This window comes from Amblyomma americanum, chromosome 9 (genome assembly GCF_052857255.1).
Source record: "Amblyomma americanum isolate KBUSLIRL-KWMA chromosome 9, ASM5285725v1, whole genome shotgun sequence".
Classification (NCBI taxonomy): domain Eukaryota; kingdom Metazoa; phylum Arthropoda; class Arachnida; order Ixodida; family Ixodidae; genus Amblyomma; species Amblyomma americanum.
In genome coordinates, this window is record NC_135505.1 from 15,161,583 (window position 1) to 15,449,940 (window position 288,358).

Here is a 288,358-nt window from a genome sequence, read left to right on the forward strand (position 1 = left end):
GAGTTGCTGCTGTTTACGTTCAGATGCGCAGTTATAGAGTGCTGCCGTGATCATTTTGCGAGCGCTGCCGCTCTAGGAAGCTTGATGCCTGCCCACCGCCTAATTTGCCAGCACATTGGGAGCCTAGTTTTCGCGGAGTTTTTCATTATTATAGACGCAGTGGTGTCCATACGAATCATCTGCTTCATCGTCTATAGAATACACGCATCCCCGAGCTGGTGTAGATAATATGAATCATCGGTGTTCACATTTACGAAAATTTTCTACTCTAACGACGTTCAGATGCTCAGGAAGAGAGATTCAAGTCAGTGGATCCAGTGAGGCTTCCTGTGCTAGTTCAGCGGAAGCCACGAAGCAGCATCGAATGCGGGGAGAAAAGAGGCGCGGGGCTCTCAAGGCTGCCACAGTGACTCTAGCAGCATCGTATTGGGAGTCACCTGCATAGCCTCTCAACTGAGACGCTAGCCGAGCAGTGGTGGTGAACTCCTCCAGATAGTTTTCACGTGACAAGGACTAGGCAATGGGGAGCACGGCAGCAAAGAGAAAAGAGTTGCGGTGCTTTCCCTCCATCCAATTATCCACATATTGTGCATCTCTCCTGGATTATAGGTTGTTGTTGTTTTTTTTCAGATGCTTTTTGCGCGCTATACTTTAGTACACGAACACAGAAGAAAGCAAGTACAATAACAGGACGGACCGCTCCGTCCTGTAACTGTCCTTCCTTTCTTTTGTGTTCCTCCCGAAAAGTATGGAGCGTAATGAGAATCACATCACGCACAACCAACTAGGCCCCGTCCTAGTTCTCTTTTATCGAGTGTTCAGTTAACAACACTCAGTAACCTTAATTCGTCTTTCAGCAAAGTATATTCTGGTGAAGGATCAACATCTCAGCTAGTTGGTAATGCATCACGAAAAAAGTTTAGCGCACTCACGACGAACGACAAGGTAGACAAGACAACACATATATTCTGGTGCCCCAGAAGGAAGGTTGCTTGGACTTCCTTTTACTTATATTTAAATATGATATACCTAGCCCCACTCCATCCCGGATTCAACTGTTCGCTATCGGTTATGCAAATTATCGTTGAATTTTCTCGGACGATGTCGGTAACGTTTTCAATCTGACCTTGATTCAGTAAAATCTCGATGCTTCACCTGTCTAATGTCACTACAGCATTCCAATACCCCGCCAGTGATGAACGCTTTCCCCGTTCCATGACATGTCCCCTTCTCGAAACAAACCCTGAGGCTCTCCCTTCCCTTAGTAAGGCATATTGCTGGGCTAGTCGGTTTAGCACTTTTTAAAGCTTGGAAAAAAAATCCACCTTGGCGCAAATAAATTCACACAGACAAAACAAGAGAGACAAGGAGACAACGGAGACAAGAAACCCATCTTCCAGCCCTCTCTGTGCCATGCATGTCAAAATGAAGTTTGTCGTTACTAACCGGGCACCCCGTTTTGAAACGCACTCTAAATAATTCCCCAGTTCATCTGCTACCCCCCAAAAGCACCTAGTACTCCGCCTTCATTCAGACCTAACACTGAATCAGCGAAATAACCCCATTCTTTCGTCCTCTAATCGTTCCTTGTGTGTTTAAAAAATCTCCTCAACCTTGCTCCCGCCAGCGGAAATATTCCTGAGCCTCCCTCATATGTCTGAGAACATCACTGACTCATTGCAGAACTGTGCCTTTCGATCCGTGTTTTCTCATTATTTACGTGACACCACCACGGCTTTAAGAACAAGTGCAGTACTTCAGTAGTTATCACAGGGTCCCATGGTTGCAGGCTTAATGCTTTTTCATAAATCTTACCATCATTTAGCGCTTTATGACTACAGTTTCGTTCACCAGGGGCCGTATTGCGGAACGGTCAAATCACAAAGTTGTCAAAAACTTGTCAAACATGGATTAGCTGCACACCTAATTATGCAGGCGCAAATTGACAGTCTTTTGTGATCACCTCGAGGCGGTCAATGTGGCCGTTGCGTTTGTGACAGAAAATGACCGCGGTGTACGTGGCGATAGGACTGAGGCGGCTGCGACGGCCCAAGCAACGGCGAAGCAGGGCGCATGAAGGCGCGACTGACTTGCCGAACGAGCTGTTTCGACGGCTTTTTCGACTGGAGAAGCAGACTGTCGAGTGGCTGTGCGGCGAAATCATCCCCGGTTCTGGTACAGCTGTTGTACACTTATATCTTAAGGGATATTGGTAACCTGCTATTCATGATCTGAGAGAACCTGTCATATGTGCTTCACCCCATTCTTACCATTCTAGTTATTTCCCTCTCATGATCCGGATCAGCTGTCACTACCTCCCCTAAGTATTCATTTACCACTTCCAGCACCTCGCTGCCAATTCTGAACTGCTGCTTCCTTGTTAGACACTTGAACATTACTTTGATTTTCTACATGTTAATTTTTAGACACCCACCAATCTGCTCTGTATGTCTAATTAATTGATCATGTTTTGCAATTCATCTCCTGAATGACTCAGCGAAGCATTATCATCAGCGAATCGCAGATTATTTACTTGTTTTCCATTAACCCTTATCCCCAACTATTCCCAATTCAGGCATCGGAATACCTCCCGTAAACAGGCGGTGAATAGCATTGGCGAGATCTGATCTCCTTGCCTGATGCCCTTCCTTATTGGAATTTTATTGGTGACTTTGTGGAGGACTATGGTAGCTGTGCAGCTGCTATATATATTTTCCAGCAGTTTGACATAAGGCTCTTCTACAACCTGGTTCCGCAGTGCCTGTATGGCTGCTGAGGTTTCCACTCAGTCAAATGCTTTCTCGTAATCAATGAAGACTATATATAGGGGTATAGTTATCTATTTACTTACCCGCAGCGCCCAGTGGCATTACAGTGGGGGAGGTGGGTAGCTTGTACAAAGCAAAAATGAGTTACAAGGGCTGTCACAATGACAGTGCAAACACTTCATTGTCAGTAATATTAACAAGAAATGAAGATAAAGTATTCCACTCTCGAACAGTGTGAGGAAAAAACCGACATCTTGAACATATCGGTTCTTCATCTAAATTGGCGCATTTTATAGTTATGATCAACCAGCTCGGATATATAGTGTGGACGAAAAATGTAGTTCTCTCTAAGAATAGTGTCACATATATTAGGGAGCCTAAATTAAATTTTGAAGGAAAATGATGTGAAGAAGACGACGTGAATTAATCGAAGAATGAAGAAGAGGAAGAAGAAGCATTCGGTGAGGTGGAGAGAGATGATTGGTGGAGAAGCATTCGGCGAGGTGGAGAGCGATGATTGGTGAAGAGAAGAAGACGACGACAAGGCTTACGTGGACTAACACCGAGGCTATAAAAGGGGGAGTGTGAGCGAGGGACTCGTGGGAGAACAGCAGAGAAGCGGAGGCTCCGGCGGGTCAGGGACACTTTGGCTGGAAGAGAGCGACGCCGGCTACTGCTCCGGTGAGCTCGCGTTCTACGACTCCGCATCGTGGACACCCTGCCGTGCCTGCGCCCATTCCGGGGAGTCAACAGAGGACGCTACCACCTGCTACGGCCAGTGGTGTCTCCAGCGCTGTTGCCACAAACGCCAACAATACCGGCAGCACCTCCACGGGCGCTTAGACCTGGAGCTTGTACGACGCAGCCAGCGACGCCAGCCCGAGCACGTCGAACACCGCCAGCGACGCCAGCCCAAGCACGGCGAACGCCGCCTCGACGCCGCCTACTGGGTCCATACAACGCCGCAGCCACACCGAACCAACCCTGAGCACGAACGCCGACCACGAATAGTAGAACGCTCAGTAGACGCTGGTAGTAGTGTACCCGGGTCGTGTGTATTTATAGCCTTTGTGTGTTGTGTTAGTTTTGTTAGTTTTGTGTTCTAGTGTGTGTGTGTCGCGTAGGGTGTATTAAATGTGCGTTTGTGTGGGTACACCCGTCGCCTAGTCCATTCTTTCGGTCCGAGTGTTCTCCGGAGAGATCCGTGACAAATAGCAATCCTATTGCAATATATACAAGATATTTGTCCTGTCCAAATTAGGGAAACAATCTTTACATTTCCGGCAGTGCACAACAGGACAAATATCTTGTTTATTCACCTAGATCGGACCTGCAGATAGTTAGTTGAGGCGTTTCTGATTAGGCAGGGGTCTTAAACATGTGTCGCTTCGCCTTCTATCAATCTCGTGGAAAAAGAGATTCACGCTCTCAGGGAACGCGTGGCGACAGGTTGATAGCAGGGCATGTAATGTGTTATAATTACTCGTGTACTTTGTTAAAATGAGGCGATTAACCTCCCGCTGCGTGCACGTACGATTTTACGGACTATCGTAATGTTATGATTTGGGTTTTTGTGTGTTTTTTTCGGTTCTTGCTTTTGGTGCCTATATAACTAATCCTTCTAAAATAAAAGCTCAGTTGTTAAGTAGCGCTCGTGTCGTCTCGTGTTTCTTCCTCTGCGTGCTGTGTTTCGCGCTGCTTAAAGATGAATCCATTCCAACTCGCCAGTTTTCTGTTCTCGTTAAACACACTGCCTTCTGCGAATTCAGCCCCGTGCGCCATACCATGAATGATGTCCATTGCGTGAGGCGCCAATTGGTTGTACAGCCACATTTTTGACACATGCACGCATTCTGGAGCTGGTGTTAGTGTCACAGCTGTCAGTTGCAAAGAACTCTGCGACGTCATAACACGACGTTACCTTTTTAAACGTGAAGAACGAAAATAGGTTTCCGCTTTAAACAATAAGTGCTTGCTTGCGGACGTCAAAGTGTGCCATGACGTCCCGTTTGACTAATGACAAGAACTTTTTTCCCTTCAAGCAACATTTAGTTTCTCACTTCGTAACCTAACGTGACCACCTTGACATACTGCGGCAATAATCGGATTCAATAGTTTGTAAGGATTTATTCCACTTGCCATTTCACTTGGTTGCGACGTCGATTGAAGGAAAGCGACAGCCGGTTAGAGATCAAACGGCTAATCACAGACGCAGCCTGTCTGGTCGCGACGCCGCCGGTGGCCTGATTCATGCCGGCGAATACAGTCTGGTCGAGTCGCACGGACTACGTACGCTACGCCAATTCGTACGCCTTGTTTCTTTCAGTTTCTTTGATAGAGACTCAGCTGGCGGTGACAAAGATCGCCATGCGCGTCAAACATGTAGTCGTACTCTGTCACTCGAGGGTGTCCGCCCGTGTCACATGGGCTGGAAACGTGCTCATGCTAGCAGGTGGCACCATCAGCATGTTTCAGTAGAATGTGGTTTTAGGACTGTTGGTACGTCATGTTGGAGAAGAAAGGAAACGCGTTTGAGACGGGACATAGGGCACCAACCATTTTTCTGCCTTAAGTTCTGTCTCAAGTCGCGGCTCGTTTTCTACCCCAAGATGAGCTTGTTTCCGTCACGACCAGCGAGATGTCTGCTCTAATGACCTACGGCAACGGGAGTAGCGACTAATGAAAATGAGCAAACGAAAGGAAATGGGTCGGTACAGAATAAGGCGCCAGGACACTCTTCTGCTTATCAAACGCGCGTAGCTGACGCTTTGCATTACGGCATTACTTGGGAAAAGTTAGCTGTTGATGTTCAGTGGTCATTTATTTATTTATCTATGCATTAACGCAGTTCTTCGTGTGGCCCAAGAATAAGGGGCATACAAATATTAATAAAGCATAATGCCAATAGCAGACGCTGAAATATAGACCCTAACAGGGCACAGAATACCAAACCAGTCCGCTAAATGCGAGAAAAAAAAGAATTGCTAAAGTAATAAAAAATACTCAAAACAAAGGGAAGGATGTAATAATATAAGTACTATTTACAGAGGTGACCAGATTTGAGCGTCGTGCTTTAGGGTGAAGATGTTGAGCTGTTTCCGCGCCCCCACTTCTTCGTTACTTCTTTTATTTCAAACCCAACCAGACGGAATTCCGTCGACGATGTTCTGGTTCCAGTCGTTCTCAGGTAGCGCGTGACAACATGTCCCAATTAAAGGACCGTCAATGCAGTTTGAGCGAAATAAACTGAAACAGAATTAAGTTTTCACATGATCAGCATATCTAAACTATTTAGCCAACTCAATGTTATGAGCAATGTGATTGATGTATAAGTTAAATAATAGCAGTCCTAAAAAACACTTATTTGTGGTAACCTGCTTTGAACGGGCAGCAAAAATGACTGATGACTCAGCGTTATTTACAGGGGTGCATTACACTCTGCCTTTAAGTACGATATGGTTAGACTGAAGGGTGTTACGTTTCGCCTACGACGCGCGGTATAGCCGGCGCGGATGTAACGGACGCCGGGGCTTCGTTCAAAGTGGCGGTCATTTTGGGCCCGTTCAGTGCTGCCGCAACGCCTCCCGCCAAGCGCGTCCAGGCAGGCTTCAATGCCACGTGTCTTCGTGTGTGCGTGTGTGTGTGTGTGCATGTTGGTGCCCACGCTTGTCAAAGCGCGGCAGCCGGGGAGAGGAGCTCCCCAACTGGGAGGCGAGGAGGTCTGACCGGCGCCGGCCCGGCGGACGCGTCGCGTCACGTTTCAACATGTCCGTGCGTCGCCGTTTCGTGCGCCTCATCCTGAGCCGTTCATTCTTGCCCTCGACTCCGAGGGTATAAAGGCAGCTGCCCCGGACGCCGAGGAGAGACTTCGATTTCTTCCGTCGAGTAACGTGGTCGCCCTGACCGGCTGCTCTTTTGTGATGCTAGAATAAACAAGTTGTTCTGTTGGCAGTCGACTCATCCTTTGCCAGGACCTTCGGATGTTTCCAGCTGTGCCCCAGGGCGCCAGGCCAACGCTACCCTTGGGGCTTGCGACCCATTTGCAACAACTGGTTGCCAGCGGTGGGTCGCGACAACGGAGGCCAGCAGCGAAGATATGCGGTCGACTGTATGCTGAGCAGCACAACGACCATCCGGGAGCAGTGCAACGAGCCGTGTGTGATGACTGGTTGCCTGCAGCGGAACGACTGCGCTGAATTCTTGGCTGCGAGGTTCGGTGAGTGCGGGATTTTCTTCTGAGTTTTGCCAGGCTTTTGTTAGTGTCAGAAACAGAGCTGGTAATTGTGGTTGTCGTTGCTGCCGGGTTAATTTGCGGCAAGACAATAGTAGGCAGTAGAGAAAGCAGCATTCGGAGCAGCCATGGATTTGAAGTCGTTGCGCAAACCGAAATTGCTGGAGCTTGCAAGAGAGTTGGGTCTGGATGTCTCGGACAAACTCAGAAAACCAGAACTGCTAAGGGCTATTCTTGAGTTGGAGGCTGAGGATGACGAGCTGTCGGAATGCCTTGAGACCATTGAGGAGAGGGTGCAAAAAGAGAAAGACGAGCGCGAACGTAAAGAACAAAAAGAGAAAGAGAAAGAAGAGCGCGACCGCCAAAACGCTTTGAAAATGAAGCGTCTCGAGGTAGAGATGGAACGCGCTCGTAATGGAAGTCAGGCACACGGTGCAGGAGAACGAGTATCGTTCAAAATGACTGACCTGATGCGGCCGTCTAAGCTTGGAGAGGACATTGGCTTGTTCCTGGTTAACTTTGAGCGAACGTGCGAGAAGCAGGGGTTCTCTCGGGAAACGTGGCAACAGCGCTTGCTTACTTTGTTACCCGGCTAGGTGGCCGACGTAGTCGCTCGCTTGAAGAGAGAGGAGGCAGAGGATTTCGACCAAGTGAAATCGAGTCTGCTAAAAAAGTACAGGCTGTCAGCGGAGGCGTTCCGTCGGAAGTTTCGGGAAAATGAAAAAGGCTGAAGTGAGTCATATACAGAGTTTGCCTACAGGCTTATGTCAAACATGCAGGAGTGGCTCAAAGAAGAGAAAGCGTTTGGTGACCACGAGAAAATTCTGCAGTGTTTCGGGCTGGAACAGTTTTATAGTCGGTTACCTGAGAACGTGCGGTACTGGGTCTTGGATAGGCCAGACGTTAGTACAGTGGCTAAAGCCGCCGAGCTAGCCGAGGAGTTTGTGACGCGTCGGGCTCGCGGAGCTAAGGACGGTCAAAAGGGTGAATTTGGCTCCAAGTCTGAGAGGCCGAAGTTCACACCCATGAGAGCAAGGGGGGACACACGTAGTGCGGATGCGAGTGAAAGCAGTCCGACCGAACGTAAGGAGACGGCGGCAGCCGAAGCCGAACGCAGAAAGCGGTTCGAGACGAGGCAAGCGCGCGTGTGTTATACGTGCCAGAAGCCGGGTCACCTTTCGGCGCAGTGTCCAGAAACAAAAACAAAAGTCGTATTTTTGTCATTATGCAGCACTGACGAGAACATGAAGCTTCTCGAGCCTTACATGCGAGACTTCCTCGTGAACGGGAAAGAGTGCCGAGTGCTTCGTGATTCCGCAGCTACAATGGATGTAGTTCACCCCTCTTACGTAGAACCCGATATGTTCACGGGCGAGTGCGCATGGATCAAACAAGCCGTGGAAGCTCATAGCGTGTGTCTGTCCGTAGCAAAAGTGCTTATTGATGGACCTTTCGGAGCAATTGAGACGGAGGCCACAGTGTCATCTATGCTGCCCCCCCCCCCCCCCCCCCCAGTACCCGTACCTATTTTCGAACAGGTCCGATCACCTCCTGCGCGAGAAGGGGCGTTTGTTTGGTGAGGCTAGCGTTCAGGCCTTAACCAGATCGAGAGTGCGGGAGCTCGCTGCAAAGGCGGTAGTTGCGGGGCCGTCGTTGTCGAACAATGAGAAAGGGTCGGAGGCGCAGCAAGCTGATATTCAGAGCACGTCCGAACTGAATAAAATTGAGCCTGTAGCGTTGAAGGCACCAGGTACTGGAGAGGATATGCCCGACACGGGAAAGTTAAATAAAACGGAGAGTTGAGCGAGTTGGTACATACTGCTGGGAATAACAGCGCGTAGACGAGGGACAAAGAAAGAAGAAGACGACAGGACCGGCGCTGACTAACAACTGAAAGTTTATTAGAAAAAACACGCAAAATATACTCATTTGACAACCACGGGCGCGTGCGCAACACCAAAAGCCACAGTGATAAATCAATCACTTAGCCGTGCCTTGAAAACACATAGAGCGATTAGTGAAGCCAAAGCGGCCGGGTTGTCAAGTGGAGCGGAATTAACACATGTAACAGGGCTCAATGTACAAGAAATAAACTTCAATAAAACGGAGAGTTGAGCGAGTTGGTACATACTGCTGGGAATAACAGCGCGTAGACGAGGGACAAAGAAAGATGACGACAGGACCGGCGCTGACTAACAACTGAAAGTTTATTAGAAAAAACACGCAAAATATACTCATTTGACAACCACGGGCGCGTGCGCAACACCAAAAGCCACAGTGATAAATCAATCACTTAGCCGTGCCTTTCTTCTTTCTTTCTTTGTCCCTCGTCTACGCGCTGTTATTCCCAGCAGTATGTACCAACTCGCTCAACTCTCCGTTTTATTGGAGTTTATTTCTTGTACATTGAGCCCGGTTACATGCGTTAATTCCGCTCCACTTGACAACCCGGCCGCTTTGGCTTCACTAATCGCTCTGTGTGCTTTCAAGGCACGGCTAAGTGATTGATTTATCACTGTGGCTTTTGGTGTTGCGCACGCGCCCGTGGTTGTCAAATGAGTATATTTTGCGTGTTTTTTCTAATAAACTTTCAGTTGTTAGTCAGCGCCGGTCCGGTCGTCTTCTTCTTTCTTTGTCCCTCGTCTACGCACTGTTATTCCCAGCAGCACGGGAAAGTTAGAAGAGCTATCTGCAGATTTGCTCATCGCGCCTACGTCAGATGGACTTAATAGGTTGCTAAAAGTCAGCCGGTCGGCTTTGATAGCCGAGCAAAAAAAGGATGGCAGCCTAGAAAACATGCGCTGCAATGTCAAGGAAGGTATCGCCAAGAAAAATGCTCGTTTTGTGGAAAGAGGTGGGGTCCTGTACCGGAAGTATCTAGACCGCAGGGGAGTGGAGTTCGATCAGCTGATCGTGCCTCAGTGCTACCATCAGGATCTGTTGCGCTTGTCGCATGGCGGTTCGTGGTCCGGGCACCTAGGAGTTAAAAAGACTAAGGACCGTCTCTTGCAAGAGTACTATTGGCCAGGGTGTTTTCGTGACGCAGAACACTTTGTGAGGACATGTGACACCTGTCAGCGGGTTGGCAAACCAGGGGACAAATCGAGGGCGCCGTTGAAGTTGGTACCTATCATTACGGAGCCTTTTAGACGGCTCGTTATGGATACAGTGGGACCTCTGCCGGTAACAGCCACGGGGTACAGATACATTTTGACTGTGATCTGCCCAGCGACAAAGTTCCCTGAAGCAGTGCCACTTAAAGAACTCAGCTCAGTTGAGATAGTGAATGCACTACTGTCCATATTTACGCGAGTTGGTTTTCCTGCGGAAATCCAGTCAGATGAGGGCACAGTGTTTACTAGCGCTTTGACGACAGCCTTTCTCGAAAGGTGTGGGGTAAAGCTGTTACACAGCTCAGTGTACCACCCACAGTCGAATTCCGTTGAGAAGCTCCACTCCGTCATGAAGCGCGTGTTGAGAGCATTGTGTTTTGAACAACAAAGTGATTGGGAGCTGTGTCTGCCTGGGGTGATGTTTGCATTAAGGACCGCGCCGCATGCGGCTGCGGGGTTTTCGCCAGCTGAGCTGGTGTAAGGTTGCTCGCTGCGGTCTCCGCTTCGCATGCTTCGAGACTCGTGGGAAGGCAGGGGCGACGACCCAGTCGTGGTCGAGTACGTGCTTAGGCTCCTCGAACGCTTAAGAAGGGTACAGGAGTTGTCAGGTGAAGCAATGGCAAAGGCCCAGCAGAGGGCCAAGGTTTATTATGATCGGACAGCCAGGGCCCGTCGTTTTGAGGTGGGCGATGAGGTAATGATATTGCACACATCGCTAAAAAACAAACTCGACGTGCAGTGGGAGGGCCCAGCACGGATTGTTCAAAAACTGTCGGACGTTAACTACGTGGTGAGTCTGCCAGGAAAACGGAAAGCACAGCAAGTTTACCACTGTAATCTGCTCAAACCCTATAGACAATGGAAAGCAGTGGTGTGTATGATGGTAAACGTTCCCGAAGAGCTTCCGGTCGAGCTTCCGGGACTAGGCTCAGTGACGAACAGGGAAGACACTGATCAGGTCATTAGTGACTTACTCAGTAAAGCACCGCTGTCGCCTGAGCAGAAAACCGAACTACACCAACTCTTACAAGAGTTTCAAGGTCAGTTCTCTGAGAGGCCTGGTAGCACTTCTGTCCTTACTCATGAAATAGAACTTACCTCCCCAGAGCCAGTACGATCCAAGGCGTACCGGGTGTCACCCCGCCAGCGCGATATTATGGAGGCTGATGTAAAGAAAATGCTACACCTCGGTGTTATTGAGGCGGGTGAGAGTGATTATACCTCCCCTTTGATTTTAGTTGAGGTACCGGGCAAGGAACCTCGTCCTTGCGTCGACTACCGCAGGCTTAATTCCATCACTAAGGATCAAATTCATCCGATCCCTAACATCGAGGAGCGCCTTGAGAAAGTTAGTAGCGCTCAGTTTATTTACACCCTAGATCTTGTCAGGGGTTATTGGCAGGTTCCACTTACAGAAGAGGCTAGTAGGTATGCGGCGTTCATTTCACCAATGGGAACATTCCGTCCTAAAGTTTTGAGTTTTGGTTTGAAGAACGCGCCATACTGCTTTTCAAGCCTCATGAACAAAGTGTTGCGGGGACAGGAAGAATTCGCTTTACCGTATTTAGACGACGTAGCGATATTCTCCGCATCCTGGTCTGAGCATATGGCACACTTGCGGGCAGTGCTAACCCGCCTGCGCGAAGCGGGCTTGACAGTCAAGGCTCCCAAGTGCCAATTTACACAGGCCGAGGTTGTCTACCTCGGTCACGTGATTGGACAGGGTCGTCGCCGCTCCTCTGAAATAAAGGTGGCCGCTGTGCGAGACTTCCCGCAACCGTGCACGAAGACCGATATTCGGTCGTTCTTAGGTGTCGCCGGCTACTATCAGAAGTTCATCCCCAGGTACTCCGATATCGCGGCTCCCCTGACGGATGCTCTAAGAAAAACAGAGCCCCAAACAGTCGTCTGGGGCGAGACAAAGGAAAGAGCTTTTAGCGCCCTAAAGAGCGCCCTAACAAGCCAGCCTGTGCTACGATCGCCAGACTACACAAAAGGGTTCGTTGTTCAGTGCGATGCTAGTGAGCGAGGCATGGGCGTTGTACTGTGCCAAAGGGAAAATGGAGAAGTGGAACACCCCGTCCTGAATGCTAGTCGTAAGCTGACCTGTCATGAGCAGGCGTACAGCGCCACCGAGAAATAGTGTGCGTGTCTCGTGTGGGCCGTTCAGAAATTGTCATGCTACCTAGCCGGCTCGAGGTTTATCATTGAGACGGATCACTGCCCTCTCCAATGGCTGCAGACCATCTCTCCCAAAAATGGCCGCCTCCTGCGCTGGAGCCTCGCTTTGCAACAATATTCCTTTGAGGTGCGTTACAAAAAGGGGAGTCTCAACGGTACCGCCGATGGCTTAAGTCGAGGCCCCTAACGTAGGAATCCGCCTCAAAGTTGTTTGTTACTGATGTTTTCTTCCTGAGGCAGGATTTTTAACATATTGCTTTTGTTTAGTGTTTCAAAGTGATGACGTGCTTTCTAGTGCAATTTTCCCATTTGTGGACGCGTTCTGAGTGCTGCTTGATTACTGTAAGGAACTAGGCAGTAGTATAAAAGGGGAAAGAGCCCGGCAGAGCTTAGTGAGGGTTGTCTCGTGCTTGCTGACTGAACGGTCGCGTTTCGGCGTAGTTCTACGCTTGCTGGGAACGAGAACAAAAATGGCAACTCTCCCGAAGTGACTTTGCAGTGTCCTGTGTAAACCTGAACCTGAGAACGAGGCCTTCTCTGTGCGCTGCGCTCAAGCAACGCCGAGGGACGACCGATTTCGATTACGAGCATCATCGAGCGACATCCCTCCGGACAGCGGATGCAGTCCTCTGACCATCGGGATCTCCTTCTCCCGGCGGGGCGGTCTGTTACGTTTGCCTACGACGCGCGGTATAGCCGGCGCGGATGTAACGGACGCCGAGGCTTCGTTCAAAGTGGCGGTCATTTTGGGGCCGTTCAGTGCTGCCGCAACGCCTCCCGCCAAGCGCGTCCAGGCAGGTTTCAATGCCACGTGTCTTCGTGTGTGCGTGTGTGTATGTGCATGTTGGTGCCCACGCTTGTCAAAGCGCGGCAGCCGGGGAGAGGAGCTCCCCAACTGGGAGCCGAGGAGGTCTGACCGGCGCCGGCCCGGCGGACGCGTCGCGTCACGTTTCAACATGTCCGTGCGTCGCCGTTTCGTGCGCCTCATCCCGAGCCGTTCCTTCTTGCCCTCGACTCCGAGGGTATAAAGGCAGCTGCCCTGGACGCCGTGGAGAGACTTCGATTTCTTCCGTCGAGTAACGTGGTCGCCCTGACCGGCTGCTCTTTTGCGATGCTAGAATAAACAAGTTGTTCTGTTGGCAGTCGACTCATCCTTTGCCAGGACCTTCGGATGTTTCCAGCTGTGCCCCAGGCCGCCAGGCCAACGCTACTCTTGGGGCTTGCGACCCATTTGCAACAGGGGCCGTCCCTGTAATAAATACCTTGACAACTCATTTGTGAGCGGTGACATTGATGAAATCAGTGAAAGATCTAAAGTAAAATGACCAGCGTTTCTATTTTAAACTGTAGTTTTCTTTAGAAGTAAAGCCTTTTCTGAACATTCTTCTCGTACCATCTTGTTTAAATTGTGAAAAATAATTTTTTTCAAATCATTTTCTTGAAACAGAGGAAATAGATATTGCGACATAATTTTTCATGACATTTATATCACCGCCTTTGGATACTATATTAGCTCCAGCACAATTTAAAACACTGGGAAATATGCCTGGCTAGAGAGCTAGCTTAAAAATATAGGATACAATAGATGCAGTGTATTCTGACATAAAATGCACTGCCCTTATTTCTGTGCTGATTATCACCAAAATCATCAGCCTAATTACGACCACTGCAGGGCAAAGGCCGCTTTCATCTCTTTTCAATTAACCTTGTGCCAGCTGGGGCCACCCTATCCCCGCAAACTTCTGAATCCCATGCGCCCACCTAACTTTCTTTCGCCCCCTGCTGTGCGTGCCTTTTCTCAGAATCCACTCCGTTACTCTTTCTGTTTAGCTAAATTCCGCTGGTCAAGCAGATTGTATTTGTCTAGCCTTTCGAAGTGCGTTCGATTCAGTTGCTCAGAGTCCTTTATCAGAATATTTCACTTTTAAATAGTGTGAGCGTGTGGCCGTGACTTCAGGTGTTAAGCAGAGATCGGTTTTAGGTCCTCTTCTTTTTCTCATATTTATAAGTGATCTCGTGGGCAACATTTTGAAGTAAAATCAAAATTTATACATACGAGTGCTGTATATAGCGCAACATTTCTTCGGAAGTAGATGCAGTTACTTTATAACATCATTTCAACTCTATGTTCTCATGGTGCGAAAAGTTGAATATGGCACTAATTATCTCGAGATGTATTCTCGTTTAGTTTACGAAAAAGAAAAAAAATTCTAAATAAGCTTTGTTTTTGGTAGCACAGACCTATCTGGTGTTTCATCTTACAAGTATTTGGGAGTCTTTATTTCGGCTGACTTGTCATGGAATACACATGCCAATTATATATCGGCTAAAGCGAGTCGCACTTTAAACTTCCTCCAACAAAGCTTTATGGATGTTCCACTTACACTGAGAGAGACCTTATTCATTTATAACGTAAGCCCTGTACTTGAATACGCTTGCGCCGCTTGGGACCCGCGTAAAACACAGAACATTCAGGAACTGAACCGCCTCCCAATACGGGCTGCTGGGTCTCTGGCAATTTTAATTTCCAAAAAAGCTCTCCTGGTTTGCGCGACAAGTTGTCTGGCCGTTACTTGATTTACAGCTAAACTTTTTGAGACTCTTTCTTTGGAATTCCTTTAGAACTGGAATGACGAAAGAGGAATACATACATGAGCCAAGTTACATTTCCGCCCGCACCTACTGCTCACTGAGTGTGCGCCTGTACAATTCCCGAATAAACACATTCAAATGTAGTTTTTTTCCACGAATAATACACGATTAGAACACTCAAGCTGCATAAATTGCTGCTGCCCCTTCCACATCTTTTAACACCGCTTTGCAAATCCTCCTGTTGATACGATCGTACGTAATATGTTAAAATGCGTGTCACCACAGCAGTGGCCTAGTGGCTTGAGCATCCGCCTCGCATGCGGGAGGTGCAGGGTTCGATACTGTTACGTTTCGCCTACGACGCGCGGTATAGCCGGCGCGGATGCAACGGACGCCGGGGCTTCGTTGAAAGTGGCGGTCATTTTGGCCCGTTCAGTGCTGCCGCAACGCCTCCCGCCAAGCGCGTCCAGGCAGGTTTTTATGCCACGTGTCTTCGTGTGTGCGTGTGTGTTTGTGCATGTTGGTGCCCACGCTTGTCAAAGCGCGGCAGCCGGGGAGAGGAGCTCCCCAACTGGGAGGTGAGGAGGTCTGCCCGGCGCCGGCCCGGCGGACGCGTCACGTCAAGTCTCAACGTGTCCGTGCGTCGCCGTCTCGTGCGCTTCATCCCGAGCCGTCCCTTCTTGTCCTCGACTCCGAGGGTATAAAGGCAGCTGCCCCGGACGCCAAAGAGAGGCTTCGATTTCTTCCGTCGAGTAACGTGGTCGCCCTGACCGGCTGCTCTTTTGCGATGCCAGAATAAACAAGTTGTTCTGTTGGCAGTCGACTCATCCTTTGCCAGGACCTTCGGATATTTCCAGCTGTGCCCCAGGCCGCCAGGCTAACGCTACCCTTGGGGCTTGCAACCCATTTGCAACAACTAGTTGCCAGCGGTGAGATCGCGACAACGGAGGCCAGCAGCGCAGATATGCGGTCAACTGTATGATGAGCAGCACAACGACCATCCGGGAGCAGTGCAACGAGCCCTGTGTGATGACTGGTTGCCTGCAGCGGAACGACTGCGCTGAATTCTTGGCTGCGAGGTTTGGTGAGTGCGGGACTTTCTTCTTCTGAGTATTGCCAGGCTTTTGTTAGTGTCAAAAACAGAGCTGGTAATTGTGGTTGTCGTTGCTGCCGGGTTAGTTTAAGGCAAGACAATAGTAGGAAGTAGAGAAAGCAGCATTCGCAGCAGCCATGGATTTGAAGTCGTTGCGCAAACCGGAATTGCTGGAGCTTGCAAGATAGTTGGGTCTGGATGTCTCAGACAAACTCAGAAAACCAGAACTGCTAAGGGCTATTCTTGAGTTTGAGGCTGAGGATGACGAGCTGTCGGAATGCCTTGAGACCATTGAGGAGAGGGAGCAAAAAGAGAAAGACGAGCGCGAACGTAAAGAGCAAAAAGAGAAAGACGAGCGCGAACGTAAAGAGCAAAAAGAGAAAGACGAGCGCGAACGTAAAGAGCAAAAAGGGAAAGACGAGCGCGAACGTAAAGAACAAAAAGAGAAAGATGAGCGCGACCGTCAACACGCTTTGGAAATGAAGCGTCTCGAGGTAGAGATGGAACGCGCTCGTAATGGAAGTCAGGCACACGGTGCAGGAGAACGGGTATCGTTCAAAATGACTGACCTGATGCGGCCGTTTAAGCTTGGAGAGGACATTGGTTTGTTCCTGGTTAACTTTGAGCGAACGTGCGAGAAGCAGGGGTTCTCTCGGGAAACGTGGCCACAGCGCTTGCTCACTTTGTTACCTGGCGAGGCGGCAGACGTAGTCGCTCGCTTGAAGAGAGAGGAGGCAGAGGATTTCGACCAAGTGAAATCGAGTCTGCTAAAAAAGTACAGGTTGTCAGCGGAGGCGTTCCGTCGGAAGTTTCGGGAAAATGAAAAAGGCAGAAGTGAGTCATATACAGAGTTTGCCTACAGGCTTATGTCAAACATGCAGGAGTGGCTCAAAGAAGAGAAAGTGTTTGGTGACCGCGAGAAAATTCTGCAGTGTTTATAGTCGGTTACCTGAGAACGTGCGGTACTGGGTCTTGGATAGGCCAGACGTTAGTACAGTGGCTAAAGCCGCCGAGCTAGCCGAGGAGTTTGTGACGCGTCTGGCTCGCGGAGCTAAGGACGGTCAAAAGGGTGAATTTGGCTCCAAGTCTGAGAGGCCGAAGTTCACATCCATGAGAGCAAGGGGGGACACACGTAGTGCGGATGCGAGTGAAAGCAGTCCGACCGAACGTAAGCAGACGGCGGCAGCCGAAGCCGAACGCAGAAAGCGGTTCGAGACGAGGCAAGCGCGCGTGTGTTATACGTGCCAGAAGCCGGGTCACTTTTCGGCGCAGTGTCCAGAAACAAAAACAAAAGTCGTGTTTTTGTCATTATGGAGCACTGACGAGAAAATGAAGCTTCCCGAGCCTTACATGCGAGACTTCCTCGTGAACGGGAAAGAGTGCCGAGTGCTTCGTGATTCCGCAGCTACAATGGATGTATTTCACCCCTCTTAGTAGAACCCGATATGTTCACGGGCGAGTGCGCATGGATCAAGCAAGCCGTGGAAGCTCATAGCGTGTGTCTGCCTGTAGCAAAAGTGCTTATTGAAGGACCTTTCGGAGCAATTGAGACGGAGGCCGCAGTGTCATCTATGCTGCCCCCCCAGTACCCGTACCTATTTTCGAACAGGTCCGATCACCTCCTGCGCGAGAAGGGGCTTTTGTTTGGTGAGGCTAGCGTTCAGGCCTTAACCAGATCGAGAGTTCGGGAGCTCGCTGCAAAGGCGGTAGTTGCGGGGCCGACGTTGTCGAACAATGAGAAAGGGTCGGAGGCGCAGCAAGCTGATATTCAGAGCACGTCCGAACTAAATAAAATTGAGCCTGTAGCGTTGAAGGCACCAGGTACTGGAGAGGAAATGCCCGACACGGGAAAGTTAGAAGAGCTATCTGCAGATTTGCTCATCGCGTCTACGTCAGATGGACTTAATAGGTTGCTAAAAGTCAGCCGGTCGGCTTTGATAGCCGAGCAAAAAAAGGATGGCAGCCTAGAAAACATGCGCTGCAATGTCAAGGCAGGTATCGCCAAGAAAAATGCTCCTTTTGTGGAAAGAGGTGGGGTCCTGTACCGGAAGTATCTAGACCGTAGGGGAGTGGAGTTCGATCAGCTGATCGTGCCTCAGTGCTACCGTCAGGATCTGTTGCGCTTGTCGCATGGCGGTTCGTGGTCCGGACACCTAGGAGTTAAAGACTAAGGACCGTCTCTTGCAAGAGTACTATTGGCAGGTTCCACTTACAGAAGAGGCTAGTAGGTATGCGGCGTTCATTTCACCAATGGGAACATTCCGTCCTAAAGTTTTGAGTTTTGGTTTGAAGAACGCGCCATACTGCTTTTCAAGCCTCATGGACAAAGTGTTGCGGGGACAGGAAGAATTCGCTTTACCGTATTTAGACGACGTAGCGATATTCTCCGCATCCTGGTCTGAGCATATGGCACACTTGCGGGCAGTGCTAACCCGTCTGCGCGAAGCGGGCTTGACAGTCAAGGCTCCCAAGTGCCAATTTGCACAGGCCGAGGTTGTCTACCTCGGTCACGTGATTGGACAGGGTCGTCGCCGCCCCTCTGAAATAAAGGTGGCCGCTGTGCGAGACTTCCCGCAACCGCGCACGAAGACCGATATTCGGTCGTTCTTAGGTGTCGCCGGCTACTATCAGAGGTTCATCTCCAGGTACTCCGATATCGCGGCTCCCCTGACGGATGCTCTAAGAAAAACAGAGCCCCAAGCAGTCGTCTGGGGCGAGACGAAGGAAAGAGCTTTTAACGCCCTAAAGAGCGCCCTAACAAGCCAGCCTGTGCTACGATCGCCAGACTACACAAAAGGGTTCGTTGTTCAGTGCGATGCTAGTGAGCGAGGCATGGGCGTTGTACTGTGCCAAAGGGAAAATGGAGAAGTGAAACACCCCGTCCTGTATGCTAGTCGTAAGCTGACCTGTCGTGAGCAGGCGTACAGCGCCACCGAGAAAGAGTGTGCGTGTCTCGTGTGGGCCGTTCAGAAATTGTCATGCTACCTAGCCGGCTCGAGGTTTATCATTGAGACGGATCACTGCCCTCTCCAATGGCTGCAGACCATCTCTCCCAAAAATGGCCGCCTCCTGCGCTGGAGCCTCGCTTTGCAACAATATTCCTTTGAGGTGCGTTACAAAAAGGGGAGTCTCAACGGTAACGCCGATGGCTTAAGTCGAGGCCCCTAACGTAGGAATCCGCCTCAAAGTTGTTTGTTACTGATGTTTTCTTCCTGAGGCAGGATTTTTAACATATTGCTTTTGTTTAGTGTTTCAAAGTGATGACGTGCTTTCTAGTGCAATTTTCCCATTTGTGGACGCGTTCTGAGTGCTGCTTGACTACTGTAAGGAACTAGGCAGTAGTATTAAAGGGGAGAGAGCCTGGCAGAGCTTAGTGAGGGTTGTCTCGTGCTTGCTGACGAGCGGTTGCGTTTCGGCGTAGTTCTAACGCTTGCTGGGAACGAGAACAAAAATGGCAACTCTCCCGAAGTGACTTTGCAGTGTCCTGTGTGAACCTGAACCTGAGAACGAGGCCTTCTCTGTGCGCTGCGCTCAAGCAACGCCGAGGGACGACCGATTTCGATTACGAGCATCGTCGAGCGACATCCCTCCGGACAGCGGATGCAGTCCCCTGACCATCGGGATCTCTTCCTCCCGGCGGGGCGGTCTGTTACGTTTCGCCTACGACGCGCGGTATAGCCGGCGCGGATGCAACGGACGCCGGGGCTTCGTTGAAAGTGGCGGTCATTTTGGCCGGTTCAGTGCTGCCGCAACGCCTCCCGCCAAGCGCGTCCAGGCAGGTTTTTATGCCACGTGTCTTCGCGTGTGCGTGTGTGTGTGTGCATGTTGGTGCCCACGGTTGTCAAAGCGCGGCAGCCGGGGAGAGGAGCTCCCCAACTGGGAGGCGAGAAGGTCTGCCCGGCGCCGGCCCGGCGGACGCGTCACGTCAAGTCTCAACGTGTCCGTGTGTTGCCGTCTCGTGCGCCTCATCCCGAGCCATTCCTTCTTGCCCTCGACTCCGAGGGTATAAAGGCAGCTGCCCCGGACGCCAAAGAGAGGCTTCAATTTCTTCCGTCGAGTAACGTGGTCGCCCTGACCGGCTGCGGTTTTGCGATGCCAGAATAAACAAGTTGTTCTGTTGGCAGTCGACTCATCCTTTGCCAGGACCTTCGGATGTTTCCAGCTGTGCCCCAGGCCGCCAGGCCAACGCTACCCTTGGGGCTTGCAACCCATTTGCAACAATACCCTGCGCCGCCTGGTACCGACCGGTGATACCATAGGCACAAGCTTGCCCTTGCCTGGTGCTCCGCTTATCCAGGGTGAAATGCTTGGGAAATGTGTCTTGGACCCTACCTTTATTAAAACGAAGTAAACCTTTTGCCATGGCGCTCTTTTTGGCCGCAGATGCCCTTGCGCCATACAAAAAAATTCGCTATCACTAAAATGATTGTTAATGTGGCTGCTACTGTCAGTGTAGCAATATTTCTTGTCCTAGTGCATGTCGTTCTACCGTCATTCCCAAAGTTGCCGTGGGTCTGGAACAGCGCTGTGTTTTGAGATGTTATTTTCCCCGCATCTGTCGTGCACGTGTTTTTGCATTTCTGCAATGTTCTTTTCGTTTTTTTCTTTTCCTCCGATAGTCCATGGGTTTTCGGAGTATATTTCATCCTTTGTCTTATTTATTGTATTATACATCTCTTGCTTTTATTATGTTTCTTCCTACAACAATGCCACTATGGAGGCGCTGTAAGTATTTTGTATAAATCAATCAATTTAAATGAATAAATAAATAAGGACCACCGCTTATCTTGTCTGCACAGGGCAGGTGCTACCCAATCCCATTTATTCCTCCTGATTCCGGCTAGGAGGTCATTAATCTTCGTTTGTTCCTCATCCACTCTGCCCTCATCCTGTCTCTCAATGCTACACCTATCATTTTCCTTTCCATAGGTCACTGCGTTGTCCCCAATTTAAGCTGTACCATTTTCGTCTAGTAATCATTCTCGCTTCCCTGTTGTGTCCCTGCGTCAAAAACGAGTGATCATGGTCTATGGCGCGCAAATAACAACGGTCATCTCTAATTGATTTGTTGCATCTGTGTATGCCATCACTATAACAGCAGGACGATTATTTCAGCACTGTTCTACGAATAATCTGTGCGGCCACTGAAGCCCTGTGGCAGGGAAGCCAACATTGCCTCCTTGGAAGACCCCAGCTTCAGTGTCTGATTGCGAATCCCGTCGCCCAGGCGATGTCCGTTCCCGTTTTCTTCACGCTGCTTACACAGCGGTGTCGGTGAGCCCACACACCGTGCGGCGTCCTCTATGTCCACTATCATTGCTCTTACACAGCTGCCGCATCTCTCTCCTGCCGCGCACCTGCCTATCCCGGAGTCGTGCTATGGTAAGGAATCGGCTCACGTTCCCGTGAGCGCAACATCCACGGGGCAAAAGCAATCGCTGCACACTCGGAATGCCGGGGATCCTACCGGAATGCTGTCTATTGTTTGTTTTCGGGAAAACAAGATCATGCAGTGTTCAGGAAAAAAAAAACCCGAGGAAATGAATCGCAATCGCAAGACAAGGAATAGATCCGCACTATGCTTGTGTGTACCCCTCCTCTTGTGAACGCGTTGCTTTTGCCGCTGTTTCCTTTTCATCTCGCCTATGCATCACCTGGCCCAATAAGTAAGGCGTCCTTATTTCAAGCAGTAGTGAAGTCAATACCGAATTATCGGCCAGATTTTTCGACAATGTTTTTTTTTGTTTAGTACGCTCGAACACCTTGCGCCCAATTGGGCGCAATTTCGCGAGTGGCTTTTATGCTGTAATTCCCCCCCCTCCCCCCCGACAGAGCAGGCATTCGGGGAGGCAAGGTGGTGTGGCCGGAGCAGTCCGTAGACCACTCCCGAGCAAGGCCAGTAGAAAGTCACTGCGCTTTACTCGTACGCACCCTAACGTCGGCTCCAATCTGTTAGGTAAGCAAGACGCGGTGGCTCTGTTGACGGCGGCTGGGACGACAGGGTAAAACTGGGGTGAAATATATGCTTATCACCCCTAGAAATAACATCGAACAAAAGTTTATAAAAACAATTTTGTGATTTCTCAGTGCACCTGTGATGCCGTCCCTTCACAAAGAACGACCAAATTACCCTTAAACAGATTCTGAAAGTATGAAGGGTCATTTATGAGCCGATGTATATTTAAAACACCCCGTTAACTGCGCATGAGGCTGATTCCCGGCTGAGCGTAAGGAACCGGAGTGTGGCCCATAACACTACATGTAAGGAAAACTTTCAGAAATATTTTGCTCGTTTCACCCATGGAGGAGGCTGCTTTTTAATAGTTGGCGAGTGCATTGAAGAAGAGTGTGAGGAAGTAAACTACATCATTTCGAAGTTATCTTCTTAATATATCACGATAAACGCGTATTGTGAAGGCGGACATAGCCCCAAAAGGCGCTCTATCCGGCCGGTGTTCCTCATGTATTCCGACATGCTGCCCCGTGCGCTACATTTGCTCACTAATGCAGTCTTTCCAAACAGACAGCTGCGACAGCTTTGCCTGAAGAAGCACTTCTCAAACGCCATAGAAAGAGCACGAAATAGAACCGCGCACTGTAGTAGATGGCGCCGCAGAAAAGAGCGCTGGCCGCCTCCGGCTCCGGGTTCCGCCAGCGCCATCTATTTCTGTAATCATGGTGTTAGTCGCCTGCTACACAGCGTGGCTCGTTTATCGTGCTGTTTGAGGACGGTCTTCAATGTAAACCTAGCTGCCGATGGAACGGCAGTGTTTACGACGGAATGTATCTTGCGTGGCAGAAATGTTAAACTACACGTAAAGCCTCCGCGATTTGGGGGAACACCCGGCAGATACAGCGGCTTTTGGGTCAATGTCCGCCTTCACAACGCATATTTATCGTGATGTTTATGAAGATAGCTTGGAAATGACGCAGCTTACTTCCTCATACTCTTCAAAGCACTTGCCAACAGTTAACGAACGGCCGGCCCCATGGGTGCTGTGTCAAACGAGAAAAATAATTCGGTGATTTTGTTCACACGCGTTTCTATGGAACGCGCTGCCGCCTCGTACCCCCAGCGGCGTGCGACTGCTACGCGCAAATAAAGTGGTGTTTTAAAAATACATGGGTTTCAAAATGACGCTTCATACTATCAGAATCTTTTCTAGGATGAACTAGGTAGTTCTTCACGAAGGGACGACATCATGGTTGTTCTTGAAAAAGACATGGCGCTACAAGTGCCCGCACAAAAAGAAACAAAAGACAGACAGGCGCCAATTTTTGACGAAAGACAGCCGCCTGTCTTTAGCCCGGCAACATACGTTATTAGCCCGCCCAATTAGCCCGGCAACATACGTTATTGAAGGAAATCATAGGTGCACTTTGAAATGAGGAATCTGCTCTGGAAACTTGTGTTTCCATGTATTCCTACGAACGCTAAGCGTGCTTTTCACCGCCAGTCAATTCCGGCTGCCGCGAACTTCATTTATTTCTAAACACGGTGTAAGTGTATAAAAGCTTTGTCGCCTTGAAAGGAGGTCCTGCTTGAAATTATCTCACCGCGTGTTCTCAGAGGCCGTATGCAAAAACTAATGCCCCTTTGCGTTGAGCGCGCGCGTTTCCGCCATTTTGGGGGATTCCGGATGCTGCAGTATATAGTGTTGGTCAAATGTTTAGGGGAATCCCCCAAGGTGGAGTAGATTTGTAATAAGGGAGTAATTACACATTGACATCCACCCGAGCGCAGCCATACGGCTACAGAGGAAAGCTATACAGCTTTATCAGAAACTTCGCAGGTAAAGAAAAATTTGCCCTAGTCCGCAGTTCGAACCCGGGACCACAGCTTCACCGGAGCAGTCGCTCTTCGAACTGAGCTAGCCGGTAAGGCTAGCTCAGGGCGAGAGTGAATTAGGAACAGTGTAGCTCGAATGTTGGATGCCACGTTGGCGTCCATCGTCGTCCAAGATGCCCAAATACTGCTCTGTACCTTGCTGTGCACAAAATAGGACCCAAGTATAACCTAGGAAACAAGATGAGGGTGCCAACTTTATACACGTTATTTTATTTGTTCCTGGGAATACGATGCGAGGCCGGCGGGAAGCCGCTTGCGGGCGGTGAATGCTTTTCGATCGAAAGCTGATAATTTCATCGCCGACGAATTCATAAAACAAATAACATGTGCAGCACTAAAAAGGCCCAAAGCTGAGGTGTTTGCTTGTCTTGTATTTGCCGGGGAGCACACCTGCCTGCTAGTAGTTACGGCGCGCTCCGTCGGTCAGCTAGTGGTTTCTCACGTGGGATTAGATTTGCCTCTGCCGTTCGGCTTCATGTGCCCGTTTTTTTTTTATCCTTGGCGTTCGTTTTGCTTTTATGCAAGTCGTATGAATTCTTTCGTTTGCGAAGTGGCACAGGCGGTCGGATCCGCAGCGGATCAACCTTCACCCCATTGTCAGTAAGTAGCGTACACCGTAGGCCGCGCACTAATCGGCCATTCAGCGCTCGTAGTCGGCTGTTCGATCTGCGCGTACTTTACGAAGATAATATTTCCCAAGAGATGGTGTTCATCCACTCTGCAGCATCGGCAGTCATGTTTGGGCCATCACTCTGCCGAGCACCATCTATCGTGCAGCTTAGAAATGCGAGCAACAGCACCGATGATAGGTCGTTTTTTTATTTTTAAACGCGCCGAAGTGTTGACTTGGGACATGCATGAGGTGCGCACCAGCGGATTAATTTTGACCACCTGAGGATCTTTAACGTGCGCCGACATTTGAACACTGGGGCGTTTTCGTTTTACGCCTCCATTACAAAAACAGTCCACGCGGCCGGGATTGCAGCCGAGCCCTTTGGCTCAGCAGCAGAACGCCTTAACCATCGAGCACCGCGGCGGGTTGATCAGGTCGCTAAAACAGGCGTGTTAGGTTTTATGTAAATGTGAAAACAGCTCACAACGTCCCTAATGCTCGACTAATTGTTGCGCTTTGTGCTATCTGTGTGCAATGAAACGGCACAACATAACCGAAGGTCATAGAAACTATGGTGACGCAGTACCATCCGACGGCCTCAAGCACTAGAGAAAAACCATCAATAGCAAGTTTCACCATAGAATATACTTATATTCGAGTTCACAATCGCGACACTGCGTCGTCCATGCAATTCGGGCGTGGACACCATGACTCAACCTCATCGATATGATCGTCGACACAAGAAAAGAAACGAACAGAGGACTACAACTGAAGAACAGTCCGAGTCTGACATTATAAAATGCAACGAAAAGATATGCTTGTCCAGTACACTTCCTGGTCTCACATACTACTCCGTTCTGAATTGCTAGCTACACTGCCGGTGCCTCTCTGACTGCGTCTTCGACCCATAATGGGTATCCATGAAGTCTCCCGGAAATATAGGCAAACCCGAAAGGTCTGTAGACCACTCGTCGCTCATTATCTTTCTCTTAAACCTAAAAAGATTGGCACATAGGCTTAACGCGAGACAAACGATGACAAGACAGGGACACAAGACGAGCGCTAAGACTACCTGCAAGTCATGAATTACCAGCTACCGTTGTCGACCACTGGAACATGTAGAGGGCGCAGCGGAAGTCCTGGTTTCGGAAGTTGAGGTCTGGAAATTATGGCGCCAAAATAGGCGTAAGCAGACGACGAGATGCGGCGAGTATAGCGGTGAGCAGGCACTTCTTTCGCGATGGAACCTACCAGTCGCTTTGTTCATATCACGCCTGAGGTGCACCGAATTTTGGTGAACCTCGTAGGCAATGAGGAGCACAGTTATGCTCTAGGTAATTTCATAAATGAATATATATCGCATGTCTGCAGAGTGCTTACGGTACGGTACGTTCTACGGTGCGACTGTTTTGCAACGCGCCCAGCTGGATTTTTTACTCAGTAATATGTTGTCAGCTGGCATGAAGTGTGTACCGACTGCTATACTCGCGCAACGATTGCAAACAGACCCTGCACGTCAGCTTCTATTTGGGGCAACGGCCGGAGCAGGGTAAGCGCTGCGGCTCTATCCTTTGGTTTGCTTACGTCGTTGTGGCACTAACAGATGCAGCCCCTTATCTGTGGCGCTGCTTATGCGGTGTGCGACGCTAAAACTATCAGCGGCCACAATCGAAATACTTGTTAAGACATCTTCATATTACTATAGACACCCCTTCATATTGCATCGTAGCGTTATATATTTGGACCGTCCGGAATACCCTCCCAACCTTTTTGTGTGAATATTTTTGCAGAGGCAGGAGCAGCGCATGGTAATGTGGAGGTGTCACTAGAAATTAGTAAGTGTGCTCTAACCTACTTTGGTTGAAGGGTGCTAACTGAGTCTCTCACTGCTTGACGCGATAGATTTTGTGGATTAGTGCCTTGTACCAGATTCCACTCTTCAGTTTATAAGTTTACAGTTGGTGAGATATTTGATTTAACTTTAAGTACAAACAGAACTTTTTTATTTTTCAGTGTTTGTGTCTTTCAATCTTCTAGTATTCTACTACGTTTGGCCGTCATAGACGTGCTACTATATATCTTGAAGCACCCAACCTCTTGCTAGTTCATATAAGATTTGCACTGTAATCAACAGCAAAGAAAACTTCTTGCGCCACTGCAGTTCCTGGTGCAGAAGGACGGCCTGGCCCCTCGCATGGCCACACTCAGGGGGCAGAGCCAAGTGGCATTCAAGGAACACGTGGTATGTGGACATTGTATTTCTTTACATTAATAATAATAATAATAATAATAATAATAATAATAATAATAATAATAATAATAATAATAATAATAATAATAATAATAATAATAATAATAATAATAATAATAATAATAATAATAAGAACATTAATAATGATAATAATATAATAATAATAGTTTATTTCCAGGCAATTTAACGTGATAGTAACGAGCCTGTTTAAGCATTGATGCTTGTGAGCGTGGCTGGGCATTAATTAGTGCCTCTTATTCCAGCTCATACGTGCGAATGGACTGTAGGAGAAACTAAAATACTTCTTGATTTATACGCCACATACTTTGCTTAAGTTGGGCCTCGGAAGAAATTCAGGAACAAAAAACAATGTTCGAAAAAATTTCCATGGAGCTAGAAAAAACTCTAGGAGTAGTGAGAACAGGAGAGCAGTGCTGCAACAGGTACAAGACCCTGTGCAAAAGAAAAAGAACTGCCGTAGACAGCAACACCAAATCAGGCAATTCACCGCAAGATGTGCCCTTTGACGATGAACTGGAGGAAATTAAGTGGCTCGACGACAGCCTTGAGCCCGAGGTTGTCAGAGATGCCCAAGGCATTCTTTCCCAGAAATTGCCCCCTGAGCCCTCAAAACCGACCTATGTGGACACTGAACAACAAGGAGCCACACAAGAAGATGAGGTTCCTGAGAAAAGACGACACAGACAGAGCACAGCTCGAATGATGGAAATGGATTTATTTTTTCAAAATATTCAAGAACTAGAGGAGCAGAAGGCCAAAAAAAAGAGCAGAGAGGGAAGCAGCAAGAGAAGCAGAAGCAGAGAAAAAAGAAAAGCTAAGGAAGAAAGAAGAGAACAAAAGCACAGAGAAAAAATGGAACTACTACGCAAGGCATTCGGTTTAGATTGAGAGTATATTTGCAAAAGCTTTGCCCGAAAATGTGGGAAAAGGGTTGTTTTTTTCTTGTTCACAGGATCATGGCTCGCATTACTTCCTCTCGCTTCAGTTCTCCTTGGCGGCGGAGTGTAGCTTCTGCGGCTGTAAATGGACTGCTGCTTTCACTGTCATCAGGAGGCATACTCTTCCACTCTGCATTCGATGACTCATCATCAGTAATCGGTGGCACAGTATTGTCTCCTGAGTCGATGCAGAGATTGTGCAAAACACAGCATGCCAGTATGAACTAGTTCATTTCGTCTCCAACAAAAAAGTCAACATGCAGCAACTGCCGGAACCGACCCTTCAAATCAGCGAAAGCATTCTCTATCCGAACCCGCCTAGCAGACGACTTCATGTTAAATGTGTTTTCTCTCTCAGTCAGGTTTCCATAATTTTTGAAAAATAGTCAATAGAAACTCTCTGATCGGGTAGGTAGAATCACCGAGAACATGAAATCCTCCATCCGCACAGACACGTGTAAGCTTTTTTGAGAATCTTGATTTCTCAAATATTCGTGCATCATAGATCTTGCTGGGGTTTCCTACGGGTTACTCCACAAATTTCTTGTTGTTGTCACAGCATGCCTGTGCCGTCAGTGAGATGCTCATATGTCTGTTGATATATGTTGACCGGATCTTGTTCGCCGGGCAGCGAATGCTAATATATGAGCCGTCAATGCAGCCAATGGTGCCAGGCACACCAGACACCTGCATTAAAAAGCAAAAACGTCCGGTCAAGCTCAGTTTACTTTTTAACCACCCATAGGCGTATTTTTCGCGTATGCCTCTCCTTACCAAAAATGTAAAAACAAGGAGACGCAACTCTGAAAGGTACATATGTTACTCAACTTAGTGAATTGTTTGATATGAGGCCATATTCTAAGGCTGCATTATTTCCAGACATAACCAACTGGATAAAAATGTGTTTTGACATGCAATGATACAAGTTCAATATACATGCCGTAACAGATTTGCTTCCCCAGGGCTTCCCACATTAAACTGTTATTATATACTGTGGCCACCAACCTGGCACTTTGAAAGCTAGTCTCTATTTTTAGCAACTTGCTGAAGTGTTAATTTGTGATTTAATGTTTTTGTACACAGTGGTATTTTTGTTTGCCTTTACAATATTTTTAATTTTCTTACTAGTGGCATGTATATGCAATGTTTTTGTAGCAAATAATATGCAAGCTGCATATTATTCACAGCATTTTCAAGCTAGGTGAACAACTGCAGATCAGGGTACGTTACCTGTCTGCTAATTGGATCTGCTTTGATCATGCTTCTGTCTGAGTACAACTTGATAGTGCTATTGAGTGCTTGTATATCTTGTATTCTTTTTTTTTGTTTTATGCTCAGTCATTCTTTACATACTTCTTTCATGTCGCTTCACTTTACTACTTGTGCCTGAATAGTCAATAGAATCTCGGATGCATTTGTTACTGGACAATGCATTTACCTGACCGCTAACTGCACTGTGATAACTACAAATGAACAGTGTGTAGTGATCAGTATTTTAAGCATATGCCATTCTATTGTACATGCATTAACCTAGAGATCTGTCTGCAGTTGGTTACAGTGAGCAGAAGTTCAACTTGTTTTGGTGCTACTGTTGGGTATTTTTGTTGTCTGGGTGTGGAGTCACTGGGGCGGTTGTGCGAAGAAGCTGTACTGTACACACTGTACCTGCAATAAAACATTCTAAAAGACATTCTGAGGAGTAGTCTTACTTGCTCAAAGTGTTTCGCCAGCTGTTCCAAATCGGCTGGAAATGAAATAACTGTCTTGGCCACTTCTCGCAGGTACTCAATCATGCACTCAATAATCCGGAACGCGGTCGCCTCGTCAAGCCCCAAACGCCCAGCAACGTCCCTTAGGCAGGTCTTATTTGCCGCATACCTGAAAAGCAGGGGAAAAAAACTGCGTTATGATAAGAATGCTAAATGGAAAAATTTCAGTCAATTGCCTGAATTTCAAAAATCGGCTTTATAGCTGTGAAGTTAACAATCTTTATTATGCATGCATGTGCAGTTAATTTCAGATATAACTATGGTTGAGAACACAAACGCGTGGGCGATTGAAATAGTCACAGGTGCAACATACCGTAACTAAAACACTGCCGCGCTTTGCTCACTTCAGACACTAAGGCTGCGGGCACAGAAGCTTTTTTTGCTGTTATTTGGCGCAACGTTTACATCGCGAATAAACATGGTTCACACTGCATTTAATTGCTAAAGCTGATTATACAGTTAACTTAGCTGATGCGCGCACTGGTTCACCACCAGTGCATCTGAATTATCAAGTTCGTCGCGCACTTACCAAAGGAAAGTCAGGACGTGTTCCTCAGCTGTTTTAGCCGGCGAACCACCGTTGTCGGAAAGAGGGTTTACGGGGGACGCCTCAAAACCATCGGTGAGTAACATCGCCACTGTCCTCGACACACGAATGTTCCTGCAGAACTGTGCAAAAACATATATATGAACTGCTGTACAAGGCCTCAGCGCATATTCGCCGCATATTTTCTTTCATGTACAGAGAAGCGTACGTACTTACCAAATCGTCAGAGTACAGGTGCACCACATTAGTGATGTAGTTTATCACTTTAGGGCGCTTCGCAGGGACTTCTGCGAAATGTTTCTCGAAAAATGCTTCGAAGAGGTACTTTTCGTTGTCACTGCTGCTGCCTGAGTGCGCGAACTCAAATTCCGACGAGCTCTCATCAGACAACGCGAGGGCTATTGCCATTCCATACGATTCCATAATGGAGAGTTGTAATCGCTATGATGCAGGACGCAGACGACATACGCGCGCGCGCGAAACAGCGCTCAATGTTTCCCGCTGACATTCCTGCACGCGCTAAAAATAACTGAAAATCATTTGTGTGTTTCGGAAGTGACGACATCGCCGACTACAAGTTCCGGTGAGATCAGCCGCCGGCCGGCGTATCAACCTAGTGCGCTCCGTGCGGAACGGAGTTGCTCCAAGCGACCAGCGGAATTCGCGCAGTCGGTCCAGGTCGACCAGTGGAACTCGTATTCGTCGTCGCGGAGCAAGAAAAGCTGCTACAGCACGACCAATGGAAATCGCCATTAGATTCCAGCCGCTCTTTAACGGAAGTGACCCGAGAAAAAAAAAAACTATGGGGGCGCTTAAGTCACCCTAAGTGTGCCATGCAGTTGCATTGAATTTCACATTTATCGCAGCTTTTGTTCAAAACCTGTGTGTGAGCGTCGGTTCCTTTGCAACTGTCGGTTCATCCACCGGCATATTGGGACTGCCAGCTGCAGTAGCTGGTACCCGCTATGCTTTGAAGGTGCCCACATTGACATATGCCGCATTTTTGTTGGTTTTTATTTTGATTATCTATTTATTCATTTATCACTTATTTATTTGTATGAATATACTGCAGCCCTATTCTAGGGGCTATAGCCGGATAGGGTGCATAAAATGTGGCACAATTTCACGCATAAAAGGGTACATGACAAGGATTACAAATATAAACGCTGCACACAACACCATACAACGCTACGACTCAACTGCCGACGCAAAGTCGTGCACTGACATCGCACAGCACACGGGCGCCTCAGCGTTTCGGCTCCATCGAAACGCAGCCGCCGCGGTCCGGTTAAGGCGCCCGTGTGCTGTGCGATGACAGTGCACGTTAAAGATCCCCAGGTGGTCGAAATTATTCCGGAGCCCTCCACTACTGCACCTCTTTCTTCCTTTATTCTTTCACTCCCTCCTTTATCCCTTCCTTTACGGCGCGGTTCAGGCGTCCGCCGATATGTGAGACAGATACTGCGTCTTTTCCTCCCCCCCCCCCCCCAAAAAAAAAACGACTTTTTTATAATGCACGAATGTTGTCATGCAAGGAGTTCCAACTCTCCATGGCACGCGGTAAAAAGCTGCACTTGAAAACTTTTGTAGGGGCAAAAAATGTTGGACATTAAGATCGTGATAGCTGCTGGTTGCAGATGGTTTTAAAAACGAGATATGCTTACCCTCTCAAAGGAAATTAGCAGAATACACTATTGAGTGAACTTTTAAGGGCTCAGTTTTCCGGCTGTGTTGCTGTCTAGAAGTTAGGTTGCTCAATACCCATTGGCCAGGTTCTGCTTTGGTCACAAGCACGCGTGACCTCTCTCCATTAGTCATTAGTTTAATTTCGAACTTTCACGAGGGGCAGGTTGTTCAGATTTCGGTAGCCAGATTGCCACTTGCCATGGAGCTCAAGTTATGATCACGTCAGAACTTCACTTGACCTCTTTCGACCCATCTCGGACAGCAGACATGGTTTACGCAAAAGCGTACTGGCGCTAAAAAATGGAGACACACAAGACACGACTGGCGCCAACTTCCAGCTGAGTTTAATCATGGAAAAAGCAGCTCGAAGGGGCAAAAGGTACAAGCAAAACAGATACACAGGGTTATTTAACAAAGGCACACGTGCCAAAAGGACCAAAGAAAAGACCAAAGGACATCAAGCAGAGGGGCCATATCTTCATAAGCAAGCCATCTGGGTCGCTGTCAGAAGAAGAGATGAGCTTTCTTAGTTGGGGTCATTGTTACCGTTGCAATCATTGGTTTAGCCCTTTTTGGCACGTGTGCCTTTCCTAAGTCACCCTTTCTATCTTTTTTGCTTGTATCTTTTTGCCGGCTCTTGTGGTTATGAAGTGGTTTCTTTCCATGAATAAACTTAGTTGGAAGTTGGCGCCAGTCCTGTGTTGTGTGTTTTTGTCTCCGTCTGTAAGTGTCAGTACGGTTTTGCGTAAACCGTGTCATGCTACAGCCAACTAGTTCAAATGAAATTCTTGCTTGTCGGACAGCAGCGGTGGTTTGGTGTGGAGACAACTCAAAGGCTATTGCACTAAACGCCACTGCACTAACGAGGCTGACTAGGCCCTTGCACTGCGCGTACGAGGCTGCCAGAGAGCGCCGAAAAAATGATGCCACTTCTCAAAGATGCTTAGGAAGAGTTAAAGAGGCTTGTATCGTTAGATTACACCGCTGTTTAATGACGAAGGCACTGCATTCACTGAAAACGAAGTTTTTCTATGTTATAATAGGCCTCCGCAGATTTCACAAATAAGGTGCACTAAGCCAAGCTGTTTTTGCGAAGACCCTAGACGTGAGACTACAGAGCTTTTTACTTCAAACAGGCACTTCTGTGTTTGTTTTGGTGTAGGTGTCACGAGTTTTGAACCAAGGGCCAGAAAATTTTCAATTTCCTCTGGAATGGACGCGCCTTTTCTTGCTGGGCAAGCATCACCATTGCAAAAAGAAAGTCATAAGATTAATTTTTGCCACAAGCAATAAACGCATGGAGTTATCGTGAGTGAGTTAACGTTAGGGGTTAAACTCCTAACAGACTCAATTTTTTTTGCGAAATTCGTACCAGAATAGTCTTTCGTAAATCTGTTTCAATCTGTCGGCCAACCAGAAAAAATGCTTTGGACGAGCCCTACTTGCCTTAAACCAGCCACAGAGTGGAAGAAGAGACACAAGCTAGACTCGTCATGAGCCAGGAATAGAAGTCGTTTTATGCGTGATGAACGTGGCTCGTCCAAGGCCGCTAGGGGGTTAAGTTTCGCAAATAACGGTCGTAAAACAAGTCTAAGGTGGCCATTTAGAGTGCGTCTGAAAATGTAAAACAATATTTCTGGGTGAAGGCTTCAAATGAAGGGAAGCGCGACTAATTCCAAACAACTACGATTTCATAAGTGTGCAATTCCTCCGTGAAACTTATAACACGCACAGCGACACTTAAAGGGCTAGAGGGCCATTTAGCAAATATTAAACGTTAAGGATGACACACGCGCTATCTACGTACTGGCGCTTGTGGAACACCTGTTCTTCCCTATGTTTTGACGCAGCCGACGATCTTCATCATCGTGTGTCAGGACAGCACCGGCTGGGAGAGGAGGGAAGTCTCCCTCATGGGGGAAGCGGAAACAGCGATGAGAGCACCACCTCGAAGGTTACGAGGACCTCCGCGGAGCCGGTGAGAGCCTCTTCGGGATCCGGCCAGCGTAAGGAGCGGTTGGAGAAGCACTCTCTCGCCGCCTTCCACTCCAGGCACACGGGGATCCGCCATGCCTTGCCGCTGGACTTCTGGTCCCAGGCAGCCAAGCGAGCGCAGCAAACGCGCGCTCTCGGCACCTGCCCCAGAAAATCCCCGGTGCTGGCTCGGCCCCAAGAATGTGTCGCTCACGGGAAGACCCGGCCGCCATTGTCGGCGCATACAAACGTTCGCCGCCGATACCTCCGAAGTTGCGCCCCTGACCCAGCCGATAAGTCGGAAGCCCCTGTAGACGTAGCGGGATCATGTTTACGAAAAATAATTTTGTAAACACAAGAAAACACCTGTACACGCAAAATCTACAAAATGAACTGTATTAAGTATTAACTTCCAGAGTGCTCCGCTGCGAGTGGAGGACAGCGACCTACTGGCTCTCGGTTCTCGTGCCCTCGTTGCGCGAACAGGAGATCAAGGATGGCGCCGGCATGGCTCTGTTCTGTGTTCCTATATAGGCCCCTGCTAGTGAAGTACCCCGTTAAAAGGCGGCAGCCTGAACGATACGGAGCATTTCTTGGTGCTGGACGGAGAATGCCGTGAGGCGGCGGCTACGGAGACGGCAGTTATGGCGTGGTCGGGAATGGGAATTTCACAGGGGAGCCGGTCTTCAACGATGGCAGATTTAGGCGGTCAATAGACACGGAATCATGGCTACCGGGCAAATCAAGGGTGCAGAACTTGTCACTGCGCTTGATGATGCGAAACGGGCATCGTGAGGGCGCTGCAAGGGCTTTCACGTTGTCGTCTCCAAATCGGCAGGGATGTATTGAGAGACACGGGGTTGTAGGCGACATTTCGGGGCACAAAGATTGTTCACCGTGGAGCGCAGTTGCACCACGTACTGGGAGGGATCAGGGCAGGGCGAGGCGGGTGAAACGTTGAGCAGTTCTCCGGGAAGGCGGAACTGTTAACCGTAGACTAGGTCGGCAGGTGTACACTTGATGTCCTGCTTCAAGGTAACTCTAAGGCTAAGCAAAACAAGAGGCAGAGAAACTGTCCAGCTAACCGTGTCGGGTTGCGCCTTCAAGGACGCTTTCAGGGTCCGGTGAGAACGTTCGACCATGCCATTTGCAATGGAGTGATAGGCTGTGGGGCGAATCCGTGAAATTCCTAGCAAGGTTATGGGGTTCTTGAAAAGGGAAGACTCGAATTGTCGATCGCAATCGGTGGATATTGTAGAAGGGACCGCAAAACATGACACCTAACTCGAAACAAAAACTTTAGCGATGGTTTCGCTCCTGATGTCGTGAATGGGAAACGCCTCTGGCCACCGAGCAAAACGGTCAATGCACATCAGCATGTAGGTGTTTCCGCCTGATGAAGGCCATGGTTCCAAAATTCAGTATAACCTTATCGAAACGCTCCGAAGGTGGTGCGAAGAAACCGTAAGACAAGGTTTGGCGATGAATATGGGACTGCTGGCAAGCCAAACAACTGCGGGACCACGCACGAATGTCCTTGTTGATGCGCGGCCAGACGAAACGCCGAGTGACAAGGTGCTGAGTGGCGCGGATTCCAGGGTGGGAGAGTCCCTGCAGAGAGTCGAAAAACCGCGCAACAAAAATGAACCGGGACTAAAGGTCGTGGGCTGCCAGTAAGAAGGTGGCGTAGCAAGGGAACTGTGCAGGATGGAAGCGCAACTTCACGAAGGCTGAGCCCTCCAGAGGACAGACGAAACTTGGCGATTTATGTGTTTTGTGCTTGCGCGTCAGCTAGGACACTGAAATCGACAGGCGTTGGTGATGCGGCACACGATACGGACAATGTTAGCCGAGAGAGCGCACCAGCTGCAGCGTTCGCAATTCCTTGCACATATCGGATATCCGTAGTGAATTCCGGGATGTACGCAAGGTGATGACTTTCACGGGATGAAAACTTGCGGCTGGCAGATTTGATGGCAGATGTCAACGACTTGTGGTTGGTGGATTGAAAAAATACCGAGCTTCAAGGAAATGCATCAATTGGCGAACAGCCATGTAAGCAGCTAATAGCTCGCGGCCGGAAGCGCTGTAGCGGTTTTCCGTGGGGGAGATTTTGCGCGAAAGGAAGGCTAGCGGCTGCCACGATTCGTCAATGCGCTGATGTAAGGCGACTTCAACTGCCACATCAGATGCGTTTGTCATAAGGCAGGGTGGCGCATCAGGTCCTGGATGAACAAGAAGGGTGACGTAAGCGAGCTGTGTATTAACAGCTTCGAAAGAGCTGGATTCCTCACCAGACCGTGTAATGGGAAAGGAATTTTTCTTGTTACCCTGTAGCAGGTCAGTCAGGGGTCGAATCCCTTGAGCACAGCGGGGAATGAAACGCCGATGAATATTGATCGGTCCCAGGAACTCTCGAAGCTTTCGTATGGAAGTAGGCTGTGGGAAATCAGGAATCACTTGCACTTTAGTAAGCAGTGGCCGGATGGCATGACGATCCACTTCGTGTCCAAGAAATCGAATATTAGGCAAGCCGAAAGTACAGTTGGCCTTGTTGACGATCAGGCTGCACTCAGCCAGTCGTTCGAAAACCTGTCGGAGATGTGAAATGTGCTCGTCGGCGTCGCGGCTAGAGATGAGAAGATCATCGATGTAGGCAAAGCAGAAAGGAATACCTCGGGTAAGTGTGTCAGCAAAACGCTGTGAAGTTTCATCAGCGTTACTGAGATCATAGGGCATCCGCAGGCATTCAAAAAGGCCAAACGGCGTTATGATAGCAGTCTTGGGAATGTCTGAAGGCTCAAGAGGTATCTGCTGATACGCTTTGACGAGGTTCATCTTCAAAAAAAAATGGTTGCTCCGTGCAGTGGTGCAGTAAAGTCTGCGATGTTAGGCAGGGGATAGAGATTGGGAACGGCGGCGTTGTTCAAAGCCCGGTAGTGACCGCAGGGTCACCAGTCACCTAGGCATTTCCTTGGCGCCATGCGGAGTGAAGATGCCCAAGGACTTTATGATGGTCGTACAAGCTAGAGCATTTGGTCAAACTAGGCTCCGGAAATCTTGAGTCGATCGGGCGCTAGGCATAGTGAACGAGCATGGACAGGGTGCCCTGTGGTGATTTCGTGATGGGTAACGTCGTGCGTTACGGGTAGCAAGAAGTTGAACGGGGGAAGCAAGCTTAGAAACTCGTTCAGTAATTACTAATAGACCGATGAAGGCGGGCTGTTAGTAACTGTGCGCAGGACGGCTGATGACGCTATACCTTGTAACACGAGGTCAGTCGTAGCTTCAACAAGACGCTTGGGAGAAATGCCCACGAGGAGGCCAAACCGACGAAGAAAATCTGCTCCAACAATCGGGTAAGCCCCGTCAGCTACGAGGAAATTCAATCGTAAAACACACCGGAGTCCAATGTTCAAAGTGAGAGCACGTTCACTGTAAGTTGCAATGGTGGTCTTGTTGGTGGCGTGCAGCGTAAATGCAGATTGGCGATTCTTCGGAAGTGTCGACGAGGGTGGGTCAACGCTAACTGCGGCTCCGGTGTCTACGAGGAAACGGAGCCCAGACGCCTTGTCGAAAACAAAGAATAAGCGGCTGCTTGATGGACCACCACCACTCGCCGCTTCTATACAGCGGTGAGCCTGGGCGTTTGCCGAGAAAGTGCAGGACGATGCGCAATTTCGGGCGGTTGCCCCAAGGTGCAGTGGTGCCAGCACTCGCCGGGATGCGACGATCGAGATGAAGAACGCTGGCAATATGCTATAGGTGATTGCCCCGGTTATCAGGTGCAGTAGTTTTATCAGAAAAGAACTGACTTTTTCTGATGAACGAGAACATTGTGAATTTTTATGCCACGGTTTGGTAGATAATAGCAGGAGCGTATTATAAATAATGTTTGTTGTAGTCAGTGGTTTGGTTGAACAACATTACGTTTTTCCTTGCCTGAAATTAGCAAGCAACTTTGGAGGAAGTGGGGTCAAAGCCGAAGCAACCTGTGAAGGTTGACTATTGACAGCCTACAATGAGAACACTAGTAAGTAGCTCCATTTGAGGAACCACAAGTGCAATAGCGTAGACTTGGTACTCAGAAGCTTCTGAATGACTTCTGAGTCGTCTATCAGAAAGAATCAGATGTGTGCACTACAAAAAGTACGGGAAAAAATCTCTGCAATGCCTAATGAAGCATGTAGCATGTGCAGCATTGTTTGATAACGACTACAGATTGCATTTTTCTCTTCGCAGTTTACAGACTACTACCCCATTTCGCCTGAGGACACCGAAGATGCTATACTCGAGGAAGCAGTTGCTGCTGCACCAAGCAGCAACTTCAATGCTGCCGCAGGTGGAAATAATAGTCCGCTGCAAAATCCACCACGCTCACAAAAAAGAGCGAGAAGAAGCAGTCACCAAATGGAAATAGAGAAGCTGGAAGCGATTCTACAGAGAGACGAAGATGAGCCTGCAGTTTCTGGACAACTCATAGCGAAAAGAATGTGAGCGTGTACAAAAATTATGTGGCCGCCGATTGAAATAGATATGCTCACTGAACTGGCAAAGTACACTGCAGAATAAAGGAAAACTATAGAACCAAATAGGCATTTTATGTTCTCTGATAACTGACAAAAGAAATACATGAAAACACCTTCTTATATATCCCAAACAAGGATCACTTTTTGCGGGTCAGGGAACTTCCTTTTAAGGGCAGTGTTTTGGGGCTTTTTTTTTTGTCCAGACAGCACGTGTCTGGAATCTTATGACTGATTCCGCGCAAATTGCATCTTTCAATGCTTTTGACCGCACTCTGAGCACATATATTTGTAACGTTTGGTCTTTTTTTAATGCCCCCCGCTGTAATACCTTAATGGCGATGCAGGTACTGAATGCAAAAGAAAAAAAAACAATTAGAGTTTGTTCAGTTCTTTTATCCCCTTGTGACGTAGGAGAACCCGACAGACCTCATTGCCTGGTGTGAACGATTATATTTTACCACTGTGCGCAGACTGCAGACTGTGCGCAGACTGCGCTGAATCTCTTCTGCCCGCGCAATGCGCGTAAGTTGCCGCGAGTCGTCTTTTAAACCGGCTGGACCATTGTAGCGCCAACCGTATGCCTGCAAACTTCTTAATATCATTCGCCGACGTAACTTTCTGTCATCCCTTGCTGCAAACATATAAAGTCAGTTTTGTATACAACAGAAGAGGAATTTACACTACTAAAAATAAATGAGGCAAGAGACAGTAGGCAACAAAAGATAAAGAAGGCTGAAACTTGAAAAAACTTCAAATAAGCACCGAAACAGTGAAGTTTAATAGGCTAGTGCCAAATTAATACGCTTCTCTAACAGCCACACCTAAATGGGTTAAGACGGGTTAACTTTTGGTGCATTTGCCGTGTGAGCGAAAGTACTAAAAGCACCTTGAACGAAGCATCAGATGCAATAAATTCATTAATCTTCAAAACATAACTTTTTTTCACCTTTCTCGAGCAATCTCAAGCGGAGTACAAAATAATGAGGGCCTAAATTACCTTGCTCTGCTCAATTTGTAATTGCTCAATCTGTGTAGCAGTCCATGTGCCTTCCTAGAAATGGCCGCATAGTCTCGTCTCAATTGAAACGCTTCATCACCTACTAACACACAAGAGGCCCTTAGGGCTGCTCGGTAGTTTTGCTATACCTGGAATGTCAAGGGATTCCCGCCCTAGGCGCTTTACAAATGTGCATGCTTTAAAAAAAAAAACCATCACTGTGGCGTCTTGGGGCACCTACGTCGACCATGACGAACTTGTAATTAGCATCAACTACTGCCATGAAGGATAAACATGTAATTGTTATTCACTCAACTAAAATGTAATTTCTGCTGATACAATAGCTCTACCGTTCTAAAATACGCAGAATAGGTAAAATGAGACTTCAGAATATCAGCAGCTCCGTGACTGCTCAATGACTGTTGTCGGTAGGAGAAACTTGGTCCATGCTAACGCAGATTGCGTACTTTCCCAAAAAGCGTGTAGGGCGTGAAGAACATGCGTCACTAGAATGATGTTGCTCCAATGCTTAGTGAAATGCCAAAAGGTGAAGGTGATTGGTACTAACGTAGTAATTACCTATTATCATAATTGAAGCAAAACTTCTTTTCAGTCAGCGGCAGAGTTTCTGAGAAATCTGCACAGTTTTCTATTGCAGTCGCATGGCTGCACCTAGATAGATGGTAGTGAGTGATTACTCCCTTCTCACTTGAAGATACAAGAAAACCTGGGTAATTCTTTCTTCTGTTTGTGCTAGAACAGACTCATTGTATTTGGCCTTATCATACACAGGAACCAACTACAAAAATGTGCACTAAAAAAATAGCAGCTCATACCTTGTATTTGAAGTAGTTGCTTCCTGAATTGGGTGGCGCCATGATCTGTACATGTTTGCCGTCCACGGCACCCAAGCCATTTGGAAAATTTCTCGGCTTGGAAAAAATGATGGAAATCTCTTGCCATTCATCATTTGCTGGTGCCTGGAAGGACAGTGGGCACCCTTACAAAATATGTACTGCACTTCCAAATTTCGCGTGGTGCTATGTAACTAGTAAATATCAACATTAACTGTAACATAGAAAACAACAAACCAGGAAAAATTCAAACATATTTATGGGCAAAAGGGAGCAAGATAACAGGATACAATATTTCGTGAAAGAAGGAAAGATATCATAATGGCACTTTGACGTTTCTGCTATAAACAGAGCAGCACTTCTTGGACGCACTTATAAATCTTTCTGGGCCTTGGCTTTCTCGCAATAAATTTTCAATGGCCGAGAAAATCACAATTTTTGAAATATTAAGACACCAGAAGTGCAAAGCGGTGTTTCTGCAGGTGTATACTCAGCGACATGTGTATGTCCTTCAAGTGATTCCACAGCACTCGACAGGTATTATGAGTCACTGTTCGGCATGTCTTTATACCAATCCTGAAACCTAAGGCTATATATTTGATTGGGGCTCCTAAAAGAAAGGTGCCTGCAGACCAACAGAAAAATATTGCTCGCAATAACTCCTGAATAATTCATAATATTGCAAAGTTTTTCACTGCACCTGAGAGTGATGGCTAGCCTCTCTTCAGAGTTCAAGGGCTTACGGCAAAGTAACACCTCTGTTAAGGGCTTCTTAACGATGCGATGCAACTTATCGAACTTCTGTGGCCTCAGTCTGTGAAATTTGAAGCTTAAAGGAGGGCTCTCTCACCTACAACTAAAAAAAAAGCTCCACATGATGCATGGTTTTAATTCTAAGCATATCTTGAGTGCTAATGCTGTGCTCATTGCACCTGAAAACAAGCACTGTTGAGGCAGCTTAACCTCATGAAGCTCCACAAATTACTTTCACTGTTATCTCGAGCTAATGAAAATTACTGCAATGAAGCATAGGAGACAGTGGGGCACATTGTGCCTTTGTTCCTATTTAGGACTTTAAGGAGACACTGTTTTTGCCTTTAAGGCTGCGGCGGCAAAAAATCATAGTCTATAAACAGCAATTCCTTCGGGCACTCATCTCAAATTGGATGCTCAGGGTGCTAGTTTTTTATTTTTCTCATGCTCCCAGCTGCTCCTCCAGGCGCAGTTATATTAGTAATAAACTTCGCTACTTGGAAGTGATAAGTAGCTGAGCCCCCCCCCCCAACCCCCCCGGCGTGCGGGCTGCGGGGAATTTCGTAGATCTGAACTTTCAGCAATAATTCAGCACAAAATTGAAAGGCACAAAAAAAGACAGATCACTTCCTTCGCTGCCCTATGTAACTGTTCTTTAGCAAACGCGAAAAGGAGACTCGGAGAATTAATGCATGAGTGTGAACTCGCCGAGTCACCGGTGAGCTCATACTCATCACTTGCGCACAAAATGTCAGTTCATTGCTACTACACAACAGTGGCGCGGAAATGGGGAGTCGTAGAAAAGACATAGATTGTGAACTACCACACAGGCAATCGAGAGCGAATTCCGTGTAAATTTCAACTCGCTGACTGTTCAATATGAACGCGCGTCAAACAACGTGCGCAGAGGCGTTCTCACCGCGGTGTGATACTCTCCTTCAGACTTTTTTTTTTTTTGCCACACCGGATGCACTCAGAACCTCCTTTTCTTTTTCTTTTTCTGTTGCTCTTTTTTCTCTAGACCAACAACTTCATCAGAATCTTCCGCACGCATCCCATGGCGAGGTATCCGCCCACAAAAAGCTTCCACAAACACGCCGTCGCCTCCTGCAGCTTCGGTAGCTTCGGCTGGCACTGATCACGATTACCACGGCACAGTGTCAGCTGCCGAAGCGATTGCTCCGCGTTAATATTTATTACTTATTATTTATTGATACCTCACATGCCCCGAAGAGCATTGAGTGAGGGGGGCATCAAGGAAAAGGAATATTCAGAAATAATAAACAACAATAACGGTACAAAGGACGCGGTACAAGGCAAAAAACACGAACACAGATTGTTTAAAACGAAGCAAAAATAACATCTGAACAAAACAATAGAAAATACGAAAGAACTGCGAAACGCGAATATGCGAACAGGTAGTAGTCAGGTGCAAACAAAAACAGTGGTAACTGAAACTGCAACTGAAACTGTAGAAAAGCATTTGAAACAATACTAAAGGGATAAATGCATACATAGGGTCGTTTTAAACTCTACAGGACCAGGACAGGAGGTATTGTTGTCAGGAAGAGCATTCCAGAGCCTGTTTGCTTTAGGTAAGGCCGACGAATTAAATGATTGAGTTTTGCCATATATACGATTGAAACTGAGAGGATTATACAAGCGCGCTGAGGAGCGGAAAAGTGATTCTAGGGGCAGAAACGGGGGCGGGTGTAAACATATGAAGTAAACAGAGATGTGAAAGTGAACGACGAATTTCGAGTATCTGCAAATTATTAGGGGTTTTAAGCTGGGCGACACTGGCGAGGGGACTATAATTACTAGCAATGTACCTGGCCGCTTTGTTTTGAATAGCCTCAAGCATTTTAATGAGATATTTTTGATGAGGCGACCATATAGATGAGAGGAATTCCAACTGGGGTCGCACAAAGGTTAGGTATGCGAGCTTACGAACGGAGCTAGGAGAGTTGCACTGGTTACGGCGAATGAAACCCAGTGTCTTCGACGCTTTGTTGCAGACAACTGAAATGTGACAAGACGATGAAAGATCTGGAGTGAACTGAATTCCGAGATATTTGTAAGGCATAACATGGGATACGAAGGTGTAGTTAATAGAGTAGTTGAAGTTAGACATATCATGTTTTCTGCTAAATGTCATAGATTTACATTTAGTAGGGTTTAGGGTCTTGTGTCACTTTTTACACCAATTAACAACAATGCTAAGATCATTTTGAAGGGTCAGGTGGTCAGTCTCTGAAGTGATATTGCGGCTTTTTTTTCCCTACTCCTCAGCCGTGTGATTTTCTTTACATGTCTGGAATAAAGTTGACTTGACATGACTTAAACAACACAGCCATCTGCGAAAAGTCGTAAACGGGATGAAATGTTATTAGGAAGGTCGTTTATGTAAATTAGGAAAAGCAAGGGTCCAAGTACGCTTCCCTGTGGTACACCAGAGGTTACATCACATAGTGATGAGGAAGACCCATTGACAACAATGAATTGTTGATGAAATGAGAGAAAGTTACGAAGCCAAGACAATGTAAGACAATCAAGAGAAAGGGCTGATAATTTAGCAAAGAGCCGGCCGTGTGCAACTCTGTCAAATGTTTTTGAGAAATCTAAAAAAATGCAATCTGTTTGCTGATTATCGTCCATGTTAAAATGCAAGCCAGCAGTAAATTCAAATAGCGGGATATCGCACGAGTAGCCTTTCCTAAAACTATGCTGATTAGAAAAGAAAAAGTGATTACGTTCTAGATGGTTGTAAATGTAGGAAGCAATAATATGTGCTAGTAATTTACAGCATATGCGTGTTAACGAGATAGGGCGATAGTTATCAGGTGAGCTTTTGATACCGGTTTTGAAGACAGGGATGACCTTGGCAATTTTCCTGTTAGTAGGCCGTTCTCCGGATGATAAAGATTGCTGAAATATATGACAAAATCAGGATGGAAATCGATATGGTGTTTTTAAGAATCTTGGAGTTTATGCCGTCCACTCAGGCAGATGAGGATAACTTAAGGTTTTTAATCAGTGATGCAATACCCTCGGCACGAATGCTGATAGGCTCCATGAATCGGTAGTCAGAGTCGGGAACAATAGGCATACTGGAGTGATCTTCCACAATAAATAATGAGGCAAAAAATCTATTAAACACATTCGGACATTCAGTGTCATCTAGCGGCAACCCATCACTATTGTGTAGTTGTATGAAGTCTGGTTTACATTCGGGAGAAATACTTTGCCAGAACTTCTTAGCATTAGTCTGCCAAAGTGAACGGAGATCATGAGTGAAATGTTTGTTTCTGGCAGCAGTAATAGCGGAACAGTATGCCTTCAGGCACTGTTTTTAGCTATCCAATGAGGACGGAGATAAAGCAGATTTAGCTTTTCGATACAAGCGCTTCTTTTTATTTCGTAATTGACGGAGGGCGTGTTGAACAATGGATTAGTTTTGTCATTAGTTATTGAAGTTAGCGGAATATGCTTGTCTATCAGCGCCGAGAGTTTGTCTTTGAAAAGCAACCAGTTGTCTTCGGTAGATCGCTGGCTACTTACGGGCAAACATACTTCATTAAAAAATTTGGTAAATTTGGTATTAATCTCACCATATCTTGCTTTACTATAATCTCTAATCCTTTTTGTTGTTTTACCTGAAAACAAACTAGGAACTACAATTTCAAACAGCAGCATTTTATGGTGGCTAAATCCATCAAGGTACATAACCGGCCCTATGGTGTCAGGAGCGGTGGCTGATGCTAAATCTAGTATGTTAGAACCACGGGTATTCTGTCTAATGACATGAAATAGGTTGAAATCTACAGTTAAGTTAATGAATTCTGTAGCAAGAGTATTAATTGAAGTCAAATTTACCCAATCTATTTGAGGAAAATTAAAATCACCGAGCAAGTAAATGTTACTGGGCGCACAGTGATAGCAGCGGCAGAAATGTTGTAATGAAGAAAAAACAGTAAGGGTCAGATGAAGATTAATCTTTAAAAATAACTACTCATCGCCGCTGTCATTGATAAATAAGTCATTCATCGCAAAATGAAAACAGTTTTGACTGCATTTTACCGAGAATATAGAGACGTAGATTCTAGCAACACTGAACTCCTGGCGGCAGCCGCCCGTTTTCCGCCGCTTGTTTTTGCAGCGTAGCGGCGGTGCATCGGCGTTCCGCTGCGCCGCACAAAATGCGCAGCGCACGTTCGCTCCATGTGAGTCGCCATTAGCGCAGCCTTCTATTTCGCGACGAATGCCTCGTTGATGTTCTGCAGCTAGCTAGCCCACTTGGTGTATTATTTGCAAGTGTAATAAATAGGACATGAGTGTTCACGCTTTGTCGTCCCTCCCTTTGTTCCCTGAGCACGAACCCCTCCGCGGTTAGCCGACGGAAACGCTGCATCCGCAGAACAGGAGTGCGGGGCTGAAGGCTGTCCCCAATATTTCCACACGCTTGCCGCTGCAACGGCAGAGGCGTGGCCTTCACATGCACTCCTATGCTTTTTAACGATTGCATAAAAGTGACCGGAATGTTTACAGACGCAGATGAAGCAGGCTGAAAATGAGATATCTAAGTATACGCACATTTGATATAACTGACGTTGTTCATTGCGTGCCTGTTGTAAAATAGCCTGGCCCGTGTTTCGAGTTTGTCATAATCGAAACCGTCATAATCGGCAACACCGGCTGCTCCTGATTGGTCGAAACGCCTGAAGAGGATGTGGCGGCTCGAATGCATCCAAAACAGCCGACGAAACCTGACGGTGACGGCACACACATAGCGTACGCTGAATAGCAGGTGCTCAAGGACCCCACTGAGGTAACAGTCAACATGGCGGTGAACTCCGAAAACAGTTGGTAGCAGCGCTCGTGTACGTCTTTTTGTGTCCTCTTCTTCGTCCCTCGTCCGTATTTTTGCGCTGCCTTCTAAAAAATCTGAAGCGGAGCTCCTCGCTTCGGAGTGTACTCGTCGGTATTACTGCGTTGTTTGGTATGTCGACTGGCGATAATTTTGTTGCGGGCCTTTAGCTTTCTCTTGTCGTGCCTGTAACACCTTGGAAGGACGATAAATTTGGCCTGTTTATTATGTCGTTGGACGATTCGGTAGTTTCGGGGCCTAACGCGCACCGGTTTGTTGCAGAAATTGTTCACTTCATTCAAATGAGATGGCGTCAATACCGCAGCTGTTATCGTCGCATCTGCGTATGCGTACGTTGAATGATGCAGGATAAGCATGATGTAATATAAAGCATAATGCCCCCCAAAAATGCTTGGTTTTACTGTGCGCAAATGTGCATTAGTTATTTTTGAACTCTCTAATAGTTGTTGAAGCGTCATGTATCATGACCGTGAGCGATGTGTCGTCTGCCATGCCAGAGGTGGTTTTTCGGCGTCCCTTGCAGTTCTCGATAGCCGCGGTGCTGTGGCTCTGTACTGAGTACACCAGTTAGCTGGAAAGTTAATTTTGAGGCGTCATTGGGCACACGTGCGCTTTACGCCATGGAGAACCTCTGAAAACTTCGTCTGCAAAATCTCTCAACGCATACATGAAGAGAAACGCAGTAAGGAATTTTTTTTACGTGATCCCCCTTATTTATGTACTGCAGGAAAATGAAACGCCTAACAGCAGCATCTCGCGGTTCTAGCACTACCTGCATAGAAGGAATGAAAAACGTAATTTACCGACTGCACAATGGTTCGATCACAGCAGCAGCATTCGTTCAGCGATGTTGCGGACGGCAAGTCGTCACGGCGTGTTGGGGGCTCAGCACGGCAGCCAGCGCGCATTGTGCAGCGAGTGTGTGCACGCTACAAACTTTCCTCTCTACTCGCTTTTCCCTTCAAGATGAATGTAAAACGCAGTGTTGTGCGAGCAAGGTAGCTGTCTTTCATTTACCATTGGCGATCTGCGGCTACATCTGTCACCGCAAAGCCATGCGTAGTTGCGTGCGTTTTTTTCCCCTTTTTTAAGCACACTTCTAGCCTTTTCAGTGCGGAAAAGATTATCTGAGATATTCTTTTATGCACCGATGTCCACTGGGCGAATGACGCAACCTTTTATTGCCTCTTTACTATGGCATCTGATGCACAACTAAAAATGTGGCAGGTGTTTTTTCTCCTGCCGCGTTCCGTTTCTCTCGAAAAGAGCAATAGTAGGGGTTGAAGTGACACGCTACCGCCGTTCACAGTCGCAATCGAACTGCAATCCTCCTCCAGCGTTCCGACCATCAGGTGAGGCCATAATTGGTGGCTTCGATTATGACGCAAACTCGGAATGCGGTCCCAGAAGCCAGAAGTCACGCTCACGCTCGTATACGATGGGCCCTTGCAACACCTTTATTGGGAGTTGTGATGACGCGCAGTGAACGAGGTCTCTTTTCCTGGTTTTGAAGGTGAACGGCATGCACTATCATGGCCAAATCTCGAGAAATGCACCATAACCCGACAGAAGGCGTAAAGATGAAAAAAAGCGAAAAGAAGCGCAGGAAAAAGGGACAGCAATGAATAGTGTCACGTGACTGTATTTCCATCTTTTCCGCTTGGGGCAAAAAGAAAAAAAATGTAATAAACAGCCATTCTGGACCACAGTATTGTATTTTTAACTGCAAAAACATTCTGCGGTCTTTCCCCGCTAACATGATCCCTACGGGGCAGCGAAAGACACGTTTATTGATGTCGCAGTTGATTTAAAAACTTGCCTCTAGTCGGTTCAGGCCCTTGAAAGAAAAACCGAGAACTCTAGGATTACCGTTCAGAAATAAATAACAGTGCAACCTGGCCTGGAAGGTCAGCGCACAAAGCATATCTTAAAGTCACCGCAGTCTGCTTGTGGAAAAGGCCGAAGACGGCAATACTATCTGTCTTTCGTTTTTGGACCCTTTATATCTTACTAAGAGGACCTTGGTGTGGGCTAGTTGGTTCATACTGCTACTTATAACTTACAAAAGCTTACTTTTTCAGTGAAGTAACCGTCTTTGTCGTTAGAGCGCGATACCTCATCGATGCAGGCGAACATCAATTTGTCATCAGTGTCTCTTTAATATTAACACAAGCAGCAGAAGCACATGTGTGAATGAGCTCACACTAACTTCTCACACGAGCTGCGAGCCCGCCCTCCTATCGGTGAGGCCCGCAGGTCGGCTAGAAAGACCGCCCGCTTTCAGCCTCATTTATCATTGCTGCCTGAGCAAACATGCCTGCTCATTACCGTCGACGCCGCAGGCGAATAAAGCGCCACCTCACGAGCGAAACGGACAACTTCCATCCGCTGCGCCAGTGATAAGCAATCAGTCAATCGGTCTCTTTTTCAAGCAGCCATACCCACATAGAAGACTACAGACTAAACAAACTGTTATACGTGGTGCAAAGACGCCCTGAGCACACGCAGGGTGGCTGCCTTAGTGACGAGAAGAGGAAGCTAGTGGAGCAGCCTTTGCGGTGGAACCGAAATCGGCACGCTTCGGAAGCCTTCGTGCCACACTGAGACCCTCTCGATTCCGTGAGGAAAACGGCCACGAAATGGCGAGTACATGCTCAGTGTTCAGTGAAAGCATCGCGCTCCGGCCGTAAAAGCGCTGCAGGTTCAATCAGTTGCATCAGCACCGCGAGGCCCCGCTGAGATTATCTGACCCGCATGAACTTTTCTCAAGTGATTTCAGCTAACGCTACGAGCCTCTAAGCCATTTACACTGCCGCGTTTCCCCCCAGTATTCAAGGTATTACAACTGAGCTCAATTAAGGATACGAAACAACACCAAAGAACGTCACGAACACACGGATTAGCGCCAACTAGCTTCGTTCCCGTTTCAACGTCGGTTCTCCAGATCTGACCAGGCAACGTTCTAAAGAAAAAAAAAACATGCAAGAAAGACCCCTCGCTCAAGGCGAGTCTTGGTGAGTTGAGTGTGAATATATTCGGATACAACTCAAGTCAGCAGTGAAGCTCCACCCTCATTAAGGGCCAGCGAACAGAACTTATCCGTGGCAAAAAGTAGGCTGTTGAAGATTTTCTTACCTATGCGAGAAGATAATCGCGAGAGACGGAACTGTAAGCTCAGGATTTTTTGATACCTTTGTCTTGTTTGATACTTTAAAACATTAAAAAGATTGTTGTTCAGTGTTGTCCTTGGTCAGCGGTGTAATACAAGACATTGCGGACCGTGACCCATTGTTACCGACAGCTGTATTGTTTTTTAAGTTGTATTCTACAGTATTTTTCTTATCCAGAGCCATGAAGGCCTTATATGCGAATTGTTTTCATTTGAGAAAGCGTATTTGTTTTCCGACACAGGCCTTTCCGCCCAGACATATAGCAACTAAGCTGAAGTTGGCGTCAAAAAAAGAAAAGGTCCGCTTTATGCTCCCCGCGTTCCACGGCCAATATTTTTCTAAGCACGCTATCACAGACACGCCGCCGCGCAATGTATAACTGGTGCGATTTCCGTGAGAACAGCATCTGCTTTCGCATCTCTTCCGATGACGAACTTTTCAGACGGACAGAAATGCCCATAACGTTAACAATGAACTCAAAGCACATTCAGGTTCCTGCCCAAGATTTATTATTAGGTTGCCATGAACGCTCTCAAGCTATAGACGACAAAATGTGATTTACTTCCTTAAAAAGTGGTAGGTAGGGTTTTAACATAGTTAATCATTTAGACGGGCGAAAGCATGTGTTTATTCCTCGCTTCTTCTTTCTGGCATCTGCATGTGCATGCAACCGCGTTTCTCGCTTTCCCGCGAAGCCCTCCTTCCAATGCCTACAGCTGGCACGGCGCTCCTCCGAACTTTCCTGACCTTCCTCCCATTGGCTGCAGCTTGCGCGATGATCCTGCGAACTTTCCCGAGCTTCCTACCATTCTCGCCTCTGCCGTGTTTGCACGCCTCGGTTCCGCGAGATTACAATCTTGAAAAAATTCGCACCTAAACTAAGTAGAGAAGTGTACGAGGCCTACTGTGTTAAGTAGGAATCCGGCTCATGTGTCAGCAAAACCTCGGTAAACTTGTCTGCTAAAGAGTTTTCATGTCTGGACAGCATGATGTCCCGTACACGCCTGCGCACCAGGGTTACGTGGTGATCGTTTGTCAGGTTAAAGTGTGATTGCGATGAGTGTATAAATGTGACGCGCCCTTGTAATAAACCAGATGACGGTCCGCGCTCTGTCCCGTTGGTTTCTACCTCGTCCCTTGTCTTTTTGCGCGGTTTCAAGATGCATTATTCCTCCCATTCGCTGCAGTTTGCGCGACGCCCCTCCGAACTTTTCCGAACTTCCCCCCGTTGGCTGCAGCTTGCGCGACGCACTTTCGAACTTTCCCGAGCTTCCTCCCATTGGCTGTAGCTTGCACTACGCTCCTCTGATCTGACTCGAGCTTATCCGAGTTACTCCGATAATAGAAAACAAATTTATTGCTCGGAGTTGGTACGTCTGGAATAATGATTTAGCATTAAAAAATGTTTATTGAATATTCCTTACCGTAGCCGTGCATAATGGCATAGCATCTGCCTGGTATGCGGGAGTTGCGGGATTCGAAACAATGAGTACAAGCTCTCCTCTGGCCTGATGCTCGGATCATCTGGGGTGAATTTAAAACTAAACATTTTGACAGATTTGCCTGTCTGGTTGGGCTTGAAGACTTATAATGAACTGCACATCTCCAACCAAAAATTTTTAACTTAACCCCACGTTTCGAAGCCGACTCGGTTCCTTCATCAGGGGTGACTGAGGGCAGTAGCTAGCGTCTTTAAAGTATGGAGGGGAGAGGGGGGTGAAAGGAATGACAGCTGTGAGGCGAAAAGCGCAGGGGAGGGGGTTGAGGTTGTTAGTCACGCTGGTGCACTGCAGGGAGGTGGTGAATGACGACTTTTTTTCGTTGAGTTGAAGAGCGAAGTCCCTGGGCATATATATACTCGGGGCAGGTTTCCTTTTGTGCGGTTGATATTGTTCGGAGTGGCTTGGATATGCCAGGATTCCAGAAGCAGCCTTTTGTGGTAATTTGTTTCGGTTCTGCGGATGCGGGTTTCTCCGAAGTAGATTCTATGGTCGGAGTCCTCGGAATGTTTGGCTACTGGACTGTGCTCTCTTGCGAATTTGCGGACGTCGTTTTTATGTTGCCGGATTCTTTCTTTGAAATTTTTCGTTTCGCTGATGTAGCTTGCGTCGCAGTCGGCGCATGGAATTTTGTAGACAATGCCTTGGGCTCTTTCTCTCGGCGGCCGGTCTTTGGGAACAGGTAGGCAAAGCGCAACAGTGTTTGTGGGCTTGTGCGCAACCTGGCGACACGATTTTTTCAGGATTCAAGCGATGGTTTCGCTGACACCTCCGACATAAGGTAAAGTAACGTATTTTGGATGTGGCGTTGGTCTTTGTGCGTTAATTTCTTGACAAATGTTGTGTTTCTGTCGTCGATGGTTTTTTGAATAAAGTCTTTTGGGTAGCCGTTCATGATGAGTTCTTTGAATACCGTTCGTTGTTCTTTTTTCTGTCAAGTTCTGTGCTGCAGTGTGTCTCAACTCTTCTGAAATGCGTCTTCACCACTGATGCTTTATGGACTGTCGGGTGGTTCGAAGAGAAGTGGAGATACCGGCCTGAGTGAGTTGGTTTGCGGTATACGGAGAATTGAAGGGTATTGTGGTTTCGGGACACGAGGACGTCCAAAAACGGCAGGGAGTTTTCTTGTTCCACCTCTAGCGTGAACTGAATGTCAGGTTCTACGGAGTTTAAATGACGAAGGAAAGTTTGTGTCTCAGATCTTTTGATGGCGGCGAAGCGGTCGTCGACATACCTGAGGAAAATATTAGGGTTCGGGTGGAATCAGTTGAGGGCTCGTTGTTCTATGTGTTCCATAGCTAAATTGCCCATGACGACAGAGATGGACGCTCCCATTGGTGTTCCTTTCACTTGTCGGTAAAACTCCTCGTTTGACGATAGATAGGTAGATAAAGAGGAGGAGGGAAAGACAGGGAAGTTAACCAGAAAGGAGTTCCGGTTGGCTACCCTGCACTGGGGAAGAGGGATTAGGGGGCTAAAAGGAGGAAGAGAGAAGGGGAAAAAGGCACAACACACACACACGCGCACAACGCTGTCACAATTTGTCACTCAATCCAGTCGCTCTCAAGTAGGCAATGAGTGCCTTGTATGCCTTGAGGGCAGTCGACTGCTGTGGCCACGGACCGAGGATCTTTTGCTCTGTTAATGGGCGAGGATCGAGGCGGTCTAGGGCACAACACAGTGTATGTCTTGCACTCGCAAATGCAGGGCACTCACAGAGAAGATGAGCGATTGTCTCCTCACAACCGCAGCTTTCCCAGGCAGGACTGTCGGCCATCCCCATCCGGAAAGCATAGTGGTTGATAAAAGCAACGCCGATCCATAAACGGCATAACAATGTTGCGTCTCGACGTGCTAAGTTACGTGGAAGACGAAGGCGCAGTCCAGGGTCCAGTGCCTTGAGGCAGAGGTTGCAAAACTCTCCCGTGTTCCAAGCTAAAAGTGTGAGCTCCAGCGCCAAAGGGCGAAGCCCACACGCTGCGCCAGGTCTTGATATTGGGATCCTCACTGGAAGTGCGTCGTTGTGAGCCGAACGTTCAGTCGCATCGGCCTGGTGATTACCGTTAATACCACAGTGTCCTGGCAGCCATTGAAAAATGATGTCATGGCCTTTTGAAACGGTGCCGTGGTACAGTAGACGGATCTCAGCAACAAGTTGTTCCTGCGACCTGCGGCGTAGCGCAGCTTGCAGGGCTTGAAGGGCTGCTTTAGAGTCGGTGAAAACCGTCCAGTCATGTGGAGGTTCCTGACTGATGAACTCTACCGCAGCCCGTAAGGCTGCGAGTTCCGCACCAGTTGAAGATGTTGGATAGGTCATCTTCACTTTCATGAAGATGGATCTGGCCGGTATCACCACCGACCCCGCAGAACTGGTCGAGTGAAGTGATCCATCTGTGTAAACATGTATGCGGTGACTGCGGTAAGAATGCAGGTGATTCAATGTCAGTTGTTTGAGAGCGGGTAGTGATACACCAGCTTTCTTCGTAATTCCAGGAATATAGAGGTGAACCCGAGGTTCATGAAGACTCCATAAGGGTGAGCACCGCCTTGACGCAGGGGTGAACTCCTATGGAAGATATGCGCGATGAGCTTCAATGACTTTGGCGAATGCAGTACGCGGCCTAATTATTGGGAGTTTTGCGAGGTGGTGACAGGGAACCCGTGTGAGGTGCCGAATATGTGTTCTCATGGTGTCAACAGCAATGTATGTAGTAACAGGATGTTCCCGGGCAACAAGAACAGTTGCTGCTGTTGATGCACATTTAGGCAGTCCAAGGCAGATACGGGGAGCTTGCGCTTGCACACTTTAAAGAGTCTTGATATTTGTCTTTCTAATGGAACTGAATATCGGAAGACTGTACCGCATGTAGCCCAGAAATAGGGAACGGTACAGTTGCAGCATAGAGCACACTGAGTGCCAACATACCTGACGCCGTAGGCGTAGAAGGCTTTGGCAGTGGTGGCCAAGTTCCATCTGAGGCAGCAGGTCCAGCCTCACCAAGCGCCGGGCTCCCTTGATTTGGTACGGTTTTTGGTGGAGGCGGACAAGCTGCAGTTGGGTTTGGGGCATTATTGTCAAATGTGACTGCTTTCTTTGACGACCTTCGGCGGCGCGAACGACGTCGTCGCACCTTTGCGGCGGCTTGTTTGTGCATAGAATGGTCTCGCACCATTTGCTTCAGTACCACCCGCTCGGTCTTTAGACGGGGGCAGTCTTTCGAGGAAGAGTCATGAGGGCCGTGGCAGTTGGCGCACTTCAAGGTAGTCGCGCGGGAAACATCACCGCTGTGTGACTCGGAGCATCGCGGGCACACGATGGAGTTGATGCAGACGCCGCTCACGTGGCCGATCCTCATGCACTTCCTGCATTGAAGTGGCTTAGGCACAAAAGGTCGAAATGGGTGACGAAAGTGCCCAACCTTCACGTACGATGGTATGCAGTCACCCTTGAAGGTCAGCTTGATGCATGGAGAGCTGCCTAACCGCTGAACTTGAACGATGGAAATGCCGTTGGTTCCCGGCTTGATCAACATGGGTAAATCTGCATCACAGATGGCGATGTCAACGTTGTAGATTACGCCAGCCGTAGTGCCGCTGTCCTGGAGAATAAGGGGGCGTACACTGATGTTGCCGAGTTTTGTGATTGCGGTTAAATTCTCTAGTGAACTTCGCTCCACCACATCAATGGCAATGATGTTTTTGAACGAGAAGTATGTGTTTGATAGGCACAACTCCAGGAGGCGGCGCACATCACTTACACTCAGACGGGTTCGTGCGCTGACTGTATCGTCGCGTTGTAGGGCTTCTCGGGTAGCGGGCACCGCAAGCTTCACGGGGATGTTTGTGAAAAGGGACACCACGTCGAAGGAGACGACATTCGTCGGCGCCAAGGGCGGCTTGGGACACCAGTTCGATGAAGTGACTGGAATGACGGATATGGGTCGCTGTTTTTCTGCGATTGGGGATATGAGTTTGTGAAGGTGTTCTGACAACGAGCGAAGAGGGGAACACCGGAGGTCGATAATCGGACGCAAAGGGATCCCCGGTTTGTGGACTTTGGGCAGGCCGTAGAAAGCTGGAGCCGATCCGTTGGTGCTCAATAACTGAAGGCAGATGTTTCGGAAGGTGGTTTTTTCCCTGAAGGGTTTTTTCGCTGCCTGAAAGTGTAAAGTTATTTGCTTCGATCGCAGAGTCGCGATATCGAACTCAAAACACTCGCGTTAAAAAAATGGCTCGAAGTTCCAATTTACTCAGGATTCGGAGCTTCCAGCGCACGCGTGTTACTGTTTCCGACGTTCTCGGCTTGCAAGAATCGCCGCGGTGCCGGAGTGGTGATAGAGTGAGTTGCCGAGCACAAGGTCTCAGGTTGAAATGTTCGCCTCGCCGGCCGCATTTCGCCGGAGGTGATATACACCGAGGGCATTATTGCTGCGCGATGTCAGCGCTGCTTAAATAACTCCAGTGCGCTCAAAACTTTCCGACACCTCGTTACGCCGCCTCTTCCTCTCTCTCTATCTGCACTTTTACCCCATCGTTTTGTTCTTCTCAAGCTACAGTTGTGGTGTTCTACTGCAACGGCGACAATTATTGCGCTTTTCATTTGCTCTCAAGCATTTGCATCTTTTGTTGTTATCAAAACCACAAATCACAACTTCAGAAAATGCTATATACTCTTTATGAACCCTTTAACTTTATTCACTCTTTAAATACAATAAAAAGTAAAATCAAGCCAGAACTAAACGCGTTGCCTTGGAAGGCCTCTTGCTTTACCCTGCCGTCACAGAAAACAAGATGTAAATAAAAATAAAGTTTACAACAGCAAAGCGCTTGCTGAATTCACAGCCATTCTTACACGTAAGAAGAGCAGCTAGTAAAAGTAACACAGATTCAAAAGTGCACATCATATAAAGAAAGCATGCCACTATTTACACAGAACAATATAAGCTGAAAGGGGGTTTGTACACAAATAAGTCAGGAGAAAGAGTTCACGCCGGGCGGCAGAAAACGACGAGCAGGACAGCGAGAAGCGCCGACGGCCAGTCCAGAAAAACCAAGCGATCTCGTGTAGCGCGGCGAAACTTCGTCTTTCACCGGCGCGTCGTCTTCATCGGCTCTTGGTCAATGATCTGCCTATGCGGCATCAGGCGCGGCCGTCATGGTTCGCTACAAAGCATAAGGAATTTGTAACAAAAAACTGTCGGCTAAATTTTAGAGTATACGCACAGAAAAAGCTTCTTCCTTTTGTCTCATCTCGTGGGCATGTACTGTGCATACAAGTTCATGTCTGAATAAAATGATTGATTGGTTGATTGATTGATTGATAAATTCTTGTGTCTTGTTAGCGCTTTTGAAATGTCCCCCCGCAGACGATACCGACTCACTGATTTGGAAATGGTGTTCTCATGCAGTTGGTTCTGAATATGCTACATAGCCCAAAGAACTTATTTCATTATTTTTGAGAATATGATGTGTCAGGAACACGAGAAACGCTTATAATTATTCAGGACTATTTCATTTTTTTTTCAATACTGTAAAGAAATTTCTCTGCAAAAAGGATGATGTGGTACAGCTTTAATGTTGTGGCTCCTAAAGCTTGATGAGAGTGTGATAATATTCAGAAAATAACATATAAACCATTTCACTTAGTGCAAGTCTATGCAAGCCGTAACTATTAAATTAAGCCAACTGTACCTCATGATTAACAGAAACAAAAGTTTTGTGAAGACCAAGGCAGAATCCGATTGCGAAGATTTTTTTTTCGATGTGAGTTATTATTTTAAGTTTTATATTCAGCAGTGCCTCCTAATTGCCTGATATTTGCGAACTTCAGTTTGTGCAAAAGATATATTATATTTATCAATAAAGCTTGTCTTGAAGAGTTTACACAAAGCCAGAAGCACATAGCTTTGCCAATAGCAACACATGTGCGGCCTCATAAACTCGCCTGGAAAAACTTGTCTTTGAAATACAGTTAAAGATGCGGGTTGAAGACTAGACGCTGTACTGTTGCTTGCGTGTTTTCTTCTTTCAAATGATGCGTTGGCCGCCGCGGTGGCTAAGAGATTATGGCGCTCGGCTGCTGGCCCGAAAGACGCGGTTTCGATCTCGGCCGCGGTGGTCGAATTTCGACGGATGCGAAATTCTAGAGGCCCGTGTGCTGTGCGATGTCAGTGCACGTTAAAGAACCCCAGGTGGTCGAGATTTCCGGAGCCCTTCTCTACGGCGTCCCTCAAAGCCCGAGCCGCTTTAGGACGTTAAACCCACATAAACCAAACCAAACCAAACCAAACCAAACATTGCGTTAAACAATGTTATGAATGAGTCACGGCGTGATATTTGGCTATGGAGACTAAATAATTTATAATTGAATTTCTTGTTATTGCTCTTTCGGATGATGTTAAATTTCACGAACAGAACAATGACTTTGACGTGCAGCTTACCTTTAGAACACATGAGGCACGAAGAAAAATGGCAATACAACAGTTTACATGTTTGTTGTCATTCCAGCTCTTGAAGTAGGTTTAAAACTATAGCCTGTATGTATTCAATGTTTTTCGTTTCTCACATGACCGAAAGGTAAACTACAGGTCACAGCCATCGTTCACATGGTGAACCAACGTGAGAATAAGTGAAATTATAAAATATTGAGCCGTCGTAGGCGAATATTACGCAGTGATATGTGTATCTTAATGCCTAAAGGATCATTTGAAAGAACAAAACACTCGGCTAAATTTAGGTGTCTCCAATCATTTAAAGCAGTGCATGGCACCTCAGCAGCGCTTTTTTAAGGAACGCCATTTATTATTATTGAAGCCAACACCAGTTTCGTTCTTCAAATTTTTAGTATGCTTTCTACTTCTGACCTGGTGGCAGGCGCCAAAAACTATGGATTCAAAATGCTAAGTATTTTCAGGTGTACCACAATGCCTGGTGAGTGAAAATTTGAAAGCAAATTGACATCAATGATGATTACTCGGTCCCAGCAAGTCTGGCACATAATAGGCTACTCGATTCTTCGAAAAGTCAACTTGGAACCTCCAGCAACAAGGTGCGCAACAGAAAAATTTTTATAAAGGAAATGTAACATATTTTTCATTACGTGACACTACCATTAAAACTGATTCACGCCGCGCATATGACAATTCGACCTCGCCACTGCCTAGGCTAGCACGTCTTACGCACGTGGGAGAAGTAGCATTAATGTCAATTTCATCAACCTCTTAACTTATTAATAGGCCAGTCTTCACCAGTGGTAGTGCCTGATTGTCATAGATATAAGTGATTATAAAAGTGCTATTATTAAACAGCTGCCACAGTTGTAGCTCTTCTGGACACCACGGCGCTTCCATGTGTTTTAGACCAATCTTCAAGAAAGACTTTCTGAAGTTGTTCTCCTAAGGTCACCATCTTTCTTCACTTCTTTAAACTCGTCCAATGTTACATTTTTCGCGACCACGTCTTCTCCCAATTTACTGTGCTATTCTTCAGTTACTTTCTTGGATGTCGCGCCCAATCACGACACAAAGGAACAAATCGCAACCGATGCCGGCAGCAGTGGATACTATATAAATACAAAATATCAGAAACTCAGCCAGTCTCATCTGCGAGAGAAGATAGACTAGGAGCGTGGTCCAGCTGCCCAACAAGTGGATATGCAGTGTAGCGTGCAGCGTTGTGCCCGGCTTACGAAGAAGACGCCATGCCCGCTGAAGACGCCAGGCGGCGCTGCGCCTTCTCAGCTAGATTTTAAGCGGGTAGAAGTAACCAAGCGAAGGTGATCTGATTGGTGGCTAAAATCAAGACAAGAGTAAAATTTCATAAGTCATGGCTAGGTGGCTTGAGCCACTGCCCGATTTAAAGGGTTCAGCCTTATCCATCCATCCATTGCCGACGGCTCCGCTCCCTCCTGGCTGCGCGAGTCATCTTAATAAATTTGTGCAGACTATACACCTCCGGTTTGAGTCTGGGATGCTTCCTAAAGAGCAATAACACAAATGCAAAACCAATAACACTCTTCTGCACACATACTGATTTTTTAATGATTAACTTGCTGAATAATTTTGCGAATGGTATTGTTTTGCGTGTAAACCTGACTCTATTTTCTTCGCGCATCCCTTAGTGACCCGCTCATGTCAAATATGATGTTGCTGTTCTACGCGACAGCGTATTCAGCTCGTTCTGTCGAAAAGCCGTCTGCGTAGTAGTAGTCGGCACCGCGCGTCGGAAATAATCGGAGGCTGCGTAAAAAAAAAACGTATTATGGTAATTTTTGGTTGCAGTGATTGATGATTCATTGTTGTGTAGTAGGAGATGACGAGTTAATGGAATCATTGTAGTTAATTCATGAATAGGTTATTTATTACATGAAAAAATAAAAATTAGTAAAATGGGGTAAAAAGATGTCAAAATTCCCAGAATGAAAAGCCAATCCTCAAGGATGCTAATTAAGAAAATTTAGAGTGTGTAATTATTCAATTGATTGATTGAAACAAATGAAAATGCGTTAAAAGGTTTAAAATTGCCAGAATGGAAAGCCGAACCCACTACGCTGTCGCGTCATACACTTACGGTGGAGCTTAGGTGTCCTCTCCAATTTCCCCCCCCCTTTCTCTGTCATGTTTATTTTGCACTCTTTTACCGGTGTTTCGCATTGCCATGAAGCTTTTTACTCTCTGTCCACTCTCAAGAGCCGCAGGCACGCGGCTTTATTAATTTGTGACGCGAGATGGGACTGGGTTTATTTCCAGTGATCGCAGCCACGTGCAGCTGCTTCCACGTGTTTCAAGATTATTGTACTTGTTTCAGTGCGTTATCTCTAAAGTTCAGCGTCAGCTTTCAATTGAGCGCGGCCGAGGCCAGGGGTGAATCCGTTCTTTTACGACCTCCGAACATGTGTGTTGCTATCACCGCCTAGAAGTTTTTCAATTCTTTGTGGGCCCATGTCAGCCCAACAATGAATTCATTTAGAACCATTTCAGTCCGCTTGTCTGTCGTTCGCGGAGCTATCACCGCCACGTGACAGGATGTACGTTTGTATTCTTTTTGTTTGTATATAGTACTCTACAGCACTGTTTGCTTCATCTTCTCTGTTTAGTTTTTCAAATTCTCTCATTGTGTTCCTGAACATGTACTTGGTTCTTCACTTTGCTAACATTTCGAAAACAGGACTGCAGCTTATTTCAATGAATGCATGTATCTGTAACACAAAGTATGCGCTTTCATAAATAACAATGGTCACTGCCTCAGTGCCAACGGCGCAGGTCAGATTCCAATCACAGTCCACTCCGACAGGCGGAGAATACGCGGCCTCCTGCGTGCAGAAATTAGCGGGGTGGGGGGGGGGGGGGGGGGCGCTTTCCTTCAGGAGATGTCAGGCGCCGCTGCGCACTGCAGGGTGCGCCCATCCGTAACTTGCTAGTTGAGATTGGCGCTACCTGCACTTCCAAGAGCGCTTTCCGCTTAAGTGTCATTGATTCCTAAGTCTAAGGAAATTAGCTGCACTTACTATTGTTACTGTTGTTACTCACTACAGCTCTACTCAATAACCTATGATACTTGCTGAATTTTCGATAGGAGCTGAGGCACTTGAAATTGGGAAGTGAACCCGCGTACTTAGGGCAGGTAGCAGCCGCAGATCTGGACTATGAGAGTGAAATAACTAGGATTAATATGATTGGGGTAGAGTGCATTTTGTAGCTACTCTCAGGTTACTAACAGCTACTTTCTAGAATCCCCCAAGAGGAGATTATGTAGCAGTCAGATATTGCCGACAGACACCTGTGGTCGGAAATTTAGAGGCTAAGGAAAAGGCTCGAAGTTCTGTTGGGAACATCTCGACGGACTGTCAATAGAGAAAGGAAACTGATAATTGTAACCTTAACGGACAAGAAGAGAGCAGTGCGGGCCACAGAACAAACGCGACTTAAAAAGATGCTAGCTGAAATCAAGAAGGAGAATTGAACATGGACAAGGCAGGTGTAGTGAACTGATGATTTATACAATGGTCTCCGAGGGTAACGGAATGAATTAAAAGAGAATGCAGATTTTGGTAGCACGGACTAGATCAGGAAGTTGCGGGGTTAATGTGACTTCACTGGCGCGCTGCACAAGACTGCCTGGCACTCCGGAAGGGCCCCCCCCCCCCCTCCCTTCCGGGGGGCTTTGCTTTCTAGTGGACGCATTTTCTTTCTGAATTCCTGTGTGCAATTCTGTTTTGTTTGTATGTGTCTGTATCTTTCTATCTGAACACAATGTTTCCCACCTGCTGTGATATTGTGTACAAGATCGCAGTAACCATAAATAAATGAATAAATATATAAATAAATAAATTTTGGCTGGTCATGACGATATTTGTGAACCTTGTTTCACCATAATTAATTTGTACTTCCTATACTTGACACCACTCAGTAAAGACATGAGAATGGTGGTTATTTTAAATCTAGGCGTCAATCTAGGAATCTGATTTATTCATTGAATATTCCAAACATTCTGAAGATCCAATAAGTGCAGGAAAAACAATAAATATTGCAAATATCAATAATGTTAATAATGTATGAAAGTATCGAAGCTTGGCGAGAGGCAATAAAGAATGTTTTCAAACGGTTACAGTGCGAGGAAGGATGAAAATTTGAATAAATCTATTCGTGCAAAATACGGCGTCAGCCAAATAGAATGATGATGGCGTGTATACTTAGACGTTGAAGGAGAAGGTAGGGAGATCGGTCAATTGCTGATCCCGATTCCAAAGTAAAGTAGAAGCTATACAGTAAATTTTTCCTTCGTTTTTCGAGACATATTCAATGACATCAGCCTGCATCATTTCTTAGGTTGAGTCATACGGTGAACTATTTGAGTAAATTAACCTCATATCTTTCCTCTGTTGTTTCTATGCAATATTTTTTTGTTTCTATGCAATATTGTTTCTATGCAATATTGTTGTTTCTATGCAATATACTGCCGCGAATCTTTGCAATGTTTCCTCCTTCTTCAAATCTGCCGCCACCCCACTTTATCGCTTTGTGTGCGACGCAAGACGCGACTAGATTTATCTCGATTGATCGCAGCCAGGCAGAGCTGATTCTACGTTGTTCCGTAATTTTCTAGTAACTTTCACGCTTTATCTCGAAAGTTCGCTATCAGCTTCAAAATTGAGCACGGCCGAGATCGGCGGACATTCTGTTCGACCACCGCCGAGTGATTCAGTCCATTGTAGGCGCAAGTAAGCCCAATAAACAGTTTCCTTTTAGAAGACCTTTTGTCCGTCTTCACCGCTCCTTCGACTGCCGTCACCACTAAGTGACATCTGGCGGAGGTGCGGGGTAGCCTTCCATGTTCCGGACGCCACCTTCAAGTCGGGAAGCAAGCCCCCTGGCGCTTAGCACCGGAGGACGAGCCGGCCGACGTCTCCAGGGGGAGCAGACTGAGATCGGGACCCTGCCAGACCGCACCAGATAGCGAAAGGACGCTGCTACGAGCACCACTACCTCGCCAAAGATGTCCATCCCGATCATACTGCAGTCGCCGCGGGTGCCGCCAACTTTCAATGGATCCCTAGGCGAAGACCTCAAGGACCAATATGAACGCGTGGCATCATTCAACAATTGAGATGATGTGGCGAAACTCCGGCACGTCTTTTTCTCACTGGAGGGCTCAGCACGCACTTGATATGAAAAAAACGAGTCTTCTCTAACGACGCGGGAGCTATTCAAGAAGGAACTCTTGAAGGTATTCACCAGTGTCATTAGGAAAAAGCCGCGCTAGTCCTCGAGTCCAGGATCCAGCTTCCGAATGAGCCCATCCGTGGTTACGTTGAAGACATGAAGCGCCTCTTTCGCCGCGCTGACCCCCGGATGACCGAGGGAAAGAAAATTAAGTTTTTAATGCGCGGCGTATAGGAACAACTCTTTGGTAGCCTCGTCCGCCAGCCGCCAAAAACAGTCGACGAATTCATGCAAGAAGCCTGCATGATCGAAGAGACCCTCGACGTCCGGGCGCGGCAGTACAACCGCCCTTCCTCTGTCTGTGCTATGTGTCCGGACACGACGACGACCACCAGCGACAACTTGCGGGAAGTGATCCGGAAATCGTCCGCGAGGAGCTCCGCCGATTACTGTCATCCTCCCCACAGCCGCAAGCAGCGACTCTCATGGACATGGTACAGGAAGAAGTGCAACAGGCACTTGGCTCCCCGGCGGCCATAGAACCCCAAGCCATGACCTACGCCGCTGCAGTACGCACTCCACAGCCTCAACGACAACCCCTACGTCCTCTCCGACATGAACAACTTGTTTGTGAACAACATAACAAAGAACAACATAACAAAGAAGGACGTCTACACCCTCCCCCGCATCGACGGCACACTGAACCGGCCCTGCAATGCCAAGTATTTCGCATCGATGGACCTCAAGTGCGGCTTCTAGGAAGTTGAGGTCGATGAAAGAGATCGCGAGAAGACGGCATTCATCACTCCGCATGGTACAGTACTGGCAGGCCTGAAGTTGAAAATTTGTCTGGTATATTTAGATGACGTCGTTGTCTTCGCCTCTAACTTCGAAGAGCACCTCAAAAGACTTCGAACAGTACTGGACGCCATCAAGTTGTCTGGCCTAACCTTGGAAGCAAAGAAGTTCCACTCTGCCTACGAAGAGCTGCTGTTTCTAGGCCACATTGTTAGCAAGGAAGGAGTACACCCAGACCCGTAGAAAACAGATACTATTCAACAGTTTCCACCACCGACCGATAAGAAAACAGTGTGCAGGTTCCTCGGACTGTGCGCATATTACCGACGATTTGTGAAAAAATTTTCGCGTGTCGCCGAGCCCCTGACAAAACTGACGCATGCAGATATGCCATTTAAATTGGAGGCCCCGCAAGCAGAAGCCTTCAAAGAACTTCAGCGTCGTTTACAGTCCCCACCGATCATCGCGCATTTTGATGAAACCGCTAATACTGACGTTCATACAGACGCAAGCAGCGTGGGCCTAAGCGCCGTCCTCATTCAAAGAAGCGACGGGCTGGAGAAAGTCATCGCATACGCGCTAGCCGTTCCCTTTCCAAGGCCGAGGCTAACTATTCGACGACTCAGAAGGAGTGCCTTGCCATCATCTGGGCTACGTCGAAATTCCGCAGTTACCTGCACGGACGACAGTTCAAGGTAGTCAGCGATCACAACGCGCTGCGTTGGCTTGCCAATTTGAAAGACCCCTCTGACCGCATCGCTCGATGGAGTCTGCGCCTGCAGCAGTTTGACGTCACCGTCGTTTACAAGTCTGGACGCAAACACTCTGACGCCGATTGCCTCTACGAGCCCCTGTAGTTTCGCCACTGCCGGACGACCATGAGGACGCCTTCCCGGGACCAATCAGCAACAGCTCTTTTGCCCAGCAGCGACGCTCGGACTCCGACCTAAAACGCCTAATCGAATACTTGGAAGGCAAAATTTCTTACCCCCACCACATTCAAGCGAGGACTTTCTTCCTTCTCTTTAAAGAAAAATGTCCTCATGAAGAACTTCGCAGCGAACAAAACAGCCTACCTCCTTGTTGTACCTGCTTGTCTCCGCGAAGAAGTTCTACAGGCTTCACACGACGAGCCGACAGCTGGACAACTCCGGTTCACTCGCACCCTCCGCCGCATTCAAGACCAGTATTACTGGCCCCGACTGTCTGTTGATGTCGCACATTATGTGAAAACCTGCCGAGATTGTCAGTGACGAAAAACCCCTCCCGCCCGACCAGCAGGATTTCTGAACCCCAATGAACTCCTCTCAAGGCCCTTTCAGCAGATCGGCATGGACTTGCTTGGCCCTTTCCCAAAGTCAACATCTGAAAATAAGTGCATCAAAGCGACTGACTACCTGACAAGCTACGCCGAGGCAAAAGCCCTACCGAACGAAGCAGCAGCAGAAGTCGCCAAATTTTTCGTGGAGTGCATTATTCTTCGACACAGCGCCCCCGATGTGCTCATCACGGACAGAGGAACAGCATTCACGGCGGAACTAACGCAAGCCATCCTGCCTTACAGCCATACCAGCCACCGGAGGACAACTGCATACCATCCGCAGACAAATAAGCTGACCGAGCGCCTGACCAAAAGCATCGCCGATATGCTCCTCATGTATGTCGATGCCAAAAACAAGACCTGGGACGCCATCGTGCCTTAGGTCGTCTTCGCCTAACACTGCAGTGCAGGAGACCACCCAGATGACGCCTTTTAGGCTCGTCCATGGCAGAGATAATAGAGAGAGACGGCCCAGTTGGTGACTGTTAGTAGAATGCATCTTGAAACCGCGCAAAAAAGAAAAGGGACGAAGAAGAAACTAGCAGGACAGAGCGCGGAACTTCAACTGGTTTATTACAACAGTGCGTCACATTTAGACAGTCATCGTAATCACATTGTAACGTGACAAACGAACATCACGTAACCATTGTGCGGAGGCGTGTACAGGACAACATGCGGTCTAGATATGAATACTCTTTATCAGACAGGTTAACCGATGTTTTTCTGACATACGAGCCGTATTCCTTCTTGATACATAAGTAGAGTGGGGCAACAAGAAAAGGAATGTAAACCAATAGGCCCCTGCCTGTGCCACTTAAGTATAACAGGCTTAACCCAATCGTAATATAAATGAAAAGGCCCGAAGGCAATGTTGTCCTTTTGCCACCCGTAGGTGGGAAAATAAAAAAATGGGGTAATGCTACTAAGCAACCCACAGCCGGGGGAGCGGGCCCGGGGAGACTCCCCTGATCTCCCCTGGGACGTAGCGGAGGGGGTGGGACGTAGGTTGTGGGAATGGGACTGAGGGAAGGGTTATGGGTAATGTGATGGGAATGGGGACAGCGAGACATTGACCCTCATTTTATCATTGCTCGACTCCTGTCTGGCCAGGACAGGGAGGGCGTCGATGTTGACCAATGGTGCGGCTCCACTCACGGGATGCCCGACCACCCAACGACGCAATAGCTCCGACTCGGAGACAGGAAATCCTAACCCGGGGCAGCTGCCTCGGGCTCCTCCACGACTTTTAGGGGTCCGGTTCGGACTTGCGAATCGCTGCCCAGCTACTAACCGTCAAGTGTTTTTCGCGGTTTTTCAGACTCCGGAAGTATGTGGGGTGGATCCAGCCAATGGAATTAGGCTCCCGGGGACCCACCTGTGCTTCCAACCAACCAACCTTGCACTTATTTCCTCCCCTGGCTTGCTCCACACCTACTGAGGAGGGAGTGTTCAGGGCCGGGCTGACCGGGCCACAAACCAAGAACCTGGCCGAGGGTGAGATAACCCGGGCCTACTCCACCGCTACTCCACAACATCGACGGTTTTTGCATCGGTCCTACTAAGGTCCCCCTTACCTCGGCGTCCCGCGCTCTAGCCTCACGGCCCCGCGGTCAGCCATTCCTGGCTGCTTCCCCGAGGACATCGCTCCCAAGGAGCCCTTCTGCTGGAAACCCCCGCGCGGACCTGGCCTCTCCGTGACCAGAAACCGACGCGCCAGCCGGTAGCCACGCACGCCCCCGCGTGCAGAGGCCTTTTGATTTTCGAGCACTTTTCGAGCCCAATTCCGTGAGTCCAACCTGATTATAAAACCAGGCCTGCCTCCGCACAGGCATCGGACCTCACGTGCGCGACTGGCCCACTCGGTCACTTGGGAGTCGCTGCCACTCCCATGGGGTTTTGCATCCCCAGAGCACGGGCCCCGGCAAGCCCATCCCCACCGCTGGCATTCCACGGGAACAAAGCCTAGTAGCCGAAACTACACCGGCCCGTATCCGGTGGCAGGGGGGGGGGGGGCACGAGCAGGCCGCACAGTCGGATTTCCCCCCTCCTTCTTGATACAGTAGGCCTCGTACACTTCTCTGCTTAGTTTAGACCCGACCTTGTTAAGGATGGTTGTATCGCGGAACAGAGGCGTGCAACCATGGCAGTGGCGGCAATGGTCGGCCACATGCCCAGCCCCCGCCAGTACGCTTACTCCTGCGTGGTGCTCCTGAAGTCTGACGTTTATACAACGTCCAAGGTCCAGGGAAAGCACAAGGAAGAATGCGGTATCAAGCACGCAGAAAGATTTGTCCCGCGCAAAAGGAGGGTCGTTTACCGTATACCCCTGTCCTGTGGCAAAAGTTACATCGGACAAACTGGACGTTGTATAAAAGTCAGACTTCAGCAGCACCACGCAGGAGTATGCGCATTGGCGGGGAGAGGGCGTGTTGCCGCCCATTGTCGCCACTGCCGTGGTTAATAATAATAATAATAATTGGTTTTTTGGGGGAAAGGAAATGGCGCAGTATCTGTCTCATATATCGTTGGACACCTGAACCGCGCCGTAAGGGAAGAGATAAAGGAGGGAGTGAAAGAAGAGAGGAAGAGAGAGGTGCCGTAGTGGAGGGCTCCGGAATAATTTCGACCACCTGGGGATCTTTAACGTGCACTGACATCGCACAGCACACGGGCGCCTTACCGTTTTTCCTCCATAAAAACGCAGCCGCCGCGGTCGGGTTCGAACCCGGGAACTTCAGTTCAGTAGTCGAGCGCCCTAACCACTGAGCCACCGCGGCGGGGCCTGCCGTGGTTGCAAGCCTCGGTTCCGCGATACCACCAACCTGAACAAGTTCGGGTCTAAACTAAGCAGAGAAGTGTACGAGGCCTACTGTATAAAGAAGGAATCCGGCTCGTGTGTCAGCAAAACCTCGGTTAACCTGCCTGATAAATTTATAGTTCTCATATCTAGATCTCATGTTGTCCCGTACACGCCTGCGCATAATGGTTACCTGATGATTTGGTTTATGGTTTATGGGCGTTTAACGTCCCAAAGCGACTCAGGCTATGAGAGACCCCGTAGTGAAGTGCTCCGGAAATTTCGGCCACCTGGGGTTCTTCAACGTGCACTGACATCGCACAGTACACGGGTCTCTAGAATTTCGCCTCCATCGAAATTCGACCACCGCGGCCGGAATCGAACCCGCGTCTTTCGGGCCAGCAGCCGAGCGCCATAACCACTTAGCCACCGCGGCGGCCAATGGTTCGTGATGTTGGTTTGTCATGTTGCAATGTGATTACGATGACTGTATAAATGTGACGCACTGTTGTAATAAACCTGTTGAAGTTCCGCGCTCCGTCCTGTTAGTTGCTTCTTCGTGCCTTGTCTTTTTTGCGCGGTTTCAAGACGAATTCTACTTGGCAGGGAGGCAACGGTCACTCTAGATGCCATGCTGGCCAACGTTACCGAAGAAGAGAACGTCGACGTCGCCGGCTACTTTCAACGCGCAGAAGCAGCTCGAAGGCTTGCCCGATTATGGACCTGTAACACTAGGCCTATAGTCGGCCGATTTGGTCTGCCGAAACCATGCCGTCGTGATGTCTGGCTCTATGTCACACTGCGCCGATTAAAACAGCCGGCCGACTGTCGGCGTCGGCGCCAGGTCTCCCACAAGACGGCAGTTGGCCGATGGTCCGCTAACTCACATGTCACACTAGCCAGACAGCATGCGAGACCTCCCGCCGATTTAGCCCTTTCTCGTTCTCACAGTTCTTTTGTCATTTCCTGCTATGCGAAATTCATGGGCCGGGGTGCTTAATTTTTAATTCTTTTAAATAAATCCCACCATAGTAAAACAAACTGCTTAAAATTGTGATTATGAACCTAGATCGAGTGCAGCCCAGTACTGAGCGGCACTTATTGCTGGGTCAGAATGGCATGGCTCCAGTCGCTCGCGGGTAAATAAGAAAGGATATATTATTTAAGGCTAAAATAAGAAAGAAAAATTCTCGACCACGCGGTTTCGAACTAGGAACCTCTGGCATGCGAAGGTACTGCTACACCCATGACACCATGGAAAACGAAGCAATTCGCCGCCTTCACAGGTGCTGATAAGAAGCACTCCGCAGTGTGGCACTCGCGACAGAAGTAAACCAGGAGACTCATGAAACTCGGCCGGCGCGCTACACCGGTCGCAGCTTGCGAATCGCAGCCCCACTGCAAGCAGGGACACATGGAGCAGCAAGCATCGCTGCGCCGCTCGAATCAAGCACTAGAGCTCAAAGCGTACGCTTTGCCACCCGCAGCGGTCTGATTACTGCTTGGCTTGGTGTTGAAGTTCGCACCAGAAAAGACAAAATAGCCATATTATCAGAAAGACCGCCTGCTATACACGAGCAGCGACAAAGCATGCTTGCGCTAGTAGCGAGCTTTCGGCAACGGCACAGCCTGCGGTCGCGCCAGGCGACGAACTGCGCTGCTGCCTGGCGCAGCGGACGCCGCTTCGCAAGTAGCGTGCGCTACAATATATTTTAATATCGCTTTGCTGTTAGCTGTATAACCTCACCAAAAACTAAAATTATGGTCAATTACCGCGACACCTTCGGCTGTTGAGCTAGCGGACCGCTGCGGGCGACAGGCTAGCCGGACCGCCACGGCGGGCCAGCGGCAGCCTGCGAGGCGATTCGGGCGAGAAATTTTGCTCGTATCAAAGTTGTTGCTTTTACCAGCAACTCGGTGTTGATCAGCGGTCCTCAGAAATGATATATTTATCACATTTCTCTATCTCAGAGTTTATTGCTTGCGTCAAAAACAATCTTAAGCTGATTTTTATTAAGGCGGCGGACGGGATCCAGGCTGGCCTGCCGGCGAGCAGGCTCGATTTACTTCACGTTCTCACCAAAAAAGACAAAACAGCCATGCTATCAGAAAGGCCGCCTGCTATATTCGAGCAACGACAGCATGCCTGTGCAACAGCCGCGCTTTCGGCAACGACGCCGCCTGCGGGAGCGCCAGAGCGACGAACTGCGCTGCTTCCCGGCTGCCCAGCTCTTACCTAAGCCTAGCTGGTTTCGTATCGATGCCGCAGCTCAGGGCGCTTTGGAACTAGCCAGCGCAGTAATAAAGGAACTTCTCCAGTCAAGCCTGTACTGCCAACCCGTCCCATAATAAAATAAAGTTATGCTTGGTTTCCGCGACGCCAGCAGCAGCAGCAGCAGCGGCGGCGGCGGCGGCAGCGGCAGCGGCAGCAGCAGCAGCAGCGGCAGCGGCAGCGGCGGCGGCGGCAGCAGCAGCAGCAGGGACGCGACTAACCTCTGCGGAATACACTAGGTGCACCAGCCCTCTAGTGTCCCTAGCGCGTTGAGCCTAGCGTTTTTAACTGCTCAACTTATTGAACCTAGAGCTTGACAGTCCCTAGGCCACATTGGTTGGCAATGGTTGCGTTATTTCAGTTTAGCAATGACTATGCGGGGCGTTCTTGTTGGCGGCAGCCAACTCAAGCGATTGTGCTGAAGTCGCCTACGTTTATGCCCGTCGGTTGAGACCTGTACGTTTAGCTTCGGGGGCAACTCAAGCGATTGTGCAGAATTCGCCTACGTTTATGCCCGTCGGTTGAGACCTGTACGTTTAGCTTCGGAGGCTACGACGCCGTGCACCTTGCAAGCGCTGTGCGGCGCCTTAATCTCAAGCCCGTAGATTTTGTTATCCTTTACGTAGGAGGGAATGACATTGCGAGGCCTAATGCCAGTCCGCAAGCGATATGCGTTAACGTCAAGGTAGTACGTAATTGCTGAGCACTTCCAATTGCTGTCGATTTCAGTACGGAATTCTCATACATCTTTTCGTATCACAGGCCCTTGTCCTGCTTCTGCTGAGCGACGTGGCACCTGTCGTGCTTGTGGCAAAGGTGTTGCCGCGGTGTTTTGCCTCGACGGACGCCGAGGCAAGTCTTCGCTTGCTTAACCGCAAGTTGACGGCTGCGCTGAAGCGGATGCCGTGTGTGGGCATCTTGAACCCAGACGTGAGTACCGATTCATGCTTGTCTTAACCGTGTGCGAGGCAAGTGCAGTCAGCAGGCAGTTTCCTCGCAGCAAGCCTGGCGGGCGCTGGAGCGGTTTGCCGAAGAACCATAAAAGTGAAATATTGGCTCAGCTGTTCTATAACTGGTACAGTGCAGTCGACAGGACGCACAGTGTGCCAGTGCGCTTTCGGTCTAGCACCAGCATAATATTGACAAACGAGTACAGGTTCAAAACTTTCACTTTCGTTGTGGTACTTGGTGGCGTTGTAGCGCTTTAAATAGGTGTGCTGACGACTGTACATTTTGCGACAAATATAGTGGTGTGGTACCTTGCAACAATATTTGTGCGTGGGGAAACAAACTGTTGTGTAGAAAAAGTTAACTCCTGCATGTGACCGTGAATTTGCGAACTGTTTTGATAGAAGTGAAGGCGAGCGGACAGTGACACAGTCCCCTTGCTATTCTCAGAGCCTGAACTTTCCTGCTTCAATCGACCTTTGTTTTTCAGAGAGCGTCCGCGAATTGAGGCGTGTACCCACAGATACTGCAATGCAGCTATCCTTCCAAGTTCAATTTCCAGGTGGCTGGCATAGTCTTGAAAGCATTCTAATTATTGCTTGCTGCACTGGAGGGGTTGCAGTATACCAGACACACTTGCCAAACTCTTAAGCATGAACTAATGTTCTTTGGTGGTGGGCCCCGCGACACAATCGCCTGTCACTCGTCACCTTGTTCATTCGCCTCACGGCATTGAAGAAGTGTAATTATACTAACTCCCCGTTTTTAAGACTCAGCAGCATACGTATGACTACAGTACTAAGGAAACATCTTCTGGTAATATATTGTATTTCTAAGGGATGCTGTGAGTGTTGCAAAAATTTGGCAAGAAGTGCGTTTAGTCTCCCACAACCATAATAGTTAATAATAAATAGCCTAAATGACCTTCCTTGCTCCATTATGCCCACGAAGTTTTCGCTTAACTATTTCACCGCGCTATAGCTCAGATGAAGCGAGCATTAGCAGCTTCTTTGCTGAAATCATGCTAAAAAAAACTTCAAGAAGGGAATTGCGCTAAAAAAGACATGGAAGAGAAAAGACAAGGACGGGCGCAAACTCGCGACTGATTTTATTCAGAAAGAACACAAATATATATATACCTAGATTCTTATCCAATAATTGCCTAAGCGCACATGCCAGGAACGTTTTCTCTTTCTTATACAAATTGATACTAGAATCGCTTACGCATTCATCACCTGACTAATCAATGAAAAAAGCCTCTGCGAGTTCACGTGCTACCTGGTTACGACTGCGCCTTAAGATTTTTGTTCTAGCCAGCAAAGGCTGGCATGCTTTATCAGGCGTAGCCAAAGGGCATGCGCCGCAATGTAAGGGCAAATTTGACCCTTTTCCGTTAACCATAGAAAGCTTGTGTTCCCTTACTCGTTCATTTATACAACGGCCCGTCTGGCCGATGTAAACTTTTCCACATGTCAGGGGAATTTCATACACAGCCCCGACAGAACACCTGACAAACTGGGTGGCGTGACGTTTCGTGCAGTCTCGCATGCATTCCTCGCCGGAGACAATCCGGGGGCACAAAGAGGCCAACTTGCGCGGGGCAGAAAATACCACCGGCACACCGTAGCGATTGGCTACATTCTTAAGGTGTGGGACACCCTATGAATATAGGGGACAACCGCCGGTCTGGTCTTCGGTTGACCGCCACCTTCTTGAGGTGTTCTAAGTTTCAAGCTTTGCAGAAGCTTCTCTGCCACAGCAACCACAACGGAAACGGGAAAACCAGCTTTCTGTAACCTGCCAATCTGATTGTTGAGGCTGTCCTTTACCAGGTGAACACATGATTTCTGCAGGGCTTCCTTCAGGCACAGCATAACAATGGCGCGTTTAACCGTCTTAGAATGAGCAGACTGAAATGGCAGCAGGTCTTTCCGGGCTCGTGGTGAGTATATCCAACACGTGTGATCTGGTGTTAAAGTGATGTTAATATCTAAAAACTGCAATCTATCTTGTTCAGGTTATTCGTGGGTGAAGGTTAGACCCCTCCCGTGTCGTTTAAAGACAGATAAGGTCTCTTGCACGGTAATCGTGTGCGTCAAACCGGGTTGCTTCTTAAAAATCACCAAATAATCGTCCACGTATCTAAAAACTCTCAGAACTATCTTGTCGTCCATGTCTTTTTTCTCGTCCATGTCTTTTTTAGCGCAATTCCCTTCTTAAGTATGTACGACCGACTCGCCCAACAACGTGCACTCCTGAAAAAAAACTTCCTTCGCAAATGCGGCGGCTGCGTTTTTATGGAGGAAAAACGCTAAGGCGCCCGTGTGCTGTGCGATGTCAGTGCACGTTAAAGATCCCCAGGTGGTCGAAATTATTCCGGAGCCCTCCACTACGGCACCTCTTCTTCCTTTCTTCTTTCACTCCCTCCTTTATCCCTCCCCTTACGGATGCGTTTCAGATGTCCAACGATATATGAGACAGATACTGCGCCATTTCCTTTCTCCCAAAAACCAATTATTATTATTATTAAATGCTGCTGTGATTGGCTAGTCTTGTGAGCTGATTTCGGGTGGGCGCCACTTTCATGTCAGTTTTCATACAGCATAAATCATGCCTACTAAAGCCTCAAACGGCATGAGTGGCAGTGCCTGGCAGACAGTCAGAAATGTAAAGCAAAGGAAAATAAAGACTTAATGAATTTTGAAAAAAAAAAGTCAGCAACACAGAGAGACGAATATACACACAACTGTTACGCCATCAAGAGGGATGACCGTAATTTGAAATTAAGAAAATGACATCAGATGAAATAAAGGGCTCAGTGGTTAGGGCGCTCGACTACTGATCCGGAGTTCCCGGGTTCGAACCCGACCGCGGCGGCTGCGTTTTTATGGAGGAAAAACGCTAAGGCGCCCGTGTGCTGTGCGATGTCAGTGCACGTTAAAGATCCCCAGGTGGTCGAAATTATTCCGGAGCCCTCCACTACGGCACCTCTCTCTTCCTTTCTTCTTTCACTCCCTCCTTTATACCTTCCCTTACTGCGGTTCAGGTGTCCAACGATATGAGACAGATACTGCCCCATTTCCTTTCCCCAAAAACCAATTATTATTATTATTATTATTATAAAGGGCAGGAAGCAACGCAGAGACAGGCTGCAAAATTTTTTTCAGGGTCTGTTTAGTATTCATGCGAAATACACTAGGTGGCAAACTATTGAATGAGGCAGGTACATAGTATTGTCGTGTGCACTTTCCATACCGGGTTGAGGAGCGAGTAACATGCCACTGTTAATAATGTACTGCACACACTCCAGTGTTTGGTCAGCTACCCTGGCCACCTCTTGGCAGCTCAGATTCTAGCTAAGTATCATAGCATGGCAAAACGCGAGCTGTTGTGTGTCTGCGTGTCCCGATTCAAAGCTAATTTCAGAATAATAATAATAATTGGTTTTGGGGGAAAGGAAATGGCGCAGTATCTGTCTCATATAAGGGAAGGGATAAAGGAGGGAGTGAAAGAGGAAAGGAAGAAAGAGGGGCCGTAGTGGAGGGCTCCGAAATAATTTCGACCACCTGGAGATCTTCCAGCGCCTTAGCGTTTTGCCTCCATAAAAACGCAGCAGCCGCGGTCTGGTTCGAACCCGGGAACTCCGGATCAGTAGCCGAGCGCCCTAACCACTGAGCCACCGCCGCGGGTGGCTCAGAAAAAAAAACGCTTTGCGTGTGCATTGGCCACGGTTTTGTAAGTTCTAACATCAGCGCACACTTGCAAGAAATGCGACATCTTTTTTTAAGGAGAAAGACCATGATCAAAGGAATGAACAGAAGTGAGTGAGTGACCTTCTAGACCACCAGAATCATACCTGTCATTCATACCAAGAGCAAAGTCTATGGCACTGAATGTGACAACTCGTGCAAACAGAGGAGAAAAGACATCAAACACCATGGTGTGTGCTGCTGGGAAATTATACGCGTTGTTAATGAAAGCAGCAAAGAGCGAGTTACAAAATATGCGGGGTTGCATGTGCTAGTGACGTAGTTTTTTTTTCCCTTCGCAAAGTCAAGGTGGCAATGACTGATGCACTGGCAGACAGAGCAGACTGATCATGATGAGAGTGAATGTTTATGGTGCAAGGGCATCTGCGGCCAAATCCAAAGAGCGCCATTGCACAACATATTTTCGTTTGCTCAAGGTGGAGTCAAAGACCCATTTCCCAAGCATTTCACCATGAATAAGCCGAGCACCAAGCAGGGGAAAGCTTGTACCCATTGTATCACCGGTGGGTACCCGGCAACACTGGGGATCGAACCCCGTACCTCCTGCATGCGAGGTGGATGCTCAGCCACTAGGCCGCCGCTGCGGTCCAGAGCAGACTATAGCTCGGACCGAAGGAAACAAAAATCTCTTAAGCAAGCAGCAAAGTGACATTCCAACCACATTGCTTATCATTTTGAAATTTGTTGCCTATACACTATTTACAGTGCCATGTCATGGAGGCTGCCATCTTTGATCACGTGGTCACGCTGCCATTGCATGCCTCCCGACCGCTGAGCTCCTGCCTCGTCCCAACGGCTGCTGCTTCTGGGGGTTTGGCTCAGATAGCCAGTGTTTTGGCTGATATGGTTGTAAAGGAGTGGGAAGGTGACACTAGCATAAGGCTAAAGGTTCAAAGAACATTTTAAAACCACAATTTGATCACTTCAGGCGTGAAAACGTGATCGGGCTGCATGTCGTGGAGATACACTCAGCTCTCAGCCTCTTCGAACCGACGAAGGCATCGCTTGAATGCTACACTGTTCAACACTGCAAGCTAGCAGGTCACTGCTCTTATGTTTTGAAGAGATATGCAAAAATCTCGGCATATTAGACTCGCTACCCGGCATTGCTCAAAGACGAGACGCACTTCCTGCATGGTACAATTTTCCAGCAATCTGCGATTTCACGCTAATTTCTGTAAGAAGCACACTCTACAACAGATTATAGAAGAATTTCTTGTACAGAAAGAAAAATACAGTGGTTCACGGACTTTTATACGGATGGCTGGAAAACTTGTTTATGTTGGAAGCGCAGTGGTGAAAGGAAATGGGGAAAGAAATAGTAAGACTTCCACATTATGCATTGATTTTCACTGCCGATTGTTAAGCCGTCTGTGTAGCTGTAGAAAAAATAAACAATAACCTCACAGACAGTATTATTTACACACACACTCTGAGTGTACTTTCGGCTCTTTAATTTAAAAATGTAATCTCTCCGCTCCTTAGCGACATCATACACAACATAAAATAGCCACAGCTCAAGGACAAAACAAAACTGTGCTGGGTGCCGAGCCATGTCGTTATTAAAGGCAACGAGAGAGCAGATGTCTGCGCTGCTCAAGCTCGTGGCAGGGAAATAAAAACGCACATATCCCCTTTAATGAAAAATGAAGCAAATAACAAACTTCACTTTGCTATGCCAGTTTTAGATGAATGGAAGTCTTGCACCTGCCTGAAAGGTTTTGAGGAAGTGGCTATCTGCCGTCTTCGTATAGGACATGCACATCTCACACATAACTTCCTACTGCCAAGCGAAGACAAACCTGTTTGCAGAAAATGCGGAGATGAGCTTACAGCAAACCACATTTTATTTTCATGCACAAAATTTTAATGACTGGGAAAAAATATTTTACCCCATTTTATAAAGAACACATTCCTTTTCCTCCAGCCGTGATTTTAGGTGCAGATACACTGGTCGATATGCCAATGTTTTTAGCTTTTTAAGGGAAGCAAACATGCTTCATAAACTCTAAATGTTGGCCCTATGCTTCGCTACATACACTGAAACCTCAGCCACTTTCGCAGTCCTGAGAAGATGGCGGAGGCCTTTATCTGAGTTGTGGGAACCTCCAGAGCCTTGCCCACGTTGTGGAGGTTACCCGATTTTTTCTGATTTAAAAGCCGGGTCCTGCCTTAAGGTCCCTTATTGCGTAGAAGGTGCAGTGTGTTGTAAACCTTTCTCTTGCAGCAAGTAGTGTGTTAGACAGGCTGGGCAGCGTCATAATGAAAGACTCGCGTGGCATGCTAGCAGGATGAAAACTGGCCATGTAGGACTTGGTTGCACATTGTAGCTCCAGTGGGTTCATGCCTTGGCTCAGACTCATTCTCAAAAACATAAGTAGGAAACTATAGAAGCTGAGAAGACTGCAGTAGGAGACGATAAATGTATCAATATATGTCAGTGTCTTGTCAGAAAGCACTCCTAGCACAGGAGGACATCCGGGTCTGTTCTTATCCTTGTGTGTGTGCCTGGTTACCTGCCATAGATTAATTACGGCATTGTAATTTGGTTTTCATTGAGCACTGCATTTGTGTGGATGCATTCTTTCTACATTCTTTATGCATTGTTTACTGGAAAGCTGTGCCAGAAAGCCGAAATACTTATTGTAGCTCTATGCTGTTAGGACTTCATGCTTGCTCAAGCTGCCTTATTTATCAAAACATCTCATTTCGTTTTCAGCATCGCTTCCTGGATGCAGTGAAGGCACACAAGAGGCACCTTTTCGCCGCTGATGGCCATCACCTGTCAGCTGGCGAAGGTATCGAGGAGCTGGCGGAGGTCTTCGTCAGGGGCCTCGCAAAATTCTATGGAGCGGGCATCCTGGCACCGTTCTCAGGTGCACCTGCCAGGTATATCGTCCACCAGTGCCATCAGTGCGGATCCAAGGGCCACCGGCATGGGGGATGCTATGAGTACTGCAGGCCATAGGACCTGCACTACAGCCTGCAGTACTTACAGCAATGGGCAGTGCAGGGATTGCAAGGTTTTGATGAGTAACTTGGTGGCAGTGAGACCTGTTCCTGATGTGTTTCTGAGCTGCATCTGCTCTGTGGAGTCTGCAGCATCAAGTGCGTGTTCACTGACATTGCCCAGCACCGAGGAATTTTTCCATTTAGACTTCATTGAATTTGCCATTGGTGTGGCTTAAATTAATTGAAAGCTTTCCTCGTTGGCATCACTTATATCCAATGTGTACCTTCGTGACAAACCCATCGTGGCAAGCATTATTCACATCCATTAAACTGTTGGCCTGCTTCATTATGCCAGGCATTGGTGAGCCAGAACTATATGAAAGGAAAAAATAGTTGTTAATGATATGAAGAATCTGTGAAACCTCTAAGCTGTGTCCCTGTGAATGACAAACTGGCTTTTAAATGTGTAGTGCGGCCACATCTTTATCTAAAATAGCAGTGCCTCACAACCGTGTAATGCTGTGTGTTAGCACAAGGTGAATCTTTTCATGCAGCCATAGCATGCGCAGAACTTTGCAATACGCTTTCACAAATGTCGTTGCCACTATACCAGGTTCCGTATGTATTACAAATGCTTTTCAACACAATGTGCAATGGTTTGGTTTGCTGTAGGTTTGTCCCAAAGCGACTAAGGCTATGAGGGCTGCCGTCGTGGAGGTCTCTGGAAATTTTTGCCGCCTGGGCTTCATTAACGTGCACTGACATCGCACAGCGCACGAACCTCTAGAATTTTGCCTCCATCGAAATTCGACCGTTACGACCGGGGTCGAACCCACGCCTTTTGAGTCGGCAGTCGAGCACCATAACTGCTAGGCAACCGCAGCGGACTACAGTGTGCAATGGTAGGAAAAGTTCACTTAGTAAAAAAATTGGCGCCAGATACGTGGATTCCTATGGCTGGTTCAAAGAGGGTTCAAAGCCATTGCTATATTAAATCCATCATTTCATCATAAATCGTTTCGTTCTAACAAGGCTTGACTGCATTTTTTGCTATCTGAAGGATGAAGCAGACATCCAGTTCCTCTCCAGTGGTTGAATGAGTGTCCGGACGAATTTTTGGATGCAGTGACGCTGTGACGCAGCTTCATAGCTTTGCCTGCCCCCTGTGTGACTGGAGCACTTGTGATTTCGCTCTTCTGCATCTTCTGATGTGATTGTAGGGGATGTGCTTCCACAAGCATGAACCACACACCATGCTGGTTAGCGGGGAAAAGGCCTAAAGCTTTATTGCACATGGCATATGTAGCCGAGAAAGCAGTGAGGCCACCTAGTGCAACACACACTACATCCCCCCTTGTCTAAAAAAGGAACTAAAATGCACTCTATGCTCAGCACTACACAAGCACAAGTTCAGTCTTATAGGCCTCCAAATCAGTTGTCCAAATCTTGACACTCAAAAGGGTGAACTTGAAGGTTGTGACAGGGGTGAAGCCATGAAGTTGGGCAAAGAACTACCTGCGTCCCTGCTGTATGTCTCACTCCTTGATGGCTTCCTCTCGGGTTCATTGCAGTAACACGTTTGGCAGCACCCTCGGACATTGAACAGTGGGATGAGGAATAACCTGTAGCATTGAAGAACGTTATTCAGGTCCTCCACTACATACGGCTGGGGGATGTTGAACTGGTCCCAGAACCATCGCAGGGTTATGTGCCATGCACCCGAACTTGCCCACTCGTCTGAAGTAGGCACTGTACCTGAGGTGAATTCCTTTTCCTATTAGCTTGAACGCTCAGATTAAAAGACTTAGACAAGGGCCAGCCTGGTTCAAGCTGCTTGATGTTTTAGGAACTCTGGTGCGCGTCTGCCTATGAGAAGTTGTGCTGTGCTTAGTTCACTGACGCCAGGAATTTTCTGGTAGACAAGCAGTGCGAGGAAAACATTGTCCGCCTTGTGCACCAGGTCCTTGACGGTCCACGCCATCCTGTCCACCTCAGCTTTTGACTGTGGGAATCTGGCTGCTGGTGATATGCCTAAAGCCTTAAAGGATGTGCAAGGGTAAAGACGACGTCGGATGAGGATTATGGACCCAGCAGCGACGGAAAGCCTGGAAAGGTGTCGGGAACTGCAGTCACCTCTGCACCTTGGTCGACTTTAATTTTGGGAGGAAGTCTGTTGACCTTCATGCGCACAAACTTCGTGTCAAGTCTTTTCCGCCTTGGTGGGACAGACATTGCGTGCAAGTGTCTTGGAGATAAGCGTTGCTTGGCGAGACGGACAGGTTTGCAGAGATGCTCTCATAAGGTCCTTTCTTTTTGCAAAACCAACATACAGCATTGTGCACAGGGCAGAAGGCATGCACATGAGTTTCGGGTCCACAAAAGTTGCAAAGCTTCTTCTATGTTTTTTGACGTGTCTCTGTTGGAATGGATTTGTGATGCACGTGCCTGCGTGCACAGTCAGAGACCCATCTTGTGCCCTTTCCTTTCTTTCCTTCTGTGCGTCCTTGTGCAAGCAAGCATGCAAAAATGCTTTGTCAAGAGTCAGATCTGGCATGCGACACAGCTGTTCTGAAAGCTTGGCGTCGAGCAGGCCAACAACAAAGCCGTCAATTTCCAGCCTGTCCTCGACAGTTAAAGACCCAAAGTTACAGCTTCCTTACCATCGAACGCAGGGCAAAGTAGAACGCGTCTATGCTCTCGGATCGTTGCCGTATGTGCTTATGAAAGCGAAAACTTCTGTAATAGGCTGTGAAGTGTTGCTTGACTTGTGTGTACTCACACATTCCACCTTTGAAACGCGTGCTCTGTACTTGGCATGTGAAGCGTAATTGGAACTTGCATGTCGGTAAAGTGACCAAAATGACCGTGCAAAAGGCCCAAAATTTCCTTCCTGCACGTGAGTGGGAAAACAACACAGGCTGCGTAGAGTAGCAGATCGTCCTCTACTGTGAGCTGTTGACGACGCTCGTAGAAGGATCTCACTTCAAGGGGTAAATCTCGTCGAGAAGGCCTTTCTTTTGTGCAGAGTTCTCGGAGATACAAGCACACACAATCTGATTTTTGGGATTCTTTCAGCCACTCAAGGCAGTGCTGCTTGATGGGAAGGGTTGTCCTCACCTTCCTTGCGACGACGCTGACGAAGGTTAGTTTTTGATGGCGGGCTTGCCAGGCCAGGGAGTGTGGACATCCTGCAGGCATTGCAATTAATCAGGTGTGGCCGCTGCGGCAGAATATGACGCTTTTTATTGTGACACAAACTCTGAATACAGACCCTGGTATTCTGTCTATGCAAGCCACCTTCGATTCCTCCTCAATGTCCCTTTAAGAATTAGTAAACTAAATGTATAGAATGACCTATCAAAAAGGCTTGTTTTTGTGTGATCGCATGCACTACAGCTAATAACAATAACTAATCTGTCATCATAACATCAGGTGTTTCTCAACGGCCTGTATTAGGACCTCTCTTCATAATCTATATTATCATCGTGATGTCATAACATCATCTATTAGTATGTCGCAATCATTGGCAAACAGCCTGAGACCTGTGCACCCCATCCGATACTATCTTTCTTAAGTGTGACATTAATAACATTTCTGCTTGGTGCAACACTTGGCTTATGAAGCTTATTGTATTCATATGTAAAGCACTTCGTGACATGAATGCCTCACGAAGCTAATATACATTTATCGTTTTTAAAGGGCTCTACAAGAGTGCTCTCAATAAAGGTGCAGTATGCCTTGGATGTTAAAGGTCGACACGACGAATATCCTGCAGTAAAGGTTTCGAAGTCCATGCTCCACTGCATGGGGCTGCACGCAAGAACAGTTCTTGCATTGACATTGCAGGCTGAAGTAGACTTTATGGTCACATCAGTTGTCGAGAAGGCATTCACCGACCACTTCGTACATCCACTCAAGCTATATGAATCTGCCTGTTTCCACTGCCGGATGGAGCAGCTGGGCGATACCGTTTGTTTTTTTTCTTTTTGCAGTGCTGTCCATACAGTGGTTAAGCACTAAGAGTACGCACCATCTGCTACTGAAGATAGGCTTGTTCCGAGATTGCTTCATCATCGGTTTGCTTGACTACAATCTTTCAGACCAGCTCTGTTGGAGCCCGAAGTTGTGCGAGGCATTTGTACAGGGCGCTGCTCTGTCCCATTATTTTTTAAACTGGCTTAGTGTGTGATTTGAGAGGGAAAACACAGAGGTCGTTTTTAATTGCAGATACCTGTAGAGCTACACAGCCTACATCCTCTTTAGAGGCCAGTCTTGCAAGTACAAGTGTCATGACGAAATAAGCAAAAAGGAGTCGCGAATCACTGAGGCTGACAACCATGCGTGAAGGTTACGTTTTTGATAAATATCGAAGTGTATAAGTTTTGTTCTGAAACCGCTAATGCACCTTTATCATGCGGGGAAGATGGTGAAAAAGACATCCTGAATGTTGTAAGCCAAAGAAAGCCTGTAATTGGTTGCACAACCGGTGGCCAGCTGAGCTTCTACCAATCAAACTGGACTCCAATTCAAGTACTCTCGGTAGTGACTCATCCTTGCCTTCAACTAAACACGTATAGGTGTCACAAAAGTGCACAGCAAACCTTCCACTTGCAAGCCTGAGTGTGAGGCAGAATGAAGGCATTTGTGAATATGCTGACCTGTGTTCCTACCATGCATATGTGCTCTCGCAGCTCAGCAGAAATGCGAAGCACCTTGCCGAACCAGGCCGGAAGGGGGTGGAGTTTGACGCGTTGTGAATGGGACACAGCCACAAATTCAGGTAAAAACAACACGTATATTTTTATGAAGACACACACGCAGGCAAATCAAAAACCATACTACATTAATCAAAGACTGCCATGCGATAGATACTGTAAACACATGTATATAGTGCTCTCTATCGTCCGTAATTGTAATCACTTGTATGTGTGTAATCTGCATACGTACAAGTGATTACAATTACGGGTGACAGCGAGCACTATATACGTTTACAGTCTGCCGCTGAACTAGATGCAAATTGAACACATACACTAGTGGTTAGGATTAAGGATGTCAGATAATAATTAGAATGAACCGAAACGTTCGCACTGAATACGAATTTAAAAACACACATACAATGATCGCGGCGCAGCGGCAGTCCATGCACACAACACAGCGGTTCTCAAAGGCAGTGGCCCTTTCGGAACAGAAAACAAGTTGTCAAGGGAGATGTGGTGTCGTCACCATCTTAATAGTCCCAGGAGTGCTTGGCAGTGGCACACTTTCGCACAACTTTGCCACTCCTTGGCCTTCCTGTTGCAGTGGAGTGCAGGTGAATATGGTTGGTGGTCGTGGTTGCGGTCAATCTTGCCAGCTAAAAAAGTTGACTCTCGTGGACGCTCTCTTTTGCCCCAGTCACCTCACCCGGAAACCTCACCCACTTTCACACACCAGTCTGCCAATGCTTCTTTATGCTGCAGCGGTGTGGAGGTCACTTTGGTTGGCGGCCGTGGTTGGTTGACTCTCTTCCCTCAAGCATTGTAATATGCTGGCTCATCATCTGACATGAAGAGCTCAGTGCAAAGTGCCTCACCAAGTCTGTCTTTGATTGCCTGAAAGAAAGCAACCATAGTTTCCTCCGTAGAACTTTTTGAGAGCAGGTAGGCACATGGAATCCCTGACCCTGAAACAAAAATACAAATGCACATATTTAATGAAGACATATTATACACTGAGCAAACTTGATTTGCTAACCCTTTAGCTGAAGTTCAAGATATAAGGCAGCCATCAGAACATGGGCTAGAAGTGATCGCTCAAGGCTCACTCAAAGTGCTTAAGGCCCACCTACCCCAGCACCTGCTTGACTTCATATGTGACATATTTTAACTGCTCTGATGTTACTAACTATAACCTACCTTGTCCTTTAAAAGCAGTGCAGTACAGTTGTATGAGTTATGGCTGCCATACGTTTCAAAAGTCTAGCAGCCTAATGCAAGCTATGAGAAATCAAAATCTGAAAACACAGGCATACAGCACGATATACTAAAGGCAACCACCATATAACTGTTAAGTACACCAGAAATCCTTGCATCAACTACAGGTACTATTGCACTGAATGCATAGTGCTTGAAAAAAAAATTCTGTTACACACTGACGTGCGGGCAAAATTTCTCTTAATCTATAGGTAGTGGATATGACACTTGGATATGCCGCTGGAAATGCTTATCTTTAAATAATGGTGTTTGGCTGAAAAGCATGTCCAGCCCTGCCGTGATGGTTCAATGCTTAGGGCACTGGGCAAGGCTGACTCGATGCCAGCCATAGTGGCCACATTTTAGTAGACGTGAAAGGCGAGATACCATGACAGCAGAAATTATCAGTATTCCACTGTGTCGTCCCTCATTGCTAGAGTTGCCTTGGGACAATAAGCCGCACTTAAAAAAAGGGGAACGCTTCACGTCTACCTTAAAGGGTCCCCGACAGTGTTTAACAAGGTGGCTATGAAATGCGTGCAATTATGTAGAGGATATACCACCTGGGTGCGCATGGTACACTCAAGTCCTCAAAAAGAAGCTGACTGTTTACAACACATCATTAAAAATCCCAGCTTTTGCACAGCACGGCAGTCAGGGAACGCTGTCACTAGTTCACCAGAGCCGCAGCGAAGAAGGCGAGGTGCTTGCCTGGCCCTGGCAGAATGCATTGTGTGCCCTTCCCACTCTCGTTTGCTTTCTAACCGCAGTGGGGCAGCAGGCGGGAAAGAGAAAAATTAAACAATGATTTACCAATGCGAAATCAAATGAAGAGCATTAGCTAAGTTGCTTTCACCTAAGCTTTCGACAAATTTCGATACCAATGTGTACACCAAGCAACGATGATTCGTTTGGTGCCGCTCGCATCCCTCTGCAACCACTGGCTCACCCACCACGGCCTTCTAAAGGCTGTCTCCATTACGGTTTCGAAGACCAAAGGATATGGGTACGAATCCCCCACACACACCGGGTTTAAACTCAACTAACAACTTTGTGTGCCGAATCATGCCATTCTGTTTACCACACTCCGAACCCTCTGTGCCAAACAGGCGGGCACGATTTTTCACCAATGGTGATCCCAAGTGGCACCAGTTATGGCGCCCGCTCAGACGGTACACATATAGCAGAACGCCAGTATAGGATGTAATCCAGCCGCTGTGCCGGCTCAGCAACTGCACGCGCGCGCGGTCACGTAGTGGGGTGTCACATTTTGCTGAATTGAGGTGTTACAGCTATGATCACGCGATTTAGCCCCGCATCTTGAAATCTGAGAGCAGACACGAAACAAGCAATTGGAAGTAGTAAGAGCTAACACTCTTAAAAAAATAACCAAGTGTGCAGAGTTACCTGGTAATGAATGCTTTGTGGGTGGAGTGCAGCACATGTCTATAATGTGATTATTTCTTAACTTCACTCTGCGTATGATTTGAGAGGGAAAAGGCAGAGGTCATTTTTAATTGCAGATATCTGTAGAGCTACAGAGCCTAGATGAAAAGTTTTCACGGAAGGATGATACGTGATTCAGTATACATCATTACCATCACCTATTTTTACCCCCTTTCAGTTACCGTTTAAGGGTATGATGCAACAGCATTAATGGCCACTGTCTGCACCTCACCTTGCGAAACCTTGTTCGCATACACGCATTTTGCTACTAATTTAATCACTAATCTCTTAATTTGTGCCTCTAGTATCTCACACACACTCGTAGTAAACACTCGTAACCTACCACATCATATGAAAAACCGCTCGAACAGATATAATAATAATAATAATAATAATAATTGATTTTTGGGGAAAGGAAATGGCGCACTATATGTCTGGTATATCGTTGGACATCTGAAACGCATCCGTAAGGGAAGGGATAAATGAGAGAGTGAAAGAAGAAAGAGGTGCACAGTTGAGATCTCCGGAATAATTTCGACCACCTGGGGATCTTTAACGTGCACAGACATCACACAGCACACGGGCGCCTTAGAGTTTTCCCTACATGAAAACGCAGCCGCCGCAGTCGGGTTCGAACCCGGGAACTCCGGATCAGGAGTTGAGCACCCTAACCACAGAGCCACCGTGGCGGGTACCGAACAGATATGAAACCCCGTTTTTCACCAGGGATGCCTGCACCTGAGACTCTGCTTGCACATTGATAACAACTTGTGGCATAGCGAGCATTGTGATCTTTTACTGCTTTCAAGCTACACCCCCTCCGAGGACTTGGAGCTACCCGAGGACTTGGACAAGCCACGCTCGTAGCAGGTCGACAGCCATTTATGCTTCATGACTATACTCTGTTTCATACATCAAGTGCAACGCAATCAAAGCTAGCGCTCTTGTTTGCGCTGCCTACACCCACGACCAAATAGTAGTAGACACTATAACATAGGAAATGCTTTGCCTGCAGGCTTACTACATCCAAGAAGAGCTTCAAATGGGCCTAGTTGGTTTGTAATCTTCGACATTGCTATTGCGCTACTCATGGTTTACACAAACAAGAACGACACATACAGACAGGGCGCAAACTATCAACTGATTTTATTGCGTGGGAAATTCGTTTTATATGAAATGTTAAGATGAGAAAAGAAGGGACACAAAAACAGGTAGCTTCATGGAGATGAGTTGTCTAATCTTCTGCTGGCAGGCATGTGTGGAGGATGCAGTCTTTTCACTTCTACCGAAGGGTCGCTTACGCAAGTGCCTTCCTTCTCAGACGTCATGCAAAATGCTTCATAAGGCTCCCTTTGCATTTTATCTTGGGATCGCAGGATGACAGCGGTGCTATCAAGCAATGGTTACAGTTTTTGCACTTGGAGCAATGCGCCGCCAGATTACCCGATGCCCTGTCTGTATGTGTCGTTCTTGTTTATGTAAACCATGAGTAGGGCAATAACAATATCGAAGATTACTACATCCCACATTCGTCATGAGCCCAATTAAATGCACTCTTACTGCTGATGACACACTGTCACTTTTTCATGCCTTAGACCACTCGGTCACAGAACAAGTGCGGAGTAACACACCTCCCTTTATTTTTACGCATGGACTACTTCTGTACCTTTCACAACGTTGCACCTGATGTATGAAACGGAACATAAATCCACCTCGTCGTATTCTTTGTGGCACTCCTTTCTGTGTCCGATTTGCACCTAGTACAGCTTGTCGAACACAAATTTCTTTTCAGGCGACATACGGTTCAGCCAAAGACCGTTTTGGCTGAACTTTCAAAAGGCAAAAAGATGTCCCAGAAACTTAACAAGAACCTAGGTGTTTGGGGTCCCGCACAATGCAGGACTGCTGGAATTCAAGCCGCACATGACCTACGTACGGAAAGGGTTCTGGTGCAATGTTTAACATTGTGTTCAGCTGGCTTGAAATTTTTCTTAACAAAGAACAATTCGCATCCTGCCTTGAGATCATGGTGCAAGAACTATTTAGACCTTGATACCACAGCCAAAAGCGTGACCAGAGCTTGTTTGCCAATCATGTATTTTAGTGCAGAATACCTGTGCCACAAGAAGCAGGCCCATCAAGCCACAGTGGCCATCACCACTCGGTGCAACAGCGTGTACATATGTGTGCAGCATGGACATCAGTCAGTACCTTGTCATTTTACATTGTGTTCTACTTGCTGGGACTACATGAATGGGCAGGAAAACAGCAAGAAGTGTTCTCGCAATTCGGTGTTTGCCGTCAAAATGCATTTATTGCAATTTTTTTGTTTTATCCTCATATGGCAGCTAAGAACATGATTAACTATGCTGCCAAAAAAAATTTTGGCAGCATAGTGTAGTGGCGCAGCGGATAAGCAGTTCACCACTGTCCTGCAATGGCAGCTGCTCCCAGCTGCAGGTCTTAAATGACCCAGGCCTCTTCTCAAATATCAATCGTTCATTTAGCTGCCACCTGCCAAGGTGGCCAGTTTGCATTGGGCAGGCAGGCTTTGAGGATGCTACAAAGTCACGTGACGTATAGACGGGCCACCTGCCTCCTAGCTTGCTCCCTGGGGACTACTTTCCAGAGTCATACTCGTGATTTTTCGCTTAAAATGCCAACAACACCGACACCGCACTTCTTTGACAATGGGACCTTCAACGCTACCACATTAAAAAGACGCACACACTTAAGACTGTTAGTGAACGGCGTGATGTAATCAGATGCCATGCAGCCGGCAGTTGTACATCTGCATGGCTATAGTGCCTAGAATATTGTCACGTAGTGGTGACGGCAGTCGAAGCAGCGATGAAGACAGACGAAAGGATCTTCTAAAAGAACTGTTTATTGGGCTGACTTGCACCCAAAATAGACTGAATCACTCGGCGGCGGCGAAGCGACAAGCGTGCTCGGCGGTCGTCGAACAGAATGCCTGCCGCTGTCGGCCGTGCTCAATTTAAAGCTGATAGCGAACATTCGAGATAAAGGGCGCAAAGTTACTAGAACATTCCGGAACAACGTAGAATCAGCTCTGCCTGGCTGCGATCAATCGAGATATATCTAGTCGCGTCTTGCGTCGCAAACAAAGCGATAAGGTGGCGTCGCGGCAGATTTGAAAAACGAACAAACACTGCAAATAGTGGCGGCATTACTCCCCTCTCAAAGAAGCATCGACCCGATGCATTAAAACAAATAATGCGACTAGTAAGGGAAAAAAACGTATCTTGCGAAAATAGAGCATGGCAATGCAGCGGCCTTTAGCGCGCATAATACGGCTTCAGACGGACTACATGGACAACTTCTGGTCGTACGCGGCGTCGCTGGGATGCAGTCATTGCGTCAGGGATGACTTCATAATCCAGTTCACCCAGCCGACGAAGAACCTTGTACGGGCCGAAATAGCGGCGCAAAAGCTTTTCACTCAATCCACGGCGGCGAATGGGCGTCCACACCCAGACTTGGTCTCCTGGCTTGTATTCCGCGTTGCGTCTTCGTAGGTTGTAGCGTCTGGCGTCGGACCGCTGCTGATCTTTGATCCGTAATCGGGCAAGCCTTCGAGCTTCTTCTGCGCGTTGAAGGTAGGCGGCAACGTCGACGTTCTCTTCTTCTGTAACGTTGGGCAGCATGGCGTCTAGCGTGGTCGTGGCATCCCTGCCATGGACGAGCCTAAAAGGCGTCATCTGGGTGGTCTCCTGCACTGCGGTGTTGTAGGCGAAGACGACGTAAGGCAGGATGACATCCCAGGTTTTATGTTCGGCATCGACATACATAGCGAGCATATCGGCGATGGTTTTGTTCAGGCGCTCGGTCAGTCCGTTGGTCTGCGGATGGTATGCAGTTGTCCTCCGGTGGCTGGTTTGGCTGTAGCGCAGGATGGCTTGCGTGAGTTCCGCCGTAAATGCTGTTCCTCTGTCCGTGATGAGCACATCGGGGGCGCCGTCTTTCTTTCTCACTAGAACAACCGGTGCCGCCCATGGGCTGTTTGAAGGTTGGATGACGTCGTCGCGAAGCATTTCTTCGACTTGGTCCCGGATGGCTTGTCGTTCTCGCGGAGACACACGGTAGGGGCTTTGACGGAGAGGTCGGACGTGTTGATCCGTTATAATGCGATGCTTGGCAATTGGCGTCTGTCGCACCTTCGGCGATGTCGAAAAGCACTCACTGTAGTTTTGAAGCAGATTGCGGATCTGGTCTTGTCTGTTCCGGTGCAGGGCTGGGTTGATGTCGAAAGTGGGCAAGTTCTCTTGGTCAGGCGGATCTTCTGCGGAGGGGTCGGAGAGGGCGAAGGAATCTCGTACGTCAGATATTTCGTCGTAGAAAGCAATCGTCGTTCCTCTGTTAATATGCCGGTATTCTTCGGTGAAGTTAGTCAGCAGTACTTCGGCCTGGCCATTGCGGAAATGTGCGATGCCTCTTGCGATGCTGATTCCTCGGTCTAGTAGCAACTGCATGTTCCCCTCGATGAGGGCTTCAGTGTTTATGGCTTTCGTGGCGCCTACGGTCACGATAACGCTTGAACGGGGTGGGACGCTCACTTCTTCCTCCAGGACACTTAAGGCAACGTGATTTTCCCGAGTTTTCATCGAAGCGATGGCTTCGTCCGTCGAAAGCGTGATCAGCTTGGATCGCAGGTCGATGATCGCCTGATGCTCATTAAGGAAATCCATACCCAAGATCACTTCGCGGGAGCATTGCGGTAGCACAACAAAGGTCGCAGGATAGGTATGTCCTTTGACAGTCACTCGCGCTGTGCATTGTCCTGATGGCGTAATGAGGTGGCCCCCAGCGGTGCGAATTTGTGGGCCGTCCCAAGCCGTTGTGACTTTTCTGAGCTGCGCAGCGAATGTTCCATTCATCACCGAGTAATCGGCTCCTGTGTCGACTAGAGCGGTAACTTTCAGGCCGTCGATAGTCACTTCTAGGTCGGAGGTCCTGGCTCTTGCATTGCATGTCGCTCTCGGCGTCGGGTCACGGCTTCGTCGCGTATGCGAGTCACGGGTTGGGCGTGTGGTCGAAGCTCCTCTGGGTGGCGGCGTCGATTTCAAGGTAGCTTGCGTCGTGGTCGAGGTTCTCATTGTGTGCGGCGTCGGTGCAGCGAGTGTCGGTTCTTCATGCGGCGTCGCGGGTGCAGCGTCTTCATGGGGCTTGGTCGGTGGAGGATCTTCGGCGTTTAGCTCGTGAGCAACCTCACCTCCAGAGGTTGCTGCCTTTAGTTTCCCCTACGGGGGCTGGGCGACCTTCCTCGTACCGCGGCTGCGTAGCTGCGGCGTGGCGACGCAAAGCGCGAGGTTGACGGCGATGGTGAGCGCGAAAAGCGGTTCGGCGTGTACTCTTCTCGACGCAGGTACTCGTCGATTTCGTGCGGACGTTGTCCGAAGCGTGGTCGTGGGGCGTTAACGGCAAATCCTCGAAGACCGATACGTCGGTACGGGCAGTGACGAAGAATATGGCCTGCCTCACCGCAATGGAAGCACAACGGCCGGTTGTCGGAAGTCCTCCAGGCGTCGCATTTCCTGGGGCTTGAGCGTCGGTCACAGGCTGGGCGGGCGGGGGCTGGGAGGCCTTGTGGAACAAGTGGCTCATCCAGGGGAGGACGTGGGGGTTGTCGTTGGGGCTGGGCAGTCCTTACTGCAGGGGCGTAGGTCATGGCCTGGGGTTCTGTGGCCGTCGGGGTGCCATGTGCCTGTTGCACTTCTTCCCGTACCACGTCCATGAGAGTCGCTGCTTGTGGCTGTAAGGAGGATGGCAGTAATCGGCGTAGCTCCTCTCGGAAGATTTCGCGGATAACTTCCCGCAAGCTGTCGCTGGTGGTGGCCGGCATGTCCGAAAACCGAAAAGATTGCACAGGCAGAGGAAGGACGATTGTACTGCCGAGCTCGGACGTCGAGGGTCTTCTCAATCGTGCAGGCTTCTTGCATGAATTCCTCGACTGTTTTTGGCGGCTGGCGGACGAGGCTTGCAAAGAGTTGTTCTTTTGCGCCGCGCATTAAAAACTGAACTTTCTTTTCCTCGGTCATCCCGGGATCGGCGCGGCGAAATAGGCGCTTCATCTCCTCGACGTAACTGCGGACGGGCTCATTCGGAAGCTGGATCCTGGACTCGAGGAGTCGTTCGGCTCTTTCTTTCCTCACGACACTGGTAAATACCTTCAATAGTTCTCTCTTGAATAGCTCCCATGTCGTAAGGGACGACTCGTAGTTTTCGTACCACGTGCGTGCGGAGCCATCCAATGAGAAAAAAACGTGTCCAATCTTTGCCGCATCATCCCACTTGTTGAATGACGCCACACGCTCAAATTGATCCAACCATTCTTCAGGGTCTTCGCCTAGGGATCCATTGAAAGTTGGCGGCACCCGCGGCTGCTGCAGTATGATCGGTGTCGACATCTTCGGCGAGATTGCGGTGCTCGTAGCCGCGTCTTTTCGCTGTCTTGTGCGGTCCGGCAGTTTCCCGAACTCAGGCTCCTCTCCCTGGAGACGTCGGCTGGCTCGCTGAGCTGCTGGCTCGTCCTCGGGTGCGAAGCGCTCAGGGCTGGCTTCACGACTTGAAGGGGGCGTCCGGAACATGGAAGGCTACCCCGCACCTCCACCAGATGTCACGTAGTGGTGACGGCAGTCGAAGCAGCGATGAAGACGGACGAAAGGATCTTCTAAAAGAACTGTTTATTGGGCTGACTTGCACCCAAAATAGACTGAATCACTCGGCGGCGGCGAAGCGACAAGCGTGCTCGGCGGTCGTCGAACAGAATGCCTGCCGCTGTCGGCCGTGCTCAATTTAAAGCTGATAGCGAACATTCGAGATAAAGGGCGCAAAGTTACTAGAACATTCCGGAACAACGTAGAATCAGCTCTGCCTGGCTGCGATCAATCGAGATATATCTAGTCGCGTCTTGCGTCGCAAACAAAGCGATAAGGTGGCGTCGCGGCAGATTTGAAAAACGAACAAACACTGCAAATAGTGGCGGCAATATACTTGCTAGTGTGCCAAGGGTGCGCGCTCGCGTGGTCGCTGCGGTAATGCCTTCCTGCAGCCACCGCGTGGTGGCGCTGCCAGTCGCTAAGGTGCCACCACGCCGCGTTCGCTGCCGAGGTAGCGTAGGTGCGGCAAGTCTGGCGTTGTTGCGCTGCGCTTTTCACTACGAAAGCCTATCTCTGAACGCTTTGAGAGCACTTTTGGCATAAAAACACTAATGGCTGCAGATAATCTTACCGGCCTGGCATTACCAGGAGAAAGTCCTGGACTGAAACAGCGCTCGCCGAAGCGTTTGACACGTACCACCAGGTCCAGTTTGCTTAATTTTTATTCGTTTATTCTTTGTTGTGAGCCGCGGAAGGACTTAAGCAGAAGTCATATTGACTGCTTAATGTTCAGCGAGGTACCCAACTTGAAATAAGCAACGAAAGGTGATGCTTTGGCCGCATTACGTTGTTGTGATTGAACGATCGAGTATGGTTCGGACTCATTATTGCTACATGGAAACTTCCGATCAATATTTTATTCGACTAGGGGCCAGTCAGAATCAGAATCATGTTTATTTACACAAGAAGGCAATACAGCCTGGATAAATGTATACAGAAGGAGGTCCCACAGTCAGCGACAGTACTGGGACCTCCTATATTGTTTATCAAAATGCTAAAATAAATGCAAACATAGCAGTAGTAATAAGAAGCTGATGAAACAATCTTGCCGTTACATATTTCCGCGGCAACAAACATATTATATACAGGGGTGAGTAGGCATATAGAACAACCAAGCAGAATAATGAAAATAGAAGTTATACAGTGTTTATAGTTATACAGTTATTCAGTACTACTTATAAATTACAATATTACTAAAAAAGCGAAAAACTGAACAGCAAATTGGCGATAGGAAAAATAGTGCACATATTAAAAGCATGTGGTGTACATCTGATGTAACACCTTATAATTCTAAAATCTGGTAGCTTGTCTAACAGCTATTGTGAACTATTAACGCTTTTAGTTAATAATAATAATTGTTTTTTTGGGGAAAGGAAATGGCGCAATATCTGTCTCATATATTCGTTGGACACCTGAACCGCACCATAAGGGAAGGAATAAAGGACGGAGTGAAAGATGAAAGGAAGAAGAGGTGCCGTAGTGGAGGGCTCCGGTAATAATTTTGACCTCCTGGGGATCTGTAACGTGCACTGACATCGCACAGCACACGAGCGCCTTAGCGTTTTTCCTCCATAAAAACGCAGCCGCCGCGGTCGGGCTCGAACCCGAGAACTCCGGATCAGTAGTCGAGCGCCCTAACCACTGAGCCACCGCGGCGGGGCTTTTAGTTCATTTTTAAATTTACATACAGATTTAGTGTTTTTTAATTCCACCGGTAGGTATTCCATAAGGAGAATGATGATAAATAAATTTTTGCGTCCCATAATTGGTGCGTACTTGAGGCAGAATTAGGTTCCTGTTAATCGCAAATCTCGTGGTGCTGGTGTTGGTGAGCTCTGGCCTTGGGATGGATTGAAATGAAATATGTTCATTAATTACTTTGTATATGAAGATACCAAGGTTAAGTTGGACAAGTTCAGGTACGGAGAGTATTCGCAGTGAATTGAGTAAAGATTGAGCATTAAAATCGAAGGGGCTGTGTGTTAGTATTCGGACTGCTTGATTTTGAACTACTTGTAACGATGTCAAATGAGTATTGTAGGTGTCACCCCGGCATGTTATACAATAAGAGAGATGGGAATGTATGAATGAGTTATACAAGGTTAAAAGTACAGACTGATTAAAGTAAGGGCGAGTTCTGATGAGAATTCTTAAGTCATATGCTATCTTCCATTTAATGCCAGAAATATGGGAACGAAATTTTAAATGGCGATCTAATTCTTCTGCTAAAAGCAATGATGATTCGCTGACTGGAATGACGTGCGGGCCTAGGCAAATGGGGGGAACACAAGTAGTTGCGATCCACGCATCGCGATCGCGGGCGAAGGATATCGTATACACCTTCATGCGGAGTCAGCGCTCGGCTAGCTCTGTCCAGGTGGAAAGACAGAGTCGTGGCCCCCATTAATTCTCAATGGCGAGCAGAACATCAAACCCGGAATGGCGTCGCATATAGGTAAAAGAAAAGCAGGGCACTCTCGCTCTTTCCCACCACAGGGTCCGTCTTCAAAATTCGCATGCGACGATCAACACAAGCAGTTGGAATAGGTCTCACTACTGATGTGTTTTATTTGCAAATCACAGCTTGCTTCATACAACTTATGCAGGTGTGTATGAGCTTGAGCTTCCCTTTGTAATGGAACAAAATAAAATGGTAATTGTACCTGATTCTTACTTACAAATCTGGAATACAGTAAAACAGATAAAAAAGAGAGCTTGTTGTAAGCACGCGCTTGCTTTGTTCTTTTCCGAGAAAATACACTGTAGCGACCACAAGGCTGCGTTCTGGCATCAAGCTTCCAAATGTTACCATTCTTTCTATATACAAAGCGGCAAAGTTGTTTTTTTTTTCCGCTCCATAACGTGCGTAGGCTAGAGCCAGCAGGTGCTTCAGATATTCTGGTCCAGGTTGCAGGAATACAAATTGAGTCCAACGGATGCTGATCTTCAATAGCAATACAACCCATCTGCTGCTGCGGGCATCACTGGGCTGCTCTGTTGCTGCCGGCCCGTCGGAAACATCGTCGAGCGTGCTTGGCGGTCCTCCACCGGCACTGCGCATTTGCCGTTTAGTGACAGGTTGGTCATACAGGTTCCTCACTTTTCTTTTCGATGTCTTCTTAGGCAGAAGGTATTTCGGATAGCTGTCGAATACTGCTGGCATGACATCGGGCGTGAGACGTAGTCTATCTGGCGAGCTCGTTGACGACACCGTTCTCCGTCTCTAGATGTAGCAGTCTCCAAAATGTTTCTCGCACAAAACACACGCTGGAGTCAAGTTGCGGTCCTGTCTTTTGATCAGCCGCTCCCACTCCGCAAGCCGTGTTGGGTCCGAGGACACACAGAACATGGAAGCCTTGCTCGGATTCGACCGGTAGCCACTCCGACGGAGCGGCACGAAACATGTTTTTTCCCGGCCATGATGCTTCGACTTTACCATCATTAGTCGCTGTGGTTTCCCTCACATGGAACAGCACGGAAAAAACAACATAAAAAAAGCGCAGATGCGACCAAAATGTTATAATCCACACCGCGCACGACCAACGCAACTGCAGCGATTGCGGCATGTCCGGTAGCGACGGCACCTTTACGACCAGCAGTGCCCCTCGCGGCCAAAGTTGGCAGGCATCGCGCGTGCTGCCACCCTCTCGCATTGGGAGAGCGCTCCGCTCGACACACTAGTAGGATATTCTAGGCACTATAGCATGGCTCTACATAGCCACCACCAAAACACTGCTGCACCCCTTGTGACCTGCACGCTAACCTCTTGAAGATAATCGCCGCAGTACCACAGCCTATGCTCGGCGCCATTATAAGGGTATGATGCGATAGCTAGTGGGTTAAAGCCGATATATGCAGAATTATTCTACTTTCCTGGGAGTCCTCATGCCACGGCTAGCACAGTGGTACAGCAGTTAAGTGGTGCCCTAGTGCCATGGGATGGCAGATGCTGCCACTGGTGGAATTTGTGCGATACAGGTGTTGTAGGCAGTAGTGTAGCCACTGCATAGGGCTAGAGCGAGAACGCGCTTGGCTGCGCGATCACGTGATGCACGCTGTGCGAGCCGCGCGAGCTCGTTCTGGGCAATGTTCGCCTGCCCAGTCAATAAACCGGTCGCTGGTCCGGCTTTCCTCAACTCAACAGCAGGTTGTCCCTCTCGAGCAACCTCCCGCAGCCAATCATTAATCTAACGGCTACATGCCAGGTTGCACGAGTTCGCCATCTTTTATGGTTACCATTGAACTTTAAAACACACACGTTTTCGCTCCATAGAGCAAGCAAGGCTTCTGCCTCAAAATAAGTTTCGTATTTGTATTAGTAACCTGCAGATACAATATATATATCATGCAGAAATTAGCCATACTCTAAATGAAGGCACAGCGCACGAAAGGAGGGACTGAGAAAGAGACAAACACAGCGCTGACTTACGACTGAAAGGCTTTATTGCTTGCACGCAATAAATAGGCGAAAAGGAGCACAATCAACAGAAGAACCGCATCAGTGATGATTGTCAAAGAACACCACAAAAAAAAAAACGCACACAACAAAAAAATCCAACCTACACAAGCGAACTTAACTGTTAAGATAGTCAATTTCTTTTTGTGTTAGCGCGACGGAAGGTTTGCTGACGCAGTTGTCAAGTCCCCGGTGAATTAAAAGAGCTTCCACGATGTCCCGCGTACGTTGGTCCTTATGTTTATACAGTATTTTTGTACGGCCGAAAAAAGGAGTGCATTTACAGGATAGCCAATGTATAACCAAATTGCTTTTGGGGGGTGGTTTTAGGGAGCGTTTATGCTCACTTAGGCAATCATTAAGGCAGCGCCCTGTTTGGCCAATATAAAATCGCCCACAGGATAGCTCCATCTTATAGACAACATTTTTACGGCACTGCACATTGGGTGATTCGTGATTTTTTCCGCATTCGGCAGGGGGAGGTCCTTCACGGTTTACGGTTTTACACAAGCGCTGCAGTTTGTTCGGGGCAGAAAAGATCACTCTGACACAGGCTTTTCCTGCAATTCTTTTCAGGTTATGTGATACCTTGTGCACATAAGGTATCACCGCATAGTTTCGGTTTTCTGCTGCAAGCGAACTCGTTGTTTTTGTTCTGAATTCGGCCCGACCGCGGCGGCTGCGTTTTTATGGAGGAAAAACGCTAAGGCGCCCGTGTGCTGTGCGATGTCAGTGCACGTTAAAGATCCCCAGGTGGTCGAAATTATTCCGGAGCCCTCCACTACGGCACCTCTTCTTCCTTTCTTCTTTCATTCCCTCCTTTATCCCTTCCCTTACGGCGCGGTTCAGGTGTCCAACGATATATGAGACAGATACTGCGCCATTTCCTTTCCCCCAAAATCCAATTATTATTATTATTAAGAATTTTCACCGCTACAGCACGCAGGATGTGGTCTGGAAAGCCGGCCTTTTTCAGCCTCATGATCTGGCTTCTTCTATCTTACTCATCCTCTCATTCAAAAATAGTAAAACGAGGCGTCGCGACAGCCGCCCTCAAAAATTCCATTTCCAGGTCATGTTCCCATCAAATGCAATCTAGCTTCAGAAGCCAGATCATGAGGCTGAAAAAGGCCGGCTTTCCAGACCACATCCTGCGTGCTGTAGCGGAGAAAATTCTTGCCGAATTCAGAACAAAAACAACGAGTTCGCTTGCAGCAGAAAACCGAAACTATGCGGTGATACTTTATGTGCACAAGGTATCACATAACCTGAAAAGAATTGCAGGAAAAGCCGGTGTCAGAGTGATCTTTTCTGCCCCGAACAAACTGCAGCGCTTGTGTAAAACCGTAAACCGTGAAGGACCTCCCCCTGAAGAATGCGGAAAAAATCACGAATCACCCTATGTGCAGTGCCGTAAAAATGTTGTCTATAAGATAGAGCTATCCTGTGGGCGATTTTATATTGGCCAAACAGGGCGCTGCCTTAATGATTGCCTAAGTGAGCATAAACGCTCCCTAAAACCACCCCCCAAAAGCAATTTGGTTATACATTGGCTATCCTGTAAATGCACTCCTTTTTTCGGCCGTACAAAAATACTGTATAAACATAAGGACCAACGTACGCGGGAAATCGTGGAAGCTCTTTTAATTCACCGGGGACTTGACAACTGCGTCAGCAAACCTTCCGTCGCGCTAACACAAAAAGAAATTGACTATCTTAACAGTTAAGTTCGCTTGTGTAGGTTGTGATTGTGTGCTTTTTTGTTGTGTGCGTTTTTTTTTTGTAGTGTTCTTTGACAATCATCACTGATGCGGTTCTTTGTTGATTGTGCTCCTTTTCGCCTATTTATTGCGTGCGAGCAATAAAGCCTTTCAGTCGCAAGTCAGCGCTGTGTTTGTCTCTTTCTCAGTCCCGCCTTTCGTGCGCTGTGCCTTCATTTAGTACCATGTACCAACTAGCCCAGACAAACACCTTATTGTAGCCATACTCTTTCATTAAGAGTAGAGTGAGCACTGATGACTTTTTAGTGGACAATGTTTTCGTCAGCTGTTCACAAAAAGAAAAGACCATCATTTCGCCAGTTGCGGGAAATATTTCCTAGCAAGAGGGAGATATGCGCAAGCTTGTAGCTTCATTGTGTCTGAGTTCTCACCCTCGAAAATAATGCATGTTTGCCAAAGCGGAAAGAAGAGGTGCACTGTTGCTCCAAGTTGTGCATTAAAAATTACAGAGGAGAGCAATACACAGCAGATAAGCACAAGCATTGAGGTGCATAATGTTTCCCCTTCATTTGCATTTGTCAGCTTATTTTTTTTCTAATACACCCTGAGCTTCTGCTGCTGTTCTGGTGGCAGACTCGATGGTTGTGCATGCGAACAGCGTCGTTTGAATAAACCAGGAAGTCCTGCATTTGTTGTGCTTGTTCCTTACTTTACCCAGCGATATAATTTGCAATGCACTGGTATGTACGGACGTGGGCCGACTTGTGAAGAACGCTATTCCGCGGCAGGAAAGGTGAAGCTTCAAATCTGCTATGTTGGTGACTCGACCGTCATACCTCTGTCGTTTATGTAGGTACGTGGAAGCGATTTAATCTGTTGCTGTGAAACCACTGCCTGCTTTAAAATTTCGCTCCCTTTTCCTCCGCAGAACATTACGCGAGCGCTCTAACACAAGCCTACTCGCGTTTGTACACAAGCTTGCCATTCTTTCGTGCATGCAGTAAACGCTATGCGAGTGCTCTAACGCAAGCCTACTCGCGTTTGTACACAAGCTTACAATTCTTTCGTGCATGCAGTAAACGCTACGCGAGCGCTCTAACGCAAGCCTACTCGCGTTTGTACACAAGCTCACACTTTTTTTCGTGCATGCACAGACACAAAAAAATGGCGCCATGAACACGTGCATCTTCCTCACCTGAATAGGAAGAGAACTGATGCGTACTGAGCCTCGACACGAACCCGTGAATCTGCTCGTGGTGCTGCAACAATTGTCCACGGCGGGCGAACACATTAGTACACTGATCACAACTGTAGGAGGCTTTCGCACTACCACTAAGAGAGATTGCAGCTTCGGGATGCTGCTTTCGCACATGCCTCCTTCGAGATTGCTCCAAAACAAACTCAGCTTGGCACACAGGACACTGATACTTATCTCGTACAGGTGATTCTGCGGGTGGTGCGCTTGGTCCCTCCATTCCTAGAAGGGCACCTCGGCGACAGACACAAACACAATTCACACTAGCAAACAAAGAACGCGCAACGGAGCAAACAAGGAGAAACTGCGCGCCCAGCGCAACACAGAATATGGCAACGGCCACAAAGAAAGCTCAACGGAGCTGCGGCTGGACAATGCGGTAAAAAAAACAGTGCAATTACTGCAAAGTTTACAGCAATTAGCGCAACAGCAAGATCGCAGATCCAGGCATCAGCGACGACGCTTGCACGATGCAACGGGGGACAAAACTGCGGAACAAAGGAGTCACGTGATCATGTATAATACAAAAACAAAATTCAAATCACATAAAAACAAAACTATAAAAAGTTTCTGTAAAATTTATAAGAATTGTTTTCAAATACGATACTAAAAATTATTTCAGCTGGACAAACAACACAAACAAATTTAGCCAGGGGAAGGGAATTACCCCTAGGGACGGGGAAATCTAAAGGCGGAGTAAGACCTAGGGAGGACTGGGACGGGTTGAACCACACAAACAAAAAAGAAGACTGCCGCCGCGGGGTTTACGCGCTTCGCAGCAGCAGCAGCAGCGGCGGCGGCGGCGGCAGCGGCAGCAGCAGCGGCGGCGGCGGTGGATGAAATTTGCTTCTATCGTAGTTATCACTTAAACCAGCACCTTGGCATTCACCAACGATCGCCAGTAATAATACCTTTTTGGACATTATTCTATCCCAGAGCTTGTTATGAACGTAAACAAACATTCTATAGCGGAATCGTGTTCGTGTCTCGTGAATGTTTTAGCTCGGCGACCGATCTCGCGACGACACGGTCGGCAGACTGGTTTTGTCGGTATCGCGGGCGTCAAAGCATGTCACACTACGAAGACATCTGGTCGTCGGACGCGCTGGTGTCGTTGTCGGCCTAGTGTGACAGCTTGGTCTTTCACAGACACGGTCTGCCGACACGGTCGGCCGATCATCGGTGTCGTTGTCGTGTCTGCATCGGCGTCGGCGTCGTGTAGGGCTAGTGCGACAGGCCCTTTACGGATCAAAGACCAGCAGCGGACCGACGCCAGACGCTACAACCTACGAAGACGCAACGCGGAATACAAGACAGGAGACCAAGTCTGGGTTTGGACACCCATTCGCCGCCGTGGTTCTTGCGCCGCTATGTCGGCCCTGACAAGGTTCTTCATCGTCTAGGTCATCTGCTTTATGAAGTCATCCCTCAGGCAATGACTGCATCCCAGCGACGCGGCGTACGACCAAAAGTTGTCTATGTCGTCCGTTTGAAGCCCTATTATGCGCGCTAAAGGACGCTGCATTTCCACACTCTGTGTTTATTTTCGATCGATGCGTTTTATTTCTTGCTTGTCGCATTATTTGTTTTAATGCATCGGGTCGATGCTCCTTTGAGAGGGGAGTAATGCCGGGAATCGTTTGTGTTTGTTCCTTCTTCAAATCTGCCGCCACGCCACTTTATTGCTTTGTTGGTGACGTAAGACGCGACAAGATTTATCTCGATTGATAGCAGCCATGCAGAGCTGATTCTACGTTGTTCCGTAATGTTCTAGTAGCTTTGCAGGCTTTATCTCAAAAGTTTGCTATCAGCTTTAAATTGAGCACGGCCGCAGCGGCGGGGATTCTGTTCGACGACCGCCGAGCACGCTTGTCGCTTGGCCTCCGCCGAGTGATTCAGTCCATTTTGGGTGCAAGTCAGCCCAATAAGCCGTTTTTTTAGAATAACTTTTATCACCCTTCATCGCTCCTTCGATTGCCGTCACCACTACGTGACAATATGGAGGAGTCCTAGGAAAAAACCTGCATGGGAGCAGCTTGAGGTGCCCTCGGCCTCCTTTCAAGTCGCAGACCAGGAGCGATGTCCGCGCTATTTCCACTGTGATGACGGAAATGTTTTCTTTGCTCTTTTTCCCATTTTTATTCAAGACAAATTTTAAAACATAGACGCAGGTCAGCAGAATAAATGCGCAACAGTAAATCTCTCTTTCTTCCACCGAAAACAAATTTTTGAGTAGCAGTGGTTTCCACATGGATACTTAGGGCAGCTAGTGACAGCTGATCCTAATCACGAAAGCGAAATAAATTTGAAAGGTTCTCTAAGATAAGGAATGGCAGTTTGCCAGTATCACTCAATAAGAAAATTTTGGCGGCAGCGGCGGTGCGGACCGAACGCAGGCCTGTGTCAACGCATCTTTGCAGGTTGGTTCTTGCTATTGTTCGTGGCTTATCATTTTTCCCCGATGCTCCTGCCAGCTTTTCCGAAGTGTGATAAAAATAGAGGGACCACGACCCATGAAACGTGCACTGCTTGCAAGGGGGTTGCGTGTGATGTACGTAACAAGATGGAGTGAGTGCTGTGTGTGTGAATACTTTATCATTTAGGAAAATGTTCTGCGATAGCTGCATCCCTGCATCGCTTGCCAGCGAAGGCTGGAAAGCAATCAGTCATTATTGCTAGATTTCGTCTGGCCTCTCTAAAATGAAAATGTATGAAATGTCGTACTGTTCTCATTATAAAGGAATCGGGTGTTAAGCTTCTGGACAATTTGACCGCGGAAAACAAACGGTTACTCTGGCTAGTCCGCTCAAAAGGAACCCAACTTAATTATGCTTTCGTGTGGCAGAATGACCGGCGCATTTTCGCTCGTAGGGCAGTAGGTGATAAGGTTCTTCGGATCTATGATGAACATGATCTGGAAAAAATGTAATGATAAGCGGCGAGCGTTTACTGCTGCGGCCGGTTCTTCAGCAGAAAGGCAGGTCCTGAGGCTGGTCTTTTTTACCATGACATGGAATACTTTCGTAGCATTTATCATTTAAAAAGCAGGAAAGGTGTTCTTACTTTTACCACCTAAATGCGCACAGTTTGCGTAACAAGGATGAAGAGGTTTGCATTTTTTTTTATCTTCATTAAATCATAAGTTCGATGTTTTGGGTTTTCAGAAACCTGGTTCAGAGATTCTGCTGCCCCGCCGCGGTGGCTCAGTGGTTAGGGCGCTCGACTACTGATCCGGAGTTCCCGGGTTCGAACCCGACCGCGGCGGCTGCGTTTTTATGGAGGAAAAACGCTAAGGCGCCCGTGTGCTGTGCGATGTCAGTGCACGTTAAAGATCCCCAGGTGGTCGAAATTATTCCGGAGCCCTCCACTACGGCACCTCTTCTTCCTTTCTTCTTTCACTCCCTGCTTTATCCCTTCCCTTACGGCGCGGTTCATGTGTCCAGCGATATATGAGACAGATACTGCGCCATTTCCTTTCCCCCGAAAACCAATTATTATTCTGCTGATATAGCGCATTTTGATGGTTATAGCCGTGAATCTTTAAGCAGAAAAGCTAAAATAGGCGATGGTGTTGCAAATTATATGAAACAAGACCTTTGGTATGAAGTTGCATCTGACTACACACTTTTGAACCAGAACATTGAATCGCTTTTTGTCAAATCCAGGGCATTCATGTATGGCGTTGTTTATAGACCGCCGTCAGGTTCTTACGAAGAATTCTTCCGGATTCTTGAATTAATGTGAGAAAAACTTTCTGTACTAGGACTTCCTCTTAATGGGTGATTTTAACATCAACCTGCTTCGTCCCTCATGCATCTGGCACTTTCGTTGACATTTTGTCTTCTTATGGCTTCTCCAATGTTATCAATACCCCAACCCGTGTCACTGTCAATACTGAGTCAAATAGACCTCTGTTTGTGAAGTTGCGATCACAACAAAACAATGGCTGACGTTCTTGCCAGTGGCATCAGCGATCATTTATGTATTTTCTGTTTTATACCAAGAGGCCGGCCTACAGATTGTCAATGCAAAAATACTCCACGCACTACTCGAATGATAACAAAGAGAATTGAACAGTTCCGATCTCTTGTAGCCGCTGTAGACTGGCACGAACTTTTAGCACTCCAATTAATACCCCAATGACTTGTACGAACGATTCCTAGAAAAAATAATTAAATTTTACGATATCGCATTCCCTAATGTAACAGTAAAAAAAAAAGAAAAGGAGCCAGGAAACCTTGGATTACACGGGAGTTAGTGCTAAGAATAAAGGCACGAAATGTTCTTTTTCACACATTTTTATCATGCAGAGATAAAGTGTTGTTCGCGGAATACAAAAAAAGAAACGCAACAAGTTCGGTACCGGTTTAAAGAAGGCACGCATCGGCTATTATGCAAACAAATTTGCTGACATTTGTTATGTTCCTCAAAGGTGTAAAAAGTTTACTTAGTAAATGTCATACCTTTGTACCCGCTGAATTAAAGATTGATAACCAAATGTTTGGTGGTGCGGCGCTCTGAGCAATGAGGTCAATAGACATTCCTTAGCTTTTCGATCTTTACTGCTCGTAGTTCTTTTGAGTTCGAAAAGCATATTCAAATTCAATTCAACTCCATGTTCTACTCACCCCGAACCCCCAGCCATAAGCAAACCTCACCTGACAATCAAGGTCTTACAACGACTAAAATAGTTCTTCAGGTTTGATGCATTCGCAGCAGTGCCAATCAAAGCTATTTCTGATATTCCTATATGAACTCCTATGCCGCTTAACAACAATCAGGTATTATCTACCGGAAGATTTCCAGATATAATGAAAATTTGCTTAAGTCAGTTATTCAAAAAGGCTGTGCTGCTGACTGTATCAGCAACTATCGTCCAATATCGCTGTTCCCGCTGTTTTCCAAAATACTAGAAAAGGTCATTATTCTAAGGTTAACTAAGCACTTAACCGAAAATGCCTTGCTCTCTGCAGCCCAGTATGGTTTCCAGAAGGAGAAATCACTGAATCTGCACTAATTTCCATTAAATATAAGTTAGCACATAACATAAAAATGCAGTTGTTTACCATAGGAATTTTTTTTGGATTTTAACAAAGCTTTCGACTGAACTAAACGTCAAATACTTTTACAAAAACTTACACTTCGGAATAAGATGCGTCGCACTCTAGTAAGGAAATCTGAAGAGGTTCTGTTTTGTTGCTTGCGCTACAAGCACTTATGTTGATTACGCGCAAATGATTGTCACATTCCTGGGAGAGGCATCAAGTCTCAGGCTGCTGGGGGTGTAGGTTCACTATCTTGACGCTCATGTTTTTTGTTTCATCCCAGAAGAAGAGATCATTATCAAACTTTACTTTATCATGCAGTAGAAATACTTTCTTACCCAGCAGGTTCCCGGCTTTCGTGCTCTCCCACAGAACCTTCCGTTTCTTCAGCGTCGCTTGCGAGGGGTCATTAGTAAAGGGCCTGTCACACTAGCCCTACACGACGCCGACGCCGATGCAGACACGACAACGACACCGATGATCGGCCGACCGTGTCGGCAGACCGTGTCTGTGAAAGACCAAGCTGTCACACTAGGCCGACAACGACACCAGCGCGTCCGACGACCAGATGTCTTCGTAGTGTGACATGCTTTGACGCCCGCGATACCGACAAAACCAGTCTGCCGACCGTGTCGTCGCGAGATCGGTCGCCGAGCTAAAACATTCACGAGACACGAACACGATTCCGCTATAGAATGTTTGTTTACGTTCATAACAAGCTCTGGGATAGAATAATGTCCAAAAAGGTATTATTACTGGCGATCGTTGGTGAATGCCAAGGTGCTGGTTTAAGTGATAACTACGATAGAAGCAAATTTCATCCACCGCCGCCGCCGCTGCTGCCACTGCTGCTGCCGCCGCCGCCGCCGCCGCTGCTGCTGCCGCTGCCGCCGCCGCCGCCACTGCTGCTGCTGCTGCTGCCGCCGCTGCTGCTGCTGCTGCGAAGCGCGTAAACCCCGCGGCGGCAAAGTCTTCTTTTTTGTTTGTGTGGTTCAACCCGTCCCGGTCCTCCCTAGGTCTTACTCCGCCTTTAGATTTCCCCGTCCCTAGGGGTAATTCCCTTCCCCTGGCTAAATTTGTTTGTGTTGTTTGTCCAGCTGAAATAATTTTTAGTATCGTATTTGAAAACAATGCTTATAAATTTTACAGAAACTTTTTATAGTTTTGTTTTTATGTGATTTGAATTTTGTTTTTGTATTATACATGATCACGTGACTCCTTTGTTCCGCAGTTTTGTCCCCCGTTGCATCGTGCAAGCGTCGTCGCTGATGCCTGGATCTGCGATCTTGCTGTTGCGCTAATTGCTGTAAACTTTGCAGTAATTGCACTGTTTTTTTACCGCATTGTCCAGCCGCAGCTCCGTTGAGCTTTCTTTGTGGCCGTTGCCATATTCTGTGTTGCGCTGGGCGCGCAGTTTCTCCTTGTTTGCTCTGTTGCGCGTTCTTTGTTTGCTAGTGTGAATTGTGTTTGTGTCTGTCGCCGAGGTGCCCTTCTAGGAATGGAGGGACCAAGCGCACCACCCGCAGAATCACCTGTACGAGATAAGTATCAGTGTCCTGTGTGCCAAGCTGAGTTTGTTTTGGAGCAATCTCGAAGGAGGCATGTGCGAAAGCAGCATCCCGAAGCTGCAATCTCTCTTAGTGGTAGTGCGAAAGCCTCCTACAGTTGTGATCAGTGTACTAATGTGTTCGCCCGCCGTGGACAATTGTTGCAGCACCACGAGCAGAATCACGGGTTCGTGTCGAGGCTCAGTACGCATCAGTTCTCTTCCTATTCAGGTGAGGAAGATGCACGTGTTCATGGCGCCATTTTTTTGTGTCTGTGCATGCACGAAAAAAAGTGTGAGCTTGTGTACAAACGCGAGTAGGCTTGCGTTAGATCGCTCGCGTAGCGTTTACTGCATGCACGAAAGAATTGTAAGCTTGTGTACAAACGCGAGTAGGCTTGCGTTAGAGCACTCGCATAGCGTTTACTGCATGCACGAAAGAATTGCAAGCTTGTGTACAAACGCGAGTAGGCTTGTGTTAGAGCGCTCGCGTAATGTTCTGCGGAGGAAAAGGGAGCGAAATTTTAAAGCAGGCAGTGGTTTCACAGCAACAGATTAAATCGCTTCCACGTACCTACATAAACGACAGAGGTATGACGGTCGAGTCACCAACATAGCAGATCTGAAGCTTCACCTTTCCTCCCGCGGCATAGCGTTCTTGACAAGTCGGCCCACGTCCGTACATACCAGTGCATTGCAAATTATATCGCTGGGTAAAGTAAGGAACAAGCACAACAAATGCAGGACTTCCTGGTTTATTCAAACGACGCTGTTCGCATGCACAACCATCGAGTCTGCCACCAGAACAGCAGCAGAAGCTCAGGGTGTATTAGAAAAAAAATAAGCTGACAAATGCAAATGAAGGGGAAACATTATGCACCTCAATGCTTGTGCTTATCTGCTGTGTATTGCTCTCCTCTGTAATTTTTAATGCACAACTTGGAGCAACAGTGCACCTCTTCTTTCCGCTTTGGCAAACATGCATTATTTTCGAGGGTGAGAACTCGGACAAAATGAAGCTACAAGCTTGCGCATATCTCCCTCTTGCTAGGAAATATTTCCCGCAACTGGCGAAATGATGGTCTTTTCTTTTTGTGAACAGCTGACGAAAACATTGTCCACTAAAAAGTCATCAGTGCTCACTCTACTCTAAATGAAAGAGTATGGCTACAATAAGGTGTTTGTCTGGGCTAGTTGGTACATGGTACTAAATGAAGGCACAGCGCACGAAAGGCGGGACTGAGAAAGAGACAAACACAACGCTGACTTGCGACTGAAAGGCTTTATTGCTCGCACGCAATAGGAGCACAATCAACAAAGAACCGCATCAGTGATGATTGTCAAAGAACACTACAAAAAAAAAAACGCACACAACAAAAAAGCACACAATCACAACCTACACAAGTGAACTTAACTGTTAAGATAGTCAATTTCTTTTTGTGTTAGCGCGACGGAAGGTTTGCTGACGCAGTTGTCAAGTCCCCGGTGAATTAAAAGAGCTTCCACGATTTCCCGCGTACGTTGGTCCTTATGTTTATACAGTATTTTTGTACGGCCGAAAAAAGGAGTGCATTTACAGGATAGCCAATGTATAACCAAATTGCTTTTGGGGGGTGGTTTTAGGGAGCGTTTATGCTCACTTAGGCAATCATTAAGGCAGCGCCCTGTTTGGCCAATATAAAATCGCCCACAGGATAGCTCTATCTTATAGACAACATTTTTACGGCACTGCACATTGGGTGATTCGTGATTTTTTCCGCATTCGGCAGGGGGAGGTCCTTCACGGTTTACGGTTTTACACAAGCGCTGCAGTTTGTTCGGGACAGAAAAGATCACTCTGACACCGGCTTTTCCTGCAATTCTTTTCAGGTTATGTGATACCTTGTGCACATAAGGTATCACCGCATAGTTTCGGTTTTCTGCTGCAAGCGAACTCGTTGTATTTGTTCTGAATTCGGCAAGAATTTTCTCCGCTACAGCACGCAGGATGTGGTCTGGAAAGCCGGCCTTTTTCAGCCTCATGATCTGGCTTCTGAAGCTAGATTGCATTTGATGGGAACATGACCTGGAAATGGAATTTTTGAGGGCGGCTGTCGCGACGCCTCGTTTTACTATTTTTGAATGAGAGGATGAGTAAGATAGAAGAAGCCAGATCATGAGGCTGAAAAAGGCCGGCTTTCCAGACCACATCCTGCGTGCTGTAGCGGTGAAAATTCTTAATAATAATAATAATTGGTTTTTGGGGGAAAGGAAATGGCGCAGTATCTGTCTCATATATCGTTGGACACCTGAACCGCGCCGTAAGGGAAGGGATAAAGGAGGGAATGAAAGAAGAAAGGAAGAAGAGGTGCCATAGTGGAGGGCTCCGGAATAATTTCGACCACCTGGGGATCTTTAACGTGCACTGACATCGCACAGCACACGGGCGCCTTAGCGTTTTTCCTCCATAAAAACGCAGCCGCCGCGGTCGGGCCGAATTCAGAACAAAAACAACGAGTTCGCTTGCAGCAGAAAACCGAAACTATGCGGTGATACCTTATGTGCACAAGGTATCACATAACCTGAAAAGAATTGCAGGAAAAGCCTGTGTCAGAGTGATCTTTTCTGCCCCGAACAAACTGCAGCGCTTGTGTAAAACCGTAAACCGTGAAGGACCTCCCCCTGCCGAATGCGGAAAAAATCACGAATCACCCAATGTGCAGTGCCGTAAAAATGTTGTCTATAAGATGGAGCTATCCTGTGGGCGATTTTATATTGGCCAAACAGGGCACTGCCTTAATGATTGCCTAAGTGAGCATAAACGCTCCCCAAAACCACCCCCCAAAAGCAATTTGGTTATACATTGGCTATCCTGTAAATGCACTCCTTTTTTCGGCCGTACAAAAATACTGTGTAAACATAAGGACCAACGTACGCGGGAAATCGTGGAAGCTCTTTTAATTCACCGGGGACTTGACAACTGCGTCAGCAAACCTTCCGTCGCGCTAACACAAAAAGAAATTGACTATCTTAACAGTTAAGTTCGCTTGTGTAGGTTGGATTTTTTTTGTTGTGTGCATTTTTTTTTGTAGTGTTCTTTGACAATCATCACTGATGCGGTTCTTCTGTTGATTGTGCTCCTTTTCGCCTATTTATTGCGTGCAAGCAATAAAGCCTTTCAGTCGTAAGTCAGCGCTGTGTTTGTCTCTTTCTCAGTCCCGCCTTTCGTGCGCTGTGCCTTCATTTAGAGTATGGCTACTTTCTGCATGATATATATATTGTATCTGCAGGTTACTAATACAAATACGAAACTTATTTTGAGGCAGAAGCCTTTCTTGCTCTATGGAGCGAAAACTTGTGTGTTTTTAAGTTCAATGGTAACCATAAAAGATGGCGAACTCGTGCAACCTGGCATGTAGCCGTTAGATTAATGATTGGCTGCGGGAGGTTGCTCGAGAGGGACAACCTGCTGTTGAGTTGAGGAAAGCCGGACCAGCGACCGGTTTATTGACTGGGCAGGCGAACATTGCCCAGAACGAGCTCGCGCGGCTCGCACAGCGTGCATCACGTGATCGCGCAGCCAGGCGCGTTCTCGCTCTAGCCCTATGCAGTGGCCACACTACTGCCTACAACACCTGTATCGCACAAATTCCACCAGTGGCAGCATCTGCCATCCCATGGCACTAGGGCACCACTTAACTGCTGTACCACTGTGCTAGCCGTGGCATGAGGACTCCCAGGAAAGTAGAATAATTCTGCATATATCGGCTTTAACCCACTAGCTATCGCATCATACCCTTATAATGGCGCCGAGCATAGGCTGTGGTACTGCGGCGATTATCTTCAAGAGGTTAGCGTGCAGGTCACAAGGGGTGCAGCAGTGTTTTGGTGGTGGCTATGTAGAGCCATGCTATAGTGCCTAGAATATCCTACTAGTGTGTCGAGCGGAGCGCTCTCCCAATGCGAGAGGGTGGCAGCACGCTCGATGCCTGCCAACTTTGGCCGCGAGGGGCACTGCTGGTCGTAAAGGTGCCGTCGCTACCGGACATGCCGCAATCGCTGCAGTTGCGTTGGTCGTGCGCGGTGTGGATTATAACATTTTGGTCGCATCTGCGCTTTTTTTATGTTGTTTTTTCCGTGCTGTTCCATGTGAGGGAAAACCACAGCGACTAGTGATGGTAAAGTCGAAGCATCATGGCCGGGAAAAAACATGTTTCGTGCCGCTCCGTCGGAGTGGCTACCGGTCGAATCCGAGCAAGGCTTCCATGTTCTGTGTGTCCTCGGACCCAACACGGCTTGCGGAGTGGGAGCGGCTGATCAAAAGACAGGACCGCAACTTGAATCTAGCGTGTGTTTTGTGCGAGAAACATTTTGGAGACTGCTACATCTAGAGACGGAGAACGGTGTCGTCAACGAGCTCGCCAGATAGACTACGTCTCACGCCCGATGTCATGCCAGCAGTATTCGACAGCTATCCGAAATACCTTCTGCCTAAGAAGACATCCAAAAGAAAAGTGAGGAACCTGTATGACCAACCTGTCACTAAACGGCAAATGCGCAGTGCCGGTGGAGGACCGCCAAGCACGCTCGACGATGTTTCCGACGGGCCGGCAGCAACAGAGCAGCCCAGTGATGCCCGCAGCAGCAGATGGGTTGTATTGCTATTGAAGATCAGCATCCGTTGGACTCAATTTGTATTCCTGCAACCTGGACCAGAATATCTGAAGCACCTGCTGGCTCTAGCCTACGCACGTTATGGAGCGGAAAAAAAAAAAACAACTTTGCCGCTTTGTATATAGAAAGAATGGTAACATTTGGAAGCTTGATGCCAGAACGCAGCCTTGTGGTCGCTACAGTGTATTTTCTCGGAAAAGAACAAAGCAAGCGCGTGCTTACAACAAGCTCTCTTTTTTATCTGTTTTACTGTATTCCAGATTTGTAAGTAAGAATCAGGTACAATTACCATTTTATTTTGTTCCATTACAAAGGGAAGCTCAAGCTCATACACACCCGCATAAGTTGTATGAAGCAAGCTGTGATTTGCAAATAAAACACATCAGTAGTGAGACCTATTCCAACTGCTTGTGTTGATCGTCGCATGCGAATTTTGAAGACGGACCCTGTGGTGGGAAAGAGCGAGAGTGCCCTGCTTTTCTTTTACCTATATGCGACGCCATTCCGGGTTTGATGTTCTGCTCGCCATTGAGAATTAATGGGGGCCACGACTCTGTCTTTCCACCTGGACAGAGCTAGCCGAGCGCTGACTCCGCATGAAGGTGTATACGATATCCTTCGCCCGCGATCGCGATGCGTGGATCGCAACTACTTGTGTTCCCCCCATTTGCCTAGGCCCGCACGTCATTCCAGTCAGCGAATCATCATTGCTTTTAGCAGAAGAATTAGATCGCCATTTAAAATTTCGTTCCCATATTTCTGGCATTAAATGGAAGATAGCATATGGCTTAAGAATTCTCATCAGAACTCGCCCTTACTTTAATCAGTCTGTACTTTTAACCTTGTATAACTCATTCATACATTCCCATCTCTCTTATTGTATAACATGCCGGGGTGACACCTACAATACTCATTTGACATCGTTACAAGTAGTTCAAAATCAAGCAGTCCGAATACTAACACACAGCCCCTTCGATTTTAATGCTCAATCTTTACTCAATTCACTGCGAATACTCTCCGTACCTGAACTTGTCCAACTTAACCTTGGTATCTTCATATACAAAGTAATTAATGAACATATTTCATTTCAATCCATCCCAAGGCCAGAGCTCACCAACACCAGCACCACGAGATTTGCGATTAACAGGAACCTAATTCTGCCTCAAGTACGCACCAATTATGGGACGCAAAAAGTTTATTTATCATCATTCTCCTTATGGAATACCTACCGGTGGAATTAAAAAACACTAAATCTGTATGTAAATTTAAAAATGAACTAAAAGCCCCGCCGCGGTGGCTCAGTGGTTAGGGCGCTCGACTACTGATCCGGAGTTCTCGGGTTCGAACCCGACCGCGGCGGCTGCGTCTTTATGGAGGAAAAACGCTAAGGCGCTCGTGTGCTGTGCGATGTCAGTGCACGTTACAGATCCCCAGGAGGTCAAAATTATTACCGGAGCCCTCCACTACGGCACCTCTTCTTCCTTTCATCTTTCACTCCGTCCTTTATTCCTTCCCTTATGGTGCGGTTCAGGTGTCCAACGAATATATGAGACAGATATTGCGCCATTTCCTTTCCCCAAAAAAACAATTATTATTATTAACTAAAAGCGTTAATAGTTCACAATAGCTGTCAGACAAGCTACCACATTTTAGAATTATAAGGTGTTACATCAGATGTACACCACATGCTTTTAATATGTGCACTATTTTTCCTATCGCCAATTTGCTGTTCAGTTTTTCGCTTTTTTAGTAATATTGTAATTTATAAGTAGTACTGAATAACTGTATAACTATAAACACTGTATAACTTCTATTTTCATTATTCTGCTTGGTTGTTCTATATGCCTACTCACCCCTGTATATAATATGTGTGTTGCCGCGGAAATATGTAACGGCAAGATTGTTTCATCAGCTTCTTATTACTACTGCTATGTTTGCATTTATTTTAGCATTTTGATAAACAATATAGGAGGTCCCAGTACTGTCGCTGACTATGGGACCTCCTTCTGTATACATTTATCCAGGCTGTATTGCCTTCTTGTGTAAATAAACATGATTCTGATTCTGACTGGCCCCTAGGCGAATAAAATATTGATCGGAAGTTTCCATGTAGCAATAATGAGTCCGAACCATACTCGATCGTTCAATCACAACAACGTAATGCGGCCAAAGCATCACCTTTCGTTGCTTATTTCAAATTGGGTACCTCGCTGAACAATAAGCAGTCAATATGACTTCTGCTTAAGTCCTTCCGCGGCTCACAACAAAGAATAAACGAATAAAAATTAAGCAAACTGGACCTGGTGGTACGTGTCAAACGCTTCGGCGAGCGCTGTTTCAGTCCAGGACTTTCTCCTGGTAATGCCAGGCCGGTAAGATTATCTGCAGCCATTAGTGTTTTTATGCCAAAAGTGCTCTCAAAGCGTTCAGAGATAGGCTTTCGTAGTGAAAAGCGCAGCGCAACAACGCCAGACTTGCCCCACCTACGCTACCTCGGCAGCGAACGCGGCGTGGTGGCACCTTAGCGACTGGCAGCGCCACCACGCGGTGGCTGCAGGAAGGCATTACCGCAGCGACCACGCGAGCGCGCACCCTTGGCACACTAGCAAGTATATTCTAGGCACTATAGCCATGCAGGTGTACAATTGCCGGCTGCATGGCATCTGATTACATCACGCCGTTCACTAACAGTCTTAAGTGTGTGCGTCTTTTTAATGTGGTAGCGTTGAAGGTCCCATTGTCAAGGAAGTGCGGTGTCGGTGTTGTTGGCATTTTAAGCGAAAAATCACGAGTATGACTCTGGAAAGTAGTCCCCAGGGAGCAAGCTAGGAGGCAGGTGGCCCGTCTATACGTCACGTGACTTTGTGGCATCCTCAAAGCCTGCCTGCCCAATGCAAACTGGCCACCTTGGCAGGTGGCAGCTAAATGAACGATTGATATTTGAGAAGAAGACCTGCAGCTGGGAGCAGCTGCCATTGCAGGACAGTGGTGAACTGCTTATCCGCTGCGCCACTACGCTATGCTGCCAAAATTTTTTTTGGCAGCATAGTTAATCATGTTCTTAGCTGCCATATGAGGATAAAACAAAAAAAATTGCAATAAATGCATTTTGACGGCAAACACCGAATTGCGAGAACACTTCTTGCTGTTTTCCTGCCCATTCATGTAGTCCCAGCAAGTAGAACACAAAGTAAAATGACAAGGTACTGACTGATGTCCATGCTGCACACATATGTACACGCTGTTGCACCGAGTGGTGATGGCCACTGTGGCTTGATGGGCCTGCTTCTTGTGGCACAGGTATTCTGCACTAAAAAACATGATTGGCAAACAAGCTCTGGTCACGCTTTTGGCTGTTGTATCAAGGTCTAAATAGTTCTTGCACCATGATCTCAAGGCAGGATGTGAATTGTTCTTTGTTAAGAAAAATTTCAAGCCAGCTGAACACAATGTTAAACATTGCACCAGAACCCTTTCCGTACGTAGGTTATGTGCGGCTTGAATTCCAGCAGTCCTGCATTGTGCGGGACCCCAACACCTAGGTTCTCGTTAAGTTTCTGGGACATCTTTTTGCCTTTTGAAAGTTCAGCCAAAACGGTCTTTGGCTGAACCGTATGTCGCCTGAAAAGAAATTTGTGTTCGACAAGCTGTACTAGGTGCAAATCGGACACAGAAAGGAGTGCCACAAAGAATACGACGAGGTGGATTTATGTTCCGTTTCATACATCAGGTGCAACGTTGTGAAAGGTACAGAAGTAGTCCATGCGTAAAAATAAAGGGAGGTGTGTTACTCCGCACTTGTTCTGTGACCGAGTGGTCTAAGGCATGAAAAAGTGACAGTGTGTCGTCAGCAGTAAGAGTGCATTTAATTGGGCTCATGACGAATGTGGGATGTAGTAATCTTCGATATTGTTATTGCCCTACTCATGGTTTACATAAACAAGAACGACACATACAGACAGGGCATCGGGTAATCTGGCGGCGCATTGCTCCAAGTGCAAAAACTGTAAGCCATTGCTTGATAGCACCGCTGTCATCCTGCGATCCCAAGATAAAATGCAAAGGGAGCCTTATGAAGCATTTTGCATGACGTCTGAGAAGGAAGGCACTTGCGTAAGCGACCCTTCGGTAGAAGTGAAAAGACTGCATCCTCCACACATGCCTGCCAGCAGAACATTAGACAACTCATCTCCATGAAGCTACCTGTTTTTGTGTCCCTTCTTTTCTCATCTTAACATTTCATATAAAACGAATTTCCCACGCAATAAAATCAGTTGATAGTTTGCGCCCTGTCTGTATGTGTCGTTCTTGTTTGTGTAAACCATGAGTAGCGCAATAGCAATGTCGAAGATTACAAACCAACTAGGCCCATTTGAAGCTCTTCTTGGATGTAGTAAGCCTGCAGGCAAAGCATTTCCTATGTTATAGTGTCTACTACTATTTGGTCGTGGGTGTAGGCAGCGCAAACAAGAGCGCTAGCTTTGATTGCGTTGCACTTGATGTATGAAACAGAGTATAGTCATGAAGCATAAATGGCTGTCGACCTGCTACGAGCGTGGCTTGTCCAAGTCCTCGGGTAGCTCCAAGTCCTCGGAGGGGGTGTAGCTTGAAAGCAGTAAAAGATCACAATGCTCGCTACGCCACAAGTTGTTATCAATGTGCAAGCAGAGTCTCAGGTGCAGGCATCCCTGGTGAAAAACGGGGTTTCATATCTGTTCGGTACCCGCCACGGTGGCTCTGTGGTTAGGGCGCTCAACTCCTGATCCGGAGTTCCCGGGTTCGAACCCGACTGCGGCGGCTGCGTTTTCATGTAGGGAAAACTCTAAGGCGCCCGTGTGCTGTGTGATGTCTGTGCACGTTAAAGATCCCCAGGTGGTCGAAATTATTCCGGAGATCTCAACTGCAGCACCTCTTTCTTCTTTCACTCTCTCATTTATCCCTTCCCTTACGGATGCGTTTCAGATGTCCAACGATATACCAGACATATAGTGCGCCATTTCCTTTCCCCAAAAATCAATTATTATTATTATTATTATTATTATTATTATTATTATTATTATTATTATTATTATTATATCTGTTCGAGCGGTTTTTCATACGATGTGGTAGGTTACGAGTGTTTACTACGAGTGTGTGTGAGATACTAGAGGCACAAATTAAGAGATTAGTGATTAAATTAGTAGCAAAATGCGTGTATGCGAACAAGGTTTCGCAAGGTGAGGTGCAGACAGTGGCCATTAATGCTGTTGCATCATACCCTTAAACGGTAACTGAAAGGGGGTAAAAATAGGTGATGGTAATGATGTATACTGAATCACGTATCATCCTTCCGTGAAAACTTTTCATCTAGGCTCTGTAGCTCTACAGATATCTGCAATTAAAAATGACCTCTGCGTTTTCCCTCTCAAATCATACGCAGAGTGAAGTTAAGAAATAATCACATTATAGACATGTGCTGCACTCCACCCACAAAGCATTCATTACCAGGTAACTCTGCACACTTGGTTATTTTTTTAAGAGTGTTAGCTCTTACTACTTCCAATTGCTTGTTTCGTGTCTGCTCTCAGATTTCAAGATGCGGGGCTAAATCGCGTGATCATAGCTGTAACACCTCAATTCAGCAAAATGTGACACCCCACTACGTGACCGCGCGCGCGTGCAGTTGCTGAGCCGGCACAGCGGCTGGATTACATCCTATACTGGCGTTCTGCTATATGTGTACCGTCTGAGCGGGCGCCATAACTGGTGCCACTTGGGATCACCATTGGTGAAAAATCGTGCCCGCCTGTTTGGCACAGAGGGTTCGGAGTGTGGTAAACAGAATGGCATGATTCGGCACACAAAGTTGTTAGTTGAGTTTAAACCCGGTGTGTGTGGGGGATTCGTACCCATATCCTTTGGTCTTCGAAACCGTAATGGAGACAGCCTTTAGAAGGCCGTGGTGGGTGAGCCAGTGGTTGCAGAGGGATGCGAGCGGCACCAAACGAATCATCGTTGCTTGGTGTACACATTGGTATCGAAATTTGTCGAAAGCTTAGGTGAAAGCAACTTAGCTAATGCTCTTCATTTGATTTCGCATTGGTAAATCATTGTTTAATTTTTCTCTTTGCCGCCTGCTGCCCCACTGCGGTTAGAAAGCAAACGAGAGTGGGAAGGGCACACAATGCATTCTGCCAGGGCCAGGCAAGCACCTCGCCTTCTTCGCTGCGGCTCTGGTGAACTAGTGACAGCGTTCCCTGACTGCCGTGCTGTGCAAAAGCTGGGATTTTTAATGATGTGTTGTAAACAGTCAGCTTCTTTTTGAGGACTTGAGTGTACCATGCGCACCCAGGTGGTATATCCTCTACATAATTGCACGCATTTCATAGCCACCTTGTTAAACACTGTCGGGGACCCTTTAAGGTAGACGTGAAGCGTTCCCCTTTTTTTAAGTGCGGCTTATTGTCCCAAGGCAACTCTAGCAATGAGGGACGACACAGTGGAATACTGATAATTTCTGCTGTCATGGTATCTCGCCTTTCACGTCTACTAAAATGTGGCCACTATGGCTGGCATCGAGTCAGCCTTGCCCAGTGCCCTAAGCATTGAACCATCACGGCAGGGCTGGACATGCTTTTCAGCCAAACACCATTATTTAAAGATAAGCATTTCCAGCGGCATATCCAAGTGTCATATCCACTACCTATAGATTAAGAGAAATTTTGCCCGCACGTCAGTGTGTAACAGAATTTTTTTTTCAAGCACTATGCATTCAGTGCAATAGTACCTGTAGTTGATGCAAGGATTTCTGGTGTACTTAACAGTTATATGGTGGTTGCCTTTAGTATATCGTGCTGTATGCCTGTGTTTTCAGATTTTGATTTCTCATAGCTTGCATTAGGCTGCTAGACTTTTGAAACGTATGGCAGCCATAACTCATACAACTGTACTGCACTGCTTTTAAAGGACAAGGTAGGTTATAGTTAGTAACATCAGAGCAGTTAAAATATGTCACATATGAAGTCAAGCAGGTGCTGGGGTAGGTGGGCCTTAAGCACTTTGAGTGAGCCTTGAGCGATCACTTCTAGCCCATGTTCTGATGGCTGCCTTATATCTTGAACTTCAGCTAAAGGGTTAGCAAATCAAGTTTGCTCAGTGTATAATATGCCTTCATTAAATATGTGCATTTGTATTTTTGTTTCAGGGTCAGGGATTCCATGTGCCTACCTGCTCTCAAAAAGTACTACGGAGGAAACTATGGTTGCTTTCTTTCAGGCAATCAAAGACAGACTTGGTGAGGCACTTTGCACTGAGCTCTTCATGTCAGATGATGCGCCAGCATATTACAATGCTTGAGGGAAGAGAGTCAACCAACCACGGCCGCCAACCAAAGTGACCTCCACACCGCTGCAGCATAAAGAAGCATTGGCAGACTGGTGTGTGAAAGTGGGTGGGGTTTCCGGGTGAGGTGACTGGGGCAAAAGAGAGCGTCCACGAGAGTCAACTTTTTTAGCTGGCAAGATTGACCGCAACCACGACCACCAACCATATTCACCTGCACTCCACTGCAACAGGAAGGCCAAGGAGTGGCAAAGTTGTGCGAAAGTGTGCCACTGCCAAGCACTCCTGGGACTATTAAGATGGTGACGACACCACATCTCCCTTGACAACTTGTTTTCTGTTCCGAAAGGGCCACTGCCTTTGAGAACCGCTGTGTTGTGTGCATGGACTGCCGCTGCGCCGCGATCATTGTATGTGTGTTTTTAAATTCGTATTCAGTGCGAACGTTTCGGTTCATTCTAATTATTATCTGACATCCTTAATCCTAACCACTAGTGTATGTGTTCAATTTGCATCTAGTTCAGCGGCAGACTGTAAACGTATATAGTGCTCGCTGTCACCCCTAATTGTAATCACTTGTACGTATGCAGATTACACACATACAAGTGATTACAATTACGGACGATAGAGAGCACTATATACATGTGTTTACAGTATCTATCGCATGGCAGTCTTTGATTAATGTAGTATGGTTTTTGATTTGCCTGCGTGTGTGTCTTCATAAAAATATACGTGTTGTTTTTACCTGAATTTGTGACTGTGTCCCATTCACAACGCGTCAAACTCCACCCCCTTCCGGCCTGGTTCGGCAAGGTGCTTCGCATTTCTGCTGAGCTGCGAGAGCACATATGCATGGTAGGAACACAGGTCAGCATATTCACAAATGCCTTCATTCTGCCTCACACTCAGGCTTGCAAGTGGAAGGTTTGCTGTGCACTTTTTTGACGCCTATACGTGTTTTTCCCATCGGTTGCAGTGAGTGCCGCCGCAGTCGGTGGAACACCGGTAAAGGGTCGGTCGTACTGGCGGCACCGTTCTTGGAGGGCTCGCTGTATAGCTGTAGCGTCCTTGACGAGCTCACTGACGGTTTGAGGTTGGTTGCGCACCAACCCGGCAAGCACCTGCTCCTTGACGCTACGCATGAGCTTTCTTTGCTCAGTCATGTCGGGGTCGGCACGGCGAAAAAGTCGAGCCATGTCTTCCGCAAACATAGCTACGCTTTCATTTGGCTTCTGGACGCGCACTTCAAGCAGGCGCAGCGCATTCTCTCGTCGATCAGTAGTGGCAAAGGTGTCCACCAGCTGGCGGCGGAAGTCGTTCCATGTGGACAAGCTGGCCTCGTGGTTTTCATACCAAGTTCTAGCAGTATCCTGAAGTGCAAAATAAACATTGCAAAGCTTCTGGTCCACGCTCCACTGGTTGAACTTGGCCACTCGTTCAAACTGGTCGAGCCAGTCTTCCACATCTTCAAACGCGTTCCCGAATATCGCGTCCGGTGCTCTACCAACTGAGCTACGGCGACGGGTGTCCAATCTGCTGCTCTCGTGGGTATTTATGTTTGTTGGGTGTAAGCGAACCTTGAGAGTGTTCACCAGCGCCACCCTCGTTCATAGCGGCGGACGTAGCACGTCCTGTAATACCGCGAGTGTGACGTGGAACGTCATCTGACTGCGAGGGCGGAAACTGTGCAAGAGCCCTCTTATGCTACCTATGTCATCAATACTGCCAGAATCGAGACCCTCGTTAAGCTAATAGACAAGGTAAACGCTGATTTTGGACAATGTGCAGTGTAAGTCAACCCACCATGGAGTTACAGCCCGTGCCACTACACTCTACAAAAGGCTGGCACCTGACCGGACAACTTCAGTCTCCCTTATTCGAGCGGTCGTCCGGCAAGAATTCGCAAATCTGTGTCTGAAACAAGTGTGCTCAAACAGTTCCGAAGATGCCAGCCGCGTTTCTCCGGTCCTCAACTTTCGGCCTCCATACTATCCTCGCCGCCGCCGCAACCCAGATGAATAGAGTACATCTCATGCAGGCCCATCTGTTTTAAATGTTCTCGAGTTGGCCACATTTCTCGACACTATCGAAGCCCTCTAACGTCGACCTATTAACCGGACTCTGTCTATTTACGCCGCCCTGCTTCGCCGTCTGAACCGCACTTCTCGAGCCCCGACGCCAAAACCCCTCTCATCAACCGCTCGTCGTCACCACAACGCTGTCGCTCTCTACCGCACCGGTCTCGCTGCCCATCGTCCCCTACCTCGAATGCCCGACCTCTTCCGGAAAACTGATGGCTGCAGCGCCTGTAGGTCATGCTCAGCGGCTCTCAGGACCCGGCCCGAAAATCCTCCTTTTACTTCCCGCACTAGACGTATCTTGATCGACGTGCACGTGGTTGGTGTGCTTGTCACTGCATTGATGGATACCAGAGCCCAGGTATCAGTGCTGCCTTCCGTGCTTCAGCGGCGCTTGCGTAAAGTGCTCACGCCTGCTCCCTCAGCCGTTGTCCGTGTGGCCGATGGGGGAACATCTGCCGTATTTGGCATGTGCACTGCCCGTGTGTCGCTCGCGGGATGCTATGCTTCCCTTTTATTTGCTGTCCTTGCCCATTGCCCTCCTCGGGTTGACTTCCTCTCCGACCATTCCGCCATCATCGACTGCGCCTCAAAAGTCGTTCAGCTCGACTTACCTCTATTGCCGGAACCGCCTTCCCCATTGTCCACTCCCTGTGTACTGATGATTTTGTACGTCTGATACCTGAAGCCACGACCTACATTTCCCTGTCCTCTGTCCCTCCTGTTCTTGATGGTGACTACATCATTTCTCCCATTAAGGACGTTTTCCTGGCAAAAGATCTTGCTCTTACGCACACTGCCAACAGCATTTTCAAGAACCATACGCACCTTACTGCTCTGACCTCTGCCGCTTATGTCCAGCCGCTTCCTCAAGGTATTGCACTAGCGACCCTTAGCCCAACATACGAATACCACATCTGAGCTCTTACCACGTCCATTCCGTCCTTTTCTAGTCACCTACCATCTACTGCAGCCGTGCCAGCCGACGAGGGCACGAAAATGATCGTTCCCGATCTGTTGCCTGCACAAGCTTAAAATCTTGGACGTGCTTTGGAGTCTTTCCATGCCGTCTTTGATTTTGACGACCGCCCATTGGGCCAAACATCTGTTGTTAAGCATAAAATAAATGCAGGCACCGCCTCCCCTGCTCGTCGGCGGCTGTACAGAGTCTCCGGAGCACATGAATCGAACACTGACCCACATGTTGTCTATGTACGTCTCTCCGGACCATCACGATGGGGATGAAGTTTTGCCATATATCACATTCCCTTATAATTAGTCCCGCTATGAAACTTCAGCACTTTTTCCTTTCTATCTTCTGTTCGGCCACCATCCTCACTTGCCTCTGGACACGTTGTTACCGCCCACCATCGCTATGCCCACGGAGTACGCCCAGGATACCATTACACGCGCCGCCATGGCGCGCAAAGTTGCTCACGCTCGTCTCTCCACCTTTCAAGTCAAGCAGGCCATTTACGACCCCTGACATCAGGCCGTCCGATTCTCCCCGGGTTCCCTCTTCCTCCTGAGGTGTCCCTCTCGCGGCGTTGGACTCTGAAAGGCTGCTGCCCGATACGCCGGCCCTTACGAAGTCGTCCGCCAGGTGACCGATGTCACGTACGAGATTAGTCCTGTATCTTCTGCGACGTCATCCACCCACCCTGTGACTGATGTTCATGCGGCTCGGCTTAAGCCATACCACACCCCTGATACGTCTTCTCCTTAGCACCGGGATGGTGCTTTTGCAGACGGGAATTATGTTACGGCAATAGGATTGGGCAAAGACGATGACAAAGCATGGTTCTTGTGTATAGTGGACGAGGAGTTCGAAGTGTATCCGGGCCCTTGTTCTATGACTCCTCTGCTGTCTATTTCTGTATAATATTCATCCCCTTCTGTAAATATATATTTCTACCCGTTACATCATTTGCATGCTCTAAGACCGCAAACAAGAAATTGTGACGAGCATTATCAAATGCCTTGGCAAGATCAACATGAATTAGAGGTACTTGACCGGTGCCATCTGATACTGTCTCCAATACTTAACGTGCGATATGAATATGGGTTTGGATGCTGCGCATGCCGCAGACCTGATGCGTGCCTATTAAGTCAGCACAACTAGCTGCAGACGATTGCAAAAAACCTTTGTAAAAACTTCGTAATCTATGTCACAGAGGGAAATTGGACGATATCCCTCAACCGTTTTCAACCGATTTATATCAGTGCTTTTTGGGATTAATATAGTATGCCAACAACAAAAATTCAGCCGTCGGGTGAGAAATTGCAGATCTAATTTCGTCAAAAACGATAGGTCCCTTCATTACGGCACGCTGCTAATCGTCAAGCCGAGGAAGGCTTCAAATAAGGGACTGTAATCTTAAGCCACATTTCTGCCTGCTTAACCTCCAAACACCTCCCGATAATAGTCAAAGCAAACATGAATAATACCAGGACCATGTCTGTATGTGGAACCACCATTCTGAATTTGCAGTGTTTCTTTAGCAAGAGCACTCTGCCTTTCATCACCATGGCCCCGACGAGACCTTGTCAAGGCCGCCTTGTATCTTTCGATTTCAAACAGCTGAAGCTCTGCTTTTATGGCAGTGAAATCTTCTACATAGGCACCTGGGCTAATCCTCTCTAACTCATGTAGCTCAACCAAAGTACGGCCGAGCAATCGGAGGTAATGTCTCTTCAAAAACGAGATTATTGCTGAGGCTTCAATAGCAAAGTTTTTTTGTTTCTTGTTTAAATAAGTCCCATTTTTGCATAACTTGGAGATCACCGCGTGACCACGTGTCCTTTAAACAAGTAGATACAGCAAGTTTGAAGATTTCCTCTGAGAGCAGACAGCTATCCAGCTTCCACAGCTCCCATCGAGAATGGAGTGTGTGCCGACTGTACGTCCCTATCTGAAGGGACACTACGCAGTGATCACAGAAGAATATGGGCCGCACCCAGTTGCCAAAAACGCTGGCTAACATGTCTGCCGAAACGTAAATTCTGTCAATACGAGCACTGGAGGAGTACTGAAAATGAGTAAAATGAATCTATGTCCCTTATCTTGCCCAACATCCACCAGGTTGTATTCGTATGCCAAATCAGTAAGCAAAGCAGCACTAGGGACATAGCGCTTACGTAACACTGCTCGGTCTTCAGTTGGCCTCGCGTAGCCTGTCAGCATAGTTGTCTACTGCGTGCCCAAAGCGTCGGCATTGGGTGTATCTAGGCGTCCGACACTGACGCCGTATGTACATGGCCCACACGGCTACAACGAAGACACAGCGGAGGCCTGCCTGGGATCGCAACTAAAACTTGTACCCCGAAAACGTTGAGCGTGGAGGAATTGCATTTGCTGACACTACGTCCTTAAACGTGAGCGAGATTTCACGGTTCGCTGTTTCCATGTGCTCCATTCCGGGGCACCGCCATTTCTCACGCTCGATAGTTTGTGCAGTTCCAAAAGGCTCCAAAGCTTCCACAATCCTCCGATGCTCCATATAGTGCAGGAGCCAAAAAGCTTAAGTTTCACGTTTTTGGTGTCCGGGTAAAACACGATACATTTTAGACCCTTGACGGGGAACTCTCCTTTGTCAATAAGCTTCTGTTTTGAGGAGCTGCTATCACAGATAACCATTAAAACGTGGCTCATTTGGTATTGGCCAAAACACAGAATCTCACAGATGTCCAGAATCTGTGCGAGCGGGTCTCGGAATTCAGGAGCACGGTATGGGCGACCTTTGAGGTAAGCAAGCAGAAAGAGGGTGTTGGGGACAACGTTTCCGGTAATAAGTCCAGGGAGGACAACTTTGTAGGAGTCCGAGGCAACTCCAAGTGTCGGGAGACCTCGGCCAACAGCCGATGCGCTGTTTCCAGCTAGAAGCATTTCAAGAGACAGCCGGTCAAAACGGCGTCCTCTTCCTCTTTTCCTAGGCTATCGCGTCAGCCGAACACGCCTCGTGTTCATGCATTGCAAATCGTCTTCTTCATCTACCAGTACTGCTATCAAACTAATAATCGCGCTTTGAGCTATGTAGCGTCAGTGACAGAGAGATGTGCGCTGCATGCGTTGGCGGGGGCAACGCTGAGGCAGAAACACGGCACTAGAGCAATACGCGTTGGCATTGACCACACTTCTGCAGATATGCGGCACTGGAGCACACGCAGTCGGCGTACACTGGGTAAATTGCACTGACGATGAGACGCGCATAACTGGCTCCGTGGGTCACATGCAAAAAGACGTGCTTTCGCACAATTCATGTTTAGACATGCTAAACCGCCAGTCATCTTTTTTTCCTTTGGTATTTCCCTGTGTACTAATGAGAGAAGCCAACCGCCACAGAAACCAAGGAGCATTGGTGTTTTTTTATTTGTGCTGTTGATGAATGGAAATTATTAGTAAATATTCTATCACTTAAAGATAATAGATTAGAAAAGAAGAAAAAACGATCACATGCCGCCGATGGGAACCGAACCCACGACCTCCAAATTACACGTCCGGTGCTCCGCAAACTGAGCTACGGCGCCGGTTGTTTATTTCCTTTTAGGATAAAGTATCTTTAAGCGATAAAATATTTACTTATAATCTCCACTGATCAACACCACAAATTAAGAAAAAAAATGCTCCCTGGTTTCTGTGGCTGTTCGCTTCTATCAAATGCATAACGAGCCCCTCATTTCTCAGAAAAAAGGTTAGTACCGCTAATTAGACACGATAGGAGAGCAGGAACAAACACAACACAGGCGCAGACTTCCAACTGATTATTCGAGACCGAAAGGCAAACGCTGTATAAGGAATGAACCTAGGCGCATAGCCATCACTGTCATTCAACACAAGTCCTGATTCCCTAGTCCCTAGTCTGCTTACTTCTGTACTAATGAAAGTTATCTATCTCATATCAGTACTTCTTCAATAAATAAAGCTGAAGTCTGAAACGAACTAGCGCACACATGAAGCGCTTGTCCTTGTGTTCCTGTCTTACTGTGTCGAGTGTTCGATCTTTCTAAATTAAGTTTGAGCAGAGAACAGCCCGATGTGCCACCCTTGTTTTCATCAACAAATCTGATATTGCCATGGTTTTCACCATTAACTCCGAATAAGAATCCTTCTCCACATTACACTCTGAACAATGTTTTCCATTCGAAACATGTGATAACTGAGAACTTGCGTTTGGCTAGGAAATGCTCTTACGGATTGCTATTTTTCAGTTCCTATCATTGAGGATTGCCACTTGCTAATAGCTTTTATTGAACATGATGGTCGCTGTAGAACCCTTGCATACAAATTCGTAGCATAATTTAGTACGCCGCCTCAATGCCGTGGTTTCGCAATGCCAGCACGATTATTTCTTTTGTGTGTTTTAAGAAGACCACGCATGGAGCTCATTGCATTTTGGCAAATGTTTTGGTAGTCCTAATAATGACGTGCATGTCGCATGCACAGCAGACAGCAAACACTGTCTTAACATCATCGACTACTCCGAACGAAGCAGTAATTCTGCTACATCCTCCTCGGGAAAAAGGATGCCTCGGGTTCGCGGTAACAGCACCCCGAGCTGAGCGGAAGGAAACAGGTGACGAGTTGGTGCGTAGGTCTCGCTTTTTTAAAACGTCAGTTCTTTCCCCATACGGTGTGGCCAACACTGAGTCGTGAAAGACGAGATTACCTCATGTCACTGAGCCTAGCAGGAGGGGAGAAGCGACAGCTTTGCTGGGATTGAGTGGCAAGCAGTTTTCCGATCTTCAGGAAGGCGCACCTCTCAGCACTTTCTGCGGAGCTTCTCCCCGACGGTCCTTGACCTCGAAGAGAAGCCAAGCGTGAAGCCATTCGTCTTCTCGGAGCACACCATTGAATGAGCGGCCCCAGCCACGGGCCTCGCTTTAATCCTGGCACAACAACAGCGACCGCGGCCGCTCGTGCGCGTACATAGGGGGCGACAGTCGGTCCGCAGACGACGGGATCTCGCAGGCCATATGTCCCGTTGTGGTCCGCCGTCGCTGGCGGTAGCCGTGCCACCTATCCGCAGCCGGTAGGGAAAGAAAGAGCGGGTAAAGCTCCTGTCCGCCCACCGCGCTGCCAACGCGCACTTAGCGGGCGTCCTTAAAGTCCCGTTAAAACCCATTCTCTGACCGCAGAAAGGGAACGCCCCTCACCCTTTCTCTCGCCCTTCTTTTCTCGCCCGTCTTTCGCGACCGCCTTTTCCGCCACAATGCGGACTTTCTGCTAAATTTCACCCGCGGCGGGACAGATGCTCCTCGGATGCTGCCGCTTCCGAGGGGCTTCTTTCTTGGTTGCAACTGGCGATGCGGCGTCCCCAGAACCCGCTTTACAGGCTAGTCGGATGATTTATGTCGTCTGAACGCTTCGCCGCCGGCGGTCTTCGCCCAGTGTCAAAGGATGTGATGGCTGCTCCAGCTTTTCTTCTGCGCTACTCATCGCATTAGTGGCCTTCACTGGGAACAGATATCTGATTTCGAGCCCATGCCATGACATACTAGTATCTGTTCCGAATTGTGCACAGAAAAGTAAACATTTCGACAGATTTTCCTGTCTAGTTGGGTTTGAAGACTTAAGTTAATCTCCAACCAAAAACATTAATTTTAGCCCAACGTTTTGAAGCCGACTCGGCGCCTTCATCAGGAGTGGCTGAGGGCAGTAGCTTGCGCCTTTAAGTATACAGGGGAGTTCTGATTAACGCGACAGTGCGTGCAACACACGCTAGAAGGTGAATATTTCTACAGAAATCTTTCTAGTTGCAAACTAAACTAGAAAGAAAAATGCAGAACACCTACCACCGATGTTATGAAGAGTAACCTTTTCATGAGTTCAAATATTCGCGTACTTTTGTCTCTTCTGAAATGCACGTCCGCGATGGACTTAATTGCCGCTGATATCTGCTAGAAACATGCGTCGCCGAACGCATATTCCTGCGAAGCTTGCACAGCAGGCTGCGCCACCTCAAGTGGATGGAATCGCTGTTTTCTGTTGTCTACTCGAGGCCCCATCGAGCAAAGGTAAAAAAGTTCGTACTAAAGCTGCATCGGATACGAAAGGAGTGGGATGTGATTAGCGGAAGAGAACAACGCTGCTTCTCAGAATTCGATTGCATTCGCTGCAACTCTTACACTCGTACTGTGGAACACCGCAAATGCACTGAGGCTAAAAAATGTATATACGTAACACGAAACTCTATCGGCTGACTGCAGATACTGCTTCGTTTTTCTCCATTGGCCTTCAGCTCCTAGAGGAGCTAAGCCCCCCGTTTGTTTTAATCTTCTTGCCTCGCTTTTCTCGTTCATGTACGACATGCATAACGCATATGCACACCGGACACAATATATCTCTGCGTTGGTTTAATATAATGCCAATGCGTCACCCCTTCAGTGATAAAAGAGGAAGTAAAGAAAGCCTTAGGAGCAATGAAAAGCTGGTGAGGATCAGGTGACAGCTGATCTGTTGAAGTTCGTAGGGGAGATTGTGTTAGAAAAACTAGCCACTCTGTATAAGCAATGCATTATGACCTCGACCGTACCAGATGTTGGGAAGAACACTAACGTTATCTTAACTCAAAAGGAAGGAGACGCCAAGGAATTGAAAAATTGCAGGCCGATCATATTATTGTCCGTTCTCTACAAGGTATTTACTAAGGTAATCACTAATAGAGTCAGGGCAACCTTAGACTTTAATCAACCAAATGATCAGGCGGGCTTTCGTAAAGAATATTCCAGAATAAATCATATTCGCACTATTAATAAAGTGATAGAGAAATGCGCTGAATATAGCCAACCCCTATACATAGCTTTTATTACGAGAAAGCATTTGACTCAGTGGAAACCTCGGCCGTCATGTAGGCATTGCGGAATCATGGCGAAGAAGAGCCTTATGTAAAAATACTGAAAGACGTCTATAGCAACTGCACAGCTACCACAGTCCTCCATAAAGTCAGAAATAAAATTACAAAAAGGAAGGGTGTCTGGCAGAAAGAGGGGATCTCACCAGCGCTATTCACCGCCTGCAAGCTGAGGCCTGAATTGGGAACACTTGGGGATAATAGTTGTGGAGAATACCTAAATAATCTGCGATTTGCTGATGACATTGCTTTGCTGAGTCACACAGGAGATTAATTGCAAAGTATAATCAATGACTTAGACTTGCAGAGCAGAACGGCGGGTCTAAAACTTAGCATGCAGAAAGTAGTGTTCAACGGTCTATCACGGGAACAACAGTTTTCAGTTGGTAGCCTGGTGCTGGAAGTGGTAAAGGAATGTGTCTACTTAGGGCAGGTAGTGACCGCTGATCTGGATCAGGAGAGAGAAATAACTAGAAGAATAAGAATGCGGTGGAGCGCATTTGGAAGGTTTTATGAGATCCTGAATGGTTGTTTACCAATATCCCTCAAGAGAAAAGTATACAACAGCTGTAGCTTACCAGTATTCACCTACGGGGCACAAAACGTGGAGGCTAACGAAAAAGGTTCAACTCAAGGTAAGGACAACGCAGCCGCTATGGAAAGAAAAATGATAGGTGTAACGTTAAGAGACCGGAAGCGGGCAGGGTTGATGGGGGCACAAACGCTGGCTAGTGACATCCTACTCGAAATCAAGAGGAAGAAATGTGATTGGAGCAGGGCATGTAATGCGAAGGCAAGAAAACCGCTGGTCCTTAAGAGTAACGTAGTGGATTCCAAGAGAAGGCAAGTGTAGCAGGGGTGGCAGACAGGTGGGTGGATGAGGTTAGGAAGTTCGGGGGCATAGGGTGGGCGCAGCCGGAAAAGGACAGGTTTAATTGGAGAGACATGGGAGAGGCCTTTGGCCTGCGGGCCGTATTCAGGCTGATGACGGTTATGATTATTATTATGATGATATTCACTCTTAAGCACCTTCACTTTTCTTGTCCGTTCATTTCAGTGGCTAGAAAAGAATAACTTGTACGACCTGGAACAACTGGCTGCTTGTCAGCTAAGCGCTAGCACGAAACCTACACACCGGGCACGTGTCCGTGCAAACATCCAGGGTTCGTTTTCAAAGGACATCTCTGCTCTGAAAACACAGTTGTGTGTTGAAAAAAAAAGGAAGAGTTAATCGAGCTGCGTGTGCGCCGGGTCCTTGCACTGGTCCTCCCGATGGTTGGAGGCCAGAACCGGGGGGCACGCGGCGCAATCAGTCACAAACGGCGTCAGTACGGGGTTCAGAAGTGGTAGTTGGGGTCGAGGGAGAGAGCACATTACACGGAAAGTCCTCAGCTGGGGGCACTCTCCCGCTCTACGGGATGCACTGTACACTCCTGACTGCTCCATGCTGCTGTTCTGTTCCTTCCCTTGAAAAAAGATGGCGCAAGTGGTAACGCCCCGCTAGTAACCCGCTAAACTCGGCCGAAGCCGTCACTGGGTTGTCTTTTGATAAATACTCAAGATTTATGGTATTGCCTGTAGAGTGCAGCTGGTGCTACATGAGCTCGCAACGGACACACGTGCCGTTCATAAGCCTAGCAACGCTAAAGTAGAGGGATCTGGACACGTGATGACCCTGACTTCATCACGGTCAAGTGGCTTTAATTCCGGGGCCGTCACATGACTGGTCACAAGACCACGATCATCCCGTGACGTGACCATGGACTGTTTACGCTAAACCTGACTTTCAGAAATGCTCCCTACAACAACTTTGGCTGTTATAAGCGGCTGAGCGTGTACTACCACGTCACTTTAGCGCGGCGCACACGCAGCGAAAGGATAATCCACAGTCATCTTTTGTTATGAATAAGATAGTAGCACTTGTCTGGTGTCTCTATATCACACTTAACGAGCATCGTTTAAGCAAACAGCTGTTGCTCTTGCTTGCTGCGTAACCACGCACGCTAACTAGTTTGCCCGCGCCTGAGCAGCACAGATGTAACATAGTCAATAAAGTTTGTGTGCTCGCTGCATCTCACTGCACATAGGAACGAATGCAACTATCAAAGCTGTTACCCTAAAGCGTGTTGTCAGATAGACTGTTCTGAGTGAATAAAACAAAGGATATTCTACAAGAACGTTGAACAAGCTGAAACAAAAATTTAGAAATTTTACGGTTGCTGTGCAATGCGTAGTATACTCTAAGATAGCATTACTCCGGAAGCTTCTACGAACAGCACTCCTCGCTGTAAAAATGAGCATGCTTCCGGATACGCCTTTTCTTTTATTTCGAGCAAGGAACAAGCGAAAGTTGCTCTCGCAATATGAGGCACCGTTCCTGTTGGCGTCACTACCAGACATGAGGGCCAAGTGCCGTACGAGTTCCGATGTTCACACTCGACTGTGGCCCTCACAGCAGCGAGGGACTGCGAGGAAGAAAATTTCTGATAACTATCAGCGTGCTCTAAGTAATAGGCGTTTAAATATACCACTGCGCCCTGCTATCATGGCAAATGAAAAGGGTTATGAAGAGAGAGACGCGCTTGAGCTCGGCTCACTGTGAAGGAGGCGCGGCAGCCGTTCACGCATGCGTAGACGTGTAAACCCGTTCACTGGTCCGAGGCCATCAGCTGGGGCTATGCAGCCGGATGCACGGAGCGGAAGGATTGGAGAAGTGATCGCTTTCTGGACCGATCCTTCCCCTCCGACCAGTGAGTGCCCCAACCCTTTCTCGGGTGCAGAAAGGAAGAGGCCATTTTCCGGATCGACATCTCCTTGGTAGGTCTCTGACGGGCAGGGCGCATTCGGAGGAGGCAGTGCGCTCGGCTGCACACGCCTGTCATCGCGGACGCGGCGCCCGTCTGCTGACCCGAACCCTGGCGCAGTTCGAAGAGGAGTGGGCCGTCCGTTCCACTCTGGAACAAGGAAGATGGTGGGAAGGTGGAGGTCGGAGATAAACGAGGGTGCCAACAAAGGCCTCAGTCTTTCATCCAGCACTCTTGGCCAAGGTTGCTTGCACATCAGATGCACTAGTGCTCTGCTGAGACCAAAGAACTATGGAGGCTTGATTTTCGCTGAGACATTTTCTCTTTGGCAGCGGTTACACTTTCCTGTTCTAATTTTCCCGCTCTTTCGTGAATAGTTTTTTTGGATCATTCACAATTTGCGTCGTGTGCGCGTTTAGCATTCTTAAATAATCATGAGGTGCTCAAGGTTTCAATCTCTATGCACAGACTGCCAGCTCTAAGGCTTGCAGCTGTACGAGCTGGGGTGTAAATACTCCAGAAAAAGTCACTGCATGTATCGCATTTAGGTTTCTTTTGAAAGTTCATATTACGGACAATGCGGCGTTAAGAGCACCGCGTGTCATATACACTACAAATTCTCCTGGTTGTCTTTGTGAAGGCCTTTGAGATGGTTGTTTCAAAGCGACTACAACGATTTTCGTCCAAATATGCACTTTTCGCATGAAGTCAATTCGGGTTACATAAACACAATGCAATCAAGTAAGCTTCCATGAGAAAATTGATGGACATCCGGGCGACGCCCTTCACGAAGTACGTGGCTAGCATCAAAACAACACTGCTTTTGCTCACTTCCTGTCTGCAGTGTCTCGGCATTAGAGCAGGCTTTCTGTGGACTTTTGCAGTCCGCTCGCCGACGCTTGAGTTCTCCAGGTTCTTCAAAAGCAGCATGGATTCAGACGGCTTTCACTTACGCTGCTGAAATGACGTCTCGCAAGACACCAGTGTTTGTTATGTGGCGTTAAGAAACTTCTGGAGCACCTCTTCGAAGTCGACTTCGGCTTTTACTCAGAATATTTACATTGTCGAAAATGACATCGCCCATTATGGTATAAAGTTCAAATTGCTCGTCGATCATATCAGTACACTTTAACACTACATTATTTTTCTGTTCTTACTCCATTCACATTGCTAGAGCCGCCCTTTCAGTGTTTCATTTTGCCCCCAATGTTCTAAAGTCTTCACATATAAGCGATATCTGAGGGGTACAGCGTAACAACATTGGGCATGTCCATCTAACATCTATAAAACCGTTAATATGGAGTTAATTTTTTCGCTCACTGTGTATGAAGCACAGGGAAAGTATTCAACTTTTGTGAGATCTGTGCACTAACAAATGAGAATATTGGGCGCTGTGGCAATACTTGAAAAATAAAAATCTGTATTCGTAATATGTGCTTAGTAATTTGAATATTCCCAAAGTAAACGAGATGTACAAAGAGAGACGTAAAGCACCACACTATTACAACGATTCAATTTTTATCTTTTTATTTACACGCTTCATCAATGGCTAAGCAATACACCACGCATTTTAAGTCCAGGTTTGCGTTAGAATCCATCAGCATAAAGTTGAGCACCGTGGTTATCCTCACGAAGAGCGTGTCGCCACATAAATACTAAAATATTGAGCCCTGGAAAATTCAGAGTTCAAAGCTGTAACAAGAACCTATGTCAAATGCTGGAACACAGAACGTAGTCGAAGCTTCTGAGCTTGTGTAACGTCCTGCGTGTACGTGAGTGAACTCCCGCTCTTACTGATCGCTACACATGCTCCTTGGGCTAAACAGTTAACAATTTGCTGCACTGTTCTGTATATATATATATATATATATATATATATATATATATATATATATATATATATATATATATATATATATATAGTGCTATTTTTTAACTTTCTTTTATACTGTGTTGTCGTTATGTCCTTAAATTCGTAACCTTTGGTCGATGTTGTGCACCGAATGGATTAGTCGTGCACAATAACGCAATGTAATAGAAAAAATAGGGGAACGTTACCACCATGAGTTAGACAACAAGCTCAAGGTTACGCTTACCTAGTGGAACCAAGGAAAAAAAAATTGCGTATGACGATTCATGTAGCTCTTAGAAGAGATCACGGACGTTGCGTTGGGAGCCATCATCATCATTGGCGTGACTTTGTTCACTGCAGGACAAAGGTCTCTCTCATACCTCTCCAATTAACCCTGTCCCGGGCCAGCTGTGGCCACCTTATTCTCGCAAACTTCTTTATCTTATCCGCCCACCCAGCTTTCTACCGACCCCTGCTATGCTTGCCTTCTCTTGGTATCCCCTCCACTGAACTGTAGCCTGGGCCCTCGAGAGTCAGCTGGGCGGATGAGGTTAGGAGATGTGCCGGGTTACCGTGGCTACGGTTGGTAATGAACAGGGCTAACTGAATACCATTCGGAGTACCATTCGGACGATGAAGGCATGAGCAACACGATGCTGAGGCCCTCTGCTGTCATGCTAGCTTAATGCAAGTCGGAAGCAAGGTGTCGCTCAAGTTGTGTTTCTGGCATTCTTTCCCAGCCACTTTTTCATGCCGCTGAACAAATAAAACTGACGGAAGCTGCCGTGTCGGTTCTGCGAGCAAAGCCGAATGGATTGGGAGCCAGCAAGGCACTGCCTATGGTAGACGTCCCCAGACTTCAGTTGAGCGGGAGTCACAGCCAGGAGCAGAAGAAGCCAATGTTGTTTGCAGTTGGTTCTTTGCATCAGGAACGGGTATTGACAAACATGATTAAAACAAAAAACAACATTGCACCTGCGATAAAGGCAACAAATGTTATGCTGCTTTCATTATCACGTGTTTCTTGAATCTTACTTCGGCGTTTATGTCGTGGGGCTTATGTCGCTATCGTCATTCTCCTGATTCGAATTCTTTATCCGTAGTAGCTCAGGACCGGGAGTGCGTAAATCTCTGCAAGTGGCTGAGGGTGCTCGACAAAGAGAGCATTCCAGTAACATATTTTTGATCACATATATATTGCCGCGAACATTTGCAGTGTTTGTTCGTTTTTCAAATCTGCCGCCACATCACTTTATCGCTTTGTTTGCGACTCAAGACGCGACTAGATTTATCTCGATTGATCGCAGCCAGGCAGAGCTGATTCTACGTTGTTCCGCAATGTTCTAGTAGCTTTGCGCTCTTTATCTCGAAAGTTCGCTATCAGCTTTAAATTGAGCACGGCCGACAGCGGCCGGCATTCTGTTCGACGACGCCGAGCACGCTTGTCGCTTCGCCGCCGTTGATTGATTCCGTCCATTTTAGGCGCAAGTCAGCCCAATAAACAGTTCTTTTAGAAGACCCTTTCGTCCGTCGCCATCGCTGCTTCGACTGCCGTCACCACTACGTGACATCTGGTGGAGGTGCGGGGTATCCTTCCATGTTCCGGACGCCCCCTTCAAGTCGTGAAGCCAGCCCTGAGCGCTTCGCACCCGAGGACGAGCCAGCAGCCAGGGAGAGGAGCCTGAGTTCGGGAAACTGCCGGACCGCACAAGACAGCGAAAAGAAGCGGCTACGAGCACCACAACCTCGCCGAAGATGTCGACACCGATCATACTGCAGCAGCCGCGGGTGCCGCAAACTTTCAATGGATCCCTAGGCGAAGACCCTGAAGAATGGTTGGATCAATTTGAGCGCGTGGCGTCATTCAACAAGTGGGATAATGCGGAAAAAATTGGACACGTGTTCTTCTCATTGGATGGCTCCGCACGCACGTGGTACGAAAACTACGAGTCGTCCCTTACGACATGGGAGCTGTTCAAGAGAGAACTATTGAAGGTATTCACCAGTGTCGTGAGGAAAGAAAGAGCCGAACGACTCCTCGAGTCCAGGATCCAGCTTCCGAATGAGCCCGTCTGCGGTTACGTCGAGGAGTTGAAGCGCCTATTTCGTCTCGCCGACCCCGGGATGACCGAGGAAAAGAAAGTTCAGTTTTTAATGCGCGGCGCAAAAGAACAACTCTTTGCAAGCCTCGTCCGCCAGCCGCCAAAAACAGTCGAGGAATTCATGCAAGAAGCCTGCACGATTGAGAAGACCCTCGACGTCCGAGCTCGGCAGTACAATCGTCCTTCCTCTGCCTGTGCAATCTTTTCGGTTTTCGGACATGCCGGCCACCACCAGCGACAGCTTGCGGGAAGTTATCCGCGAAATCTTCCGAGAGGAGCTACGCCGATTACTGCCATCCTCCTTACAGCCACAAGCAGCGACTCTCATGGACGTGGTACGGGAAGAAGTGCAACAGGCACATGGCACCCCGACGGCCACAGAACCCCAGGCCATGACCTACGCCCCTGCAGTAAGGACTGCCCAGCCCCAACGACAACCCCCACGTCCTCCCCTGGATGAGCCACTTGTTCCACAAGGCCTCCCAGCCCCCGCCCGCCCAGCCTGTGACCGACGCTCAAGCCCCAGGAAATGCGACGCCTGGAGGACTTCCGACAACCGGCCGTTGTGCTTCCATTGCGGTGAGGCCGGCCATATTCGTCACGGCCCGTAGCGACGTATTCGTCTTCGAGGATTTGCCATTAACGCCCCACGACCACGCTTCGGGCAACGTCCGCAGGAAATCGACGAGTACCTGCGTCGAGAAGAGTACAAGCCGAACCGCTTTTCGCGCTCACCATCGCCGTCAAATTCGCGCTTTGCGTCGCCACGCCGCCGCTACGCAGCGGCGGTATGAGGAAGGTCTCCCAGCCCCCGTAGGGGAAACAGAAGGCTGCAACCTCTGGAGGCGAGGTTGCTCAAGAGCGAAACGCCGAAGATCCTCCACCGACCACGCCCCATGAAGACGCTGCACCCGCGACGCCGCATGAAGAACCGGCACTCGCAGCACCGACGCCGCACCCAATGAGAACCCCGACCACGACGCAGGTTGCCTTGAAAACGACGCCGCCACCCAGAAGAGCTTCGGCCACACACCCCACTCGCAACTCGCATACGCGACGAAGCCGTGACCCGACGCCGAAAGCGACGTGCAATGCAAGAGCCAGGACGTCTGACTTAGAAGTGACTATCGACGGCCGGAAAGTTACAGCTCTAGTCGACACAGGAGCTGATTACTCGGTGATGAATGGAACATTCGCTGCGCAGCTGAGAAGTCACAACGGCTTGGGACGGCCCAAAAATTCGCACCGCAGGGGGCCACCTCATTGCGCCATCAGGACGATACACAGCGCGAGTGACTGTCAAATTACATACCTATCCTGCGACCTTTGTTTTTATACCGCAATGCTCCCGCGAACTGACCTTGCGTATGGTTTTCCTTAATGAGCATCAGGCGATCATCGACCTGCGATCCAAGCTGTTCACGCTTTCGACGGACGAAGCCATCGCTTCGATGAAAATTCGGGAAAATCACGTTGCCCTGAGTGTCCTGAAGGAAAAAGAGAGCGTCCCACCCCTATCAAGCGTTATCGTGACTGTAGGCGCCACGAAATCCATTAACGCTGAAGCCATCATCGAGGGCAACATGCAGTTGCTCCTAGACCGAGGAATCAGCATCGCAAGAGGCATCGCACATTTGCGCAATGGCCAGGCCGAAGTACTGCTCACTAACTTCAGCGAAGAATACCGGCACATTAACAGAGGAACAACGATTGCTTTCTTCGACGAAATATCCGACGTACGATACTCCTTCGCCCTCTCCGTCCCCTCCGCAGAAGATTCGCCTGAATAAGAGAAATCGCCCACTTTCGACATCAACCAAGCCCTGCACCGGAACAGACAAGACCAGATCCGCTATCTCTTTCAAAGCTACAGTGAGTGTTCTTCGACATCGCCGAAGGTGCGACAGACACCAATTGCCAAGCATCGCATTATAGCGGATCAACACGTCCGACCTCTCCGTCAAAGCCCCTACCGTGTGTCACCGCGAGAACGACAAGCCATCCGGGACCAAGTCGAACAAATGCTTCGCGACGACGTCACCCAGCCTTCAAACCGCCCATGGGCGGCACCGGTTGTTCTAGTGAGAAAGAAAGACGGCGCACTTCGACTCTGCGTGGATTACGGCCGCTTGAACAACATAACAAAGAAGGACGTCTACCCCCTCCCCCGCATCGACGACACACTGGACCGTCTCTGCAACGCCAAATATTTCTCATCGATGGACCTCAAGAGCGGCTACTGGCAAATTGAGGTCGACGAAAGAGATCGCGAGAAGAAAGCATTCATCACTCCTGATGGGCTGTTTGAGTTCAAGGTGATGCCATTTGGTCTCTGTTCCGCACCAGCGACGTTTCAGCGAGTTATAGATACAATGCTGGCAGGCCTAAAGTGGCAAATTTGTCTGGTATATTTAGATGACGCCGTTGTCTTCGCCTCGAACTTTGAAGAGCACCTCAAAAGACTTCGAACAGTACTAGACGCAATCAAGTCGTCTGGCCTTACCTTTAAAGCAGAGAAATGCCACTTTGCTTACGAAGAGCTGCTCTTTCTAGGCCACATCGTTAGCAAGGAAGGAGTACGCCCAGACTCGCAGAAAACAGCTGCTATTGAACAATTTCCACCGCCGGCCGATAAGAAAGAAGTGCGCAGATTTCTGGGACTGTGCGCATACTACCGACGATTTGTGAAAAACTTTTCGCGAATCGCCGAGCCCCTGACCCAACTGACGAAGGCAGACGTGCCGTTTAAATGGGAAGCGCCGCAAGCAGAACCCTTCAAGGAACTTCAGCGTCGATTGCAGTCCCCATCGATAGTTTCTCCAGAAACTAGTTTCATAGTCATAGTCATAGTCATAGTCATAGTCATAGTTTCTCCAGAAACTATGACCGTCACTCAAGCGTCTCAAACATTAAATTATCGCTCTCTCTTTGTACCTTGCAGTCACGAAGATTAATTGCCCTAATCTGCTTATTTCACAAGATAGTCTATAGCACTAATCTTTCGACTCTCCCTCTTGCCCAACCTCACCGCACCTCGCGCCGTTTAAACAACCATCTCAGCTTCAAACGCCTTTCAGGTAAAACCGTTGCATTCAATTCATCCGCTTTGCCGCAGGCTATTGTTCACTGGAATGGTCTTCCGGAACACATCGTCAATATTCGTGATCCAGCTTCTTTTAGGACCGAAATAACAGCCATTTTTTCTAATTACTGACGCGTCAATAACTATTGTATAATGATGTTCTTACTGTTTAATGAGTACTAACAGTCAATCAGCATTATATAATCATGTCATTCATGCTCATTCATGATCCAGCTTCTTTTAGGACCGAAATAACAGCCATTTTTTCTAATTACTGACGCGTCAATAACTATTGTATAATGATGTTCTTACTGTTTAATGAGTACTAACAGTCAATCAGCATTATATAATCATGTCATTCATGCTCCTGTTATTACCCCTATTTATGTAATCCCCCCCTCACACAATACTCCATGCTTGGAGCCTGTGAGGCAACGTGAATAAATAAATGAATAAATAAATCCTTGCGCATTTTGATGAAAACGCCGATACTGAAGTTCATACCGACGCAAGCAGCGTGGGACTAGGCGCCGTTCTCGTTCAAAAAAGTGACGGGCTGGAGAAGGTCATCGCATACGCTAGCCGTTCCCTTTCCAAGGCCGAGGCTAACTATTCGGCAATTGAGAAGGAGTGCCTTGCCATCATCTGGGCTACGTCAAAATTCCGCCCCAACCTCTACGGACGGCCGTTCAAGGTGGTCAGCGACCACCACGCGCTCTCCTGGCTTGCCAATTTGAAGGACCCCGCTGGCCGACTCGCTCGATGGAGTCTGCGTCTCCAGGAGTTTGACGTCACCGTCGTTTACAAGTCCGGACGCAAGCACTCTGACGCCGATTGCCTCTCACGAGCCCCTGTAGATGCACCGCCGCCGGACGACGATGAGGACGCCTTCCTGGGACCCATAAGCCCCAGCTCTTTTGTTCAGCAGCAATGCTCGGACCCCGACCTAAAAGGCCTCATCGAGTACCTGGAAGGCAAGGTTTCTTCACCCCCCGCTTCATTCAAGCGAGGACTGTCTTCCTTCTTGCTGGGACTGTCTTCCTTGGGTGCAGAATGAGGTCCTTGTGAAGAAGAGCTTTACAGCGAACAAAACAGCCTACCTCCTTGTTGTACCCACTTGCCTCCGCGAAGAATTTCTACAGGCTTCACACGACGAGCCGACAGCTGGACATCTCGGGTTTACTCGCACCCTCCGCCGCATTACTGGCCCCGACTGTCTGCCGATGCCGCACACTATGTGAAAACCTGCCGAGATTGTCAGCGACGAAAGACTCCTCCCCCACGACCAGCAGGATTTCTGAGCCCCATTGAACCTCCCTCAAGGCCCTTTCAGCATATTGGCATGGACTTGCTTGGCCCTTTTCCAACGTCAACATCTGGAAATAAGTGGATCGTCATAGCGACCGACTACCTGACCCGCTACGCCGAGGCGAAAGCCCTACCGAACAGATCAGCAGCAGCAGAAGTCGCCAAATTTTTCGTGGAGTGCATTCTTCTTCGACACGGCGCCCCCGATGTGCTCATCACGGACAGAGGAACAGCATTCACGGCGGAACTAACGTAAGCCATCCTGCGCTACAGCCAAACCAGCCACCGGAGGACAACTGCATACCATCCGCAGACCAACGGACTGACCGAGCGCCTGAACAAAACCATCGCCGATATGCTCGCTATGTATGTCGATGCCGAACATAAAACCTGGGATGTCATCATGCCTTACGTCGTCTTCGCCTACAACACCGCAGTGCAGGAGACCACCCAGATGACGCCTTTTAGGCTCGTCCATGGCAGGGAGGACACGACCACGCTAGACGCCATGCTGCCCAACGTTACAGAAGAAGAGAACGTCGACGTTGCCGCCTACCTTCAACGCACAGAAGAAGCTCGAAGGCTTGCCCGAATACGGATCAAAGATCAGCAGCGGTCCGACGCCAGACGCTACAACCTACGATGATGCAACGCGGAATACAAGCCAGGAAACCAAGTCTGGGTGTGGACGCCCATTCGCCGCCGTGGATTGAGTGAAAAGCTTTTGCGCCGCTATTTCGGCCCGTACAAGGTTTTTCGTCGGCTGGGTGAACTGGATTATGAAGTCATCCCTGACGCAATGACTGCATCCCAGCGACGCCGCGTACGACCAGAAGTTGTCCATGTAGTCCGTCTGAAGCCGTATTATGCGCGCTAAAGGCCGCTGCATTTCCATGCTCTATTTCGCAAGATCCATTTTTTTCCTTACTAGTCGCATTATTTGTTTTAATGCATCGGGTCGCTGCTTCTTTGAGAGGGGAGTAATGCCGCGAATATTTGCAGTGTTCGTTATTCAAATCTGCCGCCACATCACTTTATCGCTTTGTTTGTGACGCAAGACGCGACTAGATTTGTCTCGATTGATCGCAGCCAGGCAGAGCTGATTCTACGTTGTTCCGGAATGTTCTAGTAACTTTGCGCTCTTTATCTCGAAAGTTCGCTATCAGCTTTAAATTGGGCACGGCCGACAGCGGCCGGCATTCTGTTCGACGACCGCCGAGCACGCTTCTCGCTTCGCCACCGCCGAGTGATTCAGTCCATTTTGGGTGCAAGTCAGCCTAATAAACAGTTCTTTTAGAAGACCCTTTCATCCGTCTTCATCGCTGCTTCGACTGCCGTCACCACTACGTGGCAATATTTAACCACGTACGCTCAATAAGAGTATTTTGTAATTTTAATTCGGTTGCAGTTTATCGCCTGCACCTTCAGCCACCTTGTCAGAAAATCCAACTCTAAGGCACAATGCTCGCGACGCTTTCCCTTCTTTGCTGTTTTCAAGAATTGCAGATAGCCAGGAGTGGCGACGGGAAGTGCGGCAGGCCTATCCTCGGAGGCAGGAATCAAGTCGGGGCGGAAAGTATGAGCCTCTGCACTCGAGAGCCAACGGAAGCTGCTTGTTCGCGACACTAACGTTAAAGATGTGTGCGCACCCATTGACGCGGGCAAACAAAAAGGACCGACCGCGCGCTCACCCACTCAGAGCGCGCCACCGGCGACTACTTCCGTGGGTACGCCACTCACGCAACATTCGGAACGCCGCTTTGTTTGCTCGCGGATTTCGGAGAGGGGGAGGTGCGCCACGCGGCTTTCCTGCCAGCCAGCCGCAAACACTTTTTAGCCTCTCCCTTTTCCATTCACGATAAAGCACTGCCTATCTGTCCCTATCGTCACGTATCGGTGGCGCTACCGTGCGCGCCGCAGACATTTCGGCACGGGCGCCTTTTAACAAGCGCCGGAAATGCACTCGATCCATTTCCGCCGGGGCCACTGGTGCACGTACGCTCCCCACGGGTGCCTGGTGGCGTCGTCATTAGGACAGGGGGACGTGGCGCCACAACGAGTCGCGTTCCATTTCACGCGTGCGAGAAAAGCACCTGTGGGGCTCAGGCGTAGGAGATGGGGCCCAATGCGTGCTCTATGGGCCTCCAAGCATTAGATGGCTTAGAGCGGAATCATGCAGCGATCATAGAAGATGTCCTTGTGAGTTCAGAGAAGCCATGTTATATTGCGCTGAAACCACGTCACGCAAGAGAAGAACAAATATCACAGGGCGAGCAGAGTCTGCATTGCAGAGACTGCAAATGTCTTCCAGGTCTTTATGGATATTCTTGGCAGGGGCAGTAGTGTCATTGCGCGCGAAATTTTGGAAGCGTTCTTTATAAAGATCGATAACAATTGTGTAAGTGATGTGTCAGTGGGCTTCTACAATAATGAGTTGGCATTTCTGAGCTCTGTCTTTAAGGGTATGATGAGTGCACATGTGTATCGAGGCTTGTCGTGGAAGTTCCCTGCGCACATGCGCGTGTCTTTCCTATATTTAGGTGTTCGGCCCCTTTGAATTAACCAGTTGATAGCTTGCGCTTGTCCTGTGCTATTTCTTCTTCTCTTGTGTGTCGTGGTTTTAGCGCAATATAACATGGCTTCGTGAGACGATCACCAACTAGCCGACAACAGCTATTGTTAAAAATTGTGAGCTAAAGCGTACTTTGTTTTCAATTTGCATAAAGAAAAAATTATTGCAAATTCCATCATGTTTGCTTTCCTTCTCTGCTTATTTTACTGTACTGTGAGCCGCTTATTAGCGGCCAAGAAGCATTAGAAAAGGTACATACGCAAAAATTCTGGTGTACAGTATACGCTTTACTAGGAAGTATAATAAAATGCAAAAATATCACTAAAATATGAAAAAAACAGGTACATGAGCAGCAAGCCGTATAGAAAGGAACTGCCACTCGTATACACTGCAAAAGAAAAAGCATCATTGAGATCCTTCTTACAAGAAACACGTCAAGCAAGAGCATGCCCTTTATATTCGCACGCATGGAAGCCCAGCAAATAAAAACGATTTCACCCATGCTGAGTTGGCCCCACATTGCAAGGCAGCCCGTTCATATAAGGCCGCAGAACAAGTTTTTCCGATTTGTAGCACATCAAAAGAGAACGGAAAGTGAATGAGATGCGCACACGCTGAGCTTACTTCCAACAAGCTTATTATGCTGCATTGCCGCGACATCAGACGACATGCATGTAATATGCTGGAACGAAGCTGAGAAGTTCATTTTTAAAAAACTGACAGATGGCATGCTCCTGTACTTCCTACTATGGCTATTGTTTATGTTTGGATAATTTCTCTTGTGCGCTTTTACTTACTCCTTCCGGCTAAAAAATACTTATTGAGTTGTGGCCTACAACCAACAAGCCAAAGATTCTACCCACCATCTACACGTGTTGCAACGTTTTACAACTATCCTTCTTATTCGTTCTTAATTTTCATATTGCGATTTTCCCTTAGAAGGCGGCTGTTAAAACAACGACTGCTTTCACCAAAATCATAAGGGATTAAGTACTCACTGGCATCCACTCAAGCGCAGCCATACGGCTGCAAAGGAAAGCAACTTCGCAGTTGAAGAAAAATTCCGGGCGAATTTTCACTTCACCTTGGGTGAGTCCCGTAAACATGTGACCAACACTGTACTCACTTCGGGTTATTGCCGATATAGGGGCATCCGCACGAGAGTGGAATTTTGCAAACAACTACTTGTTTCCATTAAACAGAAGTAATTTCATGCTTTTTTTGCATTCATTGTGCCCGATACTTTCACGTCTGTTTAATCTGCGTCTTCTGACAGGCTGAAAAAAAAAAACACTGATACCTCTATCCACTTCCCAATTGACTACAAATTATGAGAGATGGGCCATTACATCCGCCAGACGGGGAGATTCCTTAATGAGCGATTGACGGAATACGCACGCGAAGTCAACAACTGGAAAGAGATCATTTGTTTATCACATTCGTTCATGCCAATTTTGAACGTGTATATATATGTTGCGTGCGTAGAATAAAATGTTTTGGAAGTTAGCGCTCGTGTTGTTCGTTTCGTCTTTTCTCGTGTCCTACTCTGCGCTATTATCTCTCGCTATGACTTGTTACAGTCTCAGTGATCTGCACAAAGCGACATTCTTATTCCACCATAAAATGTCATTCAAGTGGACGTTCTCTTACAGATCATCTCTTGTGAATGGTCGCACGGTTGTTTCGTGGGTCACTCAAACTGATATATGATATTGGGGCCATTTTTGGATACCCTCTAAACATTCTGGCTCTCGGGGCAGGTTCATGCGTGAACTTTGGCCTTAGGGAAAGAACTCGAGCAGCAATGCCACGTGCGCCCAAAAAGTGTAGGCACTTTGTTGACTGCGGTAAGAGCCTGACGCCATTCCGTAAATTGTTCAACTGTGCGGTCCCGATGATCTCTTTTGCACGGGCAGCTATACGCAGGAATTTCCAGAGGCGGCGAGAAGTTTCTGATGCGCCACAGGACTCGAACAGCTGAGCAGCCAAGTGTTGTCTGTATTGCCTGGCTCGTCTGTTGCACTCAGCCTTCATAATCTGCTCTCTTGGGATGTGGCCAGGTGACTGAAAGAAGCGGCCGCGAAGAATCCTGACGTCTCCCGGCAGGATGCGGTTTTCTTTGCATAGCGAAAGCGTTCTGGAACGACAAGTGTCCACAGGAATGAGCGTGATAGAACTAGGTGTCGTCACTCACTCGATTAGATTTTCTCAGCATGTCGCAGTGCTGACCAATTTCGCTGGTATTTAGAAAGGCGCAAGTCTGCAGAACAACCGATTGTTGGACTAGTTGGTGCGTTATGCAAGAGAGTGGCTGTGAAACTGCGACAGCACAAGAAAAAGGGGCGAGACAGTGCGCACGTGTTGTTCTCTTTCTTCGGCTGTCGTAGTTGCGCCAGCCTTATCTTGTGCTCGTAAGCACGGTATGTGTATGAGAGCTGACGACGCAGCAGACCGTGCGTCACAACTTTTCGAGCCCACATGACCAGAGTTGCTGCTCTTCCATGGTTGGGACGGTATAGCACACCTCAGTGTTCAGAAACCGAAACCTAAGTCACTCAATATAAATACTGGAGTAATAAATTACTTATGCGGGAATCGCGGAGTGCGTATAGCGGGTCTTTGGGGCTACACGTAAGATATGAAACAGAGGACGCGCCGGCAAAAACTTTTGGGCCTCCACCCCTTTGAGGAATTCCATGAGGTGTAATCACGGGATACGATGGGATTCAATGCAGCACTTTTCAGTGCAATTAGTTACGAATAAAAAATACAAAGCACTTTATCGAAGCTTTACACGAAGAAATGATATTAACATATGGCTGGCCTACAAATCTATGATTTTTTCAAAATAGTTGAAGCGCTTATCGGAAAATTATGATATCATGACTAAACAGCGCGGACATGGCTGGACGACGATGAGCAAGCACTGGCAACGGGCTACGAACTTAGTCGTCGTCGAGTCCGGTGTGTTCCTTGTGTACATTGTTTTTCTTGACCGCTTGCCACGCGCTTGTAGTCCCCTCAATGGTGCTCCACACCTGAAGCTCCGCCGCCATGCTCCAGCACTTTAGGCCGGCACCTGTGAGACGCATCTCCCCATGAGCGCGTCAGTGCGTCCGCAAAAAGCAGATGGGCGGGCCTACCTGAGCACGCGCTCGGGAAAAAAATGAGCATAGAAAAAACAAGTAACGTTCTGCCTGTTTGGTAGTCCCGAACCGCTCCCTAGGGAAAGGCTCAAGGAATTTCTTACGGAATTTCTCTACTAAGAGAGAAATAGCGCTGTTGGACAGGCGGCTATTCATCTAGAAACTTTAAGCAGCCCAGCAAAAATCACTGGATGAACATGAAACCAGCTGCGAGAGAGCTGCGATAGAATTTGGATATACCCTTGGTTATTACTTTCATGCTATTACAGTAATGAATACTTGTAGTATAACTGGAGGCTTCACACACGCTACAGAATTTTTCTGGACTGTTTGGGTGAGTGGGTGGTGTTAGGTGGCGCTTTCGGAAGGCAGAAATGCCTAAGGACAGAAGTTCAGTCGGGACTAGAAATAAACCAGAGTTGCTGGAAGATTAACACGAGGTGCCCACGGCCAAACCAAGAACGAGGCAGTACAGAGTGAAATATTTTATGAAGAAAGCACGAGGAAATTGGTCGATAACAGTTGGGCAGATAAGGTATTTAAACAGTTATACAGAAACAACCTCGAATGACGGCGGCGGAAAAAGACCACGAATTTAACCGGTAACTTTGCAGCAAAATAACAGGCGCAGAATTGAAGTGCTTTAACCGTCAGATGAAAAATGCGAAAGGTAAGAATTGACGTAATACAATGAAAAAAAAAGCATACTGTACAAGTATATAGAAAAAGTGGCTTCTAGGGCTAGTTGGTTGTGCATTAATAGAAATCGGCGCTTGAAGACACGGGCAGAAATTTGAGACAAAAACACACGCTGCGCTGAACTGACAACTGAATTTTATTCATGATTTAATGGTAAATATATACAGTGCACAAAAAACAACCAAAAATTATTCCCGTCACATGTTCCCTCGTACCCTCAACTTCCTCCAACCAGGAATACCGTTTCCTTCGCTAGCTGCGAAGGGGACTTGAGTGAGTCTTAAAGCGCTGATTTCGATAAATGGATAAAAAAACTAGATACAAACTGGAAGAAAGAAATCAGGCAGGAATTGTTCTTACTCAAGAGGCAGCGCTTTGTCCTTGAGATTAGAGTAGGGTGTCTTAAAACGCGTAGCTACAAAAGAAATTTAAACAGTAAGATGACACATGCACAGTGTGTAGTAAATCTATAGAAGAAATTGAACATCTGATACTCGAAAGTGGCGATGTTCAGCAGGATGCCGATGCATGCTCGGTGTCTCTAACTAAGGCTGTGGGGTTAAGAGATAGGAAAGGTCATGTGAATGAATTTGCAGTAGAAGTGGGCAAAAACCGATTCGAAGATTGGTGGCTCAAAAGCAGGGATTAAGATTGTATTTTAAGAATTGTAGAGAATTTATAGATAAAACTGTTAGGTTGTACGGATTGTTTATATTGCCGCGAACCTTTGTAGTGTTTGTTCAATCTTCAAAGCTGTCGGCACGCCACTTCGTGGTTTTGTTTGCGGCGCAAGACGCGACCAGATTTACCTCGATTGATCGGATCGGGGCGGAGCCTATTCTAAGCTGTTCCAGAATGTTGTAGTAACTTTGTACGATTTATGTAGAAAGTTCCCTAGCAGCTTTAAATTGAGCACGGCCGAGAGCGGCGGGGATCTACTGTTCGACTACCGGCCATCACGCTTGTTGCTACTCCGCCGCCGAGTTACTCAGTTCATTGTGGGCGCAAGTCAGCCCAAATAAAGGTTTTTTTCAGGCGCCATTTTAGCTCTCTTTCTGCTCTACGGGTTGCAGTCACCCCTTCGGGACAATATATCTAAAAAATTCGACAGAGAAACCTCAGACTGCTTACGTGTGAGAGAGCATGCCCGCTCACCAAGTGAGCGCAGTCATCGTGTGCTGAGGCGTTATGTAACCCGATGATACGCAGCTGGCAATTCCTCCTCTGCATGGCATTCGCATGCGCCGACCTTCTGCATGAGGTCATCCTCAACTTTAGAGGCACCTGGGAGTAATACCTCTTCTTGCGCAATAGTCCGGCGGTCAAGGGTTGCGCTACTGCACAGCGACGGCATGCAGGTCCTGCCCCTGGCGGGGTTGGCGCGACCAAGCAGCGCTTCCCGACAACCTCTCGCGATCAATCATAAGTTTAACTGGCAGGTGGCAGTTGAGCGGTGCGCCACTGCCCTGGGATGGAAGGTTCTACCACCGGCAGCACAATGTGTGATCTAAGTCGCTCTTCCCAAGCAACCTTGAGCGACGAATCATTGGGTTTGAATCACGACGAATCATTGGGCTCCAGAAACATCACACAAAGAAGGCTGCAACACGAAGATTATCTAAAGGCGCGGCTTTTATCTGTATGCTTTTGCTTCTTTTTTTTGCGGTTCCGTCTCAAACGCCGCACATGTCTGGGAGACGGGGTTGCACGCCAGGAGTATTTCGGCTGTTATCAGAGTGCATGCGGAGACGGATAAATTCGTAAATCAGCGATCCCGCTTTTTATTCGCTAAAGAATCGGTCCGACAAACATTTGGAGTGCGCAGTACTGAAACATATATCTCGTTTATTGCACGCCTCCGCCAGTTCCAGTACAGGTTGCTCCTCCCGGTTTTTTCAAAGGGACTACAAAAAATCCCCCTCATTGGTATGTTATCGCTTTGCAGCAAACATCAGCTCATAACTGAAGCACAATATGTCTATCAGAAAAATATGTCAACAGAACAGGCACTTTTAGCCAAGAAAGAGCAGCTACTAAGAAATTTCGAAAATAAATTGCTTACAATTGGCATATTTATTGATTACATGCAGGCCTTTGACAATATCATTCACAGTATCCTTCTCAGTAAACTAGAATGGTGTGGTATCAGGCGCACACCTCTTGCGTTACTATCCTCTTATATACAAAGCAGGCACCAATTTGTCTCACTAAAAGATGTTAGGTCGCAAGCCGGGGAAATAATTTCAGGTGTACCACAAGGAAGTATTCTCTGGCCGTTACTTTTTAACTTTTGTGTTAATGATTTAGTTTGTATTTACCAAGAAGCAAAATTTGTAATGTATGCTGATGACACGAGTATTTTTTTATGGTCCTCCAGTTACACAGATTCATTTAGAAGGGCAAATGAACTTCCTCAAAAGGCTTTCTGTTCGGTTTTAAAACAACGGTCTGCAATTAAACAGCAATAAGACCAAAGCAATAATTTTTCGTTCTCAGCGTAGAGAAATCCCAGGGAGACATAGTTTTCAATTGAAATTGAGGTTGTGAATACATTTAAAATTCTCGGTGTAACCTTCTCGAACCACTTACAATGGGATGACTACACAAATTTAGTCCTGAAGAAGCTCCGCACTACAGTTGGTATGTTAATTCACAATAGTGCCGCGAATATTTGCAGTGTTTGTTCGCTCTTCAAATCTGCCGCCACACCACTTTATCGCTTTGTTTGCGACGCAAGACGCGACTAGATTTATCTCGATTGATCGCAGCCAGGCAGAGCTGATTCTATGTTGTTCCGGAATGTTCTAGTAACTTTGCACGCTTTGTCCTGAAAGTTCGCTATCAGCTTTAAATTGAGCAGGGCCGACAGCGGCAAGCATTCTGTTCGACGACCGACGAGCACGCTTTTCTCTTCGCGGCCGCCGAGTTATTCAGTCCATTGTGGGCGCATGTCATCCCAATAAACAGTTTTCTTTTAGAAGACCTTTTGTCCGTCTTCATGGCTCCTTCGACTGCCGTCACCAGTACTTGACCCCCCCCCCAATAGATGTGTCCTGCTTCTTTTAAACTACTACTATATAATGCTCTGTTTGCCTCGCACCTTAATTATGGTATGGGGCACAACTCAATATATTCTTAACACTAATTTCACCATGCAGAAAAGTTCTTTACGCATTATTGCCAATGCATCCTGCACTGAACATACTGAACTTCTATTTGAGAGATATAACGTAGAAAAAAACTCAAGATATTTACACATATCGACTACTGTGCGAATTCTATTTTAGTAGAAATAAACAAAATTCTACATTGCGTGACACCGCTAATTTACGTCTAAACGTACCCGCTTACAGTACAAGCCGCTGTGAAAAGTGGGAGGTTAAAACACACACGACAACTTACAATAAACAAATGTATGAGAACAATTTACCATGGTTATTAAATTTCGTTAATGAAATTGGCACTAATATCGAAATTATGAGCCCCTCACATTTTAAAACTTTCTTGAGTTCATGTACTTTAGACCGATTATGTAGTGTGTTGTAACAGTTCTTTTCCATCTTATCTCCTAAGTATATCTGGATGATTGTTTTCCCGGAACAGGTGACATGTGCATGTTGTGTTTCGTATTTTGTGCTTCTCCGCGCTGCCACGTGTAAAGGTTGTCGAGGGCCTCTGAAGCTGCACTGTAGCAGCTTTTATCTCGGCGTCCTCCATTATGTAAAATTGAAATCTATAAAAGAGAGAAAGAAAGAAGGAGAGAAAGAAAAACAGGAAAGAAGAAAGTTATAAGAAAGAAGGAAGGAAAGAAAGAAAGAGAGAAAGAAAGAAAGAAATAACGAAAGAAAGGAAGGAAGAAATAAATAAAGAAAGAACGAAAGAAAGAAGGAAACAAAAGAAAGAAAGGAAGAAAGAAAGAAAGAAAGAAAGGAAAGGAAGAAAGAAGCAAATAAAGAAAGAAAGGAAGTAATAAAGAAGGAAGGAAAGAAGAAAGAAAGATAGAAAGAATGAAAAGCCAACGCTCAGTTTACGCAAAAGAACTAATTTTCCCGTTACATCGGCGCTGATGTTTAGGCATATATAGTGATCACTGGAAATCATCTGTCTATGGGAAAATACAATTAGGACAAAGAAAACTGCTTCGTTCTGACACCAAGTAATCTTTGGCGGAATGCGGGACATATATTCCTGCTCAAATTCCAGCCAACTGCACCATGATGGTTTTGTTTAGAATGATCGCTATGCTGTTCGCGAAAAGTTAAACGACTGCAAAGAAGTTAAGCAGGCCGCTTAGATAATGTTTCAATGCTCAAAGAAATGAAGCTCGCCCAGAGAAATAAAATAGCGCACACGCAAAACACTAAAATGCCATTCAACGTCTACGGCAACCACCTGCAGAACAGGCTGCTGACTTTGCTGTCTATGCTAAGTTGCGGGGCGCAATTGGCGACCATCCAGCCGAACATCCTAGGCAAGGGACCGCTGCTTCCTATCTGGAAAAGAACTGAAACATAAGGTAGCACAGATAATTCATGGGCATACATTGAAAATGCACGGCGATTGCTTAGAGCTACTGGCTGGAATCCTATTTATTCTCGGGAAATCCGTCCTTAAAGAGGGCTAAGGACGTGCTGATATGTGATGTGCCGTCAGTAGACTGCAGACCTATTTTACCAAAACCAGAATGAAAGAACTACTGGCTCTTAATTGTTGTGATGGTGCTTCAAGGGGACCAAGGTAGTTTTTAAAGTCCGTTATTAGGCTTACAAAGCCTGTTTGGAACTCTGGGCTGTCTCGACGGGTTAGGTCGACAACATCGCGCCATTCCACTCGCATTCCCACGAGAGCCTGGCTTTACAGCTCTGGATGATGACTGATCTGGATTATTGTTTTCCCGGGACAGGTGACCTGTGCATGTTGTGTTTCTTATTTTGTGCTTCTCCGCGCTGCCACGTGCAAAAGTTGTCGAGGGCCTCTGATGATAACCGACCGCAGCGGTGGCCTAGTCGTTTGAGCATCCGCCTCGCATTCGGGAGGCGCCGGGTTCGATTCCCAGCGCCGCCGACCCACCGGTTATACAATGGCTACGAGCTTTCCTCCGCCTGGCGCTCGGCTTCTTTTGGGGTGACATGCTTGTAAATGGGTCGTTGATTAGATGAAGAATTGTTCTGCCATTGCGTTCTTTAGCCACAGATGCATTTGCGCCATGAAAAATCATCGCCATCATCGTTAGTTCAATAACCAAGGATGCATATGTAGAAGGCGATGGACAAGAAGAACTGTCACCACGAGCGCCAGTGCGGAGTGGTCACTTCAATGCAGCCGTTGGTCGCACCAGCGTGAAGACCCGCTACTACCTTCGGCGCCCCCTTTACGGCCTCTGACGCCTATCCAACCTCATTAAAGCCATTTCCTGCTGAAGCGCCGATACCACCAATGAGTGGCAAGTCCACTCCGCCGGTTGCCATTCCTGAATAGTCGCTGCCATCCGTCCGCAGACAATGTAGAGAGGGACAATTTGTTCAATTGTGGAATCAGATAGTCGGCTGGTTGGTCCACTACGAAAATCAAATGCAGCAGTGAAACCGCAGACTATATGAGCGAAGTTACTGTGCTTGTGTCTCTGAAAGCACGCCACAAAATCCACGTGCGTTAATAGCCACACCAATAAGGAATAAAAATCGTAACGTTAAGCAGATCTTTCAGGTGAGAAGGATTGATATATAAGAACTAACTAAATGCAACTTGAATAGCTGTTTAGGAAGAAGCGCTTTCACAATGAAAAACAGAGAAAAAATTAGCAATCAAAAACACTCTGAGAAGATTTCGGTCGATCGTTTGAATGCGTTGGCATATTAGAGGTTGACACACTACCGTTCGTTATACCCGAGGTAGTACTCCTAGGTTTATCCTACGTAGTCAACACACTGAGTTCAAGACTGAAAACAGGCATCGGCATCGACATCACCTACACGGGCGCTTGGACCTGGAGCTTACACGACGCAGCCAGCGACGCCGCCAGCGACGCCAGCCCAAGCACGTCAAACGCCGCCTCAACGCCGGCTACGGGATCCATACTACGCCGCAGCCGCACCGAACCAACCGTGAGCACGAACGCCGACCGCTAATACTAGAACGCTAGTAGTAGACGCTGGTAGCAGTGTGCCAGGGTCGTGTGTATTTATAGTCGTTTTGTTTTGTGTTAGTTTTGCTAGTTTTGTGTTCTATGTGTGTGTCACGTCGGGCGTATTAAATGTGCGTTTGTGTCGGTACACCCGTCGCCTAGTCCATTCTTTCGGTCCGAGTGTTCTCCGGGGAGAACCGTGACAAAGATAAGTGGCGAGCCTGTGCCAGGATTCATTTCCTTTTTTCTTTTTGCTTTGTCTCAGATCGTTCAGATCTCTCGACGGCAGAAAGGATGGATTTGGCAAGAACGTTAGAACTGGCGCTCAAGCTAGGGTTAAGCAAGGAAGAGGCGATGCATCTCGATGAGGAGGAGGGAAAGAGGCAGATAGAGGAAAGGGCGCAAGCACGCGCAGACGCTCGTGAAGCAGAAGAACGCGAGGCGAAAAGAGCTCGCCAGGCAGAACAGCGAGAAGAGAACAGAGCTCGCGAGGCAGAGAGAAGAGTTCGCGAGGCGGAAGAGCGAGAAGAGAGCTCGTGAGGCACAAGAACAGGAGAAAAGAAGGATGGAACGGGAGAAGGAGTTTATTTTGTGGAAAAAGGCGCATGTCGCGGGAGGATATGAGGAGATCACGGACAATGACCAGTGTTCCTTAGCGGGTACAGAATCTCCTAGACCGGCCAGAATTTGTCCAAGGAAGCTGATCGCTCCCTTCGATGACAAAAGAGATGATCTGGACTCATATCTGCAACGATTCCAGCGGATAGGTTTGGGGCAAGGCTGGGAGCGCAGTGAATGGGCCACGGCATTGAGCATGTGTTTAGTCGGAGAGGCGCTGAATGTGTTTGGAAGGATGCCTGCTGCTGATTCCATGGACAACGAGAAAGTCAAACAGGCGCTCCTCCAAAGATTCAGGCTTACGGCAGAGGGTTTTCGTGAGAGATTTCGCACCGCGAAACCTGAGGATTCGAAAACCGCTAAGCAGTTTTCCTGCAGGCTGACCAAATATTTTGATAGGTGGCTTGATATGTCAAACACAGAAATGAGTTTTGAAGGGGTGCGTGACAAGCTGGTCACAGAGCAATTTTTGCTATTCCTGAAAGAAAGTTGTGTTCATTGGAAGAGTTTGCCGACACTGCCGACCAATTCCTCGAGGCTCAAGGGCTAAGAAATTTGAGTGAGACCAAGGAGGAAACCCACAAAATCCTAGAGAATGATGCGGCAAAACAAAGAGCATATGGCGGTGCATCTAAGCCGCCAGTAAGGTGTTTTCTCTGCGGTAAGGTGGGACACCGTGCAGCTGACTGTCGGACTAGTAACGCTGCCCAGAAAAGACAGGTTGTGTGTCAAGGTTGTAAAAGGAGGGGTCATACTCTGGATGAGTGCCGATACATAACGCAGCACCGAGCTGCGTGCATTGTCGACTCTAGGGTAGAACTTGTCACGCCCCCTGAAGTTCCACAGCTGAAAGGAGAGCAAACGCCGCTGGAAAATGAGGCAGTGCGTGGAACACCCAAGTCGAAAGCAGCAATGCCAGTGGTGGTTGGGCAAATAGGGGACCGTCCTATATTGGTGCTTAGGGACAGCGCAGCCAACACACTCTTGGTTCGGAGAAGCTTGGTGAAGGACGAGGATCTTACAGGGGAAGCATCGGTCGTCACTCTGGTAGACAGCACAGTAAGGTACCTTCCTGAAGCCAGGATTCTAGGGTCCACGCCATATTATACTGGGCAGGTAGTGGCAAAATGCGTAGACCAACAAATTTACGATCTCATCTTGGGAAACATTACGGGTGCAAGAACTGCCGAAGACCCCGAACCCGAGTGGAGGATGCTCGACGTTGAAGAACATCCAAAGGAGGAAAGGCCCGCGACAGCTCCGACGGGCGCTGTCAGTTTCTCGTCGGCAGTAGAGACAAGAGCTCAAGCGACAGCCCGAGCAACGCAGCGTCCGCTCTCTATTCCTGTTACGATGTGCCTGATCGTAACTTGCTTCGAAAGAATGGGGGAAAAAGTGAAAAGAAAGAGGAGTCGTACGTCCTTCGAATATCAATTATTAAATGGCCTTCTGCACAGGGAGTGCCCATTTAGTTCAGGAAGGCGGGTCCAACAGCTGGTGTTACCGAGAGATATGCGAGAGACCGTGCTACGCTTAGGACACGACGCCAGTATGGCCGGACACCAGGGTGTTCAAAAAACGGTGTCTAGGATCACCGAGGACTTCTTTTGGCCGGGTGTTCAGAGTGACGTTAAGCGCTTTGTTCACTCATGTGACGTGTGTCAGCGCACAGTTCCGAAGGGAAGAGTTGGTCCCGTACCTCTGGGCAAGATGCCAGCCATTGACTTACCATTTCAAAGAATGGCTATTGCCATTGTGGGGGTTGGATAAGGTATAAATAAACTCCAATTTCAATGAAGACAGAAGTTAAGGTTGGAGCGGACTTCATGAGTAGAGCCAACTGAACAGCTCTAGACATCTCTGGGATGTATCTTGGTGATGTTGCTTTTTTAATGTATATCTGGGATTTATCTTGTTGTTATTGTTGCTGGTGCTGTGTTAATCTATCTCTGGGATTTATTTTGTTGTTGTTGCTGCTGTTGTTGCTGTTATGTGATCATACAAGGTAGTGTGTTGTGGACACGAACATGTTTATTAAGGACTCTGTACGGACAGCGGCAGTGGTGTTATTGTTCTGAAAACGCAATATGGTGTGCTGTGTTAGTGGTGTGCGTTTGGTGTTTGTGCTGGACATCCGCGGTGTGTTGCGTGCTGGGTCCAGAATCGCCACAGAAGATAGTCGGTTGGCTGGATGGCTTGGAGATGAGGATGACGTGAGCAGTTTTTCATGGAAAAACTCTTGAGAGAGGGGGCCCTTGTCACATATATATTAATGGAGCCTAAACTAAATTTTAAAGGAAAGAGGTGTGAAGAAGACTAAGTGGATTAACCGAAGAATAAAGAAGAGTGAGAAGAAGCATTCGGTGAGGTGGAGAGAGATGATTGGTGGAGAAGCATTCGGTGAGGTGGAGAGAGATGATTGGTGGAGAAAAGAAGACGACGACAAGGCTTACGTGGACTAACACCGAGGCTATAAAAGGGCGAGTGAGAGCGAGGCATGGGGGGGGGGGCAGCAGAGAAGTGGAGGCTCCGGCGGGTCATGGACACATCGGATGGTAGAGAGCGACGCCGGCTACTGCTCCGGTGAGCTCGCGTTCTACGGCATCGCATCGTGGACCTCCTGCCGTGCCTGAGCCCGTTCCGGTGGCAGCTGGTGGCTGCGCGTAAATATACCACACGGCTTTTAATGCCGGAAAAGGAAATAGCAGCATTTTTTTCGCGCACCGCAGCCTGAGTGGTTTCCTAAGCCGATGTTGGAGTTGTCTTCATCTACTTACCTGTTGCGTTGTTTACGAAGGAAAGCAACGCAATCCTTATTTAGCAAAAAACTCAGGAACACCGCTTTCCTTTCATCTGTATGTTCGATGCATGGCTATCGTTTGATAGTAAAAAAGCTTTTTCGGCTTTCGGTCCGACGCACTGATCATTGATCGACTAGCGCTATATTCACTGAATATCACATATAAGCGAAAAAACGATCTGGGCTTATGTGTCACCAGCTGCGAAATTTTTTCGGATCGAAGCACATGGCTGATGTTTGCTAGAAAACGACAACATAACTATCGGCAGTATTTATCGCTGACCATCATTACTAATTCCCGAGTTTTGCACGGCTTTTTCCACGGTGTTTTTCATTCTAGGCGCTGAAAATAACTTGGTTGTGAGAATCGGGGAAATAAACAGTAATCTTCTAGATGACATTAACTCTGCAGTCATGGAATATACTAATTTTTTTTATTCATCTGATATGGATCACTTAAAATTATTCCCACTCGTCATATACGTGATGCTGTCTGTTTTTTAATTATAAAATTAAGGCCTAAAACCAAGGCATTTGACTCAATTCTTCATTCCATTTTATTAGCAAAACATGAGGGAATGGGCATTGTATTTTCGGCATTAAACCGTATTATTAGCAACTTATCAGAAAGGCAACAAGCTGCTTGAAACTCTCATGAACTTCTAGATTTTTTTACCGCAGTTAAAGGCTTGTCTCAAGGGTCTATACTTGGCCAGCTTTTATTCCTGGTCAGTTTTATTGACTTGCTTGATGCCTTACTTAAACACAAGCCTTTCTTTATATGGGTGATACCGCCATATCATGTACAGAAAGTTCATGGGATTCGATAACAAGGAAAGAGGAAAGAGCGTCATTCTCTCGTGCCCTTAACTGCGTATTAATAAATACCTCCAAAGCAACATATATTTTCTTCACACCAAGTCATAGGACTCTGCTACACAATCCTGCAATTAACACTTCGCATTACATCCAAGCAGTTAAACAAAATACATTTCTTGGGGAGTTTGTCCTCGATTCTGATTCATATAGCGCACTTACACATAAATGTGCCTGGCATCTCGTAGTACGAAAAGCTCGACATTGTTTTTAGCAAGAAACATTTTTTCTCTGTATTTTACTTTCATTATATCTAGCATTTCCTATCACATTACATAGTGAGCAAAGATGGCTCAAACTCTTTGAGTTGCAGCGCTTCAAAACTTCCAAAACTTTATTGAAAAAAGCACAGCTATTAACGCATGCTGCATTGCCGCGACATGAAATGACATGTGCATAATCAATGGGAACGAAGGGGCCCCGCCGCGGTGGCTCAGTGGTTAGGGCGCTCGACTACTGATCCGGAGTTCCCGGGTTCGAACCCGACCGCGGCGGCTGCATTTTTATGGAGGGAAAACGCTAAGGCGCCCGTGTGCTGTGCGATGTCAATGCACGTTAAAGATCCCCAGGTGGTCGAAATTATTCCGGAGCCCTCCACTACGGCATCTATTCTTCCTTTCTTCTTTCACTCCCTCCTTTATCCCTTCCCTTACGGCGCGGTTCAGGTGTCCAAAGATATATGAGAGAGATACTGCGCCACTTCCTTTCCCCAAAAACCAATTATAATTATGGGAACGAAGGTAGTCACAAGAATAGATATTTGGGCAAGTTGGCGTGTGTTCACCTTAAAAAAAATTGGCAGTGGCTTAGCTCGGCTATGCCAGGATATACGTAGCAAGAGGTACGTTTCCCTAACTGAGCTTGTTGGGGTCGCTGTATGTTTAGCAATGTGAGACATTTGGTATACACATCTCTTATTCATTTTGCTTGAGAGAGACAAAGACTGCCCGATGATATGCGAAGTAGCATTCAGTGGTCTCAATTTTGTCGATACAGTATTTCGATTTGATAGACTCTCTTTAGTATACAAGCTCTATAGTACTTCCCCATTGTGTAGTCTGGACGCGAGGGTCCGAAGCTAAATTAAGGTCAAACTTTTCTTTCATACGCTGATTAAGAGAGTCCTGTTTCCGGTTGAAATCGCCCAAAGTCACACACAACTGTGAAACCGTGCCGTAGGCTGGTATACACGTGAAAACCACATCAATCGTCTGCTTGACAGATGGTCCCAGTGCCACGTGGACTCCTTGGATGATAATGCCGCTTTCCAGAAGCCGAACACAGCAGGTTTCACCATTATTCACCGCGATTGAAGGGAGACACGTACACACATATTCCATCGTTCTTATTTCGTTCAAGCAAACTGCCAGGCGACGACCTCAGAATTGGAAAAGTTAATCTTATCTTGTCTATACCGCCGTTTAGTGGCAGTTGGACTCTCCTTCTCTGCATGCATGTGAAACATGATACAGACGCCCACTACATTTCCGCCTTTTATACGCAATGCTGTGCATGCGACGCGGGGTTCGGGTGATAGAGCGGCGTGCGGCGAGGCCGTGACGAAGAACGCGGCGCAGCTGTGGGGTCTCTCTGTCACCATGGTATCGGCGCATGCGCACAACTGCTTATCCGCGTGATGTCATGCTCTGCTTTGACGGTGGAACGTATGGGACAGAGGCCGCCTCCCACAACAGTGGAAGACGGCAAACGTGATTTTAATACCGAAGCCGGGCAAACCCCCTAAGCTAGAAAACTTACGGCCAATCTCTCTAACATCCTGTATTGGGAAATTGATGGAACGGGTAGTCCAAACGCGCCTAACGCGTTTCATGGAGCTCAACGATCTGTGGCCGCACGAAATGGTAGGGTTCCGACCTGGCCTGTGCACACAAGATGTAATGCTCCGCTTGAGACACGACATCATAGAAAATAGCACCATGGACGCGAGGGTAATATTAGGTCTCGACCTGACGAAGGCCTTCGATAACGTAAAACACGCGGCAATCCTCTCTGGCCTCCGAGAGCTGGGGGTCGGAAACAAAACGTACGGCTACATAAAGGACTTCCTGTCGGGTAGAACGATAAAAATAAGGTTTCAGGACATTGAATCCCCCACCGTCAAACTAGGTAGTAGGGGTACGCCGCAGGGTTCAGTGCTGTCCCCATTCCTCTTTAATGTTGCCATGCGAAATCTGCCGGCAGAATTGAGAAAAGTGGAAAACTTGAATTTCAGCATGTACGCGGACGACGTCAACCTATGGGTCACCCAGGGCAGCGACGCGAACATCGAGGAGCGCTTACAAACGGCAGCAGACACCGTAGTGTCCTATGCGGCTGAAAGGGGCCTCTCGTGCGCTCCCCAAAAATCGGAGCTCTTTATCTACAATCCGAAGGCGCTCAGGCACAAACGCCAGATAAACATCAACATAACAGTAGAGGGCCAAACAGTGCCAAAAGTCGAGCAGATTAGGATCCTGGGGCTATTTCTACAAGCGGACGGGTACAATGATACAACGATAAAGAAATTGAGTGCGTACGCCACGCAAGTCATGGGTCTGTTCAGGAGAATCGCACTCAAGGGTCGAGGCCTTAAAGAACGAAGCCTCCTGAAACTAATGCAGCCTTACATCACCAGCCGCATATGCTACGCCACACCATTCCTAAACATCAGATCGGACGAAAAGCAGAAAATAGACGCACTCATCAGACGATGCGTGAAGAGGGCTCTGGGACTCCCCATCTCGACCTCTACTGAACGCCTCCTCGAAATGGGTGTGCACAATAATTGGACGGAGCTAGCGGAGGCTGTGCGCATGGCACACCTGGAAAGATTAAGCAAATCTACCACGGGCAGAACCATCCTTGGCTGGGTGGGGCTGCAGTCAGACAGGGGGACATGCCAACACGCGGACATTCCACGAGGATGCCGCGAACACATAACAGTGCCCCCGCTACCTAAAAACATGCACCCCACATACAACGGGGAGAGGAGACGGAAGAGGGCCGAGACTCTCGCAAAAAACGCGGACAAAATAGGGCCGAAAGGAGTCGCCTACGTGGACGCGGCTAGCGGAAAGTTGGGGGCGGCGGTGGCTGCGGTCGTTGACGGCCGCGGCGTACCCGTCGCCGCCGCTTCCGTTAGAAGTCGAAAGATAGACACGGCCGAAGAAGTTGCAATAGCGCTCGCTTGCGTTGGCACGGAAGCCAGTACGATCATTAGCGACAGCAAAACAGCTGTCTGGAACTTTGGAAAAGGGAGGGTCTCGAAGGAGGCAGTCAAAATCTTGGAAAAGGGAAAACTCGATAGACGAGTTCGAATAATTTGGACCCCCGCGCACGAATCCGTCCCCGGCAACGAGGCGGCGCACGAGCTAGCCCGAGCACTCTACTTCCGGGCAGCCGCAGAGCCGCCTGGTTGCGAAGGGATGGACGAGAGGCTGCAGACATACAAAGAGATCATAGAGCACTATAGACTTGGTAGACGGTCCCTGCCACCACCGGACCGAGCGCTAACAAACAGGGAGGCAGTCGCATGGCGGCGCCTGCAAGCTGGGAACTTCCCGAACCCCGTCTGGCTCTACCACACGCAAGTGGAGGAAAGAGCCGACGATAAATGCGCGACATGTGGAGAGAGGGGTACTTTACACCACATAATCTGGCAATGTCCTGGTTCCCCGGGCGCCAAGGAGAACATAAGAAGTAGAGAAGCCTGGGAACTGATGCTGCGAAGCGAGTCCCTCGCCCACCAGCAGCAAGCCATCCGCCTGGCGGCTAAAGCCGCGAAGAAACACTGTCGCTTCGCCTGTCTTTAGCCGCGGAGGCCCCGGCCCCCGTTCTCCAGGCCTGCGTGCCGGGGATGGGGAGTAGGGGGTCTCCTACATTGGTGGAAAATAAAGTTCTTACTCACTCACTCACTGACGGTGGAACGGGCGCGCAGCCGCGGCTACGGCGAAGCGCACGCCGCACTTTGCTTCTCCTGGGTTGCCATTTTAACGGCGCATGCGCACAACTGGTCTCTTCATAATTGGCGAGCAGAAAGTTGGGCTAGTTGGTTGATATGCATACTGAAGAAACTGGCGCTGAAAAACGAGGACAAGCGTAGACAGACAAAAACGAGCGCTACTCACAACTGAATTTTTTTTTCCAGACAATGCTCGAATAAATAGTGAAACCAACAAAATGTTCGACTGGTTGCCCAGTCTAGCGCCCGCTACGAAAAAAAAAAACAGCGCAGAAGACGAGACAAGAAAGGCAACAGGACGAGTGCCCCAGCGCTCGTCCTGTTGTCTCTCTTTTGTCCCGTCCTTTGTGCTAATATTTTTTTTCTTAACAGTAGAACACGTTCTGTGGCAAGTTGGTGCATAGCTTGAGCAGATGAAGCGCACAAAAACACAGTATACAGGTAAAGGATAACACGAGTCAGGCTCTACTTGCATCTGTTTATTGAATTCACGAACGACTTATTTATAGCCAAGAGAAAAACGTGGTGGTTAGGGAGACAAAAAACAAACAACAGGTGCATGCCAGAAGGTAATAATTCTTTTTTTGACAAACTGACAGATGGCGTGCTCAAGCAAGCACTTCTTGGACTGGTAGCCTTTTCCGCCAAAATAGGCGCACGTGCAGGCTGGTCCTTACTCTTTCCGAGGAGGGGCCTACACCTTACAGGCTACGCGAAAGAACTTGATTACCTTCGTTCCCTTTGATTAAGTGCGTGTGATTTATGTCGCAGCAGTGCAGCATACATAAATACTTGTGCATTTATTCCAGCAAAGTCGTTTGAAGTTAGCGCTGTGTATGTCCATCTCGTTCACCGTCCCTTATGCGCTACAACTAGGAAGTATATGAACCAACAAACTCAAGTTTCCATGTTAAGAAACTCATTTAGCTCCTTAACAAAATGGACAAAATCAAGTCGCCGTATCATAACTCTCAGCTCACACCGTGACGGAGAATTTCTACTTTCTCATTAGTCATCGCAGATAGCCAAGTCACTCCTTGGTAAAGAGCAAATTAGTATTCCTTCTTCTTTAAGCCGTCAAAAATCTATTTCCAATCGATCTGTTTGAAACTTGAGAGCTCAAGAACAGCACCTCGACCAGATTTTCCCTCAATAACACCTATCTAATCCCAACAGCATGCACCAATTACGGCAGATAAACCAATCCTTTTTCTTCATTAGTAAATTGTAATAAGCTCCCTGCTAATAATAAACACTGGACACCTTTGCGGATATAGTCTGGAGCCCCCATCAAAAAATTTTGATCAAGAAATTAGAGCGCAACCAAAAAGTAGCAGTAAGGTTTGTTTACTCAAAGTATTCACGCCAGACTAGCGCTACCAGTCTAATAATTCAATCAAATTTAGAAAGCTTGTCGCAGCGAAGAATCATTTCAACATTAAAGTTTTTATTCCAACTTCTTCACGGCCACTTCAAAATAACAAATTCACAATACTTACACCCTCCTTTCAAACACTCGTCTAGAACTAACCATAGTAAAACAGTTCGTCCACCAGTTGTGTAAATATCCACAAGTACTCCCTGTTTCCAGATGCCATATCCTATTGGGATAAATTACCGGAATAGGCGGTGAAGTGTACGCCCGTGAAAATATTTGTTAATTATATTGAAAAAATCAACTTTTCTGTTTAATTCTCTCCCATTCTTTTTGCGTTTGGATCAGAGAAGATCTCTGTATTTTTGTATTTTTGCTTTTTTCTGTGTCATCAAATTGATGCCTTGTAAACACTCCGGCATTGGCCCGAAAAGGGCCTGCAGTATGTTTAAATGCAATAAAATATACATTTAAAAGTGATATAATATCACTTATATGGCCTTACCGTGACTGACTGTTAATACTGTGTAACGCATATTGCTGAGTTCCTTCTTTCCTTTTTTTCTGTTTGTACTGTTTCTACCGTCCATTCACTGTGAAATCCTATTGTTTCTTTGTTTGCATTTGAGTGCTTACAAATTCTTATATAATCTCCCGATACAGCCTTTCTGCTCTGGGGCCTCCGTCTGTATGTTCATCGATGTACGGTACTTAGGATCACATGAATCTTAAGAATAAGCTCCTGCAAAAACGACTAAATTCTTCTTTCAGAGAGTTTCTTTTTTGGCAACTCAATGTTACATGAATGTTGCTTATAATCTTTTTGATCAGACACTGCCCTAAACCTTTGCTTCTAGTTGGTCGAGCAAACCTGTTATCCTTCGTGTATGCTTGAAGAAAGGATTGGAGTAAAAGATATCAGTGTTCTTGATCAAAGTTTCCTTCATGTTCGCCTTGACTTGCTCCAGCCGTTGAATCCCTGGTTCGCTGGTGTGGCAACACCCGTGACCTTTCGCACAGTGCCTCCAGCGGTAACGCAGCAAAAAGACCGTACTAGATGTAAGTGGGGCCACTAATCTGAATAAATCCGCACATTAATCAAATTTACTCGAACACACAAGAAACCTACAGTTGAGGCCTGCAAGAGTAAAGCTATATTTCTATTAATTTAAATACTTTCACGACGCCGCATGTAGGCATAGACAAACATTGAAGACGCACGATGCGTACCAAATGAAAGTACCCAAAAAGTACTCACGAGTAAAGTATACTGAGGAGCCAGTTGGTCAGACATGTTATAAACAAAACCGTAGCATATGCTACGGTTTTGTTTATAATACTCATGAGTACCCGCACATTCGCTGCAATGCACCAAACTGTCGCGACGATAGTTAAGCGGATCCGAGGGTCCTGCGGCAGAGATTCACAAGTGAGAAGTTTTTAAACTCCAGGGGGAAAAAAAGTTTTTTTTTTTTTCCCTGCTGCAGTAAGCGTTAAAACAAAATCAGCGCCGCCGAAAAACCGGCAACAACAAAGACCTCGCTGCGTCCTCCTCAATTCTCCCCACGCGTCGTGGGGGCAGAAAAGGCCTTCATTAATCTCTGGGATAACCTTCACGTCTCCATTTTGCGCCCTTCCGTAAAGGGCGCCCTCAACAAAGGGCGCGGGCTGCCGGGTGTTCCAGGAAGGGCTCGGATCTGCACGTACCGTGCGTCAAGGGCGGTTTTCGCGCATGCACAATCTGGGCCTCTTTCAACGTTTGCGCCTCATTTTTTGGTCTTCGACGCCACTTCACGGTTTGCGTACTAGCGTGGAGGCGGCCACATGGCGCAGCAAGGACGCACATCTGTTCAATTCATCAAAATCGATTACTTGTTTTAAATATCAAGCAATTTAAATTTCTGTTCGATTTTAAAGGAACACAATGTTAATTTCAAAATCACCCGTCGGCTCCCAAAAGTTTGATTTAAGATTTTGTGGACCACAATCGCACCGTTAAGAGCCACATCGGCCGCTTATCTCTTTATGAGGGTCCGCATATAATACTAAATACAGAGCTGACGTGTGTCGTCGCGCGCATTTTACTTCGTTTTTCAGCAGCGCAAGGGACACAGGACAAGACAAGTGCACAGCGCTGTGTCTGTACACTTGCCTCGTTTTTTATCCTTTGCGCTGCTTAAAAACAATGTCACACCAACTTGCCCAAGCTTCCGTAGTATCTGCGTTCATTGTACTTCATTCGTTTTAAAGGCGATGCGTCGAATACGCGGTGAACGAGGTAGGGCACGTTAAGGTTTGAATGCTAAGCACACCGACAAGAAGCAGCCGGCAACTCCACACGGAGTAACTTGGTCACATAGTGCTAAATAGGCACTATGCCGACGAAACAAGACCTGAAATACTACGCAACTGCTCGCGTTAATGACCAGTGTAGCCGCACTCATCTTTCCTTTAGAATTTACTACATATAATTTTCAGTTACTGTCACCCACAGTGCTTATCGCAGGAGTGATACAGGCATACAGAGATTTGTAAGCAAAGCAATGCACATCAAAAGCTGTTTTATGCACTGCTAATGCGCAGGAAAATTCGCAGCATTTTTGTCACTGAATGGCAAGGGCTGGTGATGCGCAAGTACTGAAGCTCAGCTCAGCGAAGTGAGACGGGAGGTGCTCGCTTATCTATGCAGTGTGGAAGACACGCGTAACCCTGCCATACTCGGCGTATCAGACAGAGTGTGAAAATGTGAGCAATTTTCAGTTATGCTTCGCGAAAACAATCTTTTCGAATGTACCTAAGCAAGATCGAAGTGCAAGCTCTAAATAGTGAAGGAGGTTTACATAAGACAAATTTCCTGAAAAGTTTAAGCCTATCGGAAAATACGCCTGAAATTTCTACGGTCGCGATACTGCACTGGCAAGCAACGTGCGGGTTTGAATTTCGCTCTTTACAGAGGGTGACATTGCATTCGTGCCGAGTCTTATTGCCTGTCGACAGTAAGAAGTCAACAAACTTCTCCAAGTTTCCTGATGCTGTAATCGTTTTTTTTTCTTACAAGAACTTCCGGCATTTCTTTTAATGCTTCTGCAATGAAGGGACCATTAGTTACTGAATCCTAGAGCTTTATATTTTATGTCTTGCGTTTTTCAATGCGTGGAGCTTACAGGCTTGATACGGTAGCAGCCACGAGAAAAAAAAAGAAAATTCTCATGGCTTTCTAATTTAAATGATAATTTGAACAGCTGAGGGATGGCCTCACGTTGCATGCTATAGCCAGTTTACTGGCTTTAAGCAATTTTGTTGCTAACCTGTGATATGTGCACCCTTTTTTGTCACAGCAGCATGCCTAGCATACATCCTTGTCAGCGTAGAATGAGCTTTAAAATGGCTGATTATGTTACATGAGGCTTTAGCGCTCGGCTCGATCTGTCGGTCTGTGGTCGTCTATACAACGTTGTTGCGTCTGCTTATCAGTTCACAGCAAAAACTGCGAGAATCATTCCTTCCACGAACTATTTTCGATTGGAATAACCTCGCTAACAATGAAGTGCTGCAGCCGTCGCTGACATTTTTCTCGCAACATATCACCTAGTTTTATTGCATTTGCTATTTCACGGTTCTCTTGTATATGTTTAATTATTGTATTCGCAATGGTGGAGAAGAGCTTCAACTTGCACTGTTATTTTTGTTTACCGGTGGCTATTTTATTAAACTGCCTAGTTTGTATCCCCACCCTGCTAAAATCCCAACTACGGGATTGCAGTATCAATAAATAAATAAATAAAATAAATAAATTGCCTTCTGGGTCTGCTTTTTACTTTTACCGGTCGTCACGCCAACGTCTTTTCGGTGCCATTATCCCAGCACTCTATTGATATCCGTTCACATGTTGGCTACACTCAGCTGACTTAGCTATTATTTCCACGATTAGTAATTGATTCAGCATCATCACCATCAGCTAAACTACGTCTACTGCTGAACAAAGGCATCCTGTAGAACCCATATATCCAATTAACCCAATTGTGCCAGTAGTGGCTGTCTTATCCCTCCGAAGTGCCAAATCTCATCTTCCCACGTGAGTTTATGGAGCCTCCTTCTACACTTGCTTTCTAAATGCGCAAATATGCCCTGTGTCGGCTATAATTGCCAACAAGGCCCGACGTTGGGGCCCATGTGTCCAGAATCTTGTGTTTCGAGGTCGCCTGGGGTGGTAACCCTGGCCGCCCAAAGTCCGGAGTAAGTTAGCAAGAAGTGAGCTAGCGTCGCCTATGTAGCGGTAGCGGCGCAGAAGGGGCAGGTCAGAAGTCTGCGATTCGTGCTGCATTTATTTATTTATTTATTTATTTATTTATTTATTTATTTATTTATTTATTTATTTATTTCCTCAAAGGTCCAAAAAGGACATTACATGAGGGGTGGACAAACAAAAGGGTTTTAAATGGATGAATACAGATGGTCTTCGATGGCGGATTTGAAGCGAACGGGATTGATGATGGTTGCCACTTCGGACGGAAGGTCATTCCAGTCTTTGGCTGTTCTAAGGAAAAAAGATTGATGGTATGTTTCGGTGCGGGCTTGTTCAGGGTAGACGGCATTAGGATGACTGCGACGAGAAATCCGATGGGCGCGTGCGACAGGGAGAGGTTCGTGGTGGAAAGTGTGATAAAATTTATGATATAAAGAAAGACGGGCGATTTTACGGCGACAGGCCAGAGTAGGAAGATGGAGCTGTGATTTTAGTGCCGATACGCTAGTGTGATAAGAGTAGTCCGAGCAAATAAATCTGACAAAGCGGTTTTGGACCGCTTCGAGCGTGGTGATAAGGTTAGCATAGTGGGGATCATACGCGGCAGATGCGAACTCTAGTTTAGAACGTACAAATGTTAAGTAAGAAAGAAGTTTTATGGAACAGGGGGCTGAGGAAAGGTTACGACGTAAATACCCTAGAATTTGATTACCTGAATTAGTGACGTTGTGAATGTGTAGAGACCAGGTTAAATCTTTACTTAAATGGATACCAAGGTACTCGTACGAGTCAACTGACGCAACAGGAATATTGTTAATAGTATAAGTGGTACCTTGGTGGTGAAAAAAAAGAAGGGACGTTTTAGTACTATTAAGCGACATCAGCCATGTACACCACCATTCTTCGACGCGTACAAGATCTTCTTGAAGGGTGGTGATGTCAGATGGATTATTTATTGGGCGGTAGATAACACAATCATCTGCAAATAGGCGGACGTTAGACATTATGTTAAGGGGTAAATCATTTATGTAAATAAGAAATAGAAGAGGGCCTAAAACAGTACCCTGGGGAACGCCAGACAAGACAGGGGAGAGAGATGATGAGTGAGAGTTAGCATGAACGAATTGATAGCGATGAGTTAGGAAAGCCCGAATCCAGCCCAGAACTAAGGAATGCAGGTTTAGTCGTGATAGCTTAAGAATTAGGCGCGCGTGAGGGACTTTGTCAAATGCCTTTTCAAAATCTAGGAATATGGCATCAGTAAGAATGTTACGATCGAGGCATGCATGTATATCATGAAGAAAGAGAGTAAGTTGCGTTTCGCAGGAACGACCTTTGCGGAAACCATGCTGATTAGGATGAAAAAAGTTGTGCGATGACAAAAACTGGGCAGTGTGTGAATATATTATATGTTCCATAATTTTACAACAAACACTGGTTAATGAGATTGGCCTATAGTTACGTGGTGAAGATCGGTTACCTTTCTTGAAGACTGGAATGACCTTCCCAATCCGCCAGTCACGAGGTAATGAGCACGAAGAAAATGACTGCTGAAAGAGGAGAGATAACATGACACTACAATGTTCCTTTGTGGTTTTTAAAATTTTAGCGTTGATGCCGTCAACACCGGCAGATGAAGAATTTTTTAAAGCGTCAATGATCTTGGCAATGCCGTGCGGCTCAAGGATAATGGTATCCATTGGTGCATGGAGAAAACAGGGGGCTTCAGGGAGGTTATTAAGCGGTTCGTGAGTAAATACAGAGCAAAATGTCTCATTTAAGATATTGGGAACATCTGATTCGGAAACAGGAACTCCAGAATGATCTGCCAGGTGAATTATGCTAGAAGTAGAGGGGCTAATAGTTTTCCAGAAGCGCTTTGGATTATCATGCAGCATGTTAGGTAATGTGCTAGAGAAGAAGTTAATTTTCGTTTTGGCTACCTGAGTGTCATAGTTAGCAGCGGTAGTGTAATATTTATTCCAGGCGAGATCCGTGTCAGTCACTTTAGCTGCACGAAATAGTCGATTTTTTTTGTTGTTTAGTCTTTTAAGTTTTATTATACCATGGGGAACCAGGTCGTTCTTTTATGGTGATAGTCGGAACATGTATGCTTATTAGGCGTTGCATTTCGGACTTAAAAAGTAACCAATTAAATTCGATGGAGCGAAGCGAAAAACCAGATGTAAAGGTGTTAAAAAAAGTAGCGAGGTCGCGGTTAAGACTGATGTAGTCACCTTTATCATAAAGGGTAAGCGTTTTCTTTATCCTTTTGCTGTTTTGAAAATGACAAGAGAATGTGGCATGAATGGCCAAGTGATCGCTAAGTCCTTCAAGATAAGTTATCGGAGAGAAGCTATCAGGTTGTGACGTCAGTATAAGATCGAGAATATTAGCGGAATGGTGTGTTATTCTGGTTGGACGGTCAATTATTTGATCTAAGCCGAAGGTAAGGCAAGTGTGGACGAACTCACTTGGAGGGTTAGTATTTGAAAGCGTAGAAGCAAGATCGGACCAAGTGATAGATGGGAAGTTGAAATCGCCGAACAATAAGATAGGTGTATTGGAATAGAGGGTTGTTAGTCTGTTAAGGGCGTCATGCAGCAAAAAATTAAAAGAGGAATCATGGTTCGGAGGGCGATAGCAGATTCCAATCAAAACACGTGGGTAACATGTATAACAGCAGAGCCAGATCATTTCTAATGGGCTTGAAATGTTTAGACGTAAACAACGTAAGTTGCGATCAGTGGCAATGAGAACCCCCCCCCCCCCCCCCCCACCCCTCCGGTCGTTACGATCGGTTCGGAATATATCAAAATTGGGAAGAGAGGGTAATATCTCAGTGTCGTTAATAGCAGAGGTAAGCCAAGTTTCGGTTAATAAAACTACATTAGCAGAACATGATTCGATCAGGTTACACAAGGCATCGCGTTTTGGGATCACACTGCAGATATTAGTAAATAAAAAAGATAATTGGGAACGGCGAGACTGTTTTACTGCGTGCTTCTTTTGAGGTAGTCGCTAGGGTTTGAGTTCAATTACGTTATTAGTGGCCTGGTCAAAGACATATGACATATTTCCGGATACCAATCTGTCATAGCGCAGTTTGAAAGTTTGTCCTTGGCTTTTTCCATAATCAGAAAGGCGTTTACGTGCAAGACGGGTGTTTGGGGAATAATCCTCAGAGACGCTGTAGCCAGTATCCTTAAATTTTCTGCATGACGATAGGACTCGTGGTTTGTCTTTAAAGTGGGCCAATTTGACAATAACAGGTCGGGTGAAAAAGCGCCAAGACGATGGGCGCGTTCTATGTCCTGAGACTCGATCGATACGTCCAGATGCTGGCTGCAGTGCTCGATGATTATTTTTTTCAGAATCTTGCCATGATTCATCCTTAGAATCTTTAATTCCATAGAACACTAGATTATTTCTCCGTGCTCGGTTCTCGGCGTCGTCCAGCCGGGCAGTCAGCTTTGCGACCTCAGCCTTGCATTCGGCTGTTGTAGACTTCATACTCTCTACTTCAGATTTAATTGAAGAAAAGGAGGCGACATCTGATTCAATTTTAGAAAGACGGCTGTTCACCTCAGTGAAGGCTTTTTCGTGCTCCGAGAGAGATGTTTTTATGGTTTTTAGCTCTACAAGCATGCTTAACTGCCCAGACAGGACTTCTTTGATGGCATTGAGCAGGTCAGATGCAGATGGCTGAGTGTTAGGCCCAGGGTTGGACTCGATATCACCGGCCATCAAGAGCAAGTCAGATATCACACAAGAACAGTCATATACAATATTACATGCGTAGTGTGGGCTTGGCAGCACAAATAAAAAGCGGTTACTAGAGCGTTTTGCATACAAAGAATGGCGATTGCTCACCTGCACAAGCAAGATGGGAAAGTTTTGCGGGTAAGTGTGGCCCATCATTTCCGTGCCGCCAAGCCCACTGAAGGGCGCATTGCTGTGGGAGGGCTTTATAACGGTGAGCTGAGGTGAAGATAGCTTGGTCACGAGGCTGGTATCCCGATAACGAGGCTCTATCAAGTTCGACGTATCCAGGGCAAGGTACACCTGCGCAAGCTGTGATGCGCGGTCGGCAGATGCGTTGGCTACGCGGCAGCGGGGCGCGTCCGAGAAATGCAGTGGTAGGTCGCAGGGAAGGCTTTCTAAGGATGCAAAACCACCACGGCAGCAGGAGTTGACGAAGGGTGTCAGGACGAGGGAAGGCTCGCCGGAAGGAGCCTGAAGGCACAGCCCGAGGAACTGCACAAGCAAGATGGAAAAGTTTTGCGGGTAAGTGTGGCCCATCATTTCCGTGCCGCCAAGCCCACTGAAGGGCGCATTGCTGTGGGAGGGCTTTATAACGGTGAGCTGAGGTGAAGATAGCTTGGTCACGAGGCTGGTATCCCGATAACGAGGCTCTATCCAGTTCGACGTATCCAGGGCAAGGTACACCTGCGCAAGCTGTGATGCGCGGTCGGCAGATGCGTTGGCTACGCGGCAGCGGGGCGCGTCCGAGAAATGCAGTGGTAGGTCGCAGGGAAGGCTTTCTAAGGATGCAAAACCACCACGGCAGCAGGAGTTGACGAAGGGTGTCAGGACGAGGGAAGGCTCGCCGGAAGGAGCCTGAAGGCACAGCCCGAGGAACTGCACAAGCAAGATGGAAAAGTTTTGCGGGTAAGTGTGGCCCATCATTTCCGTGCCGCCAAGCCCACTTGCTCTCTTGGATTCCACTCCGTTATTTGAAGGGGACATTGACTATCTTGCCTTCGAATTACATGTCCCGGCCATGTTCATTCCGTCTTCATTTCGACTAGGATACATTTATCTCGCGCGTTTGTTCCTGTTTCCTCACCCATTCTGCTCTCTTTCACCTTTGCGTACATCATATTTCTTCCCAAAGTAAACTGCGTAGACCTCATCATAATATTTATTTATTGAACCCACAGGGCCATGGGCATTAAAGAGGGGACTGGTTATACAGAAAACATACATAAACAAGAACAATGAGTGTTACAGATTTTTTCCTATTTATACAATGTCAGCTAATGCGTTACGAAAATGCTCGTCATTGATGTCGACAATTTCAGTGCTAAGGTTGTCCCATTCACGTGAAGCATGAGGCAAGAACGACTGAAATGCTGACCAGGTGTTAAATGTTGAAATTCCAACCTTGTGGTGAAGATAGGGGCGGTTTGTAACGTAGTGGGGAGGAGCAATGAAGGCGTTCCGTAGTGTGGAATGATGCCGCAATTTATGAAAAAGACTGAGATATTATTTTCCTGCGGCATGCTAATGGCTATAAAGAGAGGTAAGTTTTCATGTTGGTAACACTTTCGCGTCGATTAAAGTTAAATAAAATAAAACACGCGACATTATTTTGGAGAACCTCCAGCGAAATAATTAGTTTTTCGTGGTGGGGATCTCATATAAAATTGAAAATTGGTTTTTAAGGAAAATAAGGGCGCAGTAACTGTCTCTCGTATCTCGGTGGACACTCGAACCGCGCCGTAAGGAAAGGGATATAGGAAGGAGAGCAAGAAGAAAGGAAGAAAGAGGTGCCGTAATGGAGTGCTCTGGAATAATTTCGACCATCTGGAGATCTTTAACCTGCACTGACATTTCACAGCACACGGGCGTCTTTTGCGTTTCGGCTGCATCGAAACGCGGCCGCGGTCGGGTTCGAACTCGGGTGCTCCGGCTCAGTAGCCGAGCGCCCTAGCCACTGAGTTACCGCGGTGGGTGATCATATAGCAGCCGCATATTACAGTTTTGAACGGATTAACGTTTTGTAGAGCAATTATTTAAGAGATTACGGGGCTTTCGTAAAGTTTTGGCGTACGTAGGTAACCCCAATATGCCGTTAGCACTGTTAATAATGTACTAGATGTGGTGCGACCAGGAGAGATCTGCAGAAATGTGGACGCCCAAGTGTTTATATGCAGTGACACACTCTAAGATGACATTATTTTGAGTAGTACCTTGAAGGAGTGTTAGCATGTCGGGATACTCGCATAACTTTACATTTGTTAATGTTCAGGTTCATGAGCCAATCATTGCAAGAAGTAGAAATATAGGTAAGATCGCTCTGAAGAGGGTTAGGATTATCGGGTGACTATTTCGCGGTAAACAATGCAATCAGCAGCAAACATACAAATCCTAGATGCTACATTGAAAAGAAGACCATTGATGTAAATGAGAAACAGAAGCGGTTCAATGACTGACCCATGATGCACTCCCGAGTAAACACCACTGAAAGCTGAATCGTAGTTGTTAGCGGAAACAAACTGTGATCGGTTATAAAGAAAGCATTCGATCCATTTCAAAACGTTATGAGCAATGTTGAGTTGATTTAGCTCAAAAAGCAATAAGCGGCGATATGCCTTGTCTAGAGCTTTAGAGAAGTCGAGGAAAATGCAGTCAGCCTCTGATTCGCAGCCCAATATAAGGTGAAGCTTTTTAGTGAAGGAGAAAAGTATCACGGGAGCGTGATTTTCAAAACCGTGCTGTGCGGGTGTGAAGAAAGAATTGGTCTCGAGAAAATTAACAAGGTTTGTAAAAATTCCATGTTCAAATAATTTGCAGCACCTACAGGTAAACGAGATGTGACGATAATTCACAGGTTACGTTTTATTTCCTGATTAGTATAATGGAACCACCTTCCCGATTTTCCATTGTGTGGGCAATGTTGAGGTATCAAGAGAATACTGAAAAATTTTGGTTAGTATTATAGAAGTACAGGCGAAGGTATTTTTCTTAGATTTGGCATTAATACAGTCGTAGCCGGGTGACCACTGACATTCTTAAAGCGTCAATAAGTTTAGCAATGCCTGATATGTCAATACATATAGGAGGCATAACTACATAATTATACTGGTGGCCCGCAGGTGGGTTAACGCCTGAAGAATGGGAAAAAATCTTTACAGAGGTTTTGTTGAGGGCCCAAGAACATGATTGCTGGGTATAAGATCACCTGACTCGTCTGTCAAAGTGATATAAATCGTCAGTTGGTGGGTTGATAATGCACGAGCATTTTCTAATGTTTGATGATAGAATGAATGGTAAAGTGGCAGCAAGAAACTTTTCTTTTTGATTGTTTTAGTGCTGTTACGTTGGAGTAAGCCGCTGCCCTACATACATACATACATACATACATACATACATACATACATACATACATACATACATACATACATACATACATACATACATACATACATACATACATACATACATACATACATACATACATACATACATACATACATACATTCATACATTCATACATTCATACATACATACATACATACATACATACATACATACATACATACATACATACATACATACATACATACATACATACATACATACATACATACATACATACATACATACATACATACATACATACATACAAGCTTTATTTCCACAAAGAAGTGGAAGGAGGCGGAGGAAAAAGCCGTACATTTGCGGCTGAGAAATCCTCCGCCCTCTTACAGTGTACATACATAGAAGCAGAGTGAGGGAATAACCAATGCCACATTTTTTGTTGCAAAGAGAAAATAGAAAAGAAAAAGAGCACTATATCGCGTCAGACAATAGAATAAGCATAAATAAAAGTTTCAATAGAGCACTGTTTTTGGACGCCTGGAAAACTTTTTTTTTTCAAAAATAAAACAATGTAATGTAATTGAACATAAGGATAGACCTTCGCGTCGATTCACAAAAAAGAGTATGAGCAGCAAAATATTTGTACATAATAGGAAGAGACATATTGAATACATCAGTACCTTCTCTTTCTGCAGCATTCAATAATCGCGAAAGATTATACCGGAGTGTTTGTTGTCTATAGCCAGTGCGACATTTTGCTACTTTCCAGCGTTCTAGAGTTCTGGTGCTGTAGGTGGGAAAATTAGGCTTTATTTCTGCCATTTTCGTAAAAACTGGACTCTCTTGTTGGACACTTTAAACGGTACTGCCTGCATAATTTGTATTCGTATATATTTTTTACTTTCAATATATTAAGCGAGGAAAAGTTATGCGAAGACGGTGCTGTGTATTCAAAGCTTTCAATTATTCTTACTATTTTTTTCTGTAGCCTTTCAAGCTTCAACAGATTAGTTTTTGTTGTTGTTCCCCAGACTAAATGAGAGTAGTTTATATGGGAGACGAAGTAAGCGTTGTAGACCATTAGTTAAACTTTTTTTGGAAGAGCATAGCGGTTGCGATCTAAAATTCCGGTTATGCAGCTCAGTTTGCTGATTAGACTGTTTACATAATCATTCCATTGTAAAGTTGAAGTAAAGTATATCCCTAACCCCTTGACGGCATCTACCACATCGATGGATGCGGATCTAAACATTACTGTTCCTTGTAACGAAATTTGTTTACCTTTTGGTCGAAAAGCTACCACCTTTGTTTTGTTTGCGTTAAGTTTTAATTGATTGCTTGAAGTCCACGAGTCGAACTTTTGCAGAAAAATATTTGCTTTAGTAATTCCTTCAGCTTCAGAACGTGATGACACCAAAGCACTCGTCTCGTCGGCATACATAACGAACTTGGTATCTGAGCAGATGTATACAATATTGCTAATATACAAATTAAATAGGACAGGGCCTAAAATGCTAGTCTGTGGGACTCCTGAAATTTATTTTTTTCCTGTGGGAAATGAAACCATTTATGTCGGCATATTGAAATCTACTTGATAGGCATTTTTTGGGCACAGCCAAAACATGTCCCCGTATACCATAAAAATGCAGTATTTCAAAAAGGATAGTATGACTAATATAATCGAAAGCTTGGTTAAAATCAACAAAAATATCTATAAGAGTACGTTTCGCTTCAAAATGCTTTAAAATATATTCCTTATAGTCCTACAGCGCTAGCTCTGTAGACCTTTCCCTTCTGAAGCTATATTGCGAAGTAGTTATAATATTTTGCTTGCTGCCGAAGCGTGATAATCGATCTAGGATGATTTTCTCGAGGCCTTTTGAAAAGGCAGGTAGAATTGACACCGGTCTGTAGTTAAATACAACATTTTTATCACCTTTTTATATAAGGATATCACACGGGCGACTTGAAATTTTGTAGGAAAACAGCTGTAGAAATGCAGAGATTAAAATATGTGCTAGAATGGGGCTGATTATGCGTATCAAATACTCGACGGGTCTTATTTGTGTACCGTCAGCATCAACACTATGAGAATTATTTAAATCAAAGAATAAACAGAACACACTTCATTTGCATCTGTTGGATGAAAAAATATTGTGCTAGAGTTTTCCTGCCCTGAAGTTCTGTATGATGTCTGGTTTTTAGCAAAATCTATGTTAAAAAGTTGTGATTAAAAATAAAAATATTTACCCCTTCTTATCATTTTAATTTCTGTACTTCGTGAAAAATTTCAACTATCTGTATTTTCTCAATCTGACCCATCAGTGCGTTTAAGCTGTTCCACATTGCGCTTTACGTTGGAACCTAACATATTGGATAGTGCAGGTCCCTTGCTTTTCTTAACTGCTTAGTCAAGTCATTACGAAATTTTTTAAACGCAGCGGGATCAGATGCTGTACGAGTGCACATAAATGTTTTAAACAGACGTTCTTTCTTTTTAATCTTCTTCCATAGGTTCTTTGTCACCCATGGTTTTCTACATCTATTATTACCCGTATGGCGTTTGAAAACGAAGTGACGTTGGTATACCGAAAGAAACAAACTCAAGAAGGCATCATAAGCTACGTGCGCTTTTGTTGCTTGAAGGACGTTGTCCCCGCAATCTGTTTCCAACTCATGATAAAAAGCTTCTAAAAGGGTAGGTGTAAAAGGCTGATAAATATTAAACACTTTATGGTGGAAGATTCGCCGAGTACTAAATTTTATGCTACAAAACACAGGCAAGTGATGACAAATAGGATAAGTAAGAACACCGGTACTGACAAGGTTAGCATCATAACTTGTTATTATAAATCTAGAATTGTTTGCGTGGACGTCGTTAGTCGTGTGGGAGAAACAATATGGTTTATACAGCCATTAGATAGCAATACATTTTCAAAATCTGTTTTTTTCGTACTATTGCTGCTCATATCAACATTAAAATCACCGGCAAGTATCGCACTGTGCCAATTTCGGTTAACAAATGAAAGTAAATTATCTAAAAAACAAAGAAATTCAAGAAGAGAACCATCCGGAGGGCGATAAGAAGTTGCAAATACAGCGTCTTTCATTTGCAGACAAATAATCTCAAAATTACCTCTGACACAAGAAAATTCTGAAAGCAAGGCAGGCTGTAGGAGAGAGGTTACAAGCAGAGACACACCACCACCGCGACGAGTGGTTCTATTAACAGAAAAAATTTCTCATGTTAGAAAGGACAAAAGTGTCACAACTGCTTGATTTCCCTGTTTCTGTTATCATCAGAACATCAAGACATTTCTCAAGCTTTTTTAACAAAGATTCTAGTTCAGCGACCTTGTTGAACACAGACTGTGCATTTAAGTGAAAACAACGAATATAGCCATGTGCCTGACCACCAAGCTCTCTTAAGAGTTCTTCTAATGTAACGTGCCCTAGGTGCGCCATTTCAAGATAAGGGTCACGGGTTCCCGACTACACGATAAGGCATTTAGCTACAAGGTGTGGAGAGATCACTTAAGCTCTCGATAACTATAGCGCCATCACCACTCTTCCTACGCACCAAAATTTTCCCATTGACATGCCACACATGTGCAAAGCCAGCCTGTTTAGCCCACTCTTTTGTGGCTTGCAACAACATTCTCGAATAGTTAGTCATGTTTTTTGTGATGTACACCGAGTCGCCTTTGTCCTTAAGAACCACCCTTTTCTGCAGCCAAGCGTCTCGAAGGTCCTGCCTTAAAAAACGGGCGATCATACCTTTTGTCTTTCCTGGTTTCGCCGACATTCTATAAAGTGCGAGGGTGTCCGCCTCAGTGAGATGGTGACATGCCAATCTTGTCCGCCACTTCGTTGACTTTTCACAAGAGGCCCTCTCCTTCCGCCTCAGGAATGCCATGAATCTCGATGTTCAAGCGCCTGCTGCGCCATATTAAGTCACGGGCACTGAGTTTTAACTGAGTTATATCTCTTGAGTCTGCATCTTTTTCGAGCTTGTCAAATCTGCCTTTAATTCCTTTGATTTCCTTATCCTGCGTATCAAGACGCTCCTTAATAGTTGCAAACTCTTCATGCAGCATCTGGATTGAGCTCTCTACTGCATCTAGCTTTTCAGTAAGAGGGAGAAGGGAAGCCGATTTCCTGTTCATTTCCACAATAAGGACTTTCAGGTCGGCATCAACATTCGTGTCACCGTTTGAGGCGTCACCCCTGCATCCACTCGAACGTTTACAGGCTTCACACTCCCAAGCCTTCTTAGTCGACCCTAGTTCTGAAGCAAATGTCGTTTCACTGACGCCTGAACATATCGCGCCATGAAAACAAAATGCACACTCTGCCTCATGTTATGGCGTTATCGTCAATCTTTAGTTTTTCGCGGCATTTGCAACACCGCGTCATGGTGACCAATATCGACTAGCAAGTTGGCAGCAGCGGCAGTAGCTAAGCGACATGCACGAACTTAATATGAAAAGGTTTCACCAACCTGTAAAACACAGCGAAGAACGGATTATTCGACGTCCGCCCCGCTCCGCCGCTGCTGCAAAACTGCCTGGCGTAGTACGCCCCCAGTTGCAAAAAGTTTCCGCAGCTTTCATCACCGCCGTCGGCTTCCGTTGATTGGCTCGGTCTTGCTGATATGAAAACGATGCTTGAAAACGGTGCTTGAGTTCAGTCTTCTCAAGGAAAACAGGCCACGGTGAAATTCTTGTCCGAAGCACCGCGGAAACACTGCAGCATCTGCGACTGTAAAACACAGCGAAGAACGGATTATTCGACGTCCTCGGCCCCGCTCCGCCGCTGCTGCCAAAGTGCCTGCCGTAGTACGCCCCCCGTTGCAAAAGTTACCGCAGCTTTCGTCCCAACTGTCGGCTTCTGTTGATTGGCTCGGTCTTGCTGATATGGAAACGACGCTTGAAAATGGTGTTTGAGTTCAGTCTACCCAAGGAAATCTGGCCACGGTGAATTTCCTGTTCGAAGCACCGCGGAAACACTGCAGCATCTGCGACTGTAAAACACAGCGAAGAACGCATTATTCGATGTCCTCCGCCCCGCTCCGCCGCTGCTGCCAAAGTGCCTGCCGTAGTATGCCCCCCGTTGCAAAAGTTTCCGCAGCTTTCGTCCCAGCCGTCGGCTTCCGTTGATTGGCTCGGTCTTGCTGATATGGAAACGATGCTTGAAAACTGTGCTTGAGTTCAGTCTTCCCAAGGAAAACAGGCCACGGTGAAATTCTTGTCCGAAGCACCGCGGAAACACTGCAGCATCTGCGACTGTAAAACACAGCGAAGAACGCATTATTCGATGTCCTCCGCCCCGCACCCCCGCTGCTGCCAAAGTGCCTGCCGTAGTACGCCCCCCGTTGCAAAAGTTACCGCAGTTTTCGTCCCAACTGTCGGCTTCTGTTGATTCGCTCGGTCTTGCTGATATAGAAACGATGCTTGAAAACGGTGTTTGAGTTCAGTCTTCCCAAGGAAAACAGGCCACGGTGAAATTCTTGTCCGAAGCACCGCGGAAACACTGCAGCATCTGCGACTGTAAAACACAGCGAAGAACAGATTATTCGACGTCCTCCGCCCCGCTCCGCCGCTGCTGCCAATGTGCCTGCCGTAGCACGCCCCCCGTTGCAAAAGATTCCGCAGCTTTCGTCCCAGCCGTCGGCTTCCGTTGATTGGCTCGGTCTTGCTGATATGGAAACGATGCTTGAAAACGGTGTTTGAGTTCAGTCTTCCCAAGGAAAACAGGCCACGGTGAAATTCTTGTCCGAAGCACCGCGGAAACACTGCAGCATCTGCGACTGTAAAACACAGCGAAGAACGCATTATTCGATGTCCTCCGCCCCGCTCCGCCGCTGCTGCCAAAGTGCCTGCCGTAGTATGCCCCCCGTTGCAAAAGTTTCCGCAGCTTTCGTCCCAGCCGTCGGCTTCCGTTGATTGGCTCGGTCTTGCTGATATGAAAACGATGCTTGAAAACGGTGTTTGAGTTCAGTCTACCCAAGGAAATCTGGCCACGGTGAAATTCCTGTCTGAAGCACCGCGGAAACACTGCAGCATCTGCGACTGTAAAACACAGCGAAGAACGCATTATTCGATGTCCTCCGCCCCGCTCCGCCGCTGCTGCCAAAGTGCCTGCCGTAGTATGCCCCCCGTTGCAAAAGTTTCCGCAGCTTTCGTCCCAGCCGTCGGCTTCCGTTGATTGGCTCGGTCTTGCTGATATGGAAACGATGCTTGAAAACGGTGTTTGAGTTCAGTCTTCCCAAGGAAAACAGGCCACGGTGAAATTCTTGTCAGAAGCATCTCGGAAACACTGCAGCATCTGCGACTGTAAAACACAGCGAAGAACGGATTATTCGACGTCCTCGGCCCCGCTCCGCCGCTGCTGCCAAAGTGCCTGCCGTAGTACGCCCCCCGTTGCAAAAGTTACCGCAGTTTTCGTCCCAACTGTCGGCTTCTGTTGATTGGCTCGGTCTTGCTGATATGGAAACGATGCTTGAAAACGGTGTTTGAGTTCAGTCTTCCCAAGGAAAACAGGCCACGGTGAAATTCTTGTCCGAAGCACCGCGGAAACACTGCAGCATCTGCGATTGTAAAACACAGCAAAGAACAGATTATTCGACGTCCTCCGCCCCGCTCCGCCGCTGCTGCCAATGTGCCTGCCGTAGCACGCCCCCCGTTGCAAAAGTTTCCGCAGCTTTCGTCCCAGCCGTCGGCTTCCGTTGATTGGCTCGGTCTTGCTGATATGGAAACGATGCTTGAAAACGGTGTTCGAGTTCAGTCTTCCCAAGGAAAACAGGCCACGGTGAAATTCTTGTCCGAAGCACCGCGGAAACACTGCAGCATCTGCGACTGTAAAACACAGCGAAGAACGGATTATTCGACGTCCTCGGCCCCGCTCCGCCGCTGCTGCCAAAGTGCCTGCCGTAGTATGACCCCCGTTGCAAAAGTTTCCGCAGCTTTCGTCCCAGCCGTCGGCTTCCGTTGATTGGCTCGGTCTTGCTGATATGGAAACGATGCTTGAAAACGGTGTTTGAGTTCAGTCTTCCCAAGGAAAACAGGCCACGGTGAAATTCCTGTCCGAAGCACCGCGGAAACACTGCAGCATCTTCGACTGTAAAACACAGCGAAGAACAGATTATTCGACGTCCTCCGCCCCGCTCCGCCGCTGCTGCCAATGTACCTGCCGTAGCACGCCCCCCGTTGCAAAAGTTTCCGCAGCTTTCGTCCCAGCCGTCGGCTTCCGTTGATTGGCTCGGTCTTGCTGATATGGAAACGATGCTTGAAAACGGTGTTTGAGTTCAGTCTTCCCAAGGAAAACAGGCCACGGTGAAATTCCTGTCCGAAGCACCGCGGAAACACTGCAGCATCTTCGACTGTAAAACACAGCGAAGAACAGATTATTCGACGTCCTCCGCCCCGCTCCGCCGCTGCTGCCAATGTACCTGCCGTAGCACGCCCCCCGTTGCAAAAGTTTCCGCAGCTTTCGTCCCAGCCTTCGGCTTCCGTTGATTGGCTCGGTCTTGCTGATATGGAAACGATGCTTGAAAACGGTGTTTGAGTTCAGTCTTCACAAGGAAAACAGGCCACGGTGAAATTCTTGTCCGAAGCACCGCGGAAACACTGCAGCATCTGCGACTGTAAAACACAGCGAAGAACGCATTATTCGATGTCCTCCGCCCCGCACCCCCGCTGCTGCCAAAGTGCCTGCCGTAGTATGCCCCCCGTTGCAAAAGATTCCGCAGCTTTCGTCCCAGCCGTCGGCTTCCGTTGATTGGCTCGGTCTTGCTGATATGGAAACGATGCTTGAAAACGGTGTTTGAGTTCAGTCTTCCCAAGGAAAACAGGCCACGGTGAAATTCCTGTCCGAAGCACCGCGGAAACACTGCAGCATCTTCGGCTGTAAAACACAGCGAAGAACAGATTATTCGACGTCCTCCGCCCCGCTCCGCCGCTGCTGCCAAAGTGCCTGCCGTAGTATGCCCCCCGTTGCAAAAGTTTCCACAGCTTTCGTCCCAGCCATCGGCTTCCGTTGATTGGCTCGGTCTTGCTGATATGGAAACGATGCTTGAAAACGGTGTTTGAGTTCAGTCTTCCCAAGGAAAACAGGCCACGGTGAAATTCTTGTCAGAAGCATCTCGGAAACACTGCAGCATCTGCGACTGTAAAACACAGCGAAGAACGGATTATTCGACGTCCTCGGCCCCGCTCCGCCGCTGCTGCCAAAGTGCCTGCCGTAGTACGCCCCCCGTTGCAAACGTTACCGCAGTTTTCGTCCCAACTGTCGGCGTCTGTTGATTGGCTCGGTCTTGCTGATATGGAAACGATGCTTGAAAACGGTGTTTGAGTTCAGTCTTCCCAAGGAAAACAGGCCACGGTGAAATTCTTGTCCGAAGCACCGCGGAAACACTGCAGCATCTGCGATTGTAAAACACAGCAAAGAACGGATTATTCGACGTCCTCGGCCCCGCTCCGCCGCTGCTGCCAAAGTGCCTGCCGTAGTATGCCCCCCGTTGCAAAAGTTTCCGCAGCTTTCGTCCCAGCCGTCGGCTTCCGTTGATTGGCTCGGTCTTGCTGATATGGAAACGATGCTTGAAAACGGTGTTTGAGTTCAGTCTTCCCAAGGAAAACAGGCCACGGTGAAATTCCTGTCCGAAGCACCGCGGAAACACTGCAGCATCTTCGACTGTAAAACACAGCGAAGAACAGATTATTCGACGTCCTCCGCCCCGCTCCGCCGCTGCTGCCAATGTACCTGCCGTAGCACGCCCCCCGTTGCAAAAGTTTCCGCAGCTTTCGTCCTAGCCGTCGGCTTCCGTTGATTGGCTCGGTCTTGCTGATATGGAAACGATGCTTGAAAACGGTGTTCGAGTTCAGTCTTCCCAAGGAAAACAGGCTACGGTGAAATTCTTGTCCGAAGCACCGCGGAAACACTGCAGCATCTGCGACTGTAAAACACAGCGAAGAACGGATTATTCGACGTCCTCGGCCCCGCTCCGCCGCTGCTGCCAAAGTGCCTGCCGTAGTATGCCCCCCGTTGCAAAAGTTTCCGCAGCTTTCGTCCCAGCCGTCGGCTTCCGTTGATTGGCTCGGTCTTGCTGATATGGAAACGATGCTTGAAAACGGTGTTTGAGTTCAGTCTTCCCAAGGAAAACAGGCCACGGTGAAATTCCTGTCCGAAGCACCGCGGAAACACTGCAGCATCTTCGACTGTAAAACACAGCGAAGAACAGATTATTCGACGTCCTCCGCCCCGCTCCGCCGCTGCTGCCAATGTACCTGCCGTAGCACGCCCCCCGTTGCAAAAGTTTCCGCAGCTTTCGTCCCAGCCGTCGGCTTCCGTTGATTGGCTCGGTCTTGCTGATATGGAAACGATGCTTGAAAACGGTGTTTGAGTTCAGTCTTCCCAAGGAAAACAGGCCACGGTGAAATTCCTGTCCGAAGCACCGCGGAAACACTGCAGCATCTTCGACTGTAAAACACAGCGAAGAACAGATTATTCGACGTCCTCCGCCCCGCTCCGCCGCTGCTGCCAATGTACCTGCCGTAGCACGCCCCCCGTTGCAAAAGTTTCCGCAGCTTTCGTCCCAGCCGTCGGCTTCCGTTGATTGGCTCGGTCTTGCTGATATGGAAACGATGCTTGAAAACGGTGTTTGAGTTCAGTCTTCACAAGGAAAGCAGGCCACGGTGAAATTCTTGTCCGAAGCACCGCGGAAACACTGCAGCATCTGCGACTGTAAAACACAGCGAAGAACGCATTATTCGATGTCCTCCGCCCCGCACCCCCGCTGCTGCCAAAGTGCCTGCCGTAGTATGCCCCCCGTTGCAAAAGTTTCCGCAGCTTTCGTCCCAGCCGTCGGCTTCCGTTGATTGGCTCGGTCTTGCTGATATGGAAACGATGCTTGAAAACGGTGTTTGAGTTCAGTCTTCTCAAGGAAAACAGGCCACGGTGAAATTCCTGTCCGAAGCACCGCGGAAACACTGCAGCATCTTCGACTGTAAAACACAGCGAAGAACAGATTATTCGACGTCCTCCGCCCCGCTCCGCCGCTGCTGCCAAAGTGCCTGTCGTAGTATGCCCCCCGTTGCAAAAGTTTCCACAGCTTTCGTCCCAGCCGTCGGCTTCTGTTGATTGCCTCGGTCTTGCTGATATGAAAACGATGCTTGAAAACGGTGTTTGAGTTCAGTCTTCCCAAGGAAAACAGGCCACGGTGAAATTCTTGTCCGAAGCACCGCGGAAACACTGCAGCATCTGCGACTGTAAAACACAGCGAAGAACGCATTATTCGATGTCCTCCGCCCCGCTCCGCCGCTGCTGCCAAAGTGCCTGCCGTAGTATGCCCCCCGTTGCAAAAGTTTCCGCAGCTTTCGTCCCAGCCGTCGGCTTCCGTTGATTGGCTCGGTCTTGCAGATATGGAAACGATGCTTGAAAACGGCGTTTGAGTTCAGTCTTCTCAAGGAAAACAGGCCACGGTGAAATTCTTGTCAGAAGCACCGCGGAAACACTGCAGCATCTGCGACTGTAAAACACAGCGAAGAACGGATTATTCGACGTCCTCGGCCCCGCTCCGCCGCTGCTGCCAAAGTGCCTGCGTAGTACGCCCCCCGTTGCAAAAGTTTCCGCAGCTTTTGTCCCAGCTGTCGGCTTCCGTTGATTGGCTCGGTCTTGCTGATATGGAAATGATGCTTGAGAACCGTGTTTGAGTTCAGTCTTCCCAAGGAAAACAGGCCACGGTGAAATTGCTGTCTGAATCACCGTGGCAACACTGCAGCATCGGCGACTGTAAAACACAGCTACGAACGGATTATTCGACGTCCTCCGCCCCGCTCTGCCCCTCTCCGCCCCGCTCCTCCGCTGCTGCCAAAGTGCCTGCCGTAGAACGCCCCCCGTTGCAAAGGTTTCCGCAGCTTTCGTCCCAGCCGTCGGCTTCCGTTGATTGGCTCGGTCTTGCTGATATGGAAACGATGCTTGGAAACGGTGTTTGAGTTCAGTCTTCCCAAGGAAAACAGGCCACGGTGAAATTGCTGTCCGAAGCACCGCGGCAACATTGCAGCATCTGCGACTGTAAAACACAGCTACGAACGGATTATTCGACGTCCTTCGCCCCGCTCTGCCCCTCTCCGCCCCGCTCCTCCGCTGCTGCCAAAGTGCCTGCCGTAGTATGCCCCCCGTTGCAAAGGTTTCCGCAGCTTTCGTCCCAGCCGTCGGCTTCCGTTGATTGGCTCGGTCTTGCTGATATGGAAACGATGCTTGGAAACGGTGTTTGAGTTCAGTCTTCCCAAGGAAAACAGGCCACGGTGAAATTGCTGTCCGAAGCACCGCGGCAACACTGCAGCATCTGCGACTGTAAAACACAGCTACGAACGGATTATTCGACGTCCTCCGCCCCGCTCCGCCGCTGCTGCCAAAGTGCCTGCCGTAGTATGCCCCCCGTTGCAAAAGTTTCCGCAGCTTTCGTCCCAGCCGTCGGCTTCCGTTGATTGGCTCGGTCTTGCTGATATGGAAACGATGCTTGAAAACGGTGTTTGAGTTCAGTCTTCCAAACGAAAACAGGCCACGGTGAAATTGCTGTCCGAAGCACCGCGGCAACACTGCAGCATCTGCGACTGTAAAACACAGCTACTAACGGATTATTCGACGTCCTCCGCCCCGCTCCGCCGCTGCTGCCGAAGTGCCTGCCGTAGTACGCCCCCCGTTGCAAAAGTTTTCGCAGCTTTCGTCCCAGCCGTTGGCTTCCGTTGATTGGCTCGGTCTTGCTGATATGGAAACGATGCTTGAAAACGGTGTTTGAGTTCAGTCTTCCAAACGAAAACAGGCCACGGTAAAATTGCTGTCCGAAGCACCGCGGCAACACTGCAGCATCTGCGACTGTAAAACACAGCTACTAACGGATTATTCGACGTCCTCCGCCCCGCTCCGCCGCTGCTGCCAAAGTGCCTGCCGTAGTACGCCCCCCGTTGCAAAAGTTTCCGCAGCTTTCGTCCCAGCCGTCGGCTTCCGTTGATTGGCTCGGTCTTGCTGATATGGAAACGATGCTTGAAAACGGTGTTTGAGTTCAGTCTTCCAAACGAAAACAGGCCACGGTGAAATTGCTGTCCGAAGCACCGCGGCAACACTGCAGCATCTGCGACTGTAAAACACAGCTACTAACGGATTATTCGACGTCCTCCGCCCCGCTCCGCCGCTGCTGCCGAAGTGCCTGCCGTAGTACGCCCCCCGTTGCAAAAGTTTTCGCAGCTTTCGTCCCAGCCGTTGGCTTCCGTTCATTGGCTCGGTCTTGCTGATATGAAAACGATGCTTGGAAACGGTGTTTGAGTTCAGTCTTCCCAAGGAAAACAGGCCACGGTGAAATTGCTGTCCGAAGCACCGCGGCAACACCGCAGCATCTGCGACTGTAAAACACAGCTACGAACGGATTATTCGACGTCCTCCGCCCCGCTCCGACGCTGCTGGCAAAGTGCCTGCCGTAGTACGCCCCCCGTTGCAAAAGTTTCCGCAGCTTTCGTCCCAGCCGTCGGCTTCCGTTGATTGGCTCGGTCTTGCTGATGTGGAAACGATGCTTGAAAACGGTGTTTGAGTTCAGTCTTCCCAAGGAAAACAGGCCACGGTGAAACTGCAGCATCTGCGACTGTAAAACACAGCTACGAACGGATTATTCGACGTCCGCCCCGCTCCGCCGCTGCTTCGAATGCATCCCAATGCGAGTTACTGGTAGATGGTTTAGCAGTTCGATATCGCCGCTTCTTTCTGTTTGATATTCGCTTTATGGGGGCTGTCTACCGTGAGGCCTGAGGGTTAGAAATGATGGTGTTTTGGTAGGAATCTATTTCTCAATTAGTTCGTAAATTCTGGCTGCAAACATATGTCGGTTTACTTGAACAGATCGATCATCAAATTTCCTAAGGAAGATTTCCAGAAATGCTGATAATTCGTTATTGATTTCATCAAAGGGAGCTCGGTATAGTCGTCTAAAGTCGTTCTCTTTACGGCGGACTTAAGATAATGATGAAATTCTTAATGATGAAATTCAGCAAAGAATGATGAATTTTGTTAGGCAAATAAATAATGGCGGAAGAAAACTCGGTCCGATAGGTTAGAACCAAATCCAAGATGTTGCCAGCATTAACGGATGATCTGGTGTTTGGGTGACTAATTGTGTAAGTGAAAAAATGGAGCATAAATCTAGAAATTCTCTGACTTCGGAAGAAAAGGGGGATACGGAAGGACTCTGGGAATCCCATCTTATGTCAGGGAGGTTAAAATTTCTGAGTGAAAGCAATGGAGATGAGGGAAAACTGGTGCTTATAATAATTTCATCACGAAGTCCACTATTGAACGAGCGCTCAGCAGAAAGAAGACGATAGCATACTCCGATTATAAATTTCTTATGGTCAAGAATAATCGAAGCCAAAACAGTTTCCAAAACGCAATAATTATGGACGCAATTTATGTTTTTCAATATAGCTGAAAGAACACCCCTCCGCGCCTGTAAGTGCGGTCACATGGATATATTGCAAACTTGTTAGCGTTGGGAAAGACTTTGTTATCATGAACCTGTGACGACAGCCAAGTTCCGTTAGTGCGATGATTTGTTCAGAGCAAGTGTCGATTACCGATGAAATAGTCGTCTGCTTATTTGCGATACTTCTGATCTTAGTGCACAGTATGGATACGCCAAATGATGAGATAAGACCTCTGCACTGCCCCTCACGCCCCGCTAGGGTGTAGCATGTGGCGATGTATCGGAAGCATGCTTAACGCAACCGGCTTGTTGCGCGATTTCTTAGACGCTGTCTGTAGTTGAATTGTACATGAAGGACTCATACCCGACCCCTCAATGCCCGGCATGCCCGGCCAGTGGCAGGGCCGAACACCTTTTGCGGCGCTGCCCTGCTTTTGACGTGGTGCGGGAGCGAGCACTTCAGTCCCTGGGCGGGCACCGACCTGGCACCTTGCAGGAATGGGTCGATCCACCATTACACTTCGGATCATCGGACGCACTCCGGCTCTGGCGGGCTTTTCTCTTATACTTCAAGGAAGAAGAAGGGCCTGGCCGTTTCTTCGCAGAGCCGACCACAGGACCACCCTACTTCGAAGAAGAAGTGGAGACCGGCCCTCCTCCCCCTCCCCCCACCTCCACCCCCATGAAGCCCCTCATTTCTGCCGCAAGGCTCGGCCTATTTTATGCAGAAATAAAGACGTTTAAAAAAAAGGATTTTTGTTTGAAACGAACTTGTTGTACCGGAGAGGAAATTTGGGTGATACTGGCTGACCCTTGCCAAATTCGATAACTTTCCTGCGGGCGCGTTGAGTGGAGAGCGAGAATTCTTTGCTTAATGTAACGTCATGTTCTATGAAGTTGCTGCGATGCGACAGGATTATAATTCTTTAATTTTTTAGTTGCTGAATTAAGCTCCCTTAGCGAAAACTAGTGCGTTTAGAATATACAGCAGGATAGTTGTATTTTTTAACTCTCTTCTTTCTCTCCCTCCTTTATCCCTTCCCTTACGGCGAGGTTCAGGTGTCCAACGATATATGAGACAGATACTGCGCCATTTCCTTTCCACCAAAAACCAATTATTATTATTAACATATTTTGTATTCATGAATGCACTAAAAATGCAGAAAAAAGGTTTATGATTTTCCATGCTGGGTATTAAAAATATGCTCTTAAAATCTACCAAAAATACCTCACTTAAACCACACTTCGAGCGCGTTTAAACTCATTGAAATGTGAAATGTATGCGGTTTTAGCATCTTGTCAATGTATTAAAAGTGTAGCAAGCTGCCGTGTTTGAAATTGCGTTTAAGGAAAAAGCATTTGCATGTTGGTAATGTGTTTAAAGTGTACTTTCGTAAATAGGAAATTAATTCGGCCAAAGTATACTTCCATTGTAAAAAAAAACTGGCAGTGGCTTAACTTGGCTAATCCTGGAGTTCAGCGAAAAGCGAGCACGCTTGCTAAGCGTCTGAGGCTCGTCCATGGCAGCTCCGCTACACGCTCGCGACAGCTGTCCTATATATAACCGCACGACCACGTGGCTATGACGTGGTATCACATGGTCTTAGCACAGCACCATTGGATGTCATCGTGTGGCTTCACATCCCCCCATGGGACGTTCTTAAGGTAAAGCTCAACCCAACAGTCACCCAAAGTAAAAGGCAGTGGTGAAAACTCAACTAAAGGTCATGAGTCACGGTCGGATGTCAAGGGTTCGACACCATAATTGTACCACATATGGTCCTACACGGCTAGCGTGGATGGGCTGAAGGCCGTTCAAGGTCATTTTCCGCCCTACGCGACGACAGCTTTTCCTAGCGTAGTGAAGCTTCTCGCTTCAAAAGTGACCAGTCCTGCTAAACATTTTCAGCACTCTTCAAGCTGCCGTAAAAAAAAAATATAGTGCTGGAAATCGCGTTTCGTGGAATCGCATTTCCGTGTTTGAAAATTATTTAGAATATGCTTTCGTAAATACAAAATTAATTCATCTAAAGTATACTTCGATTCTAACACAAGGGCAGTCCACATAAACATATTTTCCGCATACTTCTAGCTGCCGTGGAACTAGCTAGTGCTTGAAATCACGTTTCAAGGAATAGTGAAAACTCTTTCTTTTTTTGTCGTCCTTCTGTTTATGGTAACTTCTAGCGCGAATACAATCACCACTCAATTGCATTACGTGCGGAAAACATGATAGCATTATACCGGCAAGGGCCTCTTTGGCACCTCCGTGCCCGAACATGCCAGCGAAAAAGACCCCGACTGGCAACGCCGAAAGGCTCGCATAGAAGCTCAGGTATGTGTCGTTGACAGTTTGACTCTATACTTTTTCCCAACGCAAGTTACGATTAGCGATTCCGTCCTAGATCGCCCCCACATTCAAACTCAGTAGTCTCGCAATTTGGCAACAATTTGGAATCTCAAACTATTTGCGCAAAAACGGCTCACCGGGCTAGATAATGTTTCTTTTTTTTTTTTTGGGGGGGGGGGGGGGGCGGGCGAGAGTAAATATAAGGCAAGCCAAGTATCACGCTTGTCGGAGCACATACTGTTTGCTGCACTTTTTGTCGGCATTTAATGTGTGGCGACATCTTTCCCGTTGAAGTTCCGTCACGTGACCTTGCGATAGACCCCCTCGACTGATGAATGACAACTGCGCGTTTTCACAGGGATGGGCTGTTTATGCTTATAGCCTGGCTCTGCTGCTGACAACATTAACAAGTCTTATATAGCCAAATAGTAACTTTTTTAAGCCGAAGTAAATGTATTCTTAATATAATAAATGCCTATATTGGTGCATTTTTAGTGTAAGCTAATGAATTTAACATATATTTTAGCATATTTTTAATGTGTAATAAATATACTAAGCGGCAAAAGTTGTATTTTTCAGATATTTGAAAGAATATTCAAAATCTTAGTCCTAGCATACTCAAAACCATTTGTATTTCAATTTAAGCTTAAGAGCAAAAAACACAAAATTAATGTGAAATTAATAGAATATGTTCGAAATGCATATTTAGCACAGCATTCTTTAGCTAAGGTCTATTATAGGTCTGATTCTTTGGGCACGCTGAATTGGGTTAGCACGATGGGCACACTGAATTGTGTTATCAGGAAGTGCGCAAACGACATTGGTTAGAACGGTGTTCAATGGGGTTTCCGTTCGTTGCCAAGTTTCCGCATAGTGTTGTAAGCCATGGAAAACTATTCTGTCCCGTCGAGACCAGTCCTCAAGCTCGTCTAGTCGCGACTGTAATGTGTAATTTTGCGAAGTTAAGGTGTCAATGGAGTTCTGCATGCACGCGCGGTCCTTGCTGCAATTATCAAGAAATTTGGCCTTTTCTTCTAAATCGGTTAGTTGTTTCTGCACATCAGTTATTTTGATATCAATAGGTTGTTGCCCTGATTTGATTGATTTAATGTCAGCGACCAGTTTAGCTTGCGTTTCCGAGCTCTGAATTGACCGCGCGTGTACATCCCTCAGGAGCCGAATGAGAACAGACATTTATTCAGCGAGGTTGTCGGCGAGAGGGATTTGAATTCTGAAAGTGAGTCCGGTGGAGTAGTAGGGCCAGGGTTAGTTTCAATACCGCCGAAGCGTAACAATGAAAGGGCAACGGATATGTAGTCACACTGTGTATTCCATAGCACCTCGAAGCACTGGAACAACAACAAGCAAACGTCATCGGTCTTTTTGGCGCACAAGAAAATGTACACACCTACGTCGGAGGAGGAGGAGGAAAAAAAATTATTCAGAGCATAAAAACTGGGTGGGTTCAGTACGAGAACCCATTGGTCGTCATCATAATCCGGCCCCTCTCAACCAGCGATTTCTGGTCGAGGGGGGCTATGGCTATGAAGATTGCCTCCCCAGCGCTCATAAGTCGGATCGGGATTGCTGTCCAAAGTCTGGGTTTTCTTGACATTCCAAACCGTGTGAAAGAGTGTGCCAACTGCTCCACAGAAGCGGGCAAGGACGAATCGTAGGTGTCCTGGGGTGCCATTTACTCATTAGGTAAGGATTGGCCAGAGTATTATTAGTTTGTAGTCGCCTGATTACGTGCTCTTCATATTTACTTAGGGTTTTGTGAGGAAGAGGATATTTCCTTCTTGTGATCTTATAATACTCCTTAATTTCTGCGTAGCTTAGTAAGGGGTTGTCAACTGTGTCAGAGAGAGGCTGCGTGCCAGATGCTCGGAGGAGGAGAGAGCTCGAGCAGCTGTGTTGGCCGTCTCATTGCCCGTCGTTGAGAGATGCCCTGGCGTCCAGAAGATCTGGATGTTGGAAGGATTAGACCTTTCCAAATTTTCCCAACACGGGAGCGCCAACGCGCCCTCTGAGATAATTGCGTACCGCTGCTTGTGAGTCGGACATAACCGTTGCCTCGCTGTTCTTTGATATCGCTGGTGCGATATCTGCTTCTTCAGCCGATGTGGTATCCACCGCTTGGATAAGGCTGCTTGCAATGATATTCCCCCGGGGTGAAACTGCAGCAATTGCCACGACTCCGTTAACGGGTCCAGCCGCATCGACGTAGATCGTGTCCTTGTTTCCATCCCAGCGCTTAGAGAGGGGTCTAGCTCCGGCTAGTCTCCGTCCTCTGTTGTATTCCTCATCCAGGCGTTTTGGTATGGGTGAGTCGTGATGTGTGATCTCATCTGCATGGGCATGTTGATCTTGTCAGCGACTTCCCGGGGTGGACTGATTCTCAGCTTCTGTAATATTTTCCTGCCAGGCTTAGTTGTTGAGAGCCTGACAATTTGATTTACACGGTGGGCCTCTATTAGTTCGTCGATGGTGTTATGGATCCCCAGCTATATTAAGCGCTTAGTGGATGTGCATAAAGGGAGCCCCAGCGCCGTCTTAACTGCCTTTCGAATAATAACATCTAGTTGGTATTTCTCCTTTTTCCTAAGTCGTAAGTACGGGTGGCGTATGTTAGTTTAGAGAGAATGAAAGCATGAACTAATCTTAGGGCCTCCTTCTCTCTTAGCCCATTTCTTTTCTTGATTACCCGGCGAAGCATTCTAGAGACTTGTTCGGAATAGGCTTGGAGCTGTCTGATTGTAGTGGTGTTAGTGTTGCCACTGGGTATGATAGCTCCCAGGATCTTGATCTCTTTCTTGATCGGAATGCTCATACCATGGACCGTAATGGCGACAGAGGGAGAGGACGGCAAAAGCCCCGTATTCTGCTTCTTGCCACGGTCGATCAGGAGTAACTCTGATTTCTCGGAAGAGCACGTTAACCCATGCCTCGCCGCATGCTGGCACACGACATTCGCTGCTTCCTGAAGCCGGCCTTGAATTTCCCCTTCATTACCGCTGCAACACCAGATCGTAATGTCGTAGGCGTATATAGCGTGCTCAATGCCTTGGATGCGGTCTAGCTTCTCTGGTAGCCCACGCATGGCCAGGTTGAAGAGAAGCGGAGACAAGACCGCTCCCTGCGGGGTGCCCTTGGAACCTAGATTGAACGGAGAGGAGGTCCGATCACCAATACTTATTGACGCTTTTCTATTGGAGAGAAAGTCCCTCACATAATTATATGTGCGGTCACCACAGTTGATGTTGTTAAGCTCATCCAGTATTCCCTGGTGGTTGACATTGTCAAATGCCCCTTTTAAATCGAGCGCAAGGATGGCCTTGACCTGACATCAGCCGGGGTTGTCCAGAATATCCTCTCTGATACGGAGGAGAATATCCTGCGTAGACAGCTTTTCTCTAAACCCGTACAGCGTGTCAGGGAGGATATCAGTCTTCCTCAGGAGTCGTTTCAGTCGGGCGTTCACGACCCTCTCGAACAGTTTACCCACACACGACGTCAGGGAGATCGGCCGTAAATCATCAATATCGCATGGCTTTTTGTGCTTGGGAATAAATTGCACTAAAACCAATTTCCAGGAGTCGGGGATCTGACCCTTGTTCCAGCACTAAGTGTTGAAGTATTTCACTAATTTTCTTAAGGAGATGTCATCCATATTAAAGAGCATCTTGGTGTTTATCTGGTCCGGTCCAGGAGCGGTGTTCTTACGCATGACGTCAAGCTCCGCCCTCAGTTCCTCAACCGTTACGTCTTGCTCCATCTCTTCATTGGGTGCACCGGTGTACGCAGGGAGAGGGTACGAGGATCCCAGATCGAGGAATTTCCGTGCAAGTTCTGCAATGAGGGCTTCGTTGTCCCCTTTATAGCTGTGCAAGGCGTTACAGAGCGTGTCTGTTTGTTCTTTCCGGTTTGAGTTCGGCTCGATAAGGGATCTGAGGAGTGCCAATGCTTTAGCCGTGCCCATTCTACCGTTGAGCTCATCACACAGCTTGAGCCAGTTTTGGTTGGCGAGGTTATGTACGTAGTAATCCGCTTCTTTGGTTAGTTCAGCAATCTTGGTCTTCAGCTTGCGATTTAACTTTTGCCTTTTCCGCCCCCTTGTCAGAGATCTCCTGGTTTCCCACAGATGCAACAGATGCGGGTCAACTGCCGGAGTTTCCTCCGTGGTGTTCGCTGTCGTAGAGTGCCTGGCGACGGTTTTCATCTTCAGCGCTGTCCATGCCTCAATATCTGTGATATCTTCGTCCGGGAGACGTGCGATTTCCTCTCTCCACTTGTCCCAGTTCACAATCTTAGCCTTGCCAAATGGTTTCCGACATTTAACTCCCTTAACAGTGCAGGAGACGATGAAGTGATCACTGCCCAGGGACTCGCCAGTGTTAAACCAGGTGGCCGGCAGGCAGTTTTTCACAAGCGTGAGATCTGGACAGGTGTCTCTATTACAGGTGACAGGTGACACTATTACCCGCTCTGGTGGGTTGCAGGGGATCCGTTAAGATTGTGAGCCCTTCTCTGTTACCGATCTCAAGGATCCTCCTACCTTTCGGGCTGTCGAAGTGATATCCCCATGCTTGATGGGGCGCACTGAAATCACCGGCTATGACGAGGGGGTCCTTACCTGCCATCTTGATAAAATTATAAATAGCGTGGCTATCTGACGACACGAGTCCCTGGGGCGACTGTACACGTTCAGTATGTGCAAACTGCGTTTTCCCCTGTGTTTGAGAAGAATTTCAATGTAAGCATGTTCGATATTTTCGGCTAGCGGTTCTTGCAGCGTTGCGGTAAACTCCTTGTGAACAAGTATTCCTAGTCTATGCTCGTCTTGGAAAGTTTTGTACCCCTTCATGCTGATGTCCGCATTTGCTTCTTGAAGTACTATTACAGCAGGTGGCGTCTCCGACGTGTCGATGAAAAATTGAAGGCTTGCTTTCTTATTTTTAATTCTCCGACAATTCCACTGCCAAATAATTGTTTCCTGTCCCTTATGTGCCATGGTCCTTATTTGTGCTCTTCGGAAGAGGGTGCCTGTCGGCATATTTGGATTTCCTATTTCGGAAGTTGCACTCGTTGAGTTTAGATTTGAATTCCTCTCGGACTGTGGCAATGGCGGAGTTTATGTATTTCCTAGTGTTGGCGGCCTCGTTTGCGAGCTCGTTTTTGACCATCTGAATAACTTGTAGGAACTTTTATCCTGCTCCTCTCTGTCAGCCCTCAGCTCTGCAATGACGCTGCTCTTAAACTGACTGTGAGTTTGGCCGGGCTTCGGGTGTTTTGTCGGGAGTTGTTTGTGACTGCAGCCTGACCAATTTAAGTTCAGCTCGCAACGCCTCGTTCTGTTTTTTTATCTGAATAATTTTCTGCTTTCAGGTCGTTAAACTCCTTAGATATGGCGTTTCCGGGGAGGGATGGAGGCAACCCAGCATAGCCCACCTTTACTATGTGTCTTGAGTCTTCTTGCTTCTCAGAAGACGGTCCGCGTTCTCGGGTGCGTTGCGTGTCCTGTGCCGGTGAATCCGCCTTATTTATTTATTTATTTATTTATTTATTTAAGATACCCTCAGGGTACAGATGTACGTTACAGAGGGAAGGGGCAGATACATATACAAAGTAAAGTTAGCACATGAAGAAAAGAATAGAACAAAAAAAATAGAACAACAATTTATTTATTTATTTATTTATTTATTTATTTATTTATTTATTTATTTATTTATTTATTTATTTATTTATTTATTAGTTACCTGCATCGCCCCGCAGGGCATTACAACAGGGGGGTACAGACTTCATTTATAGGTATAAAGCAATTATTGCAGTGCATGGAAAAATGCTTCGTTAGATGTAATACATACAATGCTCGATGGCAAACTGTTTCAGTCCCGAACAGTTCTAACAAAAAAAGAATAACGCAAGACGTCACCCTTGCAAGAAAATTCTCTGACCTTCAAGCAGTGTTCCAGTCGCTTTGATATATAATGAGGTGCCTGGATATATTGTTCGCGGTTTATGCCAGTTTTTGAATAATAAATCTCATGGAAAAATTTCAATCTGATGTACCTTCTACGGTCCTGCAACTCTTGCCAGTTAAGTTTTCGTTTGGTTTCCCTCATACTAACTTGCCAATTATAATTACCAAGAACAAATCTAACTGCCCTATTCTGAATTTTCTCTAATTTTCCTACACACTCAGATGTGTGTGGGTCCCAGCAAACACATCCATATTCAAGTATGGAGCGTACATAACTGAAATACAGCTGTGTTTTTAAGTTACTTGGTAAATGGCTAAAATTCCGCCTTAGAAAACCCAAACGTGACGCTGCCTTATTCGCAATATAATTAATGTGCTTATTACATCGTAAGACCGATGTAAAAAAGACGCCTAGATATTTAAATGACTTGCTTATGTTGAGAGTAAAATTATTAATTCTATACCTATACGGATGATTGGCACGTTTTCTTGTGAAGGTGACGAGAACAGTTTTGTTTATATTTAAGGGACATGTCCCAAACGTACACACCAGTCTGCCACAGTATATAAATCAGTTTGCAGGATTTGTGAATCAGAAGTGGAATTTACTACTCTGTAAACAACACAATCATCGGCAAACATCCTCAATGAAGACTGTATGCCACTGAAATATCATTAATATACAGCAAAAACAAAAGTGGTCCCAATACTGAGCCTTCGGGAACTCCCGACGTAACTGGTGCATACTGTGAAGAAATACCGTTCAGAACAACAGCCTGCCTTCGTAACGACAGATATTCTGCAATCCACGCAATTACTTTACAATCCAGGTTATACGCTTTCAATTTGGAGAGAAGAAGACTGTGCGCGACAACATCAAATGCTTTGCGGAAATCCAAGAAAACGCAGTCCACAATTTGTATCTGCTTATCGATTGCCGATGCCAAATTATGAACGAACTCTACCAGCTGCGTACTGCAGGAAAATCCACGCCTGAAACCATGTTGACTAGTGCATAGGAGATTGTGTTGTGAGATGGGCCATAACGCAACTATATATTACAAGCTCCATAATTTTACAGGTTATGCTGGTTAAGGAAACGGGTCTGTAGTTCTGAACGGAGTTTCGCATACCACTCTTATGTATGGGCACGACACGCGCTACCTTCCAATACGCAGGCAAGTCGGTTTCATTAAGAGACTTCTGGAACAGCGGGGGAAATACAGGCATAATGTATCCGCACAATTCCTTAAAATTGCGGCAGGAATGTCATCAGGGCCACAAGGCTTAGCCTGATTCAAATCCTTCAATAATTTACGCACACCGTCAACACAAAAAGTAACTTCCGGCATGCAATCTATTTCAAGAGGTAATGCAAAAACAGACAGAACGTAAACTGGGTGCAAAAACACCGATGAAAAACAACGGCTAAACATTTCAACTTTAGCCTCATCATCATGGATGATTATCTCAACATTTTAGAGCAGGTACTGAGCTGTCATCCTACCATTACGCTTCACATATCTCCAAAATTCTTTGGTATCTCTGACAAGTTTTTCTCCTAAATTCGAAAAATACAAGTCTTTAGTGATGTGAGACTTCCTGTCTGAATTCATTTTTTATTGTTTTCAGCAAGGCCAAACACTCTGGCTATTTAGACAACTTGTATCTTCGATACATTCGTCGCTGTCTGCGAACAAGGGCACGTAACTCGGTGTTAAACAAGGGTTTATCTCGAGCTCTCTTACATGATATAACGCTTGATGGAATAAAAGCTTCACGTAATTCGAACAATTTCTGTTTGAATGTATTCCATAGCTGTTCGATATTTAAGTTATCCGCGAGTTCATCAAAAGTTGGAAAGAACGAATCGAAAGCAGCGCTAATCGCCTCGTAGTTGGCCCTGCTGTAGACATAAATCTTTCGCCTAGGTGGTTTCGCAACCTTCACATAGTGAACTGATAAATCTGCTAGAATAATATTGTGGTCTCTGAAACCAGGCAACACTTGTACATTGCATACAACATCAGGCACGTTACACAGCAAGAGGTCGAGTACGTGACCAGTTCCGTCCGTTCGTGATGGCTCATGCACATACTGACAAAAGGTGTTGGAATCTAAAATGTCAAAAAAAAGTTGAGTATAGATTCCCTCGAGCTATATCTCTTGGTTCGTCAGCTGACCAGTCAATGTCCGGAAGGTTAAAGTCCCCCCCCCCCCCCTAAAACAAGGCATTCAGTGTTAATGGTTTCAAGAAAATGAGATAAGCCAACTAGCGGCTTTACAGAAGGACCAGGAGGCCTATAAAATGACCCAAGAACCATTGCTTTCTCGTTCGGCAGTCGTACTTTGCAAACAACCAATTCAGTTTCACTATCGGAGAATTCCATTTGAGCGCACGGGACACTTTTATGGACCAAAATAAACACTCCTCCGCCACGTGCACAACGGTCGCGACGAAAACACTCGTACGTGTCAGGAAATATTTCAGCGCTTGAGATGGTCGGATCGAGCCATGATTCTGTTCCCAAAACAAAGGTCGGTTGGACGGTACGAAGAAGAAAGTGAAAGTCATCAACTTTATTTTTTATACTGTGGCAATTGATTGACAAAATGCTGACTGGGCACATCGCAGAATGAACAGTGGTTTGTCATTGTTCCCGTACGGTGCCGGCTTCACTGTCCCATTGAAAACGCCTACTACCCAAATGAAGCGTATCATATTTCAGAACTGCTTTCACGCCTTTTTCGCCATTTTGTTTGGCATAATCCCATAATTTTTTTCTCTTATCACGGAGAGTACGGGAAAAGTCTTCAGATATAGCAACACTGGATCCCTTGAGCTTGAATGCATTTGCAAAAAAATAATTTATTAGGCGGCATTGTTGTAAAAAATATAATAAAAATGTAACAAGGAACACAGCACACAATGAAGATAGACCAATGAAAAAATGGTTTAACACTATGCAAGAAAGAAGCTTTGCAACGCGGATTTAAAGTTTTCTTCTCCAGTTATACTTGTTAGTGATGCGGATAGGTTATTCCAATCATTACAAGTCCTGGGAAGAAACGTGTTAGAATGGGCAACCGTGTCTGAGTGTGGAATGTAGACCGTTTGACTGTGGTTACGGCGATATGAAATGTATGATGGGGGTTGAATCCACAAGGAGAGCAATGTTGAGTTATAGTGGTATATTTTATGAAAAAGTGTGAGGCGAGATAGCTTTCTTCGAGTTTATAAGGGCGGAAGATGCAAGTATGCTTTCATATTAGTAAAACTGGCTGTCCTTTGACAGTTATTTAAGATGAACCGGGCTGAGCGATTTTGTACTGCCTCAAGGGACTGTATGAGAGTTACTTGGCCGGGATCCCAAACAGATGATGTGTATTCGAGTTGTGGGCGAATGTAGGTTGTATACATTAATTTTAAGGATGATGGTGCAACAAAGAAATTACGACGAATGTATCCAAGAGTACGACTGGCTTTGGCGATGAGGGAACTGACATGTGATTTTCAAGAGAGATCATTTTTAATGGTTACACCAAGATAGCGGTATGATGTCACAGACTCTAATAAGACGTTATTAAGCGTATACGTGGGATCTGATAAGTTAGTGCGAGATACCCTCATTGATTTACATTTGTTAATATTTAATTGCATGAACCATGTACTGCACCATTCGTTAATATTATTAAGGTCATTCTGAACTAATAGGACATCGGAATTATCAGTAAGTTTACGGTACAGAACACAGTCATCAGCAAATAGGCAAATTTTAGAAGAAACGCAAGAAGACAAGTCGTTTATGTAAAATCAAGAATAAGAGAGGACCCAGAGCCGACCCTTGCGGAACGCCGGAGTGGACTGGGGCCGAAGGTGAGTTAACTTCATTAGTAGTTACAAACTGAACGCCGGACGTGAGGAAAGCGCGAATCCAATCAATTACTGCAGGGTCAGTGCTTAAGACGCTTAGTTTATGAAGAAGTAGCGCATGGTTTACCTTGTCAAAAGCTTTAGAGAAATCGAGAAATATACAGTCAATTGAAAAACCAGAGTCTAGATAGGCATGCAAATCATTAGTGAAGGAGACAAGCTGAGTTTCGCAAGAGAAATGTTTACGGAATCCATGCTGGGCACTTGAGAAAAAGTTGTTATTTTCAAGAAAGTTAACAAGATGTGTGTATATAATGTGCTCCATGATTTTACATGGTACAGATGTAAGGAAAATGGGCCTGTAGTTGAGGGGATCATGTGTTGGACCTGACTTGTGGATGGGGATTACTTTTCCAGATTTCCAGTCAAGAGGTATAGTGCCAGAGTTGTATGATTGTGAGAAAATGCACTCTAGTATTATTGAACTGTATTCCACCGTATTTTGCAAAAATTTAATATTGGCCTCGTCCACTACGCAAGATAATTTGGGTTTTAAGTTGTTTATTATAGCTTTGATACCTGTTGACTCAAATATTATGGGGTCCATGATCTGATAATTGGTAGCATTCAAAACTGGCATCGGAGTGTTGAGTACTGGGGATGAAAATGACATAATAAATGTGTTGTTAAGCACATTTGAACAGAGATGAGGCGGCACTGAGTCCCCGGAACTGGTGAGTAGTGATAAGACACTCTTATTAGTGTTGCCTCGAATGACATTCCAAAATCGCTTTGGATTAGTTTTTAGTAACTGTGGAAGAGTAGTGTTTAAAAATGAAAATTTAGCTGACATTAAAGACGTGACATAAGATTTGGCCGCTTTTTTGTACGCTAACCAATGAGACAATTTTGAGGAGTGTTTAGCTGAACCGAATAAACGCTTTTTCTTGTTCGATAACCTGTTTAGATGAGTGTTATACCAAGGTGCTTTGTTGCTAGTGTAGGTGGTTCTAAGGGGGACGTATCGGACGATTAACTCAGAAATTTTATTTTTGAACATGCCCCAGTTAGCTTCTATGGACCGATCTAGATATGATGGCAGAAACACATCTAGAAGTGAGCAGAGTTCGCTGTTGATGGCAGGGTAGTCTGCTTTGTTAAAATCACGAAATTTTCTTTTTTGTCTGCTCGTTTTTGTTTGAGTCCCCGTTAGTGTGAAATGTAAGACATCATGATCGCTCAGCCCAAGCAGGTGCGAAACGGTCAATAGGTTGTCTGTTACTGTCGAAAGAATAAGGTCGAGAATTGATTATGTATTTGGTGTCACACGTGTAGGAGAACTAACGATCTGTGATAAGCTGAAGTCTGAACAAACGGACGAGGGATTAGAAAAGGGGTGATCATGTGACCAGACGATATTCGGAAAATTGAAGTCACCTAGAAGTAAAAGTTCAGCACCAGGGAAACGCGTGACAATCTGATTTAGAGAATCGTGTAGGTTATCGCAGAAGGATGGGTCGGCCGAGGGGGATCGATAACATACGCCTACTATTAATTTCTTAAAGTTAAGATTTAGGCAGTATTAACAGGTACAACAAAACAATCAATGCATTCATTGATAGCAATTAGGACACCACCACCAACTCTGCCAGTTCGGTCACTCCGGAAGACAACATATTTATTTTTACAATGAAACAGTTCACTATCCGTTATTTTGCTGTTTAGCAACGTTTCGGTTAGTACAATAATATCAGCATTACAGTCTTCGATCATCGCGCATAATTCATCTTTTTTTGGGTAAAGACTACGTATGTTTGTGTACAGAACTGAACAGGCAAGAATTTTCGAAGCATCTCCCCTCTCATGATCCTTCATAGTCGACTTCCCGCGACCATAGCGGAGAGTTCTGCTTTGAGTTGCACTCGCGTTTTCAGTGGCATTTTCAGGAGCATTTTCAGACGAATTTCCAGAGGAATTGCTGATTTCATAAATGACGCCTTCGCTTTCGTTGTAGCCGTAGCACTTTCCTTCGATAAAAATTTTCTTGTAGCCGAGTTTGAAGGATATGCCGCCTTTGGATTTGCCAAACTCTATTTTTTTCTTATATGACGTGTGGCTGGGCAGAAGGCTCCAGCAATTCCTTTCCCGGTATTCTTCAACGACTCCCATTTTGACATGACTAGTTCTTTTGTTTTATAGTTCTCAAATCTTGCTATAAGTGGTCGTGTTTTGTCATTGACGAAACGGCCAATTCTATGTGCACGGGAAATATCTGAACTACAGATATCAATTTTCATAGTGTTCTTTATTAGTTCGAGAATTTCTTGCTCTTATTCGGACGGTGTTTCATCTGCACTGTCAGTTATGCCATAACAGACCAAATTGTTGCGTCTAGATCGGCCCTCTGCGTCATCAAGACGGGATCGAGGCGCAATATTTTCTTTCTCAAGGCGCTCTACTGTGGCATGCAACTCTTTCATGTCCTGCTGCCAGTGCTCGAAAACCGAAGTTTGATTTTCTACTTTTTCCAATCTTTCCTTTAATTCCGTCATCGCCTGTGAAGCCGACTGCTGCTGTTGTTTCAGTTCTGACATGCTTTCCAACATAGTATTTTGCGCTAATTGAATTCATTTGGAGCGTTCGTTCATGTCTTTCATGGTTCGCAAGATCTGCGCAAGGTCTTCAAGACCCGGATTGCTTTCGATGTCGCCGCATAAGGGCAATAACAATGAACAGAAATGCGCAATCACTGCTTCTGGGCACAGAAGCACGACGATAAAGCGGTTATCCGATTTGAAGCAAGGAAACGGTAATTTGGAAAGATAACCAACCTGTAGAACGAAGAAGTTGCGTAAGTCATTGATGCTTTTCTTCATCGTGCCTCCGCGCCCACTGACAAGTGAGCACTCGATGCCTGGTTTTATACCTTCCGAGTGGGATGACGTTGATGTTGCTGCTGCGCAGGGGTGGATCCCCAGGGGGCGTATGGCCACGAAGCCAGTTGAGAGGAATGGCGGTTACGGAGCAGCAGCAGCTTCACAGGATGCAGCCGCATCGTAGCCAGGTCCCGTTGCAGCCGAAGAAGTCTCCTGCCGGTGGCCCTATGCTGTCGTCCCAGCCGCCAGGACTGCGATGAGCTGTAGAACGAAGAAGGTGCGTAAGTCATTGATGCTTTCCTTCATCGTGCCTGGTGGTCCCCTGCTCTTTATGATGTCTTGACTCTTCCGTTTCGGATCGGCCTGACGAGTTGCGACGTTGACTAGAATTAGATCTTGACCTGGATCTGGACGTAGAATTGGAGGCCGCTCTTCTGGATTCCTTCTTCTCGAACTCCTCTTTTCGGCTGGTGCGTACAGCTGCCGCGTAGCTCTTGCTGGTGCCACTGGTTGTCGATTTATCTTCCTGATCACCGAAATGTTGATGTTTCCTAGGCTTATTGACCGGATCCAGAAACTTTGCTTTGCATTACCTTGAGTAGGTGTGGTGATTCCCCTGACATGCCGCACAAGTTGGGGTGAAATCGTGAGCTTCCCCGGGATTCAGCTTGCCGCACGAGTCACATTTCGATTCAGCTGGGCTGCGGCAGACGTCCGATCTATGTCCTTCCCTGCCGCACAATACGCAAAACGGTCTAGTTTTCCTATAAAGAAAACATTTCCGCTCGATCCACCCGTACGTAACAAAGAAAGGGAAAGCAAGGCAGCGATGTGGGCTAGTTGGTTGTACATTTTGGTTTGAATAACGCGCTACACACTAACAAAACGACACCGGAACGAAGGACTTGTCCTGCGCACTTGTCCTGTGTCCTTCGTTCCGGTGTCGTTTTGTTAGTGTGTAGCGTGTTACTCAAACCAAAAAGAAAGGGACTTTGTATCCACTTAACAGAATCACCACCGAGTTGGATCTGCCGAGCCTTCGGACGCCTAATATTTCGTGAGTTTCCGAGGAAAAGTCTTTCTCTAGGTCTCTGTCTGATGCGTTTGGGTCAATCCCGTGCACCACCCCTTTGCATGAGTCTTGCGGTGTTCTCACGTAGGCATTGAGGTGGTACTTTTTCCCGTCTAGGTTGATGTGATCGATCTTCGCAAGTACTGTGGCGTCTTCGACATGGGAGGTTGCCGCGATGATGTTTTGCTCATCAATAACTGTGATGTAAGGTTTGGCACGTAGCGTCTTGCTACGTAACGCGTTTTCGAACGCGACGTTAAGTGGGTGTACACCCCCACCCCACATTTTTAGGTCCAACCGGTATTTCGTCTTGATAATCACTTTAAATTCATACTTGTCGAGGTCAGGCAGTCTCGGGGGGCCTTTTGCGGCTCGTGGGATCCGCTGCTGGTGACTTCGGGTCATCTTCGTATGCCTTCGGAGCCGAGTGCCCTTGTACACGCTGTCTTGCTCTGAGGTATATCGTCTTCCATCCAGGTTCTGGCTGTGAATTATCAAAGTTCGCCTCGCCTTGTTTGCTGCTGCTCGGAACACTTCCGAATCCTCCAGACCCGGGGTCGTTGCCATGGGTGTGGTCTACATCCATCGTCGAAGCCGTAGCGGAGTAGCTGCTCGCTGGTCAGGCCGAACGCGGCAACGGACGCCGGGCCCGGTGCCGAAGTGCTTGCGAGGCTTAGCGATCCCACGTTTTGGCTTGGGCTTTAAAGTCCCGCATAATGCCAAGAAAGTCACTTCTTGGGATCAAAGCGTATCCTCGAGTAGTTCTCGGCGTTATACGTCTGATCCGGATAAAAATGTGGAACTTCGAATTGATCTTGCGAGCACAGGACGAGAAATCCACGGAGCGCAGACAAGCTGCGTCCGCTCAATCCTAGCCTGTGTTTTAGAACTCCTGGCGAAGAAACATGAACGTAGGCAGGCTTCCAGTACTACGAATGGCCGCTCTGGCTGGACTTAGGCCGGAACGCATATCCTAACCCGGTCCCGCCTGGTCGTTCTCTGAGATTACCGCTGGACGCCGCCACGGAGGCGATGGAGGGAGACGTCGCCTTACGTCGGAGGAAAGCAGAACTTGAGCGATATGATTCCTGCAGTGTTCCCGCGGCCACTAAAGCCGAAATGCACGACATTATCGGTTTTATTCTTGGCGAGTGATGATGATGTGGTCGATGGGGCTGGCTGCCCAAGTGCAGGCGGATCCATGGAAAGCGTATTAAGTTGATCTCTCGTTGTGGCAGTCGCTGGCTGGTAGTCACGGTGGAAGCGCATGCCAAAGATATTGCCTGAGGAAACTGCAAGTGCATGAAAATAATGAGAGCAACCTACGTCGGAGGAAAGCATAACTTAAACGATATGGTTCCTGCAGTATTCCCGTGGCCACTAAAACCGAAATGCATGACATGATCGGTTTTATTACTGGCGAGTGATGATGTGGTCGATGGGGCTGGCTCCCCAAGTGCAGGCGGATCCATGGAAAGCGTATTAACTTGATGTCTCGTTGTGGCAGTCGCTGGCTGGCAGTGACGTTGGTCGCGTCACGGTGGAAGCGCATGCCAAAGATATTGCCTCAGGAAACTGCCAGTGCATGAAATAATGAGAGCAACCTACGTCGGAGAAAAGCATAACTTAAACGATATGGTTCATGCAGTGTTCCCGCGGCCACTAATACCGAAATGCATGACATGATCGATTTTATTCCTGGCGAGTGATGATGTGGTCGATGGGGCTGGCTCCCCAAGTGCAGGCGGATCCATAGAAAGCGTATTAAGTTGATGCCTCGTTGTGGCAGTCGCTGGCTTGTAGTGACGTTGGTCGCGTCAGGGTGGAAGCGCATGCCAAAGATATTGCCTGAGGAAAGAGCCAGTGCAGCAAAATAATGAGAGAAACCTACGTAGGAGGAAAGCAGAACTTGGACGAAATGGCTTCTGTAGTGTTCCCATGCCCACACTTTTCTATTAAGTTAGCCTCTGTGTTCCCGCCCTATAGTTGAGTACTGGCAAAATGCAGCTTTAATACTTTCTCTTCATAATACAGTAACATGTCCATCCACCAAATAAAACAGGTTCTGAGGAAACAGCCAGTGTAGCAAAATAATGAGAAACCTACGTAGGAGGAAAGCAGAACTTGGACGAAATGGCTTCTGTAGTGTTCCCATGCCCACACTTTTCTATTAAGTTAGCTTCTGTGTTCCCGCCCCATAGTTGAGTACTGGCAAGATGCAGCTTTAATACTTTTTCTTCATAATACAGTAACATGTCCATCCACCAAATAAAACAGGTTCTGACTGATAGGTTTTCATTACCAGAGAGTGCCTATCGAATGCACCATGAACTTATTGCTTGAGCTATTTGCCTGTCGTGGTCTGCGTCGGCGATTACTGCCTGCTTTAAGTCGATGTGTTCCCAGAGAATCTTCAATGCTTCACTGCCAACTGTAAACTGTGGTCCAATTCGGAGGCTATTTTAAATAAATGTAGTTTTTTATCAAATTTATTTTTTGGCCCCTCGTTCAGCTTTGGCTCTGTAGGTCCTCGATCATGCCTTGTAGTTCCCTCCGTAAGTTACCTAGCTGGGCAATGTCGTCAACAAGTCGCAGGCTACTAAGGCATTTTCTGTTACCTTTTGTCAAGTTATCTGAATACCTTGCAACTAGGCGGTGAGTGGCCACTGAGAACGTGTCTCCCTGCCTCAAATTCTTCCGGGTTGGTATTTTTGATGCTTGTCTTTGCATTATGACGCTTTTTCAAGCGACGGTCCTGTTAGTGAACTTCATTAGTATAAGAGATCCTGCCAAGATGAAATGGGCATCAATAATTTAGGCATTTCCTCGTGTTTCAGGCAATATTTAAATAAATAAATGAATAATACTGAGTACCCATCAACAACCGCGCTATCTACAGCATATACATCTGAGCTAGTTTCTTCTAGAAGTAGCGCAACGCACCACAACAGGGGCGAAACGAGGCGCAGAAAGCGTTTTTGTGCGCCTTCCGTATTCTCCCGACGTGTAGCACTCTTTCTGGAAGCCACCTAAAAGCGTGCGTTCAGTACATCTCGAATGTTGCAGCAAAACCGTTCGCCGCTCCTAGAGGCCCTCATTTCTTCCAAGATAGCTAAACAGCCCTAGATAATGCTCCCTACTAAGCACTCAAGGGGCACGTTCCGGAAGCGCACAGGAAATCGTGCGGGGGGGGGGGGGGGGGGGGGGCATTAAAACCCCGCAAGAATGGAACCGGAATTCGCGGCTCGGAGAGTGAAGGCAAGAAACAATGAAACGAAAGTGAACTATAGCTGCAATGAGAGAGGCGATCGCTTCCGCCTTTCAATTCCGGCGGAAGCGACGCGTGGGCCCAAAGACAACAGCACCACCCGTGTGCCGCCCCTCCACCGTTCAGACGGCAATCCGAGCGCGACGGCACGCGTTCTGAATGCGATTCACTAGAGCGCCTCGGCGCAGGAAACCACGGCGATGGTGGTCACGTGAGCACAGCTCACGCAGCCACCTGCGCAGCACACGTGCACGGAAGGGAGGGAAAGGCGCGATGTCTATTTCCTCTTAACGCCTTCGGTGGCGGAGTGTAGTCGCGCAAGGAATGAATAAATGATTTATCTCTCTCCCTAAAACAGACTTCTAAGGGGACTTGAGTAAAACTTGAGTAGTCGTTGACTTCTCTTGAACCCATCTAATGGCAGCAACAGCTATACAGAGACAGATAATCCCAAATTACCAGTAGCCTCAGTGATGTGCAAAACGAAAAAGAAATACCAAGATATTCACGACTCTTGAACAAAGCAGTGCAGTTCGCAGAGCAAAATTAAAGCGAATTTAACTAATACACATGATCTAACAGAAATAGGAAGTGCCAACGGGTTTTACAATGATTTGACACTCTGATGTACAAAAATAATTAACTAAACAAGGTTCACAAGGAAACCTAAATGATCACCATCTAGGATTACGTAATTTATTAATTAAGCCACCATTTTATAAATTGTTTTATTTGCGAAGTTCGTGCCTGGGTGCAGCAAACCTAGTAGGTGATTTTGTGGTGTAATTAATGGTGTATTTTTTGGACCTGGCTATAGAATTTTTATTATAGTTTTTTGTCATTTCTGCACTACTTTCAAAAAATTGCGCTAATCGAAAATAATAGATCCAGGATTCGAGTCGAAGTCATTGCGTACACTGTTATTAGTGAACATCCAGACATCATTTTGCATAAAATGAGGTGGCTTGGCAACTATGGCATAGGCTCCAGAAGAAGCAGAGGGGAGTTATTTGCAGAATTCGCAGAGGAAAATAATGTACGGATCAGGAACCGAAAGAACAGCAAGTGAACATAGAAGAGCCGCAATGCTGGGACTAAAAATGAAATAAATTTCATACTTTGCGCTCATGCTGCCATTTTGCAGGATATGTAGTTCCTAGGGAGGTGCCTTGTGGCGACCACAGAATGGTAAGCTCCCGAATTAGCCTAGATTTAAAGAGGGCATGGAAGATAATAGGGAAAAGGAAGCAAATTAACTAGGTAGCGGTAAGAGGCAAAATAGAAAAATTCAGGATATCGCTGTAGAAGAGATATTCGGCTTTAAACAAGGAAGACGACCCTACTCTCGAAACAATGAATATCAATCTCACAGCTACCATGAAGGAGTGCGCCGTAGAAGTAGGCGAGGGGATGGTTCGACAGGATGCCGGCTACCTATCTCAGAAGACGAAAAATCTTAAGAAACGCCAAAGCATGAGGGCGTCTATCCCTGAAGAGAGGATAGAACTAGCGGAGCTATCGAAGTTACTGAACAATCACAAGAAGGAGGGGGGGGGGGGGGGGGCAGCCGACATAAGGAAGTTCAATATGGAGAGAATAGAGCATGCTTGCTCTAAAAAACGGAGGTAGCCTGAAAGCGGTGAAGAGGAAACTAGGCATAGGTAAAAACCAGATGTATGTGTTAAGAGGCAAGGAGGGTAATGCCATTAGCAATATGAAGAAGATAGCTAAAGTACAAGAAGAGTTCTACACAAATCTATATAATAGCCAATCTAATCAGAACGTTTATGAGAGAGACAGTAGCGCACAGCGATGCGTCATCCCGTCATTAAAGAAAGAGAAAGTAAAGAAAACCTGATAACCTGAAAGATAACATGCAGAAAGCCAAAGTAATGTTCAACAATGTGGCAAGGAAACAGCAGTTCACAATTGGTAGCGAGGTGCTGGAAGTGGTAAGAGAATACGTTACGTAGGTAGTGACCGCTGATCCGGACCATGCGAGAGAAATAACTAGAAGAATAAGAATGGGGTGGAGCACTTAAGGCAGGTTCTCTCAGATCATGAATGGCCGTTTGCCAATATCCCTCAAGAAAGAAGTAAACATTTCTATATTACCGGTACTCACTTAAGGGGCACGAACGTGGAGGCTAACGAAAAGGTTTCACCCGAAGTGAAGGACAACGCAACGAGCCATGGAAAGAAAAATGACAGGTGTAATGTTAAGAGAGCGGAAGCGGGCACAGTGGGTTAGGGAACAAACACTGGTTAATGGCATCCTGGTCGAAATCAAGAGGAAGAAATGGGCTTGGACAGGGCATGTGATGCGAAGGCAAGACAACCACTGGTCCTTAAGGGTAACGGAGTGGATGCCAAGAGAAGGCAAGCGTAGCAGGGGGCGGCAGAAGGTTAGGTGGGTGGATGAGATTAAGAAGTTTGCAGGCAAAGGGTGGATACAGATGGCAAAGGACAGGGTCAGTTGGAGAGGCATGGGAGAGTCCTTCGCCCTGCAATGGGCGTAGTCAAACTTATGATGGTGATCAAAATTCACCATGTGAATCTGAAAAATGCGCAACCAGTTCATGTTTAGTATATTACTTCAACCAATCTTGAGGGCTTACGCATTCTTGGGAAGCGTTTACCGAGCACTAGAGAGTGACTTTGCATATTCAGCTTTCATCAGTATTTTATAACTTCATATAAGGCACACTTCGCACTCAATTTATTTATTTATTTATTTATTACACTCTTAGGGCCACTACGACATTATAGAGGGGAGTGCATGGTTACAAAAAAGATAAATAAATTTAACAAACTCGAGTTAATGAATCAGACAAGGTACAAACATGACTTCTACATATACATTGTTAGCTAAGGCGTTGAGGAGAAAATAAAGATAGCAAAATATGAAATGTATCCTAGTTATACAATGTTAGCGAGAACGTTCTTGAATAATTGATGATCGGTGATGGTGGCCGTCGAAGAAGAAAGGTGATTCTCCTCATTCGATGTGCGTGGTACGAATGACTGAAAAAAAGTTTTTGTTCTGCAGAAAGGGATGCCAACCATATGAATGTGGTCAAGTCTCGGCGATACATACTCAGTTGGTGAGATAAGTTCGGTACGAAACTGCGGATGATAGAATATTTTGTAAAAAAGGCAGAGACGAAAAATTTTGTGACGTGATGACAGGGAAGATAAGTTAAGGCTAGATTTCATGGCACTGATACTTGCTGTTCTGGTATAGTTAGAAAGAATGAAGCGAGCAGAATGATTTTGAACCATTTCCAATGCCTGTGCTATGTTTGATTGGCCTGGATCCCAAATTGACGCGGCGTACTCGATCTTGGGCCGTATTAGAGTTTTATAAAGGAGTAATTTTATAGAGGAAGGTGCTTTGGAAAAGTTGCGTCGTAAGTATCCAAGCATTCGGTGAGCGCAGGGTGTTGTATGCGTGATGTGAACGTTCCAAGTTAGATCAGAGGTGATGTGAAGGCCGAGATACTTGTAAGTAGTTACCGGATCTAACGGTGCGTTATTAAGAGAATACGCAGGAAGTTCGTTAGCGTTTCATGACACCCGCATAAATTTGCATTTGTTAACATTGAGTTCCATTAACCATAATTTACACCATGAAGAAACAGCATTAAGGTCTGATTGGAGCCTGGTTATGTCGTCATCACAAGTTATTTCGGTGAAAATTACACAGTCATCAGCAAATAAGTGAATGTGCGAGGAGACGCAGGAAGGTAAGTCGTTAATGTAAATGAGAAATAAAAGAAGCCCAAGCACAGAGCCTTGTCGTAAACCCGATTGCACTGGACATTTCTTCGAGGTTACCCCATTAACTGAGACAAACTGTGAGCGGTTAGTAAGGAAAACCTCAAAACAGTACAGATTTTTTATCAAGTTTTAGCTGATGCAGTTTGTATATTAATAAACTATGGCACACCTTATCAAAGCTTTTGAAAAATCTAGATTGTCAGCTACTGAGGAGTGATCAATTATTAGGTGCAGTTTATGCGTGAACGATACTAGTTGGGATTCACGTGAGTATGTTTTGCGAAAACCGTGCTGAAATTGTGAAAAAAATGAGTTCACTTCTAAAAAGTTGGCAACCTGAGAAAAGAGAATATGTTCAAAAATTTTGCATAGTATACTGGTTAAGAAATGGGCCGATAGTTAAGTGGGCAGTGTTTCGTACCTGATTTGTGAAGTGGAATCACCTTCCCAACCTTCCATTCAGCAGGCAGAGAACCTTTGTCAAGTGATTGCTGAAAAATCTCTGAGAGTATAACAGAACAATATGAGTTAGTGTTCTTCAGAAACTTTAGATTAACTATGTCACAGCCAGGAGCAGATGAAAGTTTCAGTGATGTGATTAGTTTTTCTACGCCGACTGGTTCAATGGATAAAGGGTACATAACAGCAAAGTCGTAAGAATGTGTAGTTGGATGTGTGGCATGGGCATGTTTCGAAACGTTGCGTGTAAAAACCTCATTAAAAATGGATGCAGAATCGGCCGGTGGGATGACGTTTTCATCGTCATCGACAAGGGTTATTATGTCGTCGTGCTTTGGGTTTATGGCGCGCCAAAACTTTTTCGTGTCAGTAGATAGCATAGATGGCAATGCGTTTCTTAAAAAATTATCTTTTGCATCCTTAAGGGATGTGATGTATTCGTTCGATGCACGTTCGTAGGCTGCCCATTTTGCACTGTTAGCAGATGTTTTAGCTAATTTATATATACGTTTTTTTTCTGTTAGATGAGCGCTTGATGTGAGTGTTGTACCAGGGAGCATGACCGTTAGAGGAAACAGTGGATGTAGGGATAAACTTTTCTGTTAATTCACTGGTTTTAGCAAAAGACTTGTCCCAGTTCGCTTGCATACTGCGGTTGTCGAAATATGTGAGGAACGTGTCAAGAAATATACGCAGCTCTTTGTCAATGGAATCAAAATCTGCTTTCTTGTAGTCCCGAATGGTCTTGGTTTTCTTTCTTATTTTTAGCCGTGAAATATTGATGTTGAAATTAATAAGAGAATGGTCGCTCAGGGGAGGTAAATAACTAATGTTGGAAATAAATTCGGGACAAGTTGTTAGCAGTAGGTCAAGAGTATTATCAGCATGAGGTGTGGTTCTGGTACGCTTTGTTATGAGTTGACTGAAAGAGAATAGTGCACACAAATCGAGAAAATCTTTTGCCAACGTAGAAAAAGGGTGTATGATAATGGGGTCATTATTCCATGCGATGTTTGGAATATTGAAGTCGCCAAGCAAAAACAGGGGCAAAAAAGGATGGCGTGTTATGACGATGTTGATCGCATCTTGTAATTCGTCAACAAAGGAGGCAGAGTGAGTAGGAGAGCGATAGCATGCGCCAATTATAATTTTTTGAAAATCTATTTCAATAATTCCCCATACTATCTCCAAGTTAGTAGTAATAGTAATATCCTGAGAGAGTAAGTGTTTGTTAATAGCCAGAAGATCACCCTCACCTTCTTTTATCGTGCGGTCGCAGCGATAAACAGAGAAGTGATGAGCGGTTAAGAAAATTTCGTGGCCACGATCATGCGCATGCAGCCAAGGTTCAGTAAGTACAACGATATCTGGGTTACGGGTGTCTATTGCAGAAGTGAACGAGTCCTGTTTGTTTTTAATGCTTCGAATGTTAGTAAACAGGAGAGGTACGGGGGACGAACGACTACCACTGCCCCTCGCGCCTCGCTACGCATTGCCAGGGGATGAAGTGCACTGTTGCGCATCAGCATGTATTGTTTGAGAGGCATATTCTGTCACGCTGTCGTTCACATGATCGTATATATACAGTTTCGTGGCCACGATCATGCGCATGCAGCCAAGGTTCAGTAAGTACAACGATATCTGGGTTACGGGTGTCTATTGCAGAAGTGAACGAGTCCTGTTTGTTTTTAATGCTTCGAATGTTAGTAAACAGGAGAGGTACGGGGGACGAACGACTACCACTGCCCCTCGCGCCTCGCTACGCATTGCCAGGGGATGAAGTGCACTGTTGCGCATCAGCATGTATTGTTTGAGAGGCATATTCTGTCACGCTGTCGTTCACATGATCGTATATATACAGTTTCGTGGCCACGATCATGCGCATGCAGCCAAGGTTCAGTAAGTACAACGATATCTGGGTTACGGGTGTCTATTGCAGAAGTGAACGAGTCCTGTTTGTTTTTAATGCTTCGAATGTTAGTAAACAGGAGAGGTACGGGGGACGAACGACTACCACTGCCCCTCGCGCCTCGCTACGCATTGCCAGGGGATGAAGTGCACTGTTGCGCATCAGCATGTATTGTTTGAGAGGCATATTCTGTCACGCTGTCGTTCACATGATCGTATATATACAGTTTCTTGTTCACGGATAATTTGTTGTAGCGCAGATGAAAGAAGGGTGTTCCCGGCAAACTCTTTGCAAAGGCTATCAATTTACTACGAGCATGTCGGGCGGCGGATGAGTAGTCATCAGATATTGCTTGGTGTTTTAGTTCATTACGTACGGAAAACACTTCCTTTATGTTGTAGTGGCTGAATTTTTCAATGATTGGGCGGAATTTGTTAGGCCAGTACGAACCGAGACGATGAGCGCGTTCACTTGCCATATCAGGTAAGTTGACGTGAAGACGTGTTAGCGTGTTCACGATAAGGGCTTCAGATTCGTCCCATGATTCCCGAGAATCAGGGAAACCGTGAAAAATTACATTATTTCTTCGCGATCTTCACTCCAGGTCATTAATGCGAGATTTCACAGAATCAAGCTGAACGTTGCAGGATTCCAAAGATTTCTGGAAACCTGTAACCTGCTCTTCGAAGTCATCAAAACACTTTGTTTTTTCTTCAAGGGTGTCAAGTCTTTCTTGGATGCGGCCAATCTTAGTTTCGATGTTTTTTTGGCTAGCCTTGATTGCTTTAACACCGGCAACCAATTCTGTTCGACACTTAGCGGAATGAACAGATCGCATTTGAGTATCCTTAAGAATTTTGAAAAGAACGGCCATCTGTTCCGAGGGTTCATCGGGTAATGTAAGTTTCTGAGCGGGTGTTAGGTCCAGGATTGGATTCGATGTCGCCACAGCAAGGTAAGAGCACGGACATATAAAAACACTCGCAAATAATTTCCGAGAACATTTGTGGGCACGGGAACTGCAAAAAGAATATCATAGCTTCTTTTAGCGTACAAGGAAAAGGGCTTACACACCTGCGAAGTGCAGAGAGACGGACTGTAGGCCATGTTGCTGTTGCTACTCCGGTGCCCGCTGAAGACGGTGTCGCACGGCCAGGAATTTAAATAGGCGCTGAGTGTCGATGTCATCGTAGGTGACGTATATGCGCCGTAGGATGGACGCATCTGTCTGGGTGGATGCAGCGGGGCGTAGATATCGGGACCGGCGGGGTGATTCGGCGATGCCACACAATCTGAACGGCTTGGTGAAGGGGCGGTTGCAAGCGCTGACCTGAGCAGAAAAGACGTCCAGAGAGACGGAATGTAGGCCATGTTGCTGTTGCTACTCCGGTGCCCACTCAATAGCTGACAAGCCCATGCAAAGCACGGAAACCTTGGCTGACACCTGAAAACATGCCTTCTGTGGCCAATTTGTGAAATTTAGAGATGGAGCCTTGCTTAGGAAGTTCAAGAATTATAGTAACAGTCTAGCTTAGCTTAGGGCTGCCAAAAATGCTTATTTTCTCTGAATTTTTGGTTCTGCTAACGATTGAAGTGATGTCATTTGGCGCAAATTGAATATATTGTTTCAGCCTACCTCTAATTCATCTGTTCCGGACGTTGTGTGTTATGATGAACAGCAACTTCGTTGATGCAACAAAATACGCATTAAATGTACTTTTTGTCCTAGACCCCCAACAATACTACATTCACAGGATCAATAACTACGCTCAGTTTCTCACAGCAAGCAAAACGGAAAATTGCTTTTCTTCGCTCCAGGCAGCTCCCGTGAAGTTTTTGCTTCTATCCGAGCCATAATCAATAGCAAGTCACTGGACGCTGTTGGTATCCAGGTTCGCCCAGAAAGAAATGTGCTCGATATTGCCACCTGGTGTTCTCAGGTGGCGCTGAAGTGTCTTCGAAGACGTTGAAGTGTCTCGCGCTGGCTGGCTGGCTGCTTGCTGTATTCTGCTGGTTAGCGACCTGTCTCCCTGTTTTCCGTTACATATTTTGGTGTAGGCGCTGGGTAAAGATCCCTGTATATGTCTCATACTCCTCCGGATACCCTGGGCTCCAGTCCTTCGCTAGTGGACACCCCCGTGCACCGTGCTAGCCGGAGAAATCAAGGCCTACCTCCCGAACACGGGCTTTTGGAGTCTGCCAGAGCACCCACCCATCGACCTGTCATGCCAGCTGCTGCCTACTACACCTTGCAGAATCCGCGACTGCCCAAACCATTCCACGGCAGTCAGCTCGAAGACGTAGAGGACTGGCTTCTCGAGTTTGAACGCGTGGCCTCATTCAACCAGTGGGACGACGCCGCTAAACTTCGAAACGTCTTCTTTAGTCTCGAGGATGGTGCACGTACCTGGTACGAAAACCGAGAAGACGCCCTAACATCATGGCACGAGTTCCGCCGACGCCTGCTGGAGACCTACACCAGCACGGATCGTCGAGAACGGGCTGAACGGGCTTTGCAGTCTCGCATTCAGATGCCGAATGAGACTGTAAGCATGTACGTGGAGGATATGACTCGGCTCTTCCGGCGAGCTGACCCGGCCATGCCCGAAGATAAAAAGGTGCGCCATCTCATGCGCGGCGTTAAAGAGCAACTTTTCGCTGGCCTCGTGCGCAGTCCACCTGGGACTGTTGCTGAGTTTCTCTCGGAGGCGGTCACGATGGAGAAGATGCTCTTGCGGCGGTCTACCACCTACGACCGGCCGGTACTCGCCGCTTCACTTACAGAGCCGCTTCCTGCCTTCGGGGCTAACCCTGGTCTTCTCCGCGACCTGATCCGCTCCGTTGTGCGCGAAGAGCTCCAGGCGCTTTTCGGTGCTCCCCTGCCGACGGCCGGCTCTCTCGCTAGCCTGGTCCGCGAAGAGGTTCAAGCCTTGAGACCTTCGTTCCCGTCCGTTGACCCGCCGCCTTTACCAACGGAGTGCCGTCGTCCAACGTACGCTGAAGCCTTGCAACGTCCTGCGCCCTCTTCGGCGCAGTTTCCTCCGTCCAATCAAGGCTCGCTGTTTTCCGCACACCCCGACACGTACTACATCGACAATCGACGATCACCCCAGCGGAAGACGGACCTGTGGCGTGCTCCGGATCGGCGGCGTCTCTGCTTTCACTGCGGGGAACCCGGTCATCTGTATCGCCAGTGCCCGTATCGACAGCTTGGGCTGCAGGGGTTCCCTATCGACATGCCCCGTCCACCAAGAGGTCAACGACCCCGGGAGATCGAGGACTACGTAGCCCAGCAGCGCATGGCGACAATTCCCCAGCGGCAGTCTCGGTCTCCATCACCACGCCGACCTTCGCCACAGCCCCAAAGCTCCTCCTGGATGGCGCAGAGACGGTCGCCAAGTCCCCGCCGGGAAAACTAAAGAGAGCGACCTCAGGGGGCGAGGCCGCTGGCAATCGATACGAACAAGACCCCCCGACAACGCGAACAGCGACCGACCGCGATTTAAAGGCAACGACTGCAGTACCTGAACTCGGAGATCGATTCTCGTTGGATATACCCGTGCTTCTCGATGGCTATAAGGTTAGTGCTTTGGTGGACACTGGCGCTGATTTCTCGATTTTAAGCGGAAAGCTAGCGGCGCTTCTTAAAAAAGTAATGACACCATGGTCCGGCACGCAGATTCGCACGGCTGGCGGACATGTCGTAACTCCGCTTGGCCTATGCACAGCAAGAGTCCAAATTCGCAGCTCCACATTTGTTGTCAGCTTCCTAGTTCTACCGAACTGCTCCCGTGACTGTATCCTTGGCGTTGATTTTCTCCGAGAGTATGGAGCTATTATTGACCTCCGAAAGCGCACTGTCACATTTTCTACCGAGAAAGCTGATGTTTACTCCGAGGACTGTCCACGCCGCGCCGCCCTTAGAATATCCGCCGAGAGCGTTTGGATTCCGCCACGCGCCAGCGTTTTTGTGAGTGTTCACTGCGACGGACTACGTGAAGGGACAGCGGTCGCAGAGGGCAACCTGTCCCTTTTGCTCACCCACGGCATCTGCTCAGCGCGAGGTCTCATCCATCTCCGCGACGGCTGCTCTGAGCTCCTGGTGACTAACTTCTCTAACGAGCCCCGGCACCTTTTTCGTGCTACTGCCATCGCATTCGCCGACCCCTTAGCGGAGGTTTCTGAATGTTTCGCGTTCGAAGCTGTTAGACCTGTGCGCCCATCCCTTGACATCAGCCCGGACCTTTCGGTGACTCAACAGCGAGAACTACGTGCCCTCCTACTTGAATACTCCTCCTGTTTCGCTTCTTCGTCGAAAGTCCGGCAAACGGCTCTTCTCAAGCACCGCATCATTACGCCCGACGATGCCCGCCCCATCCATCAGCAGCCGTACCGTATCTCACCGAAGGAGCGTGAGGCGATCCAAACGCAGGTGAAGGAGATGCTTTCAGATGGAATCATTCAACCTTCCAGCAGCCCCTGGTCTTCACCTGTCGTGCTGGTGAAGAAAAAGGATGGGACACTCCGCTTCTGCGTGGATTATCGGAAACTGAACAACATCACCAAACAAGACGTCTACCCGCTGCCTCGTATCGACGACTCGCTCGACAGACTTCGTCGCGCCCAGTACTTCTCCTCCATTGATTTAAAGAGTGGGTACTGGCAGATAGAGGTCGACGAGCGGGACCGCGAAAAAACGGCGTTCGTGACACCCGACGGACTGTACGAATTTAAAGTGCTACCTTTTGGGCTATGTTCCGCGCCGGCAACTTTCCAGCGGATGATGGATACCGTTCTCGCTGGACTAAAATGGCAAACTTGTTTGGTTTATCTCGATGATGTCGTCGTATTTTCCGAAACCTTTGCCGAACACCTTGAACGCCTGAGGACAGTATTAGATGCCCTCCGATCGGCCGACTTAACGCTAAAGCCCGAGAAGTGCCACTTTGGGTACAAAGAGTTGAAGTTTCTCGGTCACCTCGTGAGTGCCGATGGCGTTAAGCCCGACCCCGAGAAAACTGCTGCCGTCGCCAACTTTCCTGTTCCTGCAACAAAGAAAAGTGTGCAACGTTTTTTGGGTCTGTGCGCATATTACCGCCGCTTCATCGCCGACTTTTCAAAGATTGCCGCACCCCTGTACCACCTCACGCGCAATGATACACAGTTCGTGTGGGCTGCCGAGCAGCAGGAGGCTTTTGCCGAGCTGCGCAGACGACTGCTAACATCCCCTGTTCTTGCGCACTTTGATGAAGAGGCTGAAACCGAAGTCCACACCGACGCGAGCAACGTCGGCCTCGGCGCCGTACTCGTCCAACACCAAGGTGGCGTGGAAAGGGTCATCGCGTATGCAAGCCGCACGCTTTCTCGCGCTGAAACAAACTATTCGACCACAGAAAAAGAATGCCTTGCGGTTATGTGGGCAACCATGAAATTTCGTCCGTACCTCTACGGCCGCCCGTTCAAAGTAGTTACCGACCACCATTCGTTGTGCTGGCTTGCAAATCTTCGCGACCCATCGGGGCGCCTAGCCCGATGGAGCCTCCGCCTCCAAGAATTCGATTACACCATTGTGCACAAATCTGGCCACGAAGACGCTGACGCACTCTCTCGCGCGCCCGTCGGGTTAGCGGATGATAGCATAGAGGACGAGAGTGGTTTTATTGGAGTTGTCAGCGCCTTAGACCTAATGACCCGCCAGCGAGCTGACCCAGACCTGCGACCTATCATTGATTATCTGGAGGGCCGAGCTTCTGTCGTACCCCGACAATTTTCTAGAAACCTGCCGGCCTTCTGTCTCCGGAACGGCATTTTGTTTAAGAAAAACTCCAGCACTGTTGACCGAGCGCACCTCCTCGTCGTTCCGGCAGATCTCCGCGCCGATATCCTTCTTGCTTGTCACGATGAGCCGACCTCCGGCCACTTGGGCTTTGCCCGCACACTTGCACGCGTGCGCCAGGCGTATTATTGGCCCAAACTTTCTCACGCCGTCCAGCGTTACGTCAGAGGCTGCCGCGATTGCCAACGTCGTAAGGCGCCTCCTCTCAAGCCAGCGGGCTTGCTCCAACCTATTGAACCCCCTCGGACGCCTTTTGATCAAGTCGGCATCGATCTTCTGGGCCCATTCCCTGTGTCATCGGCCGGTCATAAATGGATCATAGTCGCGACCGACTATTTAACAAGGTATGCGGAAACTAAAGCGGTGCAGCGCGGTACGTCATCTGAGATCGCCCAGTTTTTTATGCAACAAATCGTGCTGCGTCATGGCGCACCGTCCCACGTAATCACTGATCGAGGTACGGCGTTTACGGCACAGCTCATGCGCGACGTGTTCGAGCTCAGTCACACGAACCATCGCAAAACTACTGCCTATCACCCACAGACGAACGGGCTCACAGAGAGACTCAACAGAACGATCGCCGACATGATCGCAATGTATATAGACTCGCAGCACAAAACCTGGGACGAGATTCTCCCGTACGTCACATACGCTTACAACACGGCCACCCAGGAGACGACCCGATTTACACCATTTCGTCTGGTCTACGGACGTGACGTTCAGACGATGCTGGATGCAATGCTTCCATGCAGCACTGATGACCACCCACTCACGCCAGACGCCGAGCAGTTCGCTCAGCGCGCCGAGGAAGCACGTCAACTTGCCCGTCTTCACATTCAGCGGCAGCAGGGCACGGATGCACGCCGCTACAACCTCCGTCATCGGCACGTCGAATACCATCCGGGAGACCAAGTTTGGGTGTGGACCCCGGTACGCCGCCCAGGCTTGTCTGAAAAACTGATGTGCCGTTACTTTGGACCGTACCGAGTTTTGCGCCGCGTCACCGAAGTGACCTACGAAGTTCTTCCTGACGGGACTGTGCAGCCTCAGCGTCGTCCACCCCGCTCTGAGGTTGTGCACGTTGTCCGCATGAAACCCTACTTCACGCGGTAATGGATAGTACGCTCAGTGTTCTGCTAGTTTTCGCGTGGGACACCTTCGCCCACCTCCCTTGTACATTTTTGTGTGCTTGTGCTGTTTTTTTTTCTCTTTCCACTGCCCATACTGCAACCCCGCTTTTGTTTTTCTTTTTTTTTGGAGGGGAGTAATGCCACCTGGTGTTCTCAGGTGGCGCTGAAGTGTCTTCGAAGACGTTGAAGTGTCTCGCGCTGGCTGGCTGGCTGCTTGCTGTATTCTGCTGGTTAGCGACCTGTCTCCCTGTTTTCCGTTACAATATTAAAAGCCCTGTCCTTACCAATATTTACAACATAATGCTGTCTACAGGTATGCTTCCCAAGAAAATGCAGGCTCCTGCGTGATAAGAAAACAGAACATAATTATCGGCCAACTTGAATAATTGCCCTATTTACAAAAGGTATTGAGAAAATATTGCAGGAGGCACTTAAGCCTGACCTTAAAGGTCTAAAGACACCAAATTCTTGATTGCGTGTTTTCTTCTTTCCAACGATGCGCAAGACATTCGTATACATGAAGCACCCTGTGGTATTTGTGTACAACCGCTAAACAATTCAAAATTGAATTTCTTCTTGGCGCGGTTTCGGTATCGGTTTCGTCGACCGAACGATGACTGTGACAAGTTGACATTTTCGTCACGTGATCCACTAGAAAAACTGTAGTATAATCGTTGACAGGTCATTTTCTTTGGCATTCCAGGACTTCATAGAGGCTGGATTATATGCCATACTGAGTCAAAGCTACATATCAGCGATTATATTACTGTTTTTCTAGTGATCACGTGACTAAAACACCAACTGGACGCCACAGTCGTCGTTCGGTTGGTGAAACCGAAACAGCATGAGGAAGAAGTTCAATTAAAAATTGTTAACTGTTTTAGGTAAATAGCACCCGGTAATCCACACATTATAATGTCTAACGAATTGTTTGACAGAAGAAAGTCTGCAATAAAATTAGTTGTCTATACTCCTTTAAGGTTATGAAGCGATAGCGTTAATTTTTTATGCCCATATGTGCCGAATTCATCATCATCATCATCAGCCTTACTAAGCCTACTGCAGGACAAAGGCCTCTCTCATGCCTCTCTAATTAACCCTGTGCTTTGTCAGCTGCATCCACCCTCTGCCTGCAAACTTCTTAATCTCATCCGCCCACCTAACCTTCTGCCGCCCCCTGCTACGCTTACTTTCTCTTGGAATCCACTCCGTTACCCTTAAAGGTTATCTTGCCTTCGCATTACATGCCCTGCCCAAGCCAATTTCTTCCTCTCTCGAATTGGTTATTCCGAATTTTACATTGACAGATCCGTGGAAATCCTCACCACTGGAGCTGTGGTGCAGCGTTCAACCGATGCGCCACTGCCCTGAGATGGCTGGTGCTGACACGGATGGGGCGACCCAGGATGAGAAGTGGGCATTTGACCTGACAAATCAGGACCTCACCTCAACCTCTGCAGGTGGGCACCATCGGCACGTACCTGAAAGCGCGATTGAGGCGTCCGCTGGCCCAGGTTGGCAGTTATGAGCGTCTTCAACTTTTTCTTCGCCGAGGCCAACTTACCCCATGCACGCCGGCGGCCTATGTTCTAGTGCCGCGTTTCTGCAGCAGTGCTGTCAACACCAACACGCATTGCTCTAGTGTCGCGTTTATGACACAACGCTTGTCCACGCCAGCGCATGCAGCGCACATATCTCTGTCACTACCGCGCCACAGAGCTCAAATATTAGGCTGATAGTCGTATTATATGGTAGAGAAAGCGATGTACAATGAACAGCACGAGAGAGGGTTGCAGTTAAACGCGAGACCTGATCGGCTGTGGCGATAGCCTCGTGCTCTCGTCGACTGGCCAGCGAAGCTGGTCTGTTTGTGCCGTCGCGGGAGTCAAATCCTAGCGCAGCATCATTTGTTTATTTATGATTCTCCCGAGGTCACCCTCAAGGTCAAGCATCACACAAACCGCTGAGCCGGTTTGACGCCGTGAGGTAGAGCTTGTAGACCAAATGCTGCCACTAGGGGACAAATATATTTATCCTATTAGTCCCACCAGGAAACAAATCTATTTATCTGATTAGACACAAGATATCATCTAGCAAATGTTCTTTCCTACTACATGAAACGCATGCGAACTCATCTGTAATTTCTTTTTTTTATATCGACATCGACATCCCTGGCAGCTTATTTGCCACAATGTTGCCGCATCGCTTAGCCGCGTGTAAAGCGGTGTTTAGCTAGGCCTTTGAAACATGGAAACAGTTTCGTAAAGGGAGTGTCGAGCATTAGCTAGAGCCACTTTCTTCAAAGTTTGTAAAATATTGAAAGGGGTGTTTTTTTTTTATTCTGAAACGCCTTTGACATGTGAGAGTTGTAGTTGCAGCAAAACATTAACGACTAACTTGATAATACTCCCTCACTTCTTAGCCAATTCTTCAGTAAAGTGGCCAAAAATAGCTCCCCGTCCCCTTCTTCGTCGTGACAGGTCTCGGTTCAAGATCCATATGGATCCCACATCACTGCACGTTCGTGCATGACGCATTACAAAGAGTGCCCACAACCCGGTCCACATTAATGACATCAGGATTATCCAGCAGGTAAACTCGCCAGTTTTCATGTATGAAATACTGCAAGGAACATGCAAAGGCACAAGCCGTTGACCCTCTAGACGAATGCGATAATGATGATGATGATAATGATGATGATGATGACGCTTGCAGGCGTTGGTGAGTGGCGGCACCACAGGTTCCTGAGCATCCGCAGGGACATCCCCGCATGAGGATGACGGTGAAAAGTGCATCACCACGGACCCGAGCACCCGCGCCTAGCCGTGCGTGGAATCGCCGTGTCCGGGGAAAAGGGGATCCTGGTGGTTGAGCCGATGCCGAGCGTTTGGACCTTTAAGGCCCTTCGTCGGAGTAATAATTGGTTTTGGGGAAAGGAAATGGCGCAGTATCTGTCTCTTATCTCGTTGGACACATGAACCGCGCCTTAAGGGAAAGGATAAAGGAGGGAGTGAAAGAAGAAAGGAAGAGAGGTGCCGTAGTGGAGGGCTCCGGAATAGTTTCGACCACCTGGGGATCTTTAACGTGCACTGACATCGAATACGCCGGCTCTCGTCCCTCGGCGGAGGCAAGACACCACTTTGGCCTCAGCTTCCTGTAGAATGCGCTTCCGGCCTGACCCGACCGAGGGAAATCGGCAGTCGCCTTTTCCTGTCCTGCCCTCCGTCTTTCAGTTTCCTATCAGCTATCTTACAACTTTACTGTCTCCTCTCTTCTCGGTTTTTTCACTTTTCATAGGCGGCGAGGGTTAACCTTGTGTGGCCAACTGTCCTGTGTTGTCATATTTGGTTATAGTTAGGGTGTACAGCCGGCGTGGGCAGGGCTTGCTAACAAGCTCCTGTCCCGTCCCCTAGTTGGGCTTTATGCTGGGTGGCTGCCACCATCACCGAAAAACTAAATTTTTTAAGGCTCCCTCTTTTCCAAACCTGATCGCTCTCTAAAAAGAGGGCGGAGCGAAGCAGAAGATTTTTTTCTCTAAAAAGAAACACATTTTCAAAGCTTCATGTTATCCACTGTGAATGCGAAAAAAAGCAAGCCCGAATAATATAACCATTTCTTGTGTACAAATGCTTAACAGATGCCTTGGGCCCTGCTTACAAGGGTATCAAAAATGACCAGCGGCGACCCATTTCTTGAATTGCGCGAGAGCATCCAGTGCTCGAAACTCTCAAGCATTGTTTCTATAGGGGACATTCTTGCCTCCGTGACTCCCCACCGATCCCTTAACACAGTCCGAGGCGTTATCTCAGGAAGTTACTTTAGCCATTTAACAGAAGCCGAATTGCTTCAAGGGCTCACCGACCAGACTGTGATTGACGTTCAGCGAATCAAAATCCGCAAGGATAATAAATAGACACCAAACGCATGGCCCTCACATTTAACACCAGCGCTCTGCCCGAAACGATCCAAGTCGGATATTTGAAAGTCAATGTCAGACATTACATACCCAATCCCCGCCGATGTTTCAACTGTCAAAAGTTTGGCCACGACTCACAGACCTGTTGCGGCCGCAAAACCTGCGCGAAAATCGCCTCGAAGGAACATCATTCTGAGAAATGTGACGCAGCACTGCTCTGCGCAAACTGCGAAGGACACCATGCCGCGTACTCTAGGGCATGTCCGTCCTGGAAAAGGGAAAAAGAAATCACCACCATAAAGACCAAAGAAAACATTCCATTTAAAGAACCAAGGAGGCGTTTTGCGCTTACCAACACATTCTCTTTAACAGCAAAACCAAACTTCGCTGATGTGGTGCGCAGGGGCGTAGCACCACAGAGCACTCCGGCACCTGCCGAGGCCACTTCCACCGAGCCGATGGCAGGGCCCTTCACGCCCCAGGCAGCGACAGCGAAGGCTGCTCTGCCACCATCAAAGCAGGGAGCGCCGGTCCATGGGTCGGCATCCCGTATGACTTCCCAGCGTCGGGGGAGGCTTGAAACTAACACAACCACGGCCTCTCCGCTGCTGTTGAGATGATGGATACAACTCCCACTCCGCCTCTTTTACAGCGGCGGAACAGCTCTCTCGAGCGAAAAAAAGACAGGCCTCTCATAACGGGTCCAGAACATAAGTAAACCTTATATCGTTCCATCCCCCCCAAAAAAAGCTTTTTTAGTTCACTGGAACTGTAGAGGCCTGTTGAGGAATTACAGTGACATAACAGATATTTTAGGGTGAATGTTGCCCGTAGCCTTATGTCTTCAGGAAACCAATCTATGTCCACAACATATGAATATCCTGACACATTACAAAACTTTTAGACGCGATCGCGAGCAGGCTAATAGACTCTCAGGAGGCGTCGCGATTGTGGTTCGAAGCGGCGTCCCTGCTCGAGAAATCAAAATCAAAACAAAACTTGAAGCCGTTGCGGCCAGCATTATCAGCTATGAAACATTTACTATCTGTTCTGTATATATTCCTCCACATTTTACATTAACGGTTCATGATATACAAGGACTCATTCATGAGCTTCCACAACCATATTTAGTAGTTGAGGATTTTAACGCTCACTCCCCTTTTTCGGGAAGCGAGCGCTGTGACCCTAGGGGACAAATAATCGAAAATTTTATCCTTACAAATAATGTATGTATTTTAAATGCGGAAAAGGCCACATACTGCTGCCCTATCTCGGGGAAAATGACCTGTATAGATTTGTCATTTACTTCACCTTCTGTTTTTAACGATTTTAAATGGAATGTCATTGACAACCAATACAGTAGCGATGACCTCCATATAATAATCAGTTTTATATCTCTACCGGAAATAATCCCCACACAACCGCGACGCTAGAAGATGCATCTAGCAGACTGGGACCTTTTTAGAGCAAAAGCCACTTTACAAATTATAGATATAGAAAACCTGACCATCGATCAGATAAACGAAAAGTTCACCAATTGTATCGTAACGGCTGCATAATTAGCTATTGTGCAGTCTTCTGGAGTAGTGCGATTAAAACCACAAAGTGTGGTGGACAAAAGACTACAAGAAAGCAAAAAAAACAAAAATAGAGCTTGGGGTAAATTTCGCAGGTATATGACACATGAAAATCTCGCATATTTTAAAAAGGCAAGAGCTAAAGCTCGGTACATCCGTCGCATTGTCGAGAAAGCTTCATGGCAGAGTTATGCTTAATCTATAAACAGTCAAATCACATCTATAAAAATGCGGGAGCAGGTTGGAAAATTAAGCAACAAATTCTCACCGTTCAGAATTCCTCTTTTGACACCTGGTACAGAAACAAGCATAAGGGAACTGGCACACATTTTTGGTGTACACTTCGCTGCAGTTTCCAGTTCATCTCAATCTACGCAGTCATTTATAAGACAAAAAAAATATAACCGAAAAACGAAAAACGAAGACTTCCAATAAGTGGAGGTGAAAAAGAATACAACAATTTACTCTCCAAGAAATAAACACAGTACTGTCTGCCGGAAAGAAAACTGCTTCAGGTGCCGACCAAATACACTATGAATTGCCCGCTCATCTTTCTCAGCCTACAGTAGAAGCACTTTTAAAATTATTTAACAAAGTATGGGTTTCGGGGAAAATACCTGAAGCCAGGAAAAAAGCTATTATTGTACCGTTTCTTAAACCTTATAAACCTCCAACATCTCCTAGCAGTTATAGACCCATAGCCCTTACCAGTTGCCTCGCCAAATCTTTTGAAAGTGTCCTGAATATAAGATTAACTTTTGTCCTTCAATCCTGCGAACTTCTAGATATCCATGAATTCGGTTTTAAAAAGGGATGCTCCACCACAGATCGCCTAGTCTGTCTAGAAAATACATTCAGGGAAGCTTTTATCCACAAACAATACTGTCTTGCAGTGTTTTTCGATTTAGAAACAGCTTATGATACAACATGGAAGTTCGGAATTCTCCAGGACTTAGATGAGCTCGGCATCCGTGGCAGAATGCTGAACTCCCTTAAAGACTTTTTGTCTAACCGTTCATTTATTGTCCGACTGGGCTCAATGCTTTCGAGAAATTTTATTCAAGAAAATGGAGTACCTCAATGCAGTATTTTAAGCACTACCCTCTTTGTTGTAAAAATGAACTCTCTTAGTAAAATATTCCCGAGGTCCGTTATGTACTCAGTCTATGTAGACTACCTTTAAATAGCTTTTACATCCTACAGTATATCAACATGCGAAAGACAAATACAACTGACAACAAATACATGGGCGGATAAAAATGGTTTTCGGTTTTCCCCATACAAATCAGTGGCAATTCTGCTCTCATTAAAACGAGGATTACAGGCAGATCCGACCCTACATCTGAACGAAACCGAGTTTCCCGTAAAAAATGAGCACAAATTTTTAGGTATAACATTAGACAAAAAACTCACTTTCCTGCCTCATATTAATGCATTAAAAAAGAAAACTTCCAGATCACTGAATATAGTCAAAGTCCTTTCACATAAACACTGGGGTTCTGACAGGGCAAACCTTCTAAAAATTCACCGCTCTGTGGTACGATCTTGCTTAGACTATGGCAGTTTTCTGGGTTTTTTGCGCAAAAGACACGACACAAAACAAACGAGGTAGACAGGACAAGCGCTTGTCCTGTCTACCTCGTTTCTTTTGTGTCGTGTCTTTTGCGCAAAAAACCCAGAATGCTTAGGCACCAACTAGCCTGCAAAAACATACTCGCATGGCAGTTTAGTATATGGTTCAGCAAGGCCATCGTACTTGAAACGACTCCACCCAGTGAACAATTTAGGTTTACGCCTTTCAACTGGTGCTTACAGGACGCCACCTATAAAAAGTCTTTATGCTGAAACCAACGAGCCGTCACTTAAAGACAGAAGAGCCATGCTCACATGCTCGTACATTTTAAAAATTCGTTCACTGCACAAAACATATTTCTTACCCCATCGCTACAGAGTGCCCATCTAGAGTACTTTTTAACAATAAACCGCAAGCTACCCGTCCACTGCTCTTACGATTCGAAGACATGTGCCAGACCTTGGCGTAGTAGACATACTGTCAAGCATTTCTCAAAGGCGAGGTCCACTTCCGCCAACTTTCCGGAAATCTGTAATCTCACTCTTACAGACTTCCGTAAAGAACAAATTCCGCAAGAACATATCATACAAGAATTGCTCTTACTTGAAGAAAAATACAGTAATTACGCAGCTTTTTATACAGATGGTTCAAAAACAGACGCTTACGTTGGAACTGCAGTGGTACACGGGAATTGGGATAAAATAGTAAGGCTTCCGCAGTGTGCTTCGATCTTCACTGCGGAATGTTACGCTATTTGTGTAGCCATAGAAAAAATAGTAAATGAGAACCTCGCCAACAGTATTATCTACACAGACTCGCTAAGTGCTGACAGCCATTCATTCTAGAAATGCAATCAACCCGCTGCTTGGCGACCTCGTACACAACATTAAAACAGCCTTAGCTATAACATAATACTCTGCTGGGTACCAAGTCACGTCGGCATAAAGGGCAATGAAAGAGCAGATTTGTGTGCTGCTCAAGCTTGTGGCAAGCAAATAAAGAATGAAAATGTGCCCCATACAAATTGCATGAAATTACTACAATGTAAGGCAAGCAAGATTTGGCAGTCGACTTGGGACAGCGAAGTAAATAACAAGCTACACTGAATAAAACCAGTGCTCGGTGAATGGAAGTCATGTGTGCATCAGAAACGTTTCAACGAAGTCATTAACTGCCGCCTCCGTATAGGCCACTCACACATCACTCACAACTTCCTGCTAACGAAAGAAGACAAACCAGTTTGTGCATGTGGAGATGAACTTACAGTAAGTCACATTTTAATTTCATGTTCGAAACTGGAAAAGCTACGGAAAAAGTGCCTCTTCATTTCATAACCAACGCATCCCTTTTCATACATCACTGCTCTTGGGAGAAAATGCAATTGTGGACATGGTCCGGCATTTTTAGATTTTTAACAGAAGCTGGTGTTCTTAAAAATATGTAAAACATGACCCAGTACATTGCCTCATGCACCTCGGCCACTTTCGCATTCCTGAGAAAAGGGCTGAGGTTTTTTATTTTGATTGGTTGGGGGCCTCCAGTTTTTTCCCAGCCAAGTACGGCTGATGAGGGTACCCAGCCTCCTTTGAAACCTTTAATATATTGTTTTGCTCTCAATACTGGGCAGTCTACACCGCCATATTTTTTATACCTTTGTAAAAATCTACAGAAAACAATTTCTTATACCTTGAGCTTGGCGCATGATATCCTTAGTCGATTATGCGCCATTAAACTCAATTCAATTCACAACGGAAGCCTAATATACCGTTACCAAATTAAATGTTGCCAGCATATTGATCAAATATTGTACAATACCCCGCAATCGGCCAGAATAAATCGGCGGGAAAACAGGAATACCTTTCGTTCAGATAGACCAAGGCCCTCCCAGTTTCCGCCACTTCCCACTAAGGGGCGATGGTAATGGTTTCGCAATCCTCGGAATTCTCCGATGACTAAGCGATCCCGTGGCAAATTGCAAGACCAGCGTAGATTAAGTCTTCGAACACTGTGCCGAATTTATTTGGAATCACACGGGTGAAAACAACCGGTCTAGCGTGGGGAGCGTGCACCGCTCTCGGTCAAGAGCAGCAGAGCTCTCCGGTCAAATATCACCGCAGCGACACCTTTTTCAGCGCCGAAAGCTCAGAGCAGACTGCGGCATCCGGTTCTACAAGCACGGGATCCGAACACCAAGCGCTACTGCATAAACAGTGCGGCGGTGTGCTCCAACTCCTCTTCGGAAGCAGCGCTCGTCGGAGTAAGCCGCGCCAATTGGAAAAAGCCGACCTCCAAATTTCGACCTCATTCAACCTCAAACTCACGCGTGAGGTTGAGGTGTGATTTGCCGACCCCACTCAAAAAATTTCGAGCCGTCGCCGACCTCACCTCAACCACTCCTCACGATGTCAGGTTTAGGTCATTTTCAGGTAGAAGTTTACCTTATGAGGTTGCCCACCTCTGCCCAGGATGCTAGGGGGCCTGGATGTTCGCTCGCCTCCGCCTTCAGGGTGGGGACACCCTCTGTACCACCCCGCGCCGCCGTTTACTCCTTGCGGCAGCATGTTAGGTCCCACGCGCCGCTCGTTTGCTACGTGCTATCCGTGTGGCGTGGTTTCTTTGCGGTTGCGTTGGGACTGCAATACTGCGACTGAGCTGGAAATAGGCAATACATAGCTGTTTCGCTCGTGGTAGTGATCTGCTGGCACTTTCGAGTGTGTTTTATGATAATGCAGCCGCTGCAACTAGACTGCTACCTAAATGTTACGACGGACTGCTGTGTTCACTGACTGCCCTGAAAAAAGGCAGCGATTTTGTTCTTCCTTCGTAGTCGCAATTTAGAGTATAGGGGTAGCCGAATTCCGCAGAATTTTGCTGCATCTGTTGTCCGGACTTAAGGACTTTTTCGAGTATGCTAGCAGCGCGGAGGATGTACAGCGGGCCAAATCTTTAGCTGCCGTGCGTGACGGCCGCGTTTTTCGTGCTCCTGCAGCTTATGACGGAGCAAACTTGTGAAAATTTGAAATCTTAGCAGAAGCTCACTAAGTCCATGCTAAATATTGTGCTTTCCGCAAGTTTTCTTCGTCGTAAAATGCAGGAGAACAGAAAAAGCTGCCGTTGCGCACGCCAGCTAAAGATTTGTCAGGCTGTACCTGCCAGAGAGAACTTTTTTTCCGCAGTTAACAACCACTTTTCTAAACATTGTCCGCGATCCCTTTGTATTATTTTCGCACCGTATGTCGATGATTCTACGCAGTAATAGCATATTTGTCTTACAAACTGTCCCAGGCCGCACTGCTCTGCTGTGGACAGCTCAGAAAACGTCTGAAACCAAATTCTCATATTTTCTAAACTCCCTGTCTTAGTGGCTTGTTTCGCAAAAATATTATCCTGATGGTTTTGAGTTTCCCTCCGGACGGTGTTAACTACACGGTGGTTGGTGATACGATTAACCGACGTCTTGTTGCTTCGTAGTTAGCAACTAGCCTTATTTGAGGACAAATTTGCGGTATCTATTTTGTTTAGTACTTCTTTGCGTTTGTTTTCAAAACATGAAGCAGGAGCCATTAAAACGACTGGTTCAGAAACAAATGTCCCAAAACCAGCCTCTGACAACCACTTCATTTGAATCTCATTATACCCGCCAGGTTAAACTAACAAAGGGGTACCGTGAAGTCGAAAGTTGGACGCAAACACGTATGGTTGAGGTAAATCACAATAACGTGAAATTCTAGATGCCGACCAAAAACAAAAATAGGAAGCAAAAAATAAAACGTTTCGAAACGTCGTGTTCGGTTTTTGTTTTTGGCCAGCGTCTACAATTTGTCGTTATTAAAGGGGAATAGGAGCAACACAGGCCGCCTTTCTGCTCCAGGTGCCGAAAGGTGATTGCTTGCCGCCGCACTCAATAGTTTTCCGGCAAGACAATAGATCTCTCATTAAGGCAATGGTATGGGCTAGGGGGAAAGCGCGTAGAACAGTGAGCGCACGAAAACGATACACAAAGTCCTATCTTTGCTGCTGTCATCAAGAGAGGCAAACAGAAAAGTAAGCTCTTCATCATGTGTGCCCAGAAATACGGGGGACGAATTTGACTGATGCGACTGCATGACGCCAACGTAAGGAGCCATTTTCCGCAGTAGTGATTTATTTATTCGCTTACGTTTCCTCAAAGGCAAATAGGTAGGGGTTTAAAAGCGCTACGAAAAGGAAGCAAAACAAGTCACTACTGGAGAAAAAGGCTCCTTTCATTGGCGTCACGCAGCCACGACTTCATTTTTTACGTGCAGGAGGGTAGGTACGACGCAAGGGTATTCGGCGAGCTGGCGCAAAGTGGAGCGCAGAGGGGGGGGGGGGGGGGGGGGGGGGTATACTGCCTTCGCGGCATGAATAAATAAGTAAACGGAACAAAATGCAGCAACGAGAGCTCCACATAAGCACAGCATTATATATATATATATATATATATATATATATATATATATATATATATATATATATATATATATATATATATATATATATATATATATATATATATATATATATATATATATATATATCCTCTCACGAGCACGGCGGGGGAGGGCGAAGAACATCACCGTAGCCGAGCAGCAGCTCAACAGGCCGTCGCCGCTCCGAGGCGTGCACGACGGGTGAGAGCCAGGAAGCGACGGCTACGAAAGAAGCTTAACTGTGTCTGTCAACGTTGTCGAAAGTGCATATGTCTTTAGTGAGCATTGTATTCTACCGGTTTTCTAATGCTCTTTAAACCATGTGTTATTTCCGTTCAAACTGCATAAGTACTGCTCTTGTGTTTGTGCGTGTATATATATATATATATATATATATATATATATATATATATATATATATATATATATATATATATATATATATATATATATATATATATATATATTCACCGAAGCCAAGGTGCTTAGGGGAAAGTACCTATTGTTTTAATTTGTAGTGCCAATCAATTGGTTTAAAGAAAGTTACTAATAAAGCAGCAGAAAAACAACCATGTCGCCAGTGGGATCCGAACTCACGACCTCCAGTTAACTCGTCCGGTGCTATACCAGCTGTGCAATCGCGACGGCTGTCCAATCTGTTGCATTCGTGGGTATTTATGTCTTGCGTGTAAGCGAACCTTGAGAGCGTTCACCAGCGCCACCCTCGACCAACGGACTTCATACTTATACGCCCCGTGCACCACATATAGAGGCGCCACTGAAAGCCGCCTAGCGGCCGTTTTCGGCCCATCTTCCGGGAGTCCGGTTCAGCGCCTGCCGTTGCCACTTCGAGAATGGCTGAAGTTCGCAGCTGCGATTTCCCGGTTGTTCGGGACCCCGACGAATATTTCTGTGGAGACAGCGAGAGAAAGGGCCGGGCTTTGTACCAGAGCGGGCATGTCCACGACGTCGCAGCCGTCTGGGACAACCCGGTCCGCATACGTGCCAAGTGCGTGGCGCTGACGAGCGTCACGAAGCCCAGCTACGAAGTGGAGCTCGTGGTGAGTAGCCGCTTTGTCGATAAAGTAATCACTTCAACAGAGCCTCTATTTTTTTTAAACACATCTCCCGCACTGCACGTGTGTGGTGAACACACGCGAGTCGCGCGTTTTAAATGGACCCAGCGCACATGCTCATGTACATGTATCCGGTCCTCAAAACATCGCTTCACTGACGTACTGATATGCGCTGGCGACCGGGATACACGAATGGCAGAAGCAGACTAGCGCGCTGTCACAATCTAACTCCCACCATTCCTTTGGAAAGCAAGAACGGGAGGTGCTGCGCATACGCAGGTGTAGTGTCGGCTGCGCTGCCGTGCATGCATAACCCTGACTGCTCATTCTTGCTGCATCGAGATATGCAGATCAGCACAGCGCGCTCCGTTTACTGGTGTCCGCGCCTGTACGAGAATTGCCATTGCAGCGCCCAGTTCGCGAGTCTACCGCCCAAGTAGACACTCTCCTTGTCTCTTTTACCTTTTCCGGCACAGATCTCACATAATTACCTTTCTGTAACGAGGAGACGCGTACGAAGGACGGTCGTTAATTAAATATTTTTTCGGCATTTCTTGCATTCACTACAGCACGTCATAATTTGGATATTAAATACCTACATGCCACACGGGTCCAAATGTGTAAAAAAGAGTTATTTCCTCTTGATACTAGATTCACACATTAAAAAAATTATTGTACCATTGTGGTTATGCAAGGAACATTTAATTGCAGCATACACCATCGGCATTCATGCAAGATTTAGTGCGTTGCTCGTGTTCCACAATATTAGTTACTGCTGAAACTTGCTTTCTGAAATAACAGAGCCTTAATTATGTTTAAAATCTCACCCTTCAGCTGATTGCACAATAAATTTTTCTCATCAATTTTACCTGATGATTCTTGCATACTGGCAGCTTGTGATGAAAAAGAGAGCAATACACATTTTTAAACTTCAGTTCATTATTTTCTTGGCAGGCATCAGTTCCAGACTTTTCACTGGAAGATGGCAATTGCTCCTGTAAGGCAGGACCAGGTGGACGATGCAAGCATGTTGCTGCTTTAGTGCAGTACATAAACAAAGAAGAAAATGCATCACGTACAAGTGGACCAAGAGAATGGGGGAAGCCTTCAGTACGGTCACTGGGGACGTATAAAAAGGGAGCTTGCTTGGATGGTTTTCTTGGAAAGACGGTTGAAGACATTGAACCAATGGCACCAGCAGTACCGCCGCCTCAAGATGCAACTGCTGTAGCCGCATTACTTGATGAACTGTGGGACCATAACTGCTCACTCGTTACAGCCATCAAGCATGAGCTATCTGTGAACATCGTTAAAGAACCAGTTGAAGAAACAATTGTGTATGGGCCACCAGTGGTGCAAGGCAACTTGCGAAAGTCTGGTCTCTACCGCTGCCTGGCAACCAATGAAAACAACGACGAAGATATGAGTTACTACATGGCCAACATTGTACAAACTGCTGAGCAAATAGTAGAAACTGAAAGAAAAACACGAGGGTCAGAAAGAGACTTCCTGCAATGGAAAAAAATGCGGGTATGCCGTATTTCAGCCAGCAGTCGGCCGCACAACATACTGAAATCAAGAAAGGAGCGCCATATACTGGCTGAGGAGTTCTTGTCCGAACGGTCATTTTGGTCATCAGCAACAGCGTATGGGAATGCCCTTGAAGAAGAAGCCATAGAGTCATTTTCGAGGCAAATAGAAGCAGAAGTCCACAAGTGTAGGCTTGTGATTATGCTGGAGCAGCCTTGGCTGTACTGCACACCAGATGCTATTGTTGTACAAGGCCCTACTGCATCGCTTCTTGAAGTGAAGTGTCCCTACTCGTGCAGAGACAAACCTATTGTAGATTTTGAAAACACCATATCTGGTGTTCCATACCTGGTTTTCCAAGATGGCAAGTTGGAGCTTAAGCGTACACACATGTATTACACGCAAGTTCAAGTTTCAATGTATGTCCTCGGTTTAGAAGCGTGTTTCTTCTATGTGTACTCGAAACAGTAGCACATTACAGTCAAGGTACCAATTGACAACGCCTTCGTTGCACAGGCTGTTCCGCAGCTTGAGAACTCCTATTTTAAGTATTTTTTACCGGCACTAACAAAAGAAGTGATGCCCACTTTCAGGTAAACTGGTGTGTATTCTTCTGTCCATCAGAAAAAGATTTCAATTCAGTGTTGGATATTGTAATAGCGCGTGGTCGCGATGAGCACGCATTATCAGCGCGCTATCAGCCGCGGAAGCGTCGCCACGGTTTGGAGTGCGTGACGTCACCTTATGCTATATACGTGTTCTGTGCCCGTGAATAAACGGCTTTTTGTTCCCAGGATGCCAGCGTGATAACTTACTTCAGATATTAATGCAAGTGCATTAGAGGGACCATGGCGAGAAAACGTGGTGGGGCGCCACGCCAACAACAGTGATACATGGCCACGATGCATGACCCTGGTGCATGGAAAGGAATAAAGCGCAGGAATGACGGAAGCAGTCAAAATGAAAAGTGTTGCAGAAAAGACAAGACAGTTTTCAACATCATCCAAGCAGGTTTGAAGACATTGGTGGCTTTTTTAGGGCTTCTGTCAAGACAGGACAAGAACTAAATCAGCGTGGAAAATGTAAACTAGAAAACGATTGAGTGCCACTGATGAAATCTAGGGACATAGTGTCAAGACTATTTTCAACACTAAGGAAGTAAGCAAGGAACGAGCACAATGGAAAGGCTAAATAAAAAATAATTTCTTGTAGACATTGATCCCTCGGAGAAATGAGATCTTTTTACCAAAAGTTGCATACTTCATCTTAAGCATGGAATCAGCATTGTCTGGTTGCTTCACTTCATAAAAAAAATCATACGTTAGCCACGTTTTTTTATAAATCAACAAAACAACTAATAGATTATCAAACATATACCACAGCCACTGTATTTACAGTCTAGAGCACTGAACATGCAAGTGCGCTTTCCTACAACTGGATAACTGGCACCACAAATCACTGCCAATGAGCTCATAAGATAGAACAAAAAAGGGTGAGGTGTTTTTATTCAATTACTTGAATGTATGGGGCAGAAAAAGTGGGCTTTTCGTAAAAGCAGTTTGACAAACTCAGTTGCCCTTCAGCTCTCATTGTGCACATACTGCAGAAAAAGTATTTGTACACATAAACTCAATGTGAAACGCAGAGCACCAAAGATATGCTTCAAGATGTTCTGAATGCATATGACAGCCTGAAGCGGTGAGTACTTAAGCAACTCCGAGTAACAAAGCAATCGCACTTCAAGCTGAAACAAAGGAGTGCTCGATGAATTTAAGTCCCTACTCTGCATAGCATCACACGAGAGTGATGTCTAGTTTCTGACCACCTGAGAGAAGTTTGGCAACCATGGCAGCTGTATGCACTCTCTCTGCCTGCCCATTAGTTCACAAGTATCCAAAATGTGGCACATTTGTGTTCTAGCTCGAACTGGACGACCCTGGACATATTGTCCGCCTGACTGTGCAATCCACCTGCACAAAACATGCCAAAGTATCTCTTGTATTTAAAATAAAATCTGTAACTGTTACAAAAAAGTCACGCTATAAGTTCAGTCGGGGAATTAAAAGATAGCAATGATTGTTAGTTGCCATGGTCACTCGGAAAGTAAATGAAAACAGGATTCTCAACAGGGTAAACCAAAACCTGAATTTTTAAAAATATACATACTTTGACAAAAAATCTGCTTATTTACAAATTTGGTTTGTGATTTATGGGGGTTTAACGTCCCAAAGCGACTCCGGCTATGAGAGACGCTGTAGTGAAGGGCTCCGGAAATTTCGATCACCTCAGGTTCTTTAACGTGCACTGACATCGCACAGCACACGGGCCTCTAGAATTTCACCTCCATCGAAATTCGACCACCGTGGCAGGGATCGAACCCGCGTCTTTTGAGCCAGCAGCCGAGCGCCATAACCACTGAGCCACCGTGGAGGCTGTTACCAAAAATGTAGCTATGGCTGCACTCCAGAGATCTTGCTGAGACATACATACTCGCATTGCAAGGCTTACCTACTTTTAATGGTATTTTTTTAAATGCCTATATCAGTTATGCAACCTAAGTATAAATGGAAGTTGCGTGCTCATTGTGCTCTCACACAGTCAGGTTTCTAGATTTGTGTAGTAATAGGATCACTGAGCAGCCTAAGTTTTTCGTGTCTCGATCAGATCACTGTTCCCAACAGTCAAACAAGTCCCAAGTTTCTCGATGTTTTTCAATAGATGTTTCAAAATTTTGACAAAGAAATGTATCCTGTAATGCGTACCTTTTACTAACCACATCCTACGTGCAACAATTTCGATAGAGATACATGAAGAAAGATCCTAAAAAAACAACTCCTGATTTCTTGCAGTAATAAATGGTTTTTTGCATTCATGGTAATAACCAGCCCTCAAAAGAATATACTTGCACTGTAACGTCATCTCAGTCTATTTTGTACATGGTGAACATGACAGCTTGCACATTACCACATTAATCTTTAGCTTTAATGATTGGGCTGTGTAAGTTTGTAAGCACACCGCACATATCAATTATTTTTGAGACGTGAGGAAGCAAATCAGCAAACAATTTTCTGACAATATCCTGAAAAGTTTCATACGTTGAATACATCTTTCAACGTGTATTCTTGCACTTGCCACTTTGTATGAGGTAAAAACTTCCTCACGAGTAAAAGGCTGGTTTGGTCGTGCAAAAGTAGGCATCTGAAATAGCACGCCTCGTTCCACAAGTGCACTTCTGATTTGAGGAAAGCCCTTGTCAGCAAGCACAAGATCTCTTGGGCTAAGCAAGTGCAAAATGCCAGAATCAGTTGTTATGAATGAATCGGTGGCACGGCCCCCATAAGGCCTTGATAAGAAGCTGATAATTCCGCTAGGTGTTATTCCTACAAGAAATTTTACAGTGTATGTGCCTTTATAATTAGAAAACATCAGCACTTTCTCATGTACAGTGTTTGGTGCTGAGCAGAAAACCTCAGTGCAATCTATAATGACTCGACATTTTGCATACTCAGGCTTGAAACATTCAAGCATCATGAGCTCAATGGTTGATCGTGAGGGCCAGTAGATAAGACAGCGCATTTTGGCATGTTAAAGATTCAAAATCAGAAAAAAAATGTCGTGAACAAGTTGTCCTATGCATACCAAAAAAGACCGCTAAAGCCGAATAGGAAAGGTTGAGCTTTAGCTTCATGAGAAAGAGGAGGAGTTTGTTTGATGCATTTACAATTTCCTCTTCCCCACTGACATTAAGCGCCTCCACAACAATGCTCTGCAATTTTGAAAATACTGGCAGTGACACACCAGCAATGGATTTTAAAATGCCTGAGGCCTTTTCACTGGAGCAGGCAGATACACTTGGGTAGCCTCGAAAGCTACAGGTAGATTTCAAGCTGTCGATGTTCATTGGGTCACACGCGCTGCCCCTGACGCCATAGGAAGGGCCCCATGCGGCATCCTTTGTTTCCTTCTTGCTAGGAAAGGTAGCCTGGAAGAAATTACGCACACAATCATTTGAAGCCGTGCTTATTAGAGGGTAACAAAGCTATTTTATGTACACATCTGCATTAAATATTGCTTAAAGATTATTGCAGTGAATAATAACAAAACTGAAAATGTGCTTAAGATAAATACTAACACATAGTTTATTTCCCAAATTGAAGTATTTTATCTATCATACACGCTAGCTGCTATCTCAAAGCTGTACCTACAAAGACCAACACCCAGTCCACACTTCAAAAAATTGGAGCGCTGCAGAAAGGTATCAACAAGAAAATATATGTAATTTTAGGTACAAGTCTATTCAGGTGCAATGAAATTACAGCAAATCTGCATACTAGTTCCCATCCTACCTGTGTCTCAGCATTGCAATCTTGCATGCAGCAAAGGAACAGACTCGGCATATCTGGCTCCAAGGTCCAAGTACAGGGGCCTGTTTGTGTTTCTACCTGCATTCATTGAAAGGCACAGTCACTTCTTTTTTGTTCAAAATTTCCTCCCCACAATACACAATGCAGTCATGCTGTGAGTCGTAGTGCTTTGTTAGCACCAGTATAAACTGCAATCTATTAAAGAAAAAATATGAATGACATATATGCAAATGACCTGAAAGAGTGCTGTAATGATTATTGAAGACTTCTGGTGTGTTATGTTCACTGATACAATGTTTTAAAAATGTCTTGGGCAACTTTTCTAGATAACAACACAACTGAAAGCACAAAATGTGAGCATGATATGTGCAAACTGATACAAAGAAAGAAACCAATGACTAGAACATCGTCATGTCCATAGACACACGCATATTAAGGGCAAGGAAACTGAGAGAAAGCATTAAATCTAGCTTGCCAGAAATTTTAAAGCTTTGTTTGTTGTTCAAGTCAACACAGAAATTTGTAAAATCAGCTTAGTAACGTTTATATTGTGAAAGCTTTTCAGGATGGGTATGTGAAGAGACATACACTTATGAGTCCATTTGTGGAATCGTAGCCTTCTTCATCAGTAGCCACTTCCTGCACACAGCTTGATGTGGGTTCTTTGCTCTGTTCACGTGACCGCAACCTGGATTAAGACAACTCTTTAAGGATTGTTACACTGTGAATCAATATTAATTGAGAAAAGTCATTACCTAGATAGAACAAGCAACAAAAATTGCTCTACAGGTAATGAATCTTCGGATACTATTGCTGTATTTGGTCTAGCACTAGTTGAGTCAGTTTCATACCAGCTGCATAGTTAAAACCATGACACAATGCGTAGTTATAATCCTACCACCACAACTGCTAGCCACTAGGACCTACAGTATGTAAAACAATCATAAAATTTCCAGTATCGCCTGCCCTGTTTGGTTCTCTCTGTCACAGTTCATTGCAAGTTCCGTTCCATTCACATTTAATAATGCCAGCCACAAAGCACACCATTTGATTAAAATTTTTTCGCTAGTTCATCTTACCTTTCATATCTGTAAGCAGAAGGTGTCTTGGTGCGTCTGTATTCACTTGGAAATAGGGTGGGTAGATATGCTGGACTCCGAGGGTCTTTGGATTTCTCACCATTTACAAAATGGTTGCTGCAGATCCTGCTGTGTTTGGTCGGCTCCCACAGGCTCCCGTCTTTTCTAATAAAATTATGACAGAAGCACACATAAACACAGCCATTACAGCAAAAGGGAATAAATTGTTTGGTTTATGGCTACATGGGCAATAAGGGTCCCCGTAGCGGAAGACTTCAGATTAATTTAGCACCTGGAGTTCAAAACAGTTTGCTGTTGGGCTAGCGGGTACTTTGACATCATATCCATTTAATTTAACAGCACAGGACAGCGTGTTCGTCTTTTCTTTTGTCCTGTCCTTTGCGCTAAATTAAGCGATTATGATGTTACCTAGGGGTCTTTAACTTGCGCTGACATCGTACAGCCAACGGGCATTTTTATTTATTTCGCCTGCATCGAAATGCCACCTCCGGCGGCGGGGTCCAACCCATGTCCTTGGGATCAACAGCCGAATCCACAGGTATACCCCGGCGGGAGAGACCTGATAATGCAATGTGCTGTCCTGCCTCTAGACACAATTAACTACAAAAAACGGACACAAAATCACTGCAAGCATGTGGTCATCGCGTCACAAACCAAGCTCAGACCACATGCATGCAAAATGAGCAGAGGTCTTGCACGCGGTAGCAATCTGAAGTTTCAATGCGCGAACACACAGGCCCAAAACATCAGCATGCGGAAAATGAAGATCAAGCTTCTAGCGATAGCGAAACTATCTCCATGACGCCGAGACACAGTCATGCAGGGGACAACATACGCAGCATGCACATATCCTAATCGAAATAAAGCACATTATCACGGAGCAGACAATACCCACAACGAGTGCATTAAAATTATCGCCATTAAAAAAGCAAACGTTTCAACACGAAAACACAGAGGCGCGAAAAATATCAACATGCGAAACTTTCGAGCGATAGCGGAACTATCTCGACAGTAACACCAAAATGCACTCATGCAGGGGCAAATTACACACGTATACCGTCAACAATTGAGCGCATAATCACGGTGCAGGCAATACCCGTAACGAGTTCTTTCAAAATACCACCACCAAAGCAACAGCGCCCTGCACATGCCCTAGCTGCGATGCGCAGTCAAGACAATTGCTTACCAATGTGAACTTGAGTTGCAGCGCAGCATGACGATTTATGATGAGACGACGACTATCCCAAACACTTCCTAGCATCATTAAAAAAAGAGGCGTGAATAAAAAATTTGACGTTTTAAAGTAAATGGAATCAGTACCTCACCTCTGCCGTCGAACAGCGGCGATCCATTGCTGTCGTCGCTCCCGCTCATAGGGCCGCGCTGGGAACGAGTAGAATCGCGTCTCCGGCGTATTTTTATATGTGTTAGAGCAACCAACCACACAACGGTTGTTATTGGACATCCCTACGGGGTCCTATCGCAATGAAGATGCTCGGACAAACCTTATTTCAACGAAGAAACTATCGAGAAAGATAAAGCCACGTCGCAACAACACAGAAGCGACCGGCAAACGGCGCGCTTCACTCCCGGAAGTTGGGAGCAAAGCCGCCACCTATGGCGCGGCCGTCGCTTTGCACGCCGCCTATAGCATCCCCACAATGCCCAATGTTTCATTATCCCGGCATCTCTTCGCCCTTTTGCTATGAGAGACTGTTCGTGCTTTTCCGTGTACATATGCCCTTCGTTTACCCATACCCCGAGATATTTGTATTCGGCCACTCGGAATATTTCATGGCCTTGTATTGTAAGCTACTGATCAGTTAATTGTACCTTTGAAAACCATCACACCTGACTTAGTTGCGCTGAAACTGAAACCTAGACTGTCTCCTTCGTCTCCACAGCAATTCATCAAAGTTTGCAAATCTTCCTGGCTATCTGCTAACACTACAATATCGCCCGCATACATTAAACCCGGTAGTCGTTGCTCAACAACCTTTCCGCCTAATGTGTACGGCAGATCATAACCTAGATTGCTTCCTTGTAGCCTTCTTTCCATACTTATCATATAAAGCATGAACAGCAGAGGTGATGGTGGACAACCTTGCTTTATACCTTTATGTACGTGAACAGTGGTCGTACTCTTAATTTCTTCCCATGTTATTTCAACTTCATTTTCTCGATATATTTCCTGTAGAGTGTTCACCAGCGCCACCCTAGACCACAGCAGTGGATGTAGCATGTCCTGTAATACTGCGAGTGTGACGTCGAACTTCATCTAACAGCGAGGACGGAAACTGTGCGAGAACCCTCGTATGCTACCTATCGAGACTGCCAGAAGCGAGACTTTCGTTAAGCTATTAGCAGACAAGGCAAATGAAAATAGGGGCTCGTTTGACAAACATATTGTCACGTAGTGGTGACGGCAGTCGAAGCAGCGATGAAGACGGACGAAAGGGTCTTCTAAAAGAACTGTTTATTGGGCTGACTTGCACCCAAAATGGACTGAATCACTCGGCGGCGGCGAAGCGACAAGCGTGCTCGGCGGTCGTCGAACAGAATGCCCCCCGCTGTCGGCCGTGCTCAATTTAAAGCTGATAGCGAACATTCGAGATAAAGGGCGCGAAGTTACTAGAACATTCCGGAACAACGTAGAACAGCTTTGCCTGGCTGCGATCAATCGAGATAAATCTAGTCGCGTCTTGCGTCGCAAACAATGCGATAAGGTGGTGTCGCGGCAGATTTGAAAAACGAACAAACACTGCAAATATTGGCGGCATTACTCCCCTCTCAAAGAAGCATCGACCCGATGCATTAAAACAAATAATGCGACTAGTAAGGGAAAAAAACAGATCTTGCGAAAATAGAGCATGGAAATGCAGCGGCCTTTAGCGCGCATAATACGGCTTCAGACGGACTACATGGACAACTTCTGGTCGTACGCGGCGTCGCTGGGATGCAGTCATTGCGTCAGGGATGACTTCATAATCCAGTTCACCTAGCCGACGAAGAGCCTTGTACGGGCCGAAATAGCGGCGCAAAAGCTTTTCACTCAATCCACGGCGGCGAATGGGCGTCCACACCCAGACTTGGTCTCCTGGCTTGTATTCCGCGTTGCGTCTTCGTAGGTTGTAGCGTCTGGCGTCGGACCGCTGCTGATCTTTGATCCGTAATCGGGCAAGCCTTCGAGCTTCTTCTGCGCGTTGAAGGTAGGCGGCAACGTCGACGTTCTCTTCTTCTGTAACGTTGGGCAGCATGGCGTCTAGCGTGGTCGTGGCAGCCCTGCCATGGACGAGCCTAAAAGGCGTCATCTGGGTGGTCTCCTGCACTGCGGTGTTGTAGGCGAGGACAACGTAAGGCAGGATGACATCCCAGGTTTTATGTTCGGCATCGACATACATAGCCAGCATATCGGCGATGGTTTTGTTCAGGCGCTCGGTCAGTCCGTTGGTCTGCGGATGGTATGCAGTTGTCCTCCGGTGGCTCATTTGGCTGTAGCGCAGGATGGCTTGCGTGAGTTCCGCCGTAAATGCTGTTCCTCTGTCCGTGATGAGCACATCGGGGGCGCCGTGTCGAAGAAGAATGCACTCCACGAACAATTTGGCCACTTCTGCTGCTGTTCCGTTCGGTAGGGCTTTCGCCTCGGCGTAGCGGGTCAGGTAGTCGGTCGCTATGATGATCCACTTATTTCCAGATGTTGACGTTGGAAAAGCGCCAAGCAAGTCCATGCCAATCTGCTGAAAGGGTCTTGAGGGAGGTTCAATGGGGTTCATAAATCCTGCTGGTCGTGTGGGAGGAGTCTTTCGTCGCTGACAATCTCGGCATGTTTTCACATAGTGTGCGACATCGGCAGACAGTCGGGGCCAGTAATACTTGTCTTGAATGCGGCGGAGGGTGCGAGTAAACCCGAGATGTCCAGCTGTCGGCTCGTCGTGTGAAGCCTGTAGAACTTCTTCGCGGAGACAAGTAGGTGCAACAAGGAGGTAGGCTGTTTTGTTCGCTGTAAAGTTCTTCACAAGGACCTCATTCTGCACACAGAAAGAAGACAGCCCTCGCTTGAATGAAGCGGGGGGTGAAGAAACCTTGCCTTCCAGGTACTCGATGAGGCCTTTTAGGTTGGGGTCCGAGCGTTGCTGCTGAGCAAAAGAGCTTGCGCTGATGGGTCCCAGGAAGGCGTCCTCATCGTCGTCCAGCGGCGGTGCATCTACAGGGGCTCGTGAGAGGCAATCGGCGTCAGTGTGCTTGCGTCCGGACTTGTAAACGACGGTGACGTCAAACTCCTGGAGACGCAGACTCCATCGAGCGAGTCGGCCAGAGGGATCCTTGAAATTGGCAAGCCAGCAGAGCGCGTGGTGGTCTCTGACCACCTTGAACGGCCGTCCGTAGAGGTAGGGGCGGAATTTCGACGTAGCCCAGATGATGGCAGGGCACTCCTTCTCAGTGGTCGAATAGTTAGCCTCGGCCTTGGAAAGGGAACGGCTAGCGTATGCGATGACCTTCTCCAGCCCGTCACTTTTTTGAACGAGAACGGCGCCTAGTCCCACGCTGCTTGCGTCGGTATGAACTTCAGTATCGGCGTTTTCATCAAAATGCGCAAGGATCGGTGGGGACTGTAAACGACGCTGAAGTTCCTTGAAGGCTTCTGCTTGCGGCGCTTCCCATTTAAACGGCACGTCTGCCTTCGTCAGTTGGGTCAAGGGCTCGGCGATGCGCGAAAAGTTTTTCGCAAATCGTCGGTAATATGCGCATAGTCCGAGAAATCTGCGCACTGCTTTCTTATCGCCCGGCGGTTGAAACTGTTCAATAGCAGCTGTTTTCTGCGGGTCTGGGCGTACTCCTTCCTTGCTAACGATGTGGCCTAGAAACAGCAGCTCATCGTAGGCAAAGTGGCATTTCTCTTCTTTCAAGGTTAGGCCAGACGACTTGATTGCGTCTAGTACTGTTCGAAGTCTTTTGAGGTGCTCTTCAAAGTTCGAGGCGAAGACAACGACGTCATCTAAATATACCAGACAAATCTGCCACTTCAGGCCTGCCAGCACTGTATCCATTACTCGCTGAAACGTCGCTGGTGCGGAACAGAGACCAAATGGCATCACCTTGAACTCAAACAGCCCATCCGGAGTTATGAATGCTGTCTTCTCGCGATCGCTTTCGTCGACCTCAATTTGCCAGTAGCCGCTCTTGAGGTCCATCGATGAGAAATATTTGGCGTTGCAGAGGCGGTCCAGTGTGTCGTCGATGCGGGGGAAGGGGTAGACGTCCTTCTATGTTATGTTGTTCAAGCGGCGGTAATCCACGCAGAATCGAAGTGCGCCGTCTTTCTTTCTCACTAGAACAACCGGTGCCGCCCATGGGCTGTTTGAAGGCTGGATGACGTCGTCGCGAAGCATTTCTTCGACTTGGTCCCGGATGGCTTGTCGTTCTCGCGGTGACACACGGTAGGGGCTTTGACGGAGAGGTCGGACGTGTTGATCCGTTATAATGCGATGCTTGGCAATTGGCGTCTGTCGCACCTTCGGCGATATCGAAAAGCACTCACAGTAGTTTTGAAGCAGATTGCGGATCTGGTCTTGTCTGTTCCGGTGCAGGGCTGGGTTGATGTCGAAAGTGGGCGACTTCTCTTGGTCAGGCGGATCTTCTGCGGAGGGGTCGGAGAGGGCGAAGGAATCTCGTACGTCAGATATTTCGTCGTAGAAAGCAATCGTCGTTCCTCTGTTAATATGCCGGTATTCTTCGCTGAAGTTAGTCAGCAGTACTTCGGCCTGGCCATTGCGGAAATGTGCGATGCCTCTTGCGATGCTGATTCCTCGGTCTAGTAGCAACTGCATGTTCCCCTCGATGATGGCTTCAGTGTTTATGGCTTTCGTGGCGCCTACGGTCAGGATAACGCTTGATAGGGGTGGGACGCTCACTTCTTCCTCCAGGACACTCAGGGAAACATAATGTTCCCGAGTTTTCATCGAAGCGATGGCTTCGTCCGTCGAAAGCGTGATCAGCTTGGTTTGCAGGTCGATGATCGCCTGATGCTAATTAAGGAAATCCATACCCAAGATCACTTCGCGGGAGCATTGCGGTAGCACAACAAAGGTCGCAGGATAGGTATGTCCTTTGACAGTCACTCGCGCTGTGCATCGTCCTGATGGCGTAATGAGGTGGCCCCCAGTGGTGCGAATTTGTGGGCCGTCCCAAGCCGTTGTGACTTTTCTGAGCTGCGCAGCGAATGTTCCATTCATCACCGAGTAATCGGCTCCGGTGTCGACTAGAGCGGTAACTTTCCGGCCGTCGATAGTCACTTCTAGGTCGGAGGTCCTGGCTCTTGCATGGCATGTCGCTCTCGGCGTCGGGTCACGGCTTCGTCGCGTATGCGATTCACGGGTTGGGCGTGTGGTCGAAGCGCCTCTGGGTGGCGGCGTCGATTTCAAGGTAGCTTGCATCGTGGTCGAGGTTCTCATTGTGTGCGGCGTCGGTGCAGCGAGTGTCGGTTCTTCATGCGGCGTCGCGGGTGCAGCGTCTTCATGGGGCGTGGTCGGTGGAGGATCTTGGGCGTTTAGCTCGTGAGCAACCTCACCTCCAGAGGTTGCTGCCTTTAGTTTCCCCTACGGGGGCTGGGCGACCTTCCTCGTACCGCGGCTGCGTAGCTGCGGCGTGGCGACGCAAAGCGCGAGGTTGACGACGATGGTGAGCGCGAAAAGCGGTTCGGCGTGTACTCTTCTCGACGCAGGTACTCGTCGATTTCGTGCGGACGTTGTCCGAAGCGTGGTCGTGGGGCGTTAACGGTAAATCCTCGAAGACCGATACGTCGGTACGGGCAGTGACGAAGAATATGGCCGGCCTCACCGCAATGGAAGCACAACGGCCGGTTGTCGGAAGTCCTCCAGGCGTCGCATTTCCTGGGGGTTGAGCGTCGGTCATAGGCTGGGCGGGCGGGGGCTGGGAGGCGGCGTTGTGGAACGATTGGCTCATCTCGGGGAGGACGTGGGGGTTGTCGCTGGGGCTGAGCAGTACTTACTGCAGCGGCGTAGGTCATGGCCTTGGGTTCTGTGGCCGTCGGGGTGCCAAGTGCCTGTTGCACTTCTTCCCGTACCACATCCATCAGAGTCGTTTCTTGTGGCTGTGGGGAAGATGGCAGTAATCGGCGTAGCTCCTCTCGGACGATTTCGCGGATAAGTTCCCGCAAGCTGTCGCTGGTGGTGGCCGGCGTGTCCGAACGGATTGCACAGGCAGAGGAAGGGCGATTGTACTGCCGAGCTCGAACGTCGAGGGTCTTTTCAATCGTGCAGGCTTCTTGCATAAACTCCTCGACTGTTTTTGGCGGCTGGCGGACGAGGCTTGCAAAGAGTCGTTCTTCTACGCCGCGCATTAAAAACTGAACTTTCTTTTCCTCGGTCATCCCGGGATCGGCGCGGCGAAATAGGCGCTTCATCTCCTCGACGTAACTGCGGACGGGCTCATTCGGAAGCTGGATCCTGGACTCGAGGAGTCGTTCGGCTCTTTCTTTCCTCACGACACTGGTGAATACCTTCAATAGTTCTCTCTTGGATAGCTCCCATGTCGTAAGGGACGACTCGTAGTTTTCGTACCACGTGCGTGCGGAGCCATCCAATGAGAAAAAAACGTGTCCAATCTTTGCCGCATCATCCCACTTGTTGAACGACGCCACGCGCTCAAATTGGTCCAACCATTCTTCAGGGTCTTCGCCTAGGGATCCATTGAAAGTTGGCGGCACCCGCGGCTGCTGCAGTATGATCGGTGTCGACATCTTTGGCGAGGTTGCAGTGCTGGTAGCAGCGTCTTTTCGCTGTCTGGTGCGGTCCGGGAGTTTCCCGAACTCAGGCTCCTCTCCCTGGAGACGTCGGCTGTCTCGCTGAGCTGCTGGTTCGTCCTCGGGTGTGAAGCGCTTAGGGCTGGGTTCACGACTTGAAGGGGGCGTCCGGAACATGGAAGTTACCCAGCACCTCCACCAGATGTCACGTAGTGGTGACGGCAGTCGAAGCAGCAATGAAGACGGACGAAAGGGTCTTCTAAAAGAACTGTTTATTGGGCTGACTTGCACCCAAAATGGACTGAATCACTCGGCGGCGGCGAAGCGACAAGCGTGCTCGGCGGTCGTCGAACAGAATGCCCGCCGCTGTCGGTCGTGCTCAATTTAAAGCTGATAGCGAACATTCGAGATAAAGGGCGCAAAGTTACTAGAACATTCCGGAACAACGTAGATTCAGCTTTGCCTGGCTGCGATCAATCGAGATAAATCTAGTCGCGTCTTGCGTCGCAAACAAAGCGATAAGGTGGTGTCGCGGCAGATTTGAAAAACGAACAAACACTGCAAATATTGGCGGCAATATGAAGGAAGCCAACAGTCACCGAAAACAAGGTGCATGGGGAAATGGTTCCATTTTTTTAAATTTGTAGTGCCAATCAACTGTTTTAAAGAAAATTACTTATAAAGCAGCAGAAAAAACAGCCATGCCGCCGGTGTGATCCGAACCCACGACCTCCGAATATCGCGTCCGGTGCTCTGCCAATTGAGCTACGGCGACGGCTACCCAATCTGCTTTTTTCGTGGGTATTTATGTCTTGCGTTTAAGTGAACCATGAGAGTGTTCACCAACGCCACCCTCGACTTTAGTGGTGGACGTAGCACGTCCTGTAATACCGCGAGTGTGAAGTAGAACGCGATCTAACGGCGAGGGCGGAAACTGTGCAAGATCCCTCTTATGCTCCCTATGGCATCGAGATTGCCAGAATACCAGAACCGAGACCCTCGCTAAGGTATTAGCAGACCAGGCAAATAAATGAGGGGCTCGTTTGACAAACATGAAGAAAGCCCACAGTAACCGAAACCAAGGTGCATAAGGGAATGTTTCTATATTTTTAATTTGTAGTGCCAATCATTTGGTTTAAAGAAAATAATTTAGGAAGCAGTAGAAAAGAAAAAACAACCATGCCGCGGGAGGGATCCGAACCCACGACCTCCGAATACCGTGTCCGGTGCTCTACCAACTGAGCTACGGCGATGGCTGTCTAATCTACTTCTTTCGTGGGTATGTATGTCTTGCGAGTAAGCGAACCTTGAGAGTGTTCACAGAGTGGACTCGGCAGCAGCACATCGAGCACAATACTCAGGAACCCATATTGCTTCATTGCGCAGGTATTGGCCGTCTTGCTGCCCGTACAACCATCATGCCTCGGTTATGATTCCTTCCAACTGCCTTCATATCAAGCAAGAGAAATTTGCTTCGAGACACCAGCACGTGCCGCCCTTTGCTTGATTAACCACCCCAGCGTGCCTATCCCCACCGTTTCTGCGACTGCGCCATCACTGGGGACGTCACATCATGGGGACATCGTCGCCTATATAAGACGCTCCTCATCGCCGCCTGCATCCTATAGACTCGGCAGTAGCATATCGGGCACAATGCTCAGGAACCCATTTTCCTTCATTGCGCAACTATTTATCTGCCTGTTGCTATCGTAGCGACAACCGCTTTCTGTTGCTGCTGCCCTGCCCACTGTGTTTAAGAAATGCTTTGTCGTACATGTATTCTTTCCAAGACGATCTGTAAAAATGTGGTGACATAGAATCGATTCCAGGCCCAGATATTACGGAAAAGGAAATGCTACAGCAGCTACTCCTGGGCCAAATCTCCCTGTTATCGTCTGTTAATGACATTCTGGCAAAACAGCGTTCTTTTGAAGAAAAGTCAGATAGCTTGACAGATAGAATTAAAAGTCTTGAATAGGAGGTAGCAACGATCAATACTTTAAAAACGGAACTGCAGGACGTGAAGTCGACTGTAACTAAACTGGAAGGCACGGTTTCATACCTGTTAAATAAAACAGACGACCTGGAAAACAGCAGCCGTAGGAACAACCTGCTTTTTACGAAATACAAGAGAATGAAGAATCAGAAGCAGACCTTAGGAACAAAATAACAAAGAAAATTTTTTGACGAGAAGTTAAGATTGGTAATAAATATAGAAAGGTGTCAAAGAATAGGTACGAAATACACAATGAATCGCGCCGTCACCATAAAATTTAGTGACTGCCGAGAAAAGGCTTCAATAATGAAGGGATGTGCAAAGTTGAAAAGGCACAGATTTTTTGGTTAGTGAATACTTCTCAAAAAGAATTCGTGACGTCAGAAAAAAGTTATGGGAAAGTGAATATCGGGTTTTGAAAATCCTTAACGTAAATTGTCGCAGCATCGTAAACAGAGCTGCAGAACCTGAAGGCATGCTGTTCTCACACGACGCGGTTGTTGCCATGCTTACTGAGACCTGGTTAAGCAATGAAATTTTTGACAGTGAATTTGTTCCCGACGAATATAAGGTTTCTCGTGGCGACCGGGACAGAAGAGGTGGAGGAGTGGCAGTTTTAATGAAATCATCATTGCAATTTTTCTGGATGCCTGATGCTCAAAGCATTGAAGCCATATTTTGCAAAACATACATCAACAAGTTTCGCTTTGTTCTTGGCGATTTTTGCAGGCCTCCCAACTCTTCTGTTACAGTCTTGGAAAACTTAAGAGCATATTGTTGCGGGAAAGAATATATTTACAGTTATTTACAAAAACGAATGAACAGCTACGGGCGGCATTCAGAACACAGCCAGAAATGAGTTCTCGTCTTCTTCCTCGTCCACTCGTTCACTCGCTCAATGCCGTCGTCGTCGTCTACCCGCTGCAGGACCCCCGGCTGATGAAACGCCGTCTCGGCGTTAGAGTGGTGGCGTAGGAGCGTCGTTATAAGGTTTGAGGCGGCATACGTGGACGACGTCGGTAGAGAGACCAGAGGACGATGGCGAGGACGCAAGGGGAGCAATTTCAGAGTTCACGTCGGTGACTCGGCGCACCACACGGTAAGGGCCACGGTAGTGAGAAAGGAGCTTCTCGGAGAGACCGACGCTGCGCGACGGCGTCCAGAGAAGGACGAGTGATCCGGGGTGATATTCGACGGCCCGGTGCCGGCGGTCGTAAGCGGACTTCTGGGAAGCTTGAGAGGCACGGAGCCGACTACGGGCTATTTGGCGAGCCAGCGTGGCCTGGGCGATGGCGTCCTGAGCGTAAGCAGTGGTGGGGACTGAAGAAGGCGGCATGAGTGTGTCCAAAGGCAATAGGGGGTGCCTGCGAAACAAAAGGTAGAAAGGGGAATAGCCTGTTGTGTCATGCCGTGAAGAGTTGTACGCAAACGTCACATAAGGCAAGGCTGCGTCCCAATCGCGGTGGTCCGGTGAGACGTACATTGCTAACATATCGGTGAGCGTGTGGTTGAACCGTTCCGTAAGCCCGTTGGTTTGTGGATGGTAAGCTGTCGCGAGCTGGTGCTGCGTGGCACACGAACGAAGAATGTCATCAATCACTCTGAACAGAAAATAACGACTGTGGTCGGTAAGCAGTTGACGAGGGGCGCCATGGTGAAGAATTACGTCTTGGAGAAGAAAATCGGCGACATCGGTAACGCAGCTGGTGAGCAAAGCACGCGTGATGGCGTACCGAGTCGTATAATCAGTTGCGACAGCGATCCACTTGTTACCGGAGAGGGACGTGGGAATAGGGCCAAGAAGGTCGAGGCCAACACGGTGAAAAGGTTCCGGAGGTACGTCGATGGGTTGTAGAAGACCGGCAGGCAAAGTGGAGGGCCTTTTCCGGCGTTGACACAGGTCGCAAGCGGCAACGTAACGCTTGACGGAACGATACAGACCAGGCCAAAAGAAGCGGTGCCGCACTCGAGCGTACGTGCGGGACACGCCAAGGTGGCCGGCTGTCGGCAGATCGTGCAATTCGTCAAGGACTGAAGAACTTAGATGTTGGGGTATGACGAGAAGCAGCGGAGGACCGTCGGAGCGTAGGTAGCGGCGATACAAAATGCCATTCTGGAGTACATAAAGGTGCAGAGACGGAGATCGGTTTGCAGAGCGGAGACCATCAAAGATAGGTTGTAAAGATGAGTCGTTGCGCTGTTCGTTGGCGATATCGGTGAGAGCAGTGATAGCTAAGAGGCAGGGTAGGGTCTCAGCGTCTTCGAGGTCAGGTGGCTCCACAGGGTATCGGGATAAACAGTCAGCATCCTGGTGGTGACGACCGGACTTCTACACGACAGAGTATGAATACTCTTGAAGGCGCAAAGCCCAGCGACCAAGGCGACCGGTGGGATCTTTTAGTGAAGACAGCCAACAGAGAGCGTGGTGATCAGTGACAACAGTGAATGAGCGGCCGAACAGGTACGGGCGGAATTTAGCGACAGCCCAGACAAGGGCGAGACACTCGCGCTCAGTAATGGAGTAATTTTGCTCTGCGGCGGAAAGTAGGCGGCTAGCATAAGCGATGATGCGATCTTGGCACTGTTGACGTTGGGCTAGCACGGCACCGATCCCATATCCGGAGGCGTCGGTGCGAATCTCTGTGGGAGACGACGGGTCAAAATGGGCTAAGATGGGCGGAGAGGTTAGCAAATGAACGAGGGAGGAATATGAGTTTTCTTGAGCAGGGCCCCAGATAAAGGGGCTGTCGTTCTTAAGAAGGTCGGTGAGGGGGCGAGCGATGCCGGCGAAATCTTTGATAAAACGTCGAAAATACGAGCACAAGCCGACAAAGCTGCGCACATCTTTCGACGACCTAGGAAGAGGAAACTCCTTCACGGCTTGAATTTTGACTGGATCTGGGCGTACACCAGGAGCATCAACCAGGTGTCCGAGAATAGTGAGTTGGCGGCGACCGAATTTGCATTTCGATGAGTTCAGCTGGAGTCCGGCGTTGCGAAACATTGTCAAAATACTGGAGAGGCGTTCGAGGTGCGTGGCAGAAGTAGGCGAGAAAACAACAACATAGTCTAGGTAGCAGAAGCAGGTAGACCACTTAAAGCCGCGAAGAAGGGAGTCCATCCGTTCAAAGGTAGCCGGCACGTTACAGAGTCCGAATGGCATGACTTATAAATTGGTATAAGCCATCAGGCGCCACGAAGGCGGTCTTTTCACGGTCCTTTTCATCTACGGCAATTTGCCAGCACCCCGATCGAAGATCAATTGAAGAGAAATATCTGGCGCCGTGGAGGCAATCTAATGCATCATCGATCCTCGGGAGAGGATATACGTCTTTTTTTGTGATGCGGTTTAGGTGCCGGTAATCAACGCAGAAGCGCCAGCTGCAGTCATTCTTTTTTACCAGGACAACTGGAGAAGCCAAAGGGCTTGACGAGGGCTCGATGATGTCTTTTGCGAGCATCTTATCGACCTCTTGATTTATGACGGTGCGTTCAGCGCTGGACACGCGGTACGGACGTCTGTGGAGAGGAGCGGCATCACCGGTGTTTATCCGATGCGTCACCACAGAGGTACGAGTCAAAACACGGGCATCAAAGTCGAAGATGTCGCGAAAAGATGATAAGAGGCACCTAAGATCGTGAGCTTGCATCGCTGGTAGGTCAGAACAGATCATGTCGGCGTAGTCATCCGTTGGTTTCTCTGGTGATGTTGCCGCAGGCAACAGGCATTGATGAGTGGAAGGTAAGCAGCTGTCCACCACTGATATGACACATTCGGCAGCAGGGCACAGCGTGGCGAGTGAGATGCCTTGCGGGAGCGGTTGGATAGACGAGCCAAAGTTCAGAACCGGAAGGTACGCACGGTTTGCCGACATTGTAAAGACAGTGTGCGCAAGCGCAATACTTCGCGTGAGGGCAACGTCAAGGTCCGGAGTGACTACGTAGGGGCCATCAGGGACAGGGGGAACAGATGAGAAAGAAATGTAAGTTGCGGCTTGAGGCGGTAGACGGACAAAGTCGACAGCACAAAGACGAGGTACAACTGGGGACGGCGACTCAGCAGAAAGAGGAAGGTCAAGCTGGACAACACTGGTGGCGCAATTGATGAGGGCTGAATGCTCAGACAGGTAGTCGAGGCCTAGAATGACGTCATGAGGGCACTGGTCCAGAACAGAGAATAGAACGGATGTATGGCGGCCGGATATGGTCACACGGGCTGTGCATAGTCCAACCACAGGAGGCGTTCCGCCGTCGGCAACGCGGAGAACGGCTGTGGGTGGAGGGGTCAGTACCTTTCTGAGGCGGCGTCGTTGGGTGGAACTCATGACGGACACGTGCGCGCCCGTGTCGATCAGGGCTCTCACAGGGACTCCATCGACATGAATAGCGAGCAAATTTTGGTGTGCGCGAAGGGCTAAGCGAGGATTTTGGGACTGGGGCTGTACTGCAGCACCACCTCCAGACACTAAAGCGTCTAGTTTTCCGCTTGCGAGCGTCCGTAGGGGCCAGGAGAGGAGCGACGGCGTAGGGGCGAACGAGACTGCCGACGCAGGGGGGACGGGGAGCGACTGGAGCGGGAAATCTGGCCGTCAACGGTAGCACTCTGCTGGGCTGGAGGGGGCGTGAAGTGGCGGGGCTGGTCATCGTTTTGGTGAGAGCTTAGATGACTGTATGTACTACGACGGGACCAATAATTGCGACAGTGACGGTAGATGTGGCCAATGCTTTGGCAGAGGAAACAAATGGGTCTGTTGTCGGGTGTCTGCCAGTCGTTAGGGTTACGGCGACGTGGAGCGAAGTAGGAAGGTCGTTCAGGAGCAATTGCAGTGATGTCGCTGGTGATGAAGGACGCACAGGGCTGACGGGCTGGAGACCAAGGTTTGCAAGCTCTTGACGGACGACGGCTTGTACCATCGAGATGGTGGGCAAGTGGTTGTCGCCATCACGTAGAGGCAGGGAGGCAGGGGACATAGCTTCGAGTTCGCGTCGAATGATGCAGGTCACATTTTCTGGAGGCGCAGGAGTTTGCCGGTGCAGCAGGTCTTCACATGAGGAAGTCGCAGCCGTGTTGGGGAGGCGTGTGTACGGCTGACTAATAAGTCTGCTTTTAGCTTCCTCGAAGCGGCGACGTTCCTTAATAATGCCGTCGACTGTAGTGCAGTTCTTGCAGACGAGCAGGTTGAAGGCGTCGTCGGCGATCCCCTTCAACACGTGACCCACTTTGTCAGAATCGGGCATGCTATTGTCAACTTTGTGGCAGAGGGCCAACACGTCCTGGATGTAGGAAACATAGGATTCCGTAGACGTTTGAGCTCTGGACGCAAGCTCCCTCTTAGCGGCGAGTGTTCGGCCGAGCGGCCGTCCAAACAGCTCGCGCAGTTTCTGCTTGCAGACGTCCCAGCTGGTCAAATCATCTTCATGAGTCTCGTACCAGACGCGGGCGGTGTCTTTTAGATAGAAGATGACATTCGGGAGCATAAGAGTCGGATCCCAGCGGTTGTACGTACTCACGCGTTCATACATGTTGATCCTGTCGTCCACGTCAACGTTGTCGGTGCCAGAAAATGTCCCAGGGTCAGGAGGGGAAGAAAGAACGAGCGATGGCATTGCCGATTGTGATGTTTGCTGGGAGGCGTCTTGGGTCATGGTGAGCGAAGTCAGCTGGCGGCCGCTGCGGAGCTCCGTCTTCGGTGGGCGTAGAGGAAAGCCGCACCTCCACCAAATATGTTGCGGGAAAGAATATATTTACAGTTATTTACAAAACCGAATGAACAGCTACCGGCGGCACTCAGAACACAGCCAGAGATGAGTTCTCGTCTTCTTCCTCGTCCATTCGTTCACTCGCTCAATGTCGTCGTCGTCGTCGTCTACCCGCTGCAATATTTACAACGCCATATCAGAAGAGACGATAGACTAATACTGGCTGGTGATTTCAACTGGCCTAACAATGACTGGCACACTTTTTCATCATGCTCTCCCCGTAACGCTGATACTGTAATGCTCGATATTGTGTTCACATTTGAGCTGCTGCAAGTAGTAAACAATTTTATGAGAGTGCAAGGAGCCGCTGGATCTATTCTAGATCTATTTTTGTAAGTGGTGCCACCCGCAACTTCATAACCTGTGACGTCACAAACGGAATATCTGATCACAAAGCTGGGCTGCTGTGCTTGTCAAATGTAGACCCAGATCGACAAACTAGCGTGCAATTTTTTCCCAATTTTTTGCGTGTGGAAGACGAATCTATTCTGGATATGCTTGATTCATGTTTTGCTAATTTTAGGGATAGCTCTGATAGTGTGAATGGCCTATGGCTTACCTTTAAAATGATTTTCTGATTGTATTGCCCGTTAAGTCCCCAACATTGCAAAAAAAAATTGTGTACCGTAATCCATGGATTTCTCGGGAGACGTTACGCATGCAGCGAAGGCTTAAAAGGTTAAAAAAAGGAATCAAGCAGAAATTCAGCATTAAAACCATTTGTGGAAGCAATTTCAGAGCAACTTCAGCTGAAAATAATTTTCGACAAAGAAAAGTATCACTGAACGCTCCTGCCTCGTCTCCTGAGAAGCTCTGGCGCCAAATCCCGCCCAAATCTTCTTCCACAAACGAATTCATTATAGACAGCAAATGTGCGCGTAATGATGCTGTTGATTGTTCCACATTAAACAAATTCTTTCAGTCAGTATACACAGAGGACAGCGGTTTCCTGCCCAACTTTTCTACAGCACTCCCTGCCATATCTGATGTTGTAGTTTCAGACTGCTGTTTTTAACTTGCTTTTGAACCTTGATGTTAAAAAATGAGCAGGTCTCGATAATTTACCAAACGCTTTTTGAAGCGCTATGCGGAGTGGTGCGCAAAATAGCTGACAGTAATATTCACCATATCTTTACATGACTGTTCTTTACCGGATGACTGGAGGACAGCCGCAATTAAACCTCTGCACAAAACTAGAAAAACCGCACACATCGAGAATTACCGACCTATATCTCTAACGTCGACATCATGTGAAATTTCAGAACATATAATTCATAAACATATATTACGTTTCTTGGAAGAGCACAAAGTACTTACCGATTTTCAGCATGGTTTCAGGCGTGGCTTTTCTACAAGTACACAGTTAGTTGAGACTGTGCATGACTTTCCTCAGTCGGTTAATCAGGGAAAGCAAACAGACGCAATATTCACGGATTTCCGCAAAGCATTTGATAAGGTGTCGCACAACAAATTAATTCATAAATTAAGTTATTATATTAAAAACGACCGGATACTTACATGGATTACAGATTACCTCTCAAACAGGTGTCAATTCGTCACTCTAGACAACAGATCTTCTAGCGGTGTCCGGATTATGTCTAACGTCCCCCAGGGATCCGTTTTGGGACCACTGTTTTTTCCATTGTTTATTAATGACATTGTGGCAGATCTTTCAGTCCGCGTGAAGCTGTACGCGGATGACTGTATTTTATATCAAGTGGCGTCTTTAGTTGATAACCAGGTACGCCTAAATAATTACCTAGCGAGGGTGGTTACATGGTGCAACAAATGGCAGATGTGCATTAATTTTGAAAAAACCGTTTTTATGAAAATTACATAGAAGAAAACACCTCTTCATTTTGTGTACGGTACTAACAACATAGCATTATTAGAGGTGACAGTGTATAAATATTTGGGCCTATGGATTACTAACAACATTTGCTGGTCTAAACACGTAGACGCTGTCGTAGGAAATTCAATGCGGAAACTTTTTCTTGAGTCGCTCATTAAAGTCATCCCCACCTAGTGTACGTCTATAGGCATACAATTCCCTCATCCGCCCGGTACTAGAATATGCTGTAATCATCTTGGACCGTTTCACGGTAACAGACTTATGGCCGTGCATCTGTAAGTGAGCTCGTGAGGTGAAGTGGGTAACCCCCAGTTGTTGAGTACAATCGTGTTTGTCGATTAAAGTTTTTCTTCCAGCTCATAAAAGGTCATTATAAAGTTAATACTTCTAATTATTTTGCTCACTCCTCAGGTTATAACACTAAAAAAATGCATGCATTAAAAAAAAACCCTTTGAACGCACGAACTAACTGCTGTAAATCATAATTGTTTATTGGTGTTTGAAAAGTGCCTGGAAATGTTATGAATTTGAGTGTTTATATGCTTGTATTTTGTTTTTTTTTCCCAACCTGCTATGATCTGTACTAGATCGCAGTGTCTATAAATAAATAGATAAAAAAACGCCACCCTCGACTATAGCGGTGGACATAGCAAGTCCTGTAATATCGCCAGTGTGACGTAGAACGTCATCTAAAGGCGAGGAAGGAAACTGTGCGAGAGCCCTCTTATGCTACATATGGCATCGAGACTGCAAGAACCGCGACCCTCGTTAAGCTATAAGAAGACATGGCAAATGAAATAAGGCGCTCGTTGACAAACACATGACGGAAGCGGTCACCGAAACCAAATTGCGTAGGGGAATGTTTCTGTTTTTTTTTTGTTAATTTGTAGTGCCAACCAGATGGCTTAAAGGAAATTACTTTTAAGGCAGCAGAAAAAACAACCATGCCGCCGATGGGATCCGTACCCACGACCTCCGAATATCTCGTCCGGCACTCTACGAACTGAGCTGCGGCGACGGCTGTCCAAACAACTGCTTTCGTGGGTACTTGTCTTGGGTGTAAGCGAACCTTAATAGTGTTCACCAGCGCCAACCTCATTTCATTTGCTTTGTCTGCTAATAGCTTAACGAGGGTCTCGGTTCTGGCAGTCCCTATCCCATAGGGAGCATATATATATATATATATATATATATATATATATATATATATATATATATATATATATATATATATATATATATATATATATAATGTAACATATATTAAGGAGCCTAAATTAAATTTTAAAAGAGAGGTGTGAAGAAGACGACGTGGATTAACCGAAGAATAAAGAAGAGGAAGAAGAAGCATTCGGTGAGGTGGAGAGAGATGATTGGGGGAGAAGAGAAGAAGACGACGACAAGGCTTACGTGGACTAACACCGAGGCTATAAAAGGGCGAGTGAGAGCGAGGCACGCTGGGAACAGCAGAGAAGCGGAGGCTCCGGCGGGTCAGGGGCACTTTGGCTGGAAGAGAGCGACGCCGGCTACTGCTCTGGTGAGCTCGCATTCTACGGCTTCGCATCGTGGACTTCCTGCCGTGCCTGAGTCCGTTCCGAGGAGTCAACGGAGGACGCGACTACCTGCTACGGCCAGGGGTATCCCCAGCGCTGTTCCCACCCACCCGGGTGGTGCCCCCAACGCCAACAACACCGGTATCACCTCCACGGGGCGCTTGGACCGGGAGCTTGTACGACGCCGCCGGCGACGCCAGCCCAAGCACGTCGAACGCCGCCTCGACGGCGCCTACTGGATACATACAACGCCGCAGCCACATCCCACCAACCGTGAGCACGAACTCCGACCGCTACCAGTAGAACGCAAGCAGTAGACGCCAGTAGCAGTGTTACAGGGTCGTGCGTATTTATTGTCCTTGTGTTTTGTGTTAGATTTGTTAGTTTCTTGTTCTAGTGTGTGTGCCACGTAGGGTGTATTAAATATGCGTTTGTGTGGGTACACAAGTCGCGTAGTTCATTATTTCAGTCCGAGTGTATATATATATATATATATATATATATATATATATATATATATATATATATATATATATATATATATATATATATTATATATATATATATATATATATATATATATATATATATATATATATATATATTGCCACGCTGCTGACTTTCTGCCGGCGCCACCTGGAGGTCGAACTGTGTTCCCGAGCGCGTGGCCGAACGTCTTCTTTGTCCAGAACGAGCGCGGCGGTGTTGGCAAACCTCGCCCGAGTGAACAGTTTGGTTCTCTGTATTTTTCGCCGGTGACATTTTTGGTGGAGCCGTGCTGGGTATCATCCCATGTACGCTGACCGGGACGATAGCCCTGACGCTTCTCCCCGACGAGCAGACGCCACACCTGTCCACAAAGCTAGCCGTCGCCTGCGAGGCCTGCAACCCGAATTTGAGCCACTCACGATTCCTGCTCGGGCCATGACTTCCGCCACTGGCAGCCAGACAGGTCAGTCCTTCGGCAGTGCCCCGCCGTTCGTCTTTCTTGCACCTCGGTCGCCACCATCCTTCCACGGCGACCGGTTCGAGGATGTAGAAGATTGGTTGGCCGGTTTTGACCGTGTGGCCGCGTTCAACCAATGGGACGACGAGCGAAAGCTGCTGAACGTGTACTTCGCACTGCAAGACTCGGCGAAAACGTGGTTCGAGAACCACGAGGCGTCCTTCTCTAACTGGGCAGCTTTTCGCCGCGAGGTGCTCGCCACGTTCAGTTCGAGCGAGCGAAAGGAGAATGCCGAGCTTGCCCTTCGCTCCAGGTCACAGCAGTCCAACGAGAGCGTGGCCATGTTTATTGAGGACATGACCCGCCTCTTCAATCGGGCCGACCCAGCCATGCCCGAAGCTACAAAGGTGAGGCACCTTATGCGTGGGGTAAAGGAGCAGCTGTTCGCTGGCCTCATGCGCGACCCTCCGAGAACTGTCGCCGCCTTTGCCAAGGAAGCGACGACCATAGAACGTTCCTTGCAGGAACGGAGTGCCCAATACGGCCGTCAGGCAAATGTAGCGGCCGCTCAGTACTGCACGTCCTTGCCAGGCCCCGGGGATGAGGCGCTGCGAGCGCTTGTGCGGAGCATTGTCCGCGAAGAACTGCGACACCTCAACTTGAGTGCTCCGTCAGAAAGCGTACCTTCGACAGGCGATGTTCTCCGTGACGAAATCCGGCGAGCGGTGCAGCCACCCCCAGCACCCCTTTCGGAGCCGCACGTAATGTCCTACAGCGATGCCCTGCGCCGACCTGCCCCGGCGCCGCAAGCGTTTCGCCCCGTTGCCGAACCACCACCACCCCATCGTTACGTGCGTCCCATCGAGCAGCAGCAGGACCCGTGCCCTCCATTCCGCAAAGCGTACGTGTGGCGAACGTCCAACGATCGTCCGCTCTGCTACCACTGCGGGGAGCCCGGCCATGTTCTGCGGAATTGCCCGTACCGGCGGATGGGTCTGAGAGGATTCCCACCGGACGCGCCTCGACCGCGCTATGGTGAAAGACCGCGGGACATAGAGGAGTACCTGAACTCTCAAGTGCGGCCCCCGACCTCACAGCGGCGACAGTCGCGATCGCCATCCCCGAGGCGCTTTGCTACGCCCAGTCGGCCCTCAACCTCCGGTCAGTTCGGAGGCACGTCCCCTCGGCGGGAAAACTGAAGACGGCGTCCTCCGGGGGTAGGGCCGCCGCCGCTGCACGAAGTCAACAGCCTCCACCCGACGATTGGACACGACGGCCCGAGCGTCAACGACCCGATCCGACGACCCCACCGACGTGCTGCGAACGATTAGTTTCCGCTGAAATTTTAGTAACCGTCGACAGTTATGAACTGACCGCACTCGTCGATACCGGCGCTGATTTTTCTGTGATGAGCAGGGAGCTAGCCATGACACTCCGTAAGGTTCTGACGCCTTGGTGTGGACCCGTGATCCGCACTGCCGGTGGCCATGTCGTGACACCAATCGGCGTTTGCACTTGCCGCATCCAAATCCGTGGTCTTACTTTCACCGGCTCCTTTGCCGTGTTAGCTGACTGTTCAAAGGACCTCATACTGGGCATGGATTTCCTTCACGAGTATGGTGCGATCATAAACCTTCAGGAACTCATGGTATCTTTTTCCGCCCAGCGAGCCGTTAACACAACCACCGAGCCCTGTAAAGTAATGTTGCGCATATGTGACGACCACATAACAATCCCTCCGCGAGCCAGCAAGTTCGTCACAGTCGAGTGTACTGACAGCACCGGCGCTCTTGGCATTGCTGAAGCGAACATGTCCCTGCTACTCGCTCGGCAAGTTTGTGTCGCCCGAGGCCTAGTAGACCTTGCCAATGGTCGTACCGAAATCTTAGTTACGAACTTTACTCGTGAACCGCAACATTTGACGAAGTCAGAAGTCGTCGCTTATTTTGACGAGCTTGGAGAGTGTACGAGGCAGTGCTCTTTATCCACCACGTCAGACCTCGCCGACGCGACGGCTACAGCCATTCCGACTGACGTGAACCCGCACCTCTCGGCCAGTCAGAAAAACTGCGTGCAAAGCCTAATCTATTCCTTCCGCGACTGTTTTGCGGAAACTTCCAAGGTCCGACAGACGCCGCTTACCAAGCATCGAATTGTCGTTGCTGACGACCAAAGACCAATTTGCCAGCGTCCTTATCGCGTGTCTTCCAAAAACGCGATGCCATCCGCCGCCAAGTTACACAGATGCTCCAGGACGACGTCATCCAACCTTCCACGAGCCCCTGGGCATCGCCTGTTGTTCTCGTCACGAAGAAAGATGGCACCCTCAGGTTCTGCGTCGATTACAGGCGCCTGAATACCGTCACGAAAAAAGATGTGTACCCTCTGCCCCGCATTGATGATTCCCTAGACCGCCTGCGCCATGCCACCTTCTTTTCATCCCTCGACCTCCGCAGTGGTTATTGGCAAATAGAGGTCGACGAACGCGACCGAGAGAAGACCGCCTTTATTACGCCAGACGGTTTATACGAGTTTAAGGTACTCCCTTTTGGCTTGTGCTCGGCCCCTGCCACGTTCCAACGAATGATGGACACCGTGCTGTCCGGTCTGAAGTGGCAGACATGCCTCGTATATCTTGACGATGTCGTGATCTTCTCTGACACGTTTGATGAGCACCTGAAACGCTTGCGTGCTGTTTTCGAGGCCATACGTTCCGCTGGTCTCTCTCTCAAGCCAGAGAAATGTCACTTCGCATTTCAAGAGCTGAAGTTTCTTGGTCACATTGTCAGCGCACGAGGTGTTAGTCCAGATCCCGAAAAGACGGCCGCCGTAGCTGCCTTCCCTAAGCCAACAGACAAACGGAGCCTGCGTCGTTTCTTGGGCCTCTGCGCGTACTATCGCCGGTTTGTTCCCAATTTCTCCCGGCTAGCAGAGCCTTTGACCCGCCTGACGAAGGATTCTGAATCCTTCATCTGGGGCCAAGACCAGGACAGCGCCTTCACAGAACTCAAGTCCCGTCTGCAGTGTACGCCTGTGCTTGGCCACTTCGACGAAGAGGCCGACACTGAACTGCACACTGATGCTAGTAACGTTGGCCTCGGCGCGGTCCTTGTTCAGCGGCAGGATGGTCTAGAACGCGTGATTGCTTACGCCAGTCGCACTTTGTCCCGTTCAGAAGTCAATTATTCCACAACGGAAAAGGAATGTCTAGCTGTGCTGTGGGCCGTTACGAAATTTCGTCCGTACTTGTATGGCCGCCCGTTTCGGGTCGTGAGCGACCACCATTCACTCTGTTGGTTGGCGAACCTGAAGGATCCCTCGGGGCGGCTTGCTCGATGGAGTCTTCGGTTACAAGAATTTGATGTCACCATCGTGCACAAGTCTGGCCAGAAACACAGCGATGCTGACTGTCTATCCCGCGCCCCAATCCTGTGCCCCACTGGCGAGTCCGACGACGATTCCGCTTTTCTTGGTGCTCTCACCACGTCCACCCTTGCCCAACAACAAAGGGCCGATTCTGACCTGCTGCCCCTCATAGAATACCTTGAAGGAATCGCCCCATCTCCACCTCGGCTCTTCAAGCGCGGACTGTCATCGTTTTGCTTGCGCGATGGGGTACTCTACAAAAAGAACTACGGCCCAACGGACACTGTCTATCTGCTTGCAGTGCCAGCTGCGCTTCGCGACGAAGTTCTGCGCGCGTGCCACGACGACCTTTCTTCGGGCCATCTCGGGTTTTCCCGCACGTTGGCGCGCATACGCACCAAGTACTACTGGCCCAAGCTTGCTGCGGTTGTCCGCCGTTACGTCCGAACCTGCCGAGAATGTCAGCGCCGGAAGACGCCACCGACTAAACCAGCCGGGCTCCTGCAGCCTATCGATCCCCCGCGCCTCCCATTTCAACAGGTCGGCATGGACTTACTCGGTCCGTTTCCGGAGTCTTCCATGGGTAACCGGTACATTGCGGTTGCCACTGACTATCTCAGCCGCTACTGTGAGACCAAGGCTCTTCCCCGTGCCGCCGAAGTCGCAAGTTTTTTCATTCATAACATTGTGCTTCGTCACGGAGCTCCAACGGTCGTATTAACTGACAGGGGAACCCCGTTTACGTCGGCACTTACGAACGAGGTACTTCGACTCAGTGGCACCAGTCATCGAAAGACAACGGCTTACCATCCGCAAACCAACGGACTGACTGAGCGGCTTAACAAGACAATTGCCGATATGCTCTCTATGTATGTCGACGATGACCACGCGAACTGGGACCGGATACTTCCTTACATAACGTTCGCGTCCAACACTGCGCTTCACGAAACGACGCGCTTCACTCCTTTCCATTTGGTGCACGGTCGCGAAGCCTTGACCATGCTGGACGCCATGCTTCTTCCGGATCCTACTCCCTCTTCTGTCGTGGATGCCGACCAATTTGTCCGTGACGCCGAAGTTGCTCGCCAAGTTGCTCGACAGCGAATCCGGTGCCAACAACAACGCGACGCCGAGCGTTACAACCTCCGCCGCAGGGAGGTGATTTACACACCCGGTGACCAAGTCTGGGTGTGGAGCCCAATCCGTTTGCGAGGGCGCTCCGAGAAGCTTCTTCGCCGTTACTTTGGTCCGTACCAGGTGTTACGCCGCCTCAGCGCGGTGACCTACGAGGTGCTCCCTCAAGGAACTGCCCGGTCCTCTCGACACCCGACGTCCGAGGTCGTCCACGTGGCGCGAATGAAGCCGTTTTATTCCCGTTAGCCCCGGACCGAACCCCGCCATTACCTTTCGCCTTATTTTTTTTTCTTCCCCTCGCGTGCGGCATCGAGTCGATGCCTCTTAGATGGGAGGGGCAATGCCACGCTGCTGACTTTCTGCCGGCGCCACCTGGAGGTCGAACTGTGTTCCCGAGCGCGTGGCCGAACGTCTTCTTTGTCCAGAACGAGCGCGGCGGTGTTGGCAAACCTCGCCCGAGTGAACAGTTTGGTTCTCTGTATTTTTCGCCGGTGACAATATATATATATATATATATATATATATATATATATATATATATATATATATATATATATATATATATATATATATATATATATATATATATATATAGTATGACTGGACACGGGCTTTAGAATCTTCAGAGGCTGGCGCTCAACGAAGAAGACGACGAGAAGCGCCGAACACTGCGAAGCTCGAGCGCCGAACACTCCGAACCTCGAGAGCCGAACGCTCGGTCGCTCATGCGTGCTCTGGACTGAACGCGGTCTCTGATCTGTGCCTAGACGGTTCCGCTGGTTGTTCGTGACGCTGTGCTTACTGCTGTGCTGTGCTCCTATTACTGTGCTGTGCTGTATTAGTAGAGTGCTGTGTTCTTATTACAAGTGGTGGAGGTGCCAACGATCCCTCGCCCTGGAGCTTCGCACCCGCGCATTGCCTACCACCTCTGCAATGCCTGAGACCGTCACCCAAACCGCTTCACCGCTTCCGTCGGCTGTCTTCTGTTCCGGCGCCGCGCGGCAGCGTGACCCGACCATCTTCAACGGCACAGATGACACGGATGTGGAGGATTGGTTGGCCTCCTATGAACGCGTAAGCGCATACAACAAGTGGGACGATGGCGTCAAGCTCACCAACGTTATCTTTTATCTGAGCGACGTAGGTTCGCTTACACGCAATAAACATAAATACCCACGAGAGCAGCAGATTGGACAGCCGTCGCCGTAGCTCAGTTGGTAAGAGCATCGGACGCGATATTCGGAGGTCGTGGGTTCGGATCCCACCGGCGGCATGGTTGTTTTTTCTGCTGCTTTATAAGTAGTTTTCTTTAAATCGAAGCTAAATTTAAGTGTTTTTCTCCCACTAATCCACACTATAAATTAAAGAAAAAGACATTCCCCAATGCACCTTGGTTTCGGTGACTGTTGGCTTCCTTCATGTATTTTTCAAACGAGCCCCTCATTTCCCTTAACTTGTCTGCTAATAGCTTAACGAGGGTCTCGGTCAGTCTTGATGCCATAGGTATCATAAGAGGGCTCTAGCACAGTGTCCGCCCTCCCCGTTCGGTGACGTTCCACGTCACACTCGCGGTAATGCAGGACGTGCTACGCCCGCCGCTATGGACGAGGGTGGCGCTGGTGAACACTCTCAAGGTTCGCTCACACGCAATAAACATAAATACCCACGAGAGCAGCAGATTGGACAATCGTCGCCGTAGCTCAGTTGGTAAGAGCACCGGACGCGATATTCGGAGGTCGTGGGTTCGGATCCCACCGGCGGCATGGTTGATTTTTCTGCTGCTTTATAAGTAGTTTTCTTTAAATCAAAGCTAAATTGAAGTATTTTTCTCCCACTAATCCGCACTATAAATTAAAAAAAAAAAGACATTCCCCAATGCACCTTGGTTTCGGTGACTATTGGCTTCCTTCGTGTGTGTATGTATATGTGTGTGTGTGTGTGTATGTGTGTGTATAGAGGATATATATTTATTTTATTTATCTATACATACTGCTCATCCCATTTGGGATTGTTGCAGGAGGGCAAAATAGGGTTAGTAATAACAGTTCAAAAAATACATCATTTTGGTGGAGATTGTAAAATAAACAACTAATAGTAAGGGTAAAGCAAAGGCACTGGAATTAACTATGGAAATACAACCAAAATACAACAACGCCGAATAAAAATACAACGAAACTACCATAACCATAACGAAACAAGGCAAATTAATCTCACAATAGGCGTCCTGACAGAAGTTACATTGCAATAGTTCCGAAAACAGTACTGGTGGTCTGTGTATACCTGAACAAAGTTAACATTAAAAAGGCACACAGAATAGGAAGCAGTATTAGCAACACAGAAAACACACACAAAAAAATATTTGCTAATTAAGTACCGAGCTCTCGATAGCAGCGCTGAACTTTCCTAACGATGAGCTGCTAGTTATTGAAGGGTTTTGACTGTTCCATTCACGAGTGGCAAACGGAAAAAATGAGTATTTGAAGCAGTCAGTATGGAAAGGGTACTCGTTAAGTGTATTAGGATGTTTGTGACGCGTCAATCTTGCTTTAGAAAAGGAAAAATATTTAGTAACATCGTTTTAATTGCTGGTGAATTAGTGGATATATCATCTTGTGTCGCGCCAGTTTACTACGTATTGTGAGTGTTTGTATCCGCTCACGTTTCATTATTTCTGTTGGTGAGACAGTTGTTTGGTATTTGTTAAATATAAATCTGACAGCTTTTCTTTGAACTGCTTCGAGTTTGGCAATATTTTGATTAGTATGAGGGAACCAAACGACGTTACCATATTCTAAGACAGATCTAACCAAAGGGTTGTACGCTAATAGTTTTAATTTCGGCAGGGGCTAGTCGCAGACGTCGTCTAATAAAAAAGGAGTTGTTTTAGAGCTGTTGATGTAATCATGTCCACGTGGGCGTTCTACCGGAGGTCATCAGTTATTAGTAGACCGAGATATTTATGTTCCGTGACTTTAGTGAGTGGTATGTTATTTATGGTGTATGGAAAATTTGATTTATGCTTCTTCCTTGTTATTGTCATGAAGCATAAGAGGGAACTCGCCCAGTGTCCGCCCTCGCCGTTAGATGACGTTCCACGTCGCACTCGCGGTAATACACGTCGTGCTACGTTCGCCGCTATGGACGAGAGTGGCGCTGGTGAACACTCTCAAGGTTCGCTCACACTCAATAAACATAAATACCCACGAGAGCAGCAGATTGGACAGCCGTCGCCGAAACCAAGGTGCACTTGGGAATATTTTTTTTTAATTTTTATTTACGGTGCGGATCCCCCCAGTTGCATGGTTGTTTTTTCTGCTGCTCCATAAGTAGTTTTCTTTAAATCAAAGAGTAATTGAAGAATTTTTCTCCCACTAAGCCGCCCTATAAATATAAATAAACATTCCCCAATGCACCATGGTTTCGGTTTCTGTTGGCTTCCTTCATGTATTTGTCAAACGATCCCCTCTTTGCCTTAACTTGTATATATATATATATATATATATATATATATATATATATATATATATATATATATATATATATATATATATATGTGCTACCTATGGCGTGTTAATTTCAGGCATTCTCGGGAGGGGGGGGGTAGTCCTGCGGAGTGCCGGCCCATGGGACAGCGCTCCTTGGTTTAGAGAATGTATTTAGGGCCTCTAGAGTTACAGCGGGGGCTTAGGCAAGGATGTCCTCTGTCTCCTTTGTTGTTCATGTTGTACCTGCAAGGATTGGAGACCAAGCCAGAGAGGAGCGAACTAGGCTTCAACCTTTCATTTTCAAGCAAGAAGAATGAATTAAACGGTCATTCCCGGGACTAATGTACGCAGATGATATAGTGCTGTCTGACAACAAGGAAGATTTGAAGAAGTTGATAGACGGATGTGGTACACAGGGGGATAGATATGATTTCAAGTTTAGTAAGGAAAATTCGCTATTCATGATATGTAATGATGAGGGTGGCAGTCATAGAATAAAGGAGTTCATGGTAGAGGTAGTGGATGAGTTCAAGTATCTTGGGGTGTGGATGAATAACGGTGCTGATTATCTGACAGATCATTAAAATATGTAATGAATAATGCTAGTAGGAATGCAGCTGTTGAGAAAAATAGGGCCCTGTGGAATAAGAATAGGTAAGAAGTGGTAAGAGGGATCTGGAAAGTGGTGATGGCTCTTTGGGCAATGCGGTCCCCTGCATGAGACCAGATTTTCAAGCAACGTTAGAAATTAAACAACGCGGCGTGGTGAGGCTAGCTTTGGGAGCACATGGCAATACACCAAATCAACGAAGTACAAGGTAATATGGAATGGACGTCGTTCGAGAGCCGAGAAGCTGGCAGTAAGATAGCATTTGAGGAGTGATTGAGAAAAATGGGGGAAATGCAGTGGGCTAGGAAACTTTTCAGGTACCTGTACATAAGGAATGTTGACACGAAATCAAGAAAGGGAACTAGAAAATTGACAAGCAAATATCTGGACAGCCGTAGGGCACTGTGGAATTGCAATAGGTATGAAGTAGTAGGTCATGAAAATGCAGGAATGTAGGAGTGAAAAGTAGGGCACTGTGGAATTGCAATAGGTATGAAGTGGTAAGAGGGATCTAGAAAGGGGTGATGGTTCCTAGCCTGACTTTCCGCAATGCGGTCCAGTGCATGAGACCAGATGTTCACGCACTGTTAGAAATCAAACAACGTGGCTTAGGGAGGGCAGCTTTGGGAGCACATGGCAATACACCAAATCAGGGGTTACAAGGTGATATGGGATGGGCGTCGTTGGAGAGCAGAGAAGCTAGCAGTAAGATAGCATTTGAGGAGCGATTGAGAAAAATGGGGGAAAAGCAGTGGGCTAGAAAAGTTTTCAGATACATATACAGTAGGAATGTTGACAGGAAATGGAGAAAGCGAACTAGAAAATTGACAAGCAAATATCTGTCAGCGCCGTGTCTGTGCACTTGTCACGTCCTTTGTCCCCTGCGCTGCTGAAAAAACCATGTCACACCAACTTGCCCAAGCTTCTACAGTATAAGAAAATATCTCGTCAGCAGTAAGGGGGGGGGGCGGAATTCAGCAATTATCGCTTAAGAAAAAGGTTAAAGAAACAGAGAGAGCTCTGTGGAAAACAGGCAAGTGGACGAATTCGTCACTGGGAACATACACGATCCTTAAGCAGGAAATGTCCAAATAAAATATGTATGATAATGTAAGGGAAGCTCTGTGTTGTTTGATGCCAGGATGGAATTTTTGCGGACTAAGACATATAGAGTCAGGTACCACGAGATATGGACGTTGTGCGGTGCTTGTAGAGAGAAGGAAGAAACGGCTGAACACCCGGTACTTTTCTGTAAAGGGCCTCACTATGCAGTGGAAAGCAGCGGGGCTTCAAAGCATTGTGGCGTTAGGAGAATGAAGGAAAAGTAAATTTTAAGCGTGTAGAAGTAATCAAGCGGAGGTTATCAGACTACTGGTTAAAATCAAGACAAGAGTAAAATTCACAAGTCATGGCTAGGTCGCTTGAACCACCGCCCGATTTAAAGGGTTCAGCATCCATCCATCCATCCATCCATCCATCCATCCATCCATCCATCCATCCATCCATCCATCCATCCGTCCGTCCGTCCGTCCGTCCGTCCATCCATCCATCCATCCGTCCGTCCGTCCGTCCGTCCGTCATTCCGTCCATCCGTCCATCCTTCCGTCCATCCGTCTATCCGTCCGTCCGTCCATCCCTTCATCCATCCAGGAGAGCGCACCCTCTTCGGCTAGGATCGGCGGCTTGAGCAGACGTGTCGCTCGCGGCTCCGCTCTTCGTCAGCGGGACGAGGAAGTGGCGGGGATACTTATTGCTCCCGTATCTCGTAGCGTCAGGCCTCGGAAAATCCCTAACCTCAGCGTGGGAGAACATTCGCTCGTAACCTCGCTGGCGATTTGGACGACCTCGATTCATTAACGTATTTTGTTGCTAGCTGGTGTTATTGTTGTTGTAGCTGTAGCCGGGGCTTAGGTTAACTCTGAGGCGGCGGCGAAACCACGGCGGCGACCGAGTCTCTCGTCTATTCAGGTCAGCAGGCGCTCGGTCTGAGCGATGGCAGTGCGGCGGCTTCTTCTTCTTCTTCTTTTACTTTTTCCTCAGTAAATACAGGATGATGCCCTACTTCTTCGCAATGGACCTGGGAAGAAAAAGGAGCCATCCTGGCGGCTCAGGGGGCCGACAACACAACCGGGTCGTTGGACATGCGCCGTCTCGCGACCTTGTCGGCGAAGATCGGTAGACGGTGTGAATGGCTCAATAAAGTAGTTCACAAAGGATGTACGTGCCAGGACGCGGTAGGAGCCATGGTATTTCGAAAGAAGTTTCTTTGAGAGGCCGGGAGCTGTGGAAGGAATCCACAGCCAGACGAGTGAACCAGGTGGGAAATCCGGATCAAGCTGACCGTCGTCATGGCGGTGTTTCTGGCGCCCCTGAGTGTCCGCCGTGAGCGACCGTGCAATCTGGCGGCAGTCTTCGGCGTGCTGGGCAGCTTCAGAAATAGTTGTACACTCAGATAAGCCAGGGCGGTATGGAAGAACTGTGTCAATGGGAGCGGACGGATGTCGGCCATAGAGCAGAAAAAAATGGAGAGAAACCAGTGGTGGACTGAGTAGCAGTGTTGTAGGCGTACGTAATATAGGGTAGAACGAGGTCCCAGTTCGTTGTGGTTGTCAGAAATGTACATCGCTAGCATGTCACCCAGAGTGCGATTAAATCATTCAGTTAGGCCATTTGTTTGCGGATGGTAGGCTGTACAAGTCCGATTAATGATATTGTACTCGGCGAGTAGAGCTTTAACGACATCAGACAAGAATACGCGTCCTCTCTTACTGAGAAGTTCACGAGGAGCACCGTGGCGAAGTATAAAGCGCTGCAAAATGAAGGACGCCACTTCACGAGCTGTAGCAGCCGGGAGCGCGACGGTTTCTGCATACCGGGTCAGGTGGTCAATGGCAACAATGACACAGCGGTTGCCAGCAGCGGTGTACCGCAGAGGGCCGTATATATCGATGCCAACACAGTCGAAGGAGCAAGGAGGACACTGCAGTGGCTGCAACTGTCCAGGAGAGTGCTGAGGCAGTTGCTTACGGCGTTGGCAGGACGGGCAGGAGCGGACGCACCTTAGAACGAAATTATACATGCCTCGCCAGTAGTACCGGAGACGGATGCGATGGTACGTCTTGAAGACTCCCGCATGTCCGCATTGCGGGTCAGCGTGGAAACAGGTGCAGATTTGGGACCGGAGATGTCGGGGGATGGCGAAAAGCCATTTCCGTCCGTCAGAGTTATAGTTGCGCCGATAGAGTAGATCATCGCGAATTGTAGAATGTGAAGCTTGGCGACGAAGGGCGCGGGATGCTGGAGGCTTAGATGAGTGGCAAAGAAAGTCAAGAAGAGAGGCAATCCATTCATCTTTACGCTGTTCAGAAGGCATGTCACGGGTGGTGAGCGAAGGCACAGAGGATTCGAGGGCGGAGAGGCTGGCAAGATCGGCCGGTATCGGGGAGCGGAACAGGGCATCAGCGTCCTGATGATTGCGGCCCGACCGATATACGAGACGTATGTTATACTCTTGGAGTCGGAGAGCCCATCGAGCCAATCGACCGGAGGGATCTTTGAGCGAAGAAAGCCAACATAGGGCCTGGTGGTTGGTGACCACATCAAACGGACAACCATAGAGATAAGGTAGAAACATTCCAAGGGCCCAGACAATGGCCAAGCACTCTTTTTTTTCGTCACGGAGTAGTTGGATTCAGATTTCGTGAGGGTGCGGCTGGCGTAAGCAACCACATATTCCTCGAATTCAGACTTGCGTTGGGCGAGCACAGCCCCGAGGCCAATGCCACTGGCGTCCGTGTGTACTTCAGTTGGGGCTTGCGGGTCCAAGTGACGCAAGATGGGTGGTGCCGTGAGGAGACTGCGCAAGGTGTTGTAAGCGTCGTCGCAGGCAGGCGACCAACTCGAAAAATCCACATTGCTGCCGACAAGCTGAGCTAAAAGGGCAGCAATGGCCGCAAAGTTGCGAATAAAACGTCGAAAATAGGAACAGAGGCCTTGGAAGCTGCGCAGTTCCTTAATGCAAGTAGGCTTAGGAAACGCAGCCACAGCAAGAAGTTTGGCGGTGTCGGGGCGGACGCCCTCTTCTGACACAACATGGCCTAAAATTCTCAGCTCACGAGCAGCAAATCGACACTTTGTTAAGTTCAGGTGAAGGCCGGCGTCCGTAAGGCACGTTAAGACGTGCTTCAGCTGGGACAGATGAGTGGCAAAGTCGGGCGAAAATATCACGATGTCGTTGAGATAACGCAGGCACGACTTCCATTTCAGGCCACGCAAAATGCTGTCCATCATGCGCTCAAAAGTAGCCTGAGCATTGCAGAGGCCAAAATGCATAACAACAAATACATACAGGCCATCAGGGGTAACAAATGCGATTTTAGGACGGTCGTTGGCTGCCATGCGGACCTGCCAGTACCCAGAGCGTAAATCGAGAGAAGAGAAGAGTTCCGCTTCTTGAAGGCAGTCCAGAGCATCATCAATGCGCGGAAGAGGGTAAACATCCTTTCATGAGGCCTTATTCAGGAGACGGTAATCAACGCAGAAACGAAAAGAGCTATCTTTCTTTTTCACGAGGACCACGGCCGAAATCTAGGGACTGTGTGAGGCCTGGATCACGCCACTTTGAAGCATGGTGTCAACTTGGTCTTGAACAACTTGGCGCTCACTGGCTGAGACGCGATATGGGCGCTGACGCAGAGGGGAGTGGTCACCGGTGTCGATATGGTGGGCGACAGTCGACGTGCTGGTCAAAGCGGGTTGGTGTGAATCGAAGGAGGAACGAAATTGATGAAGCAAAGCGAGAAGTTGAGTTCGTTGAGGTGCAGGAAGACAGGCGTCGATGGAGAGAAGGAAACAGTCTGGAGACGAAGTGTCGGGTGCAGGAACCGGCGGGATGAGGGCATCGGCGTCAAGGGACGGCGAATCGTCATTTTCATCGCGATAGAGAATGAAGTCAATGATTTGCACGGTACCGAGCCACTCACCGCGACGCACAGCGGAAGCATATGTAAACTGATTTGTCACGAACAACACGCTAAGGCCAGCTGAAAGACTGAAGACGGCGGAAGGTATGGACAGGTACTTGCGGCACAGAAAGAGGGGTGATGGTGTAAAAAGTACGTTGCCGTCGCGAACAAGGTCAGAAGTGAGGGGTACAAGAACAGAAGAACAGGCAGGCAGTTCAGTGTCTTCGGCAACGACGGCTTTGGCAGGAGCAGCAGAAGGGGTATCGGGCGGCGAGGAACCGCTGAGAGCAAAGAACTCAAGTTCAGCACGAGCACAATCGATGACTGCGTTATGGCGCGACAGGAAGTCCCAACCCAAGATGATCTCATGAGAACAGGTTGGTTAAATGACGAATTCAATCACGTAGAGGACTTCCTGAATAACGACGCGAGCCGCACACGTCGCTAACGGCGCAATAGCCTGCGCGCTCGCGGTGCGCAGCGAGAATCCAGAAAGTGGGGTCGTCACTTTTCGCAAGGAGCGGCAAAAGGAGGCGGCCATGGCAGAAACAGCAGCACCGGTGACGGCAAGCGCCAGAACAGAAACACCCTCTACGGAAATGACGATCAGGTTGGCGGGACATAACTGAGGCTTTGGACATTTCGCTGGTGGCGGAGTTCTCGCCTCAGGAACTGCGGCGTCTAGTTTTTCTCTTGCGAAAGATTCGGGCGCCGACGCGTAGGAGAAAAGGAGCGCGCGACGAGGAGGTGAACGCCGGGTGGCGAAGGTAGTGCGATCAGGTGAAAGCGGGGGACTCTGTGGCGGCTCGGCTGGCGGTGAGTAGTCACTCGGAGGAGGCCAGCAACCGGCAACTGGGGAGATTGGCGCACGACGACGGCAAAGCCGGGCCACATGACCAGGCAGTCCGCAAGAGCAACAAATAGGCCGATTTTCGCTAGTACGCCAGGGATTGCCGAAATGTCGAAGCGGTCGCAAAAAAGGCGTCGGAGCGTGAAAAACTTGAGGCACAGACGCTTGAGGTTGAGCGTAGGTTGGGCGGTAGTTAGGCGGCCGCAGCCGTGCGACGGCGGCAGCGTAGGTCAGGGGTGCAACGACAGGTGCGGGCGGCTGTGCTGGTGCGGGCGGAGAAACCAGTGGAAGGGCCTCAGCCTCTTGTTCGCTGATGGCAGTGCGAAGGTCGGGCGCCAGGAATGGAGATTGCACGGAGGGGGATGGCAGAAGCGACAGCTGACGTGGAACTTCCTCACGCACAAAATCTGTGATGTGCGCCAACAGTTGCGAGTGGTCGGGTGCAGCCGACAGGCCGGCAAGTGACTCGACAGGCGCTGCTGCGTGCTGGCGAGTGATGAGCCTCTGCTTGCGCAGCTCGTCGTAGCTCTGGCAGAGACTGACGACATCGACAACAATGCGTAGATCTGGTGACAGCAGCATCTGAAAGGCGTCATCCTCGATGCCTTTCAGAATATGCTTGATCTTGTCCGCCTCGGACATCTGGGCGTTGACGCGTGAGCACAGGTTGACCACGTCTTCAATGTAGCTGGTGAAAGTCTCACCCGACTGCTGAGAGCGCTCGCGCAAGCTGTGTTCGGCGCGTAGCTTGCGCACAGCAGGACGTCCGAACACTTCGGTGAGGCTCGCCTTGAGAGCAGTCCACGTGGAGAAGTCTGCTTCGTGGTTTCGAAGCCACAGGTTGGTAACGCCGGTCCAATAAAAGATGACATTGTTCAGCCTGGTGGTATCGTCCCATTTGTTATATGTGCTCCGCTCGTATGGTGCGAGCCAGTCTTCAGCGTCATGATCGTCAGTACCGCTGAAGAGTGCTGGGTTCCGCTACCGGCGGGAGCCGGAACAGAGGACTGGTGAGCCAACCTGCACGGCTTGGTGGTGAGCGGATTCAGGCGTAGCGGACATAGCGGGGGTCAGTCGCGTGCGGTCGCGCAGGTCCAGGGTGGTACGAAGATGTTAAACGGAACCTCCACCAAATGTAACGGGGGCTTAGGTTAACGCTGAGGCGGCAGCGAAACCACGGCGGCGGCAGAGTCTCTCATCTGTTCAGGTCAGCAGGCGCTCGGTCTGAGCGATGGCAGTGCGGCTTCTTCTTCTTTTTCTTCTTTTTCCTCAGTAAATATAGGATGATGCCCTTCTTCTTCTTCACATAGCAGTAAATGTCTTGTTTGTGTCAGCCAGTGCGTCGTTTCTTTGTTCCCTCAGAGCAAGGTCCGCCGTGGTCGGCGTGCGCTCGGTAGAGTGCGCGATCATGGGGTGGGGTCCGGGCGGCTTTGAACTGTGTCAGCCGGAATTAAGTGGGGAGAACGTACTTATCTCCCCAATTAAAACCCCACAATCTATCCCGTAGCTTCTTCTGAATGTAAATCGAGTTCGTGTTTTGCGAATGTTCGTGTTCGGCGGCCGATCTCAGGAAGACCTGGCCGGCAGACTGGTTTTGTCTCCGACGCTGGTCTCAAACCATGTCACACTGCGAAGAGTGCCCGAGGGGCTCGTGTGGCGACAAGAGCAGACGACTTTTACGGCTACCGGAAGTGTACCCGTGACGTCGTGGCTGCCGTGGCTCCAGTGAATGACAGCGTGTGGTGACCTGCCGACGTCGTGGAACTAGTGACGTATATTTTCACGATTTTACTTTAAAAACCGGTCACTACGAAAACGCCAATGCGGCCGCGAATTAAAAAAAAAGTTTTTCAAAATTCATAATTAATTTCGTGCTCACTTCCGAACACTCGTACTTCGTGTGGATGCGCCTTAGCATCATTTCTTAGGATTGAAAACATTTGCAAGCGACTTTAATTCATTGCATAGACCCTTTGTGTGTAACGGAGTAGATTCCAAGAGAAGGCAAGCGTAGCGGGTGGCACAGGGTTAGGTGGGCGGACGGAATTAAGAAGTTTGCAGGCATAGGGTGGGCCTAGCTGGCAAAGGAGTGGGTTAATTGGAGAGACATGAGAGAGGCCTTTGCCCTGCAGTGGGTGTAGTCAGGCTGATGACGATGATGAGACAATGCATATTGTTAGTAACTTGAAAGCTTAGCACAAACTTTCGCAGCCTTGCGAGTTACTTTTATATTACTTCTATTAGTACGTATTCGTGGGCCGCATGTTAAACGCGTTTTTTCGCTGAATTCTTGCAGCAGTCATAATAAGCAGCACAGGATCCACTAGCTTTTGGTCCTGATGTCTTTGCTGGACAGGAGAAAGCTTTGCACAATTGGCAGCTTTCTCTTGCGGAGAGACAGCAGACCAAGGCTTGTATTCTGCCTCCTGCGATCAAGGTGTCTCTTTATTTAGTTGCATCTTATTGGAAGAACAAGTCTTGTACAGTGAGGAGATAACTGCAATCCTGTAAATGTACTGTTCTATTCGGGTGCATGTGATTCATAGCGAACACAGAAAAAGCCTTGCTTACGTGTGCGGCAGCGCTTTGTGAGCTCCCTAGACAAGTGGCTTGTACTTGCCAGTGAGGATCATATTTGCTTGCCATGTAGGAAATTTAAAGCCATTTATAGAGTTGAATTTCCACGACGGTAAAGTAAAATACATTCCAGACACTTCTGGCAATGACCACACTGCCATTATTTTAGGAGGCATAAAACGTGATGCACCAACCATAGTATTTTTTTCTCGCGTTCCTGCGTGCTCTGCCCTGCTTTTGCAATAAATTCTCTATACTATGCATCCGTTCCAACAGCTGATCTTGCGGTTATTTCAAGCTATTCATTTGAAGCTGATGCCTTTCCTCCTCCATGCACTTTCCTTCCTAAGAGGGCTAGCTTCTTTTCGTTTAACTGCAGTTGGCATTTTGTTACTGCAAGCTGTTCCCTCTTGAGAAGAAATTCGTATTCTTCTCGTCGGGTCAGGAGCTCTAGACATATGCCTTGGAGGCCTTGAATTCCTGGCAGTAAAAGAAAAAGAAAACATTTGTAGTGTCACCTCTAGTGTGTTATTAAGAATTTCAGCCAGTCAGAGTCATGTTATATATCCTCGCGGAACAGATGTCACAACCAGAGCACATTTTACATTTGTTATACTTCAAAACGTTGCATGTCAACAGCGTAAAAACCAGCCTTCATCTCGGTACAGGGAAGTAAACATGATCTAGAGCATTTGTCAGAACTGCGCGGCCCACAGGATTTGCCCTCGGCGGTATACATTGTCAGTGGTGCCTTCAGCTATGGAGCAACATTCCAGAAAATCTAGAGCTTTAGGTGCAAGGGAAAGTACAGTGCTTACCCTCCCTGGCTGCTGCAGGCCTTGCATGGCTCAAAATTTACCTCCTTTGATCTGGATGCAGCTGAAAAAGGCTACATTGAGTTTACAAAGGTTCTTCTCCCCTGTTTGCAAGTTAGTGTATATGGAACAAAAGTGAAAATACTTGTAGAGCTGAGTGAAGCCATTTGATAACGGTTATAACGTGCAAATGGCTTGTGGACCACTTTGTGTGGTTCAGTTGTGTGGATTTATACTGTTAGTATAAGTATAAGTATAAGTTAGTATAAGTTAGTACTGTTCACTTCAGTGCAACTGTGACTATAACATGTTCAACAGTGTTTAGAAGTTTTATTGCATGCTACTATAACCTTCTGTATGCCATGTGCCCAGTGGGTGCAAAGGTTCCAAGCTGAATGGGTGCTTTTTTCTTTGCATCCCCTCTTGTGCAATGTGTGCTGTCAAGGAGAAATAAACGAATGTCAAGCTTGGCCTTCAGCTGTACATACACCAAATGTGTGTTGCTTTTCCATAGTCATTTTTTCTCTTGGTTTCGAATGTTTCATTAACTGTGTTTGTATACTGCCCTCGTAGTTCAAAGCATTTCAGCAGGCAGCAGTACCCTGTTCAAAGGTGGGCGGCACACTCACGAGTGCACTCGTACCACTCCATTTGCACATGTGAGGGACCTGAGAGCACGAGCTCTTCTCAGTGTCAGCCCTTTTGAGTGCAAGTGGATGTTATGATAACTTAGTAAAACTTAGTTTTGGGCTAGTTGGTTAGACATTTATTTGCAATATTGTTTGAACTCATATTTTCTAGCGCTTAGTGAACACAAGGGACAAGAACACAAATACACAGGACGTACGCTAGTCTTCAAACAATATCCAACTAGCCCAAGTTTCTGCCTTACTAAACAAGACGAGAGAACGAAGGCAGAGTCTCAAGCAGGCCAAATGACCGAGGTGAATTGGTCTGTTATCCTTAAACACCTTCTGATAAATGGTAAAAAACGCCAGAGCGTATACATAAAATCAGAGCTAATTGTTGGGGACGTTTCTATTCCTGGGAACTTTGAGGAAGTTTTAAGAAAAGGGCCAAAATATGCCCTTGAACCTGATGCGCCACCGCACGACCTGCTCGCCACTAATAGCAACATTGTAGATAATAGGAACATTGTAGATAGTACATATGTAGATGATTTTTAGTTTTTTTTAAAAGTCGCTAATGATTCCATATTCGCCGCCTCTGTCCAGCACGTCCTAAGAACGTTTAAAAATCATGGTAAAGGCCTGGTCCTAACCCATGAAATTCCGAAAAACAACGAAATACGTTTCTTGGACCTGAGGCTGAGTTAGTGCAGAGGACATACCTGTAGGGCTTATTTCCCGCGTGCTAACAAAGAACTTTTGCCCTATGACATAACCCACTCAATGACTGTAAAAAGAGCCATTGCTTCGCTTTGTGTACAATCCGTGCTTTGAAAGTCGTGTCCACACCAAATGCATGCTAACTTTAATAATCATGTCGACCACCCGGCAGACGGGAAAGAGGAGGAGAGTTCGGAATGGGCCCAAAAGTGAAACAGCACTACGTAGTTATCTAGGAGGTCCCAGTACAGTCGTTGACTACGGGACCTCATTCTGTATACATTTATCCAGGCTGTATTTCTTCCTTGTATAAATAAACATGATTCTGATTCTGAAAGGATTTCTTGGGCGATCATGAGCGTGGTTGCAAAACACGACATGAAGTAGCTTATGACGGATGTGCGTTAGGAGGGGTGTATATGATCCCCTTTCCTGCGAGAAGTTCTACATCGGGAAGACGGGGCGTTGACTTAACGATCGATTAAGGAAGCATGCAACAAACTTGAGGGTGCAAGACAAGTTTGCTACTACAGTTTCGAATGTTTTAGAGTGGGAATGTGTGCCACGATTTAAAGAAGATAAGGTTCTAGGCAGAAGTGCAAGTATAAAATCCAGAGTTTTGCATGAGGCCCTCCACATAAACAAAAACAGAGAACAGTGTGTAAGCGATGCTTCGATAACGTTGTACTAAGCGGAGCGTGCATTTCCAGAGATGCGTTTAAGAAAGCACTGAACACGCTTTTATTCGTCCTGTTTGTTTTTTTTTCTTATCAATTTCAGTGATCCATCGTATCCATTACTGGTGTTTTTTAATTCCTTGTTGCTTCCCGTGCCATAAACTCCAGAATAGCGAGCGATACATCATAAGTTTTTTATATGAAAAAACGTTTACGCGCCATAGTTGTGCGCATGATGCGATGTGACAAGTCTTTAAGTATGTACCCTGGAGCGAAAAATAAAACCAGTTATTAATAACGCTCATATGTGCCGTGTCGTCGTTCTCTCGCCTTGTGTTCGTCTTTTTTCGCGCTAACCAATTTCAAAGTTGATATGTTGTGGTTAACAGGCAGAAGCTGCATCCCGGCTATTGGAGTTGCTATTGGGGCTACAGGCTATTTAGGCCACTTAGGGTTCTTTAACGTGCCCCAATGTCACAAGCACTTCAGTATTTATTTTGGTCTCCATCAAAATGGAGTGGCCACAGACAGAATTCAATCTCACGTCCTTGGATGAAGGACAAATATTCTTGACTTAAGCGAACTATCGCCATGTTTCTTTCAGCATAGCCCTGCGTGCCCTGCTATTTAACCACTATCTACTTAAAAAGTATTGAAATACCAACTGCGCCAAGCCTAAACATTTTTCAGCATGCAGTTAGGCACATTACTGGAAAATCTGTCTGTTGTAATGCATTACATGAAGTCACTTTGAATGCAATAATGTCCTAAAGCTCTACACAATGTTCTAAACAAAAGCACTGCCCAAAAAATGCTTTAGATAACCACGTAGTGATGTTTCACTTTCGGGCACATTCCAAACTCGCTTCCTCTTTCGCATCTGCCGGGGTTGGGGTTCTGGCTACCACACTATCGCAGCATCATCATCACTGGCTGAATCATCGCTGTCTGCCGGGACTTGATCAGCGCGGAAAGAGAGTGGACTCTGTGGTGACAGCGGGGCCTCCTCCTGAGACTGGCACTGCGACATGAGCAGCTGGTTAGCCGCTGACCCACTACAGTCTGCAGGGAAACAACAGTAGAGAAGTAAGTGTTATGCCACTGCCATGATCAACTTTTGGCAACACCACTTTTGTATGCAGATAAATGAAGAGGTTGGAATCGACCGGTTTTCCCATAACCTTCCTCATGAATCTGGCGAAGGTGCTCCTAGTAGAATTCCGGAAAAGGAAAATTGAAGCACGACCACTCACAGGATGATAAAAAGAAGACTGTCACAATTCCATGCGTGCATACCGTTTCGCATCGGCTAAAGAAGGCTGGAAACCGCGCTGGCATCCGAGTTGTGTTTTCAGCACCAAACAAGCTGGGCGGCCTTTGCCGAAAAGTGAACCAGAAAGAAAGCAAAAAGGTGTCATGCTCCAAAAAACATGAAGCCCGCTTTGTTGACTGCAAGAAGAGGGTCGTTTATGAGATTCCGCTAACCTGTGGCCGAACGTACGTCGGTCAGGCAGGCCGTTACCTCAATGACCGGCTGCGTGAACACGCAAACTCAATAAGGACTGGAGCCGGTAGCAATTGGCGATTACAATGCAAGAAATGCAAAAGCAGTAAACCAAAGCTGCACTAAACACTCGTTCTGTGTAGCTACAGAGAGAAAGGAGCGAGAGTAATCTTCGAGGCATTCGTCATTGACAAAAAGGGGAGATACATGCGTCAGCACACCATCGATCGCTCTCCTCCAGAAGGGATCGTCATACCTGCGCGCGTAAATAAAACCGTTTCAGTTGGTAGTGTCAGCGCTTGTGTTTGTCTTTCTTCTGATGTCCATGCGTTTTTTGCGTTGCATATTTTGCTCCTGTGTGATGAATCAACAGGCCGAAATTACCACCCTTCATCAGTTCGTCCAGAGGTCTATGAATGTAAAGTAAGGAATGACCGTCTGCATGCATTATATGGCAATTAAGCTATTACGCTCTCGAGTCATACCTTTAAGGCAGAGCTTGTCTCCTCCAATTTCTTTTTATTCCTGAAGAGCTTTTCCCTCTTAGCATATGTTATACACGAGATATGTGCAAAATACTTGCGCAGATGATCTGTGTGTGCTTATATGAGGCATAATAAATAATCGTGTATATAATAAATACGTTTGGCCTATAATCTTCGGTATTTCTCTAAGGGTGTCAAGAAGCAGTAGACGCTAGGTGGCAATACCCAGAGCTGAAAATAAAGCAAAGAAATAGGAAAAACTAGTCTAAACCAAAGAAAAAATAGAGACGTAACAGATTGAAGCAAATTATAATTTAAGAAAGGATAAAAATAAAACACTGCCGAAAAGCTCTTGCGAGAATCGCAGCAACCGAGCATTGTGCTGGAAATTTTTTGTTGAGCAGCATAGCATTGCTGAGCCTATAGTAGAATTTTGATTTCGCTATCTTCATAAGATTAGCTTCGCTCGTTTTTTCTTTATTAGTACTACAAACCCGTGAAAAGAGCGAGTACATTTAGTATGAGCACGTTTGACACTCATCAGCGGCACACTATGGCCAGATCCTGGCCGACGCCGGTCCCCATTTGCGACAAGCATAATCCCAGGGAGTCAACAGGGTTCATGTGTCCGATGTGCGCGAATGAACTGAACGAGCTCAGAAGTTTCAGCGAATCTAGATAGTCAAGGAAAGTAGTTTCGACAACAGGGGCCTGAAATCGACGGTTAATTGCACTACAGGATGCACACACAGTGAGCGGGAAGCGCCGATGATATGGGCGGCGTGACCGGGTAGGCCGAACACTGCTGCAGGCGTCCAGCAGCAGGCGAGTGCGTCGCTTGTGAAGTACAAGTTAGGCCACTTTAATTACTGTAATGGCCGCCGAAAGTTCTTCAGCGTAAAACGATTTAAAATCAAGCACTGCTCACATCGCAGAGACCAGATAAAATGAGCGAGAAACGATGGGGCGATGCCGTGCCGACAATCCGGCTGTGAAGCGTTCCCGCGGTGCACGGGCAACCGCACGAAGCAGGCGCCGCTCTCTTTTTCGCGCTCCGTGAACAAGTAAATGTATAGCATGTGCGGAAGCAGAGGCTATTTACCCCTGCTTGCGTTTCATGCCGAATGAACGCGCAGTTTCTTGCTGTTGAGAGCTGGGTATACAACAGTTGCTCCGTGGGGCAGACATAGTCATTGCGCCGAATTCTTCGCATAAACTGGTTTGGCGCCGTAAATGTTCACTTGTTAGTATGATCACGAAGCACTCATTTAGTGAATACAGGAGCTGTTGACTAGACAAACAAGGGAAAAACAAAGAAACAGATGTTGAATGAAATATTGCACGCCTTGGCGGCCGACGCCACAACTAAATAGAGCGGAAACTGTTGGTCGGTGGGGACAGTGAGACATCTTGACAAAGAGGTCGGCGCACGGCCGCAGTCGGCCGACAGTCGGCATGCCGTTGGCGCAGCCGTAGTGAGGCAAAAGCCAAGACAACCAGCGCCTTTGGTAAGTAATGGTCTGCCGACGGAGATCGGCCCAATCGAGCCGCTTAATTGGTTTGAAACCCCGCGCCGGCCATCACACGTTTTTTTTTTCTCTCAGAATATCGTCCTACCGGCCACACTTGCCGGAACTTTGAACGCTGCTGGCACAGCACGCGCGTACGAGCGGTGATTATGCAGCAGTCCGTGCGCGGGAAATCTTTTGAGGTCCACACGATTAGGCCCAGCTTTGCTTTGTATGCTTGTGCCATCATAGTTAAGCCATTAAGCCTGATGCTCAGAATACAGCCATCTGTCACTATAAATATGAAGTAATAAATCTTTTGCCACACATACATCAATCCTGAGGCGTGTATTGCGCTTTCTCAACGGGATGTTTGGAACCGAGAATGCGATAATCAAGTGCGGTGCTCCGCCCTTGTAAACAAGAACATGGTTGCATGGCATTTATGTCGTACGTACAATTCTGTTTTTAACTTTTGCAGTCTGTTACAGGGCTGTCTTTCTTGGTTTCAGGCGTCACTCCTACTTGGTTCACAATAGTTTCTGAACAAATAAATACTGTGCGCCAAATGTGGCCGGAAGATGCCATTTCGGCAGGGAAACGAGCAATGTTTTCAGAGGGTTTAATATAGCGTACTTTTCATGTTATCGTAGGCACAGCATCAGGTGCTACCCGAAACTAATGGAAAGAAAAATTGAATGCCCGATGAGAGCCGCATCTCGAAATCATCCTGATGTTTGCGTCCTTGGAAGGGGCTACACCGCGAAGGACACGATTTCCTCCTTGTAATCTGTAGAAAGCCGGCCCAGTTTGGAAGAAACTTGGGCGGCTTGCCGAAGTCACGTAAGAAAAACTCACTTAAAAAGGGAGAGACAGAAATACGAACGGAAGGGCGGGGAGGTTAACTAGGCAACGCCCGGTATGCTACCCTACAGGTGGAAAGGGGAACGGAGGCAGAAAAAAACTAAAACGCAAGGCTTGATACTATCTTTCGTGCATCGGTGCTTCTTTTCTGACAAATTGCTCGGCGGTTAGTAGCTTGTGCGTGCCCGAGTCAGCGTACAGGCTTCCGTCCCGTGAAGAAACAATTTTAAAGGAAAAATGTGAAAGATAGAATGACGGAAAAAAAGAACCTAAGAAGAACACCAAGAGAATAGAACAGAGAACAGAAGAACTTTCCATGAGTGCGGCGGCCGCGTAGCTTGTAGGCGACGCGCACAAGGCGCCGCTCACACCATCAGCCCCCTCTGCCCAACCAATCAGTGTGGGAGCAAGAAGCATGCACGAAGTAATCCGCCATCTCGAGCTGCTTACCGGCTCCTCACTGCAAATTGTCTGCGAAGAACAGCAGCACTCTACAGCAGCTAGAAAGAGGGCAGGCGGAAAGGTGCGCGTTCTGGACTGATTTGTGGTTTCGGGCTTGGCGAAGCCGCCATTTTTGCCCCTTATCTGTTGGATCCGTTCTGTGGCCGCCACCAGCAAGATTGATACGCCCGGCTCGGGCAAGCAAGCCGTCTCGGCAACGTCCGTGCGTCGATCACCGAACAGGGTGTCACGCTCGGGGCGGCGCGTTGCTGGTGGCGCCTCCTTCCGCCGACAGTTAAGGATGAGGCGGCTTAGAAGACGTGACGTTCGTTGTATTGACAAGAGAACTCCCGGCGCTGGTGAGGCACGAAACTCGCGCGGGCGACTGATCGGCGGTGTGTTCGTCGCACGCGAGATGTCGCACGATAGACGTGGCCGCGGGTGCTGGTTCTATTTGTCTTTGTGTACCTAATTGGAGGCGGCCGAGTATGCGCATTCTAGAAAGGACAGGCAGTGCTTTGATACTATGTGCACAATGATGAAGCCCACTTTAAAGTCTAATGATTTGAACGTTCCCCTCGTATGTGAGAAGTCTGGAGATTGACCCCCAGCGCCGTCTGGCGTCTGAATATTTTTGAAGGGGTGCAGCTATCCCCTGCCCTTGCATGAAGTTTTTTCCAGGTGAAAATTATCGGAAAAAGAGCATTCGACCCCACCTGGTGCAGACCACGCACTTGAACCCACTGCGCTCTTTCTACAATCTGCCATAGCGCCGCTAAACATCATCATCAATAGACCAGAGGTCGGAGGACTGAACGCGTTCCTGTTTCGGCAAACCTATCCGTCCTCTCGCCCTCGGTGTGCGCCCTCTCCGTTTCACATAGTGCTTTTCGGTGAGAACCGTGTACGACAGCGCCCGAAGGCGTTCGTTGTTCCGGTGACGACATGCAGGGGGAAGAAAGTGAAACTGCCGTGGCGTCTGTCGAGTTCACACACGCAGCGCTGATAGATATGAACGGTGCGGGCGGCGGGCCACGTTCATCTGATCGAGAAACCTTCCTCCACAAATCACTGCGCTGGAGCGGGAGTGCTGTCGAAAACCACATGTCTGCTGTTGAACACTCTCAAACTTTGACCACCGGCAACATGAGCGCACAGAAATGCGGTAGAGCCTGCTGCCGCTGTAGGAGCCCATTTGGTACTGCGCCTTACGCAACAAACCGAGGTCGTCTGTTCGGGTACCATCCGCCGAATGCGGTTGTCTTTCTTTACTTTGTTACGAACCATCTCGTTTGCAAAAGAAGCCCTCAATTTCCGTTCATCAACAAATGCCGAAGAAAAGAAAAAATTTAATAGTTGACAGATTCTCAAACGGAAGCAGAATGCGCTTTTACGATAGTGCATTTTCAATTGATGCGCTTCCGTTCGATGCACTTCTATTCTGCCTGTCTAATTTATTCATCATGATTTGCAGTTCATCTCCTGAGTGACTCATCAAGAGAATGTCATCAGCGAATCTCAGATTATCTAGCTATTCTCCATTAACTCTTATCCTCAACTGTCCCCAACTAAGGCCTCGAGATACCTCTTGTAAACAGGTGGTGAATGGCATTGGCGAGATCATGTCTCCTTGCTAGACGCCCTTCCTTATCGAAATTTTATTGTTAAATTTATGGACGAATATTGTGGCTATGCAGTTGCAACGCATATGGAAAACCAGCGAAAAGGACGCATTCACAAGGAGGAGAAGTACGCAGGACAACGCTGGAAACGCAACTGAAAATTCTTTACTTCGCCAACATCAGAACAGGGCGCACATGCGCGTGAGCACCACAAACGCTATCAAAACAGCAAACACAAAACTGATTAAGCGAGCGAAGAAACATGTGGCAACCTATGTCCCATTCATGAAAGTGTATTCTTTTGCCGTGAACCTGACAGAGCTGTCGCTGACGCATTCAGTTCCTAACTGCTTGATTTTAAAAGCTTCTAAGATTTCTCGTTCTATCTGTGTTTTGCCGCGGCCGATGATGTTGACATTATGGAACAGTGGAGTGCAGTCTTTGCAGTGGTTGCAATGTCTTGGAAGATTTGCTGTGTTGCCTGGCTGCAGCGAAGTGCGGTGCTGCCTCATACGGTCGTTGACGCATTGACCCGTTTGACCTATGTAGGCCTTGCCACAGGACAATGGGAGCGAGTAAACAACATCGGTCAATGCGTCAACGACCGTATGAGGCAGCACCGCACTTCGCTGCAGCCAGGCAACACAGCAAATCTTCCAAGACATTGCAACCACTGCAAAGACTGCACTCCACTGTTCCATAATGTCAACATCATCGGCCGCGGCAAAACACAGATAGAACGAGAAATCTTAGAAGCTTTTAAAATCAAGCAGTTAGGAACTGAATGCGTCAGCGACAGCTCTGTCAGGTTCACGGCAAAAGAATACACTTTCATGAATGGGACATAGGTTGCCACATGTTTCTTCGCTCGCTTAATCAGTTTTGTGTTTGCTGTTTTGATAGCGTTTGTGGTGCTCACGCGCATGTGCGCCCTGTTCTGATGTTGGCGAAGTAAAGAATTTTCAGTTGCGTTTCCAGCGTTGTCCTGTGTACTTCTCCTCCTTGTGAATGCGTCCTTTTCGCTGGTTTTCCACACACCATGCACCAACTGGCCCAACAAGCTACGCTTCTTCAATGCTACGTATATCTTCCAGTATCTTGATATATGGCTCGTCTACACCCTGATTCCGCGTTTTCTGTATGACTCCTAGGGTTTCCACTGAGTCTCTTCATTTCACTTCAATTTACCTTAAAGGCCGCCGGGGATGGGGGGTATTACATAAGTGGTGAGTTACATGTTGTGGAAATATGGGGGGACAAAGCCTTTCGCCCCGCTCGCACTCCCACTCCGCGGATGCAGCGTTCCCGCTCGCTAACCGCGGAGGGGTTCGTGCTCGAGGGACAAAGGGAAGGGACGACACAGCGTTAACAGTCATATGCTATTTATTACACTTGCAATTAATACACAGAGCGGGCCAGCTAGCTGCAAAACATCAACGAGGCATTCCTCGGAAATAGAAGGCTACGTAAGAAGGACTTCCGACTTACCGGCTGGGGCAGGGGCGCGACTTCGGAGGTATCGGCGGCGAACGTTTGTATGCGCCGATAATGGCAACCGGGTTTTCCCGTGCGCGCCGCATTCTTGGGGCAAAGCCATCCCTTAGCATTTGCTGGGGAAGGCGGTCAGAGCGCGCGTTTGCTACGCTCGCTTCGCTGCCTGGAACCAGAAGTCCAGCTGCAAGGCACAACGGATCCCCGTGCGCCTGCCGCGGAACGTGGCGGGAGCGTGCGGCCGCAACCGGTCATGACGCTGGCCGGATCCCTAAGAGACTCTCACCGGTCCCGCAGAATTCCGCGTAATCTACGAGGTGGCGCTCCCGAAGGGAAAGTGGATTTTAAGAGGTTAGAAGTAACCAAGCGAAGGTTATCTGATTGGTGGCTAAAAGCAAGACAGGAGTAAAATTTCACAAGACATGGCTAGGTGGCTTGAGCCACCGCCCGATGTAAAGGGTTCAGCCGTATCCATCCATCCATCCATCCTTTCCTCCATGAGGGAGACTTCCCTCCTCGCCCAGCCGGGGGCTGTCCGTCCCGACGGCCGACTATGAAGATGGGCCGCATCGAAATGAAGGGGGGAACAGGTTCTGCACAATGTATACATCAGATTTAATCCACAAAGAAAACACGTAAGGTACATAAATTATTCGCTGTCACATATAGTAGCTAAACAATTGACAAATGTTGATGGACAGGTGATTGCGGCGGTGTCGTTTGGAAGTCTTTTCCAGTCCGTGGCTGAGCGTGGAAAGAATGCCGATGCAAATGCAGTGGTGCGCGTACGGGGCCGGGAAACTTGAAGGGGACGACCAATGCGGGGGGAAATGCGTTCCGGCGGATCGATCTAAAACGGGTGACGAAGTGAGCTGTAATAAAATTTGTGAAACAAGCGCATACTGGGAATACGACGTCTACAAGCTAGAGATGTCAAATGCTTTCTCGTATCAATGAAGGCGATATATAGGGCTTGGTTATATTCTGCGCATTTTTGCATCACCTGATTGAGAGTGTAAATCTGATCTATTGTGGAATATCCGTTACGAAAGCCTGCCTGATTATTTGGCTCATTCAAGTCTAAGTTTGTCCTGATTCTATTAGCGACTATCTTAGTAAATACCTGTTAGGCAACAGACAGTAAGCTTATTGGTCTCTAATTTTTCAAGTCCTTGGCGTTTCTTATCTAATGAATGAAGGTAATGTTTGCGTTCTTCCAAGCTCCTGGTACGGTCGAGGTCATAAGGCATTGCGTATACAGGGTGGGTAATTTTTGTAGCACAATCCTGTCCTTCAACAGACCCGCCGTTACCTGATGCTCACCAGCTGCTTTTCTCCTTTGCATTGCTCCCAGCACTCTCTACTCCCTCTTTCGTTACTGGCGGGATGAGGCATTGCTCTGCGCTACTCTCTCTCTCGTTAACCTTCTGATAACATTGCCTACTGTAGAGATTTGTGTAGAACTCTTCGGCTACTAAGTCTTCGGCTACTTCGGCGACGCAGTTGTTATGGCACTCGGCTGCTGGACCGAAAGACGCGGATTCGATCCCGGCTGCGGCGGTCGGATTTCGATGGGGGCGAAATTCTAGAGGCCCATGCACTCTGCGATGTCAGTGCATGTTAAAGAACCCCAGGTGGTCGAAATTTCCGCTGCCCTTCACTACGGCGTCCCTGATAGCCTGAGTCACTTTGGGACGTTGAACCCCCATGAATAAAAAATCTTCGGATACTTTAACTATGTTATTCACATTGATAAAGACATTGCCTTCCTTGTCTTTTAACGCACACATCTGGTTTTTACGTATGCCTAGTTTCCTCTTCACCGCGTTTAGGCTACTTCTGTTCTTTATAGCATGCTCGATTCTCTCCATATTAAACTTCCTTGTTTCGGCTACCTTGTGCTTATTTATTATCTTCGATAGCTATGCGAATTGTATTTTGTCTGTGAGCCGCCGCGGTGGCTGAGTGGTTAGGCGCTCGTCTGCTGGCCCGAAAGACGCAGGTTCGATCCCGGCCGCGGCGGTCGAATTTCGATGGAGGCGAAATTCTAGAGGCCCGTGTACTGTGCGATGTCAGTGCACGTTAAAGAACCCCAGGTGGTCGAAATTCCCGGAGCCCTTCACTACGGCGTCTCTCATAGCCTGAATCGCTTTGGGACGTTAAACCCCCATAAACCAATCTATTCTGTCTGCAAGGTCAGACGTCCTCATGCTTTGCGTTTCTTAATGAGATCTTTCGTCTCCGGAGATAGCTTTCCGGTGTGCTGTCGAACCGTCCTGCCGCCTACTTCTACTGCGCACTCCGCAATGATAGCTGTCATATTATCGCTCATTGTATGAACATTAAGATCGTCTTCTTCAGCTAAAGCTGAATATGTGTTCTGCAGCGATATTCTGTATTCCTATATTTTCCCTTTTACCTCTAGCTCTTTAGTAAAGTTACTGCTGGGTCTTTTTTCTTGCGGCAAGGGCGCGCCGCCCGAAACGGTTTCGTGAACGGTAGGCGAGACGCACCTGAGATGCTCTGTCGGTGAAGGGGTAATGACGACTTGCGACGGAGGAGTTAACGAGAAAAATGGAACATAAGTTTAATACATGAGACTTACAGGAACAGCTACTTAAAATGAGCGGCAATTAAGTTGGAACTGGCTAACAAATAAATGTTCGCTTGTCAGCATAGCCGAAGAGTCAGAGCATCTATGCCTAGCCCAGAACGACGGATTGTGCTCCCGGACTCGATTTTAAGCCCTCCGGAGTCCCCTCTCGCACATAGGAAGCATCCAGTAGCAGCAAGGCCTCAACACGATTGGCTACTTGCTGCGTGCTGCGCCCTTCTAATTTGAGAGTATGAACAACTCTTCCCCAAAACAAATCACCCACAAAAAGTCACAAACTTATTTACAGACTGCGATGCACGAAGCGATCTCCACAATAGCGATTGGCTCTTCGAATCGTGCGTCCCGTCTTACAACCTTAATAGTTCACCGCAAACCCTCTATCAAGGTAAAAAGCAAGCAAACAAACTAAGATACTAGGCGGACCGCGGAGTTCCCATGCGCCTTCCTAGAACAACCTGAGTTGCTACCCCTCGTGCGGTTCTCACTCTTACGACATTCCAAAGAGTCGGAAAGGTATCGTCATGCCGTCATGCAGTCTCCTCTTGGGGAAAATGAAGGGGGTTCTTTGCTGCGCCCCGCTGCTGCCAGCGGTTTCATTGAAGGACTGTGAACGCGCGGATATACTCCAACGTTCTCGGCGCGCGGGTGAGTGCCGGTGGTGGTCGGTCACGTCCAGAGGTGTCCAACCTCATGAGGTTTCGACCTCATTAGGTCGACCTCAACCTCAATACAACCTCAACTTCACGTCGTCAGGTGAGGTTGAGGGGAGGTCGGCAACGGCTCGAAATTTTGTTTGTGAGTGAGGTTAGCAAATCAGACCTCAACCTCAGACGTCATTTTGAGATTGAGTGAGGTCGTCATTCACATTCAGTGTGGTAGAAATTTTGAGGTCGAGACTTTTTGCAGTTGCCGCGGCTTACTTTGACGAGTTCCGCTTCCGAAGCGGAGTTGGAGTGTACCAACGCAGTGTTCATACAATGATGATTGGTGTTTGGTTTCCCCTATTTGTGCAACCGGATGCCACAGTCCACTCT

At 47.6% G+C, this 288,358-nt stretch overlaps 1 protein-coding gene and 3 long non-coding RNA genes across 4 annotated transcripts; 1 reads left to right on the forward strand and 3 right to left on the reverse strand.

Annotated features, from left to right (window-relative positions):
* Positions 1 to 27,422: 27,422 nt before the first annotated feature.
* Positions 27,423 to 176,819, reverse strand: LOC144105445 (uncharacterized). The gene is made up of 6 exons (XM_077638565.1): positions 176,009 to 176,819; positions 168,274 to 169,041; positions 39,989 to 40,132; positions 29,949 to 30,088; positions 29,360 to 29,528; positions 27,423 to 28,337 (listed from the first exon to the last, which is right to left on the reverse strand). Exons 2-6 carry the CDS (start codon positions 168,703 to 168,705, stop codon positions 28,179 to 28,181), a joined length of 1,044 nt encoding a protein of 347 aa, XP_077494691.1. The 5' UTR covers positions 168,706 to 169,041; positions 176,009 to 176,819; the 3' UTR covers positions 27,423 to 28,178.
* On the reverse strand, positions 81,017 to 98,302 carry LOC144105447 (uncharacterized). The gene is made up of 3 exons (XR_013308793.1): positions 98,284 to 98,302; positions 84,193 to 84,260; positions 81,017 to 82,496 (listed from the first exon to the last, which is right to left on the reverse strand). It is a non-coding gene; the product is annotated as an uncharacterized LOC144105447 (long non-coding RNA).
* On the forward strand, positions 104,624 to 117,657 carry LOC144105550 (uncharacterized). The gene is made up of 2 exons (XR_013308823.1): positions 104,624 to 105,166; positions 116,771 to 117,657. It is a non-coding gene; the product is annotated as an uncharacterized LOC144105550 (long non-coding RNA).
* Positions 176,820 to 235,576: 58,757 nt separating the features above from the next.
* LOC144103820 (uncharacterized) lies at positions 235,577 to 237,147 on the reverse strand. Its single transcript, XR_013308328.1, has 3 exons — positions 237,076 to 237,147; positions 236,585 to 236,684; positions 235,577 to 235,614 (listed from the first exon to the last, which is right to left on the reverse strand). It is a non-coding gene; the product is annotated as an uncharacterized LOC144103820 (long non-coding RNA).
* Positions 237,148 to 288,358: the final 51,211 nt, after the last annotated feature.

What these genes read in the sequence shown, in the direction of transcription:
- LOC144105445 (XM_077638565.1), bottom strand. Translation starts at nt 168,705, where the DNA reads ATGATGGGCCACACTTACCCGCAAAACTTTTCCATCTTGCTTGTGCAG. An exon ending in CACGTCCTGACTTTCCTTTG is followed by an intron (nt 29,529 to 29,948) that starts GTAAGTGCGCGA and finishes CCTGCTTTTCAG; the next exon opens with GTATGCGGCAAATAAGACCT. An exon ending in TGGCGAAACACTTTGAGCAA is followed by an intron (nt 28,338 to 29,359) that starts GTAAGACTACTC and finishes TTTTTAATGCAG; the next exon opens with GTGTCTGGTGTGCCTGGCAC.